At 39.7% G+C, this 288,358-nt stretch overlaps 1 protein-coding gene and 2 long non-coding RNA genes across 4 annotated transcripts; 1 reads left to right on the forward strand and 2 right to left on the reverse strand.

Annotated features, from left to right (window-relative positions):
- Positions 1 to 79,140: 79,140 nt before the first annotated feature.
- On the reverse strand, positions 79,141 to 205,988 carry SUCLG2 (succinate-CoA ligase GDP-forming subunit beta). Its single transcript, XM_062630242.1, has 11 exons — positions 205,830 to 205,988; positions 179,703 to 179,844; positions 146,002 to 146,101; positions 145,788 to 145,878; positions 139,487 to 139,639; positions 138,413 to 138,502; positions 135,838 to 135,934; positions 130,969 to 131,130; positions 129,104 to 129,246; positions 88,620 to 88,740; positions 79,141 to 81,104 (listed from the first exon to the last, which is right to left on the reverse strand). The coding sequence occupies exons 1-11, from the start codon at positions 205,911 to 205,913 to the stop codon at positions 80,989 to 80,991; spliced, it is 1,299 nt and encodes a 432-aa protein (XP_062486226.1). The 5' UTR covers positions 205,914 to 205,988; the 3' UTR covers positions 79,141 to 80,988.
- LOC134169581 (uncharacterized) lies at positions 163,251 to 164,661 on the reverse strand. Its single transcript, XR_009966932.1, has 2 exons — positions 164,447 to 164,661; positions 163,251 to 163,419 (listed from the first exon to the last, which is right to left on the reverse strand). It is a non-coding gene; the product is annotated as an uncharacterized LOC134169581 (long non-coding RNA).
- Positions 205,989 to 232,925: 26,937 nt separating the features above from the next.
- Positions 232,926 to 278,073, forward strand: LOC134169653 (uncharacterized). Of its 2 annotated transcripts, none has more exons than XR_009966976.1 (3): positions 232,926 to 233,050; positions 260,431 to 260,507; positions 278,028 to 278,073. It is a non-coding gene; the product is annotated as an uncharacterized LOC134169653 (long non-coding RNA). The 2 variants fall into 2 exon arrangements; XR_009966975.1 differs by lacking the exon at positions 278,028 to 278,073 and adding an exon at positions 274,258 to 274,428.
- Positions 278,074 to 288,358: the final 10,285 nt, after the last annotated feature.

Here is a 288,358-nt window from a genome sequence, read left to right on the forward strand (position 1 = left end):
AACTACTTATACATGACATTATTCTAGAAAATTCCTCCTGCATGCACACAGTAAAGTGGTATTGGTCTTTGGGACCCCTGATGGTTGTTTCATCATTATCTTCCTCTTCATCACTTTGTCCTTTGCCTGAACTTTGGAGTTGGCCAGCCTTGCTGTCGGTTTGCCAGCTCCTTAGTTGGTTCTAACTGGTTTCCCTAAATATTAACTGAAGAGTTCTCTTCCTTATCATTGTCATAGAGTCCACCTGGGGTCCAGGTTGCTTAGTTACAAGCAAAAGGTTCATTCTATATATAATGACCTATCCTTCATTCTGTCTTTCTTGTGCTTTCCCCATCCCAATTTATAGGCAGAAAGATGTACCTATCAAAAGTAAAGAATACTCTGAACTTCATGACATTCATGGAGTCAGTAGTCTGGAAGCTGGATTCACAGCAAATGAGTAGGACCAACCAAAACTACTTTACTGGAAGCACATGAAGCCTAGTGGAGAATCATCTCAAAAACCTATGCACTTTCATTGAATAATTCAGTGGTTGGAAACTCATGTTTAGTTGCTGATTCTGCTTAGAAAGCAAAACCAAGCAGGACTCTATACCTCTGATGTTACAGCACAAACTGGGACCAGCAGCACCTTGCTCTGAGTAAGTTTAGATATTGTCTAATAAATATTCCTTGGTACAGGTGCTGTCCCTATTAGAAGGGACCTTGTTACACACAGTCCCATTAGAGTCCTACTTGCCATGGTACTTCATCATCCGCCAAGCCTAAGAGCTAATAACTTCTGGAAAAGCATCTTTATTACAATTCAGAAAGTGCTTCAAGCTTCTGCCTTAGAATAAGTAATTCACCCCCCTGGGGATAAATAAAGCAATACAGTTTTGCATCCCCCCTGCAGGGTTGGATACCAAACACAAATATCCCGTCTTGCTTTAAAAGGAACTCTTCCCAGAGACCTGCTTTATGATAAATCCTATTTTGAGAGAGGATTTCACAACGCCAACAGATGAAAAGCTCACAAATCTCTGTAGGGTAGATCCCCATAGGAGCTGCAGAGATGGAATACTGCTGTAATAAACAATTTTAGCTGTGTCCAGAAGACAAGTTTCAGGGAACAGAGCTGCTGAAGGCTTGGCTATGTGGGGAGCTGAGGTGTCCCCCAGATTGAACAGCACTGGGGTGGGAGCATGTGGTGTAGGTGGCTTGGCTTTTCTCACCATCATGGGGTGTTTGAGCCCAGCTTAGCTCAGTGGACTCCTGTGGCCTCATAATTTATACCTTGTTATGTCTTTGCACTGTAATATACCAAAATAAAGAATAACATTCCTGTAACAGAGATTAATGGCTGTGAGGCTGCAAAGTAATTTTTCAATATGAAATGGAGCAAAACTTACATTTTCAGCACAATTTCCCAGTTCAGTGATGCACCTGGTAATAATTATGATTTACATTAACCATAACATCATCCTTCTTATATCAACTTGCCTTAGTAAAGAATGAAATAGGCTCTTGTTAAATGTTTCATGAAATAATTCAAATTACATATGCTAAAACTTCCCAGCTTCCACAAGCCAGGCTAAAAATCAACAAGGATAAAAAGTACTTGCTGCTGCAAAGACCCTGATTCTGTGTTAAGAACTAAGTGAGCAGAGCCCTAAGAGCTCTCGTGGTTAAGTTAATTATAACAGTTGACAAAAACTTTAAGTCCAAAACAATGATGCAACTACAAACCACATTCTCTGCAGGTTTTCCATGCACTGAGACTATGTTCAAGGTAGCTTTCTCCTGTAAGATTTTGCCTATAACAAAAAGTAATTTGTTGCTTTGCTAATCTAGGGCCTGAGCGTCTCTCTTGTTCCCTAAGGCAACATGAAACATTTGCCTAGCGGGGTTTCCTGCCAATATATAATAAACAAAGCTCCTGCAACAAAACTGAAAGACAATGTCCTTTCCTTGGCATTTGTGAGGAATGCAAACCATTTACATGCTAAAATATAACAGCAAGAAAAACGATGAAACAGCGTGAATTATTTGCCTTAGAAACACAGATAAGTGAAATACAGAACTAATGCAGCCCTAAAGAGCAGGTAAATTCATTTGAATAATAGGATTATGATTTATGATTTTCCCATTACAAGAACTAGTTTTGATGCTACAGACTTTAATTATGCTTTGGCTTGCACAAAAGCTGCTCTGTTCCTGTGCATGAAGTATCAGGACCCCAGGCAGGATTCAGAGGCACCATGCATAGGCAAGGCTTCAAAATACTCTGCTTCCTGGGGCCTTGCATCTGTGCTAAAGGAACACCTTAGCCAGCAGCTTACCAGGAATCCAAGGGGCTAGAAACTCTCATTCCCCCCTAAAAATGCTCTATTTTACCTGAAGAGCTGGTGGAACACCTGTGGTATGAACTTTCTCCCTTGCTGGTGCCCTAGCTTGGACAGCAGGATTGTTTAAAACCTCTCACTCTATCCTATATATCTTACATGTATCTGCTGCGAGCTAGGGAGCCTGTTTCTGTGTGGGGAAGAGCAGCAGGATGCAGCTGACCCCAGGGATGCACAGTGTTATCCTGTAGTACTCAACACCATACGTATCTTTCCTGCAGGGCTGCTGTTTGAACCCTGCACCAGCCGGATGCTGCAAACATGGCTATCAGGTGGTGGTGGCAGTTGTGCTCAGCACCAGGCATCAGTGCCTGCCAGCACTGCCCACTCCAGGGCTGTCATCAGTACAGGGCTGCCCACATATCAGCAGCCCTGCCTCACCATTCCAAAGGGCTGTTTCATTTCCTTTGACTCGCTAGGTCCCTATCAGCTGAGATGGGTAATAGCTTGGTTCTGCTGCCACTGCTGGAGTAAAGTTCAGCACTGAATCATTAATTAGGATGACTGGATACTCTGGGATTTAAACTAGTGATTAATGAGCCTTTCCAGCTCTACCTCCATGTGAACAACTACCTAGTTCATGTTATATTTAATTTACTTTAAAAAACCCTCACTGAGACAGTAAATCTTGCTCAGAAGAATTAGTGGAGGAAGAACTAACACACTGCATTTGTAATGTTGATTGCAAATTTATATTCACACTCTCTCGCACTAATTTGAATGCCTTCTTCAGAGAGACAATATAATTCATGTTTTAGGGGAGTCTTTGAAAATCCATTTAGAAATGGGAAATGGCGAAGGAGACATCGTGCTATGGGAAGTAAAACGAGTATGACAAGTAATGCAAAATAATTCAAAGCAAGCAAAAATACAGTGCCTTGTTCTTATTTTTGGCATAAAGCTACCATTCCCTTTGTGGCAAGACAATGTAATCTGCCAAACAAGTCCATCTCCCCACTAATCAGCTTACAAACTAAGTTCGAATCCTACGGTTTCCATCATGCAGCGGCTGAGACATCCCAAGTTTTGCCAGTGTTTTGTTGTTATGTTTTTCCCCTTAAGCAAACATTACAGTGCAGAGGCGCATGGCAAGTGTGCTGGAAACCCAATTTTGAATTAATCTGTTCAGAGCATTAATCCACTCCTAAGCTCCCTTCACTCCTGTACGGTACATAATCGAAAGCTGGGATCATGGCTGCTTGAGCAGTGCTTTCCCTTACATCTGCATTCAGACACCATGAAGTCAAAGGCCACCAGTCTTAACTAATTCCTCTAACTACGTATCCACTGATCTCCCTACCAGGAGTCAGCCCAATGTCTCTGCAAATTTCCATATGTTTGAAGTTTTCCTCTCCTCTTTTATCTTTGCCTGAAAACTGCTGGAACGCAGCTATAATTTCATAGGATAATGAGGAAGAGATTAAGGAATTTGCACATCTGTCACCTAAATGTGTGCAATGAGGAGAACGTAAAATAAATAAAATTAGGATCCCATAAAAGCAAACAGCTGCTGCTGAGTCGCTGTCAGCATTGCCTCCTGCACCAAGTGGTGCATGAAGTTAACTCCTGCACTCCTGAGCCTCAGCAGCACTGCCTCTGCAAGCTATAGTCCCATCCACCAGCATCTCCTGGGACATCTTTATTACAGCCAGGTTCGTGTCCAGGGATGTAGATGGGCTTATGGGAAGGTGGGATAGGCAATCATACTCTCCATCCAGCCTATCCCACTTTGCAAATGGGACATAGCCTAAACTGCCTGTGATGTTCTCACAGGTCTTCTGCAACCGTGGATTTTCTTCCAAGTAGCTGAACAGAAAACCCTGACTTTCAAATCAGCTGCAAAAACCAAACCAGTTTTTATGCAACAAGTTGAAAATCCACCAACATTAAAATATTGGCATCTTGTTCATTGGGATTGCTCTACCATTATCTCTGGAAGCACCATCAGCCCTCAGTTTCCCATTTCTTGGCAAGGCTGAAGAAATTTGCCCAAGCCTGTGGATGGGCAGAAGAGCTCAAACATAGGGCACATTGTCAGGCTGATGGGCTGGGATGTCCACACAGCTTTCTCCACAGGAGCTAATGGAGATTGTGGAAATGGGTTCATCCTCTTTACATTTAAGCAATAGAGTCCTGCAAAGACTCTTATTTTCAACCTTTATCCAGAAATGGTTAAGCTCTTAAATTGGATCCATTATCACCCAGATGAAGACACATACTAGTCAGCTAATTATGTTTGTTACCAAACTTGTGAATAATTAAACATTGTATTGTGATGTTACGATTGGTATTTATTATCCTCTGCTAAGAAGTGAAATTAAACATAATGAGGCCTGTTAGTGTCTCTCTTCAGAGATGAACCCATGGTATAAGCACCTATATCATTTGCACCAATGGTGATTAATGGGTTTAATTTACTTGACTTGCTTGTTGAAATCTGTGAGGAGAATAGAGAAGGGAACTCAGACTGTTAAAATCCTTTTAATTAGACTAATAATGCCAAGTTTGCATGTGTTAACTAGGGCACACTATTAATTAGTTTTACTAGGTTATTTTCTGAAAGGTGACACTGTAGCATTTAGGCATGTCTTATGATCCCAGGAGAGCTAATAAGATGACAAACAGAGCATGGCACTACATATAACTGCAAGCAAACAGCCTTTAATCTTTCTGGATAAAGGATTGGGGATGGCTGATGGACAAAACGCTGCACTGTAGCTGCCTCTCCCTCTCATTGCCTTTGCTAGGTGTTACTCACTCAACTATGGCAAGATTCCATAGGGTTGCCCATCCTCAGCAGTGGTAGAGCTGGAGGTCAGTTCTGCATCTAAAGCCCCACAAAACTGATAGCTAAGGGCTTGTCACAGACAAGATGCTCACTTCTGGGGTTTCACAGCTAAAATATCTCTTCCATCCCATGAAGCAGCAGGTTGAATGGACTGGTCTGGCTGACAAACAGCATTCCCACTAGTACCTGGATCTGCACTGCGGCAGCTCTTGCGCTTGTACTGGGGAGCTCTCAAGGTACCACCAAAGCCATACTTGTCATCCTATCTGCTCTCAGAGGAGAGGCAAACAGGGAGCCAGGGGCAGATTCTGTCTCTGATCAGACAACAGGTCAAACAAAGAGCACACTGCCAGGCATGGGTTCAGGAAGGGAGGCAGAGCTGTCAAGGTTGAGGAGGGGAAGTGTAAAGCTCTCTGGCATAATTTGGCTCCCACTAGCATAGAGGTAAAAAATGTGTATTTCCACACAACTTAATTGCTGGTTACCACATTTATTGTCTTCTATCAGAACTCAGCACAAGTGGGCAGGTAAAATTATCCTCAGTTACCCCGTGTGAGCAATTGGCACCATGGTCTATATGTACCCCCAACCCAGGGTGGGCAGCAGGACCTGAGGCAGAGCAGAGGCTCCCCAGTTTTTTCTGATCATATTAGCCAAGCTGTGCCATCACAAGCAGCCCTCAGGGTCTTCTCAGACCACAGAAGCAGTGAAATTCCCACCTCTTTACTACTATGAATCTGGAGTTCAGCTGCACTGTCAATAGGTGCTAGTAACAGTTTAGCAGTTTCAGTGCTCGTATGGATGTCTAAAGGAATGAAGATTTCAATCTTCGCTTGGCTTTCTCTGCTCACATTAAATACCTGTCAGTGTACAAATGTATGGAATTTGCATGCACATCCATAGAGCATTTTGAATGCAGAACAAACAGGGACTGTGAAATAAAGACCCATAGTGCAGACAGGAACTGTAATCGTAGAGGAAAAGTGTTTTCAGTCTATTCTTTCTGCAGCCCTGTCACACTGTCCCCAAGAAACACAGGCGAGTATGTGGTTTGTGTCCCTACAGGCTATAGGCTTACTGAGCTGTAATGACAAAGGAAGTTAGCTCCTGCTTGAAGAAAGCAGGAAGGGAAAAGAGGTGTTTTGGCATATGCCCCAGGTTGGGAGTTTGGAAGTGAGTGTAGCCCTATGGAAATGGAGATGCATTTGGGACACTAGAGTCACCACATGTATCCAGAGCAGAGGAACTACTTGGGAACAAGGACTGTGGTTAGTTTCATGGCATGAGCACTAAAAATGGATAGCCTTAATACCATTCATTTTCTTAAAAAGCTCTACTCCCATCACCCATGGCAGAGTTAGAGGGGAGAGAAGAAAAGGCCATGCTCTTCATTGATCTATGCTGAACAGGACCCAGGCACATGGCTAGGTTTGCTGTTCCCAGTTCTGCTGGCTGTGCTTAAAAAAGAGTTATTGTTCTGGACATTTCTTGCTTTGCTGCTCATTTACAGAAGCTTCTTAGGAAACTGCTTTGAGCTGGCACCAGGATGAGCCCATTTGGAAGCTGGAGCAACTGGCAAGCACCTGCGTGTTGGGATTCCCTGAGCAAAGTGTCTCAAATGTGTCTGTATCCTATTTCTAACAATGACTGCTTGCTCTCGAATTACACAGTGTCCCCAGTTGCAAGAAATCTGAAAGCTAGAGATTCATTTAATGGCCTCCAATGGTCTTTTCTTCAATTAATTTCTCATTGTCTTTCATTGCCTTGGTCTCGCAGCATCCCTTGGGCATGACTTCCACAATTTCATTATGCTTTTCCTTTTTTATATGTCTGCTCAACAGTGCCATGTGATACCTCCCTCCTCTGTCACATTCATGAGGAATTGAGAATAACCGTTTCCTGACATTTATAATAGTAAGAAAGGTTATTTTCTTCTCCAAGGGGGAAAACAGATTGTCTCTATAGGAAGATCAGCGACTTAGGGATACTAAATACATACAAATTACCTAAGTAAATAATTGTTTAATGTATGGTTTTTGATTCTTAAAGAAACAGATATTGAATCTTTTAGTATGATATCCACCCAAGGGTTCCTGTGAAAGGAATAGTCGGTTTTAAGCATTCAGTAGAGCTCAAAAGCCACAGTTGTCAAAACCCCCTTTTTGTTTATCATTGAAATGTATTGACAGCCTAAATAGTGTCATTTCCTACATAGTAAGAGGCTTCTTTATTGCTTTTATTTTTATTTGGGTAGTAAGATGATTGAATTGATACCTGCTCTCTTCATAGGGGTATCTAAAAGTTTCCCATATTTGAGGATGCTTTTCAGAGACTGATCACATTAATTCACCTGAGTGGCTCACTGTATTTCGGTCTCTACAAATTAACTACTCTTTATTAAATATCATTAATATATAGATATATTAAAAGTTATTTAATATTTTCCACCCACAGACTTCTGGCCTTGCTTGGTAGCAATCTCTAAGGTAAATCCTGGTCATCTTTGTCCATTTTTCTGGGGAAAAAAATCTCAGTAAACCCAGGTTACTAAATTGCAATAACCCTACTAGTATAACTGGAGCTAGATGATGTTTAAAGGAAGAGGCAAGCTATGACTAATGCCACATTCTGATCTATTTCAGTTTACCTATGTAGCAACAGAAATGCAGCTAAACATTCCTCACAAAGGATTTACAGCTTAAGTTGAGCTCTTGCTGATGCATGTCCCCCTGCTCGATTCAAGTATTCACAACATACTCCCAGCCTTGTAGTCTGTTTGCTTAATTCCTGCAGAAGACCTGCTGAGCTGTTTTCAGGCTAAGCAAAGACAGCTCAGGAAAGCAAAGCCTCAGAACTGAAGCCTGAAAAACCCCATCATGTTCTCACTCTCTAAAGTGGGATCCAGGGCAGATATATCTTGCAAACTTCACAAAGACTGCCGAACAAGTGAAACGTTTGAGGCGGAGGTGTACACAGCTGGCAATGCCGGTTGATCTATTTGCTAAACTACCTGTGCCACACAGCCCTCTGCAACTCAAGCATAGGTTTTCCTGCACCTTCCACCCCCATAATTTCATTTTCACTTAGATGAAAGCTGGTACTATCATCCTTCTGACCGACTGCTACGCATTGCCAAGGCAGACTGTTCTAGGGAATACGTCCTCTTTATTCAAACATTTCCATTCACACTTAGCTCACTTGTTTTCTCTACTGTGCCAAGTTACCCTGATTCAAAGTGCACTGAAACTAATGGAAAGGCTCTCCATGATCTGTACTGGACCAAACCAGTCGGTTTGGGTTCAGTTTCCAGGTGGAAGCAATACTTTGAGAATGGGACACCTAGACCCTGAGCTCAGGTACTGTGTCAAAGTCTGCCGTGCCTTGAGGATGCTCAAACCATTGCCAGTCTAGCCCACAAATAAGCGAAGGTTAAATTAGAGCAATAGCCACAGAACAGCAGAGTAATAAAAAATGCTGGGGAAGAGAAAGTACCAGGATGTTTGCAAGTCCTCCTTCCTTTCCGCGTTTCAGCCCACATCAAAACAATGAAAGGCTGCACTCCTGGGTACCTCTAAAGCGTCATTCAGATCAGGGGTTGGTGCTTAGCACAGGTAAGCATCACAGCTTCAGCCAGAGATGCAAATCTAATTGCCACTTTAACAAGCCCTCCAGCAACACCTTATTTTATCTATTCTGAACGAGCATCAAGTGACCATCAAGTCATTATCTGACTAGTGATGTGTCTAGGCAATGCACTGGCTGTGTACTGGCTTCCTTTGATGTGGAGTGGAGGAGTTAGTGGCAAATAAACCTATCTTTTTACCATTTACCAACTGCTAGGCTATGAGCTGCCTTTTCAATCAGACCTTGTCCGCCTAAATGGTAACACATCACTCTGAAGTGCTGTTCTGGGACTTGAAAGGAGACATGCTGCAGATTCTTCAAGGAAAATGGGAAACAGGCATTCATTTTTGCTACAATCATATCACTGCAGCTTACACCTGGTGCTTTGCACATAGCCACAGTTTAAAATCTGCCTTGCAGTGAGAAATGAACTGGTACATTTGCCCCATAAAATATGGATAAAAGCATGTTTTGTTTGGCCTAGGTTCCTTATCTGGCTGCAACGAGACTGTATAAACAAAGCACCCATTGCAAGAACAGATTGCAGAATCATGATAAGCGCTTTTGGCACATACCCCACCCTTCAAGTAGGAAGCCTACCAGGCATTGCCTGTGAACATTTAGAGCACTCCAAGACATGTTACCTTGAGCTAGGATAAGGTGAGCTCTCCATTATGCTTAGATACTGATGAAAGTTTCACTTTGAGTCAGCTGTCATCGACCTTTCTGATAAAGTTTTGGACTTCAAGCAAACTGCGGACTGGCCAACAATGAAAGTATGGTGGTATTTCACATTGCAGAAAAATATGTAATCTTAAAAACAAATGCAGTGAAACTGTGTGTTTTTAAAGTCTTCAAATTCTAGTCACAAAGACCCACATGACTCGCACTTCAGAAAACAAAAACCATCCCTACAAACTATAGGCTAGACTCTGTTCTCCAGGACCTGGTTTCCCAATAGGTTAAATGAGAGAAATGTCAGGTCCTTTGACACAGATACACTAATTTCTAATTCCTCCTAGCAGATAAAAAGTACCTATCACAGCAGGAGCAAAGACACCCAAAAGAAAATACCAGAAGGTGGTTATGATAATAAGCTTATTTTCATTACGGTAGGATTATATTTTAAACCTTTCATCAGACTCTTAGAATTTCAGAACATGCTTCTGCGATCCTGGGCTTTTAAAAGACAAAAGAAATACAAGAAGAGAACGTAAAGTCTTACTCCTGTGGATGAACCCAGTTTTGTAGCCTAGAGAAGATCTTATTGTAAAGTAACTTAATTGTATTCAGAGGACAACTTCAATTCTGATTACGACTAGAATCACGCATGTCTTCATTTAGGAAGTCCTATCGGAGTCTGTGTGTCCTAAGCACAGGCTCTTTGAAGCATTGCTTAGCAGGGTAATTTTATTGTACGAGTTTGCGTGTAAAAATTATTGTCTTTCTGGTTGTCTAATTAAAATAAAGATGTAATAAAGAATTTATGGTTTTAATTAGAGCATAGATCTTAAAGCAATTATAATGTGATTAATAATTCCTTAACAGGCTTTCTTATACAAGTTGAAGAAAAAAGAAGATTTGAGCCCCATGAAAAATCAATATGCATTACTCAATTACATTAATGAAGCTACACAAAGCAGTCTAGGTCCCAATTAAATTGCTCCTCATGTTAAACTGGCAATGGAGTCTGTAGTTATTAATGAGTCTTTACCTATTTGTTTAGTCATTCTGGGGGTTTTTTGAACTATAGGATTTTGTTGCTTTAGGGGGGGTTATTAGAAAGATGCTGAATATAAAGATGTGCCTATGGCCTCATCCTGCCCGAAATACAATTTTGGAGGACAGGGTGACCAAGGTTTGCTCCAGAATCAACATGACTGAGCACAAACCCTTTCTGCTTTGCCTTTACCTGAATTGTCACCTAAGGCAGCACAAGAGCTGCTCATCAAGGCCAAGCAGATGCAGTGCAAGGCACTGCACCCCTTTCCAGTGATCTCTGCTTGGTGGAGGGGGTTCAGGGGTCCACCAAGACCTCATGTGAAAGCAGCACTCTAGGCCAGACATGCTGCTCCCCTTATTCCATACATAAAGATCCCTGCCAGCTGCACAATAAGGCTGAAAGGTCAGAATCCCAGATGCACACAGTGTCTTTCTCTACTGTTTGCAGTACCAGGTCTTAAACACATGCCCTGGAGGCCACCAGCATCTCCAGGAGCCACATGCAGAGACTCAGCTAAAAGGATCCCTCATTGGGCAGCACTTAATTTTTTGGGAGTGGGGAAAGGGAGCACAAAGAGTTCAGGGCTACACATGCATATCCAAACACTTTTTACTGCCTAATGGTGAACAGAAAGCTAACTAGCACAAAAACCTTGGCCCTGACTCAGGCAATCGCTTGACAACATGCTTAACTTTAGGCACACAGTGGTCAATAGCATTATTTATGTACCTAAAAATTAAGAATATAATTAACTGATGGGCACAATATAGATCCATAATGAATAGTGAATCCAAAAGCTAAACAGGAAACAGTTATTCCCTATTTCACATAAAAGCAGCTCTGAAGAAACCAATAATTTACCAGGGAGCAGGTATGAAACAAACCAAAAGAAACAATTTCAAACAACATCTCTACAAAAGTTCCTACCAAAAAGGTATTGCAAAGGCCAAAATAATAAATCGATTCAAAAGGGGAACAAGGAAGAGTCATTCATTGATAGGGGCGTTTACTCCTAATTGTTCAGATGCCAGTTGGGTAAACCCACTAACAAGGGGATGTCACCAGGCATCACAGAACACCCACCTAGACCTGCCCATCTTTGTGCCCTTAGCCATTTGCAGCTGGTGGCTATCAGGGACAGGACACATACTCAGCACAGAGGCTTTCTTCTTCCTTGGTGATGGCGCAGTAAGTATTGAAGAGAGGGTGTTGGGAGGGATCAGGATTTAATGTCCAACTTATGTGTCATCACCGAAACTTCTAGCAAAAATTTGACTTCCCCTTTCATTAATAACCTGGTTGAAGTGATAGAACTAAGAACTAGATAAATTCATATTTTACAGATTAAATTAACTTTAACAACAACAACATATCTGTACATTCATTCATGCACAGACAGCTCCTCTGATCAAGCTGCCTAGAAAATGAAGCCATACTAATTTAAATGTAGAACAGGGGCAAAAATGATCTCACACAAAACTTCTAATTAGTCATTCTGTAATATGGCTTGTCACTTGGGAACTCACTAATTGATCATTAAGAACACATTGTTATAAAGGTGGACTTCTTGGTGTGAGGAGAACAAAACCCTCAAACTTCTGAAAGAAAGAAACCACCATTAACTCTAAACAAATCTAGAGAACATTGATGCTTCATTATGTTCAGACCTAGCTATAGCAGTACAGAGATTTATTTTGGTGCTGTCAGGTTGGGTGCATAGCTGCCTGTGGATTTGAGCCTTCATTGGTATCTGTGGGTGATGCTGCCCTACTACAGCAATGCACAAAGGTAAAGATGCTATTAGAACTACTTGCAAATTTCAGAATCCAGTGGAACTTTGTGCATTGAGATGGATTTAATTTCTTGAGCACATCCTGTGTAGTGTTCTTTAAAAATGTCATTTCCTTCAGCCAAATGACTGCACAAATTCATGTTGTTTTCACAAAGTTGGTGAGGTTAAAAAAAGAAAAGATTCAGTAATTGCAACAGGGAAGAACAAGAACTATTTAATTCCAAGTTAATGCTGTGATTTGAGTGAATGCCTTGGAGCTGGTTTCAGTTACTTGATAATCTGATTCTAAAAATCCTTTAAAACATTCAAAAGGAGTGCAAGGTTTTCCTAAGATTTTCTTTTCATGTAGTTGTCTCTCCTTTCAACACCTTTGATTATTCCCAATACTCAGTGGCTGCAGGTTTCACCAGACCCAGGATAGTGGGGCACACAGCACACAGTCACGAGGGGTGCATCCAACCAGAGATAGTCCGCCTTCTCCTCCTGCCATCAAATCTGGGCTGACACCAGCCTAAATGTGGGGCTACAGGTGCACTAGAGGAGCTTAGGGTGACAGCCTGGTTCTCTAGATGAGCCTGTTAAGGAACCAAAGTGGAAAACCCCAGCTACCAAACCAGTGAGCTGGTTAAAGCACTACAGCCATGTGACAGCCGTCTGTATTTAGCTTTGATTTACTGATGGCAGGATAGGCTGCTGCTGTGTGCCTGGCCCAAACAGACCTGCACAAACACATGCAAGACTTGCAGAAAGGCCCCATTTGTGCAGGACCTGGGACAAGAAAGGCCCACATGGGTCCAGGGTTTGTTCAAGTAACAGGAGCTGTCAGTACTTCATGTCTTTCAAGGCCATGTCCCAGTTAGAGAAGAGACTTTTCAGGAGACCACATTCTTCAAACACTAAGGATGACTTTGGGCAAGGTCCTGCACTCACTCTTCTGTCTCTAAGACTATCTTTGCTTAACACACACCTTCCTCCTGTTATTTCTTTTCATATCTCTTTTTCCATCAGGAAACCATTTGCTTGGCATGTTTTTTCATCTTCTCATTTACATGTCTCCTGCAAGACTGAAACTCCAGCATTGATTTTACCACAAGATAATGTTAATAGGATCAATAAACCGCAGTGACTGTATCAAAGTGTCTGTTCTTCACCCGCCAGGACTGCAGAAGGTGCTTTAGTCTTAAAGTACAACTAATACACCGTCTCTCACTCTTCTTGTCTACCCTTCTGTATGAGAGACTGTCTGTCTGCCAGGTAGAAAATAAATTATTAGCTTGCTGAAATAATTTAAAGTTTAATACCACTTCAGCATATATAAAATATTACTGATGCAATTAAAATATAGGCAATCAGCTCAGTGCATCTAAAAATGGGTGCGGTGTGCCCGGACAGGAATAAATGAAGTCTGTTGGGAAGACAGAGTCCTCCTTAACCGAAACATTTCTCAGCTAGTAAAAATCAGGTATCCTATTTCAGTCAGGTCAGACAACATTTAACAATCTTTGTAGGGAAAGATTGAGAAAGACTTGGTTCAAAATAAGCTAGATCCTCTGAGGATGCACATAAGGGTAATTTTCACTGGGGTAAAGGAGGTTATGTGCTCTCTGGTTTCTTGGTTAGTTGTTCAGTGGACTGTTTTAGACAGATCATTTTTCAAAGGTCACAAAAGAGAAATTGCAGGATGGGACAAAAGGTTACAATAGAAAGTTTTCTCTGATTACTTCAAGTCCTGTGCTGTGTGCCCTCAGGTCCCAGAGTGGTTGTTGCAGCCAGCTGCAAAGTCACAGGACAAAGGAGATGAATAATGTCAGCTATCATTTTAAAACAAAATATTTCCTTGTTCTTTTTCTGTTTTGTTTTTCCCTCACTCTTTTTGATTCCAACCAATCTCTGACCCTTAAGCACAAAGCATTTGCAGACAGCATTAGAAGACCTGAAAGTCAATCTAATTATTTTTCTCAAGATCATATGAAGTGTTTCAGTGAGACACTAATGGCTTTGTTCAGCTTTGTGACCAAAATAATTTCACATTTAACTAGCAAGTCCTCTGGCACAGATGAGTTTGAAGACAATTCATGGTCTCTGTACAAATGAAAGTCGGCCTGGGTTGGTACTAAAGGACACCTCTCTGTGTTCATGTGAATGGGAACCAGGTTTCTACTTCAAGCAATCAGAATCATTTCACTGATGCTAAAGGTAAGCAGGTGCTACCCTGAGGAGGCATAAAGCTTTTAGACAGAGGATATGAAAGCAGTCTGGCTGAGAAGCAGCAGCTTAAAGTCATCACCTTTCAGGACACCAGTGAAACTCAGCCCCTCTCCTAGTAAATGCCTGTCTGCAAAGATCCACATAAAACCCAGCCAGTCTGAGTAAATCAAACCCAGCAAACTGCATTTGTGAGACTTTAGTGGAGATAAAGGGTGAGATTTATAAAGTGCCTGTGTAATTCAGCGACATGAGTGCTACCAAAAATTATTCCCTAAGGGTTCTTGTAAATCCAAACCCTCTAAAAACCAGATTTTTGACTTTTTTCTTTTTGATATAAATGGACTCTGTGTTATCCCTGGAGTATTTCAAACTTGTTATCAATGTATTTTTCCAGGGGTTTTTGTACACGCCAAACAAAGCCAGAGCTTTAACTTGAGCCCTATACATAATGAAATAGATTGAGTCTGACAATTTAAGCTTGCTTAAATTTAAAACAAAGGTCAGGGTTTTAAAAACCAAGGAGAGATATTCTCATCATATGGTATAATGCCACTTTGCCCCCATAATTATGTTTTCCGTCTCTAGATTAAAAAATAAATAAGGAAGCTTGAAGAATATAGTAGTTTTATTTAAAAACTCCTATTCAAATAATTAAAGGTCCCCATTATAAAAATTTAGCCTAACAATAAGTTGCCAGTGAGGACAACCAGCCCAGCGTGCTCAGTTACACTGGTGCACCTCAGTAACTTGAAGGAGGAGGGATTTTAAAGGTCATCTAGAGTAACCTGCTCCACACAAGAGGCATCACTTGCTCAGGTCAGCTGTGCATTTGTCTTGCTGAATCCTGCAATAACTTTTGATTTATTCCAAATTTACCCTCATGTAGAACTTGTCTCCACAGCAAAATGAGGGAAATGTATCCAAATTAAAACTAGACCCCATGTAAAATGAATGTGTTAAATCATGTTTACTATTTTGTAGGCATGGTTATTCATGATTAAGAGAGCAATAATTTGATTTTTGTTTCCAAAGTAAATTAAGGTAAGATCAATTAAATCCAGTCTAATTCTGTACAACATTGTCATTTCAGAGATACACAGTACAGTTCAGAGAGATGATTTTAAAAGTTACTTTGGAATGGTTTGACCTCCGAGTTAGACCAAGGACATTACACATAAAAAATTTACTTGAACCCTTTCATGACATAGAGTTTTTTGGTTTTATAAACACATTTTGATGTCCTGTCCCCTCCCCCTTCCTCTCAAATAGCTGGTTTTAAATTAGAGTTTTACCTGCAAGAAAATACCCAATTAAACACTCGGAAGATTATTGAAGGCTTACTGTCAGTAATGCCCAAGGGAGACTGGAGGAACAGACCCTCACTATTCCATGGGATTAGGACTGGGACTTAATTTCATTATGTAATTATAATTTCCCTTTATTTACTGTGAGGAATTAGCTGTAGGTTGGCTTTCTAATGTCACCTTAACTGGCTCTGGAAAAAAGAGCAGGATGCAATAAGAATGAACGTGATGTGCTCAGCTAAAAGGTCAAGATCTGGTCTCAGCAAAGCCATCAGCTTCTGAGGTTCCCACCTGGGTGTGTGGTTCCCACCAGGGCTCTGGCCACAATCTGGCTCATGGAGTCTCCAAAGAGAATTTGGTCAAAATGCAGCTGGTGAAATTACTTTAACCTTTTAATAAGTGTCCAGTGCTAAGAAGGACGAATGGCTTCCAAGGCAAAATGTCACAGCAGAACAACTGTGAACAGTGGGGAAGTCAGTGAAGGAAACTGAGACCAATTTACACTCAGAAGGACAAACACTGCCATTTCTTTCTCTGTCCCTTCCCCGGGTAAGCATGCTATGCAATACTGTGGATAGTAAATTGGTCTCAAAGGGGTCAAGGACCTGCCAGCTTACTGGCACTCTTCAGTAACTAAAGCAACTGCTTTCCAAACGTACTAGTTGTATTCCTACTAAACCTACAGTTGAGCAAATCAGATTCATGTTCTTTTCTAAGGATGAGGATGTCCAGAAATGCTAATAAGAGTAAAGAAGGGGCAAAGCTGGTAGAGTAAGAGCCCCTGAGAGCACACTGCTCTGCTGGCTGTCTGGAGGATCAGTCTGCTCCAGTCCAGAAGGAGCCCATTTGCTTGCCAGGGAGGATGTTTTCCAGCTCTGAGGCTGTCCGTGGGGAAAAGACTGATCAAAGCAGTGATTAAAGGGGGATCTGGCAGGGTCAAACTGAGCTCCTTTGTTCTTCTGTGTTTTTTTAAGAAACATTTGCACCCAATAAGGCTAGCTCTTCTCCCAAGGACACATTGGCAATCAAACCCTTGCTTTGCTAGCTAGACTGTCTTAGATTTGTCTTGGAAATATGGAGCAAGCGATGCACCCAGGTTATCATAACCTGAGTTCTTGCCGTGTTTTGCTCATGCTGTTAAAGTTTCATATTAAGCTGTATTTCCATAGCTTTATTTACAGAAAGGCTAGATCTGCAGTTAAGCTACTGAAAGGATGTGATTCCTCAGCCACTCAGCACACTCATTATAAGCGTTTTTAAGATTCTTTATACCCTTTCATCAAAACTGCAGTGATAAAAGAAGCAAATTACTCCATAAATGCATCAGTCTCCATCACATTTGAGTGTGTGGCACTCACAAGAACCTTGACTCCAAGAAATCTTTACCTGAAGGGAAAATATTTTCCATTACACAAACTACACAAGCAAAACCAAGTCCGATATTCTGTACACAGGCAGGGAAGGAGTTGTGATTTTCATGGGAAACATGAGTTTTTAAGAGCAGTTGTCATCATTCAACTACTACAATCACCCTGAGGATGAAGGAGAAAGCACAAACCCAGTTGAGCAACTTTGCACTCCAAGAAGTGAATTTTGTTTTCCAAAACCTTTGCTTCTCAAACCAGAGCACTAAAGCTGCTCAGCTGTAGCAATCACCTTTGAATCTAATCACCTAAACAGAGCCCACCTCAAAGGTGCTTCATCTGTGCACAACTGGCCCCTCAGTCTTGACCCAAGCACTCAGATACAGGAGGCAGAAACTCACTCACACCACCAGCTTTTCTAAATGCAAGTCTTCCTTATAGGAGCTGACAAGCCTTGCTTATTCACTCTGAAGCCCTGGTACAGGGCACATTACCAGACTAAGTCCCTACAAAAAGACATACAAAAATCCCAGTGTTTTCCAAGTTTTAGCAATGTGTTTTGAAAACTTTAACCAAACAATTCTTTCCTTTTGCACTGAGGCATCTCAGATTTTCTCTTCTTTTTTCTTGCTTTTTTTTTGGCAGACTTATACAAATGACATCTTTGACATGCATGAAATGTGGAAAGGCCCCATTACCCCACCCTTTTACAAACCATTAAAGAAAATGGATTATTTTCCCTCTATGGTTTTACAAAAAAGCATTAGCACCAGCTAGAAAGAGAATTTTTTACATGTTAGTTCCAAAGCACTCCATGAAGATTTTGCTCATGAGGTGAAAACAATGGTGCTTCTAAAGCCTGCAAAACAGTTTAACCTGGTAATACCAGTTCCTAAATGTACTGATGCAAGAGTAGGTTATTCTGAACAATATAACTATTTCCTTGCCTACACAAGACTGTTTGCACAAAGTCTCCTATCTCCAGCTTGCAGTCTTTACTCACTCATGGCATCAGCAAGGTTACTCCCACAAGTAAACCATCTCTCAAGAATTATTGATCTCCCACAACTGAAAGCCACGTGGAACCCAAATAACTTCAATCACAGCACTATTAAACCAAATTAAAATCTGACCTTTTACATTGGAACTTGCATCTCCCAAGAGTTTCTCTTGCTCCGGCATGCAGGAAGAAGCTACACCAGAAGACACAAGCAAGAATATTGTAGACTCATAGAATGGTTAGGGCTGGAAGGAACCTGAGATGTTAACACCAAGCCAGAGAAAACACCTGACAGCCTTTAAATAGCAAAGGGTGGTCAGGAGCTGACTGGTCAAGAGCAGGGTGAGTTGGCCACATGGGATTGGCCACGCTAGAAGCTGCTCTCCACATCTCCACCATCTAACATTAACACATGAGGAGGATGTATGGCCCATGTTAGGCTTCTTCTGCAGGCAGCAACTATAATGTTGCCACTGTGAGTTTAATGAGTATGGTCTTGCTCTCACCCTTGAAGAAATCGGTAGGAAAATTCCCATTACTTATGGTTTCATAGGATCAGGACAAGCTTGGATAAACAGTGTCCATGGTTAACAGGCATTCCTCTTTGCACAGAGGAACAAAAGAAATACATAAGAACCAAAGGAGAAGACAGATGTAGTATTAACACCACCAATGCAACCTGAATCCTAAGTGACTGGTGCTCCTGAAATCAGTCTATACTAAGCTGTCCTACAATGTCTTCTTTGTATGCTACAGCTCTATCTGAAATGCCTTATATCAGGCTGAGGAAACTTTTAGTGGAATAAAGCCCTATCCAATGCAAATTTGGTGGTGTATCCATAATGAAACCACAATTTAGCATCTAGAGAAAGCGGTCACATTAAAGCATGACTGAACAGAGTGATGAAGTTAAATTTAATTAAATAAAAAAAAGAACTTCAGGTCCTGAAAAACCATGTTATGCAGTGCAAGTAGGCAGTCCACCCACCTTCCCACCAGATTAACATCAGCAGAGGATCAGAAATGAAATGCCATATTTTGTGCTCAAGTAATGCATTCTGAAGAGGAAACAATTAATTACTGCCAGGTAACACTGTCATGGGCTGCCTAAGTGACACAGTAACTAATACGTTTTCTCAACCAGCTCGTAGCTGCAATGAAGACACAGCAAGATCCCCTTTCACTGCAAGCAAATATTAAAACAACATTCATTATCTTTTCATGAAAGGGAATAAAACAGTGACCTTGGCAGAATTTGTGTCTCTGCTTTTCCCTCTTCCAAAATAAGACAAAACCAAGGCAGCACATCCTCCCCAAAGCCCATCAAAAGACAAAGCCCCAGTAGAAAGCAGCATTGCCTTTTTAACCACTGAAGGTGTTTTTGAGATGGGCTTTTCCTGCAGGGATTTCAGAAGCTCCACTGTGGCTGCAGCAAGCAGCTGAAGCAAAGCATGGGCCACTGAGTCAAAGAGGGAACGTGAGCAGACATACTACAGCGAGCTATTTTAAACCATTATTGGAGATCTGTAGCTAAGCTCTCCAGTGGCCTGCTTCTAGCTAAAAGGCTTCCACTTGAGTGCTTCAGATCATGTAAGTTTGTTTAAGATGCATAATTCATGAAGGGTACATAGCACCATCCTTGAATAACTTTTCACTCACCACCTGCTTGACAGGGAGAGAGCTGACAGAGCAGTGTGACTTCAGAAATCTGACATTAGCACGCTATGTGTCCCAGGAAGGGACAGGGATTGCTCCATTGCCTTAACCCCTTCGTTGGTTAAGGAAGACAATTGCACCAGGTAATTCCATAATTAGGACTATTTCCACCTGTTGTCATTACCATTGAAAGAAGAGAAAGACAAATGATGGGAAGAGTTACAACTGTTTACGTTATAGGCCTTGAAAAGGGATGTAAAGAAAATGTCTGGTTTTATAGGTTTTCAAAAGAAATAAATCTATTGCACACCAACTGCCAAGTGCAACCATTCCTACTCAAGCTGAGCAGTACTTGCAACTCAAATAGTCCCACTGAAATCAATTTGGGATGATAAAATGCAAGTAAGGAAAGCACCACCTGGTTTTTTTTTTTGGTGGCAAAATAAGATGTGTAAGGACGAAACCTTCAGCTAAAATTAATGTGATTTGCCTCATTGTGGAGCTGTGCCCATTTACATCAGCCTGGAGTCCACTTCAGCAGCATGCCTATTGTAGAGCACTTGGGGTTTAATTACCAACGGTAAATAGTACGTCCTTAAACTTTATAGACCTTATATATTTACCCTACTTTATTTTGTAGATAAAAGCCCAACTGTGGCCTGATAGGCAATTGAGGAGTGATTTATGGACTTTGTCTGCTGTTAGTATCAGTTTGGAAGTGCTGTGTGACAGAAGGGAGGGATTTTTTTCCTAATGTATTTTAGGAGATGGTGTTTGGAATGGAACTGTCATACATGGATTTCACTTATAAAATTGTGAATAATTTTTAGCAGGGCTTTAGAAAAAGGGAAAAAATATAGGGCAAGACAAGATACAAAAAGAACAACAATGGACGCAGTAGACAGGATGAAGGACCTAGTGCATGGCAGAGAAAGAGCACTGCTTTCATAATTTATGCTGTGGGCCAGCCATCCCAGCTGTGAGCCTTGTCCCACTTCCACCCACATCCCAGGCTATTCTCCTTTTATTTTGGCTCCTTTGTCACTGAAATGTGCCTCCTGCTGTCATGCTTGATGTGGCATTTAGATTAAGCACAGACACCTCTCATTTCATTTTAAAGGCCAAAGCTACAAACACATGCACAGACAAAGGAGGACAGGTTGATTTTCAAATCCAGAGTGTATGTGTATTGTCATCCCCGCATACGCACAGCCTCCAAAATAAACATTTTGCACAAAGCAGTATTTTGCCTCTTGTGTAGTGCAGAGCAGTGAAGTGAAGCAGCACTTCCAGCCAGGGCACTCTGAGCATGCACATTTTAAAATAAGAAGGGTTTTTCCTCCCAGGATTTCAGAGAGGTTTTGGAATTGGTGGCTTGTATGACCCCACTGTGATTTCTGCCCTACACGAGTGCTGAGACTACCTGAGAAGTGATTTGTAAGTCAGAGAGAAAGAGTGAAATACACAGACCTGGTGTATTGACATGCACTTTATCCTTCCTTCTGTTACTCTGAAAGTTAGCATGGTTTCCTGCTTTTATAAGGGTCACTTGATTCTTTCATCTGAGTCAAATCCTGCTTTTGCTTCCTGCAGGGCATATGAGAGAAATGACACCAAACATTATTCTCTTATCAAGGGAGAGATTATTCCTGCGACATGGGTGCTTCCTGCAGACAGCCAAAAGAATCTGACAGTAGGAAAAAGCTGTCCATGCCAAAGGTTCTCTGTTTACTGAGATGTTCAGAGAGGAAGAAGTCAAGCAAGTCTATCAATGCAATTATTTTGCATCTCTCACTTTTAAATCTGGGCTGAAAGGCTGGTGAAGAAGTAGGTGCATGCAGGATGCTTTGGCTCAGGATTCCTTCCTCAGTGACCTGGAGGAAGCAGAGCTATCACTGGCAGGATGTTTCCATTCCCCAAGGAAGGGGAGGGAATGGGACTTATTCTGGGTAGCTGGGAAAAGAAATGAAAGTAAATGTGTGAGTTTACTCATTTACTCATTGGGGGATGCTTTTGTGCATTGTTGGAGTCACTAACCGGGCGGACTGACAGCAAAGTGAAAAGCCAGGCTTCCTCTGAGCCATAGGCTCAAGGGCAAGTTGGAGAGGAGAGTGGGAGCCCAGCACTGCAACTTTGGTTTTCAGGTTATCCCTGCTGTTGTTGTGCCATTGTAAGATAAGGCAGAAGACAATGAGATCTCAGTGACTGATATTTGGAAATATATTATTAAGTTTCTGCAGTGCAGCACTGAGATTTCCCAGTGTCTTCAGGAAAAGAAATAGCACCTTCTGCTCTTGTGTCTCTTACAGGGAAGAGATGTTAGAGATCAGCTCAAATACATCCAGCCCTCTGCTAAAAACAAAGTGGGCTTCAGAAATGGCTTAGTAGCATTATGCCAAAGGCATAGCCTGGGCTTTTGCTTCGAAGCTATCTTGTCCTTCAGCAATGTTTTTCCTCCTGCCTTCTCTGCCAGCTTTCCTACCTAACTCCTCAGTCCAGTAACTCCACACTGATGTACAAACAGGCTCTTTCTATAGCATCCCTCTGTCTTAAAATTAAAAGAAAGTAAGCATGCATTGTCTTCCCAGAAATAAACACCCAAGACAGAAGGCAGAAAAACTGCCTTTATTTGGGAGAATTCATTTAGAGGTGCAAGATGCTCACAGCAAATGTATAAAGGGTGTGCAGTGCCATCCCCTGAGTATTCAAACAGGAGGATGTGTGGGGAGCTGTGTATGGAATAAAGTAATTTCAGGTACCAAATCTTACACTGATACACATACACACACAAAAAGCTATTTGTAGCTGAGATATGCAAAGAACTATGTGTTCAACCATGCAGACAAAATCTGCAGACAAGGCAATACAAAATTATAAGTGTTGATGTGCACTTGTCTCTGGCATGAGGATGTGAAAAGAATTACATCTATCCTCTCCAACAGGCAATTGTTCATAATTTCTAATGGATAAAATCAGAGGGCACAACAAAGCCTTGAAAACTCAGTATACCCCAAGCTGGCTGATGGGAGGAGGGCTGTGAGGATATCCTTTCTAATCGCCATTCAGCCCTTAGCAAAAGGATGGGTTAAAGGCCACTGTACTGAACTTGGAAGTTAATCCATAGCTCATCCTAAGTACAGGTTTCCTTTGTGATCGCAGAAAGGCTTGGACAGAGCTCATAGAAAACTGGGGAGTTTGGGAAGACTAGTGTCAGAAAACCAGAGAGAGAGAATAAATCATCCCTATTTCCTTGGGTACATTATCTAGTAAATAGGCAAAAGCCCATGTGCAACTTCTATTTATACCCAGGTGTTGTTCAGAAGACAGCACTCATCTTTACATAAAGGGTGCATCAGGCTCCTGACCCATGTGGTAACACTATTCAATTGACACTCCAGCAGCCGAATAACCACCCTATTGAAGCATGTCTCTGTGTGAATACAGTCAAATTTCCACTGTTGAATGCAGAAGGTGGAATAAATAGAAGTAAATAAGAAAAACAGGTTCCTGCACGCTTAGATGCACAGAGCCTGCTTTTTGGCTCTGCTCCTTCCACAAGTTGCGCTCACAGACGTGCACAGCCCGTGACCTCCTCTGTGGCAGGGGGATGTGACAAATTGCCGTGTCGCTCAGCTACGTGTGAAGGGAATGAAGCCCACGTCCGGCAGCACCGTGAGAGACGAGGCGAGACGAGACAAGTCTCCCCATCCTCAGCAGGGCTCCATTTGCAAAAAGAGGCCAACAATGTGTGCAGGGCACATACTCTGCACAGAGCACCAGAGGTGCAGTAAACCTTGACATACAGCATATATCCACATAGCCATAAGGAGGTTAAGACTCTCTTGGTAGGAACCAGTAGGCAAGGGCCTCAGGAATGACTATTTTTCTTTCCTGACTTGCCCATAAGAGGACGTAGGGAACAATTCCTCCTGCCTCAGTTGATGGTCCCTCCCCTAAGAGTTCTGTTGCCTGTCTGAGGACAATATTGTTCGTACAGGGATGCTGTAAGAATGACCAGAGTTTTATGAGGAAGAAAGAGATGACACCCAGTCTCACTGCATAAGCATCAAGAGTGACAATGAAGCAGTTAAATCACTAAGTAGATCCAAATTGTATGTGCGCTAGATCCAAATGCTGTCTTTGGGACTTTCATTCTCTGTTTGGTTCTTTGCAGAGGTTGCTAAAGATTAATGATTTATGAAAACATCAGGCTGCACTGTGTTTCCTCAGGTCCAGTTAAGGAAATCCAATAAACATGAGAGTTTTGTGTGGTGAACATATGTATTTTTCTTCCCCTGTAATGTTAGGCCTGTCAAAATGAAACTGTTAGGTTGGAAAAGAGTCTGCTGAGGAGCCAAAAATGAGAACTAGAACTGGTGAAACCTATCAGATAAGTATCAGAGCAGTACTATCATAGTGCACTGTGCTGCTTGAGGAAGAAAAGGAGCAGTGGGGTCTAACTGGCCAAAGAGTTCAAGATACCTGGGGTTTAGGTCTGCTTCTACTGACAATCATCTGTTCTATGACCTTGGACAAGCACACTTTTTCTCAACACTTGCTTCTCTCACCATTTGTTTTGCCTTATCTGTTTAAATTGGAAGCTCTCAAAATGAGGTTTGGCTCCTCATGTGTATTCAAAGTTTGGGGCTCAAGGTGCTACAATAATACAAACAATAATAAAAAGGATTGAGTGATGCAGTATAATCACATGAATAATAGGGTACCTTTTAAGATGGTTCTTCCTGCAAGATCATCTTTTTGTTAATAAGTTCTGTTTACTCAGGGAATATTCAATAAATAATAAATAAAACCTCAGGCTGAGACTTTCCCAAGCACAGCAGGTAATTTAGGTGTATCATCCATTAAAATTAATCCAAAGGGTGCGTCTAAATCCCCTTAGCGCTCTCAGAAAATTCTTAGCTTTAGTATTTGATTTCCAAGCTAGGCAATTGGCAGGGTGGTCTCTGTATCCAGCGGACAGTGGGATAGGAATTAAGAGGAGTACTGGGCACCCTTGGGTGCAGAGCTCTTACTCACCTGGGCAGCTTTACTGGGCATCCAGTTGCTCTTGCTCCCCTGTAGCCCTGGGTGAAATCCCTGGGAACTGATCACTACAGGAGGTAGGGCTGGGAGACTTTTGCCTCTGGGTTCTGCAGATGAACAGATTGGGCAAAGAAAGGAAGATTAAAAAGGAGAAATAGCACCTTCATTGCATGCAGTATGACTCTACCTCTTCTACCCCCACTGCTCCTACCTGAAATCGTGCTCCTGAGAGCATACAGTGCTGCTCTTGCTTTGGGCAAGGGTCAGTGGGGGCTTATGGTGGATTCAGCAAATGGGAAGTTTAAAGCCACTTAAAGCCACCTACTCTCCATTTCTCACCTCCAATTTCTTAAACCTAGTGCAAAGGGGGGAGGAACAGCACCAGTTTTATTGTAAATGCCACATCACTATGTAAGACAGGACTGATGTGCTTCGAAAGGTGCTCGCTGCAGCTTTCATAGATCACTCTGTCTCTGTCAGCATGACAGATAACAGCCTCCAGACAACTATGAACACATTAAAAATATACTTCCATCTCTGAGCAATCACATGTCAGTGCAGCTCTGTCTCACCATGGAGGAGCGAAGAACGCCGTACCTCTGGGAGAGCTGTACAAACATCTGCGCCTGCTTCAGCTCTATTTTTCACTATTGTTCCTTCCTGACAATTTTGCCACCCTTGACAAAAAACCCAAGCGAGAGCTAAAAATGAATTGAGTTATTTCTGACACGTGCATGCATATTTAAACATTTCTGTCACTGTATGTTAGAGTTGCAGGCACTCTAACGATGCCGCTTAGCTGCTTGCTTCTTGCATGGCGTCAGTAATATTAGGCTATACGGTTTCAGAAGCTGAACATATCTCCTCTTTCTTCCCATTTCATATTGGCCATTAAACTTAAATTATCATCAGAATCACAATGAAACAGAGCAGTGTCTCTAATTCTGTGAAGAAACGAGGCTGACAACACCAGAACAAAATACACATCATTAAGAGAGCGCTGCTCATAACACTCTTAAACACACAGCTCTGTGAACATTCATACTCTATTTTTGAAGGACACCAGGCTTAAATCTGGAAATTTCAGTTGTGTTACTGTTTTGCAGATCAGAACACCAAGGGAAAAGAAAAGCTTTGTGTTGTTCAGGGTACCTATGTCTCAGCAAACAAGGCAGAGGCAAGTTTCCCTACCAAAAAAGAGAGATGGTAGGCCTGCATTTAAATGACTTGTACCTCACTTTTAAAGAAGTGAATTGTGAATATTATGATGCTGGATTCATCATTAGATGACAGACCAGATGGTTGAAGGCTCAGAGTGTAGTCTCATTCCTATGCAGATGGATTTCTACAATTGCATAGTAACTGTTATTGGAAGTTTCCATACACATGTAAATCCCTCTGTACTAGAATGAGAAAACCCTTTAAGGCAAAGCATTATGTCCATTACAAGAAGCAGAACGAATAGCTAATAGTCATTGCAATTAAACTGAAAATCCATTTGGTCTTCTGGCACCTTGAACATAAAGCAGGATTTTTATAAATTATATCTTTTATTTAAACAGCACCTTTCATGTCAGTGACGCCTTCACAGGTACAAATAGCAGGAAAGTCCAGTTACGTGCATTGCAATAAGTTCCAAATAAAATTTTAATGTTCAGGATGTACTGAGAAGTCATTGGTCTGCTTAAATTTATTTCATCTGTATACTAAGATATCAAGTCTGTGTATCTACTGTAGTGCATTATAAAAAGAGAACTGTAAACCTTAAAAACATCCCTGCAGTCCCAGATGAAAAAGCCCTAAGCACTTACTGTTAGTAAAACCCCACTGAAACAGGTTCCCAGCCTAATGCCAAAAAAGTGTCACCAGAAGCGCTCAGTGCTAGTGACCTTCCTCAGAGGTATGGCCAATTGCCATTAGTATGGTCTTAAAATAGCCAAACAGTCTCTGAGGATGATCCTCAGGTCCTTACTCCAAGATGTTAAGCTCTTGGATCTTAGCATGATTCCTTGAAGGCAAGCATGAACCTCTCCTGGAGATTGCTGGATATCTCAAGCATGATCATGCATGGAACAAATAGTTAGGCCATCCTTGCTTCATTATATTAATTAAGAAGAGTTTCTATTTCCATACTGCACTGAATTCTTGAGAGGGAAAAAGTCAGTAACATGCATCAGATGTTACTACAGCCACAGTAGTCATATTGATAGGAAAAATATGCTTGACAGAATCTCTTGTTCCTGAATGTTCATTCATGCATTTGGTCCACAAATGGATCTGTGTGCTTCCTTTTGCTGTTGTCTGTAAAGATGGTTTTACAAGCCACCATATGACCCATGTTACACACTCAAACAGTGATTCTCAGCCTCAGAGAAGTCTGTCTATTCTGCAGAGAATATTAACAAATAACACTCCAGAGAGATAATATTTAAACGTCTGTTCAGAGCAGAGTGTTTCATAGTCCTACAGAAAATAGGTGTTCTTATGGGAATGTGTCTAGAGCTACTCAAATAAAATTACGTATTTTTCTCATTTCCTCGTTCTAAACTCTTTTTATTCCAAACAGCATTTAGTTACCATTCACTGCACCACAGAATTTTGCTACATTGAGATGAATTAAACTATCTTGGGGAACTCACCCAAAACTCAGTATTAAAACTATGCCCAAACTTGGAAAATACAAACCAGAGAAATTACCTAGAATGCTTCATCCATGACTTGTCTTGGAAGCAGAACTGGTAAATATATTTTGCACATGAACTTAGCGTTAATTTATTAGTGTTACTTATCCCCAACCTTCCCCTGTCAGTGGCCCTGGATGGAGCTCAGCAAATGCCCCTGCCAAGTGTCTCAAGGCCATTGAGAATATATATTGTAATTGTTTTGCTTGGAGCTCCATTTCCATCCTGCCTGATTACAGCATTTCATGAATCTGAAACACGTAGAAGTAATAGGAACAATCATTCGTTCTCCATTATTCACTCCTCTGAAGACAAAAGCCTGGCCACTTCTTTCAAGAAAGAATTTGCCTCAAAGTGAATTTATAACACTGAAAAATAGAAAGGTTTTTTTTTATGGAAAAAGCCTGCAAGCAATTCTGTTTCTCCCAGTAGCGCTACAACTGCATCCTTTAGGGTTGAAAAGGTATACTCCCATTGCCCCCAACCCAAAGAAAAAGCTGAATACTTCAAAAAAGCTGTTATTTACAAAATAAATAAATGTATTGAAATGTTATTGTTTTTTCCCTGAAAAAAAAATGGCAGGCACAAGTTTAATATTAAACCTACTAGTAACCCGCAGTAAACAAGGGTCCTCTCGGTAAATCAACCCTTCTGTTGATTTCCATGTAGTTGCATGAACTTATTCAAATTTTCAAGTCTTCTGACGAATCAAGGTTCTTAGAGTCCTTCCTTTCTTCTCCTTTGTTGTTGGAGAAAGGACAGCTAGACCCATGGTTGGATAGACACACCTTCAAAGAGGCCAAACTTTCAGTAGGTCACACACAGTGCAAAAGTTATTTCTGCTCTTTGCTGCAGAAAGACTGAGCTGGTCTGGCTTTTTTATTATTATTATGCATTTAAAATGAGTCTATGAATTCAATATCACTTGCTATTGTCTTGTATGTGTGTGTGGATATGTGTATAAAATGAAATACAAACCTGTGTTTTAGTCTAAAAGAGGAAAGGAGTGCAAATGGAGAGTCATTGTAAAGCTGTGTAGGATATGGGGAAGTCAGCCAAAATGACCTTTCAGAAATGGCAGCCTTCCCAGCCTTAAAGTCTTTTGTGAAAAATAAAATATTCTATTACATTATATTCCAATTTCAGCTGTCTCCCTCGTTGGGCTCCAGGGTGGTACATTTCCAAAAGTTTGGATATATTTTGCTGCTCACCATCTGCCTCAATAGCTGGACATATTGATCATCAACACCAGGACCAAACAGCTGTGGCCCAAGGACACTAAGCAGCCACTGGTGTCATTCCAGTGGGTATATCCATGCTCCAGATCTCTGCAGCCTCACTGACTACAACACTGTGGGCACACAAAAGTAAACTCCTCTCCCCTACATACTCCCCTTCTTGGTTAACATCAGTACAAATTGTTTTGCCACATTAAGACGAGCCTGGGTGTAAATGAAAATGCTTTACTGTACCCTGAATTTGTGGCAATGTGCAATGTTGATTTCTCCTTTCCTCCATGCAGAGAGTGCTGGATATTTTACTTTGTGGTGGGTTTACAAACCTTTGCCCCGTCCATTGTGGCATGTATCACTATGCCGTTACTCTCCATACGTATGGCATTTGTAAAGCCCTTTCTTATAGTTCAGGTTCCTTCTCATAAAATTAGTTTTATTATTAAAGAGGAAAAATATTTCAGCATGAAGCTGCACAAGAAGCAGCCAACCGGCTTTGCGCTTGGCTCAAACAGGCTGGTCCTAATTAACTCATGCAGAGGCCTGAAGTACTACAGAATTCATGCACCAGGCAATGCATTACACTCCACAACAAAACCTTTCGGAAGGGCTCAGCAATGTAACCTCAGAACTTTCCCCTAGAAATAAGAATTGCTGTTTTAAAAAGCTAATGACCTATTTTCATACTCAACAAATACTTTCTCCTCCTTTGCCAGCTACTTACATTTTCTTTCTCAGATACGTGAAAGAAATACAGCTGGTGGCGTAAGTATGTGATGCTTTTTATCCTGCTTTCCAATGTGAATATTTGTTTTCAGGTTTTTGTGCTGGATATTGAGGAATATAATCAGTATTTTCAAATTCCACTGTTTGGGGGAATGGAGTTCTTTCAAATGAAGGCTAGATACTTCTGATATTGGTGTCCCCCTTTAAAGCACACTGAACTCTCATGACTGAGAAGACATTAAGGCAAAGGGTAATTATTCAGAACTGTCTTTGTAGATCTCATCCTGGGACTTTATATCCTGATAATCTAGATGTTAATTTAGGAACAGATTAAAAAACCCAAACAAACAAACAAAAAACCCCAACAAACAAAACCCGATTCTTAAGAATTATGGAGGTGAACTGAAAATGGTGACATTTAAAGAATATGTCAATATTTCTTTTCATTTAGTTTGCATATCTTATTGTGAGATGTGGTGGAAAAAACCTGACAGCTAGACAGGAGAGGCTCCAGGCTGCTTTATGTGATTTTGGACCTATTGTCCTGAAAGTGTTCTGGCCTAAAACCCACTGTGCTTCATGGTAACTTCCTGCTTTTCTAAAAGCAGATAAACACATTCTCTGAATGTGGAGTAAAGCAGATGAAACATCTGACCTCCAGGTGTTGCTGTCACAGTTTCCTTGCTATGAATTCTCTAAATTCCCAACTATTTGCTCAAACCTCTGTTGGCTTCCTATGTGGTAAACAGTATCTCTGGACACATACACTGCTCCTTTTCACTGGCAAGCAATAAATGCCAGAAATGGGCCATTCACATGCATATACAGTGGCAAACAGGAAAACTGTTCTGCTGTAACCACAATAGAAAAAGATTCCTGTACTTCACCTCATACTAGATGTCCCTGATGTTGGTGCAACCAGGAAAGAGAAGAAAAATAAAATCAAAGTTATGTTACCCAGTAATGGAACTGAAAGTTCTCATTGCTTGTTTGCAGTCTGTCTCCAGAGTGCATAGCAAAAGCCCTTGGGATAGTTGTATACATGTTAATTGGCCATGTCAGTTTGGAAAGGATCTTCTCTTCTCTTGCTAGACTGAAATCTGTTGGGGAAGGGGCTCAAAGGATGCGAATAAAAGTATCTTTTTTAATTTCAGTGTCATTACATTGGTTTACATTACTGAAGGAGCTAGCCTCGTAGGCTTGCCTGAACACAGCTTGGAACAGAAGAAACATGGTGGATTCAGGCCTATGTACAACACCAATACAAAAAGCCTGTTGCAAGAGGATACTAACAATTAGATTTGAGTATCTAATGCAGGGAGAGAGTGGGGGAAGAGCTGATATTTTCAGGTCAACTAGAAGCTATTGTGTTTGGAAGTGAGAGGAAAAAAATTGTTCACATTGCTTTCATGAAACGTGTAATTTTCCATCTCCCTTGCCATGTCTTAAGAGCTTAATTGGACACAGTTGAGGTAGACACAAGCCCAGCTCCTGTCTTAAGCTTTTATTTCCAAAGGTCACAGATTTCATGCTGATCCTCTGCATTATGCTATCATTTCCATGAGAACCTGAGGAGGGGAACATTAATTGCCTGCGACTATAATTGGCTTCATGATGGCTGGGAACACACGCACCCCAAAACAGCTGTCAAACATGTAACCTGGCAGAAAGTCACCAAGTGTCAGGAGAATGCTCTGAACAGGACTGTCATTTTCTATGCCTGCAGAGACTCTGTGATCAAGACAGATCTCTTGCCATAACGATTCTCAAAAGTGATATAATTCGAAATAGTTTCAGCTGATGCAAAGTGAAGATGCAAAGCATGCAAGGGCTGCGGGCAGCAAGGCTCATCTTAAATAGTGAGAGGGAAAAATGTGGTCTCCTAGACCTCTGTGTATTGAGGCCACTATGAGATCACTGTGGTACCAATTACACAGAGTTGACATTCGTGGTCAAGGGTCAGTTCATAGAAGTGAAAAATCAAAGCAGGAAACCACTGGATACAGTGATCACCAGGTACATGTGGCGTAATTGGCATTAACATCAGACCCAGCCTCTCTTCTGCTAATTCAAAACCAGTTCCTTTTTTGAAGCCATGTAGGGCAACTCAGATCAGTCAAAATGTCATCAGACAGTTCTGCTCTTTGTGTTACTACTAGAAATAGCAGTTCTGCTCTCTAAGACAACTGAAAAACAACTATCCTTGATGTAATACGTACTAAAGCAGAGAGTTTTGACTGTGATTTTTTAGATATATACTTGCCAGTTATACAACAGTAGCCTGTGCTCTGCAAGAAATTGCCTTTATGCTGGGCCAGTCTTCAGCTTACCTTCACCCTGATGGGATTCACACCTTGGAGTACCATGGTGTTACTCCTTTCAAAACTATTATAGCAACCATTGGCTATCAGTGTTGTTTCTATTTCAATAGAAAATCCTGAGCCCCACTGAGCTATGTGCAGAGAAAATCCAGAGTGAGTAGTACTCCATGTGTCAGGAAGACAACAGTCTAGATAGACAAGATGAACAGGGAAAGAAAGGGAAAGAAAAGCTTTATTGATGGCAATCAGAGACATGGGTTATGAAAGGAATTGGGCAAGGTCAAAAAGAGAAGTCTATGCTGGAGCTAGAGAAATGATCCCAAGGCTTTGCCAACCAAATCCAGTGCCTTCACACAGAACTCACTTTTCCACAAAAAACATTGTGTGAATTTCAGCCCAGAGAAGGATAATTCAAGATGCGGTACCTGTGAAGCTGGTTTTCCTTTTTCTGCCAAGGAATGACATGGAGTGGGGACCAATGCAAAAGACATGACTATGCCTGCAGTTCTCTGGATATGTGTTCAACTAGAAGAAAGGTGTTTCAGCTCCTCTCTAAGGGACTTCTTAGGCATTGTTCTTGTGTTATTACAGGATTTTTCTCTTGTTTTCAGGCAGCTGTTTATCACACTAATAAAGTGAATTGAAAATGGAACAGTTACTAAAAACCTTATTTCCTGAAGCCCAGTATATGAGAAACTAGCAAAAAGTCTATTAACAAAATGACTATATATAATGACCAAAAGGACTTGGAAAGTGACATATTTCTCTGTGGCCATGGATTTAAATAGTTTGCTGCATGTTTCTGCTGCAAAATGCAAGGCAATAATCAAATGAAAATCCTCTCAAAACCACAATTATAGATCTCAAGTGTCAAGCATGCAGGTACTCACATTTCAGATTAGAATTATAGTTTATTCTAACTATAGAACACAGCAAATGACATCCAACAACCATAATTAGAGTTAAAAAATGAACTTACTCCTTCACACACCTACATATTTACACAATTGGAGGAGAGAAAGTAAATACACTGTACACTGTGTGTATGAACACATGTGCACCCTCTTCCTTGAAGACAGCTGCTTCTAGGAATGAAACACTAGAACACGAGTAGTACAATAGTTTTGGTACATGTTTTTCTCCTGAGTCCCACAAACTGGGTCATACAAGAAAAAGCCAGTTCAAGAGTCCCATAAGTTTATTACAGTGGCACAAAGACTCTTCCCATGTGTGCAGAGCACTGTGTGGAACAGACTATGCTAATCAGTGCCACAGCTGTTCAGGGGAGTAACATATAGCACTGAGCTTGCTTTTTACCTCGGTAAAATTTATCTCAATTATAGCGACTCATTCACAACATTAATGTGAAATACGCTGTAAAGCTGAATGTAAATTAAAAATTCAATTCAATTTATACCTACAGCAGCTCTTTTTTACACGATTAGGGAAAGTACTGTAAAAGCAGCACCAAAATGCCTTGGAAGTCTTTTCTCTCTATCATAAGAGCAGGAAGACCCTATGCTAACAAGCAAATGTACTCTTGGGCAGAGCTAAAGAACTTGATAACGCACTGAGTGAAGCCAACAGGAAGACTCCCCAGACTGCAGATGAGGCCATGCATATATTGCTTTGCCATTTGGTCCTGGCTTCAAACTGAGTGAGCTGGAAAACAGAGAAAAAGAACAGCAGAGCCATCACGGTGACCTCTCAATGAACCTGGATTGGGTAGCGCTTTGCTCCCTCCCGCACTTTAATTCATATCTCTGTGCTGACTGTAATGCTGTGTACTGGCCCCAGCAAGAATTGAATTAAATATTTATACTTTTGTGATGAGATACTTTGTTACCTCGTAAAACTCGCACATATGGAACTCTATTAATTTATGCTAATTCCTTATTTCTCTAGAAGAGCCTTTCTCCTCATTAGCATTTGATCATTTAATACAACTTTATAGCACACACTAAATTGAAGCCCATAATCTTTTGTAATTGAAGCTTTGTGTGCATTCATTGTCATTTAAGGAAAAAATGAAGGGGGAGATGTGTACGGGAGTATTGCCTTTCTGTGGCACGCATGGCTCCGGGAAGGGATTAGCTCGGCAGGGAGCTGTTTGCAGTGCCAGCTGCAGGGAGCAGACTACATTTGGAAGGCTGGACCTGCCCTTGTTTGTGTTGAGGGAGCATTTTCTGTTCACCTCAGTGAAAAAAGGACCACTCCTCTGGCATACTGCCTGTGCCGGCCAGCTGTATCTGAGGATGGTGGTAGGAAAAGAATGTGGGGGTGGAAATTGCAGCCCACAGAGCAGACCTGCAGCCAAAAGAAATTGTCCAGTTCACTCTATCTATCCATCTTACTTTTGTCTCCTGCTACAGCCCATTGCAGTCCTGATGGCCTTGCCAAACCTTGCTGTTATGTTCCTGACATTATGCTGAGATACAGACTACTGGGGAGGAATATCAGTATTGCTTCCCTTGCCTTTCTTTGTCCAGTGGACCAAATTCACTTACCCACAAGTCTAACAAAATGAAGCAATATTTCTGGCTAGTGCAGAATCTGTTCCTCTTGCTGGGATTGACCTCTGTTCTGGTACCAGCTTCCCAAGCTCATGTGGCACTCGTCAGGAGGATTGTTCCAGTGTTCATCTCTGGCCACAAGCTATAAATCAGAAGTAAACCAAAACATTTCCCATTTTAGGAAAGGAAGACAACAGTGTGCTTTTCTTTCAGTATCAGAAATCAGCAGGGAGCAATGGGATGCAACGTTCAGTTTCACATTGCTCTATCTTATGTTCCCTTTCCCCCACCTTGCCATTAGCAGCTGGGGGTCTTTAGCACATTGAAGAGAGACAACTGACCGGCTTCTGGGTTTTTCTAGCAGCACTACAAAAGTCTTTTCTGTTTAGAACAGCACTATAAAAATATATGATTTATTATTTATGTCATAGGGCACAGAGGGATAGCTTCATGCTTGAAATACTGGGTGTTTTCTTCAGTAGTGTTCACTTTGTTCATGATTCAAGGAAACTAGAAGACACCCATCACTGCGACGATTCAACAAGTACTTTGAGGTTTTCAGTGCTTCTGTGTATTTCACACACAGCTAAATGGGGCTCACTTTTATCTTGCTGAATTCTCTACATTGTGTTTCATGATGAGGAGCTCATACACACACTCCTGCCCAGCTACCGCTCAACTTGAGCTGGTGGGAGTAGAAAAGTCAATGGTTAAACAGAATCTAATAACGTGTTTCCAAACACATGCTGCCTGATTTTACTGATATGAGTAATCTCACGCAGGTTAGGACCTTCTGATACACATGTGTCAAAATTATTGTGAGTTTTAATGTAAGAGTTGTCAAGTACCTGCAGACTGCAGTCTGGTTTTATACTTACCTGACATTTACAGCAGTAAGGTTCACACAGAGGCACTCAGCTTCCCCCAGCACAGTTGAGTGATAGTTCAAAGCTAGGGCAGGGCTGAAAGAGCAGAAATCATCCAGCTGTGGAAGATTAATAATTGTAATGTACAGAGGCCCCACTACATCTTTGGGGAGGAGTTCGTGAGCACTACCTTACATGCATCCTTAAGAACTGCATAGAGGGAAGCGCTGGACTGAATGCTATCATCCATTCTCAGGGACACACACTGACAAAGACATAAACAATGAAAAAGCTAAAAATATCCATTGCCCCAGTTACAGAAAACACCTGCAGGGAGCAAACACTTAAAAACATTTAAGTCTCATTGTGTTCAGTGAGAATTAAAAACATGTCCACTGGCTGTTCTTGAATCGAGGTGTAAAAGACAACATTGCTATGTTTGTGCTTACACATTGTGGACATAAAGCAATGACTGTAACACCAAGTACTGTAGCCTGAGCAAACACATTGTATCAGCAGTTTGAAATGGGAAAAAAACTCAACCACCTCTACATATTTATGTTTAAAAAGCACTTCCTATTTAAATGCCATCTGCCTGCACTGATGTTTATTTAAATTGTCAGGTAATCAATTAAATCTATTTGAGCTAGCAGTACATCACAGTAAATCAGTGTAATCACCTTCATCTTCATTTAAATTTAACTGGACTCATCTCTCTGTTCTGCCTCTGACCAGATACAAGTCAGAAGTGACAAACAAGAAGGATCCAATTTTACCTATCGGAGTCATGCATCTATGTTGCTGAAGTCATCCTTTTGGGGGAGCATGTGTTTGTGTTCCAAAATGCTCACTTTAGTACCTTTTCTCCTAGGGCAAGGAGAGGAGGAGATTGGATTACTCACCTAGAAATTAACAGACAACCTAAATCTTGTCTAAATGCTTTATCAAATAGCTCTTCAATTTGCCTTTACACCTGAATCAGCCAGGAACCAAGTGTACCCATGTGTCAGCAAATTATGCTTGGGTCTCTGTCGAGGTGATGGTCAGCTAATGAAGGAAGTGTATTTCAAATCAGTGCTCTCAGCCAGTTACACTGACCATAAAATTACATGGTAAGTGCCTTTTAAAGACAGTTACCACATGGTTATTGTGGCTTCCCAAATTAGACTGTCATCAGGAGTGTTAAGAAGTGAAAGATACAGGTAGGGAACCTGTTAATTCCTTAGCTCCGGCAGGTTGGAGCTCCCAATGGTTATTCATTTTGCATTAGCAAGAAACATCAGAACATCTCAGCTCCCCACACCACAAGGTAAATTATTCCTGGAGCACTGTACTTGGTAGCTTCAAGTTTAATTACCTTGTAATCTGCAGGTCGTGTCATTACTTTGTGGTTATATGTTTGGGGTTTTTTTCATACCTATTTATATAGCCTATAAAAGAGAGTGACATTGGAATGGATTTTTCTAAATTGGTCCCATGCATACAGTTCCTTCAGTGCCTGAAAAAATGAGACTGCTCTCAGCGAGTGTCTGCTGGCTAAATCTATAAGCTGTTTTAAGAATAAAGCACCTACTAATGTCTTAGCAAGGCGCAATGGTTTTTATATAAAGCCAAAACATATCCTACAGTCGATTATTTTATATTAAACTCATGGGACCAGGGCATGTATTTAAGAAAGAATTAATATTTTTGCCAATGTGAATTTCATTTTGAAGTAAAGATAGCTGGCCCCAGTTCTGCTTGGGTAGTATTCCTTGATGGACATAATCCAGAACAGGCTTATCTCAGAAGATACATTTAGATCACAAGTTTGATTTCTTTTATCAGTATCTTTTGTGATGTTTACTGAATTTAGCAGTCAGCCCTGAATAACAGAAGAACAGACTCTTTGGTGGCTGAGAGCCCATGTCCAAGCATAGAAAGATGGTCAAGTTCTGCATCCTTCTTTGTCCAAAAATAGTTCTCTCATCAAAACCTTTCCAAAAAGAAGAGTCCTATGATTGGAATTTGTGCCAAACTTAGTGTCTGAGTGTATTTACAGGGGAAAAGTGTACCGCTCAGTGCTGTACAGAGGCACATCTCCATCACTCTGGAGAGATGCTGGGTTATGGCCAAAGATCTGTCCCTCTGACTGAGGTGAAACATTCGAAGTATAGAGATATCTGGCTTTGAAAAAAGTATAGGAAGTTACTGTAAGTGGTGATGGCCAGTTCTGCATTGCATTTAACCATATAAATATTTTACAGCTTTTCTTAATGTACAACCCACCAAGGTATTAACCTTTGCAACAAAGAATGCAATGAAACCTTCTTTGTTGTGTGGTACTTGATTAATTATTTCATTGTTTTTTAATTGTAGAGAACCTTAGTGTGTTATTAAACAGTGTATAACTTCTTTACTATGTAAGGGAAGAAGTAAACATATATATTGGTTGCAGGCAGCATCTTTAAACTTTATCTTGGAAACATTAACGGGTTTTCCAATTAAATGTTAAAAAAAATATTTTCAGGGATGTTTTGAGCATTTATCTGGTTAAGGGAGGAGAAAATGTTTGCTCTGACGTTTTCATCCAGAGGGGAAAAAAAAGTAATTGTAAGCAGTTTTTAGTGAATTTAAGTATCTAGCTTATATAATGCCTGGCTTAGCCATAGAGAGATCCAGTTACTGTGATGGAGGAAACGCTATAGGAGGATGTGAGCTCTTAGTTGTGAACAGGGCAATGCATTGCACTTACTGGTATTAATACTTTTTTTGTCTGTCAGATTAATGCTCCTAACAGATTTTGCCCACCTAATTTTCATTTTCTTTGTGTCCTTTCGGATCACAAGTATCATATTCAGGATGATCTGCTTAGTAATAATTTAAGCAACAAGTAATGTACAAGATCTGTTAGGATGAAGCATGGGTTATATGATGGGATTCACCTTAAAACTATGAATATGTTTTTCCTCCCTTCCCTCCTTCCCCTACTTTCCTACTTCTTTGTGAATCAGGAATAAACCCCAGATGCCCTTTGCAATATGAAAAAAGGATGTACTTCTGTAAGCAGATTTTCTGAAGGCACCAAGCCTTGGGATTTCACCAGGTAAATCAGATGCTTGCAAGCAGTTCTGCTTATTTAAAGGAATGGGTGGCTGTGCTATTTTCCTGAGAAGCTACAATCAAGAGTGGCAATTTCCACACCTGAGTGAATAAATATGTAGTAATTTCAGCAAAACATGCACAGGTGGAATCCGCAATCACGATTCTCCTGTGCATTCCTTTCTGGCTAGAAAAAAGGCAGATATTTTTCCTCTGCTTAGCTGAAGTGTTCTCAGTGCTTCTTACAAAACCAAGGGAACCCTTCCCACTGAATGCAAAACACTCTAAGGTTTCATCTCTCATATGAAGAAGTAATAGAATAATAGGAAAATCTTGATGCAGCCTGGTGCAGACTTATTTCAGGTGCCTGCTAATTGACAAAGCAAGCCTCAAGAGCCATCTAGAGGTTGTTTGGCAAGAATCATTCACAGTACTTCAAGAACGTGGCTTATGCATGCCAGAAAAGAAACCACCCTATTTCCTTCAGATTTTGGTTTTATGTGCAGCATGGTAAATCAGGAACACCTCTAGTTATACCTCTGGAACTTCAGCAGTGCGGAGATGGTGTCAGAGAAATCACTCCCTTCACTAACAATACAGCTGTTTTATTAATGAGAAGCTGCATTCATATGCTACAAGAAAAAGTATTACAGAAAATGCTGTGAGGCAGAAAGCATTTGGCGTGATGACTGTGCTCCTGTGAGCCCCAGACACACTCCAGTTGATAATAATGAATTAGTAAGGGGATAAGCGGATTTAGCCAGAACTGGCACACAGTTGGGATTTACTTAATTATGAAGCTATTACAGACCTGATGGTATTGTCTATTCTGTTCTGGTTTCCCCTTAAGTCTGTGTTGCATCAAACCAAAATCAATAGTGCTTTGAACAGTGGCCATTGTTTGCAAGAGGATGGTAAGAGAAAGAAGTTAGAATGGGGGGTCTGTGAGTTCACTTCATCATTTTTAGACAGCCAAAATGTGCCACCCTGCAAATAGAGACACCTTCTCTTTGGATGGAACGGTGGGAGACTTAGTCTTGAGGTACCTGCATGGCTGCTTAGAAGTAAAGGAGAGAACAGAGGGAAGATGGTTTTGCAAACAGTGGTGGGAACAGCTCTTCAGTTCCACCAGATGTTCCCATCTGCAGCTCCAGTCTTTGGAGGACTGTAATTTTATTCAGATTTCAAGACATCTCCAGACACAAGGGGATTTTAATGCTATCAATGGAGCTAATTTTCTGTCTCTTGAGTTCATATCTCTATTTGTCAGGAAAAAAGCAAGCATGACTTTTCACTAAATCAGACTGAAACCTCTTCCTGATACCCTCTATCCTCCAGACAGAAGTCTAATGAAGTCCTTCTGCTGTAAGCTGCTTTGATGTCAATATATCCTGTTTATCTCAACAAAGAACTTGAACTTGAAAATCTAAATATAGTTTGCACTAACTTGATTAAAATCTGAGTAGGATGCACACATGCATAGAAAGTAATTCAACAAGCATATTATGTATTTAAGTTACAGCATATGCTATGGGTTTAGAAGAATCTCTTTGATATTTCCTGTGTAAATCAATCTACTGGGGGAAGTATTTAAATAGCAGACTGGAATAGCTGAAACACAGGGGGTGGACTGCTGGTATAGCACCAATAAAACTGATCCCACAAAGCTCTCCAGAGATACAGGGCTCTGCTCTAGGCAAAGAACATTCCTGTAACTTGGGCTTATTTGGATTTTCCACCGAGACTGGGTTTCTTGGGGAACCAGAAGGCAGCTAGCAGCAGCACAAGTTTAATTTCAGGATATTAAAACTTCCTGAAATGTTTCTAAAGCAATAACCCAAAGAGTTGCTACCCTGGTTTCAGCTGAGATAAAGTTAATTTGCTTCCTAGTAGCTGGTGCAGTGCTGTGTTTGGGATTTAGTATGAGAATAAAGTTGATAACACACCTATGGTTTTAGTTGTTGCTAAGTAGTGCTTCTACTGAGTCAAGGGCTTTTCAGCTCTGCCAGGGAGAAGAATGAAGGGCACAAGAAGTTGGGAAGGGACACAGCCAGGACCCCAACTGGCTCCATATCATAGGATGTCATGTTGGGTATATATACTGGGGTGAGTTAGCAGAGAAGGGCCCATCACTGCTTGGGGAGTGGCTGGGCATCAGACACTGGGTGGTGAGTAATTGTATGGCACATCACTTCTTACTGAATTTTATTCCTCTCTCTTTGTTATCTCCCCTTTCATTACAATCATTATTACTATTAGTAGTATATTTTACTTTATTTCAATTATTAAACTGCTTTTATCTCAATCCATGGGCTTTACCTGTTGTCTGATTCCCCTCCCCATCCCATGGTGCAGGGGGTGAGCAAGCGGCTCCATGGTCCTTAGTTGCCGGCTGAGGTTAACCCATGAAACCTGCCTAATGGATTCACAGGGCTGCTTTCTTCATACCAGCATGTGCACCTGCATGATCTCTGCACAAACACCACCTGCAAAGCCACGTCCCAAGCACAGCTCCACTTCTGCATTATGCATGAACCTCATTGCTCTCACCAGATGTAGGTGGATAGGGGGAACTAACGCAGATGCTGCCGGGGTTTTTTGAATCCTGAGAGAGGGAAAGAGAGGTTTTAGCAATACATATTATGAATGAGCTGAATAGAAATGCTTCCATAAGGGATTTCTGGCTTCAAGATGCATAAACTGGCTCGATCAAAACACTGAGGGAAGGAGACAACAAAGATAAAGACTTCAGGGGCACTACTGTTTAGTATTTGCCAGCTATTCCAGCTATGTCTCCAAGTGTCAGTGAAAACATACAAATAATAGAAAGGTGGAATCTCAAAATCACAGCTAAAGGTTTTCTCTAACAGAGATGTATTTTCCAGTACATCTGAATTCAGGACATTGGATGTAAAAAATAAGATTTATGGGTTCTAACCTTTGGATAAAATACTGCACAATAAGAAAACATTTTCTTATGAAAGATGCTAAAACACAAGTTCAGTGTAATGGCACAGCTGCATAACTAACAAAGAGGAACAAGCAAAACGTGAGCAAACCAGAAAGTATGTGGAACATAGAAAAAAATTATACAAACATGTGCATACACACATGCATGCAATACGAATATGAGGACAGCATCTGCTGCTAACTCAGCCATGCTGCACATTAGACACTGCACTACATAATCTATTGAATAGGTGAGATCAAAATGGTATAAATGATGCTAATAATACAACTCTGACACACGATGGCCAGGACTGGCCCACAGAGAAAGGCAGGGCTCTCACTTTGAATGTAGGCTGGGTTGGGACTCCTTAGGCTAGTGTAATATAAACATGGTTAGTTGAATGAGGTATAAATGAGTTTGACTTTCGCATACTGATTCAGTGAGTAAAGTTCAAGTCAGTACTGAAAAGAGCTCAGAAGAGCAGACTATCTAGTTAACCAGTGACCCTGCTTAAAGTTGTTCAATGGGCTTTTGTAAAACACAATTTAAACTGGTTTTGTGTAACATGATACAACAGGGGTAACCCAACAGAAACAGAACACGTAGTGTTCTCAGACAGTCTTGGCATTTAGTACCTCTAAATGAAGTTGCAAATTCAAACTCTGCATACAATATAATAAACATCAGAAGTCAGGTGTATTTGTCTAACCCTCACAAATGTTTCAAAAGATTGGTTATTTCCACAATTGCCTATTTAAATGGATTTAATAGATACATCCCACAGTGAAGAGAAAAAAATAGCCTATGAAACCCCAAGTCTGTGAAACTCTAGGCCTTAATGGATAAACCCTTAGGGGTTCTTTCTTCCACGTCTTCACAACAACCATACATTCACATGAAATCCAACTGCCTCCACTGAGAATAAGCAGGGCTGAAAACCAGACATTAGTAGGTAATAAATTATTGAGAACAAATTAAACCAGCCTGTAAACAGCACATCTTTGAAAAAAACAAGCTTTTGATGCCATTTGGAGACTACACAAATAAGCTTCTCCACCCTAAGCTAAGTTGCCCTCAGTCTATTACATGTCTGATTGCTTCTGACAGAGGGCAACACTTCAGCAGACAGAAAGAGCCTAAAACACCCCTGAATATCAGTGAAATGCAAGAAAGAAATGCAGGTAAGAGATTAAAGGGAACATCTTGGGATGGCTGTCTGCTTCCAATTTTCTAGTAAACTAGCATCTATGTACAGCAGAGTCTAAGAGTGATGAGGTTTAGATTTGTATTTAACAGTGAAGAGCAGATTCCTTTCCTTACCCAAGGATCAGTGTTGTTGTTCTCAGAGTCCTACAGAAATCAGTGGGATTACTGTGCAGTAAGGGAGCACTCACTGAGTGCAGGTTGCAGGTGCATTTGTATTCAATTTCAGACATAAAGTTTCCTCAAAACAACCAACAAATGCGTTGGAGTTTTCCTCTGAGTGACACAATTTGCAGCCATTACTTTTTAATGTATCTTGTAACTTTTACAGTCCCACTTACCCCCCAAGAATTCTGTGGAATACATAACAACACTAACACTCATGACATATAGTTAAAATCTGCAGCATTCAATTAAGAGTATCCTTTAAAATTTGCCATGCTGCCAGCTACATATTTTACATGATTGGAGACTGCCATGTACATTTTAGAATAGCTATTAGTAAATATAGAACCACATCCTGCCTGTAGATGTTGGCAATGTGGTTCTACTTCATTTGCAAGTCTCCGTGTTCATAAATTACAGGCTAAGATGCGGTCCAAAGCCAGGAAAGTACTTTGGAGCTTTGCTACTTTCTTTATTTTCCATCTCTTGAAGAGCAGTAGTCCAGCTGTGAGCTCAAGAAGATGCTTAAATTTGAATTCTGTGCAGCTGACTAACCAAGAAACAGGAAAGAAATAAGAATAAGAATTATTTCAGTGTGTGCCAATATATAAAGGAGAAGGTGTTGTGACCCTTTCTCTAGAGCATGATCTTTGTAACCCTGTTTTCGCCGCTGTGAACCGAGTCTCAAACACTCAGTCTCCTCCAGCAGCATGTCTGCACCACACCTGGTTATCCTGCTGAAGGATCTTCATCAAACTCAGATGTTTTCATCCACTGTTTTTCATCTGTGGCACCAGGTTGCACTGCATCAGATTGACTTTTATCAGCTCACAGTCTTGTTTGTTGTGTGAGGAAATACAGCTCGGATGCACTGAGGAAAAAATCTGTCCACACAAATTTGTCAGGGATTGTCTGTGCTTGGAACAGAAATATCTGAACCAAGATGGAGGGCAGGTAGCACGCTTTGTGAGCATGAATTCTGTGGGGTGCTACACCAGATAGCATTTCATGATATGGATGTAGCTGTACCTTTAGTTCCCAGCCCTGGTACATCCACACACATTTTGCTGTTCACTTCAAGGAACTATTTGCAGCATTTCATCTGTATTTTTATATCTGCATCTGCTGATAGGATTGTATACTACAGGTCACCTATAGGGTGCAAAATTGTAATCCGTGTATATGAGGTAGGATCCTGTAAACTAAGATATCTTTGATGCCAAATGGCTTGTTCACACAGCTGCTGTGTGCATGGGATCTCCACATTCACAGTCCTACCTTACCAGTACCAGCCTTCTCAGAAAAAACTGCCACTATCATAAGCAACTTCAACCAAGTCACTGAAGCTATTAATGTGATTGCATTAATTAATATGCATTAATATTTATCCAGAATCAGTTAAAGAAGAATTACGCATATTAGATTCACTCAGAAAGAGTTTAAGTGGCTACTACAGAGCTACTCACCAGTTAGGTTTGACACAAATAGCTTCAATTTGACAAAAGGTGTTTCTGAACATCTTGAATCTTTGATTCCAGTATTTTTCTTCTTACAAATAGAATGCATTTCACTCTGCTCTTCGCATTTTGTTTTGCCATTTCTAACTGGTGCCCCTTCATTTTTTTATTTCAATGACATTTTTTTTCCCCTTAAACTGTAATGTAATTGGTTTTGATTTAATATCCTGAAAATAAAAATACACTGCTTTGGGCAAACTGAGTATTTCTGATGAATCAAAAAATGACATTTCTTTCAGATTTCCTTTTTTGTTGTTTGTGAAACAAACAAACCAAGCAACCAAACCAAACCAAATACCCAGACATCCTCTTCTGGCTCAGTCCCCTCCACATACACCCTACTCTCCAGTTTTCAGCTCAGCTAGCATTTGCAGGTAAGCTGAAAACAAGTGAGGGCATGAAACTTGGAGCCCCTGATCTCAGATCTTGCAGGAGGGCATGTATGAAATACAACGCACCAGTTCTACCTGTGAAATCTTTCTATTCAGTTTATGTATATTAGAATTGGAAAAAGTCACTTGGAAGCTCTCATTTCTTGCTGGACCAGTTCAGGTCAATATTTCTATACATTACATCTTCAGCTACTTTTTAGCTTTAAAGGTCTCAGGGCACTCTGACCTACGAGTTAGACGCCTCACTTCAGAAGTCTCTCCCTGGTATTCTTCCTCTGATATTCCCTAGTATTTTTTCCCAATATTTCTTGAATTTGCCTTTTCTTATTTTCAGCCCATTGTGCCTTAGGCACAGCCAGCTGTTTTCTGCCAAGAGTGGAGCATGTATGATAGGCATAACATAATAAACACATTTTATATACAAATTGTCCTGGACTACGTCTTCTGTGTCTGGGCTCCTTGCCAAACCCTTCTGGGACATCCTCACCTTTTTCAGCATCCAGAATGAACTGATGACTGAGAGAACATATATGATTGAGTAGAAGCACACTTACTGGAAGTGACAACTCTGTTCAGGTCTCAAAACTGGTGAGCTACTTAAAAATCAATTTTCCCTATTAGCCAATCAATAACCTAAAGGCAGCTTAGAGGTCATTGGAGCAAAATTGTCTCCCCTGAGTCATGAGCCGAGATCACAAACAGCCCAGTAACTAAAGCTCTTCATCCTCCCAGTGCTGTAGTGCTCACAGAGCAAATATCCCTTTTGTCTATAAAAACAACAAATACTGCAACAGCACCCTGGGATTCCAACTGAACAATCCTTGAAAGAATTGAATGGAAAACATTTTTATTCTTTTCTTTTTTTTTTTTCTCTCCTGCATTACTTTCCACTTTGCTCACTTTACCCAGTACCTGCTTTTCATAATAACTCAGTTTACCTATGTCAGGAATAGCTGACAAGATGGTAGAAGAACAGGAGATAGATAAACCCAAAGACATTTTGAGCACACACTTTCAGTGGGTGGGATGCATGTAAAACACAGGTTTCTCTGCAAAGAGGTTGAATTGAAGAGTTTCTGAAACCAACTCTAGGCTTTAACCCACTGCAGTGTCATGAGAAAGGCACTGAACATCCTACAGAACAAGCTATGAAGGCACGATACAGATGTGCTGTATTGTTGTATGTAGAGAAAGACTCAGCAAGGACTACAGTGTAATTCGTGCTGATTTCATGTAGTTTCACAGTATGGGGAGCTAGCCTAAACTTCTGATCCTCATGGAGGTTTCTAGAGATTTTTTGTTTGATTTACTCTGTTTTCTGAGTATCTCAGCATTTCTAACTCTCCAGAATAGCTGTCAAGTCATGAAAATCCAGTTAAACTCCTTTATACTAAAGCATAGGAAAGTAAACTATTTCCATTGGCAAACTTTTTCCATAGGCAGACTCATTTCTTATGATTTTCATGTGCTATTACTGTAGCCATGAGAGATGTAATGTACACTTGTCCATGTACAAGTGAAAGAAAAAGTATAAGGCACAGAAGTAAAAACATGAAATCACTGTTCTTACACAACCGCTGAAGGAAAGGTAGCCCAGTCACACCTGCAGAGGTCACAGTTTCCTTCACTAGCTTTAGAATCCTCTTTTTCCTTTTGCTTTGGAAACCTACAGGATAATTGGGGAAAAACATTTCCTGTGGGAAGCGGGCTTCTGCAGTGCTAAAATATCACACCAACTGCACAGCAAACAACTGAGCTGCATGAAGATGAATGAAGGGGAAAAGAAGTCCAGCATTCCCTGAAAGTTCTCTGAGGTTTTTATGGAGGAATTTAAGCAGTGCATCTGTGAGAATATCTAGTGCTGAGGTTAGTTTACCTCATACAGAACTTCAAATGTTCTTTTTATTCTGTACCAGTGCAGAAGTATTCACACGCATCGGTTTTACACACAGGCACAATCAATTGCTGCATTTTGACCAAACTCCATCACTGTAAAAGCGTTCCATTAAACGTCTGGTAATAATATTGTATAGATGTTCTATTGATAAAACAAGTTTCTCTAAGCCAAACTGCACACAGTGTACCTGTAAAAATATGAAATAAATTGGTCATGCAATGAAAATATGTCTGAACCAGTAAAAACTATTGTACAAAACAGAGAAGAGCTCAGTAAATAAGTTTGATCCGGGCTATAAAAAGTTAGAGGTAATCAAGAAGTGCCTGGTTCAGGTGGTTGGCTAGAATAATATCAGAGAGATTGGCACTGGGAAAAGGACCTTGGTGCACTTACTCCTTGAAAGCTCTGCTCCCTTCTCACGATTTACTCTGTCAGTAGCTCAGCATCCACAGGATCTGTGTTGGTACTTTTGGCACAACATTTTCCCATGACTTTTTTTTAAATTAAAGTGAATTCCTAACTCACCAAAATTCTGCCACTGGAAATATTCTGACTGTCCCTGTAAAATAGAAATATTCTGGGCTTAGAGAAAAAGCACCAAATTTTAGGGAGGAAAAACCCAAACCCATTTTCTAGACAGTTCTGTCTGTCAGCTCTCTCCTTATCAGGTCTCCCACCTTCTCGAGACTCAGGAGTCATCAAATCAGAGAGACCTTTCTCTCCAGTTGCAAGAACTGGGTTTGATATCTTCTCTCCCTCTGTTGCCAATTTCCTAGCTGCTATTTGAGGTTCTTTCTCCACCAGTCTTCAGGGTTCTTTTAGTATAAGTTGTCCGGCTCTTGTAGTTTATATTTTGTTCACTTTTTCCCTCGGTGGTTGTTATCTTGTTTCTCCCTGTGTTGGTCACTGAACCCTGGCTCTTCCATTATTTCTTATCTATGCCTACTGTAGCAAATTCCCATATAACCTTTGAATCCTTGAGACAGAAAAGACAGCATCTTTGAGAAGGCTGTCACCTTTTGGGTTTAGGTTTGCGTGTAACCAAGTGATTTAATTCCTTGCATTTTACTAAGGTCCTCAGGTTTGTCACCCTTACCCTTATGCCCCAGTTTTAAAGGTATTCTTAACATTAAGTTGGAAAACTCGCACTGATCTCACTTGATACGGCTTTCCATTCTCTCCCTTCAAATCATGCAAATACTTTTTCTTGCTTTGAAAACCTTCCCTTTTTAACTGAGTCCAGGAAAGCAGGGAAGATCTTGAGAGAATCAGAATGGATGTACCCTGTAGCACCGGGAAGCTAAAAATTATGTTCAAGGGGACCAAGGGAGGCAGAGGGGACTGAACTTGTTTTACAGCTGCTCCAAGAGTCCTCCAATAAAAGCCCCCATGCTGTGAAAGGAGAAGAAAAAGAAAGTGTGCCTCACTGTCTATCTTCATATTTCTAAAGGGAGAATCATCATATTTGCTTTCTTTCCCCTTATTCATGCTTAACGCTCGTTAGAATAGAGACCATACTGTCAGTGAGGACACTCATAATGTGCACATGGACTATGTTGTGGTTGCTAAGGAAAGCTGGTTTAGAGTTATACATAGAATGAGAGTCCAAAGAGCCTTCAGTGCAACTGTGACTACACACCCCTGGAAGCACCTTTGCATTTGCCCTGGCTAACAAGCCTTGGTGAAGAATTGGCTCTACCATGCTCAGCAGCTCTGGGTAGCCCAGGGTCATGACTGTGGAGATGCATCAGGTTGCCTGGGCTTCCAAACCCACGTTCACATCAGGGATGTTTGTAGGGGCTGTATGCAAGTGTGGTTTAAAAAATAAAAGCAGATCTGTAAAATCACAGTGTGTAATATATTAGAAATGGAAAAAAATTCTCAGGGGACTCTTCAACTGAGAATATGGGATGATACAGCTGAAAATGATGGATGGCCCCTGCCCTTTTCTCCCGCCAAATAAACATTCCATCCCTCACCATTGGAGCTGGGCAGCAGATGCAAAAATACAGCACAGAAAAAGAGCATAATTTGGCCATAAAATGTTGCAACAAGTCGTTACCCAGCCGAAATGCCATATCCTTTAGTGCATCCACCCTCTCGTTTTACAACCAGTTAATATTTTCCTGAACTTGCGTGTTGTATTCTCTTATGCCACCTCTGCAATCTTTTTGCCTATTTTTCTGCCAATGCCACAAGAATAAAGCTGTCAACATTGCAACTAAGCCATCTTTCTTGTCTGGCAAATTGTCTAGTGGAGACTATAACCTCCTGGCTGCTCCACTGTATAATGTAAGTATCCTGTCTTAACAAAACAGAATTTAAATATTCTTTAGATACAGCATATCTGCAGGCATCTGCGTAGAAACAAGTTAAATATATTTCCTTGACATTTTTTGCCTTTCTCCAGTGGGAATGGCACAGACATTCATATTAAGCAGAACACGTATTGACATGCTTAGAGAGATGTTATATGGCTTTTCAACCAAAATATCTCCAGGTATTTGAACTGCAATAATAAATATGGCTGCTCCCGAGGGAAGGAAGAAGCAGCAAGAAAAATCCCTGGAAGACTATGATTGAGAACAGAAGTGAGCCAATGGCACACAGTAGTTATGCTTTGAACGTGATTGGGATTTATGATTTCAATTAATGCTGGAACAGTTTTAGAAAGTTATTTGCAAGCTACTGGCTATACAGAATATGGTTCATTTGTGCATTGCTCTGGGTTAGCTGTGTCATTCTGTTGTTTACAAACACAAGGTCAGATCCTCTGTGGTGTAAACTGGTGCAGCATAGGCAGTGGGTGTAGAGGAGCTACATGGATACACATGGACCAAAACCGTGGCCTCACCTGTATGGTAAGTATCAGTGCATCAGAGGAGCTATAATTTTAGATTTGAGAGATCAAATGAAAGAAACTCATGATGGAAGAAGGACCAATCTCCTTTCCTCTGGCTCCATTTTGTGTCCCAAGGAAGGCCCAGGGCTGTGTGTTCAACTGATATAAATTTGCTGGATTTACATCACGAAGGACCTGGGCCCTCTGGAGGTTTGCTCACAATTCAGAAGCTAACTGAGGGTTGACACAACTGTACATGCGTGGGCATGTGCTGCATATGTATAGATATACACATCTATAAATATACACACACACATGTCCCATCTTGCCTATATTTTCTATACACACGGCTCTCCCTAGCTGCATCCTAACTCCAAAATTTAAATGGCATCTGCATTTGCTTAGACCCTGCTGCCTTAGGCAGGGTGCTGCTCGGTGGGAAGCTCTGTAAGCTGTGCACCCAGAGAGAGCCCAAAAGCTAAGGTCTGGATCCTAAACATGTCTTGGTTCACTGAGCCGAATGAAGCTAGTCATAAATGAAGGAAAATCAGGTGTAAGCAGCTGAAGGGTAGGGGATTAATGAAGCAGCAGAGAGTGAAAGCAGCAGAGTGGTTTCAAGGCAGAACTGGGGAGAGGCACAAATACCCTCAAGTTTCTATGGCCACTGGCAACAATGGTAGCAAGTACAGGGAGCTGGCTGCAGCCTTGTTCTCCTTTACCTGGTTCAATCACTGCCTCCGTTTTCATTTAAACCTCTTCTACGCACATTTAGAATAGCAAAAGTACTAAAGACCCCTTACTTCACTTGTATCAAGTGCTAAGAAATATTTACTGAAGACTCATTATGTACCTATGTCAGTGCAAATGCTTTGGTTTCTAATGATGGTAATGATCATTCTTCCCCCAAAGAAATACTAAAATCCCTATCTGGACAAGGTGTTGTACATATTGTCTCTCACTGGTTTTATATGGCTGTAGAACAAATGCAAGGAACAACAGAATTACATCTCTTTGTTATCCTATTGCTAAGACTCCAATATTTCATAGAGAGCAGTTTTCTATGAGAGCATTTTCCCTTTCATTTCAAAAAGCAGCCTATCATATAGTGCCAGTTTTGAACCAACTCACAGCTACTTGGGCATAACAATATTTGCCAGTGACTAGAAGAGAAAATCTCAGTGATGCTGTAGGCACAACTCTGTGAGAGCAGAGTAAATAACTTTTGAAGCTGATCATTTCAATCCATGCATAACAAGAGTAAGGGAAACCTTCCACCTACAGGTCTGGTATATCCCTGAACCAGGACATCCAGGCCAAATTGTTTTAAACTTTGTGGATTAAACTACAGAATCGACAGCTGACCAAATGGAATAGTTCCTGCTTGCAGTAGTACCTGCTCCTCACAATTCCTGTTTAAACCTGTGGGATGGAAAAGCTAGGAAAAATAATCAGCTGTTTAAAAATCCTGGCTTGCAAGATGCACCATAGCAGAGATCCTGCCTTTTGAAGTCTTGTTTTCAGTGGGCTTCATGTGTCTAGATTACCTTCCAGCAAGGCTCTTGGACACAAGCTTCTACTGAGGCTGTGAGTGTGGAGCTAGCAGGGAAGAGGCCAAAGGCAGCCTTCTTTCATTCAGATCTCAGAAGTCTCTTGTGCAAGCTGCCTTCTAACCACAGCAATGAGGGAACCAACATGGATGTTTCTGAAGCATTTCAGGAGGGCCTTTTTTTTTGTTGCACCTGATAAAGCCAATGGAAACAGAGAGGGAAAAGAAAACCACAGCTTGTGAGTGTTGTTAAACCTGCCGTTAGTCCTCTATAGCCTCCAGTACATTCTTATTACTCTATAGTATCTGTTTTACAGTTTCAGAAAAGTGCGTAAAACACTTTTGGCTTGTTTGTTTTTCCATATGGTAAAGGCAAAGCTTTCCCCTTTGCTTCCATCGGATCTAAAATTGACAAGGCTGCTCTTTAACAACCCATATAGCACCTTATTCTGCCAAGACATCTTTGTTTGTGTACCAGCCACATCAAATGCAGTTAGCACAGAACTGGGAATACTGTTTATTAGTTAACCACAGCTGCAGAACTAGCAGATGGAGCAGAGCACATTCTTGTTGGAGATCACAAAAGTAATGATTATTGTTCTTTTCTTTTTATCTGTCATTTCTTCATGATGGAGTTGTAGATTTCGTTAGACTGCATAGACTGGTACAGAAACCACAGTATCCATTACATTTAATTACTCCCCCATTTGTTTAAACAGTGAGTGATTTTATTGAATTAAATTATTCTTCTTTGCAGTTTACACGTCAGAGTGGCATTATAACTGCAATCAGGTTGGCGGTTTAGAGTTATAACATTTGCAAGCTACAGTAAAAGTTTCCAAAGCCCTGCAGAAATTACATGAATATTTAAAAGGCAAAAAAATATTTGCCCACACAACACCTGTAAAGATTTCTTTCTCACTTCTGTGAGCTGAAACCGAGATCCCAGCTGAGGTGTAACACACCAGAATGACCGGGTGGCCAGCAAAATCTGTTTCCTTTGGGAGCTCCTATAGCAAATACACTGATGCAGAGCAAAGGAGACAGCGGTAAGGCTACAGCTGCTGGCTGTTACTTAGAACAATTCCCACTGGCTTAACTAAGTTCCCTCCAGTAAAAGAAACAAACAGAAAAACAAAAAGGAAGAATTTTCAGTCTTTTCATTTCTAGCATCCTGTCCAACGAAGCAAGTTTGCTGCCATTGTTCTTAACCCCTGCGGTTTCAGTCGTACCAGTTCTCTTTCTCTTACAAGATTCCCCTTCTCTTTACAGTGTTAGCACTGGAGCCTCCACATCTCCAGCTTCCACACCCAGACCTGTGAGCTTCAGGAGAGATCACTGTAAAGAATCAAGATGTCTGTCCCAAGGACTTGGTGTCTAAACTGCAGTAACAGTTGTAGTCTCTGAACTTGGATTTCACTGCTTGATTGATACCTCATTTTCATGACGTTTTCACTGTGTACCCATTACTTTCCTTTCTTCAGAAAAGATGTAATTAGACACTAACATTGCAAAATGCTAAGAATCAAACCTATTGCTACATCCTACAGCCCACATAGAGCACGAAGCTTGTACATATAGTCTACATGAAGAAATTCATTTTATCAGGGCTTTTGCTACAAAATGAATTAGCAGAAACACAAATTGCATTAAGGATGGAAAATTAGTTCTTTTACAAATGAAAACTGGATTACGAACAAAAGGAATTAACAGTGTGATGTGATTTTTCACTGAAGGGTGAATGAGAGGAAGTTTTCTTTTGGTTGATACATGAACAGGGCTTCCCACATGCTCTTTGGAAACAAACAGACAAACAAACAAACCCAACAAACAATGAAAACCAAACCAGAGGAATGAAGGCTGGGTTTGGCAGGACAGTCATGAGATGTGTCACTCAGTGGGTAATGCAGTGGACTAGATGAAAGGTATTTTCTTACAGCTCTGCTGTTGTCCTGCTGCTTGCATTTGATTAAGACCCATGGGGCTCCTTGTACCTGTGCTCTGCTCTCCTGTTTGTTTGGTCTTTTAGGAAGGAGACTACAGGCAATAAGTCTTTGTATGTGGCTCCACCACAATGGAACACTGACCTTGGCAGAGGGCTATAAAAACTATAAAACCTATAAAAACTACCCCCCCTCAAAAAATACCCCCAAATCCCCACCTCCAAAACCCCAAATATGAACTAGTTCTGCTGATGGTATTAACACAGTCCCAAGATGCACCTTTACAGAACATAACCTGCAGAACAGACTGTACTGACAACCACATGCAGAGGGAATTTATGGTGTGTGCCATGACTTCACGATCAAGTCTGCCAATGCTTCATACATCCAAAGAGCAAGATATCTTAGTGGTTTGAGTCGTCAACCAGACTAAGATGTTGAGAAATAAATGCCAAATGAAAGCAGCCATTCTAGCCACAGCCAATGTTGAGTGTCTGCCTAGAGCAAAACCTTTATAAAACTTAAAGGAAACGAGCCATTGTGAGCAGAACTATTGGAACGGTGCTAAAATTCTTCATTGCCAGTAACTCAGCCCCTGGACAGGAATCACTGAGATGAGCAGTGGGATCCATCTCTGCGGGCTACTTTTGTTACACTGAGATCTATTACACCGGTGAGGGAAAGCAAAGATGTTGTATCTCTCTATCTATCTCCCCTCCAGATATTCCCCAAAGTATCTCTTACATCACACAGAAAGCCCGCAAATGTGGTTCTGCGCTGCCTAAATGTCCAGCCATGACAGGAGAAACCTCCCCTGTCCATTTAAAACAGCACCAAGATACAGGTCTTTCGCCTCAATAAGAAAATAATATATCATGCAAGCTCCTTCCATGAGGAACATTTTCCAATCTGAGTATATTGCTCTGCTTGAAGTTAGTGGCTTCTTGAAGAAAAATGGGTGAGTTTTCCCAGATTCAGAATTGCTGGGAATTGTTAGGATTGAGAATCCCTGAAATTAAAGCTCTGAATACACATAATCAGAGTCTGCCAGCAAACAGTGCAGCTCTGTACTTCTGTACTTGTCCTAAAGATGCTTCAACCCTGCTTATATGGTCAGTTAACCAGGGTTAAGGTTGCTTTGCTGTGCAAAATAACCTGACTGCACCTGTGGTCCATGACCTCCAATATTAATGTGTTATTGATGTGAAGTTTCACACCAGTGGTAATCATAAAACAAGGATCTTTTATCACCCTGACTGACCTGAGGGAAAAAAGAATCCACCAATATCTCTTTACCCCACACCATGATCTCTGACATACACATTACATCTGGGTCAAGTGAAGTATGAAGCACACAGCTGGGAAAAGCTGGTTAATTCCACAGATGGCCCCACCTTAAGCACAGGGAAATGCTGGAGATGAAACCCTGCCACAGCATATCAAATACAGGTTTAGCCACCTAATTATTACATCCAGGAAACATCCCTGATCAGCACTTGGGCATGCCCTTTGTTCTGCAGAAGCCTATGATGACAAACTCAGTGGAAGGTTGGACCCATCCAATCTCTCCAGGATTATTTCTTCTTGCAGAAACATGAAGTTCTCTCAAGCAGAAAAAGAAGAAAACAGAGTCAAAAAATTGGTGAAAGACTCATGAAATTCAGGCACAGTGAAATTCCTTCTGTTTCTCTTCCCCATGACAACATATATCACAGACACACTCAGCATACATCTATTTACATACTAATCTCTGTAGTGGGAATTTGGCTTCCATTCTAGCAATGTATCCTATGCAGACATGTAGAACCCTGACAAAACCAAAGGAATCCAATAAATCAATATATCTACATCCAACTGAGAAAGAAGTTCTGTTTTAATTCTCCCTGATTGCTGGCATTTCCCACCCACTTTCTCACATCTTCTGTTTCAAGCCAAGAAGAGAACAAAATAGCAAGCCAACCAAACTACAAAATAGTGAAATAAATCAGGAAACTGCAAGGCATCATTAAGAACAAAACATTGTATGAGACACATGTATGAGATTTGGTCAGTTTTGTGACCAGAAAAAAAGCACAACATTAACATCATCCAATATTGTTTCAATCCACTGATAAACCGTATAACTAGAAGGATGAGTGCTGGACACTTAACCTGTTCTCACATTGAATTTCATAGTAACAGAGCCAAATGGATTATACCAATTTTCTCACATATGCATCGGAGAAGAGCAAATATCTTCCATGTAGAAATCTGTAAACAATAAACCCAAAGCAGTCAGTTTAAAATGAAATTGTGTTTTCCTTCTGTGTCTAAAAGGAATCTCATCATCTCCAAGTGCTTGTGCAAATTGGGTTCATCATCTGAATCATCTTAAACTCAGGAATTCTAGAAACCAACCTAAAACTAACTCAGTATCTAGGGCAGATAAATCTTGGAGGACATTTACAGAACTCTCTGCTCTAGAAACAAAATCAGCTTGTACATCCAACATTCTAAAATGGGCCACAGTGTATCTAGAGTTAATGAGGTCTTCGTAGACAAGCTGGTAGAAGAATATTTTCCAATTTAAATATTTATGTATATCAGCTATATATATTAAACATCTATATCAGATATAGACATATACAGTGAAACACGCACACTGGCATTTATTAAATAATCCCATTAACAATTTTACATCTGCACAGTGCTAGGTGCACGACATGCACCACCTGAACATAGGACATCATCAAAACACGCTTTAAAAGTGTCATTTTTAATTTGGAAAGAATTACTAGTACTACACTTTATATGATTTTAAATAATTCAGGACATCAGTTGAAACTTCAGTGCTCTCTTAAAAGTTATAGCTCCAGTAATTTCTAACTCATTAAAAAAATAGCTGAAGCTTTATTATGCTTTAGGCTCCCAAATACATAGAACTTCTTCTAGCAGAAGGACTTAAAGGATCTGGGATGAATAAGAGATATGTTTGATTTATTGACTTACAGGGCATTTGTAAAATAAAGTTGGTATTTGGCAACCGTTCCATGAATCTTAAGGTACAATAGGGCCGCTTGGGAGATAGAGTGGGAAAAATAGAGTAACACTGTTTAAATCCAAACCCAGAGAGTTTGTCCCAAGTCCTTCAGCTCCTTCATCTTTGATTTTTCCAATGTAAAAAAAAAAAAAAGGAAAATCCCCAGACTTCAGATTAAAAGGGTTTGAGCCAATTTCTAAATGTAGTTCTTGCCACTTACACATGCTTTTGGTGACTTGGAATTGCTGTCAGAGAAAGGAACCCTTGAAAGAGCATCAAACAGTGTGGTCTTCCATACAGCCCAAATCAATGGCTCTGAGAAGAGAACCTATCATCCTGTCACAGCCTCAGTGGCAGATGTTTGGCTAATTTGTTCTTCAAAACCTCCAACAAGAGAGTCCCATCTTCCCTAAGCAATCAAGGCTGATGCTCACCCTACCTTTATGAGAAGGCAGCTTTCCCTAGTATCAACTTGCCCAGCACTGACAGGCCAAGGCTTCATACTATGACAGCTCGAAGCATGTACTTGTTGTTTTGGCTTAGTTTTACTTTGTTTTGCTTTACCCTTATTACATATTTGCAGGCTACCCTGGGATGTCACCATATACATGCACCTCATGCACATCCAGGAATGATGAGAGGGAGAACTCCCACAGAACTAACAGTTCAACTGTTTGAAAGATACTGCCTCTTTCCTTTTGGTAGTACCTGTCAAGGTTACGCTGATTACAGATACCCTGGGAGATGTGAATCGACAGCATCATCCAAAAACATCTCAGCTTGTGCCATGACCTTAGAGGAGAACCTGCAAAAGGCTTCATTTTAAAGCCATCTACCAAGGCATTCGCTATAGGCATTTTCAGAAGGTCAGAACTCTTTCAACCTGGGAATGCCAAAATGCAGATCCTCAGAATGAAACATATCTCTGCAGAGTGTCAGCCAGAGAGTATATAATATGTGCTCAAGGAAGTCAGTGTTCATTGAGGCAATTAAATATCATGCTTTATATTGCTGTCACTTGTAATTTAGTTAGACTGGAAATGAAGAATGGGCTGTCTATGCAATTGCTATGATAAACATCACAGAAACTATGTGGAAAAGATTCACAATAAAATACTAAGTTGCTATTATCTCGATGGCAGGCCTGTCCTCTTACAGAGCAGTAAGTAATAACTCCCACATTTACAAAAGAAACCAATATTTGCACTGCAAGGATGTGTCTTGTTAGTTTGAAAATAATGTCAACAAGGTGCTCTCCTTAGAAACATCTCCACCATCCAATTGTTTTCCAATCACAATTCATTTACTCAAGGACGATACTCTGCTAGAGAGTAGGAATGATCCTGCTTTCGTAATTACTCCTCCTATGTGCAAACACTGACAGCACAGAGGCAATTCTAGCTGATTTAGCCAAGTGAAAGGTTAATGCTGGGCAACTGCAGCCAGGATATTTTTTCCAGCAGGAAGGCATTCAGCGTGCAATAAAACCTTTTCCCCAGCTGCTGTTAAGCCATTGTGCCAAGTCTTTGCTAAACATGGTTTCAAAGAGAAAGCACAGAGCCATCATCTTGCCTGCCTCATCCACACTTGACATTGTACAGTGAAAAAGCCAATGAATCTGCAAGGTCTGGATCCCCATTTTGTGCTGAACTGTACCTCTCCAAGATAAAAATAATTATGTTTTATTCACTCCAAGACAAATTGCAGCCAGAGACAAGACATTTTATCAATTATTGCTTTTTTTAAGCTTTGACCTCAAATACAGCGCTCTCATAATAATAAGGCAGTTCCTGCATACCAAAATCCTCAAGATTATTCTTCCAAGGGAAAACACTCAAGGGAGTCAAGTTCCAAATTTCTTGTGGACAGTCACTGATCTTCCTAAACTTTTAAGGACATCACTGGAAGTTGCAGGGTACTTATCATGTCCAAAAACATACTAGATAAAATGACTAAATTGAGCGATTTAAAAGAAAATACAGTACCCAAGTCCTTCTGATATTCCCACCTAGAAATAAGTTGAATCAACAGTCCTCTAGACAGATAGATACATATGCATGCACTTTGGCAGCACTCCCATATCACATCCTGTAGGCACAGAGTTATTCACATTCAAAGTAGAGCTATATTCACCCGAGACCTAGACTGAATTTCAGCTGCTGGCTTCTTAGGATGCTAGAAACAGTCCTGGCCTCAGTGAGGTGAAAGTTCCATTGGGAATTTATTCTAGTCAACATCTGTGCAGGTGACAGGTGATCCAGAGTTCCCCATGTGTGATGGTTTGGAGGGGACTGATCCTTAGCGAACATAATCCAGCCCTCCAAAGAAATCACACCCTCGTATAAAGTCTCACTGAGCAGTCGAAAATGAGCACAGCCAAACCACTGCTTGTTCCTGGTCTGCATTTTGACAGACAGAGGCAAAACCAGACATTGCCTGTGAAAGCTAATTCAGGGTGTTTAAAACAAAAACAAACTAATATAATATTTTGCTATGTTTAGTAAAACTCCCAGCGCCTTTTCATGGAGGTTACACTCTCCTTTGATAAAAAGCAACTTTGATAGGTGTAGGTGGCCGCCTGGTGCATTGTTGCTCTCTCCTTCTCCAGTGAGACAAAGCAGAGGGAGTTGAAAATGCTAATGATCATGCATATGAATACATTAGACAGCAACTAAGTTAGTTCTCATGCACGTGTACTACAGCACAGCTGTGAGTAAAATGAGTATTTTCTTCAACAGCAACCCTATTTACTCTGTCATCAACCCAGAGGTTTTTTTATCATTCTTCCATAACCACTGATAATTACCTTATATATTTTGTAAACCACAAGTCCATTTTCAGAGTAGAAATGGCACTTAGACACGGATTGACTCCAATTGGCTTCGCCTCCTGATCCACAGAGGAACAGCCATCATACGACTTTTAATCTCCTATGAAACAAAAAGATTAAACTGTCAATATTAGGATGAGCCACCATGACGGCTGCCCTGATGGAATGGCGCTTCCGAACTGCTCCTAATAATATGTATGCAAGGAATAGATTTTTCTTTATAATGCATGTAATTAGAGCACAGGACAAAATGTTCTGTTCACATTCATGACATGCACAACTAATAGAGAAGGAGAGAATGAGGCCCTTGGCTATTTATTTGCATGAAAAGGCTTCAGTATAGGCTGTACTTTAGAGAAATTAGTTTTTAATCTAGGTGACTAGATGAGATTTTGACCCTGAACTGGTTTTGAGTTGACCTGGGAGAATTTATGCAGAAATAAATGTGATGCCCTGGAAGCCAGACGGATGTCACTTCTTTCATTAATTTTTGAATGTCTCATGTAGTCAAGAGGAGCAGAAAATCACTCCTTTTAAAGGCTCACCTTGTGTGAATTTGCTTTGATGAAACACAATCAAAAAAAGCAGATAGAAATCTTAGCAGGAATGTGTTCTTTGTAAATTTGGGCGTTGAAGGGAGTTAGATACATTGATTCAGCAGTGATTCCCCCTGCTTGACCTGTATAAAAGAGAAACCTACAACTGTAGCTTCCTATGAATACACTAAGTGGGGCAACTTACTTTCCCAGCACAAGTCAATTACAGAGAACTATTGTTCTGCAGCTTTAATAAAACCTGATCCAACCAGCCCTTGCAGAAGGGTTTCAGAACACAGCTCCTTTTTAAATAGCGTTGCTCATTTAATGGCTGATACAGGAAATGTATGGCAAGTGGAGGTGAAGATTTTGTATCAGGTCAGGACAGAAACCTCACATTCCCAGGGTAAAGGTACTCTGAGCACAACTGTACAGGATCTGTGTTTCTTCCACCTCACCCCTTGTGAATCATTATTAACAGCAAAGTAGGGGCACCAATAATTTCTAAAGTATCAGACTGTTAAGCCTTGCTATTTCCACCTGTTATTAGTACCTCTAATAAGGTAATAATCTAAAGTCAGATATTTTGAGATATTTTTATACAAAAGCCATCTGTTAAGTAATTGCCATGGACTGCATATGAGCCCCATCAGAGACCCCAAACCCCACAGTGCTAGACATTCAGCATCTCCTCAGCATCCCACCACTGGGAATTATTAGCACTTTTCGGCTAAGGGGAGTGCTGGCCACCACTGGAACCAGCGGTCAAACTGCTTCAGAGAGGAAAGGAGTAATGTAATGAGCACACAAGCCTCACAGCAGGAAAGGACATGGAGCCATAAATTATTTCTGTAAAAATCACCACATTAATTAGGGAGAATATATCATTTCTTTATGGTTTCAGGCATTGAGGAGGGCAGAGAAGAAAGAACCTTTGATGGCTAGGGAAAAGCAAGGGCAAAGTGTCATCTAGTAGCTTGACGAATGAACAGGTCACAGCAGCAGAGGAGAAGTGAGGGTTTCTCTTCCAGTTGATGAAAAGGGTGTTTCTGTGAGCAACTGCAGAGGTTGGAGCAGGCCAGAGCCATTTTGGACTTTGCCTAGGGCTTGGGCAGTTTGAAAGACAACCTATCCACAAATTTCTGTGCTTAACTGCTATATCTGCTTTTTAGGAGAGTCAGCTTCCAAGTCTTTGCTCTTCCATGGTCTCCCCTGAAACCTGAAGCATGGTGCCCATGCTCTCCATGCTGCACAGTTCTGCTTGCACATATAGGAATAACAGCGACCAGGTACTATCAGGAATAACTCACAGAGGTGCTGCAAAGTGGCAGGTGCTACAGTAATGGAGGAAGGGGTATGAGGCAGGGACAGATATCCTTTACTCTGTGCTTCCTCATCTGCAAGTGTTCTTTTCTTTCTGGAGTGCACATTATATAGAAGTGCATTATTCCTGTTCACTGCTTGTCATAACTTTTGGTAGAAAAGCTGGTAGACACACACAGCTCATTAGATGAACGTAAAGGAGTCTCCCAACTTCCTTCCTTTCACCCCACAGCCATCACGCTGTTTCTCTGCAGGACTCGGAAGCAGGTGGATTTGCTGATGTGCACACTTTTAAGGCAGTTTTTATAAAAGCTTGGTCCATGAATCCCTCTCTAGTCTATGTTAAAGAGCAAAGCAAAGACACGGACTTAATAGAAATTGCACGCTGCTATCAAACAAGGGAAACATGGGGATGATTTTATAGCTGTGACATTTAAGGAGGCCTGGGGATGTGCTAAATTAACCTGCCTTGGGCAGAGGTTTGAGAGAATTGTTGTTGCTGGGGGCAGTGCAGCCAGGCTGGTTTCTCAGCTCAAGTATAAGCAAGGGAGAAGAGATGTGGAAGGCACACCCTGGAGGGGAGGAACAGTGGGATGGGTTTTCTGAGTGAAAGGACATAGAGGGCTGGACAGTATGTTTGGGACACACACTGTCCTCCCTAGCCCATCCCTCTGCAGGCAGTGCTGCTGACACTGCCTGGTCTATGCCCACCACAGTGACCTGGGCTTTCCCCTTTTAGCCTGCAGCCTTGGGACAAAGCCCTTCTCCCTCCACAGTGCTATCAGAGGCACTACAGCCAAGGGAGGGAGATCTGAGCACTTACACTCTGCATCGCCCTCTCCAGCAACACTTGGACACTCGGACACTTGGCCCCAAAGTACACCTCTTCCCAGCATCCACACCCAACATGTTCCCCAAGGATATCACAAGGGCGTCCAGCGGATCACCACAGTCAGCACAAATGCAAACCTATCTCTGCCAGAAAGAACTCCCATAAACCAATCTGCAACACCTTCAGGCAGGTAACATTTTGACATCCAAATCTGAGAACAGTAAGTAAAACCTTGTAATCACACAGGCTTTACCCAGCCCATCATCAAGCAAAGGGTTAAGTAACTTCAAAATGTCTATGCCAGCTCTACACAAGTTGCACATCAGTAGTTGGTGAACCGGGTTACTTGTGAAGTTGGTTTCATGCTCATTTCCATGCCATTACTTCAAGAAGACCTTTTGCAGATACTGGTACTTACCAAAAGACTCTTCCAAGCCAAGTTCTTCTGGGTGCTCAAACAAACGAATGCCTTCAGGAATGACTGTGGAAATATATGCAGAAAAAAAGGGTCAATTTTCATTCTTTTTCCTCCACCATTGGCAATAGCTTTTGTGCATATTTCTGGTTTTTAGCTTGGAAAGGAAAACTTATTAAAAACTGTGGAGAAAATAACATCGCATAGATGAGGCAAGGAAGCTGAGGTAAATCAAAAAGCTAAAAGCCATGTGAGATGTGCTGCTCAGGTGTTGCAGGTCCTATGACTGCCAGAGCAAGCAGTTTGACTTATTTCAGTTACCCATGGTGCCTCTTTCAGCATGCACCCAACTTTTCACCCACCCTCTCTGTGTGAGTTTAGATTTTATAACAGTATCTCACCTGCTCAGATAACACTTGAAAAGTCAGCTCAGCTGAGCAGTTCCTAGCACCTGTGGAACTAAGAGCTGGCATGAGAACAGTGGCTCCATTACAAGGTCCTTTGCTGACAGAGGTATTCAGTGGCAGCATCTTCCCATGTCAGTGGTCAATTTCTGTTGCTCTAAAGAGGAAATGAATCAAAACCAAAACAAAACCTTTTTTAGAGGCGAATCCAGGTTGTGCTGAAACCAATGGGCTTTTCCCTTTGACCACACTGTGCCTGTGCCAGCCTGTAAAGGGTAACATCCTGGGTGGAACAGAACACCTTCTGATTGCCGTGGAGTCCAGAAGCAACAGATCTGTGGGCATCTCTAGAGCTTTTCTGAATGTTAAGCACATCTGTGCACTACCCTGGCACATCTGGGTAGTGTATTTCCTTGTGCTGCTTGACACGGTCGGGTTTTGTTTTGTTTTTCTATTCTATGAGGCTCTGATCTTGGCTGCTGAAAATGGGAAATGCAGACAAAAATGCATTTGGAGAATGGTAATGAGGGGCCATAAAGAGTTTGCTAATACAGTTTGTATGTTCATTGTATCCCCAGCTTTCTTTATGGGCTAATTACTATGCAGGCTCATGTTTGCTTTCTGAGCAGTTGGGAAACTAGTTGGAAGGTGTATGCTGAAACTACACTGTCTCATTATGCTACTTGCTTCCTCAGTTGGAAAAATCATCTCTGACAAGCCACTTTCCTGGGTGCAGAGCTCAAAAGACGCCAAGAGGCTTGGGGCTCGATGAAAGGTATTTGATGTCAATAGCATTTGACATATGCGGGTTTGATATGTTCCTGGCTTCTAAGTGATGCCAAAAATGCAGCTTATGAGAATAATATAAAGACAGCGGACAGAGATCTAACCTCCTTCAGATAATTGCTCTGAGTTGTTGCAAGGTGACCTTCATCCCCACACAGACAGCTCATTGGTGAGAGTGTAAAAACACTTCTCTCTCCCCATTTTCCATGGGCACATAAGAAGCAGTCTATGCTGCTTAGAAAACATCGATGACCCCATGTCTGTGCTGCAAGTGGTTTAGATGGTAGCTTTTATATGAACACAAGGGCAGCTGTCCTCAGACTTCCCAAACAGTCACTGTCCATGATGCTTTGTATTCCCCTTGGTAAGACCTAAACATCTGGTTTGTAAGCAGAAACAGTGCTGTAGCATGAAACTTTCCAAAGGTGTAAACCCACCTCTCCCATCAGCCTTCTCTTTCTCCTGGGCACTTCTCTGGGCACAGAGAAATGGGTGCTGAGGAAATGGAGGCAAGGAGACACAGGGATGAGGCTTTCAGGGGTGGAATCCTGCACAGCTTTGCCCTGTCCCTCACACCCCAGAGAGCCTAGCTCATGTTTGCATCCTCTTTCAAAGGCATGATTTCCTGCAATTAAGCCCTGGACTGGGCCATTAATTGGTTATAATTAAATTAGAGGTGAGGCAGGACATTGACAATACAAAACCACTCAGTGCGTACTGAGCTGGAGGTTGTCTCCTGCCTGGCAGCCACACAAGCACTGGCATTGACACGAAGGGCTCCATTTCCCACCACCCTCCTGCAGCGTGGCAGTCCCTGCCTCTCCCCAAGGAGAGGCATGGGATGGGAAACTGTCTCTACCCAGTTTCACAGTGGTATTTGGCTGCAGGGAACACATCCTTTCTGCCTGCCCTGTGCCAGCACTGCTCACCTCACCAAGCAGCCCTGGGCAGCGCCAGGGCAGCTCAAGGCAGAGAGGACAACACACATGGAACCATTGCCATGCCTTTATATGGGAAGGAAGAGCCCATAGCCCTCTTCTGCCTGCATGGCTCCAGCCTCCCAGTCAGGCATTGCCCATCCATGTTATCACTAGTGCCACTGTAAGGCTGGTCACCACCTTGACCTGTCAAACCTGCCATGAGGCGTCTGGGGTAGACATGAGCTCCTCACCACCGTGCAGAGTTCTCTGCAGCAGGGACAGAAACAGGGGCTGTACATGTTCTTTAAGTCATCAGTTGCCTTCTCTGCATGGTCTCTCCTCATGTACCTGTGACTGGGACAGGCTTAAGCCCATGCTCAGTAGGAGATGCCAGGGACCAACATCCCTCAGAAGCCTTTCTTGTGGTGATTTTCCCAGAGGAACCCATGGTAGGAAAAATGAGATCACTCCTTGTGATGAGGGTGAGGCTGAGGACTGCCCTGTGCCGGTACGAGCTGTCCGTTCAGCCCCAGGCAAATGAATTGCTGTAATAAACAGAGGAAACCACACAGAATGTTTTTTTGTCTGGACATTTCCATGAAATTTCGCTCCAAGGTAAAAAAGCACTTTTCACACCGTGCTCCCAAATGTAGAAATAAAGAGGAAAAAACAAGCTTCTCTTTCACTGATTCATTTTCCTCTGTGTCAAAGCAGCACAGAGCCACAGGTTTGGAATATTAATGACTCTCCATCTGGGCTGGGCAGTGCTGCAGGGTCCCAGAGCCCCTTATCAACATGGGCATCAAACACCAGGACAGGAGAGGAAACAGGTTTGTGTCTTCCTTTGCTCACAGAGTATGTTTGTAGGTGAATTCCTTCTTTTCAAATCCGAGAGTGACTTACCTCTCCCCAAGTGTCACTGCTTGCACACAGGAACTGATTTGTTGGTTAGCGAGAGCAACTTCCATGCTTAGTTAGACTTTGCATCTCCTAACATTGGGGCCAAACTTTATCTGCCCTTCCTCTGGGAAGAATACTTTGTCCTGCAGCTGCCCCTGTTCAGATTAAAGCTCTCTGCTGAAAGCCCTCACCCATGTAAGATGCAGTTGCTGCAATATGGAAACAGTTTAAAGATGCCTTTAAAACCTAGTTCACTTAAAACCTTTTGAACTGCCCTAAATCATGGATGGAGGCAGGACACAGGTGGGATGGCCCCACAGCTGTGTACAGAGTGTACACAGAGTGTAACATACCTCAACATGCTTCAGAATGAAGCCCTGTACATTCAAGAAGTGGTATTGCATTCCCAGAGATACTTTGCTAAGATCTTCAGAACAGAAAATCTGGAAAAAAACTATTTTCTACCATGAAATTCTAAATTTTACCTGCCTCTTTCCAGCCCCTTTCTGAAAACTGCAGCTCCCATCTGCTCAAATTCATGCCTTTTACCCTTTGCTGCAGTATTTTACTGAGTCTGTATACTTCTAAATACTGTGTATCATCTCATTGTTCAAATTCCCTTTAGGCTAGGAATTGTATGTGCACATAAGATCTAATTCTGATTTGAAAGACAGACAGATCAATGGTAAGGTACAAAACTCCAAAGAGGAGTTTTATATATTCCATATAGGTCTTGCAGTAGCTATGCTGCTGGAAACCCAAACATCAGGCCTGGAAAACAGAGGCCAAAGGGAACGTGGAACTTGCCATGTCAAAGACAAACAAGGAATCTGTGAGACAATAGGAACAAGATCTCCCAAGTAAAATGTAAAACGCTAGTCCTAAAACTCTCCTTGGTACAACGCTACACATCTGCATCGCTGCTTTCTGTCTTGGGTATCTCTTACCTGTGTTTTATGTATCTTTTTAATAAGATTAAAAAGGAATAAAAAATTTGCAGGTGCTACTATTTATGAGTAGGTGACTTTCTTAGAAGTTCACAAGAACAAAAAACTCAATGCGTTTTCCAAGGCACAATCAGATTTCTTAGCAAGCCCCCTTTATTATTCAATTTAAACACAACTACAATATATAGCTGTTTCAAATGTGGTTCCTACCTGAAACGTGCCTCGTAGAGCAATGTTTCTCTCTCTCCCTGGCTCCACAGCACCAGTTTTATTTGCCAGGCCTAGCAAACAATGATCTATCCATCCACGTCATGCATATTATGCCAAATTTATTACGGCAGCTTTTCAGCGTATTTCCAGTCAAAGCTTCATTCTTCTTACAGATTCTGCAAGTGAACAACAGTATAGTTACAAATGCCTCCCCGTGAGGCAGCGCTCCTGACAGTAGAACTGAACTTACTGTGTTTCTTGCAGAATTGTGACACCCATATAACCAATCATTATGACACATTGCTGAGAAACACCGTTTTGTTCTGTGGTTGATATATTCCCAACTCAAACTGAGCAGGGGGGATCCTGGGAGTCGTTTAAGCCTTGATTAGTACTTGAATAGATCAAGCATACTTCTTCATGTCCCAGTAGAAGACAACCCAAAGAATTAGCGGTCCACAGCCAAGGCCCTGAACCTGGGGAGAGGTTTGTCCTCAGAACAAATGACACGTGTGTGGGAACATGAATACCAAATACACACAGAGCAGCGTATCAGGAAACAGAACTGCAAGATGTTTCTGACAAATGGTGGCAGCGCTAATGAGCATCTGCACTAAATGATTATGTTCCTTTTTTGATCGAAAGCACTGAAAGCGCTTACAGATTTACATTAGCTCTGACCCAGTAAAGCTTCAGCACCTGCTCATAGTGAGGCTCACTCATTGCAATGGCAGCACTCACATGCAGGTACATAAATGAGCTGGGGTTTGGGAAGGAAAATGCCCTGCCTGGTTATTCCCAGCTGACAGGGCAAGCACCCAATAAACATGCTGGTGAAATACTGTTTCTGAGCCGTGAATACGTCTCTGTGAATACTCTGCAAGGACGAGCTCTGAGCTGCACTGGGAATAAATGAACTGTTATAGCATCCTCCCACTACACCCATCACCTTCTCCTCCCTGCCCACAGCTCTCTCAGTGCACTTCTTCCCTTCCTGTCTCCAAGCATCTCAGCCATGGTCCCACCTCTCCGGTTTTGTAAGCAGAGGTGCCCTGATCCAGCACTGGGGACGTCTGTGTGCTGAATGTGGTGTGTATGGCTGTGTCCAGGGGCCAGGAGAAGCAAGAAATGCTTATGAAAAGCTCTTTGATATTGCTGAAGATTTAACTCTAGTTTCTCAAGCCTCACAGTCCATGTAAATTGCAGCAATGCTGGAATTTCTGTTGGCAGAGGTAGAACAAGGGGGTAAAAGCTTTGGAACATTAGTTGGTATTACAGTCTCTGCTGCTCCAGTAATCTGCCTCTCATGAAGAGCACAGATACACTGTATTATCAATATCAGACCCAGAGAAGAAGATTAATGTGATTAGTCATAAACGGATTGAGGAAAACTCACCTGGAGTTTAGGGGAGTGCTAGTGGTTGCTCTTGGAGAACTTGCAAGTGCAAAGATATTGAGCAGCAAATAACTGTTTAATCTAGCGTGCTGGCATTTCTCTGTGTTGGAAGTTTATACCAGAAACTGAAAAAAGCAGGATTTAAATAGCTGTCAGAGAAAGTGAAAAGGCTTCACAGCTCCAAAGGTTTGAAGAAAATAAATGCAGCCACTAAGAGTATTTTTTAAACCATGGACAAATGACATTGAATAAGCTAATAATGGTGAATTTCATACAGTAGTAAATAGGAATATCACTCTTCAGCCCTGGGTTTTACAACAGAAACCAGTGTCCTTTGGCACATAGCAAACTGAGGTGCAAAGAATTGAAAAGGTTCTTTGTCAGCAGGAGACCAGCTGGGAGCCATGAACAATGGGCAGGTCTCCTGCCTAGCATTTCAGTGCCTTTCTTATAAGAGCAACACTACCCATCCATCCACACAGCTTTGTATCTGGTGGTGCTAACTAACACAGCAGAACTCTGGTCTGTGAGGCACTGAGCATCTTCATTACCACTGCAGCACAGTAAGCCTGTGAGTTCTGGTTTCATGCCAGCTGGCACTCCTCCCTCTTTGGAACAAGCATTCAGGCTAAGCCATTCAAGTGCTGACAACTGCTAATTCTCAGCCACAGGCCAGCACTAATTTTATCTTCCAAATCCTGGTCATCTCAGGACCTGTACCAGATTTTTCAGCTCACTGGGAGAATGACTGAGCCCTGAGGATGTGCTCTGGGGGATGCCAGAATATGGGGAGTGCTGCACAATGGAGGTCCCTCTGTTGTGAAGAGGACCTCCCACCAGGTCAGGTCATCAAGTGTTAAGCCATGGGTTAACTTACCAGAATCAGTTTTCCAGCAAAAATAGCTCCAGAGCTTAATCCTAAAGCAACAGTGCTAGGTGACAGCACTTAGAACTTGCCAGAGGGGCACAAGGCATTCTCTTCTGAGGGGATGCAAACAGTAAACTCCTCTGCAGGTCTCAGTTGCAATACAGGTGTAAGTAGGTGAAAGTCTAATAGACATCTCAGAGGACAAAATGAACTAACAAAACCATCAGCATCCATCCTTTGTTTGTCAGGGAACATAACTGCTGTCTTCCATCTTTGCTTACAGCAGAGCACATGCTTAAGTGGTTTCCTGCAGCGGGCTGTCTTTGCTGAACCGAGGCCTGCAGGAGCCATTGATCACTTCCACTGATAAACAACCTTGTTTTTCACCAATACATGGATGCAAAAATGCCAGCTGTGGACTAAAAGGTTTGCAGCAAAGCCAAAATCTCAGGGAATAACTGTCGTCTAAACTTAAAATTAAAAAGAGGAAAGAAAAGGTTGGATTCCCTCCACCTCCGACATCCCTTTTCCAATAAGGCACACAGAGCAGCTTCCGAAACATAACATCACAGGCAGAGTACAGTTCATGCAGCCAAAGTTTTCTTATCAAAACAAAAAATATCCAGGAAAAAATCAGACATTGACTGTGCAATGGGAAAGCTCAGATTTTGTCATGTGAATCCATCAAAACCAGAACAAAGTTCCTTTATTTTCAGTCTAAACGCTTATTTGTTATCTTCCAGTAGAAAATATCCATTCCAAACAGCCATTTCTCTTCAAGTGCAAACACAAATCTTTAACAACAGTACTCCAATGAAGACTATTGTTCTTGGATAAAAATGTCTCTTTTCCAGCCACTGTGAATAAAACACCTTGCTTCCTAATTCTAGGTAGGAACCTTCTGAGTGGAAGCTTAGCTGGGGCTGCCAGAATGTGGATTTGAGGTGCTTTAGGGCTGGGTTTTTTTGCTTTGTCATGTATTTGTTTTTGTGAGTGCTAAACATGGTGCTGTGTAAAAGACAGCAGCATTAGTAATTAAAACCCCACTAACAGAAATTTAAACAATTCCAGGGCCGGGACTATTTCTGTTTTTACTGAAGATAACCAGGTCATTCAAAATATTCACAGTATCTGAAACACTGGAAATTTCTTGGCTCTTCACATGATTTGCCTCTTCTGGGATTTATCAGTATTTTTCTTATAAGATTTATCAGTATTTTTCTTGTAGAGATTTTTTTCCCTTCAAGTCAAGTGGAAAAAGCAGAATAACCTCTTACTTTGGCAACTGCTGAGTATTTAAGACACCATCAGGAATTTAACAAGCCAGTGCTGTATTTATCCCAACATTAAAAGCTTCCCTTCCTGGGGGTTTAAAAGATTCTTCCTTGAGTGCACCATTTTCTTTCAAAATACGTATCAAGATGTTATTTTCTCCTTAAATTTCCTTTTAAAGCATTCCCATCTGTCACTGTCTGCAAGTCTCATATACCTTAGGGAAGGATATAGCTGTGTTTTGGTTATCCCTAGTCACACCATAACTGCAATGTGTTTAAACAGAAAAACACTGTGATTTACTGTTTCATACAGAAACTGGAACCTGTGCTGGAGCTCACCCACAGCATTATGGCCAGGTTCTTGGTTGACTTTTTCCCATTGATGCCACAACCCCTTCCCTCTCATAGAGGTAGAGGCAAACATGGAGATAAGTCAAAAAAAAAGAAGTTTAAAAAAGTAAAAATAATTACTCTCAAGTTTCTTGAAATGCATCCTGCCTTGCTTTGGACTCATTTTGATTGGCTTCTGTATAATTAGTTCCTGCTCACAGTTTCTGTGATAATTGCACTCTATTAATTGAGATTATATTGTACTCCATGCAGTCAGCAAGTGATGAAGCTGTCAGTATTTTGTTAGCTTTTACACTGCCTGGTTCTTATGGGCTGTTTGATATTGGTAACAAATTAGCCAATTTATACGTCATAAATAATATTCAAATGCCCTGCTTTATCAGCTAGAGAGAAAAAAGACTGTTATCTTGGTTTAGAAAATGCTTGTGCTAAGATTCCCAGCGCCTTTTGGCAGGAATTCATCAGAACAGATGTATTCCTTCTATTGGGCACCATTTGGTTCAATTATTCTTAATGGTTAATGGCAGAATAATTGGACCAAATGGTAATATATACTCCAATAAAATACTTCCATCAAATGCTTCAATTGCTTGATCTGTATAACTGCAGTGCTGAGCTCTGTATTCTGCTTATCGACATTTGATAGACCATGATCTTAATATGTTACTTTCATATATTTTTTTATGAGCTTTATCAGAGGTGAGCACTAAACCCATACGAACAAGTCTAGTAAATGGGCTGGGGATTTGGGATAAATAGGGGGAAAAGCAAACTGACATAAAGCTGCTCCATCATAACCACAGACACTTCTGTGCAGCCACCCTAGGCAGGAGAAGGAAGGATGAGGATGGCCATGCTTGTTCTGTGACTTCAAGACGTGTTCCAAACATCTTCCCCTTGTTAGTGAGCAACTTAGTCTATGTGGCTAAGTAGCTTTTGTTTTCTACTTACTGGCCATTTAAAGTGCTTGTGCTCAATGTCTTTCTTTGGGCAAAACTCTCACTAAGCTGAAAAGATTTGTGACAGCAATAACATGGGGTCTGATCCATGCTCCATGGAGTCAGCATAGTCTAACGATGAAAACAGATGTCTAACATACTCCTGACCCTCCACTGGTATTCTGGTTTGCTGAATGACCTAAAAACAAAGAGCAGGATGATGCCAGGAGACAGAGTGAGCAGGAAGGAGGTGCAGAGCCAGGAGAGGAGCTATCAGAAGGGGCTGGATAACTGTGTTCACTCCCTGCTGTGTGCAGGAAATAAATACCTGTTACTGGGGACTCATGGCTTACAAATCAGGGGAAGGCTTACAAACCAGGAGAGGCTCTCCAAGGCACTGCCTGACTTCAGTTTGTATCATGCTGGGTACAATGGGCCCTTGATCACTAACTGAGGCTCCTTGCTGCCAAGCAAAGGATGCAGTAATCCATTTATCATTGTTGTAGTTTAAACTGAACCAGACAGCTTGTTCACCCACTTTCCCCCCTTCTTGCCCTCCCCCTACTCCCAGAAGGACGGAGAGGAGAATCGAAAAGAATGCAACTCCCATAGGCTGAGATAAGAACAGTTCAGTAACTAAGGTATAACACAAATCATTACTGCTACCACCAATAATAATGATAAAGGAAATAACAAGGGAAGAGAATACAACATCTCACACACCAATAACTCACCCCCCCAGCCTGACCAAGCTCTGACCAATACCTCCTCCAACCCCGCAGTCCTCCAGCCCTTCCGGGTAACTCTCCGTTACATCCTGGGCATGACGTGCTGTGGTATGGAATACCTCGTTGGTCAGTTTGGGTCAGGTGTCCTGTCTCTGCTTCCTCCCACCTTCCCCTCCTCCCTGGCAGAGCATGAGGCTCACAAAGTCCTTGGCCAAACCAAAACATCGGTGTTATCAGCTCTGTTCCCAGGCCAAAAGTCAAAATCACAGCACTGCACCGGCTACCAAGAAGGAGAAAAATGACTGCTACTGCTGAACCCAGGACAATCATGCACCCAGAAATGGCCAGAAGCCAGTAAGGAGAAGATGAAGCCATTTTCTTCCTGCCTATGAAAAATTCTCTGGCTATTATTACTGATAGATTTTATTTTAAACTGACGTAAGCAAAAAGCACAGAAATACCTGATAGAGCTACCTGCTCTCACATATCTGTGTCCTGATCTCCACATCACCACAATCACTGTGGGCACCACACTGCTATCAGGAAACGCATCAGCTCTGGGACCTGGATATGCTTCTGCAGGCAGGTGACATCCCAGTTTCTGCACAAACAGGGAGTGCCCAAGAGGACAGAGCAGCAGAGAAAACAGCAGGAGAAGAGTTCTTCCTGGGTCCCCAAACAGCCCCGCTCTGCTGAGACACCTGCTTCAGCTTCAGACACCGAGCGAACAGTAAAGTGGTGCGAAATCTCTTGTGAAGAATTCTGCTGGGGATTGTTAGAGGATTAAACAGAGCAGAAGGAATGGGGAGGAGAAGCATTTTTAAAGCTTCTCAATTAGTTTCTAATTGCTGGCATCCAGCCAGTCTGGAGAGGCAGCGAAGGGATGGGAGCCAAGGGGCCCCAAGCTGTTCCCACTGCAGAGTCCCTTCATGGCTGGCACATCAGAAACGCCAGGGCAGCACCTTCACCCTGCACTTCTGCTTGGAGCTTAGGTCTGAGAAATCAAACATTACACTGCTATGGATGTACTTACTGTGCCTAATTAGTTAGTAGCATTTTATTAGAAAGTTATTCTGGTTTCACCAATCTGGGTCCTTTTGGTTTTTTTTTTGGGGAAAGACAGAACTGATTGAAAATTGAAGGGGTGAAGTCTGTGGAAAAATCCTACCTGTCAAAGCTTTCATCACAATATTGCGTTTCTGTATTCCACAAGGAAAACCAGGAACACTTTGGGGATCTTTTGGCTCCAAAGCCAATTAAGGCACCCACAAATCTAATGCTCCAACCCTGGCAGTGTTAAAAGCCAGGTTGGACAGAGCCTTGAGTGACAGGGTTTAGTGAGGTGTTGGAACTGGATGATCTTAAGGTCATTTCCAACCCAGACCATTCTGTGATTCTGTGAAGTTCTTTAATGCAAACCATTAAAGCAGAAGCTACTCTTGCATGGCCAAATTAATGTTTGTCAATGACATGTACTGAGCTATGGATGGGGGGCCCAGGATATCAGTAGAGGTACAACACAGTGATGTCCTGAGGGCTGGGAGTGACACAGGCACTTTCTGAATTACCTGTTTTTAATACCCATCTTAGAAGAGACTCGAACACAGCGTGTGGGTGGTTCTGCTATACCAGCAACAGAGAACAAAGGGGACCGTACATGAAAGCCCCGTCATACAGGCTGCGAACATGGGCTTTGCTTCTGCTGCTGCTGCTGCATTTTCGTATCTCTGCAAGATCTGGAAACAAGCAGGGAAGAACTCGAGCTGTGGCCTGAAACAGCTCAAGCTTAATGATGAAACCTGGAAAACGACTGTTAATAGGAGGCAGAGCTCTGGCAGACCCTCCATGTCCTTTGAAAGCAAGCTGTTTTCAAAGGGCAGCCTCATGAGGATGGAGATGGGAATTTCCCAACTAGAAAAGCCAATGGGGCTGTCACGCAAGAGCAGGCTGCCTTCAGCAGATGGAGCATGACAGCAAGAATTCTTTAGGTTTGTGAGCAGCAATTTCCACAATGGGCACAATCCAGAGGATAGTGGAAAAATCGATAGACAGATACTGTTAAGGAAATCAATAGGATTGAAGCTCTAAGGCTGAGCTGTACACATGGAGAACTGACATTGACACTAGTTGTGAGCCGCTGATCTCAAAAGTTTTGTCCTGAAGAAAAAGCATCCAGCAGTGCTCCCATCATGGTAATAATGGAGAAAAGATTCATTCTCTTGCAAGTGACATCCTACATGTCTGAGAAAATCTACTTTCTGCTCTGAGTATTCTCTGAAGTGAGTTTCAGGACTGATTACCAGATGCTGAGCGGACAAGCTGTGGCGGTGCGTTACATCAAACATTTCACCAGGGCCACAAGACAATGGTTATGGAAAATTAAATGCAAACTAATGTATTGCTTCAGTTTCTCAGTGATTTGCACATGCTTGTTTAGAGCACAACTCAAAAGGCATTAACATCTTCACATCACATTCCTCCTGCTATACAATCAGAAAAAAGCATGTGGGAAAGCCACAGCAAAAGCCGCTGGCACTAAGGGCTTTCCAGCACCTCAGGAAACAGGGGTTAGGCTGAGCAGTGAAGCTGACAGTGGATGGACAGGTTAAGTAAGTCCAAGTAGATAACTTGGAATTTGTCTGACTTCCTATTAATACTGGTTTCTTTGGGCCAGTCCTAGGAACTTCCATTGACATCAGCCAGGAATGCTCCTAGGAACACCGCAGCCTCCTAAAAGCCCTTATTTTCGTGTTTGCCTCAGAAAATGGGAAAACAAAAGGGGTAGAGAGAAAAGCATCCATCAAATGAGAAAGAGAGGGCAAGATCACAGCTCACCTTCCTCAAGTATTTCTAGGGGCTCCCTCCACAAAGCTGCCAACACCGACCAGCTTCCCTGGCACCATATTCAGAGGCAAGTCAATTACATCCTATTGGTCTACATAGGAGCAGAGGATTTTAGGCCTGATATCTTCTAATGATAAAGATTTACACCTCCATAGTAAAATTTGAGCCTGTCTGTACACGGCACAGAGGTGCATAAGGTGCAAATCCTATCCCACCCATTGCTTGGTGGCAGGAGGATGAGCACTGTGATGTTCAATGGTAGCACTGCTGGTCTCATGTTGAAACACAGTGTGAGTCCTTCCAAAGCTGCAGGTTGTCTGTTTTCACAAGATCTCCCCTACAGACCAGGATATTACAGCTGCAGGAGACTACCACCACACTGCTGCCAGCATCCTTTGAATGAAGCCTCTGGTTGCACAGTGCTGAAGCAAAAGGTGAGTTTTGCTAAGCAAGTAACGTGATAAGGAAGGGCACCAAATACTAGTTATTTCCTGAACTGTACTGCCTTCAGGGTGAAGTCCTTTAATGAAAGCACAAAGAAGGAGTTGATATGGGGACTGAGCTGCTCAGCATTGGCCAATATTCAGTCACAGAGCCAAACAGAGCAGGGCTTGTGACAAAACAGCTTTCTGAATCCCTCTACTGACCCATCTCTGTAACAAAGGAGCAACGTCTCTCCTAAGTACTTCCTGCAGTGCCCTTTCTTGACTGTTATGTTTCATTCCTGTTTTGGAGAGGCTGGAGAGCAGCAATCTGCATCTAGCTCTAAAGAGGCTGCCACATGCAATTACAGAGAGAAAGTCTTAAAGGACACAGCGCTGGAGCAGAGACATTTGAAATCAAGGGAACAGCTTTGTTTAGCTGTGTGGCCTTTTGCTGCCCTGTAATTCCTTGTGTCTATTATAATAGATCAAATTCCTCATTTTCTCATCTCTGTAGCTAGAGAAATGCAAAAACTCTTTCACACTTCATCTCTCTGAGCCTCCTTTCCCAGATCCGCTTACCAATACTTTGTCACTGTCACCTCTCTGGCGATGCCCTGATGGTATGCACGCGCGCATTCAGAGGAGCTGCTCTGGTAAATACAAAGGACACAGTTTCCAATTCCCTGTTGCACATCCCAACAGCACTTAATCCATGGAGTAACCCATTTGTGTCAGAAGCTTCCTTCTCTCTAGACTTCCTATCCCTATTATATTTCAAATTAGCCTGGATTTAACTGGAAATTTGAGGGCAGGCTATTCCCCCTTCTTTGCAAACGCAGGGACACTCAAAAGGAGGTATCTCCTGTACCCAAATGATGGGATAAGAGAATACTGTCCTCATGGCGTTCCTCTTGCTTCCTTCTTGATGATGTGGGAGTGCTCCAAGGACACAAGGAGGGCAGATGTGGGAAACCATCACAATTCCAATGTGGAGCTTCTTCCTTCCAAGGCTCCCCAGCGAGGATTCACCTACCACCCCTATCCAGTCTTATGGACTCCCCCAGTGTTTTGCCCTCTGCCTGCCTATCGAGGCCACTTTGTACTTACATGAATAGGATGTGGAAGGGGCAGCTCAAGGGAAGCAGCCTGAGTCTGTCCACACACCAGAATGGAGGTGAGTCCTGTCTCCAGCCTGTCACTGGGATCCAAAATTCACAGAAAACCTTTTCCCTCTTCAGTGTTCTAAGTCCTGTAGAAAAGGAATGGCCTCATATGCCATGCATATGCTATGCAATTCTCTGCTTTTACTGTCCCTACACCATTTGGCACCCACAAACATGGGCAGAATGGAGAAACGCAGAAGGCCAAACACACATAGGCACTAAAGATCCTCGTGCAATCTGCAGGAGGTGGTTAACATGTGTTGGTTAAGTCAAATCTTATCTCACAGTAGCTATCTCTGAAGAATAACATGCAATAACCCATGCACACTTTTATATTTAATCTTTAGCTGGGATTTTGTGAGGCTGAAAAAAGACAAAGACGTGGTGAGGATCCTACCAAAGGTGCATCTGTCTCTGGATGAAAGCATCCTGACATCAAACTGACTGCAGCTGGGCTGCAAAAAGTTACAAATCACTGTGATCAACACAAGTTTTGCACCAAAGTACAGACACACATACCATGATTTCCTCTGGGTGCCAGGCAAACCCCGTTATCCTACTTATGAATGGGCCTCATTAAGTAGAAAAAAAACCTGTTGGTGCAACCTGTTCCTTTCTAAATTAAAGATATTAAAGTTGATAGATACCCCTAATTCTCTGCTCAGCCTTTTATGCATTGCACTAACAGTGCTCCTATTGTTAGGGAAAGTTTTTAGTTTGCATAATCTGCTTTTCATTTCCCTGGCAGCTGCAGATCATTCTCGGTGAGTAAATTAAGAGCAGTTCCTCTCAAGAATCCACCAGATCCGTCCTCCTTTTTCCTCCCTGTACCTACAACTTAGGAAGAAAATAAGAAAGCAAAATCTTACCAACAAGCATTAAATCCTATCAGATCAGGCTGGAAGGTCACCTCATCCATCCCTCTGCCCTGAGGCAAAAATCATCATTTCTTAAGCCACTCCTGACAGATGCTCATCTAACTCTGAAAACCTAATGATTTCACAGCCCGTTCTTTGGCTTAGCTCATGACTGCAAGTGTGACCCAAATGTCCCTTACCACAATCAAAGCTCCTCACTGCTTGTCCTGCCCACACTGGACTTGGGGAAGACTATTTCTCCTTGAAGTATTCTCTTTTTAGAGCAGCCCTTCACATGCTTTTCACTCCTCTTACCTCTTATGAACATACCCATCTACAACTTTTCTGAAACACAGCCCCATTTCAGAGCCCAGCACTCCTGAACAGACAAGTCAAACTGCTCCTCAGCCCATTTCTGCTCTGTGCTTACTCCTGTTATGAGTGGAGAACACAAGAGGTCGAGGTCTTAGCTCCCCAAGAAAGCAATGGATAGGTAGGGAAGAGGCACCAAGAGGACAGCTTTTAGGTTGGCATGTGCCAGGTCACTGATGCCTGCTGGTAGCACAGTGTTGGGCTGACCAGAGCACACTCAGTTCTCAGGCGGTTGCCTGGATGCTCGCACAACACATCCAGCCCCAGAACAGCCAGCCCAACAAACCTGGTGGTGTGGAAAATGCTAACCGGGAGGACGACACTATAATTAGAGAAAAATCACAGAGAGTAAGCTATGTGGATGGAAAGGTGGGGAAAAACCCAGGGATTTTAGTAGAGGAAGAGGAAAGAATCTGAGATGATAAACCAAAGCATGCAATGACTGGCTTTCCCCTCACTTGCCTCTTGCTAGAGTTCACCTCGACTTCAAAAGAAACTCCAATTTTCAGAAAGGCAGCAAAAAGAAAAACAACGCATGAAATCTGGCCATCAGTTCAGAGGCTTACAGCAGCACCTAGTACTAGCATTTTACATGTCATATGATGAAGCACTAAGCCTAGGAGCTTTTTGGATTTCTGTAATGAAGTCGACAGAATTTGCCATCACCTTGCCTTGTGCAGAGACTTCCCAGCTCTCCTACCCAGTGAGGTTGCTCAGACCTGTGTTTTGGCCCACACACTCACCTATTACTCTGCTCAGCTCTTTGCACACGGGAACCATTCAGGCCAACATCACAGGTAATAACCAGAGGTTATTGTAGGTGCCCAGGTCTATAAAACCCCAAGGTCACCAGGCCAGGCTCACCTTGGAGGGCAGCGTGCGCAGCACAACACTGCTCCGGACTGGGGAAGCAGACTCCGCTGTGAAGGGACGGTCCTGCTTGAGATCTCATCTGGTGACGGATCTGCAGTGACGTGCTGTTCCAATCACAGCAATTTTGCATGATAACAGCTGCTTTTCCGGATGTAGGGAAGAACAGGCTTGACAAATAGGACAGTAAATGCACATTAAGGACATTACTCCAGAACTCCCAGCTGTTACACTTTCGCTGTGAGAACTTAAAGGTATCTTGTTAAAGATGTAACACAATGTCAGCATTAACCGTTTCCTCCTGTTTTGCCTTCTAAGTGCCCAGTCCTACAGAGCTTTATTAATAGAGGCTGAAATGTCAAGATTTAAAGACTAACTAAATCCCACTTCAAAATTTTCACAAAGGGGATTAACTGTAATTTACCTCCTGCTTACACCACTGGTTGCTTGCTATGGGAGCGAAAACTCTCACGTATGAGCCTCTTGGGTTTAGGCTGTGAAAGGCTGGTGGAGCAGAGTCTGCATCCCACCCTGCTGCAGCAGGGGCAGCACTCAGGTAGGCAGCTGCTGAGGACAGCAAACATATTCGTGCCAGGTTGTGACTCTGCACACTTAAGCAAAGACAAAAGCATCCCATCAAGGCACTGCATTTACTTGCAATTTATAATAGCTATAAATCACAGGAAATGCTACTGAAACACCTTTACAGGGAGAAAGCTAAAACTAACACATTTCCATACACAGCAAAACAACACATGCAAACAAAATCAAACCAGACTGCAACACCACACCAAGAAAGCTGAAAACAGGAAGAGAGCCCTGGTTACAGGGAGCCAACAGTGCCTTGAACACCAAATGTTCCAATGGACACACCCAGAGCTCATGACATTTTGCATAGGGCAGCTGTAAACTAAACATTATACTGTTCTGTACATGGCCTAAGAGGAATAAAATTTGTAGGTACTGTCATTAGCCTACATATGAGAAAAGATACATATAAAGATCTACCTTTTTAGACAAAACCCACATATATGAGGATATCAATATTAATCTGCTTAAAACTAAATCCCTATGGATTTGATTTCACCCACCTGTAACAAAATGCTGAACGGCAGAACACAGAATGCAGCAAAACGATCTTCTATTTTATAGAAAGAACAGAGTCATTAAATGGGTTCATTTTTGCATTTATTTCATGAAATGGTGCACACAGAATTAATCTTTGCAGAGTAAGAATCATGTACACACACAATGAATGGGTTTGAGCCCAGAAGCTGCACACAGTGTGCGACAACATTGCACAAACAGTTCTTCCACAGAATGCTTTTATTTCCAGTATCAAAATATATAAAATAGAGTGTGTCTTTGTCATTTATTGTGGTGAGGTAAACATTGCTTCCTTCACAGCAGTGTGCTTCTATGCACCTTCACCAGAACTGCTAATGATACCCCTTCTCCTTCATTCAGTCAATAAGTACCTACCCAGTGGCATATTTATTGCTCTTCTAACGGTCATAGGTTTTTTCCTTGAGCAGTATGTAGAGAAAGGAATGGAGAAGAAAAAACCTACAGTAATTGATGACAGCAACCAATCTACACCATTTGTGTCAGGAGCCAAAGATCACTGCAGATAATTTATTTTGAATGTAACAGTTTTAATGGAAAAGTCAAGAAAAACTTATTTACATTTTTCTAAGTAGAACCTGGGATCGATTAGAGCTGCTCAAAACTCACAATTAATAATTTATTAGACAAATTTTTACCTCTCTGCCCATTTACAGCACCAGATCATAATATCCACTCATTCGTTCACTGTTCAAATGTATTGATGATTTTCAGCATGTAATTCCTGAGTGAGATCTGTACTGAGGTCTTTAGTTACACAAGCCATTTGGTACTGCCTTCTGTTCCCTGAATGAATGATTTGTGTAACTAACAGTGTGGATTTTGACTGTGACAAAATAATATATCATCAAAATAAATCTCGGTCAATATCTGAGTACTGAACTTAGTTTTTTCTTTCTTGTACATGTTTTTTACTGAGGCCCGAGAAATCAAATACTTTAAAAATGGAGAAGTTAATTTGGATTTTATTCACAATAAATCAGAAATGTTGGTTTTTGGAAGTAAAATCAATTGAAGAGTATTCCATACTCCTGACAAAAAACTGCTTCAGGTTCTCATCTTACTTTAAAACCTCACAGCAGTGACATCCTTATGAAAGAGGTTAGTTTAAAAAGTTAGCAGCCATTTTCTCACTGGCAGACACATCCTCCTAGAGCTCTCTGTATGGCACTGTTATACCCAGAAATACTGCACCTCATTCCCAAAAGCTGCAACATAAAATGAATCACATTTTGCTGGCTTCTAGGCACAGTGTAAGAAAGAGAAGTCCTTTCACTACCAACTATTCAATCCCTTTTCCTGTTGTGAGGTATACTTTGGCATCTACAAAAGAAAAACATCTTAAGGCAAAATGTGCGACTTCTAAAGAAGAAAATAAACATTATTCATTTGAATAAAAATAGATAATGAAAGCACAATTTTTTACATTATTGTAAAAATCCATAAAAAATAGAACCCCATTATTAGTTTGCTGCCTCTTTACAATATAAAAAAAACCCACTGAAAATATTGTGAAATAGGTGAACTACACGTGTTTGATTAAAGAACAATCCTGTTGATAGATGTCAATTATTAATTATTGTATCTTATCATGACTTTATCAGTGACAATTCTGGAAGGAAATCACAAAAAGAGCTGCATGAAGTGAAGTATTACTTATTACAATTCTCAGTAACAAAATGACCAAAATCACATTAAGACATACAAACTTTTCAAGGTGGCAGGTGCAACCCCAAACTTGCAAGCCCACGGCTTCAGTTTGCCATGTATCACAAATGAAGTCCACCAACATCGATGACTGCTTAGGAAAACTCCACTAATCCTCTCTGAAATAGTGACAGGAATGACATCTTGTGCAATACACATACTTCCCATCAGAATAATCTTCAGGTTGCTATTTTCTGGCCACACTAGCCACAGCCTTCTTTGCTGCATCCTCAAGGTCATTTGCAGATGTGATGGGGAGTCCACTTTCATTCAGAATACGCTGGGCTTCATGAACATTTGTTCCTAAAAACAGAGCGCTGACTATAATTAGCAATTAATATTAATGCATAAATGAGCATCTTCTATTACATCTCTATAAAAGGCGTTAACGTTTCAAACTACACATCATTCCAGTTTAGCAACAGATTCAATGAGTGGTTTAGAGTGAGCTGAAAAGAAGGAATTCTGGATTTCGATGACAATTTTGACAGATAATTTTGATAATAGCATCTGCATCCACAAGAGTGGCCTTGTGAAGATAAGAAGGTCAATCCAACATCCACTGGTCAAGTAGGGACATCCAGCATACCAGGCCTTTAAGACACGGAGAAGATTTACCACATTTATTAGCAATGATCAGCTACAGCTAATCAGCAGTCAGTGAATCAACAGCAACTGAAGTTAACTGAAAAGCACCCATGTTAACTGAAAGCTGCAAAATGGGCTACTGAGAGTCAAAGATCTAGGTAATCCTGAAAATCTAAGTGGTTTTGAGCTGCTCTTGAATATGCTTTTTTCACATTTCTGTCAAAAATGGGGAACACAGTGATTTCTGAAGCATTCTGCATGACACCATTCCTTCTGCTGCTGCACTAAATTGCTCTGTATCGAAGGCAACTGTACGGCTATGCAGTCCAAGTGCTCCATTTTGTATGTAAAAAGCTCAAATTCAGTCCATAGATTACACGCACAGTGAAGGAAAAAGATATCCCTAATGAAAAAAGGTACTTCAGGAAAGTCTGCTTCCCCCCTGCTATTCACACCTGTATAAAGGACATCATCATCCCACTTACTCCAGCTCATTCCCCTTGGAAAACAGAGACTAACAGAAAATCTGAACACTCCAGCAAAGCCAGTGGTAGTTTTGATCACTGATACGCTCTGCACCATGGAAGAACTTGGAGTCTTCCTACTGAGGATATGAAATCCACACTTTGGGATCACACTCTGGTCACAAGCACAAGACCCCGTGCTGATCCTCTTTAGGACCATTTCTACTCCTCTTCTCCTCCACATCAAGTTCCTTGTTCATTTGCCATGTCAAAATGCTTAATTACTTTGTAATTCCTAGATGTAGCAAAATGAATTTTAATTATATTTGGAGCTATACACTAATAATACTCTTAATTATTAACCAAGCAAGGAGCATACTCTTTATTGTGCAGCTTCCAGAATGCTCATTTTAAAGGGTGTTTCTGTTGTTTTTTTTCTGGCAGACATTATAAAACGTCTGAAACTGTACAGCAGAAGTAGAGAAATTCAAAAGCCTGTTTCATCAGCAGGTCCCAGCACTTTGTGATAGGAGAGACAGGTGTCTGGAAGAGCAATGCTGGACTCCATCTCCTATGCTTTAAAAGCACTGGCAGAAGAGGTCATGCTTCCCATCCATATGCAGAGGACATGCTGTAGGAGTTGTGAAGGAAGGTCAAAGAATCTGAAATCTCTGATAGAAGTGGGATTTGGTTGCACAGTAACTGTATGCAATTGCAAGTCCAGAATTGTACAGGACTTTTCCCACAGGAAAAAAAAGAGTATTAAGGGTAAAAAAGAGTATAAACTTAAACAGAGGAAGTTTAGATTGGATGTAAGGAGGAAATTCTTTCCTGTTAGGGTGGTGAGGCACTGGAATAGGTTGCCCAGGGAGGTTGTGAATTCTCCATCCCTGGTGGTGCTCAAGACCAGGCTGGACAAAGGCCTTGGGTGATATGATATAGCGTAAGGTGTCCCTGCCCATGGCAGGGGGGTTGGAACTAGATGATCTTAAGGTCCTTTCCAACCCTAATTATTCTATGATTCTCTAATATTTTTCTTTTCCAACCATCCTATAAAACATAATGTGGAAGCTGTTAATTGGCAGTACAGAACTGCACAGGGCAGTCAGAAAGCATTATGAAGGCTCCCCTCTCCGTCATGTTCCTCACATTTATATAGTGATTCCCATCAAGCAAGCCTTGAAGGTTTTATCTATTATTTAGATACAAGCGTGATAAACATTTAGAACAGCCAAGATTGTACTGCTCTCTCAAACATGATTCTACAAGACAAAGTGCTGTGAGGAGAAGAAAATGGGAAGAGGGAAATTTTCCCACAGGGAAAAATACAATGATGTCTGCGATAGCCACATATTTAAAACTGACTTTTGCCCTTCACTAAGTGGCCAATATTAATTTACTAACAGGTCAGAGTGGGAAAAATACATAGGATCTATTCTGCACTGCATTGATTGCTATACTCACCACTTGTCTAACATGCCTCACAAAATCAATACAAAACACAGTCCACTAAGAAGGGAGGGGGAATTTATGCAGGCAAATGAAAAGATGAAAGCTGAAAAAATCTTACTGCAGTCGAAAGAGTAAGGGTACACTCTGTGTTTTTGTTAAAAAGAGTGTTTTATAGGCAGGCCACATAACTATTTTTGAGCATGCATTTCCTTTGCTGTGATTTTTGTGTATTTAAATAATAGCTTTTTATCCCACTGTGAGAAGTATTTTAGATATATGGAGACTACATTAATTATAATGAGATCCTGCTGAAAGCAGAGGTAAGACTTTTAAAATTAAACATAAAACACTGGAAATGTTTAAGACTATACAATGGGCATCATCTTATTGCAGTAGATGTTAGGATAAACGAACAGATACTCCCACTATTCTAACATTAACCTCCTGCCACTGGATGGTGTCAGAGAACCGTAAACAGAATCCCATACGCAGGCTACCAGAGTAACCCGCCCTTCACCTACACTGAGGCCAACCCATAAAGGGTGAAAATCCACAGCACTGAAGGCTATAGGGCTCTTGTTGTTGTTGCTGGGGGTGGTTTTTGTTAGTTTGTGGTGGTGTGTTTTTTTTTACCTGGACTCTATTAAGGCAATGCCTTTGTAATGAGAAAAAGCACCTTTTTCCATCTGACACATTACTGTCAATGACTCCATAGAAAACCAGGAAAGATGTAATTTTATACCTTCAGGCTTTTTAATCTAAATATCCTCCTTCTGAAACAACCTCTCTGTGTACATGCAATCTCTCACATTTACACTTCTGCTGCCTTGAAATCTCTGCTATTACTGGCAAAGCAAATCTATTCAACTCATTGCCTAAAAAACCTAGTAATAAATATTCTATGTAAGCATGTTTCTATAGATTGTAAGATTACACTAGCACACATTGTTACAAATGAGTCAGGAGGACTGTATAGGTTGAATGAAAGCAAACAAAGAAAACACCCCAGTCATACTCCAAGATTTTGATAATGTTCACTTACTCACACTGCCATAAAACCACTGGGAGCAGACTGAATTGTCACTGCTAAATACTGATGGGTGGAGAGGATGCAAGATTCTGCAATGCCATTTCTAGCTTTCTGGGTAAATAAGATATAATGGGAGAAGACAACAGTTATCTACATTTGATATACCCTAACAAATAGAAGACTTACATAAAAAACTAATCTGCTCTACCCAAAACATTTTGCTATGAGAGAATATTTTACAATGTGCAGCATATCTGAAAATTGGCATGAACACATTGTGACCACGTTACATTACCAGCAGCAATGTTTCAGCTTTGATAAGCTATACAGATGAGTGTGTTAAAAGTTGAATTTACCCCCATCATGGGTCCAGGTTATGTCATTTGTGCCAGCCCACAAGCTGGAAACTTACAGCCTCTCAGGGCTCAGAGGTACTAGAAAATAAGGGACAAGGTTTGAAGTTCATCTAACCTTCAGTCAACATCTGATTTGAGGTTTGACTGGTGATAACCTTTAATGAATGATCTTTAGCTGAGGAACTGATGAAGTTTTGGTGGCTGACACATCTTGCTGCTGTTGGCTCTGCAGTCAAGAATGAATCAACTTTCACTGCCTACTTATAAGAGACAATTAAACCTTTTCTATTCTGTTCACCCCATTTGCACTTTATTATCCCAAACTCTTCCCAAAGAAAATTTTAATCTTTTCCTCTGCCTCATGTCTACATCCTACCTGGGAAAAACACATTTAAATTGGTACTGAATGTTTAAACACCCAGGATGTCTGTAGAGGTAAGTAAAGTTCTAAGTGTGACTCTGCAATAGCAATTCTTCTCTCAATAGGCAATCTGGGATACTAAAAGTCACAGACATACATACTAGACCATATGTGTGAGCAAGATGTGTAAGCTGGAGCAAAGTTTCACTTGTGTTTAAGAGATTTCAGAATCTAATGACTGTTCAAATATATTCAGAAGAACACTGAAGGTCACCAATCACATGGCTGAAAAACCATGATAGGAAACTTTAGATTCAGACATTTGAATAAAAGTCGACTTGTTTCTAGCCGTGTTTCAACACATTAAGTAGTTCAAATTCCTCCCAATTCTTCTTGTCCTACGACCAGAGAAGCAGAGAAGTCATTTACTGAGAGAATGTAAAACTTCCAGCATAGGAAGAGGGTATCTAATTCACAATTCTTTTTCATTCTTTCCTCTTTTCATCTAACTCGGAACTGCATAAATGAGAAACAAGGTTTGGCTGCAATTCAGCACCCCTAGTTAGTCTTCACAAAACTTAATTGAGTACATTACATTTTAAAGGGCAAAAAATCCTACCTAAGAGCAGCAGAAGTTACTTTTCTACATCTGTAAAACATAAAACCTGGAATATGTCATTTCTCCATTTGTCCATGAGCCTTTTAAACAATAATCCTGTGCCTCAGCTGCTGAGTTCTTTACTGACAAGGCACATAAATACATGTAATTATAAAGTTACCATTTTCAAAGAGGAGAGTAATCCTTTCTTTATCCACTGGTAAAACAGCCTGTAATTATTATACAACTGAGAACAAAGATTTGTCCACAGAATCCTGCTAAATCAAGACAGATTTGACTGATTAAAACTCTAGTCATCAAGACATTTGTAATACAGTGCATGCGGGCAAAGAGTCTTTAAAGTGCATGTCACAAATCTGTTAGATTTATGGGAATAATCATGAACCTTCTGTTGGAAAAATGTTCAAAATGGAAATCCAAAAAAGTGCCTGTCCCTTTCTCTCCTTTTGAAGTGCAAAATGTTATCAGTGATGTTTTAAAAAAGCCTTGGGTAGCCTTATTACTCTCACAGTATTCATTATTAGTTCAAAATCCTTCTATGTTTCAATAACCTGGTGTGAGTTGAAAGAAGAACAATGAAGATGACTAAGGATCCAGAAGGACTGATTTCTAAGGAATCTAACTATGTGATTAAGGAGGCAGAGAAAGCAGGAGTTACGTTCCCACTGTTTCTAAGTACAACATCTGACAGCTATAAACATTGTCACTTTTGGTTTAGGATGAACTGATGGGTAACGCTAGAAATGAGAGAAGGAATAAAAATCTCTTCAGATACATATTATACAGAGGTGGGAGTCTGCTGGATTAATTCAGGACAAAGTTTCCTGAAGAAAAAGTGGCATTGCCATCTCTGGAGTAAGCAACTAGTCTAGGAGAAGCATTATTACAAACCTAGTAAAGAGTGAGCAGTCATGGGAAGATGGTCAAGAAAAGATGTTTGCATTAAATCTTGTGTTTGACATTCTGAAGACTCAGCTTTGAACTCCGTGGAAGAACCAGCAGACAGCTCATAAAGGTCCAGGCACAAGAGGCAGAGGCACTGTGCAGTCACCTCTGCAAGCCCCAGGCAGAAGAGCTCCTGCTCCACATCGTCTCACCTTCTCTTCCAGACAAACTCCACGGGGCAGCAGCACTGGGACCTCCTCACTCAGCCTCTGCAATCTCCCATAAGCCACATTAAAAGATAAATAAACATTCACCCTTACTTGTGTGCAACCACAGAAGTATCAGAAGAACTGGAGAAAGGTCAAGAAAGCCCAGTGGCAGACCTAGCAGACTGCAGTTCAAAATGAGCAAGGTGATTTTCTTGTTTCTCTTATACCAGTTTCAAATACTGCAATAGAAACAAACTTGTAACTATCTTGTTCATTAGGAAAACTAATGGCTTTTCCAGTATCTCCGCTTAAAAAATAACAGCTACAATAGATGAGAAGTCCTGCAGGTCTGACAGATAAACTTTTTCCCAGCTATGACAGACAGGAAAAGTTTGTTGCTATGACAAAAAGCTACACAACATTGCCTAGAGCTGACAAACAATGAGATTTTGTATTATGAAACTTTCCTGCTTCTAACCAACATCCATCAGTCTCCCTGATCCATATTAAGCTGGCTTCTTACTCTGTTAAGGTGTTTAGTGGCGCTGCATCACCCAAAGAAATTTTTCACAATTTGTTTCTAAAACCCATTTTAGAGTAACTGAAATTTCCTGCACTTACCACAGCAGCAGTCTGACCCCTTTAAACCAAGAAGGCCCTCTGGAAAGCGTCTGAACCCAGCAGGGAAATGCATGGCACAACTTTTACAGACAAAATTGTATGACACAGGCTGTGGTCTCCCCTGACATGAACCATGTATCATGTGTAATATACCAGGAGAAGGAGGGATGGGAAAACCCTGCTTTATGGTGAAAGGAAACAAGCGCTGACCAAAGGGCTTCGTGGGTAACCTGCATCTTCACGAGTCCTGGTGACTTTTGAAAAGGAACAAGTCCGGTGCATTCACAACTTTTTATCCTCTCCCCTCTACCAGAGTGTTAAAAGTCACCTTTGTTTTGTACGTCAGGTACCTAAACGGATGCATTTCCTCCTTTCATCATCAGTGCTGACAGGACACTTTACACTCTTTACACATACCCAAACATGAAAATTGATGGTTTTGAGGAACAAGCCTTAAAAAAGCCCAAAACCAAACAGAAAACCCTCTATTTCCAAACCTCCTTAGCAAAAAAGAAATGTTTTAAGCTTGCCAGAGTTGTGTGCTGATTTCTATCAAAGCAGTTTTTCATTCAGTGGCAGCAGAAGAATCCCCCTTCCTCCCTCAGGGTACTTCTCAGAAATTAGAGACAGAACTCCATACCCACTGCCATTATATTAAAGCCAATAACTGCCAAAGAGCACTCTTCCTTACCTCTCTATTACTTTTTTGTTTCCAGTTTCATAATGCTGGATGTACCAAAAAAGTATTCCTTGCCCATACCAAATCTGTTTTCCAATGGATTTTAGCAGGGTAATTGGGAAGAAGAACATGTTACAGTAATCTCTCTCTCAAAAACACTGTTTCTAACATCTTCCTTTTAATTACGTATTGAAAGAAGTTTAAGAAAACTGTGATGTTGCTGCAGGTTCAGCAGTAACGGAATTGCACTCCAAAAAAAATCATTTGAAAAGAAACGTCTTCCAGTAAACAGAAACTTGCAGCAAAATGATTTCCATTTGCATCGCAAATCTTACAAGTAAAACGGTAAAACTTTCACTGCAAAATTTCATTGCTTCAAGTACCACCAGGGAGCAGGAATACAGAAATATGACCTGAGTTTATTGACTTCAGGTCACGCTATGGATAAAGAATGGGATGTATTCCTATTGTGTGAGACTAAGCTTGGAGCTTAGCGATGGAAGAATGCCAAAGTGGATTACTGTGTACCTGAGGGACAAACCATCAGCACTCACCTTCCAGTCTGACCACCAGAGGTACTTTCAGCTCAAGCTCTCGGCAAGCTTTGGTAATGCCGTTGGCTATAATGGCACAGTTCACGATCCCACCAAATATGTTCACAAGTATCGCTTCAACCTGTAAGAAAGACACAAGAGTAGGGATTAGGTGGGGGTTTTGTCTGTTTTGTTTTGGCTTTTCTTTTTAAATAAACACAGGTAACAGACCCAAACCGGGTACCAACTCCCCTCTGTCAGGCACATTCTCATTTATGGAAGATACAAGCTTTACCTCAGTACTCAGAGGACTTGGTCTCAAAGCCTATTGTTTCCATAGTGTGCAGCAGTGATTAATTCCCTTGGTCTAAACTGGCATGGTAATTAATGTCATAGACACATTATTACATAGAAAAGGGGAATTTCTACCAATAAGTAGAAACAAAAAGAGATTAAACAATCTATGTTTTGTATTTTTTTCCATGTCTTGAATAATCATGAAGTTGGAGCTCAGAAAACACAGTGTATGAATGTGCGGGTACACATGGAATGAAATATTCATGTGTGAATAATGAACAAAACAATCTGGATACGCACTACAGCATAAACAGTACAGAGGAAAAGGTAATATACTTGCCCTGACTTGATAAAGAGGACTAAAAATCCCTCCTAATTAACAAGAAAAGGCATGCAAGGAGGAACAGTCATTACAAGAGATTAACTGATAACCTCAAAAAACTGCTATTCATTAGCTTCTCCAAACTGAAATTCCTGCACCCAATTCACTATTAAATTACCCTTTACAATGTACGAGACATTAATACCTACAAAATATTGACATGGTTTCTTTCCACTTGGTAAGGTAGTATACTATTGAACCCAAGTTCATAGACCAGGCTTCCCACCACAGCTTATTAAGTCGAGGGGACACCCTACAGGTGAAGCTATGCTGTATCTCATCCACGGTGGGTCTAATCCACAACATTTGGGGTACTCTACAATAAGCTTCACTGGGTGTCACAAACAAGCTTTGCCAGAATGCCGTTGATGCAAAAGACAAGATAAAGAAGGGATTAGGTCTGAAGGAACGAAATATCACTGGCTTTTACTTGTGCATGATGTCAACCACAATTATGCTTAACTCATTGCACAAGATGAACAGATTCACTTTGCCCACCCTCCAGGTAGCCAGGCTCATACCAGCACCATGAAAATTCCCCGCAGTCATGCACGTTTATAGCTCTGCACAATCAGGTTTAATATTTCTCCACAGACAAAATGTGACAATTAACTCCTGTGATGTGCAGTCACACACACAGATTGAAAGCTCACCACTGTCAGTAATATTGCCATCCACAATGCAGCAATAAAAAAGTGGGAAATCTCAACAAATACTTTACTTACCATAAGAAATCATTTCACTCTTAAGCAGTACCCCAGACTGCAAAAACGTCACTTACTAGACCTATGCCAGTGTTGCGTACTACAGAACTCCAATGCTGGAACAGTCACAAAATGAAGATGGCAATGGGACCACCTCACTGGTATCTCTTTCATCACTTGCTGCTCCCTCCAGCTCCAAGATGTTTCATGATGCCACCCAAAGTGGTCATGACAGTTCCCATCTGACCATATGGGACATAGCCCCATTTTCTCCACCCAAGCCCACTAGACACTAACTCTTTCATCTAGTTTTGCATTGATGATATGCTAGAATGCTGCCTGTCTGCTATGTGTCTCCTTACTATTTGCACTGGAGCCATCCAATTAAGGTATCAGAAGAAAATTAACAATGCAGTCAAATCAGAACACACAATTTAATTGATTTTATAACTCTTATAGTTTAGACATAGGCCAACACTTTAATGTCATGTTAAATGCATGCATTTACCAGTTTAGGTGTTTCTGGGTATTAAGTTGGTGATGCCATTGACATTATTTATTGCACCTTTGTGCTGTTACAAAATCCTTAACTCTGTAGAAGCTACCAATAGTGAAACCTTCTCCTTCTCTGCCTTGCTCCTACTGCTTGTGCACATGCAAGCATTGTTGGTGTTAGGAGGTGAAAACACATAAAGAAAAAATCTAGCCCTTCAAACTCTTACCACATTAACCCTTATGGGTAGACAGAGATCTATGCAAAACACTTTTGATGTTAAAATATACTAGTGGCGGATTCTAACAGTTGGACAAGCCACAGACACCATTCTGCCCTTTCTAATACGTACTCCTAATTCAGGGACATTGCACAAGGCATGTGACAGATCAACTTAATCGAGTGTGTTTACATTATTAGAGATAAGGAGGAGGATTTTATGCCCAGTACAGATATTCTAATTCCTAATGCAGACACTCTCATTTAAGGATCTGCTTTTCAGCTTCCAAGCTGAATTCTAATCAGGTCTTCTAATCCATTGGCAGCAAAAGGGGGGAAAATAAAGTTGAAGGAAATTAGATGCAGCTTGGATAATTGATGTTTGTATGCTTGGCTTTAATAAAAATACACTGTTAAATTAGAGAGGAGTCTAAAAGGATTCAATCAATAAGAAACTGATTCAGGAAGAGAATTCAATCTTGGGTTTTACTGTAATCTTCCAAATAAGCCAAAAGATCAGTTCAAATGATGCTGACTGTAACTCCACTGAAATGGGTGAACATTGTTTATGTATGCTTCTGTAGCCTGACTAGAACTTGCATTTCCAGCTGAAAGAACTTTAACATTCAGACCCCGTAGTTAGATGAAAAGGTTTTCAGTATTTCATGTGCACAGAGGATGCACAGTCTCTGTATTATTTAAGTCTGTAAGAGAAATAAACCTTCCATTGCATACCAGAACCATGATCAGTATCTAATGTACACAGACTATTAGACATATGAAGGAGAGGGCAAACTGTCTACACACAAGACAGGTTATTTGATAGCATTATTATTCTGATAACCATTTTTACCCAATAGCATGCCTTACAAAACACTATTAAAGAAACTAAAGATAGCACTATATCCACAGGTTAGGTTCCTTCCACCCAGAAAACAACTGACAGATGTGAAATCACCATCAAATGGACTTGCAACTGATTATGGACTCCTCTGGAAGAATAAGGAAGCCACAATAGAATGAAGGCATCATCATCAATAGTAGTAACAACCTGCAGTCTGCCAGGATTAAGCACCAATGCTGGGAACAAAAGTGACAGTAACTAAGGCAAATGCTACACTGTCTTCATGCTGGGTATAGGACTGAATTTTTGTAAATACTGCAAGACCCATCAATCCTACAGCTCCTAAATACTATATGAACATATATGCAGCCTCTTCTCTCTTTATATACGAAATTAGATATATTTATGTATGCTCTGTCTATATGAAAACTAGCAGCTTTAATTAATAGTGTCTTCTTGTTCAAGGGATCCTTGACAAAGCCTTCAATTCTGCTTTGACTGTCTGGCACAAAACCCCCACCCCAGATGAATGTAATTGCATACTACCTGAAGCAGTGGTAGGACATTACTGATAGAACTGCACTGAATCACTGACATAATCCAAAAGGTTGCCATATTCCATGTAACTAAGGGCATTTTACACACAGGAGAAGCAGCTTTAGCATACAGCATACCTGCCCGCACCCCAGAAAACAGATACAGTGTGTGCATTTACTGTATTTTCTTCTTTTTTTCTCTCTCTATAAAATTTTTAGCCTTAACAAAATGTATACTGGCATTTGATTATCATACACATAAGGATTAATACGAGCAGCACTTATAAAGCATTCTACCTCCCATACAGCCCATTTATAAATCTATATACAGGACCTCTCACTGTCTGCAGCAACTGCATTTCAGTCTGCTGACCCTCAGAGCCCACACTAACACCACAAATTCTATACACAAAAAGAGGGAGAATGAAAACTTGACACTTGAAAATTGTTATTTCTTTTTCATTTACCACAGTATCACAGTATGCTAGAGATTGGAAGGGACCTCGAAAGATCATCTAAAGATGATTTACCACTGAACAATTAAAACAGCCTTAGGATGATAATGCACCATAGCGCTGAACAACGGCAGATACTTTATAAAGGTGAAGCTCTGAATCTCACAAATCCAAACACGAATGCAAATGAACTGAGGGTGAGGTTTCATAATTGTTTGAAGATGACCAAGTAGAGGTAACCACCAAAACTGCTCTCCTGCTTTCTCCCTCCCTCCCCTGCACACAACCACGACTGAATGAATCTCCCCCGCGCTCGAATAAGCCCCTGATCCATGCAGATGCCAGAGCAGCTCCTGGATCCAACTGACCCTACAGACACACAAAAACTGCCCATGAAGTGAGGAAGAACCCCTAATGTGCTGTTAGGACCCTTAATATGGAATGTATCAGCCAACTGGGAAGCCATTTTTTTGGCTATTATCTTTCAGGATCAGAATGAGTATTAGGTATGTACAAAAATGTGACGCTAACAGTACAACTAGAGAACTGTCCAATAAAAACCCAAACTGAAACCACCATGATTGTACAGCACAAATCTCTCATGAATACTACTGAAAATGTATGGAACACAGGTGTTCTAAAATACTTGTTTTAGCAAAGTATTTCAGGATGGCTGGCATAGCGACAGCTCAAAACCACAATTATTCCAACATTCAGACCCCTTTAATCAAAAGTTCCTGCTGGGGTATTTTTAATGAGACACTCTTTTGAATAAAACCCACGTTATCTGATGACAGCAGCAAGGACTTGCAACAGTTTTCCAACTATGAGCAATGATGGATGCACACCTCGTGATTTGGATGCATCTTCTCCCTTACATGCACACACAGACACATGAACATTCTCACAGTAAGCTATAAATATTACTACAAAACCCACCAATATTACCTCTGTCCTTGCTGTAAAATGATTTTTCTGAAGCTCAATCCATCTATTTTAGTTAAAAACAAGCTATTTGGAAACTGTCAGTAAAACTACATCTGCAGCAAATTAAAAGCTACTCTAGCAAAGAACTTGCTTACAGATTGCTTTGACCGGAATTAGAATATAAAACCTCTACAGCTCAAGCTAACTGAATTAATTTACTAACCAAACCTAGCTCTTTCATCAGCCAAAAGCATACCCAGTCAGTATAAAGTAGACAAATGAGTCAAGTTTTCTTCTCCAGGATGCCACAGGTCACATCTACGTGGAAGACAATGGTTTTGCATGGTACAGTTGGCAAATATGTTCCTGCCAGAAGGCTTCTAGCATTTTTGTGGCTATAACGTGTGGTGTCTCCCAGTCCTTCTGGTCAGCGTTTGTGTCTTTTACTGAACTAAATTATTAAGTTGGTGGAAAATAACTAAGAAAAGCAAGCCAGCAGCATGTTGCCAGGCATTTACTGCTTCTCTCCTTCCTTCAACACAATAAACACCAGTGGAAGGATGGCATCTCAAATTGCTCAAACAAAAAAATGTAGGGAAGCTCCCATTGCAGGACACTGGGAGCATCTGAAGATGCAGATGTATTCCCAGCTCATGGAGGGGAAATAAAGGGGCTGTAACTTACATCTGGATCCAGACACAGAGCACTACAAACTTACACAAGCAACAAGCTTTGTCACTAAGACTTTTGTATTCCCATTCTGCTTTTCAGAGATGTCCAGCTCCTCAAGTCCCAGTTTAGAAGAAGGGTATCCACCACTTCTAAAAATCAGACATCCAGGACGCAGTTTTGCCTTGCAAACATCCATTGGCCTTCGCAGCACTGACATGGAAGAGCTTCTTTCTCACAGGGCTGGAAGACTGTGGGAACCTTTACCAACAGCAAAGCATCAAGAACTGCTGCAGTTTAGAGATATGCAAAGCAAGATATGCTTACATGCACGTGACTTTGCCAGGATCAGAGAATCCCAGGAACATGATTTAATTAGCTACAGGTAAGAAAGGAACTTTCGTTTAATTTTGTAGAGGCTACACCTTGGTTTATGAAGAAAGAAATCCTCAGCATGACATGGAGAAAGTGAAACTCCTTGTTAGCTGCTTTGGAGATACAGATGCTGAGGCAGAGAGCTGAGGACATTCTGCAAACCCTGTGGAGATGGTTTAGTTTACCTGGATTACAAATCATGAGTTCTTGTGTCTCAGACAATGATCTATTCCCTATCCCTCAATGGGTAGAGAACAATAGTGAGAAAAATACCAAGCCACTGTGTAAAATGGGATGCATAGTTCTTCACTTTGAATCTAATAACGTGTGTTTAATCCTTCCTACTATTCCATTGGTTTTTATTATTCACTCATTCGCAGCTCACAAAACTCGTTTCAATGTGTTATCTCCAACTCGCAGTGCAATGTAATAAAATGCAATAAAACACAGATGCCATACACTTGCATCTTCACTCCGTATTTTTCTGCTTCAACTGATAAGTCAGATACAAACACTTTTTTAATGTCTCTACATTATTATGACTTGGATCACAGGTCAAATGTAACTTTTTCTTATCCAGTTTGAAATATTACTGTACCTTCTACATCAGACAACATTTATGGTTCATTTGAAAATAAAGATTAAGCCTATTGTATCGGAGCAGTATGATTTACGAAACAATTGCCTAAAATATCCACTAGAGGGCAGTGCAATTCAATGTGGAAAAGGGATATGAAAATCCCCCTGGAAAGAGGAGCAGGGTTATTTTTCCTACTTAAAGCCAAACTACCTCATTTTACTTTATAAAAATGATGCAAAATATTATTTTGCCTCTTTGCAATAGGATTTTGAAAGTCTGAAGGTGATAAATTTAAGCAGGTTGAATCAACAAAAAGCAAGGCAAGAAAGCCTGCAGTGAGGTGAAGAAATACTGATACAATGCCATTTTGAATGGTTCATACTATCCTAAAATAGGTCATGGTTTAAAATTCACAGGGTTTAAAATTCACCCTCCTGCCATAGCAGGAAAGGAGCTGTAACGGATCTCCAAAACAAAATTCAGGGTTTTTTTATGTTTGAGGGGAACTGACGGGTAGGAAAAGCAGATTAAGGATCTTCTCCCGTGCTCCTTTTTAGCCTGTGTTCAAGAGGTTCCTGAGGAATGCAAGTCTCAGAGATCAAACACCCTGTTTCTTCTGTATCACTTGTTGTAGGTTAAGCCCTTATCCAGAATGGCTGGTGAGGTGGTGGTATCTGGCCTGCAGACCAGCCCGGCACTGGAGGAAGGCCTTTCAGAGATGCACACCTCCTTTGGTGACACACTAAGAGCACCAGGTACCACAGCTTTGCAAAATCAAGCTTTGTGGCTCTGACTTCTGATGTGCTAAACCAGCCCACAGTCGTCAGTCCTTCCTGCTCACAGCAAATAAAGGATCTAGAACAGGATACAGCTTTATTGGCTTTTGCTTTTACTGGTTTGAAAAGGATCCAGTGACAATCCTCTGTTAACTGACCAGATTTAGGTTGTGGGCTTGGACTGAATGAGAAAAACATGCAGGTAAGCAGGTTTCTGTAGCAGGGAGAGCTCTGGTGCCCTCTGATACCAAAGACAGCTCCAGAATGGACCACCAGGAACATCTCCATCTGAGGACTTAGTCTTACTCCTCTATAGTGCTGACATAAGAAAAGAATTAAGGGATCAGAGCTCATTAAACAACCGCTATGAGATGAAATGAGAACTGGCAGATAGTGCACCGCAGTATGGCACTGGAAACAGTCCCCGGAGACCTTCCTCTGCTCAGCTGCAAGAAGCCTGTGTTTTGGAAACAGAAATATTCCAATTCCAGGCACACAGCCTCCTTTAAGTTCCAGAATATGATGGCAGGCAGCAACGTGACCTCAGGAGCCTTCATTTCAATATTACTTCTCTGTGAGACAAGTCTCACACTGAGCTGGTTTGGGAACAACACGCACTCTGCACACACTCAGCCCTGGCACAAACACATTCATCATGTTAACACCATCATTCCCATGTGAATTCCCATGAAGACAAAAACAAAAGGCAAAAAACCAGGGGGTGAGGGGTATGTCAATCATCATGACTTTGCATTTCTGCTCAGGAGAACAAGAGAAAAATAATGCCTAATCTTTAAAACAGACTTTGATCTTCTCCCCATGTTGAGAGCAGGAAACTCACTTAACATGAAGATTTCATCTTCTGTTTATAGAGAGCACAGGAATGGAGGAGCTGGAATTTTCAGAGACTCCCCATGTTGAAAGATTCACGCTGTAAGACTTCGCAGCACCATGGTTATCTGTCATTTCTTTTTCCTATCACCATGTGTTCAGCTCTACACCTTGTTTTGGGTAAGGGAGAGACCCAACCACTACTTTTCCAGTCATCATGGCAAGGGATTTATTTTCTGTAACCAACAGACATCAAAACCTTTATTTCCTCTTTAGAAATAGCCTTAGAAATATAGATACTGTATTTAACTGGAGTATCAAAATACTAAGTGATTGTACTCATCACAAGGGATAAAGCAGATGAAAACCAGTTATTCTTATGCTCTAGAGTGACTTGGGATCTTCCTATTTTGTCACCTGAGAAACATCGTTGACATGTATTCCCCATGCAGAAGAGAATGAAATGCTACAGAAGCTCCTATCTAGGTCATTCTGCTTTTCTTACAGAGACAATGGAAACTTTTAAAAAGGAATTCTTAAGCTTAATTAAAGTATAAAACTGCATTGTCATGGGTACTGAACTACACATGCACGTCTGAAATCTCCAAATAATTAAACCTTGTTCTTTTATGGTAACATTGTAGTCATCAAAAATGTGAACTGCTGTGCTCATTAGGTTCTGAATTACTGCCACATAAAAATCAGCTCACTATTAACATGTAAGCAAATCAAAATTGCAACAGTAAAACTGAGAAAGGTACAAAGAAGAGTGACAAAGATACTGAACAAGCTTTGTATACAGGAAGATTAAATAAACTAGGACTTTCTATCTTAGAAGAGGAAAGCTGGAGGAGGATATATAGCAAAGACTGCAAGAAGCAAGAGAAAAAAGGAAGAGGGTGCAACCATTTTATACCTGCCTTTGGGTAATTTTATTTCTTAGTTCTTACAATGACAGAGACGATGAAAATACAAAAGGGATCCTTTTACTGCTGTTTTTAAATACAGCATATATTTATTGCATGCAACTCATTGCCAAAGGATACTGTTTGTGTCGAAAGCTTACATGACTTAAGAATACACAGTAACAAATTCATGAAAGGAAAGCCTCTCAAGGCTTTTAAACACAAGGATATCAAAGACTACTAGAAAGCAGAGGGGTACATCAGGGAAGTATCCTCACACAGTTGTCCTCTTCTTGTGTTCTTCTCTAGGAACCTGCTTTTGGCTACTACCGGAGAAAGAAGATCATATCCAGATAGATCGAAATCTTACTCAGTGCAGTTACAGTCTTCTATTAAAACAAAACGTATACCCATAATTTCTTTATTACATCTGTGCACACTCCTCCTCCCGTCCAAATTAAATCACAAAATAGTTTATGCTGGAGTCATATATTCTTCTGTCAGTTTCAATGATTACAATACTGTCTAATCTCAGCAGTTACCACTTAATATCATCAAGTATGTGGCACCAGGCAAGTGATCAGAATGGAAGATTGATTACTTCTCTTTTCATTCTAGTGCAATTAATTCCTTGCCCTTTTCTATCCTTTCAAGGATAGGAACCCAATCAGAAGATGGGAACTGAAACTCATACCTATGACTTTGTCCGCAACAGGTAACAACTTTAAGAACAGTTTATCTATACTTTCTTCCTCTTGCTTCATCAAGCCTACTCATTAAGCAACCAGTGTTGAACCAGAGGGATGTACCAAGTCCTAGATGGAAGACTGCATTAGCACAAATTAGGACATTTTCCTCCTACCTTGCTAAATTCAGGCTGTAATGTTCCTGAGCAGCAGAAGGAGATGTGGGGCAGATTACTACCCATCAGCTCAGACTCCTTCCCAGTCTGCACCAGCAACAGGTGACCATCAGGACTTGCTACCACCTAAACACTTATGAGAACTTTTGTTCCAGACACGTCTCTTCCGAAGACTGGACACTCTGGCATTATATATTAAAGACATTCAGCTCAGAACAGGACTGTTGAAAGATGGATAATGATGGATAATGATCTTTATCTGCCGCAAGGTTTATATAAAGTAATTTAAACTAAGAAAGAGTGACAGTTTAAAAATTAATGTCTAGTAATAACATCCCCGCAAACAGGATGCTAAGCTAAGAACTGTATTATTGAAAACAGAATGACTCAGGAGCTGACAAGGTGCTTCTACATACTTTTTGGATTGTCTTGCTACATCCAAAGTCCTAAAATGCAACTTAACATCTTTTCATTATAACAAGGAGGAAAAAGATTGGCCTCTCTGCAAGTACAAATCAGTAATATCACTTTACTCCTCCTAATAATTTAACCTGCCGCCTCCACTTGCAGTAAATTTTTTCCACCCATTTTCTGCATTAAAAAAAGGGAATCATCTTCAGAGAGATAATTACTCAATAATGATCCCCCAGCCACTTTTCACAAATTCATCAAAGCACCTTGTAATAAAACCAGAGCTGAATGTTTTAACCACAACCCCAAAATGATACAATCAGCAAATGTAAACTGTGAAAGAAGTTACAGAGCTGCATTAAGAAACAGATGGAGTGAACATAAAGCAGTTGCAGATAAGGTAGCATAAAGGAACTTTAGATTAATTAAGGTTGAGATGCTCAAGGCTGCCATCAGGAGTCATACACATTAAAATTAACAGGAGACATGTAAATCACAGCCGGCTTCTTATATCTCAACCCAATTCTGTACAGAACAACACATGGAATTGCAGGTGTCTCTGCTATTCTGTTATATTCCCTTGCTTCACAAATGATTCTGCAGTATGGTCAAGGAAAATACGTATCTCAAAAATGGCTCTCCTGGATACCTGTTAGCTCCAACAAGAGTTAGAAAAATCTTATGAGGATCTGAAACTCCCACACTGAATAGCAAAAAATGTCAGAATGAGACTCAAATGTATGCAGCCATAACACTTGAAATTAAGCATGATGAAAACAAATCGCCAGCAAATACTCAGTTATAAAACCAACCATCAATCACAGCCAAAAGCTGTCACTTCAGTAGCAGATTTTCTCTAAATTCAGATTTTCTGCTGTGATCAATAGTGTATTATATTGGCAACTTAACAGTAGTTTTTTGGTGTAGGAATCCAAAGACACAAATAAAGAGCCAACTCCCAGCCAAAAACTATTTCAGAACTTTACTACAGTGCAAAACTCAATCGCAATATTTAATGCTAAGCAAACAGATATATCCAGCAGCATCTAATATCTTTTGATCTCAAAAATCAGATAAGCAAGTATAGCTGAAGCAGATGATGCATTCTGCAATTTGCTAGTGTAGAAGTGAAGCTACAGGTTCACATCTTCTTGTGGCTTCTTTTTTTTTTTCCACTGCTGGATGATCCACAGAAAGGAACAATCCCTGTTGTCAGAATTTATTTCATCACCTGAGAAACACATCTTGTTCTCTGATAGAATACTGAGACCCAACCATGATCTGGGCTAAGCTGCAAAAGTAAAAGCAAGTTTGAAGTCTGTATTTCAAAAGAAAACAATACAAATGGTTATAAGCAAGGAAATTAATGCAGGCAGAAACAGTTTAATGCATGTATTGCATTTGGTTTTTGTTAATTACTTTTTAAGTACTTATGCACAGTAGTAGCTAAAGAGAATTTGAAACAGAGATCACATAGAAGCATTTCCAAGTGAGTGTTTCACGCTGAGCTACAGTCTGCCACAGCAGTGCTGATCAGTCACGAAAGCCTTGCTTTTACTTTCAAGGCCTTCAATGGCCCACCAGAATCTCAGTCAAAGAACAGTTTGGGTTGGAAGGGACCTTAAAGCCCCTCCAGTTCCAACTCCCTGCCTTGGGCAGGGACACCTTCCCCTAGAGCAGGTTGCTCCAAGCCCCGTTCAACCTGGCCTTGAACACTGCCAGGGATGGGGCAGCCACAGCTTCTCTGGGCAACCTGTGCCAGCGCCTCAGCACCCTCACAGGGAAGAATTTCCTAGTATCTAATCTAAATCTACTCTCTGTCTGTTTAAAGACATTCCCTCTTGTCCTATCACTACAGGCTCTTGTAAAAAAAAAAACCCTTGAGCTTTCTTGTAGTGTCCTTCAGTACAGGGAGGCTGCTCTAAAGTCTCCCTGAAGACTTCTCCAGGCTGAACAATCTCAGCTCTCTCAGGCTGTCTACACAGGAGAGATGCTTCGGCCCTCTGATCACTTTTGTGGCTTCCCTTGGACTCCCTCCACTAGATCCATGTCATTCCTACCTGCTCTTTTCAAGCATCAAGGTAGGTTCCCGTCTAGATCCTGTTCTGCCAGTTGATGGCAGCCACAAGCTAAACCTGTACAGTCATCTTAATGTATTTTGTCATGTCCGAAAGAAGCTTTCCATGAAGATTCCCCTGTGACACTCTTTTAGTTGTGACATCTACAACCTCCCAAAAAACCTCGCAGGCTGACAAAGACAAGACTCTCGGCAATCTGAAACCACTGCGATTACACCTCACGTTCTTCATTTTCCATCTTGGACCCTCCTGCAAGCTGAGGTCACAGGTTCCTGTAATAGTTTTAATCCAATTAAAGCACGAGTGGAAGCAGAGAGGAGCAACACCCTGCGTTTTCACCTACTGTGACTTAGCTGTAATTCAAAGTCATATCCTAGGACTGTCAGGTCTCTGAGTTAGAGACCTGGGTTTTATGCTGTGCTGATACACCGTCTGAACAGTGAGTTCTGGCCCATCAAGAGCCAGTACAAAAGAGTAACCACAACAGCAAAGACACTGTTCTGTAACTGCAATTAACCTATTCCAGCAGCGGCAAAATAACAGTGTTTCCACTGTGAACTAATATACTGGCCCTGAAAGCAAATCCACATGCACTCCAAGCTATTGCCTTTTAATTGACTGTAGTTGCCCTTTTAGTGCTACCATTCACCTCCACATGAAAGCACTTCAAACACATGCAGGCACTTGCAACCACCCCGCAGAGACGCATGGCTATATTCTCACCAGTGCTGGCTTGTAATAGAGACAGATGACAGCTCTGGGAAGCAAGTAGATGACACATGAAAGTATGCTCACAAGACTTTATCCACATCCTTTGCGAGGGATGGGAAGTCAGGGGTTCTCAGTGGTGCTTGCAAAACAGACAATGGACAAACCGAACGCCTTCGGAACAAGCCCCTCTTCCAAAAGGCCCATCTTATTTAGATGGAAAACATCATAAATATTCACATTTCTGTGAAACATCAGTCCAAAGTCATCTAACACATTTGGTCGTTGGGGCACCACCACATAGCTGAAGATCTTTAATGAAGAATGGTTTCTTGGATTTATTATTTGATTTGATAAAGCCATCTACCAATTATGTGTGGCCACACACTAAAAAAAATCAAGCTGAGTCCTCTTCAAAAGCCAAGATACCCTGCAGCACTCTCAACAGCTCTCACCTTGGTGACACCTTTGAGTGTTTACAAAGAGCGAATGAAATGACTCTGGTTTACTTCTCCCTAATTAAAACGTTTTAAAAGAATTTAATTACAATTTGCCAAACTACACAAATGTAAAGATCTTTCCCACAGAGAATTAGTGATGAATTGAATGATTTTTCTTTTTTAATCAAACTGTTGGCAAGCAGTGTGGGCTTCCTGTTTGTAAACAACCATACAAATGCTAAACATATTTATTCACAACTTGACATGAAATACAAGCTCTGTAATTAATCATTTCCCTATCTAATTCAGGCTAAATAAAACCCCCAAATTTGTACCCCTCTTTTATTATGAAACAGTCAGTTACACAGAAATGAATAATTATCTGAATTATCAACTATCTACAGATGCGTGGCTCTTTTCAGCCCAGACAATGGCATACCCCTGCTGCACGCTGGTAGTCTTGCACACATTCACTTCTTCTTTGTTTTAAGTGAGAAAATCTCCTTACATATTAAAGAAGCTCAATCATGAGCTATTAGAACTATTGTTTCAGGTTATCTATTAATTGCAGGCTTCCCTGTCTATATTCAGTGAGAAGATGCCAGCCCTCTTATTAATGGGAAAATGCTTTCATGAGTGTGTGAAATGTTAAAGGCCAGGGGTTAAGACTAACTGTAAAAATAAGGTAACTCTTAAGCTGTGAAAAGCTGTCATTGGAATTAACTGCTTCAAATCCTGTCCTATTTTGAAAACATAACGCCTGAGTTTCAGATATATAACAAAATACTCATTAGAGTTTATTTAGTTCCAAAGGCTTAAATAATTTGCCAGAATAGCTTCCTTTTCATATCAACAGATGTTTAGATGTGAAAGACTGTGTGATTACATTTCCTGTAAAACCTTATTTTCATCTGAAATGCAACAATTAGGAGTCAATAGGAAGACAGAGAAAACTATGCTGCTTATGGTAAAAGATTAAATTCTTTGCAGGAATGTTGTATTAATCCAAAATAGACTAGAAATGTAATCTGCTGCTTGAATATGACTTTGTTATAATGGCAGCATTTGTATGCCTTTTTCTCCACTTAAATGGGAAAAGTATATTTACAAGATCTTTACAAGCTCATTACATTCAAATAGAACAAAATTAATATGCAGGCATATTGCCCAAGTGACATCTCTGACAGACAAAAAGACTTCTGCTGGTAAAATAACCAGAAAAACCTACAACACATACAATTAAGGACATAAAAGATGTGCCAAGGCCTAGATAGCATGATAGCTATCAAGGATAGCATGATACCACTTCTTTTTAAGTGTTCTTTTTCATTATAGTGAACTAACAAAACACCACATTGCTTACAGACATAAGATTGCTCCAGAAGTCTAATACAGGAACTTAAAAATCAACAACTTTGTATAGATACCTTGAACTCACATGCAGTATTGCAAACTAGGTTTCCTTGGTGCGATGCAAAGAGGAGTGGGAAAGGAGGGGAAACAAATTAACTTTATAATCCATGAAGTCAACTGAGTGATTCTTGAGCAACAACAGATAATAAAACGGTCCTTATCAAAGTTTCACTTCGTTGTTTGTTTTCAGTGTCTGCAGCTGACAGATATACTCATTTACACTCCTTTGCCAGCTGCAGTCTGGCAAACTATTTTGAATTAGTCCCTCCACTTGAGCCTATGAATTTAATTCCTTCCACAAACGGCTGGGCAATGTTTCAAAACTCTGCTTCAAGACATGCAAAAAGTCCCATTTCATACCTAACAGAAAAACAACAGGTTGTTCCCTGGTACTTGCTGGAATGCTGATACTCTGCAGAATTAAACACAACCTGGATGAACAATTTAAGACGTATCAGAAGTACCTAGAAAAATATCTGCCCTACAAACCTCTGAACAGTTCTAATTTTGATCCAAATGAGAAGTATACTTACATCTCTGTGGACTTTTATTAGTGCCCCCCCCCCCCCCCCCGATTTCTTTGGTTTTAAATCTGTTCCCCTGACTATAACTCCTTCTCACCATAAATGCCCGAAACAAAGTAAAAATTGCTGTCTGTATCAATGAAGAAAAATACTCTCCTTTTTAGAGTTACAAACGCTCTTGTTTGTTCCAAAACCAAAAGCAAAACACTACTGAAGCTGCATAAAGAACACACACTTAAAAAAACTACCCAACAAATTATAGCCATGGTAAATGGTACAGTGATTATCACTCCATTTGGGATTATTCTGATGATACTGAATTAAACAGATTGCTCACAAAACCCTCTATGAGCACATGATCAAAACTATCTCAGAAATGCAATGATTACCAATCACAACTCTGGGCAACACATTCCTGCAGATAAAATTGATGCAAATCAGAAGGAAAAGTGTGGTAGGTCCTTGTTAAAACAACCAGTACATTTCTCTCATAAATACTCGAATACTTTACAGTCTCTGTTTCTTGACTTTTCAACTAGCTGGCTGCAAATCCCAAATATTTGGTTAACAATATATCAAGAGGCTTCAGAATAGAGAATTAAAGAATGAACCCTATCAGCAAGTTATGGCTACTCATGCATTGTAATTAAAATACACAAGCATTCGTAATGGTTCCTTTGCAAAAGATTATCAGAGTGGTAACTTGATGTGGAAGAAAAAGCATTGTCATGGATTAAGAACAACACAGGTCGGATTCAGAAAGCAAAACGCAGAATGAAAGCATCAGTGTTTACTCTGGCAGGTATCTAGCAGTAAATGTCTCAAGGTTTCACTTAGAAGACATACAAGTTCTTTAGGAAGGTGAGGAGTCATACAGCCAGTGGTCCTAAAATAGCAAATTAACTGACTACAGTAGACAAGACTCAGAAGGAACAGTAATACAGCAATACTGGAATGATCCAATTTACCAGCTTCTGCACTCTTTCATTTGTGAATGTGCTCCCCTGCTCGAGTAGAGCAGAAAGATTATTGTGCAAGGTAATGGTTTATTAATCCTGTCAGAAAACCAACACCTGCTGAAGGTTCAAATAATCAAGTTTGGGTAACAAAGCACCTAAACACATGTGCAAAATTCTTCACTTTTGAGGATGTTTTCAAATATCCAATGAAGCAAGAGATTAGGAAAAGCCTCATGCAGAACTGTTTTGCAATGGATTCAAACGTAAACAGGGCTGGCACTTCCCAAAGCAATCAGCATAGCTACACTTGTATTTCGTTAATGTATTTGCTTGTTCAGAAAGAACAAGTCTTTTATAGTCACCACTACCAGAAGTACACAGAATATATAAAACAATTTAAAGTAAGTCACTGCTATTGAAAGTATCTTCTCAAATCAGCCTTTACAAATAACCACTCCAAGCACATGGATTTTGTCACTGAAAAGCAATGCAATGTATCAGTAAATTAAAAAAAAAATAATAATAAATTTCAGGAATGATATTTTTGTCATTTTTGGTTTGTAATTGCCTCTTATATAACCCATCTATAATTAGCTATCTGTTAAAGGTTACTGTCTCACATATAGTAACTAGCAGAGATGATAATTCTGATCCAAATTGGTAATGCCTCTGCTTGTGTCCTGTGTTTATTGACTCAGTATTCTTTTCCTTGAAGGACTGCCTACTTGGGATACAGAAAGCTCACTGCATTGGTGGTTCAAAGGAGGCTTATTCACCAGCATCCTTTAACACAAATTGCCAAGGCAAGACTAAGGACATGACATACCACTGTCACCAGGATGTTTGTATTCTTAGTCTAATCAGTTATGCCTCAAACGGGCCGATGTTCTTTGCACTTATTCCATGCTATCACTTCCAACCCAAACCATTCTGTGATTCTGTGATCATCTGAGTTATTTTCTGGCCTGGACTTCAAGTTCCCATAAAATTTCCCTTCCTGCAGAACAACTATGTTCCAGTTAATCACCATCACATAAGCCTGCCTCTATTATTACCTGCTAGGCTTTGATTACTAGGACCTCAGCAAATCCAATATCACTGATTTCCTCTTATGGCTGCAGCTGTGATGATGACTCCTAGAAAACACTGGAACTGGCAGAAAATACTGAAGTAGTTCTACACAGAGCTTGCTGCTTTCCTTCAGGTGTAAAATTCATGCATGAGTTACAAAGCTATCTTCCAAATAAGTTTTCACTTACTGGGCTTTGAAATCAAACCCCAGCAAGCTCCTGCAAGTTCCATCTGTCCTAACTCTTGGAATTGCAACGTTCCTTTATGACCAACATTTATCATTTGATGAATGAATTCCACAAACCCATCTAATGGCAGAGCTGTGAATGTTCCCAGGTAATAACAGTTCATGTGAAGGTGGCACCAAAATGATTTCAAACATTTTGCAGCAAAACAACTAAGAACCTTATTGTCAACTCATAGAACCAGACAACTGCCTTTGTCAGGATCTGTAGTTTGCTACAACCACTGGTTGTAGGATAGGAAGGATAAACACTTTAAAGACACAGAATTCTGCAAAAATTAATCTGATTTAAAAACTAATTTTATATATATAAAGCTTATTATATATTGCTGAATGTGAATGCCACCAGGATGTTTGGATTCTCCGTTCACTTACTGGTTATTTTCAGGCCTTCACTTGGATAGCGTGCACTTATAGGCATTCTTCTAAAAGCATGTTGATCCACCCATATGTCAAAAAATATGCAGTAACACAGCTGAATACTGCACACAACTGCAAATGTTAAGACTCACATACAAAACCTCAAAGAAACAAGAATCACCTTATTGATTTGTGGATAGATCCTTTGGTTTTCTAACTGTGAAAAAGCTACAGGTAGCGGTTTCTTTCGGTATAACATGATTCTGAAGTTGTCGCCTGTTTCTGATTAATTTTTCATTCCTACATGAAAAAAGTCTTTTCTGGGAGCACTCAGTGGCAGTACAAATCTGTTTCAAAATCTGTTTCATTCACTTTTCAACACCAGACACGTATTTATTCTTAAGTTTTCAATTTCATTGCATGGCTTGCTATGCAACTTGCACACATCAACCATAGCAGCAGACAGCTATTCACCAAAAACTTGTAATTTGACATATACCTTGTCTTGCCTTAGGCTTCAGTTGATTAATTCATCTTTCACTTGTGCTAAAGTCTTCCATTTAAAATGTTTTAGTAGGAAGAAGCAGATTTTACAAACTGAACCAGAAAGAGGACTTTCAGCACTTTCAAACTTGGTATTCTGCACAGCTGTTAAGGAAGTCTTTAACTTAATTTTGCTGTTGCTATTCACATGAAGTTTCTGTTTTTCAGACATTCCTTCCTGTGTGAAATACAAGGACTAAAAAGCAAGGTTGTCTCAGTCATTTCTCCTCTTAAGAGTTCAGCTGAATTCTCTTATTCTCACACTTTTGGGAAGAAAATAGAATCAGAGAAAGTGTTACTCAGGATCTCAAAAATTCACTTGAATTAAGAAACTCAACCTATTACACTACTGAACGGAAGACTACAGAGTAAATTTTGACAGGAGATATCTAATACTTCAGAAGGTAATGTACTACAATAGGAATAACAAACTGAAGATTCATACGGATAAAAATAAAGTCAAGCATAAAAATAGATTAACTACAGAAAAGCTTACAGATGCATGTGTGGCATCTGCCCAAACTAATCAATACATATATTGAGATTGAGAATTACCTCTAAAAAAGACGCATGCTAATGCAATTAGAGGGCTTAGAATTCAAGGCGTTTTTTTAGTCAAGAGTGTGCAGGAAGTCAGACTAGATGATCTTAAATGTCATTCCCAGTCTTCAAATCTGTCTCAAGGAGCATATACAGATTTGTTTATGTATAACCTCCACATACATAGTGAGCGTATTACAGATATAAATTTACTTCTACCATAAAAAATGGTACAAAATAGCTGTCATTTGGCTTTCCCCTGAGTAACTACTTACGGCTGTAGAGTTGGCAGATGCAAGCCTGCTCACCTACATTCATTTCAGTAATGCTGAATCAGATGAACAGTTCACCCACAGTTTCTGGAACAAGTTTATCTCTAAAGGACTGGTGGTAATACTGAACTGGAATGGTAGATACTTGACATGATGCAAAAAGAGTACGTACTTCAATAACAAAAGCAATAACTGAGATTCTTGAGCAAGTAAAGTAAATCAAAGCTAATGTTTCCCTGGATATACATTCAAGGTCATAGGAACAGGAAAAACTATGGCATCTTCTGCGATACTGATGCTGACAGTGCACCAAGAAGAAAACTGAAGAGGCTACAGCAGCTTCAGGGTTCATTAGAAACACAGAGGGTGGTGAAGAAATCAGTGTTCGCCAAATGCAAAAAAGGCAAAATCACTAAGGAAAAAACTTTTAATTTCAACTTCTAAGGTGAGTATTATGAATAATGTAAATTTAAAAAACAAAGAAAAATTCTCAAATATTTACATCTGTATGCTCTAGAAACGAAGACACCAAGTTACATAAACACAAGCTTCTGCAAAACAAAGTTAATACCCTTAAGTTATACCTCAGCAATCATTTTCCCTGCAAGGCCTGAGCATCCTGTCTTGCTTTCCCTAAGCATTCTTAATGAGTGAGTATGTAGTAACTGGAGCACATGGCAGGTGCTTCCTGAGGTATGACAAGGAGAAAAAGGGCCATGCAGCTCCTACCTCATCTGGAGCTTCCCGGAAATCACAGGGAATCTTCCATTGACTTAATGAAAGCAAAGGCTAGCCCACTTTTTGGCAGCGGAAACACGCCTAATAGAAAAAGACATCCCTTCCAAAGCTGCTGGCCTTCAGTAGTCTAGAAAGCTGCAGCCATTGTCCCATAGGTGGCACCTCATAGAAAGGAACACATCTGCAGTGACTGTTTTTGCAAATTTAGTAGTTAATAAGTCAAGAGTAATTTAGGGTACTGAGAGTAAGAGAGTGACATAGCATCATCCTAATGAACACTAAACACAGCAGCAACCTATAAGCACAAAACCCAGATGACTGATAATCAGTGTATCCATCAGCTGCTCCCTTGACAGCTCATTGTGATGGCAGGACAGGAGAGGAGAGCAGAGCAGTTCAACTTAGAAAATAAACTAAGCATTACAGAAAGCTGAATGGAGCAAAACGATGAAGAAATAAATTTTTTTTTTTTCCTATGAATTTACTCAATTTTGTAACCCCAGGTGTTGTAACTGCAACAAAGATGAAGATGAGCTGATTTTCACCTGACATTACCCATTAAATAGCACAAGGTGTGGTAAAGATGCAAAGTACTCCTCACGTGATAAACTTTATACAAAAAGCACATAAAAGCAGTGTGGTTTGGAGGTTGCTAGGAACACCTATTTCCAGTCAACACTGAGCATCTGCTGTTCCAGGGGACACTGTTCTCTCTCACAGCTGAAGGCCAGAAATGGAAAACAGCAGCAGTACTACCAGCTTGATTTTCGCTTGTGTTTGAGACACACAGACCACTTCTATAGCTTTCATACACAAAGCAAACCTGATTAGCAGAAAATAAGATGTTATACCATGCTATTCTGCAAAGAATTGCAGAGAAAGCCACCACTGAACACTGAAGACAAGGAAAGGTATATCCCTTGACAGGGAAATAAGACGAAAGCGTGTAATTACCACGTGCCTAAACAGGGAATGGGACTGAAGAACAAAGGATGTTTAACAGCAGCTGCAATGTCTCATTTAAACATGAAAACAGTGTTAGAAGCACCATTACATGGCCTGTTCTGTAACCATGCAGCTGTACCTTACATTTCTAAAACTGTATTTATCCTGATGTTAACGGACTTTACAGCCTGAATTAGTGAATAAAATAAAAGCAACCAGAGCAGTGGAAATCTAAAACTATTATTAATGCTGGAGATTAATAATATTAGTGACTGTTCACCTAAGCACGACATACAATAGGAAGGGTAGCCACTAGACCATTCAAACTGTGCATTTATAAGTCTGCCTGATCCCTCCTCTCTCCCCCTCCTCAAATATTTATTTTCTAATAGCAATAATGACCTCAGTATTCAAGGCAGCCTTCAAAGATTAATGACCAGTGGAGGTTAATGGTCCTCAGCATTCTTCAAGCCATCAACTCCTCCCAGCCAGTCATTAATCCCCAAGAAATACCTTAATGCTTCACTTATTACTGCTTAAGCATCAAGCCTGTAAATTTAAATCTCAAAAAGCATCCTTTTTCACTTCATAGGCCACTATTTCAACAAAGCAGACAGAAGAGATGAAAGTGACTTCCTTTCATAGGGATTCTCCTCAGCTTTACAAAACAGCATTTATTTGTGTTTATTTGCATTTATTTGGTTTGCACGCTAACAAATAACATTTCCTTTCTTGTCAATTCAGTAAATTTCCTGACAAAATGCTGATATCAAACCTTCTTCAGCCAGCATGTCAGCAGGAAAAAAAGCCTTAATGAGAACAGCTTTATTAGTTTCTGCTGCAGGAAAAACACCACCACAGAGGAACTACTAACACTCCACACTTCTGCTGAGTATGTCATTGATCTTTGATACCCATCTAAATACATCCACATGCACTCTGCCCCGAACTCGGCACCAGTGACATCTGCAACTGGAGGCCACATCAGAGGATGTGGCACGCACAACTCAAGGCCACATAACCCAGTTTCTAACATAGGTTCTGCCACTGACTGTTGGGTAACCTCAAGGAAGTATTGTCATCTCCAGATACCTATTTCTTTCTGTGCATTACCTGTTTAGATTAAACTGCTTAAAGAAAGGAATTGCTCTACTGCAGGATGCTGACTTAGAGACCTTGATTTCAGCCCAAGTTTCTATTCTGTACTCCAATATAAGCAATTACAAGTCTCTTCCAAGGGCCTGTTAAGCTCAATATTCATCTGGACGTGATTTTGTACACCAAAGTGGTACCGCATGCAAAATTACCTATCCTTCAAACTATTTATGAGTCTTCTGGAAAGTCGTGATACATAATAAAGTACTTGTTTCATTGTCTCTGGATGCCAAAAGAACAAATCAGCAAAAAAGGCAAAAAATAAAGTCTTTATTCAAACAGTGACATCATCAATCAAATTTAATCTTTATCCACTCAGAAGGTCAATGTGTCTAATTTAGACTGTACCTGATCAAGGCAGCCTATCAGTCATTTAAAGGGCATTTTTCTTTCCCTTTCTCTTATTCTTTTCAATGCACATCAAGTTTTACATTCTTTTCTTATTGTCATACTCCGGCTAATAAGACCTGCTTTACAAAGCATTCACAAATTGAATTACCTGACATTCAAAAGAGAAAGAAAAATTCTTTGTAGGCTTCATTGTTGCAGATATGACAAACAAAGCAAGATTTCATTACTCCTCAATCATTTTCTTTGAGGAAAACACCACCAACAGATTCAGAAAAAATGTTGACAGTACATTTAGAAAGACTCGACATAATATCAGACTATTATCATACTCATTTATATTGGCACTCAACCAGCATTAGTTGTGAAGGCAACAGGGCTAGCTGTCAAACATGCACAAATTGACAAGCTATTAGAATGCCACCTGGATATATTCAATTAGAGAATTTACTCCAGCACTGAAAATGCTTGTTTTTAAGATAAAGCAGAAATGTGGTATGTGTTGAACAGGAAAAAAATGACAGAAAATTAATATGCATAGATAAAAACTTATCCCTTCCTGTCTGCAATAAAAGCTACAAAGTTATTAGCTCCAAAATATAAGCTTTATATAAGGTAATGTCCAAAATGAGTCAAAGGAAAACAACACAGGTAAGTCTAAGCCTGACAAAGTCTTCCACCTTCTAGAAGCTATTTAGGGACCCTGATCTTGAGTCCCTTCAGCCTTTGACAATGACTTTGCTCCCAAGTATCAAATAAATTAGGTTCTCAATTTCAATCTGGGCTTAACAACTCTGAAGACAAAAGAACCTAAGACCCACAACCCAAATCTGGAACAGCAGGTAACCCCCACCCAGACACAACTCGGCATTTAATGACACTGTGCCTTGTTTCCTCACTAATCTTTCAGAGTAATACTTGCTTCCTCCACCAGCAAGATGTGGAACTGTGGAGGTGCACTCGGTTGCCACTTCCTACTGGGGATGGGGATAAAGCTCTGTATTTGGAAGTGCCAGTGCAAACCGGGGTGCAGGGGCTGAAAGGAGGAATGAGATGTTAGAAATACAGGTTCCTATATGGGAAAGGATGAAGATGCAGAGGAAGAGGAGGGAACTGTAGAGGCAATTCCTGCAGAAGTTTGAACTTTCTGAGAGAACATATTTGAAGTCAGATCCTGTTACTAGATGCAAATCTGGAATTATGCCACAGCCTCTAAAAACAGCATTTACCACCTGCCACCTTCTGTGCATGCGACAGGACTGCTAATAAACATACAAAGAAAAACCTATAAGGAGTTCAGTTGCTCTCCTGAAGGCCATGTAGCATCCTCCCTTTCCTAGCCTATTTCCTTTCAGAGTTTTCCAAAGTTATGGCTTCCTTTATTTTTTATTTTAAGCACATTTTTGGCAGGATTTTGCAAACAGAAATGCAAACCGGGTAAATGAAGAACCTACTCAGCAGCCTCCTCGCCTGCATTAGGAAAGGCACATACCAAGCTAATTTCAGGATCAAAGTCTTACACTATAGCTCTTGCTGTTTGGAAGTCTTCTTCTGATATTCACTGCTCTTTGGTTTTTCAAAATGTTTATTTCCAATTTTACTAAGATTAAATAATTCTACTCCCTCTCTCATGTTTACACCTTTCATACACTTCAAAATGCTCAGCATGTCCCTCTTCCCAGGGAGTGTAACTTTTTTAACACTTCCCTATAACCCTTTCACCCCCTACCTCCGTTATTTTTGATGCTCTCTTTGATTTATTCAGACACAGAAAGTTTAACGGAGGGAGAAAATGAAGGCGTAAGGATGATTTCAAAGGGTAGGAAATAAAAGTTTTCCCTATTCACATATTTATAAAATGCAATCAAAATTCACCACCTCCTTTAAAAATATTAACAAGGAAAAAAAAAAGAGTCAACACTTTTACCACTTCTCAGGGTAGGAAAAGTACGATAGAGCTTAACAAACTCTGGGCTGGAGAACAGCAGCAAGATAAGGGAAGTTTACTTGAAACAGTTATGATAAAAACGTGTATGGAGCACACACGGAGAACTGGTATGTGTGATAAAAAAAAGAGAATACAAATTAACAGGAGATGGTGTGTGAACAGCTAAAGGTTTCACTACTGTGAGTTTGGAGTGACAACATCTCTTATGGGTGCCAGAGATATGAATGTCCTATGTGGCTTTCCCCTCATGAGTGACAACAATCATAAAGATATAGCATCTGCACCATCACATTTTATTTCATGCCATTTATTTGGTTTCAGCTTTTTGATGTTGGTCTTTTGAGGAAATCAGTTTCTATAGAAACAATCCTGTCACTGATGCAGCATACAAAAAGTTGTGCCAGTAAAAAGTTAATTTTACCATTCTAAAATCTGAAAGGAGGAAGGGTTGGGTAAAAAACAAAACAGAAAATCCCAAACTGTACTACAATATTCTGTTATATCTGTGCCTTTACCCAGTGGACAGTCAGTGCTTCACTGTACTGTATCTGACCTATGGAAAAACCTTTACTCTCCACTCTGCAGGCAGTCACTTGCTGAGAGAGAACAGTATCTCAAAAATTTCCAACTCCAGTCAGAAAGATTCTGTCTTAGCATCCCACATTATACAAGAGAGGAATCCTGCATTCAACAAGCTATCTGCCTTTGATCCCAAGTCTCAAGAACTAGACCACCCCTGTCTCATCTATTCCTGATGTTTCTTCTGATCTGAATGAAATCACCCCAGCTGTTCTTTAAAGTCATGAGACACGTTCTCTCGTTCTCCTGCTAAAATTTCTCAAGAAGAACTGTCGTGACCATAGGAACCCTGTTTTTTAGCAAGGCAGCTGGAGCCCCATCTTCCACCAACGCAGTTCTTAGTAACTTCTTGGTGTCCCTGCTTTACTGTCCCTGCCACAGTCTGTTTCCTTCTGGAAAAACGAAGCTGTAGAAGTGCTATAAAGTTACAGTCACAGATGCTATTTGGGATGTCAAAGAGGAATCTCCAGTTTATGGAAAGAAACCTCAAATTCCCAAACTGTCACAATGCCAGTAAGCAATATTGGCTTCAAAGGGCACACGTTTATATGAACACCTTAATGCTTAAGATGTGTATGTGCACGTACATGACTGCACACCTGGGGAAAAAACAGTTTAGTTCATTCAACACAAAAAAGAACTGAAGATGTATTAAGGACCCAATATGATTTTTGCTAAAGCAAAACAGCACTAACGCTCCAGAAACAGTGGATGTGTAACTAAAAGAAATACCTCACTGAGAAGGGAACCAGACCTTGACTGCTCATGGAAATAAATCTTTCCCTATGACAGTTTTGAAATTTCATCTGTAACTCTGAAAAAAGAAATCCGAAAATTATTCTTAAATCCATAGAAGCACTGACCTTCAGCTGTATAATGTTCAAAGAAAAGACACTTCTGCTTCTGACAGATCCATTGTAAATACAGTCTCAGCAGCTCCAGAGCAAGCGTTGAGAAATGCAACCCGCTTTCATAACTCATACATTCTAACTTATTCAAGCAGTTTTTCCTTTGTCAAGAGAATTGCACGATTCAAGATTCAGCCCTACATATAATGAGCAATCAGGAAACCCCTCTCATGTATGACATGCTCTTAAGTGTCAAGAGTGACAAAATAAAGCACATGTTCCTATAATATTCCAAATCGATAGGAAAACGCATGCTTCAAATTCAAATTCTCAATATAACCTTTGTGTTTACTACTAAAGAAAATCCATAAAATCCAGTTCAGGTAAAAGACTAATTCTGAAAAAGCCCATTACACCTTAAAATGAACTCCAAGCTGTAAATCAGACAAACCTCAACACAATGACTGTGCAAGTCTGCAAGATAAACTTATTATGTTCATTCCAGAGAACTGTCCCATATAGCAACTGTACCACAGCTCCTCACGCTGGACTATTTGGTTGAAAACAAACACTGTACTTGATCACTTCTCAGCTCCTGGCTCACTACTATGAAGCAACAAGTACAAGCTGCAGAAACTGCTTTGAGATCAGATTTTTCTAACTCTGCAAGAGCAGTGCTGGGACCAGCAGCTCCACTGCCTGGAATGAACACAGCTTTCCAGCATACAAACCCCTCCCTGGAGAGACCTGCCTTGGATCTTTCCAGCTTGAGATTCCAGAATTGACTCCAACAAACACAGAACAACCTTTCCCACACCAAATCTAATTTCTTTAAATATGCCAGCCCCCATGCAGAAAACATAGCGCTAACATGAATGCAAGCCAAATGCTACAGCCCGTTTCCTACATGCCTCAGAGCAGTCTGTAAACCAACCCAAACCATAAAAGTACATCCAGGTTTCCTTAACGGCTAAGGATTAAGAAAGCAGCATGTGATATGAACTGCCTCCTTTTGCTTTAGCGAAAGGTACTCAAAAACACTTGGAGAACTGCTGTAAAACCTTTCCAGAATTGGAATACACTGTTACAGCTTTAAGTGGTTTTGTCTCAAACCCTTCAAGATCCTTTGTTATCTAAAATGTTAGATAATGCCTCAGTGCATTGCTAAGTTAAAAGCCCGAGTTCAGGGCTGAAAAACTCTTGAATACACAAGCAAGATCAAAGGAGGTATGCTCAATAAACTGTGTAGTCACTGTTTAGGGGCTTGAGGAGCATCACTTCCACGGCATGTTGGAAGTAATTTTCTCTGGTGACATGCTATGTTTTGTCTTACTGAACATTTAACCTCTAGATTTGGACAGCACACATTTGGCATGGGCGCATTTCTTTAGGGAACACCAGAGTGGTTACTTCAAGTGACAGTTTTCTAATTATTCTGTCAAGCATCAATCTGCGAAGTTCCCAGTTCCTCAGCACCCTGACTGACAGGGCAATCAGTGCTTTTACTTAAAGCCTCTAGAGCTGCTCTGTCCTGACAAATGTGTTTTAAGAAAGAACAACCAACCAACCCACCCCTCCTCTCCAGGGTTCAAAGGCAGTGGAACATTTGACTTCCAAAGCAACTCCCCACTTTCTGCAAATACAGCTCCCCAAAGAAACCAAAAACATGGCATTAGTACATACAATGCAGATGGGGAAAGAACAGAGCAAATTTTCTTTTGTATTATAGTAATTAATTTCAGGCATTTTATTTTGGAGCAAATCAGTTGATAAAAGTACATCAAAAACAGGGAAGGAGCTGAGATAATGAAATCATTTTCACTAAGACGTTTTCCTTCTCTTAAGAGATGAAAAACACCCACCTTCACAGCACTTTCGGCTTGATTCTGAGTTCCTCTTATTTTTGAAGAATATCATCTTCCTCTGTTGAGGGTGCTACTGTGACTTCTCTTGGGGTCTTACAGCACCACTGACTTTAAGTGGGAAAATGAGGGACTTCGTGAGTGATAAACAATTAGCCCTGTAGCAAGTTCAGGGAATAATACAAGCTACTTAGTAGTCATGACCACGATTTCCTAAGTAACATGAAAGTACTTCACGCTCTTTATCTGCTGTGTAATTAAATTCAACACCGGGGCTAAGATTTTGACCAATAAGTTGGCACTACAATTAGACAAGGTTTGATTTATATGCCAAGATCCTGCACCGGAGAATTCAACAGTGGAGTTTTTTCCTTGGCTTGCTGGAACAATCCTGCATTGGTATTGTTTAACTTAACACCAAGAGAAAACCTCTCACCATACAGAACTGCAGCACCATCATGCCAATAATACTAGTTTCTATTTGCAATCAAATTTGCATCAATGTTGATCCTTTGGGTTTCAAAGGTAAACTATGACTAAGGCAGGTTTGGTGACTAGCTCTTGATCGTGAGCCCTACAGAGTGCTCTATGGTAAAACACTACTGAACTCAGCAGGACTAACAAGTGAAATATGAAGTCAGGTGTCAAACAAAGGGTAGAAGACTACAGCATGTGATCGCTAATCAGAGCGAACTGCAGAAAACCTCTCTTAATTCTATTTTTCTGAGGACATTAAATATGCAAATATATTCACACAGACAAAATTCATTTTTTTTCTTGGATCTGAGACAAAACTCCCAGTACACAGGTAGCTGTGATTTATGAAATGAAGGAAACTTGTTCTAATCAGAGCTCACATCTAATCATAGGCCAGCAATGGCTGTAAGATTCTGTTTTCTTTTCTTTGCTGGGCAGCTTAATGCTCTATGACTTTTATACATAAATCATCACTCCTGCTAACAACACCAAATGATTAATTTTCCTTAGTGGACCAGATTCCCTTTGGAGAAGATTGTGATGAGCAATGTAAGACCACAAATTAGTGTCACTGAATTCAACAGGAGCACTTGAAGAGGGAAGCATCGCACAGTAGAAGAAAGAACACAAGAGTCTGGTGTAAACAAGGGAGCAATAGTAGCTGTGAAAGACTGAAGCTCATCTAGACCACCAATGTCCTTCAGGAACTACTCATCTGGCCTAGTAACAAGCCAGTTCAGGCAGCAACCTATTTCCATAGAATACCAGGTTGGAAAGGACCTCAGGGATCATCTGGTTCAACCTCTCTAGGCGAAGTATGATACAGACTGTATGTCCCAGCACAATGTCCAGATGAATCTTAAAAGTGTCCAATGTTGGCGAGTTCACCACTTCCCTGGGGAGATTATTTCTGTTTCTACAGGCTTAGTCATTCTGCCTGTGTAGCTCATTGAGCTTTTTCACTGCTGTGTCAGATGACTGTGGGGGCAAATGGAGAGGAGGAGGATGCAACTGTGGAAAACTATCTTTGACACACTATAACTGGCACAGACCTGACTCCTTGCCAGAACCGAATGTCACAGCTGACCGCTGATGGTACAAGTGGAGGAAGGAAGCTCTCTGATAGAAAAGCCTAAAACTGCAGTGGTCAGTAAGGTGAAATCTGTCCCAGTGTCAGGGGAAAGGCTGAACCCACCTGTTTGCAGATGAACTTACAGAAGTTCAACAGACTTTCAGTATTACTAAGGCATTTTAATGAACACTACTGTAATGTAGGCACTATCTCTGCTGAAGTTGTTTCTATTTTATCTTTTCAGTCCATTACTTCCATAGTTGTATGACTAAGTGAAAACAAAAATGTCTTTAAGATTCTAAGTTATACACACAAAATCCCCAAACCAACTGTATAGGGCCCTGTGGAAGTTTTGATTAAAGGCAAATCCTTCACAATTCAGAGAGCACATGCTCAATCAGTGGTTGAAGAGGAAAACCTCCAGGGAGCAGCAGGAACTAAACAATTCTGATGAGGTTTCTGTGACTTTCCAGCAGTAATTTGCTCTTTTATATTTCTTCAATAAGAAGTCAAGCATTGCAGTCCCAAACCTTTAAATCAAATGATTGCTGGGCATCAGGCATTCAACTTTCACCACCTACTATAAAATGCTGACTCCTCACATTCATTCATTTCTACCCAATAATTGATTCTTCCTTTTTTTTGCTAGTTACAGGCCTATGACTATTCTGGGAGGTTGACTTAATCAAGATTTAGTTAAGAAAAAAGAGATCCTCAGCATTTTCAAGTTTTAATCTTGTCTACACCACATAAGCATGTATGTAATCTATCTTCTTAATGAGACGCTTTTACTCTTTCTCCCTGTTATCACTATTAATTCCAAATCTACCATGCACAAGAGCCATCGTAGTTTACAGGAAGGCTTCTGCTTTAATCAAAAGGTTGGTATCACTCTGCCTAAACTTTTGCTTAACAGCCTTCTCATCTGGAACTAACAGAGATTTCATTCCCTCTTCTGGTAAAGTGAATACTGGCTTATATGGCCAGCCCTAATGTCACCCATTCAGAAATCCAATTTTATGGCACTGGTGGCAGGACTGCCGCCTTGCTTACACTGAAGCACTTCAGTGGCTCTTGGTTGGAGGAAGGCAACACTGTTCCATGGCTATCACAGCTGGCTGCTCCTCTGCACTGAGCAGTTTGCTTGCAGCAACAGAGTGCTCCTTCTCCCCCACATGTGAGAACGCACATAGAATCACAGAATGGTCTGGGTTGGAAAAGACCTTAAGACCACCCAGTTCCAACCCCCTGCCACAGGCAGGGACGCCTCACCTGTCACACAAGGCTCTCTCCAACCTGGCCTTGAACACAGCCAGGGACGGAGCATTTACCACTGCTTTGGGCACCCTGTTAATCTGAAAATTAGTCCTTCTTCTCATATATTATGAGAAAAACTATTAACTGTAAATGTATGATTAACTCTTGTGCTCTGCAGATTGTGATCAGAAGTACAAGCACTAAAAGAGATAAGCCTTTCACTTTTCACAGTAAAGATAACACCTCATCTTAGAGACAAAATACTGAGAAGTACAACACAGACAACACCTTTTAAGAAATAGGAGTAATTTTCATTTTCCTATAACAGGGCAGTTTTTCTGTTAGAAGATCAAACTAAACCTTTAGCAACGAGTAAGAACTACTCATTTGCGGTAGATGTGGCCTTGACTTGCCAAGTACACAAGCACACGACAAGCTTTAAAAGTGAATAGGCTCATTTATTTCAGCTTTAGCCGTCCACTCAGAATAATAGATAATAAAACATTAAAACTTGAAGCAGGTTTGAATATCTTGTTGAATTGCAGCATGAATAATGAAGCTGTGAAATAATTCAGTCCCACCTGAAACAAAACAGTGATTCAAGAGAAAGAACAGCTTGTCCCTCTTTCATTAAGCCATATTTCAAGTAATTTTTGTCTCTTCCAAAGCTTTTTCATCATCCTATGCTCAGTAATGCAAACGAATGGATGAACACAGGCCAAAGAATATTTTTCTTATTCAAATATAAATTAAATACATCCCTCTGACTGGAAAGACAGAATGTGTCCTGCTCCAAACCCAAAGCTTACACACTATGGAAAAACACATTCCCTATCTCAACACTAAAAAAAAAATTGAAATAAAGGAAAAAAAAAAGGCATCTAGAGTGGAATACAGAAAACATAAGGAGATACACTGCACCTCAAAATTCCATTTCCACAGACAGGGGTGGATGTTCTAACAGATCATTCTCTTATAAAAGACACCAGTGAATTTAAAAGCTATGCATTTGCCAGACCTGCATATTATTACTGATCACATCACCGCACCAGTCATTTCAGATGGCATACGAGATTAATAATAGGTCAGAACAAGATCACCCATCGTGATCTATTTCCTATATTAAGATGGCAACCAGAGCACAAGTGTCACAGCAGAGAGAAGTGCAACATCTGTATTTTTCATGCAATTCTCTCCTCTTTCCCAATAACTGCATCACTGCACCTGACACTGCACTTTTTGCAAAGTGCAAAGCAAGATCAGGCCCTTTATTCTTCTGTCTTTACAAGATAGTTTTATGATGGGGAAATGCTCACTAATTTTGTTGTGTTTCACCATTCCCCCCAGCCCCTGCTGAGTCTTACTCTTCAACTAACCTATGCTCTATCTACCTGTGCTGATCCATCAAGGGTGCTTTTGAAATGATAAGGAAACCCAGTTGATATCCATTTCACTGTTAGAAGATCATATCTTACCCAGTTTAAATAGCTAAAAGCACCTATTTGAAATATACAGTTCATGATCTAGGCCTGCTTCTATCAGGGACAGATGGAGGTAAGGTGATTAAACTTCTTCATTTTGATGAAAAGAACAAACACTTTCCTAGACAGCCATAACACCTCAAACCACTTAAAAATAATGAGCATGAAAATGTGATTTTCTTTACAAAAGAGTTTAAGTAAGGACACCTACCACTTTTACTTTAATATACTATTCCCTACCTGTATTGTCAAATGATTTGTCTTTCATTCTCTTGTAAATAAGCTAGATAATCTATAAATACATTCATAAATTACTCATCTCATCAAGATGAGTTTCCAAATTGACATTCCTAAAATATCTTCCTTTTTTTATCCTAACTGTGAAATGAGTCATATAAATTTTCAATATTTAATCAATTTGTAAACTACAGTAAAGGATAACACACTTTTCTGATATATTAGGGCATTTCCTTTTAGCAGGCAGTACTAAGACACACAAACATAAGTGCCCATCATACCGCATATGCTGGATATGAGATCAGGCATTTGGCAGGTAGAGGTGATGCTGGCAAGTTTTTCAAGAGGGAGATTTACTGCCTGTATCAATTACCCTTCATTTTAGGCCCTGTTTTGGAGCAAGAGGGTGATACTCCACTATGATATGACAAGAGACATGCAATATCCCATAGCCATTAGCATGTACTTCTCTAAAACACTTCACATCACCGGCTTAGCCACACTGGCTCACCAGGACAGTCCCAAGCACTAATGAAATACTACTAATAATATTAATAATTCTTTTACCGGTTTGGTCATTTATCAAGTGTACTCCAAACAAGCAGGAAAATGCAACAAGCCTTGACCACACAACAGCCATCCCAAGAGGGTGAAGCAGATTGTCTTCTGAGAAAATGGCAAGGTCTTTTCTTTTGTCCCTATTTTAGAAGGGACACCACTACCAAGAGGGTAATGCACACACAAACATTTCAAATTCCATCCAAACCCAACAGCTCAATTTTCATTGTGATTCTTCCACACAGTTTTTAGCATTTATAGCTTCTATGGAAACATTTGTGCTTTTTTCCTTATTCCGCTGCAAAGGAGGCAATTACAGAATCTCTGCAAGTTTTCCTCCTTCTTAGTAAGTTTATTTTCACAGCCAGTTTTTAAGATTCATTATAGCCAACTTTAAAATGCCAAAAACCATTCAACTTGTCAGTGCCTATAAATAATAGGAGATTCATGTTACAGTATATTTACATATCAATTACTTAGGGCTCGATACTACACATGCTCTTGAAAAATACATTACTCTTGATTATAAATCAAGACAATTCAATTATGCAGCTTAAATGCATAATTGTCCTCACATTTTCATAAATATTGGCAATATGCTATCAGTCTCTCAAAATGCTTCAATGAAAGGAGAAAATGCCTTTTCAATATTTTAAGTGCTCTAAAAGATGACTAGTCATTTCGCATTAATTCCTGCAAAACTGTAGAGACACATTAGAAGAAATACTTGTTAAAATTCTGTTACTCTACATTTTCTCACCAATGCAGTGCTAATAAAAATGTCTGGAAATTTCTAAATTACTCCTATAACCTCAAATCCTACAGAATCCATTAAAGAACCATGAGATGCTCCAATATCCTTGGTTAAAGGCAGAGTATTTGTACAGATTTCTGAGGCAGAAAATGCAATATACCTTTGTCAAGTTTTCCCAGCTTTACAAGATGTTTCTGTGCTCCTATAGGTCTTTTCTACCTCTACAAGGAGTCATCCTATGACAGTTTAGGGCTATTCTCTGAAAGAGGAAAACAAACCTCTAGACCATCACCAGCGTCAAGGAGAATCAACTCATCCTGAAACACTCTGGCTACATTTTTGTTCAGCTGGTTCTTAAAAACTTGCAGCGCTGGATAGCCTGTAAGTTCCTAAAATAAAGTGCTGTAGGACTCAACTACCTTTTTGATGGACAATTTTCAGAACGCCTAACTTCTATTTCTTTGCTGCATTTAAACCTTACCACTTCTCACCTCACTGTGTCAGACACTGACTTGCAACACTGGGTAGATTATCCAGGTTAACTGAAGGTTTCTTTCACCTTTTGTGTCTGGTTCCTCTTTCAACATTTGAGATTGTATTTTAAGTAAGACAAAAGGATAGTCTCTCCATATGTTTTCATGCCCCACCCCCCCAAGGCAAAAGGGGCTCTCTATGTTCTATTAGGTGATAATATGAAGATGACATAGTAAGATCCATCTTCCAAAAACTACGTGGTATACCTCAATGACATTGTCTTACAGAAGTGTCAAAATTGCAACATGAACCCAACAGATTTATTGATTATGACTTTCTTTTTTAAAATGTAGCATTTCACTTCTACAAAAACCATGCTGAATACAAAACTGGCAGTGGGATAGGGCTCTGTAATAAGCAGCAAAGGAACATGTAATAAACACCTGAATAACAGGAATAACTTTTATCATTTCCATAGTGCCTAATTTAATGGACTACGTAATTTTTTATTGTGTTGAGAGCAGACATATATGGTACATGAGTATTATAATCTACAGTTCACACAGAGGGGGACAAGAGAGCAGTCAAAGCCTGAACTTTCAAAAGCAGCCGCTAAATTGAAGTGCCACCATTTTCAGATATCCAGCCCCTTTAGGGCCATGCAGAGCTGTGAACACTGGACTAGCAGTTAGCTCTCATGGAACGGTGTATTATAACACACCAATATTTTTCACTACAATAACTCTTCACCTACAGCTTTTAGAGTACTCAAAACATCATATGATGCTTCACTCTTGTATGAATCAGAAAAACACACAAAGCATAAAGCCTTTTCAGGCTGTGTAAAGAAGAGCTGGGAAATGAAGTGTGTAAAGGGTGCAATGAGAAAGCAGAAAGATTTCTAATGACTATGTAAAAACAGGGTTCCCCTGCATTATGTCAAATGACATGCAATCCGACAATCCGAATCCACCGCTAACACTCTAGTATATGTCCTTAACTGAATGCTATTTAATTTCATTTCATCAACATTATACAGACACTGAAATAGACTGCATGTGTGATAGACAAGCTTACCTCATCCTACTGATTCATGTTTTCACATTACTGTAACACTGACAATTAGCGAAGGAAACACTGAAAATGCATGACAAACTATTCACAACTAGCCTATGCTCTAATGGGGATAAGGCTCAATATCACAGCAAGTGTGGGTATTTTAATGTTTGTATTTTTAAAACCTCTACACCCCATCTTTTATTTATGCCTTTAAAGTTTAATAGTCCCCTTCCCACTCTCCAAAGCACCCTCCTCTCACTCCACACAAAATGTCCCGGACTAACAGCAATACCAAACCTCATCAATGGGCAAAGGCAGCCCTAGAAGAGAGCCCACCAAGTTGTTTCTTTATTTCTGGAATTGGCTGCTGACATCATTTTTACATGATATGATTATAATATCTCAGTGCCCAGTCCTGGATCAGAAACACCATGTGACAACATTCCCCTCTTCTTCTTCCATTCTCTTTTTTCCCAGACTGTTTGAATTGATGCCTCAGAGGGCAGGATGCAGGGAATAACTGGTTGGGAGTAAATACCTGGCAACTTGTAAGAAGCTTATCTACCAAAACCCCTTTTTGGCTCAGGCTTGTAACAACAGTTAAACACTAGTCACAGACTCGCTGAATAAGGCAGATTTTTACACAACTTCCAGGACAAACCCCTCAGCTACACAGTGAAGCCTACTTAAAAACCATACTCAAAAGAGCCTTTTCCCCCTAAAACTGGAAGCATGTCTTTGTGTAAAGTTGCAGAGTGAGAGCAAACACTCCGGTAACACTGATGTAGTTACTACACACCAAACTGCCTGAATGTTTGCAGACTTTCTGAATCATCTTAACTGAGCTAGCTCACCCAATTCTGAATTAATTCACCTGAAATAAAGACCAAATAAATTCTACAAGACAACCTTATTTTTATTTCTGAAATCTAAGGAAAGAATATCCTAAATCTTTCCTCCTAGTATAATGTTCTCCCTTCTGTTGCCACACATAGAACTGCAATGTTAAGAAAACTAATACTAAAAATCCCTTCAGCCAAAAGGATAAAGCCATGATAAAAATGTCTTATTATATACGGATGGATAAAGTGTATTACTTTCACAACAAGCACAGACAGAAAATAAGTGAATTGCAAAAATATGATTTAATGATACCCTCCTTCACAATGCTGTCACTCTCTCAGACGCCTGGAAAATAAAAGCCCCAAGACCTCTGCTTCACCCTCAATGGTGAGACATGTTAGTGCCATTACTTTTCCCATCCCTGAGCTGGGCGGAGATGCATCTGACATAAGCAAACAGGTGAAGAAAAGTGACAGGAATAAGAATGCTTATTCCATATTAATAAAACAATAATCTGAATTCAGACTAAAGAGTAGCTAAAGGAAAAAAAAACAACAAATTTCTATGTGTGTTTGATATTAATTATTCCCTGGATATGAGTTAACAGATGTCAATATAGAATATATTTTTTTCCAGAGACATGTTTGTCAATCTGTCAATGGTTTTTGCTTAAACGACAAGCAAACACTTGTTAACATCAATTGATTTAGTAAGTCTTTAGTCACATCATCAATGACAGGCTTCAAAAAGGGTTCTCAAAGGAGCTTTAGGGGGAAAAGGAGAACAAGAATAACATAATCTTGGCCTTTAACTGCCCGTATTCCAGTGATACTTTCCAACAGGAGACAACTGTTAAGGACTAGAGCCAGTCACTGGTAAACCAAAACTGCTTACAACGTACTCTGCTTTTTTTACTGGGTTTGCATAGCAAGGTTTTGGTTTTGGAGGGCCTATGGATGAGTCTCCTGTGAGAAGCTGTTAGAAGGTTCCCCCACGTCCAACACAGCCATTGCTCTCCAGCTCCAAGATGGACCTGCTGCTGGCCAAGGCTGGGCCCATCAGTGAAGGTGGTAGCATGTATTTAAGAAGGAAAAAACAACTTGTGCAATGGTAACTTCAGCTGGAGAGAGCAGTAAGAGTGTGTGAGAGAAACAGCCCTGCAGACACTCAAGTCAGTGCAGAAGGAGGGAGAAGATGCTCTAAGTGCCTGGGCAGAGACCCCGCTGCAGCCCATGGTGCAGAGCATGTTGAGAGAGAAGCTTCAGTTCCCTGGACAGCAGATTTATTATTATTTCAGCTTATTATTATTTAAATTATTATTATTTCTATTTATTATTATTATTTCAAATTACTATTATTTGCAAAACCTTGTTAAATCCTATAAACAGATATCATACAGTAAATGTAACAGGCCAAGTCTTCAGCATGAATAAAAATGAGCACCTACTGAGCTTGGTAAGGACGTGAGAGTACTCAAGGATGAGGACTTCAGTAAGGATAGCTGAAACAGCACCTCATTCATCCAGGCATCACTCAGGCCTCTGAAATACCAACGGAAACAACCTCCTCTACCTGACTTGTGGCACAAGCAGGAGAAATGAAGCTCCTGCAGTGCCTCCCAGCAGCTTCAACACCCAGAAGTGAGCCACCTTCCCCTTTCCTGTTACTAACTGAAGTGCAGGAAGACAGCTTATTTTCTGCCAAAGCAGACACACAGCACAAAGTCACAGAAATAAGACAGGCAGGCAGGAAGAAAGTTAAAAACAGTCTGGAATTTAGATAGTGAAATAAAAGGAATTCAGAACCATTGCAGTGACCTATCTGACATAAGGGGTACTGGATATGGCAGGCTGCAAACAAGACTGGCAGAATATAAAAGAGTCACTGACTCCAGAGACAGCATTTCCATTCAAAGCCAGTGGGGAACCTTCTGCAACAAAAATACCCCTTTTTTATCTTTTAATTTTTTTTTTTGGTAGAATTATAGACCCTGACAACAGCCAGATTAAACCAGCAGGACAGCAGCCAGGATCTTCATCTTTCTCAAAACCAATATCCCCAGCTTCATCAAATCAAATCACCGCATACCTGTATTGTGTTGCTTTAATACCAAACAGACATTTTAAAGATCTATTTCAAAGTGCAGCTGAACGTTTCCTTCTGGAAGATTTCTTCTCCTGCAATGTCCTTAATGCTACCAGTGCCACGTCTCGGTGCAACTAAAAGACAGGACTTGTTCATATTGCAGCCCTGCAAGCTTGTTTGTTTGTTCAGTCTTTCTCAGCTTAATGTTGTCTGGAGACATTTACAGCAATTAATTGTCCCTCAAGTTCCAAAGAGCTAATTTTTATCTTCTCAAACAAGGTGGGAATCAGGTTAAAGGTTACTGAACAGATATAAACTGTGGATGCTGCATTAGCCACGACAACTCTTGGGGTTAAAAGCCTACTTAGTTAAGAAAAGAGAGGATTCATTCAATTATTTTACTGTGTATTAGTGATCTAATGGACATGGTGTATTAGGAGAGGAAGTAACATTTACTATCTTTTCTGAACAGAAAGAAATAAAATATGACAAGTTTATTGTTCTAATAGCTACTAAACTTACATTAATATTAACTGCAGAGCTGTAAGAAAATCAAGGGCTTTGATGTTAGGCTGATGTAACTGCCAGGGCTGCTACAGCCTCCTGTTATGTGCCAGGATATCTGCATATCTTCCCTAGTTCTAATTTTATCTCCTGCATATTCTTTACCAGTTGCCATTAAGAGAAGTTTTTCACCTGATGTCTCATGGAACTGGAACAGTATTGCTGATGGTCACACTGACATAAAGATCAGTCACACTGAAAGGGCTGAAAAGAAACAGTTCAGAAGTAACTCACTTTAAGCTTCTCAAGGATCACATCTGCGGTCATATGCAGAACTAGGCTCAAAAGGACTAATGCTAATAACATCCTCCCCCTTTTTCCTGGAGTGCAATAAAGAGAACAGGCAAGAGGGAGCTGTTCTGTGATTCTTCCTGTGAATGAAGGAAGATCAGAAAAGGCATTCAAAAGGAAAAGAGGATGCAACAAATTAATGAGGAATGAATTGTGCTGCGTTTAGGCTAAAACCTTCTGCATCTTCAGCAAGTCAAAGGCAGGAATGGCACAGCTATAGCTGTGCATAAAAACAAACATAAATTACTATATCAGGTTCTTCCCATGCTACCTTGTATTTGTGTAGCTTTATTAGACCTGGTGCAAGCATGTAGTATTAAGCAGTAATACATAAGCAGAATATATAATAGAAGAAGGATATACTTAAAAGTCAAATGGTGGGCATGCAGGTGTTATATAGCTGAGAGGTACTGAAATGCCTTTTTGCTTTCAAATTGTTCAAACTCAGCTTCATCACCAAAATTAATACATGTTGTATGTGCTGTAGCAGGCAGATGAATGCATTTAGTATACTGATAATCATCAGCTAAGTTGCATATCTAAGACTTTACTGCATCTGCTTCTCCACCAACACAAGTTTTAGAGCTCAATTACATCTCAGCCAGACCTTGATCATCATACAAAATACACACCACAGAACAACTCAGACACATGCAAGCAAATCTTTGTGCAGTGCCCTGAGGATAAAGCTCCACAAATGAAGACAAGCACAACGCTACTAGCATCAGACAATGAAGGAAACTACCAGGTTTTCTAACATGAATCGCAAATCCATCTTTTGTCCCTTCTGCCCCAAGTAAGGTACCTTGCTTCTCTAGGTCTGTGTTCTTCTAGTTATGCTAGTAACTTGAAGCTTATACCATCACTAAGCAGAAGGAGATAATCAGTTCTCTTCCTGTGGGTCTTGGGAAGAATATAAGCCTAGAGCTCTACAAACAGAAGGTCAGCATGACATGTGTGTGCAAAAAGGCCCAGGAAGAATGTTTTGAGTAGTACAGCTGAATGGTTGAGATACTATGTGCCTGTGCAAGGAGAGTTACAACTGCAAAGAGCTTAAAATCTGAAGTCAACCTGTGCTTCTTTTGTACTGCAAATTTTCTTCCTGATTCTGCCTTGAAATTCTGTTACAAACAATATTCATCTCTACGTGAAAAGTCACAACTTTTTGTCACTGCTGCACAGGATACACAATTACAGAGATGTAATTTTCACTGGAAGGTAGTATTTAGAGGAGTTCGTATCACAGACAAAACAAACATGAGGTAAATGGATGGAAGCACTGGAAAAAAAGAGGAAAAGGAGACAAAGCCAGCAAACCTGCATGCACGTGGACCAGGAACTGAAAAGTCAGGCCAGTGGTTCACAGTGAAATCATTTTCCTTCCAGATCACCCCTTAAGTAACTCATCCTCAGTGTTCACACCATTATCTCTATTTTTCAGCATACTGATGTTCCATACCACAGCTGTATTACTGCACAGGGAAGCTTCTGGTCCAAAACCACCTTTTTTACCTTTGGATCAGCAGTCAGCAGCTTGAATGCTTGATACACTTGTGCTTCTTTCACGCCACCACCCAAATCCAAGAAGTTGGCTGGCTTTCCACCGTTCAAGGATATTATATCGCATGTTGCCATTGCAAGTCCAGCTCCATTGACTGCAATTACAAACACCAAGTACTTATATTTCACATAAAAGTATGTAAGATTTGTGAAAAAGTTTAAAACATATTAGCACAACCACAGCTCATGAACACCTGTTTCTAAATGGATCAGTACCTATTCAAGGATATCCAAAGCAAAAACTAATTCAAAGTCTGGTGCACACACACCAACATTTAGGTTTTTTTATGACTGTATCTTTAGGACTTAGATGTGCACCTTTCCTTAATTATGGGCACACAAAAACTTCTTGGAATAATGATCACACCATGAGGCATGAAGGACAAATTGAGTCCTTAAGCTCCCCTCCATCATGCTGATAGCAGTAGAGGATGTTTTGTATTACTGTAAAAGAGACAACTGAATTTTGGGGACAAATGCTCCTGAAACTGCCTTTTATTTTGCGTTTGCATTAGTCTAAAAGCGATCCCAGGGACACACACATCCTCTAAGCTAGAAAAAGAAGGAGAGAATTACTTGTCCCCAGCAAATTGCTCCTGCTAGACAAAGGAAATCTTCCGTGTCATCTGCAATTCAACAGCAAGACCTAAGACTAGAGAAACAGTAATATACCATAGCGTTGCCAATTATTATTTGGGGTTTTTTGTTGTTTTGTTGGTTTTGTTTTTTAAATTAAGATCAAAGTCTCACTGTCACTGAATCTAACTGCAGAGTGTTAACAGTATCTTCTAGATTTATGGTTAGAGTACACATCTAAGCAATATAAACTATAGAATCATAGAATAGTTAGGGTTGGAAAGGACCTTAAGATCATCTACTTCCAACCCCCCCCTCCCATGGGCAGGGACACCTCACACTAAACCTTATCACCCAAGGCCTCGTCCAACCTGGTCTTGAACACTGCCAGGGATGGAGCATTCACAACCTCCCTGGGCAACCCATTCCAGTGCCTCACCACCCTAACAGGAAAGAATTTCCTCCTTATATCCAATCTAAACTTCCCCTGTTTAAGTTTTAACCCGTTACCCCTTGTCCTGTCACTACAGTCCCTAATGAAGAGTCCCTCCCCAGCATCCCTATAGCCCCCCTTCAGATACTGGACTGCTGGACATTTTCTCACCAAGCTGAAATAAAATGCCTAATTCAATTAGATTCATAATAAAATGTACCGGCTAAAAGCATTTATACAAAGTGAAAATTATTTAGAGGACAGCTCACCTTCTTACTTATCTCTTCTAAAGACAAAAGTCATTTCTGTCCTACAGAAACTTCAGGAAAATAAGAAGCTGATATTTTGCTTTTAACAACCTTCCTTAAAGGAAAAATGGAGCTCGATATTCAACTGTAAGCGCAAATATAATGTTTTTACACACATACTTTTGCAGTGTCTTTTAAGTAACACAGACTGAGTTTCGATAATTAATGACTGATTTTTGATTACTTTTCCTGGTTTTTGTTTCTATTACTGGGAGGACCAATTGCATCAGCTTAACAATTCAGTGGGTAGAAACCTTCTCCCTCAGCCTGCCCTCTCCCTGACCCCCCTCATGCCCTGACCTGTCTGCTGTAGCCTTAACCACAGTTTCAACACAGTTTTAGTTTCATTCCTGCAAGAACTTGTGGAAGGACAGACAACCTGAGCAAAAGAGGCTGAAATACTGTTACGGGTGGACTGAATGTCAGAATGTAAACAAAGTCTATGCACTGAACAAGTATGAATTTGTCTTCAAATGTCTTTTGGATTTATTTGTTCTTACCAAAGCAAGCAATATTTCCATCCAGTCCTATGTATTTTAAGTCGTATTTGGCAGCTTCGTTCTCTATAGGCTCGTTTTCAGACTTGTCATCCATGGCAAATATTTCTTTTTGCCTAAATTCTGCATTGTCATCAAAGTTTATCTTGGCATCAAAACAAACAACTACAGAATAAAAGAATAAGACAATATACAGGCATTTAGAGATCACAGTTAGCCAGAGCTTCTGAAATATTACGACTACTACAGCAGGGATGGGGAAAAGGTTACTTTGGGACTGAGGTCACTTCCACCATGTGATAAGCTGAAATTCTAGCATTGAATACAGCAAATAAGGGCAAGTTTTCCTTAAATCCTATATTGAGAAAAGCAAGCATCTCCACACTAGTACAGTGTCACAGCCCTTGCCACTGACGATCTTCTGTGTTTGCTTTAAACAATGTTCATGTAAATTATGAAGCCAGTTTGTACGATTTGGACATTAGATTCATAAGAGAGTCTACTTTCAAAAACACTGAAAGTACAACAGATATAACAAATAACAGGTTAGCAACCCAAAGCAATGTTTGATAACATGCACTCATTTATAGTTGAGCAACACACAATACTTTCTTTAGCTATAGCTTTAATTTATAATGTTATTAGCTACACACACATTATTTCCCTAAGGATCTGAATTACAACTTTAAGCCAATGGATGTTTAAAATGATCAAAAGATTACAGCTAAACAAAGAAAATTTACAAAAGAAATACAAAACTTCTCATCAATGTCAACACCCATTATGGCTGTAAAAACAAACTAATAAGTAGCTAAACCTGACTGTATTAAATAATAGATACAAAAGACAAGCTGGTAGACATAACATTAACATAAAAACACCAGCAACAGAAATGCACATAGAGCGAACGGGTTATTTGCCTATTTACTGACTCATTATTTCTATGGGTTTGCAGAGGCAAACACCTAATTAGATTAAAATGTTCTAAGTAAATGTAAGACTATACACTTATCATTTCACCATTCAAGTGATGTGACTTGTACTATGCCTAGATTATAATTACTGACTGAAGCATAATTGATTTCTCAATGCAAGCCAGTCAGAAATAAGTGCCTTTCAATGCTGCATACAGAAAACTCTTATTAGTTTCTCTTTCTGCTTGTTTTGATCCGTATCACCATTGAAATACATACATGTTACATGTGCATGTCTCACAAGAACTGTACACTCCTCCACAACTAAAGGTGAACTGCATTTAAAAAGACAATTTTAAGTCTTTGATACAGATACCCACTAATTAAAACAACTACCCGCACAATATTTTTTGGTGGCCCAAATACCTCTTTTTTTTTTCCTCAATATGCAATTGCTTAACTCAGGAGGAAAATATTGAAGCAAACAGCAAAAGATTTACACAAACAGGAGAGTCTCAATTGTACGTCTTGATTTGCACTGGGTTTTCCTGGTTTGGTTTTCTGATGTTGCCGCAGGTTTTGTGTGTCTTTGCACATTGAAATTGTAACCAATACCAGATTAAATTGAAACACGACCAAATTTCATGTGAGTGACTGCAGTTTCAGAGAACTATTCATGTGTGTTTGTGTATAATAAATCTCTCTTGGAAGAGTCTAGATCTTACCCAGTCAACCATCAAGAGAGAATCTGCCAACAGGAGAAGCATCTAAAGTTCATAATACGTTTCTACTCTACTAGAGCTGCTTTCATTTTTTTTTAACAATGAACTAAGACTGGTACCGTTTCTGCTCTTCAAGCTCTAAGTTCTTCGAATTGCTAAAACAACTCAAAGCTAGAGTAAAACTGCAGCTGCAGAGTTTGTTTACCTTAGACATGAACATTCTCAATGTCACATTAATAGAATCTCATTTCTCCAGAACAGTCACCTTTAACAAAGGCTATGCTGTACAAAGTAGCAGGAAAAACATCTATTAATATTTATCAACCCATTTGCACCGTCAAAAGCACATTGTTACATGCATGATAGATTATACAAATGGATTTTTTTGTCTAAACAAATATCAAAGAAAGCTCCAGCACTTGCATTCATGGAGTACTTCTGTTGTTTTTGCTAGCAGTATGGGATTTTTGTCATCTGCCAATTCAACAGCTTACATTGAGAGCAAACAAAAGAACCCAAATAAACGGGCAGTTACAGGCTTCTGACCCAATAGCGTTAACAAAGAATTTGCTACAAAATTAAACAAAAGGAAATGCATATGACAATGTATTTTCTAATGGAAATTGCACAAATGAAAAACACAAAGCACAGCAAGAAATGAATCCATCTCAACCATTACTTAGACAGGAATAATGGTCTTCATAGAGAGACTTGTACTTTATCATTAGAAATAACTGTATTAAGCTACTCAAATGTTTTTCCATTTGTTTTATCTTTATTCTTCTTTAAGACATTTCAGATGGAGAAACTGCTAGCAAAAAGAAATAAAGCACAGGAAGGTTTCTGTGTATGCCTGCTAGTAAGATGGCTTTCACAGTTTGAAACCCACTCTGTTTCTGCTCCTCAGATTCCTGGATGTGAAACACATGCAGAACAACCTCAGAAAAAACAGCATAAAACCCCCTACCATCCCCTAAATTAAGCCCTCCTCACTAAATATGGCAAGTGCGAATACCAGAACAACCTAAGAGCTCACCACAAACTCTGATAGAAGGCAATTATCATAAATGTCCCAAATTCTTGATATCTGACTGAGCAAAAGGACTACTGGGTACCTTCCATAATTATTCTACGATTAAGGTATCTTGGTCATTTATTCTACTTAATAATTATTTCATGAAGTTTTGAGAAATCATATTTTGTTTTTTACAGGATCAGTGGTCTTGAACCCACAGAATAAACCTTGTAAGCACACCAGCCATGGCGGACAAGCATACCAATGAATGTGTGTTGAAGTAAACATCATAATCTGCAGGAAATTCCAGCAGTTTTTGTTGTACCTATCTTAAAGGTGCCATTCATCTTCAAATAAGTCAAAAGTGTCACACGTTGCATGTTGCTAGAACTTGCAAAATCCAGACCATTCATTTTACAAGGCCCTATTTTATTGTTCTGCTTTAATTTCACTGAGCAACACAGAATGAAGATGATCTTATCTCATTCCAAACTGATTTTAATGAGGCCAACAGATCTATTTAAATGGTGGGGAAAACAACAGTCTACTACTAGGTTCTGAAGGTGTATTTTCCATTTCCATTTAAAACACAGCATATGATAAAACTGCACTGGTCAACAACAGGGCTTTTTGTTTCTTTCCCCCAGCACACATTTCACAAAGTGCGTAAGAACCAACATAGCCAGAGTTAGTTCCTAAGAATGTGACTTACATTTATTAAGCTGAGTGAGGTTTACAATGCAGAAACCACTGATTCAACGTGCACATTATCATAGTACTTCAAATGAACTAGAAATCTGAGCACACAGTGCTGTGAGAGATTCTCAGATAAAGAGTTAAGGCATTTGGAGGAAATCATTCTCATGAAGTAAACTCTATCCAGAGAGCTAAAGGATTCTGGTGGCAAGAGCACACGCAGAAACCCAACCACAACAGAGAAGGAATTTGAAAAAGGTCTGCTATCAAAGCAGAATTCATACATCTAAGCCATAAATATGCTCTTCTACCTTAGTTTAACCTGAAAACAGCTTAATATGTTAAAAAAAATGCATATTTAATATGTATCATTATCCCTGAATTACCCTCACCTACTTTAATAGACAAGATTTTCCTTTTTGTAGTTAAAATGTCACTTTATGATACAGTATTTTTGTGCCCCAGAGCCTATTTTATAACAAAGAGCATCATCATCAAGATGCATTAGTAAAACAGGGTGGGGCAGGATTTGTTTTACATCTTCTAGAGCTTTTCAGAGTTCATTACCAGCAGAGTTTTCCCTTTAAGCTGTGGACAATTCTCTGCCAATTCCTTTTCACTTGTTTTTTTTTATTGTTAAAAAGGGAAGAAAAAGGTTGGACAATTGGAAGACACTGCATACTTTCTAGCCACAATTCAGCATCTGACTAACTGAGCCAAACCCATAGATTTTTAGTGAAAAGCTGCTTACTTTACAAACTAGCTGTGGGCACGTAAATAGTATTTAAAAAATGTTATTTCATACAATATGAGCCATTCATATACTTAACTGACACAGCAGTGATCTTTTCCCAAAAGTTTCTAGAACAGCAATTAAGCAGCCACATTCCTAATGTCTGTTAAACTGGGTAAAGGCAAAGGGAAGGAAAGGTTTCAGCTGGAAAAACAACCACTAGAATGATGTGAAAGGTAATCCAGTGCAGTATTTTTATGTTATACCTTCTTAGCCCTGTATTTCTGGTGGAAGCAGATCAGTTACCCCTTTTCTTCCCGAATGATGTATCTAAATACCAGTTCCAGCTGGAAACTCTCCTGTGCTCTAGTAGATTGTATTCATGCATTTAAAATTTTAACTTACCCACATGCTTAGATATGTAGAATAACAAGTTTCTTTCCACACAATCACAGTTAAGTCTAACAGCAAAAACAAACAAAAAACCCAAAACACCAAAAAAACCCACCCAAACCAAGAATAACCTAACTTGTACAAAGAGCAGTAAAGCAGAAAACGTTAGTTTCTCATCAAACACAACATGTAGAAGCCAATACTTCGATTATTTGCATGAAATAACAAAAGGTTTTGCAATATAAAATCTGCCATGGGAATATTAATGAATGTTACTTAAATTACATTACAAAATGAAATTAATGCCAAGCTGCTTTTACAGCTTTGTACACAATTTAATTTATAGTTTGGATAAATAAAGACTTACAATGCATTCATTTGTTTCCTTCCATTTCTTACCTTGCCCTTCTGGAGTTTCACCAAAGGGATTCACTTCAACCTGAGTGGCATCAATTTTCAAGAAAAGATTATACAGCTTCTTAATTTGATCCGCTGCCTAAATTTGATCAAGTGATTTACAATTACCACAAAGAAAAACAGAAGTTAATGTTTTCAAGGCAGAGGTAAACAATTATCGACGATTTTTAATGTATTCAACTGCACACTAGATCTAGATAATTACTACTTTTATTTCGTTTCTTTAATCATAATTGTATAGGTCCTAAACCAGCTATCATGCAGCGTTATGGTACTGCATAACATCTAGTGATCGAGCTTTTAAAGACTACATGAACTGAAGATTATCTACAAAATAAAGAGCACGATAACTATGACAAGTTCAATGTGAAGAGTTCATAATGACATAATCTCCAGCATGCTAAGTTGCATCCACGTTAATCAGTCAAAGTTCAGAAACCATAAAGCAGTATCTGCACATTATGACTTCAGAAAAAAATACATTTTTCCTTCCTAGATCAATCTGAAATGTTTCCTTGATGAATCTGTGTCAGAAGCATCTTGCTTACTCTTCACAAGATACTCTTGCTTATTCCTTACTGTTCTTTCCCATCTAGCTCTGTGACTGGTTCTGTGGCTGAAAGTATTGTGACTGCTAACTTCCAAGTCTTTTGTTCTTAAAACATTCTTCCATTAATAGAACAGCTTAAGCAACAGCAACATGAATGTGCATAAAAAACAACACTTAGGTTGTCAGTGTGGGATGAAGTCTGCAGATGAAGTGCACCAATAAAGAAACATTCAAATCTATTCCTTCCTTACTGACCAATTGACAGAAGTACACACACAAAAAACATTTGGGATCATTCCTAATAAGCAAAGTGAACAGAAATAAAACGACAAAAGTTAGCTTTCTCTCGCAGCGCCATTTATAAGAGAGGAAACACTATATCATTGGAAAGGCTCAACTCCAACCCCAGTTCGGGGATCAACATGTCTTAAGACCCTGTGAAGAGTTACTGTTTGGAAGCAACATACAAATTGCTTATGAAGCATGAACACTCGGTGGACAACCTGTCCCAATACCAATGGGTACAGCTGTCAACAGTGACGCTGGGGAAAAGTCCCACTGTGCAACCCCACATTAATTCTAGGCAACCTGAAAAGCTGTTGCTGCCCTATTACACTGCTGTAAGTGTAACAGAGCACCAGAATCACTTAATTTTATTAAGGCCTGCTCCATCCTTCAGCATCAATATCTGAAGGGGGCCTAACAAAGATGCTGGAAAAGGACTCTTCATCAGGGACTTTTGCGATGGAACAAGGGGTGATGGGTTTAAACTTAAACAGGGGAAGTTCAGGTTAGATACAAAGAAGAAGTTCTTTACTGTAAGGGTGGTGAGGCACTGGCACAGGGTGCCCACAGAAGTGGTAAATGCTCCATCCCTGGCAGTGTTCAAGGCCAGGCTGAACAGAGCCTTGGGCGACATGGTCTAGTGTGAGGTAACCCAGCACATGGCAGGTGGTTGGAACTGGATAATCTTCAGGTTCTTTCCAATCCTAACTGTTCTATGATTCTATTCTATAATTTTATGTCTCTGAATTAGGCAACTTAATGCCAACACTTCTCTTTCTCAAGGTTTATAAGCACTGAGCCTCTTTGAGGCAAAGCATAAAATCCTAACATAGAAATAGTGAATGTTTAAGTAGATACCAGGATTTGTCTGAATAAAAACTATGTCCCTATGCTTCAGTAAATTCCTTTGAGTTGATAGCACAAGGAAAGAAACGCATTCACTGCAGCATTATTTAAATGTATTGTTGAATAGTCCGTACATTGCTGTAAATTATTAAGTACCAGAACTCTTCAAGGGTTGAAAGGTTCTACATAATCATTCCTCCTCATTAGGTATACAGCTAAATCTTCAAATGTGTGTTAATCAACTTAATGAGTATTCGGTTTTTAATTGCATGGTTGGGATAGAAAATAATTAAAACCGTTGAATTAAAAATAAAGGAGTTCTACAGAAATGACAGTTTGATGCTATGGGGGGAAAAAACAGACAAAAGTAACACAAACAATCTTTCTCTTCTCTGCAAAATGATTCATAAAGGCAAAATATCTCACATATTTGTGCACAATATGGAATTCATATATATATATACACATATAAAAGAGATACTGAACAGACAACAAGCTGGCAGCATTTTGAGTTTGAGTTGATGGTCAGAAAAAAAAGGCTTCATTTACCCAGAGAGATTCTCCCATATTAAAGGGCCAAATTTTCCAAAACACCTCTACCCATGTAATTCACTGAGCTCCATCGGAATCAAAAGAATCCATGCGGTATAACAGCATGTTGTCACCAAAGACCAGGAACTTTCACTCTGGAACAATAAGGAGCTTATTCAAATTGCTAAAGCCTGATGACAATTATCTAGGTGAAATTTAGTATTTAAAATGTCAAAACACTCCTGATCTAATGGACACTTGGCTTTTCGTGTCTACTTGGAAAGCATTTATTGTACGGCTGGGCTAAAACGTTGTCAGTAAAAAAGGAGGGAATAGACAAGTTACCTTCTGTTGCAAAGGTCCTTTGAATCCCAAATTTTTTGCCATCTGCAATGCCTGATGATCCTTTATGCCTTCAAAAATATCTATTTCCTCCTGCAACAATAACGTGCATAAATATAACTAAATATTCAACCTGAATGGAGATTTAGAACTTCAAAAGGAAAACACTTAGTATACATTTGCAAATGAGTAATTAAAGCATGGCTGCTTGCCAAAGCTCTCCGAGACTGAGGCTGCAGCAGCTGCCTATAGGGTATAATTACCACACCAACTCCAAAACAGTCCTTCCAAAAAGATACAGAATTCTTCAGGGTGGCATTCTGACAAGACAATGTGACACCAGTTTTCACTTTTAATTACTGTACAGATGGCGTTGATGACTATTTAGTCTGTTAATTTTAATGACATCTTCTGGAATACTTTCAAGGCAATGGGTGTCACTGCCCAGTAACACTGGAACGTTTATGTAATTTTTAGAATGCACATTAAATATTTTTATAACTGTTTGAATAATTACACTTGATGGTATCAATTATTTTCCCAGATTAATAGCTCGTCTACTTATTACCATGCCACAGTAACATGAAGAATACTTAAATGTAGTCATCGTTAAGAAAGCAATTACAACAGTTGTATTTCCGCTGCAGAAGTCATCCAGGTACAAAGAAATAATTAACAATTCTGTCAATGAGAAAAAAATAACCAACTCCAGAAACAACCATACTGGCACTCACTCACTGTGAACAAACTGTACCTTCCTGAAAGTGAAACTCAATCATGGCACAGCTCAGGTATTAAGTTTAACGCATCATACAAAAGCCAGATTTAAGCTCTTTTTCTAAGTGAGCTGAAGACACAAATACTGACAAAATCAGACGTTAAAACGTATTTCATTTGCCTACTCTATAACAGGCTTGAATCCCTATTGGATGAAACAATTTTTATGGTTCTTACTGTCTTCTTTCCATATGTGGCAGAAGGAAAAATGGAAAGGGAAAGCGGGGGGAGGGGAGATGGGATATGTTCTTTTGGATAACTGACAAGGAAAATTTTTAGTGTAAAATATTATATTCCTACCTTAAAGATAAGTTCTGGGCTAGTAACTGCAACTTCTTCTATATCAACACCACCCTGTGGGCTGCCAACCATAACAGGTCCATTGCAGGCTCTGTCCATCAAAATGGCGAAGTATGTTTCCCTGGAAATATTCAGTGCTTCTGCAACCATCACCTGAAAAAGAAGATAATAAAAAAACCCCAAAACATGAGCAGTTCTGACTGGTCCATCTAGCTGGTGAAGCAGAGAACATGGTGGCTCATGTTTCTGCACTGCCTTAAAACACAGCAGTTTGATACTTGCTATCCTGAATAGAAATACTTGTTTCACTTTTTTACAAGGTATTACAACCCAGTAACCTCTTCCCCAGAAAATCCTCTTTCCCTAAATAACAGACTCCCCTGACGCTGCTGTTCTCACTGGGTTGTGTAACAAGCAGCACAATCCAGGAACCCCTAGAGTTGGGGCTGTTCCAAGAGGAGAATTGGAGCTGCTGCTGAAAATCTCCATACCAACTTTTTACATGCACTTTAAAGAGCTAACCACAGAAAAACTTGAGTCACAAGGGAGTACAGTTTGCAAATCACATAGATCTCAAAGAGGGTATGCTGCCCTTCAGATGCATCTCATCAGTAGCTCCATTCCTCACCAGTAAATCCTCAGGCTTAAATTCTCATTCTAACAGAAGGCCCTCCTACACTTACAATCTCAGCACTGAATTCTAGACCTGCCTAAGTACTTCCTAAGGAAATGGGGCTACAGATAATTCTGCCCTCCAGCTTTTTACTTTCAGTTTAGAGACAAGCAGATGTGTGACCTTCAGATACTTGCACAACCTTGAAACAAAAAAAATAGTTTTCCAAAAAGCTATTATTTTGTGGTATTTACTATACACTACAGAGCCCTTTTATCCCAGTATCTGACAGATAACTCAGCACATAACACAACAGCTGATTCAAATCCTACATGTTTGGAATCTAGAAGTATTCACATTAAAATTGGGGTGAAAATGGTCCAAGTAAATTCTTTGTAACAATTTTTTCTCTCCTCCTAAAAACATGCTAAACACAAAGTCCTTTCTATTTTAGTATTACAATAACTCTTCATCTGAACTGTCAGTTTCTGCAATAGTTTAACAATAGCTACTGAAGCCATTTCAGAGATTACGTAATTTTATACGTGGCAAAGGGCTCCTAAAACTATGTTTTGATAAATTCCCAAAAATGTTCTTCAAATCTGCATATGCTCATTAATAATTGTTCATTGTGATCATTATAGGTGCCTTCATCTCAGGTGTAAAAGCTATACTTCTGCTCTGCATACAGTTCTGACTTTCAACCTGAAAGTTGAGCAGCCACCTCTGCAATTAAATTAGCACGATCACTTCTCCTTATGACAATGAATTACATTCTTCCTTAGCAGAACTACTATTTCTTATCTTTCAACGGAAGCAGTAGAAGTTAGGAAAATCACTTCCCTAAGGTTAATATTACGATTAGGCGGCAATGCCTTTCTAACATGGTCTGTTTATAAAGTGACAATTTTGGGCAATTATTTTAGATGAAATTCATCACTCTCAATGAAACATAAGGTGAAATTCATTTGAAATTAATTCATCAGTCAGCAGCTCAAAGTCCTCAGATCCAAGAGGTATGTATACAAGTTCTGCCTACCTGGCAAGATGTGCTCCATCAAGTAAGTATTGCTGGGGATTTCACAGTTTAAGGTCTACAAACGTTGTTTTTTTGCATTCTGCTCTGAAGTACACAAGAAAAACTGTACGTACCTTCTGCCTGGCTGTACATCTTACCAGAATAGGAAAGAAAAAGTAAGAGACAAGGCGTTAAATAAAGCCGTGTCCAGAATGGAAGGAAAGATGCTGTTTCTTTATGGGGTTTTTGATTTGGAAACATAGCAATTTTGTTTCTTCTACCTTTACATAAGGTGATGCAAAGGAATAATCCTAATAGCAACTGTTCAAAGACAAACTAAAGAAATCTAGGATGAAGGGGAAAAGTAAGAACTTTAAAAACTACCATACTATTTAAAAGCATCTGCCTATTTTATGCCACTATAAAGGGATGCTAAAAGCCAACTGTGGAAACATAGCTTGGCTACCTACCAAGATGTGAAAAATTAACAAGCAAAGATATGGAATATATCCTTGATTTGCTACTTTTTACCTGCATGCATGTTTTTACCTTCTTGTATATCCCGCATCAGTGTATCTGAAAAATGTGAGTCAATTGTTTTAGACATACATAAGTCAAATAAAACCAGCTGGCGCTACTGGACCTTGTCTGAGCTGTGCTCAGGATCAGGATGATCCAGACTTAGGATGAGACTGAGTAAGTCTTGAGAGATACATCTGCAAGCACAGCAGGTGGAACTTAAATTATTAAATCAAGTATCTTTTCAACTGCTACTTCTGACCCAAGTGGCTGTCCTCACTATTGCTTATTAAAACTATGTCAACATCACCAAATACTTCTCTCTCTGTCTTAATGCACAAAACTGTTTAGAGTCCATCTACTTTGTAGTAGGCAGGCTTACGGTAGAGTAAAAGTTGTCAGATGTGTAACATCTCTCATTTTCCCAACAAAGCATTTACTTCCCTTCACCATCCTCCCTGTCTCATGCAGAGCAAAACCAGGGAAAATAGTGTTCAAGGTTTTTAAATATTATGACTTAAAGTTTACCTATCATTCACATGACAAAACCAACACAAACACATCAATGAACAGTTAAGAGTAGTGAAACTGAATAAGACTGTTGATCCTTCTCATGCTTTGTCTGTTTTGCTCATGATAAATAATGTGAAGCATCATTATCTCTTTACCACATCAGGTCTATATTTTAAATGTCCTGGGGAAAAATCAGTTTTATTGAAAACTACCTGGCAACTTCAACCTTTCCTTCTTAAAAATAAACCACTACCTATTTAAGTTACACATTTAATTTCATAAGGGTAACTATAACAGCTCTTTTATATTTAATCAAATATTCAAAATGTTAATTGTTATTGCTTGGAGAGAAAACACAGGTAATGAAGCCTCAGGCTGCCATGATAAGAAAAGACTGTCTCCTAAGATAACCCGGCTCTCCAAATTCCAAATTGCCATAAGAGAATTTTATGTAAACTCGCAAAATAGCTTCCAAGTTACAAGGGACCTCAGGAGACTGCTATTTATTTGAGAAACATCAATCTAAAGAAGCACAAACATGCTTTAAATTCCATAGTAGGTACACAGGCAAAGGAAACTGAAAAGTCCATTTTCTGCTCAGAAATTATTCTAATTGTAGAAAATTCCTGTCTTTTATTTCTTCCTTATAAACACATGTCAAAGGTATGCCACTTCCACCCCTTGACTTGACACCAGCTCATTGACTGCCTCACAGAAAGTGACTATTTTCCTTCTGGAAAACATGTATTACCTAAATTCTTTAAAACATATGAGTTCATTCAAACTTTGCAGAACATAAAAAAGTTCAAAACCCACAAAACCTAAACCCATGCCTTTTCTTTTCTCCCTGAACTACAATTTTCTTTAAGTACATGTACACTCACATACACTTATGTTCACATACAGAGAAGGCTTATGCCTTGAAATAGAACAAAAATGCCAGCTATTAAATCTCAACTTCCCCACTGCTCTTCGCAAGCTTAAAGAGTCTGTCTAGCACTTCCTGTGCACTAACTACCCACTGCATTAAATGACATCTTAGACATAGCTAAACTTATACTTTTAATCATATTACTGTTGTTTGGCCGTTGATTAAAATTTCAGTGGTTGACACTGCAGCCCTTGTACTACAAACATGAGTGCCTCGAGTCCTTTAACTATTTTATAGATCCTACAGTGAGCTAACTTTGGAGAAGGTAAAGGCTCTTAAGAAGACATTATTTTTTTTCTGGGAAATGGCCTTTTGATGACCTAGATGAATTGCTTTAACCATGTTTTTCCTTTACTATCTAATGAGCAATGGGAAACCATTAGCATACCACTAGTTGAACTGCTACATAATTAACTTAAAACAGGGTGCCAGCTCTCACCATAAATAACCAAGAATCAAGATTTCAACACCAAAAATGTAAAACATACTATTATCCTGATAAATGTGTGTGTAATGAAGGCATGAATTGTCATAGGGCTTTTAAAAGCCAAGTCCATAATCAGAATGGAAGGTCATGACAACAGATGATAAGCTTTGCCCCAGTGAAAAACATCACTCTAGTTTTATCATGGATCAATATTAAAATACTTGCAACCTTTGTCCTGAGAAGTTTCCAAGTAGCTCTACAGCAAAGGAAAAATACACAATCTATCAAGGCTGTATGCTTTCCCCTACCACCAAAATACCACCTTAAACCCCACATACGCCCTAGCTGCTTACTCTTGACTATCGTTTGTTCATACAATCAAAGCGTGGATGGAGAAGAAAGCAATTACAAGTCAAATCTTCTACAGCTATTCTACACATGGTAAAAAAAGTAATCTTGCTGCAAATCCCTTGAATAATCCATTTCAAAGACCCAACACCCAACATCTTTTGTTCATTTCTACCAATTTGAAAGAAAATTAGAAGTTTCTTTTTCAGAACTGAATATGTAAATGAACAGACTCGCACTCAAAGAGTGATATTTCCTGTACTGATGTATTCAAAGTAGGCCAACTAGGGCAAAAGAATAAAACCACTGAATTTACAAAAGAAAACTGCTTTTACGATACAAATTTTTCAAAGCAGAGTGCCTTATATGGGAAATGTATATCCTCTTTTATATCCTTAGTATTATCACAATCTCTGACAGACGTGCCTTGGCAATACTGTTCCTTCTTTTTAATATCTAGTATTTCTCTTTAACAACACTTATGAGGAGTGATGGTAATCTGCTCTCCCCAGGAGAAGAACTGCCTGAGCTTCCTCCTCCAGCCCTCATTAGACAGTATCTTTTCAGACAGGTGTTCTCCTTCTATGCTAATATTTCAAGCTGTTCACAACATATTAAAAGTGAACTGCAGTTCTTTTCAGCTCCTGCCAAATTATCTACTGGCCTCAAATATCAGGAGTGTGGCTCTTGACTACATACCTGTACGAAGGTCCTTTCTCAGTAAAGCGATACATTTATGCTGAGGTAAATCTCAGCACCATCATAGGTAAATGAATTGCTGTATATTAGCTAAACCACTACCATAACCATATTTAACTATGCATCTTCAACATGTTAGGAAAAATCTACTTTTAGACGCCTTTTTTATTTCTTTAAATTGGGAACATTCCCATGCAAACCCATGAATATTTAAAGGGGTCTTACAAGAAAGATGGGGACAAACTTTTTAGTAGGTCCTGTTGTGACAGGACAAGGGGTAACAGTTTTAAGCTAAAAGCAGGTAGATTTAGACTAGGTATAAGGCAGAAATTTTTTATGATGAGGGTGGCAAAACACTGGCACAGGTTGCCCAGAGAGATGATAGATGCCCCATCCCTGGAAACATTCGTAGTGACAGGACTAGGGGTAACGGGTTAAAACTTAAACAGGGGAAGTTTAGATTGGATATAAGAAGGAAATTCTTTCCTGTTAGGGTGGTGAGGCACTGGAATGGGTTGCCCAGGGAGGTTGTGAATGCTCCATCCCTGGCAGTGTTCAAGACCAGGTTGGACGAGGCCTTAGGTGATATGGTTTAGCGTAAGGTGTCCCTGCCCACGGCAGGGGGGTTGGAACTTGATGATCTTAAGGTCCTTTCCAACCCTAACTATTCTATGATTCAAGGTCAGGCTGCACAGGGCTCTTGGTCTACTTGAAGATGTCCCTGCTCATCACGAGGGGTTTGGAATAGATGGAATTTAAAGGTCCCTTCCAACCCAAACCATTCTTTGGTTCTCTGAAAATAATCTGTCTCGATCTTTAGTAACTGTTGCTCAAAACTGAGGATGTATGACATATAGACATTATTATTACTACAAGTAAACATGTCTATATTACTTCTGCAAGAAGAACATCAATAAGCCTGCACATTTAATGCTACAGAAAGTTATGCTAGCATTTAGTTATGCATTTGGTGAAGAATGAACCTATGATACAGCACTCCCTTCAACACAGGTAAAGGAAATGAATTTATTTCCCACTACTAGCTATACTGAAATTGATGGACAAAATACACACATTGATAGAAAAAGTACCATTTCTTTTGTCAATTAGATGCAATCAATCAGGCATTGGAAAAGGAATGAAAAAAAAAAAATCTATGTCATACACTCCAGTACATTAATGCAAAACTGCAGCTGAACACAGTTCTCAACTTTCAAGAGGCAAAAAACTTACCTTTTTAACTGTCACACCACCCTTTGGAGTTTGTTTTGTTGACAGATTGTACCCAATCATCTGTTTAGCAAGCCGTTCAACAGTCTTAGGGCTACAAATAAAGGGGAAATGTTAGTTTATCAAAAGATATTAAAAGGAATAGTCACATGGTTATTGTCAACAGCTTAAATACTACAACGGAATTATTGATGCTTTTTCAATTTTAAAGACTTACTCTTTCGTTAGATGCACTCCTCCTTTTAACCCACTATTGAAAATACCTTTTCCTCTCCCTCCAGCCAGAATCTGTGCCTTCAGAACAATTTCCTTAGCCTCTGCAAGACAAAAAACACCTTGTTATTCTATCGTGCATCACTTATCGAGCTTGTCAGTGTAAGTTTAAAACGCATTTCCAGATTACACCCTTTAAAATAACAAGTTGTTCGTAACTTGTGAACAATAAAACAAAAGTCAATTCAGCATTTTTGTAAAGCAACCCTGCAAAGAAGAATTGTTAAAGGATAAATACACACTACTTATTAGATGGATAAATCTGTCATTATTTAGATCAAACCCATGCTAGTAATGCCACATGGCCTGCACAACAAATGAGATAAACAGCATACAGTTTGATGACTTACACTCTGGAATGGTTTTTAAAACATGAATGTCGTGGTTTAAGCCCAGCCAGTAACTCAGAACCACACAGCTGATCGCTCACTCACTTCTCTCCTTCTTCCCCTCCCCGCTCCCGGAGGGATAGGGAGGAGAATGGAAAGAATGTAACTCCCATGGATTGAGATAAGAACAGTTCAGTAATTAAGTTATAACACAAACCACTGCTGCTACCACCAATAATAATAATCATAGAACCACAGAATTATAGAATAGTTAGAGTTGGAAAGAACCTTAAGATCATCAAGTTCCAACCCCCCTGCCATGGGCAGGGACACCACACGCTAAACCATGTTACGCCAAGGCACTCTTCAACCTGGCCTTGAACACCACCAGGGATGGAGCATTCACAACTTCCTGGGCAACCCATTCCATCCTGACAGGAACCTCCTCCTTATATCCAACCTAAACTTCCCCTGTTTAAGTTTTAACCCGTTACCCCTTGTCCTATCACTACAGTCCCTAATGAAGAGTCCCTCTCCAGCATCCCTATAGGCCCCCTTCAGATACTGGAAGGCTGCTATGAGGTCTCCACGCAGCCTTCTCTTCTCCAGGCTGAACAGCCCCAACTTTCTCAGCCTGTCTTCATACGGGAGGTGCTCCAGTCCCCTGGTCATCCCTGTGGCCCTCCTCTGGACTTGTTCCAACAAGTGATAAACGAAATAACAAGGGAAGAGAATACAACCACTACCACCTGTTGACTGATACCCAGCGCGACCGAGCAGTGATCTAGCCCTTCCGGGTAACTGCCCCCAGTTCTACATCCTGGGCATGATGTGCTGTGGTATGGAATACTTCTTTGGCTGGTTTGGGTCAGGTGTCCTCTCTCTGCTTCCTCCTGGCTTCCCCTCCTCCCTGGCAGAGCATGAGACTCACAAAGTCCTTGGTCAGAGTAAACATTACTGAGCAGCATCGGTGTTATCAGCGCTGTTCCCAGGCTGAAAGTCAAAACCACAGCACTGCTCCAGCTGCTAAGAAGAAGAAAAATGACTGCTACTGCTGAACCCAGGACAATGAATCAGAGTGCATTTTGTCTTGAATGCACAACAAACAAATGCCCATCAATGAAAATAATTACATTCCTTCCTCTGAACACATGTAAGCAAACCTTGGGATGTGGTCCTAAAAGAAGGAATCCCTAACTCCAAAGGGCAGGTAAGTGCAGAGCAAGGGCTGTAGCTGTGAAAACACGTTCATCTGTTTGAGGCATCACTTGAATCTTTGCCAATTGGAGTGTAACAGTATCTCAGTAACGAAAAAGTGCAGCAAGAGACACTGACAAAAGCAACTGTACCAAGACCTACACTGGAAGCAGAAGCAATTCTGACATCCTTACAAACAGGGTGAGGAAGGGGAAAAGAAAAAACAACTAAACAAAAACATCACTCCTGATCTCTGCAGCTCCATGGACTGTAGCAGCTTCTTGAACCATAAAAACTTGCCAGGTGCCTGCAAGATGTTTATGAATACTGAGTACTGTCACTTTGCACATTTATTATAATACTGCCAGGTATTTTGTGAAGTCTGAGATCCTCATATTAGAACTGCACGAAGAATGCTTAGAAAAGGCTACCATTATTCATCTTTTCTAAAGCCTGTGGAAATGTCTGATTTCAGTGATGTCTGGATTAGGTCATGCCTCAAATTTCAATACTCTATGCAAGTATGCAAGCAACCAAGAGAATCTGTAGTTAAATGGACAAATGTACTGTTAAAGTGGCACGGAGGATACAGATACTTTTCATTCAGACAAAACACAGGCTATCTAGGCTTGAATAACACAAAAAGCATTTTACAGATTATTAAATTAAATAGAAGCTTGGAGGTGTGGCAATTTTTGGTGCAGACCAGCTCTGATGCAGCGCCATTTCAAAGTTCCAGTATAATAAATCTCAGCAACTAGAAAAAAAAGTTGGATCTTGGGATAGAATAAATATTACAGCATAAATATCCTATTTCCTGTATTAAGATGGGAATGCATTTTTAACATAGCTGTTGGAAGTACTGTACTAAGAGATGTGTGATTTCGAAGCTTCTCAATGCAAAATCCCTTCATGTGTTTACCCATTCAGTAACATTTGACATATATCATTCTGAACCTCAAAAGCACTCTCCTTGAAAATTCTTCATGCATTCCAATATATTCATGCTCAGGGCTCCCTATTATTCATGCCACTGAAGGGCAGATAACAAGGAAATTTAAATGGAACAAAGTTTGATATAAAATGTTTCCTAAGCACAAAAAATATTAAGATTAATTAAAACTATAAATCACTTTCCAACCTGCAGAAACAAATTGTTCAAATCACAATGGCTGCTGCAAAAAAATAATCTAATATCGTATTGTTAATAGATGCTGGAAGCATTTAATTACATGGGTCTGAGGTGCCAACCATCACAACAATGTGAGTTTTGATTGTCAGTGATATCTGTTATCAATTCTGTGAGCAATCATTACCCTCATTCCTAACCAACACACTACATGAGTGCTGATTATCTCCATTTGACTGCAACAAATGAAGGTAGGGAGAGCAATTACTGTGTACATTTTTATAATCCACTAGAGAACTATCAAGGCAATAAGAATAAGTTAAGAAAAACAACTATCAAAATCATAAACAGAATAAAAAGCAAGCATAACCACGTAAAAATTAGACGTGAGGAACTAATCGATACAGCAGCTCAGCAGAGCACACTACAGCAGGTTCTTCTTGCCTTCGGGGAAACCAACAGGAAGCAATCTAATTCAATAGTTACTTGCGTAAGCTCTGTAAAATAAAGTAAACCAGCCAGATCTTATAATACAGTAACTGGGACTGGTTATTCAGTACTTACCAAGCTGATTACTCAGTGTCACTGTTTTATTTAGACAGCCAGTTTCTAGAAATGCTGACACAGTTTTTATTACCTCCTGCCTGAATTGCCAAATTATGTTATGAAAGACTACCCCCAAAAGAAAAATGTGGGTTTAGCTGGAATATCTGAAGTAACCACCTTCACTTGGAGGCTCTAATAATAATAAGTGTTAACATTCTTGAGAACAGTAAGTAAAGTCAGGATTACACCCATTAAAAACAAAAAGCTCAAACTAATTTCCATTAGCACCCTTCCAAGCTGCTGTGGTAACACGGGAAAAACGGTTAAGGAGGGCTGTGTGCTTTTAAATACTGATCTGAAGAGAACCTAGCACAGGAACACATCTTTAAACCACCATAAAGTATAGTGCAATGTTTTCAACAGCACTGAATTTGATAAGTAAGGCTTTGATGAACTTCTGTGTATGTCCACTGACTGACAAGCATCTGTGTAAATACAGAAACAACCCCCACAAAGCTCTCCAAATAACACAACAGACTGCTGCTTAAATGTGCATGCATCTATTTCTTTTTATTGTGACAGATTTAACATTTTCCTTACCATTCAAAGCAACACCAAAAAAGACTGCTTCCAAGTGTCACTAATTTAGCAGCAAATAGCCACAAACTGCTCCATGCAGGTTAATGACGCATTTCTGGTAACAGCATGTGTTCTTAACTAATTATAACTTGAATATTAATATCTCAGACTTAACAGTTTATTCACTGAATCTTGTATTTGTCCTTTTTTTAATTAATCTACAAAATAAAGAGGCATGAACATTTCCAGAGAGTCCTTAAATAAAAGGGAGCAAAATACAGCTTGTCTCTTAAGTCAGATGCCAATAAACAAGCAAGACCTTTACTCCTCAGAGAAGTAAGTCCTGAGAGGTTAACTTTTCACAAGTGTAGTTGGGTCTAACCACATTTCTAAAAATAAAATTAAATCTGACCACATAGGAAAAAAGCTTTAAGTACTTTTACATAAATTCAGATGTTTCAGCAGGACAAAATGTGGGAGGGACAAGCATCCTCTACGCTGGATTCAACAATCCACTCCTTCCCTTCCGTCAGTGCTGTGAATACAAACGGCAGTGATAGTCTTGCAATTGTAATAGGCTCAGTTCTATAATGAAAGCCTATTTAAAACAATAAAATCAGTCCTGCTTTTGGGAGCTATGATTACTCTGGTCCACTGGTACTGCTTGCAGCAAAAAATGAACAGCTTGTTCTCAGCCCACTGCTGTGTATATTTAACTACTGAATTCTTGATCATGAACAATACAGTGAGACCCACAGCTCTGCTAGTTATGTGGCATGCCAATTTATTACCTGTGAACAACTTTCCATTATTATTGATACAGCTACGTGATTGCAAATTAGGCATGTTAACAATTACATTCAAATGTGCTGTGGCTTAGCAGAAATAAAATACTGTAAAGAACAGTCAATGTAAGATTGTGTGGTAATAGGCCTTGCTCTTGCTTGCTTATGAACAAAAGATTTTCTGTCAGAGGGTACCCAGGGCTACTTTGGCAAGGCCTCCCACACGACAGAATTAGAGCACGGGACTGGAAGGGAGGTCTCACATTAAACCCTAATGACATTTCTGTCTCACCCTGTGACTTTCAGCAGTTCAGATTCTCCATCTGCAGGGGACCTGTGAAAATTAATTACCATCTGCACCTCTTAAAAATGCAGAACCTGGTTCCATATTACATTAGTGTATTTTAACCCCAGTGTAAAGTCGCACAAGTCTGACTCCAAACCCTGGCAGCACTGTAAGTAGTGCAGCAGCAGCAAATGCATCTCTGGAAAATGCACTGATCTCTCTTGCAATGAGCTTAGCACACATTGGAAACAGATGGAAGCAACCCAGTGTCATGGTAGCAGAGCAATGAAGACAAACTGAGGACATGCCAAATCAAGGTCTTACAGAAGCCCCATCTCCTTACTGACCCAAACACGAGCATAAACACTTGAGTCTGTAAACACACAAGAGCCATTCCCACAAAGACAGCAGGGACTGAGACACCAAGTGTCCTGCAAGGGTTCTAGATAACATCTCTCCAACTGCATCTCTGCTCAGATCATGTCTTCTACAACATGGGGTCCGTTTGGTTTTTTTTACCTCTAGCTGATTCACCACTAAGGAAACCTACTTTCTGTGGTCTCATCTGTCCTGTTCTATTATCGTTGCTTGTTTTTTTCTTGTTTTAAGCTACCACTACCACCTGAGTTTCTAGCTTCCCTTTGGGAAAGACTGGCTATAATTAATTTTCTCAATTTCAGCCATCCTGTTATACTGTAAGGCAAGATCCTGTCAGGTGCTTATTACCTTTTAACAATAATCCTGTCCAAAGACACTCAACATACTTACTTCAGCACAAGAAACAAGAATACAAGGTATAAGGAAGATTATAATAAACAATAATAAAAAATTGTAATAAAACCTAATTCCCAAATTGGAGACTGAATCTTCAAGTTGCTGTAATAACTTCTCATATATGGGTCTCTTTACACGAACTGAGACAGCTTTTCCCAAGAAGCAAGTATTGCTACCACTTCCACTGCTCCCCATCCTCCAAGAGCTCTGGAGATGCAGCATCTGAGACAATTCCCATGCTCTGCCAAGTAAGCAGATTGAGGTGGGAAAAAGAAGCCATCCACAAGATACTTCCCACATCTACTACTCTTACTGTGCTTAGAGGTCTTTAGAATGAAGTTAAACTATTGTTTTCCCCCCTTTTAATTTAAACTCTCTTCCTCTGGTATTTTTATTCTTCTGCTCTGTAACAGCAAAGCAGAATTATGTTCCTACAAGCCTACTTTCCACAACTTTTGGTTTTCAGACTGGTTTAGAATTAAAGTGAAATAAATCATCCTTTTTATAACTCTGTACTTTTGAATATATTGTATATTTATTGCTAGATTATAAGCCTCATTAAAGTCTATAAGGATAAATTAGTCAGTCTCTTGATTCTGTCAGTACTGTTATTAATTGCTTTCATAACCATTACTACACACTTCACCGGTGATAAAAAATTTAAAGCTAGATAAAATCATCTATGTTAAAGCTCACTCTTAATATTGTGCTCTTAAACCTTCTCAGAGTGAAAGTAATCAAGTATTCACATGCCCTACATTTAAGTTAAACCTGATAAATTACTTATACAGGAAGTGGAGCCAAGGCAGATCCAGCAGCAGAAATGGAAAGGCATGGAAAAATATGCACATTAAGGCAGGGATCCCAAAATAAATAGTTCTCACATTAAAACTGCTCATTGTATACACATGTTTAAAACTCCATAGGGTATCTTATTTCTGCTGTTTTCCAGCCTTTAACATTTTCTTTTGTCAGCTTAAGTTCTCACTATTTTTTTACATAGATTCCTTCTGCAATAGATACAGGGTTTTGAAAAACTACTGTTGGGCCCATCTGTTTGTAAACTCATTTGAAAACTTAATCAGGAGAGGAACAAGTTATTCATCTGGTGGAAGAGCAAGTCTACTGATAAGCAGACAAGAGCAAAAGCTTTTTCTGCAGCTCTCGTGGAACATCCATTCCATGGGTGAAACAGAGAAGGCTGCTTCCTGTAACCCACAATGTCAACCCAGCATCCTGCACCAGGTTGTGCAATAAATACTGAACAACATGGAAAAATTCATGCAAACCGATGGTGTTCTTCTATCACTATACCCACCAGTTTCATTCTTGTAACTTTCAGACTTTCTAATATTCTTTTATTATGCCCAAGTCAATGTTATTTGTCTCTTCTTCTGATAGTTTCACTTTAAGAGACTGTAAAGGCAAGGAAAGAATACTTGTCCTTGTGTATTACTTGTAATCGCTATTACTTGACATCACCATGGAAGCCTCTCAGGATAATCTATTATGTGCCGAGAAATTTGGACATGCAAAACCATGTGGTTTTGTAGACCCATTTTCCTTGTAAGTATAAAATACGTTTATACATCACAAGACTTGCTTTCTAAAACCACTGTCATTCAAAAATAGCTATAGTGAAACAACTATACTGACAGTTTTCTTTCCATCTTTCCTTTTACAAAGCCTACAGTGATTTCAAGTTTTCCTTGCCAAAATACCCTGTGATTTTAAGTAAAAACATGTTTTAATGGTAGTGTTCAAGGCCAGGTTGGACAGAGCCTTTGGTGACGTGGTCTAGTGTGAGGTGTCCCTGCCCATGGCAGGGAGGTTAGAACTAGATGATCTTAAGGTCCTTTCCAACCCTAGCTATTCTATGATTCTAAGATTCCATTTGTTTCAATGCAATTCAGAGAACAGGCTTTATGGAATCTAAATGCAGCGTTTAAGTCATGCAGTCATTAAGAACAAACTCTGTTCTCACCCCCAGCTGCAACAATACACACACCTTTTTTCCTGGAATGCTTTCAGAGTTTCATTCTTTGTGATTATGTGTAAGGCACAAAAGACACAAAGTCTTCTCTAACTGATTCTTTTATCCATTATCGAATTGCAGAGAGAGTTTTGAGAAATCCATAGATAGCATAGAAAATATAATAACTGAGAAACATACATTAGTTTTTCATAATTCACTTTCAAGCATAAAAGAGTTGCTGTAGTACAAGGCATTTTTAAACATGGAGCACACAAGAAGAAACATCAGCAAGAAACCAAGGAGTTCACATGCTATAAAGCAGTGAAGACAACTGCAACACTACCACCATTGCTTAAGAAGTGTTAACAAATCCATAATGAAGTATGCGTGGCAGGTGAACCCCATTCAAGTACAGACTTGATAATTAGTTCTTTGCCAAGCACAGTCTTTACACACAGGCCGCCTGTGCCTGGCAAGATCCTTTTAAAAATAAGCTTTAAAACAGTGGGCAAAGATAAAAGAAATTTGGAGCACATCACACAGGGGTGGCTGGGCACACAATCAACAGCCTTCACGAGCACAAGAAACAGGACACGTGTGAGAAAGGAGGCATCTGAAGGTACAACAGCTTTAAATCCATTTTCTGCAAGTTTGCCAACTCTAGGGCAGGACTAAGGCCCTTCAAAGGGTTTCAGCATCTCTTAACTGCCTTGCAAACACCAGGAAAAAATGACCTGATAGCTTAACATGTGCATGCACCACTTGGAATCAGGAGATCCCCCTGCTTCCACTGTACTTGACATCACATCATAGAATCGGCTAGGATGGAAAAGACCTGTAAGATCATCAAGTCCAATTCCTCTTCACAACAAGTTACAGAGACACAATACGATGTTTTCATCAAACAGGTATTTATCTGCTATATTTTAAGCACACACTAATGCCAGCTTGGCGTTTGAGTGCATGCACAAATATTTCCCTGAGCAACGCTTTGACACGTTTCATGAAGAATTTCTTAATGAAGCTCCAATCCTAAAGCTCTTCCACAGTTTGCATTTTCACCCGAAGTGATAAAATACTGAACAGATCTTGGCAGAAAATTTACATTCTTTGCAAAATTAACATTTCCCTCCCAGAGCCAGCTACCATTAAACAAATTCTGCTCTACCTGTTAGCCTTATATCCCTTAGTTTCTGTTTCACTGTTTAGGGCTGTATTAGATACCACACATTTTCAGATGCTCAGACTGTAACTAAATCAATCCACACCCAAACATGCAAAAGAACAGCAAATCTTGCAGTATTTTGATCTGCATCGAGCCCAGGAAGTATCCTTCAGTATTCCAGCTCATTATCCAATTTACATGGTGGAATTAAGGACAGAGTTTTTATTGTATAGCTGAAATCATTTATTGAGCCTCTGAAGAAAATCATGTGTGGGAAACATCTGGATGGGAAAATGATCACATACAGGAATTTATGTCCACCTCAGCAGTGCTGAAGACAGAAAGTTGGAAAGGATTTCTTTGGAGCTTCTATTCTACATATGCACTTGATTCCTGGCCTTGATTTTGAAGCAAGAGGAAAAAAATGACATTGATGTGCTACCTCCTATCCCATACCAAAACCAACCCCCCCCCCAAAAAAGAACCAACAAACAACAAAAACCCAACAACACCCCCTCTTACAGAGAGGAATTCCATACTTAAAAGAGGGAATTTTTAAGACCACAGTATTTACCACTCAAGTGTTGTCTTATTTACTGAGGTATTTTGTATCTGAAGAAGAAAAGAATAACAGACTCCACAACAAAAATAAACACTACTTCATTTTAAAGAAACAATCTTTTCCCAGCAGGGCTTCTAACAGACACCTGATAGCAGGTGTAAAATCCAGAGGGAGAAGTAAAACCCAGTAACAGAGATGCTGGGCAGTGAACATGCACAGGGCTGTGTGATGTTTAAGTTCTGTTGCAGATGCAAGTGGAACTTAAGTGATGAATAGGTACAGCTCTGGCCATCCGGAATTGGGATGAATTTTGCCCAGGGTGAAAAGAAAAACCAAGAAGAAAACAATTATCTGAATTGGTTCTGATGTTTCATTCCTGTCAAGTGGAGGTTAACGAATTGGAGACTTCTGGGCAGAAGCTCATTCATTTCTAGAGCTCCAGATCTAGGAAACAGAGTTATCCAAGTCTGAAACAGACAGAGGAAGCTCACCACATTAAGGTTTAGAGATGACAAGAGAAAAAGGGATACAAAAAATACATGCAGAAATATCTATTTAGAACATAGAAACACTGCAACCAGAATAAGAAGCAAATTTATTCCTGCATATATTTTCCTACACAGGTTGTTTAAAATCCTAAGGATTACTGATGTTAGTTTTCACGGTATGTAGCTTTTCAATTCATAAAAAAGCCTACTGCATTAAGCAGTACAAAAAGAAGTATTTTAGCCCTCAGGCAGCTGGTAAATATTAACTACTGTAGGCAGACGAAGTCTCATCTGTGATAAGAACAACTGTTTATAACTTACTGTCAGATAATACCAGTAATACCGTAAGCACAACTAACAAGGGAGAGGATGTACTATCATCCTGCTCTTGTTTTTGTTTACCCATCACGTCATTGAGATAGAAGCAACTACCAAAATAACATGGGGAAAAGGTTAAAAGGAGACCCATTATAAGAATGTTAATATTTAATTCAATATTTCAGACTTAATTATGGCAGTAAAGGAACATCTCACTGATCAATGATTCACCGGTGAATTGAGATTGAAAGCCCAAAAAAATCTGCTTAGAAGAGCATCAAATCTTTATTACCTGAACAACATTCTTTAACAGCTTTATAAAGTTACCCAAACCTATACAACTCTTTCACATGCCTGTGGTACACCAAGATATTCAACATAAACCCATTCAGAGTGCACTCCTAACAATGCATCCCTGCCAATATTAATTAGCCCTCGAAGAAAAATAACTTCCTTTAGATAGTTTTCTCCAGCTTTCTTTTTTGTTCTGTGATATTTTTCTTAATATCACACCATCTGCAGACACTTTTCAAAAACACTGCAGAAAGGCAATTTAGGGAATGTTCCAGATAACAGGCAAAAAAAACCCCAGTCCCACTGTGCTTTTCATAGCTTGGTAATTTTTGCAGTCTTTCATCTTGGCGATTTGTTCTTTTTAACACCATTTTATTAAAAGCCTTCAATTCTGACTGTTTGGTAGAAGCAAGAGAATACAAACTGTACAGATTCAGCTCTGAAGATTCACTGCATATTAGGAGAGGTTAAGAGAAAAAAAACCTTACAGTTTCAATTGTTATCACTGCTCATTGAACAAGAGCCACTAAAGAGATACATGTTTGCAATGACTTATTTGGCTGGACCAAAAAAGTTTGTACTTGCTTAGTATTATAGAGAAAGATGTAAGTATAAAATGGGTCAAGAGCCTTTTATTCCCTGAGATGAGCCTTTAATTCATGAACCTAGAAGGAAATATTTATTACTTAGGTAATTCTGTAAAGCAGTTGTCATAAAACATGTTGTATCCTTGATTTTAACCAGCAGTTTGTTAGCTGAATGATTCATGACCATGTACCAATGTACCCAGCTTTTTTACCTCTCTCAGCCTCTCTCCGCCCCTTAGTTTTCTCTGTGGATTTATAAGACTTGATTATTATTATACGCAGCTACAACACACTCTGTATGAGGACACTGGACAAGCTGTTAGGTCTATTAACTTAATAATAGAATTCAGAGTGTGATTTCCAATTAATTTAATTTTCCTCATTCCATGAGAAGCCAAAATTACAGAGAGCCATATGGTGCTTCATAAATAACAATTAAAAGTTATTTTCTAATCTTTAGGCACTAGAAGAAACCCATAAAAATACATATGGTTGCAATGACACAAAGCAAATTAAGTGCTGGAATGTCTGCAGATGTCCAGGAAGCTCCAAACACTTCCTCAGCCTTTTTCCCCATTCACACATTTCTGGTGCATGTTAGACCCTGGAAGTTACAATTAATCTCAGTGTAGGCCTCAAAGATCACCATTATTCTAAAACTGGATCTTTGTATGAAGATCTGTGCAGCACGGTTTGCGCCGTGAATCTGATAGTCTTTACCTTCTGCATTGATTTATTAACTGGTTTGTCCCTGTCCAGCCATAAGCACCTGCAGAGCTCTGCCAGTCAGAGAAATTACATCCACGCGTCACAGACCGGACTGGGATCTGGGAACTCAACTTACTATGTTACCTTGTCATTTTTCAGCGCGTAAGAATTCATGCTATCCAACACAGGTGTGGAACTCCAACTGAGAAACCGCTCTCCTCCAAATAAACAAAACTTCAGCCACTGCCCCAAACCTTCTTCCATCCTGCCCCGTATTATGCCTTGTGTATACGCAGACTGTAGAGCAGTTAGATCTGGAAATCCCACCCTGAAGTTAGATAACAAAGTCTCTTACTGTAAAATGAAAATAACAAGGTTACCTGCCTCACTGGATGTTTTCTGGGATAAAACATACATACATGAGGGCAGAATTTTCCTTTGAAGCACCCTGGATAAAAGCTTTTACTGCTGTCTGCTACTGGAAGTTAAGCTGATGGGCAGAGCTATTTTACTGTCTAGCATGAGAATCTAGATGTGCAGAGCACATGCTGGCTGTGGGTACCTGAAAAGGGAGATTCAGCTCAAGTACAGTCAGATGTCAGCACATTCACTCAAGCTATAAATGATTCTTATCATCTGCACATTACCTGGGGATAATATTAACAAGAGATATTGCTAAACAAAAAGCATTAGGAGGGAAATAAATTCTAAGCTTAGGCATCAAATGTCCGGTGGTGACATTTCAAGTCATGGGGACCATATCCCTTTCAAAATGCACCTATATTTAAACCTCCAGAATTGCTGCATACAAAAATACTGCACAGCATGGTCCCATCAATTCTCAAGAGTGTGATTTTGTCAAATTCACCTTTTGCGGCAAGATATTTTCAGGCTTTATTGAAGATAAGCCAAAGAGAAGAAAATCTAACATTCTTTCAAATTCATATTCACAGAAATATTTTCTTCCCCTAACATCTATGTGCTGCTTCTATATACACACACATATATGCAGATCTACCAGCATAACGATTTTACCAATCTAAAAACTTAAAATGGAACACACATGCCTTAAGCTACAGATTATAAAAACGACACTGAGTGAAAGGATAAAATGGGGGGAAAAATGCTCTCTTGTACTATTTAAAAAAGAGCTCAATTTGATGGCTGTTTGCATAAGCGGATACAGAAATATTCAGTGTAACCTCAGCTAGCACTAATATAACCTAGAAGTTTAGCAAGGATACATACTCAAGGACTGCACAGGTCTGACTATAAAGATACATACTACAAGATAATGTACACACATATTACAAGATAAAGTACATACATATATGCACCTACAAATTTAGCTATTAAAAGAGAACAGAATGCTCAACATAATTTCCCACTGTAACAAACTTTGCCCAAAATCTACACTACCACAGAATAAGGTAAGTAGGTCTAACATATCTCATCAACCTGCAGCAAGCCAAACAGATGTAGTGACTCTCATATCTTACAGCTCAGTCATAAAGGGGCAGTGCCAAATCCATACAGATGTATGTCACACTGTAAGAAATAGAGTGTTCCTGTCCTAAAAACCTTCCCTGTTAGTGAGCGATGCGCGGATCTTCCCATTATGGTGAATACCTGAAATTCTGTATTAAAGTCAATCTGGTTTAAGTTACCAAACTTGTTGGTACATTGTCAGAGACACAAGAAAGTGAGTCCTGGCACTGGGATCTTTCATCCTGGAAGGAGATACTTTATATATATAGGAGCAGTGATCAGCAGGTCAAAGGAGGTGATCCTGCCCCTTTACTCTGCTCTTGTGAGACCTCACCTGGAGCTATTGTGTGCAGTTCTGGTGTCTTCAACATGAAAAGGACATGGAACTGTTGGAACAAGTCCAGAGGAGGCCATGAGGATGATCAGGGGACTGGAGCACCTCCCGTCTGAAGACAGGCTGAGAAAGTTGGGGCTGTTCAGCCTGGAGAAGAGAAGGCTGCGTGGAGACCTCATAGCAGCCTTCCAGTATCTGAAGGGGGGCTATAGGGATGCTGGGGAGGGACTCTTCATTAGGGACTGTAGTGATAGGACAAGGGGTAACGGGTTAAAACTTAAACAGGGGAAGTTTAGATTGGATATAAGGAGGAAATTCTTTCCTGTTAGGATGGTGAGGCATTGGAATGGGTTCCCCAGGGAGGTTGTGAATGCTCCATCCCTGGCAGTGTTCAAGACCAGGTTGGACAAGGCCTTGGGTGACATGGTTTAGTGTGAGGTGTCCCTGCCCATTCAGGGGGGTTGGAACTTGATGATCTTAAGGTCCTTTCCAACCCTAACTATTCCATTATTCTGTATATATATATATATATATATAAAAAGATACATGTGTTTAGTTGGAGCAATCAAGCATATATCTGCATTAGGGGGTGAGTCAACTCAGTCTACTGCTTGTGTTTTCTTTGGTATTCCACTGAGCACTTCATTTGCTTTCGATTTTCAGGAACCTGCCTCATGGTCTACATGATTCAAAGTTAGGACATGATATGCAATAGTAGAAAGTATTTGGCAGCAACCTGCGCGCAAAACAGCTCTGGTAGAAGCTTCCTCATAAGAGGAGAGCTACAAACATTTAGCAGGATCCACTGCCTCATAGATAGTCATAAACATTTTGCCTTTAGAATTACTTTTAAAATTGCTCTTGGTTTTTACACTAAAATACCGTATTTTCCCAGAGAAAAATATACGGTCTGAAAAAGGAACAATTTTCTAAGTAACTTCCCTAAGTGCACACTTTCCTCAATTAACAGGGCACAGATTTAAGTAATTTCTTGAAGAACTTTTCTGAAGAGTCATCTAACTAATTAGCTGATTATGGCTACACAAACAACTGTGTTTTCTAGTTCAAGTTTTACCTACTCAATAACACCATGGGAAAGTGTACATCCTACAAGGTTGCTGTAAGACCTGAAATTATGATCTGATTCACCCTGGATATACACCTTTGTACTTCTCTCACAAGAGCTGTATATAACTCATTATCTGGCTGGGGTAGAGTGTTATCTGCTTATAGAGCAAAGCCAGAATCACTTCTGGTTGCTAAATACAGTCCCAAGCATAAAAGACCAAGACAACCCCAGTGGCTGACTTTTAACAATTCCACAGAAAGAAATAAAAATGGGTATACCTTAAAAAGCCCAAATGTTAACTAAAAGGAGGACGAAGGTTACTCTGTACATCAGTGACATTATAAACCTCATTGATGTTTTAGCTCCCAATAAATACTGAAAAAACGCATTTTACCTGCTAAATTACTGACAAAACACTGCCGTTAAAGTCATCTGTATTGGTGTATGACCAAATGTCACTTTGATCATTTATCCCACAATGACATTTCTAAAAGCAATCACTGATTTCATTTAAGGATATGAAAGTAATTATTAACCATACTCAGTTTTCCAATTTCCAACCCCCAAGAAACGTTATCTCTAGTGCGTGCCCTGAATCTAAACCATTCCTTATTTGCTTTGTGTTAAAAAAGAAAGTGCCAAAAATCTATTATTATTTCCTTCTTCTTTGTATATACAAATTCCTATTGTTCCGCAAGGGAAGCCTGTTTTTCAAATTCATCACAAACGTGGCTGTTCTGATATCAATAGATTTGTCTTCAAAGTAAATCGGATGCACAGCCTCTGGACTAGAGTTTTAAAGCCAAACATACTGGATACATGAGAGAAGAAATCAGATAACATACACAATAATTTTCTTTTATTACCGCTGATCTGAGGCTGAACATCTCCAATCATGTTTTTTCTTTCAACTCAACTAACGCCAAACTGACATTATCTCAGCTGACTTTTGCAGAACCGAGTCTGCATTTGCTAAAGGAATTTTTAAGCAGTGGCAAGTAAATTAAGGGTTAGTCCCACTCACTTGAAACATGCAGCAAAACTGAAATCCCTACAACTTCCTGGGTTTTCAGCATAGAGAACATGAGTGGAAGGCAAAATGATTTAAACAAAACCCTCATATGTCATAGAACAATGCCCTGTGTAAAATGAAATGTGCCACCCTTCAAGGCAGCCTGTACGGTACCCCAAAACACTAAACCAGAAGACAGAACAAAGCATCAAGGTCCACCACCCCCAGGGCAAAGCATTGTCAATGTGTTTTTAACCTAAGAAAACTGCAGAGGGACAAGGGACCTGGCAGCAAGGAAAGGATATCAGTGATGAACCAGAACCATGTTGCGAAATAAAGTAATTTCCCCTAGGAGTGGGCTGTTTCATAGCCCTGTACAGTGCAGCCCTAGAGGAAAGCTTCAGCCAGCAGTGCAGAAAAGGTGTTGATAGGGAGAACATAGTCATCTGAGGCTCTGACCTTGGCCACCCATATTAGTCATGTGTGCTCTGTGCAATAAACTTTTCATAAAGCTCTCAACTGTCCTAACCTGACGGAAGAAAAAACAAGGGAGCAAGTAACATTGAGAATTAGGCTTGCATTACTTTCAGCAGAGAGCTTTACGACTAATAAGCGAAGTGATATAGTACCACAGCACTACTTCCATGACATTGCAGTCTGCACGTTGGCAGATTTCTGTTCGTATCTCCTAGGATCTATCCTGTTACACAATCAAGTGAACAGACAAAGAAAGAAAAACTTGCAAATGACCGAAGTTAGAAAATCAGGCACATTTCACTGCTACACTCATTTTTCCACATAGCTTCTTATCACTCGCCTAACTCAGAACACTATTTCTCATCAGAAGTTAAGATTTAACTCCACACTAAGCAAGCTACAAGTAATTTGAAATGGCTCAAAATCCACAAAGATCAAACACACAGTCAGATTTTTATTGCTTATGTACTACTGACATCAGCCTTGCAAAGCTATTACACAAGCACCCAAATTTAAGGTCTAAAAATCAGTGGATTTGCTTTCAAAGCTTTCATGGGACACAGCTGACTTGAAGGAGGAGGTCTTGGAGCTTTGAGAAGTCTTGATCAAAAAAATCACAGGCCTTTATGAAATCTTTATAAATCACTGGTACTTTGAATCAATCATTTGGAAGCATTTTCTAAAGGTTGTGCTTTTCAAATGCTATGGCGCGGAGCACCCTTCCTTGAGAACACCAGACTCCAAAATATGCCAGAGCTGGCAGCTACAGTTGCTGGGTTTGAAACTTCAGACCATCTGTATTTGAAATGAGCATTCTGTAGATAGTTATTTGCATCTCTACCATGCCAAAGTAGAGAGTCCCAAATGTAAATGCATTCTGCCTGCATGGGTAAAGACCCAAACATATTGATAAAAAACATACACACAAATATTTGCCTGCAACGACACACCCCAACTGAGACGCAGCCTGCTTATTTATTATAGTTTCCACTGAATTAACACTTAATATGGTTACAAAAGTGATGCCTATGCAATACTTCTCTCTAAAAAGCGGAAATACACTGAAGTAAAATACTTTTGTAACTACTTCCAACTTTTTACATTTATGCAGAAGGTAATGAATATTCCTCATAAAAGGCTCTTCCAAGCTTTTTCAGTCTGAGGTGGTTTGTTCTTTGTGTATTTCAAAGAAAATTTTCACACTCCTCCCTTCAGCTTTTCCTGCTGACACTTTAATCTCCCCCTCTTGTAAATATGAGCCTATAAGAATAAATCATGTTATTTATTAAAGGTAAAAATATGATTCAATAGACAGCAGAAAAGATAATCTCCATAAAGTTTTCACCCACAGTGACTGAAATTAGTTTTTATACAAGGATTCAAACACATACCTGGCAAGGCAATGAAGCAAGAAAAAGGTTCTCTAACTGTACATGGGACTGAATATTTTTTTGGCCAGTTCTAGCAAAGTAAAATCAATGACAATGCTTTAAAACATAAGTATTCTGCTACAAGGAACCTGACACATCAGAGAACCGTTGCCTATATCAGCACCAAAGAACTCCACAAAATTAATATAAAGTAGTATTTTTTCGATTTTATATTCAGGTCACTTTTACTCCTAACATCATTGATTCAGAGGGGAAAAAAATACCCTTGATTCTTCTGTAAATATATTCTGCTTGGAAAAGTGCCTGTATGAAGCACACCAGGGAACAGGAGTGCAAGCAGCCCACATCACCTTGCCCTTTGTTTAGATTGTCAGTTTTTCCTTTTGATCTTTCTTTGCAGTTGAAGAACCAAAAATTGATTTTCCCAGTTGAACTGAAGTAGAAAAAGGACAATGTTTTATTTAAGATCCTTCACTCACACACATACGCCTATTTTTCTTTCTTTACATACAAAAGAAAATGTCTTTTTGTTCTTGTAAAAAAGTATTTTCAAATGGGGAACACTCTCAGTGTACTGACTGTGGTTTCATAACAAGAGAAGGGGGGGATGTGTTTAAAAATCCCAAATCTTGCCCCCCTGCAGAGAAGCACACACACCTCACAAACCATCTAGGCTTACAGAAACTGAGCTTCAGGGAAGCAGCAGTCATACTTGTTAGGTGTTTGCATAAACCAATGCTACTGCCAATGTTACACTCAAAATCTTGCTTATGGGCAAAGAGAAAGCACGGATTATGTATTTAGATACATATAAAGCCAAGACTATTATCTTAAGTATAACGATAATTTTAAATCAATTAAAACAATATTCCAGGTTTGTTACAGAAAAAGAACACCTATATGTGAAACTTTCAATAATAAGGTGGTTCAAATGGTCATACAACTATTTCCTAATTTCTACCGCTGCTCCTGGTGTTACGCTCATCCTTCCAGTGCTCTTCTGGGTCCTAAGACTGCCAGTTTCATTCTGGTCTAGGGCTGTTACAGGCAAGTCATCGCTACCTGGAGTCCTTTGCTGGGAAAATATGATGTTACTTCTGATGATTTCTTCTTCCTCACTCCAGGATCCCGATTTAAAATTTGTTCATTTCTTAATGGCCTATGGTCATCTGAATTTACTATATGCAGTACTTTTTACAGATATTAGATACCAGTTTCTCGTTCCCCTTGCTAACACTAGAACTGTTTTATCCTGCTTGTGGTCTGCATTACTTAACTATCAGCAAGTAATTCACGACTTTGGGATCTCCAGCATCAAGCCTGTGCGCTGATGCTCATCAACCCATAACTGTACCATGCTACACCACACCATATGACTTGACTTCTCTAAGCCTATTATACCAGGTCTGTATTCCTCTATACCGCATCATTAAATTAGTTGTAAAGCCATAGTGACATCAAAGTAAAACAAATTAGTCACAGATAGCTGGTCAGTTAGAAAACATGCTGTTACAGCTAAACCAAGTAAATCAAAACTTGCTATTACAGCTAAAACAAGTAAATCAAAGCAGGCTAAGTCTGAGAATACCCAATCCTAAGGCTCTGCAAACCATACAAAGCTTATGACCTGTTGCTAGCAATAGCACCATACTACAGGGCTACAGTTACAGCGAGAACACTAGACAGCAGAAAAGCTCCTGATATTACTCAGTGTTACATAGTACTAATAAAATATAAGTGAAACCACAGAACAATCATGCAAATCTCAGAGCTATATTTGCCCAAGCCTAAAGATACAATACCTTCAAGAAAAATCTTGAGTCACCAGAGAAAGCCATGACTTCCAAAACAAAATTAATCATATTCCATTTCATGTTTTCACATAATTCTCCAAGATAAACCTTGCAACTTGAAAGTTCTGAAGTTTCCCATGCTCACCATGTAGTCAGTGAGCCCCTCAGACATCTTTCATTAGGTCATAATGCTATCCATCATCTTATTTGAGTAACAGTTAATCACCAAATAAGAACTATTGTGTGTTCTAATAGGCTAATTATTATTAAATACACATTTTAACCCCGTGTGACCAAAATTATTGAATTTAGTATATTTTTTCCTATTATAGTCACAACTTACATTTCTGAATAAATCATTGATATTGGCAGAAACAAAGAATTTCCCCAACACCTCCAGACATTATCAGTACTCATGGAATGAAAATGTTCTGTTTTGCTTGCATAAATTCTTATTAAATCCTTGAAGAAAGCAGAGCTTACAAACTGCTGTGCTGCTCTTGAACCTCAGAGGAATGCTGAGGACACACAGCCTCACAGATCTTCACTTACAAATACAAGAAGCTCCTGCCTACTGCAGGCTTTCCAGTGCTTTCCTTGGCTGCTTCAGTCTTTCTAATCTCTCTTTTTCTGTGAGCCTGGAAAGGCTTTAACAGCTTTGCCCAAGCACTTCATTTGAATCAACTCAGCACTGATTTGTCACACATGATTTTGTTCAGAACAGTTTGCTGGATAGCATACCAAATTCTGTATAATTACAATCAAACAGTCTGTAGTGAGGCCAAGCACTGGACGAGTTTAAATCTGAAGAAAACAAACTGTGATTCTCCTTAAGATACATGATTACCTTTTTAGAACTTGCAAAGAGAAGTGAAGATAAAAAGGTAACCTAATTCTAGTATCCAATAAGGCACTTTTTACTTGTTTAAAATATAGAGAGCACTAAATACACTTACATATACTAGCCACGTGAATCATAGAATGCTACAGACACTAGGTACATGGAACAAGTCTCCATTATTAGTAGTGCTGCACTGGTTATTTAGAAGCCTATATGCATTCCTCACGCAATAGCTTGTCCCGTGTAGACCTTTCCTACTGCTTTGAGAGAATACAAACATCTACTCACCAGTTCTAACAGCCAAGCATTTCTGTCTTAAGGCCCGATAACTACCTCACCAACAAAGATATAACGATATATATTACAGCTAGACTTCATGTTTTTCAGGTTTTGTAACATTAAATTAGCTTAGAAAAATGAACGTAAAAGCAATAGAGAGGCATTAGCTTCTGGTTTGGCAGTCAGCATTTACAGGAAAAGATGCATCTTGGTATGATGTTGAAATCAGCAAAGCTATTTCATTTGGCAAGATGAGCTCTGTGGGGACTTTATAGATAGATACTATGCTCGGAACTTGGATTCTAGATATTTTATTGCATAGTCTAAGTATCACAATGCCTGAGCAATCTTATCAAACTGTGGAACTTGGAGCTTTCTCAGTTACTCACAGATGAAGGGAATTTTTCTGGGTAAAACTGGAATGAGCAGCAACAGTGTGAAGAAGAATGTGCAGCTGATTTCGGTGCTTTGAACCTATAAAGGGACTGACATAACAGATGAGCAAGTATATAGAACCACAGAATGGTCTGGGTTGGGAAGGACCTTAAGATCATCCAGTTCCAACCCCCCTACCATAGGCAGGGATGCCTCACACTAGACCATGTCGCCCAAGGCTCTGTCCAACCTGGCCTTGAACACTGCCAGATATGGAGCATTCACCACTTCTTTGGGCAACCTGTTCCACCCTCACATTAAAGAACTTCTTCCTTATATCTAACCTGAACTTCCCCTGTATCAGTTTAAACCCATCACCCCTTGTTCTATCACTACAGTCCCCGATGAAAAGTCCCTCTTCAATACCTCAAATGTCCTCAGTCTTTATGCACAGTGCCACCATTCAGCAAATTCTCAGCTTCAGATGAGCGGGACTGTGAACCAAATCTGTGTTGAACTTGCCAGCAGCGGACGACCATATCTGTACACTGGCTTCTTAACCACGGCTCAACTGAGAGGTGGTAGGTTCAGCCAATCTGCTATTTAAATGACAAATATGTGACCCAAGCACCATTCAATGGCCCCTGGTATGAATCCTCAAAAAGAGATGCTCTGTCATCCTGACAACTGTTAAGAACTGCTTAATATTTCATTAATTTAAGGTCAGCAAGTTGTTTTACCACATCAGAAAATCTACTTCTCAGTTCCTGCACAGGGCCACTTAATATTGTCCCCTGGCTTAAAAACTAGAAAAGGGAACTGCTGGAAAGCATGCTACAGTACATTACTACTTTATACTGCAGAAAATACTGCCAGATTTTAGTGAAGTATCACTACAGAATAGGGCAACTTTAAAAGGCAAAATTTTTTGCTCATGCATCTGCCACCTCTTCCATTCCAACCTTCTCATTCTGAGGTCAATTCAGAACTTGCATTTGAGGCAGCATAAATTACATCTGTGTAAATAAGGGTCACAGTTAACTCTCAGAAAGTCTCTTGTGGTGTAATTTACCTAATAAGATGCATAAGAAGAGTGATCTAAATAGCTAAAACAATTCATAGAGAGACAAGAGAACATTATAATTAACATTGCCCTACCTGCTGTTAACAGCACTAATCGCATTCCTTTCTGCACAACTGACAAGTATCACATCACATAGATATCTTCAGTGATATGCAGCTCGTGTTAAATTACCTCTGAACCTTAGCTGTTAAAAATCTCTCTCTAGTATTAAACTTGACTGGTTTATTTTGTTTCTTCATTAGCCTAGAGCTTCTGAAGGAATGCTTAGTACAGTCTAAGGAAGGGCACACATAACACTATTTACAGGACACTAAACATCAAAAACTCGATGTAAAATACAAGCCATAAATCAGAACCTATAGCATGAAAACTGAAAACAGACACAAAGCTGAGTACACTCAAAAGACACAGGAGTCTCATCTTGGAAACCCACAACATAAAATATGAAAATACGTAACATTTATTCATCTCAAAGTTGGAAAATAACTTTTCAGTACAAAAGTATCTTTAAGCATCTAACTTAGCTACTTATGGATCAAAGAAACAACCAAGTAAATACTACCTGCATATGTACTTGAAGTACAAAAGTCACTCAAAAGATAAAAATAAGTTATTTATAGCATAAGTTAATCACTGTATTTAAACAGCAGACTACTTTATGGCATGAGACATAAGCCTGTATTTACAGGGAAAAACATTTTATAAGAACAGTTTTTTCTAAGATACCTACATTTGCAGTAATCAGCCTCAGGTCTCTTTTGTTCCACTTTTATTCCAACATATCCAAAACAAAGGCTGTATTATAGTGAACATAAGATATGGAAAGGCCAATAAGAAAAATCAACCACACTGAACATTTAATGAACAAAAACCTGTGTAAAAGAGGGTGCTGGATATACACAGTATCAGGAATATGATGACAATCTTCAGTGGAGCACAATACTCACATACACCAAGATTAGGAAAGTTACTACTAAAATACACAGATGAATAACAGGAGGAACAGACGGACAAAACTTGGCAGGGAGTAGATGGAAACACAATGCAGTAATGGTGAATCTTCCCAATGACTTTAGATTGTTAACTATTTATACAGTACATTTTACATGGATGCCTTTCTTTCCTCTTTCTGCAAATAACCTGGGGCTGTTCTTAAGCATTCAGAATAATAAATATATTTTACAGCTTGAAGTTTGGCCTTATTTATCTTACTCAGGTGAGCAGTCCAAGTAAGCCCAGGGGAGGTGAAAGAAAAATGTTCTCCTTCATAATGATCCTCCTTCCCCTCTACTCTGCCCTGGTGAGACCCCATCTGGAATATTGTGTCCAGTTCTGGGCCCCTCAGTTCAAGAAGGACAGGGAGCTGCTGGAGAGAGTCCAGCGCAGGGCAACAAAGATGACTAAGCGAGTGGAGCATCTCCCTTATGAGGAAAGACTGAGGGAGCTGGGTCTCTATAGTTTGGAGAAGAGGAGACTGAGGGGTGACCTTATTAGTGTATATAAATATATAAAGAGGGAGTGTCACGAGGATGGAGCCAGGCTCTACTCAGTGGCAAACAATGATAGGACAAGGGGTAATGGGTACAAACTGGAACACAAGAGGTTCCACTTAAACTTGAGAAGAAACTTCTTCTCAGTGAGGGTGACGGAACACTGGAACAGGCTGCCCAGGGAGGTTGTGGAGTCTCCTTCCCTGGAGACATTCAAAACCCACCTGGACACATTCCTGTGTAACATTATCTAGGTGTTCCTGCTCCGGCAGGGGGATTGGACTAGATGATCTTTTGAGGTCCCTTCCAATCTCTAGCATACTGTGATACTGTAATGATGCAAGAAACAATTGATGATTTTAACTGTAGAACAGGGTAGAGTATACACGACATAGAGGTAAAACTGTCAACTTCAGGTTTTTCTTAATGAAACAAAAATCACTTAAAATACGAGCACAGCTAACTTCTGGAACTAACCTGAACATGATTCTCACCAAATGTTTTTCTTGCTGGCATTCCCAAGGGTTAGAGGCTCATCTAAAATATACTGTGATGCAGGAAGTCAGGTAATATCTCCCAATTGAATCCAGCAGGGTTAAAAAGACACATTTCATATTCATAAATGTGTTAAAATATTTTACTTTTCTTAAACTGCAAATATTTGAAGAAATGTAGATAAACATATTTTAAATTCACAGCACTTTCTCAAATATGAGAGAGTGGATTAACGAAATGTCAGAACATCCTCTGCTTCAAAAACTGCTCTTACCACTTTAGGTAGAGATTATCTACCAAAAAGAAAATAACAATCACAGCCTTTTATGATCATACTTCACAACTGCTGATGTATTCAGAGTATCAGCTTGTCAACTGCTCCCATCTTCAAAGACAAAACAAGCTCTTGCAAGTCATACTAACCTTTGCAAAATGCTGCTTAAGATTACTTCATGACTGGAGGAGGATGAGGAAGAAAAATGGGAAGTGATTCATGGTACAGAGGCTGTATGCTGTGTCTTCTCTGAACTTTATACAGAAAAGTGTGTATATATATATGTACATATATATGTATATATTTACACATATGAAAGGCCAGATGTGAGATATTTCCAGCTTGGTTCAAAACCATGTGCTTCTATAGCAAATGTACAAGCTAATATCCTTCCACATCAATCACAGCTCATCCTAAACCACCACCTATTCTATAAAGACAAAAAGTGTAACAAAGTTAACAGAAACGATTGACAGATTAAAAAAATGCAACTTCCCCAATCAAATTATACAAGGAAAGTGGTTTTAAGGAAAGGACCTCCCTGCTGTACCCTGCATCACCAAGGGAACACTACTGGAGATAGGGAAATTGCAACAGTATCAAACTTGGGCAATAACAGAATGGTGGTTTTAAACACTCAACAGAAAAAAAATGGTAAATGATGGGGCAAAAAGTCAGGGTTCAGTTAAAAAATAGCTTCTGAATAAGAACTGGGGTTTCTGCACAAGTTTAACTACTAATTTGAAGGAACTTACCACTACTCAAAACTCTTCAGTTTGTAAAATTTTCCACTTTTACTCTCTCCAAATCTAGCCCAGTTCCTCCTGTTCTTTACTGTGACAATTATCTGAGGCCTGACTACAAAATGAAACACCTCTCCACACATCGAGGAGCAATGAGGGGCTAACCAGAGCTAATGTCGTATTTGCAGCCTTTGCAGATGAAACTGCAGCCTCAAATAACATCAGTTTCAGGGACAAAAATGCTCCCCCACAATCCACATATTACAGACATAAGCATCCATTACATAACTGACACCCTTTTAGGTGGGATTATGCACTGAGACTGATCATACAGAAGATCACACCAAGAGCACACTAAGCTATAGTGACTATCAACACACAGATTTCTTTTGAATGAACACATACATCAGGCTTCAGAGGGAATTAGAGAAGAATTCTCAAGTGAGAGTGACACATGGCTTGTGGACAATAATCAGTATTTTATAAGTTCGCCCACACGCTCTGTTAAAGACAAATGCCAACTAAATGACTGTTCAAATAACCTGGTGTTTCTTTCAACAGTCGTGTAGTTGATAGCAAACGAAAAATTTGGATTCAGTTCTGCCTTGAAACACATGCAGTCAGGGATGGCAGAATCCTAAAAAAAAAAACAGGCAAAACTCATTTATCTTCCACCAGGAACAGACATTCCCAGAAGGGGATACTCTGTGGCATTCAGGTAAAACCAGCAGCTATAAATACAGGTGATTTGGAAAAAGAAAAAAAAGACTACTCAGTGTCACAGATGGATTTTTACACGAGTTTTGCAAATTAATACCAAAGTTATCACTTACATTTCAATGCAAGGCAGAGTAACAAACATGAGAAAACAAAACCAAGAAATTCAGTTTCAGTAATTGGCCCCCAAATATCTAGAAGCAGATGGGCACTGAGAGAGTGTAGAAGGTGTGATTTCTCTCCTTTACACAGCTGCTAGTATTGCAGAAAAACAACGTTGTTTGGTGTTCCATACCTTAGACATAAAGATTGTCTAATGGTTCTGATTTTATGCATAAAAAACATAAAACTTCATGCAGCTGCTTCTCTATTACGCATCTGGTTACTGTTTTGGAGCTGCAGAACTACCTTGAAGAACTATAAAATATGGCGTGAAAAGCCTGGAATAAATACCAGCAGTCAACTTGTACCTTCCTTGTGCAATCCTGCATCTTTTACAACCTGTAAAAATTCCGGAATCAAGAGCTATGGCTTCTGTCACCTCCTTCTTTTATAAACAAAAATCTACTAATATATTTAACACAACTGGAATCTGTAAATGACCACTTTCTATGCCACACATTAAATATAAAACTCAGTACCCCATTCCTAGAGTATTTTTTCTTGCTTTGTGTTGTTACTTCCAAGTAGCTGTTTTGGTAATTTGATCAGAAATACAACACAGAGAACAATAAGTCAGCACAACATTAGTGTCAAACATCTGAAATGAGATTTTGATTTGTTAGCCCCCTATCCATTACTCAGATTACTATAAATCTATTGAATATGAAGACGTTTGGTGACAAAGAATGGTCATAAAATACCCAACTATTGTAAGCAGTCTCAAGCTTGCATTTACTGACTCACACTCAGCATATAATTTTCTAACACAGGGAACAGATAAGAAAAACAAACCAGATTTGTTTTTTCATTACAATCCACTGAAATTAACTATTTCCCTAATTCCTCATGAGACAGAGTGCCCTTCAAAGAATTTCCGTATCTAAAGTATGTAAAAAGCAACACTGTGTAATTTAACTTGCAATGGCAAGTTCATGGTTCAACATGAAACACCACAAAACACCCAGTGGTAAGCTTTGACAAAATCTTTTATTAATTTTGTTTCAAAAGGAATAAAACTCAAAATGACACTTAGGGAAGCTGGAAGTTTTACCGCTTTTTTTCTGGCATGCAGGATGCAACACGTGGCCATTACCAACAAAGACATGCGGTGTTAGACAACTGCCTGTTTTTCACACAGGTGCCAAGGGCTTATGTGGGATTATATTACTTATCTGAAGAGGAGGAATGGGGCACATAGTAAAGTTAACTGAGACCCCTTGCAGGGTTTACCAAGGATAACGCACTGCTTAAATACTGCTGCACTTAAAATTCTGCCACTTCTCAGCAGCCTCTGTGAAATAAAATGAAACACAAAGGAAGGAGGGCAGCAAGGAGGAAGGAGAATAAACAGGAATTACAAGATTCAAATCCAACCAAGCAAAACATGTACACAGAGAGGTGAAAGCAGTAGTATTTTAGGGCTTATGTTCAGGGAGAAAGGCCCTGCTACACAGCAGTGTGAACAGCCATTGTGTATGAAATCCTCACATAGAAACCCTAATTCCACCTTAATAGTGCCTTTGTGTGGTTTAGCTTCCAGGACAGGTTAACTTAAAGCACCTAAAAGCAATGCGAGAGCAAACGAAGAAAGTCCATAAAAAGAACTACTACTGAACAGATACAGTACTCCAGCTTTGCACTATAGCTGTATCACAGCAAAATCAATGCAGCTCTCTAGCAAAACCCCTAGTAAAGCAGGTTTCAGTGAGCACAACCCTTTAACACCTTTCCTCACTCCTCTGCTTTTCCATGACTGATTTTTTTCACCCAGTAAATGGGGTAAATAAATTGGCTCATTGGCATATTGATTACTAAGCCTCCCACAAAAAACTACTTTAAATAACTATAACCAACAAGGCGCTGCCTTCATAACTTTTACACTGGTTTATTATTTTCATCACTTTCAGACATGAACAAGATTTTGTAAACTGTTGACATAATACCCAAATTTAGATTTTTTTTTCCAAAAATCAAGTCATTTCAGAGCAGAAAAATATTGAAAAAATAGTATTTGAACTGGCAGCAATCATTATTTGTTTTTTGATCATACACAGAAACATTCATTGCTATAACCGCTGTGTCAAGTGAATGGTGGTCAAAGTAAACTTCAGCAGGCAGAAAAAGGTATGCACACAAACACACAATGACTTTTAGCAGTACACAACTCCCACAGATTTGCTGTAAAGAGGGTAAGATCCAACCGACGGTTTAGCACAAAAACAAAGAGGTTGTTCTTAATCAGAACTCACAAGAGGGCCTTGGAAAGAAACAAGAGAAAACGGATGCAACGAGGCAAGGGCTCTGAGAAACAGGAAACTGAGCAAGGGACAGAAAGTGATTAAAAACACAGACAATGGCAACTTTTGCGGAGCTTTCAAATGGACACATTCAAGAGATGCCCATGAAGACTGGGAGTAACAGAGTACTAACAGGTACTTCCTCTTATTGAGAAGTAGTCGGGAAATGCAGATTTGCTTTGGTCTTGGATTTCATCACTCAAACAAGGCAAATCCATTCACTGAAAACCCGCCAAACAGAACAGAGAAACACTCATGCTCGATAATGCTGAACATGGTCCAAAGGCAGCTCATCCACCACTACTTTTCTATTAAATTTAAAAGGTTGTTTTCTAAATACTTACCCATTTGAGAATAGAATCATATTAGTCAATAACTTATAGCGTTATTTTGTCTGAAAGAATAGTTCCATAAAGCCATAATTTAAGTGTAAGGAACTTTAATAAAAGCTGTCAGAGAAAATAAGAGGACTTATGGGAGAGCTGATCCTTAACAGCAAGCACGTTCTTTGCGTACAGCTCCATGGAATGCTATTTCAGCAACACGATTTTTCAGCATATGCAGAGAAATATAATCCAAGGGGATCTAAAAAATAACTAGTTACAAACACTAAGTATATAGAGGGGTTTGAGAAATAACTCATTATACACATGTAAAAAATTATTACTACACAGTGAACTATACAATGGAAAGAAATATGAAAAATCACAGAAATGCAGGAGGCAATTCCTCTGTTACCTATCCTGATGGAAGAGAAGAAAGGAAATTCAATCATGTAAGCAAAGCACATGACAGTGAAAAAAAAAAGATCAGCTAAGTAGCCAACAATCTCAAAAATTGAGGAGGAAATTGAGTTACTTAAATACTACCTTATAAGAGACCTAGTCTGTACAGGATACTAATAGAAAAGCTCTTCCTAGTGTAACAAAAAAGAACCTAAATTCACATCTCTAATATCCTCAGAAATGCTGGGTTCAAGGATCTTTTTCATTTTCCCTAACATAAAAGCTTAACATTAAATGCAGACATTACCACCAACAATTTCTTCATAATCTATACAAAAAGGGCATTACCAAGCTAAAGACCAATTTCTGATCCTTTCTAAATACAAATTGCTTTCAAGTGGTTTTCCCAACTTGTGTTGGAGAGATGAACTTTCAGATAAGGGATCTAAAACTGCATCTAAAAAAAATGCAGCCTTCCATCTAAATTAAACACAGCTAAGGTAAAAAACCCAGCCGGCTGAGATGGGAAGCAGACTGGTGATCACATGGCTGAGAACTCTTTCAATACTCTGAGAAGTAGTGAATAGGTGACAGGTAAATGACCTCATGGAAAGAGGCTTTAATAAACCTCTTCTGCTCTTTATAAAATACATGTTTACCTCTCCAGCCTGATATAAGAAGCATGCCTTCAGTCCAAAGCCGAATTTTATGAGCTTCCTCATGCATAAGGCAATGGAAATAGGACATGCAGAAACTATATTTTGTCAGACCTTTTTTTTTTTTTAAACAAGAGTGAATAAAAGCCTTGCACTCAATTCAATTGCATTTCTCTGTGATAGAGTGTGAACACTGCACCTGACTGATTCCTAAACGTAATGAAACACTCTAAGTGGCAACAGGCAGCACTCTATTGCTTTTGTTGAAAATCACAAAAAGAAACGCACGCCAAGTTTCCAGCATTGATTTAGGATTGTCAGCATTTTCAACCACCTCTGTAAGTTCTCTACTGATTCAAAAAGCCAATTGACAGCACATAGTAACACCCTCCAGCATAATTACAATCCCTTTCAGCTTTGTCCACCTACTAGTTTAAAATGATGGTTCCCCTAATAATTTCTCCATCAGGCAGAACTTAAAGAACAGTGCATGGGCTGAAGCAGACTTAAGGGCCTTTGGTGAAGAAGGCTAGAGAAAATGATGGACCCTGAAATACTGCATAATGCATCTGCCCAATGCACACCCTAATAGTGTGTGTATATGTATGCATACATGGGGAATTTTTCCTTGTATCAGTAGTACAGTATGAGGGAAAAAAATAGCATGAAAGGACTCCCTTTTTACTAGAAGTCACACGGAAAAGATGAGGGGTGATGGGCAGAAGTTACTCCTGGGGAGATTCCAACTGGACACAAAAGAATTTTTTTCACAATGAGAACAATGAGCCATTGGAATAATGTCCTCAGGGAAGTTGTCGGCTCCCCAACATTGGACACTTTCAAGATTTGGCTGGGCAGTGTGCTGGGACATCTAGTCTAAGCCATGCTCTGCCTAGAAAGGTTGGACCAGATGATCATTAAGGTCCCTCCCAACCTATGATTCTATGAAATGCCTTCTCTGGCTAAACAAGCCTTTAATGTACCACTGCATTAAGCGAGAACCAGATCAGAAGACTTGTGAGTTACTGCAACAGCCAGATGATCTTATATCTCAGAGAAAAACTAAGCCCTCAAATATTTCCCTTTGTTCTGTTAAATACCTGCACTAGAACTGTAAGAACTTGTCTACAGGGTGTGTTTCTCCAGACGGCAGACCAAGCAAGGGCACAGTGTTGCAGCAAAACAGTTTCCTCTCTTGAAAACACTAGGAATTTTAACATGAAACAAAACCACCTGTGACTGTATTTCTTGGTATTCTGTAAATATCCCCTGCTCTGCAAGAGTTACACCTAAAAACTGCTTAGCATGTAGAGGGCAATGAATTCCTTGGGGCCTAATTCTGTATTCCTTATTGTGTACAACTCCGTTTGAAGTCAATATTAGTGATGTCATTTTAATTTTCTTCACATCTGCCAGTCTTATCTTTGAAGGGGGGGAAAAAAAAAAAATCAATCCTTTAATTCTGTTAAAAATTCCTTGTAGACCGCCTTTGTGCTGCTGGCAAGTTTTGAAACTGAGAAAATTAACATTCCGTGTATTCAGTGTACATATTAATAAAAATAGAGAGCACAAGAGAGAAAATGAGCAAACTATAACTAAAGTGCTGATACTGGATAAAGGCAAACCCCTTCAAGAACATTAACACCTTCCTGACAAGTGAAGACAGCAGCAAGAATTATCTAATCCCATCTCTTTCCATTGCATCAAGAAGAAACCCAACAACAGCAAAACTGGTGACTGCAGGCACAGCAGCAGCACAGACACCTCTGTCAAGCACATAGTATTTGGTGAAATTAATTTGTGAATACCAAACTTCCATGTCAGGAATTTCTATCCCTTTATCTGTACCCCTTAATCACACACACAGACCCATGTGAGTGATGTAATGCTCTGAGATTCTCAAGGAAAATTATTGTTTCAGCTGTATTCATGACAACAGGTCTATAGAAAGAACCTCCTCTCACAAGAAAAATACTGAACCCCTGACTTTCAAGTTTTGATAACTTTATTTTTATCTTAAAAATATGTTGGCAAGAATCCTTTCGTCTTTGCAGGAAGGAAAGTTAAGGACAGCTTCAATGTGGCATACAGCATCTAAACCACCAGATTTTTGAGGAGTACTTGGCAGGGGCGATTGGCCTCTCCTTTCACCATCTTTCATTGCAGAACGCCTGTCTGTCAAGAAATCCCACAGCCACCTCCATTAGGTTTTTCATCTGAAAAGTATTTTGTGCCTCCTCTAGGCTGAAGTTTTTTGTTTTGCCCATAACTTTTTACTTTGTGTGGCTGCATATTCAGAAGACGGAAGCCCATACCAAATTGTGCAGGTAAACCTGAGTGACAGAGATACGACTAGTCTGAAGGATCATGAAGATGATAAAGGTGATGAAATATTGGAACAACGACCACAGTAGCAAAACTGTGACGCTTCCTGATGCTTAGTTTTCAAAGTGCATGTTAGAAGCAGAATAACAGCGCGCTATCAGAAGGATTACAAGGATGCTGTTAATTATTTAGTGGAGCAAAGGAGTGTCAACTATTTCAACAAGAAATACGATTCCATGCTATAAACCACCGTTCTTTAACACCCAGTCATGCAGTATGGTTGAATGCAGTTACATAAAATGAAGAAAGCTACCACTGACTTACAAGTTTTGAAGTGTTAACAAGCCAACTCAGTTAAAATAAACACAATTTGCCTTATAGTTTCATTAGCAAATAATTTTTAGATTTTACTTTTGATTATCTAAATTTCAACCCCTTTTTTTTTTATAATAGATCAGTATGCCTGTAATTCGCAAAGCAAACAAGCTACAAAGGTTATTTAAATCTCGCATCATAAAACAGAAGAGGTTCACTGCCTTTAATGGAGTAATTAATTTCTCCAAATTGGTACAGAGATTGAGACCAGTAATAGTTACTGGACAGACCAATCCATTTATGGGTTCAGTCATAAAGAGGAGAGTTTAAGTGTTGTAAGATCTGCAAAAAACCTGCCCCAGCTTCAGATGGCATTTCTTGATTTTCTCAGACATCCCAACATGAGGAAACCCCCCAGTTTTATGAGCTTTGCTTTATGTCAGCATTTTTCATTTTGCATTGCCAAAGGACCGTAACAGTTACATTGAATGTTTTTGTTTCAAACATATTTGTTGTCATAGAAGGCTTTGATTGCTGAAAAATGTATCACCTTAAGTTATAGATATTTAGCAAGCCGTTATGCTAATGCTATTCAGCTACTTAAGGTCTGATGAGACTCTGATATAAGTTGCATTAATTTACCTTCCAGTGTGCAAAACAGAAATGCATTTAACTAAGTGGCTTGTGCATTACGTAAAGCATAAAACATAAAACAGAAAAGCTTCCTGTTCCTACACAATTAGACTACAATAATGTCTGGCCTCTGGCATTTTGGTGTGTGATACATTAACAAAACCTAAACGAAAAGAGGAAAACTATGCAAACTACTGTTTCTACTATTGCAGAAAACTTCTCTCAGAGTTAGAATTGGACGACAAATACACTTCCATGCATTTCCTTCTGGCAGAAAAGGTATTACATAAATTCATTTCTGACCCACACTTTCATTTTAAATTCACTACACAAAAGTGAGGATGTTTTAAATTCATGGCCTTCTCTTAGTCCCTTTTCTCAACTTACCTTTTTTTTTTCTTCTCCATATGGACAAACATACATACAAATATGCACACATATAATTCTCTTTCTCAGTACATATAAACATATATGAGAATTAATTCTCATTTCTTCATAGAAGCATACAACAGTTGAGGTTACAAGGACCTCTGGAGATCATCTGGTCCAACCCACCAGGTCAAAACAGGGTGAGCTACAGGAAGCTCAGTCTAATTGGGTTCTGAATATCTTAAAATTGAGAGTCCACAACCTTTTTCTCCCTCTGCTTTTTAAGAGCAAATTTTTGTTTGAAAACCAAGTTCATTTACTTCCATTCCTAAAATTATATCAAATATGCCACAACAAATAACTTCCATCGCTGCTTCAAAACATTTTAAAGTTTGAATATTGCTGTTGTAAACTACTGTTCACATATGAAATGAAGCATATATTTATTGTCTGGACAACATATCAAAGCTTTTCAATATACATCAATTAGTAGATGTGCGTACAACTTATTAGAAAGCAATTTGGGTTTCCAGATTGCTATCTGGTGAAGCAAATTTCTCCCATTATCAGTCAACTTACTTAGTCTCTGAGCAGCCTCCAGGGCATCATTTGCAGAATCAGCTACAAAGAATCTCTGAACTGTAACCCCATGGTCTGCCATTATTTTCTTGCTTTGGTACTCCTGCAGGTTCAGCCATCGTCTAGGGGTTAAGTGAACAGCCTAGAAAAACGAGAGGGGAAAATAATATAATGCTCATTAAGAACAAACAGTTCATGAGACAGCCAAGTGAGCTCTTCTGCCTTACGGTTATCTCAAACCAGCAGTTAAACAACAGTTTCAGGGAAAAGGTAAAATACATATTGATTAACCCAAGTGCCTTTTCTTAACATTTGGGCATCCAAAGTACTCTGAAAGCTAAAGGTCTGTATTTTGTTTTTGAAGCTACCCAAGACTCACTGGGTGTTCTTGGCTAGACAAAATGTCTTGCGTTTAATTTCAACACAGATTGGCAAACTTGGCTTGAACTCTGAAGTCTATTTATGTGGTTTTATGTGCCATAAAAATATTAACAGCCTGTTAACTTAAAACTTCACTGTTTCATATTAAGTACCCTTATTTACACTAAATTTTATTTATTTGTTCCCCTATAAAATTCTAAGCATTTAGTACAGCATCTCCAAGAAGAAAAAACACTTGATGTGGAATTAGCATTATCTTGTATGAAAATATGTATTGACATATGTATTTTTGGTGGTTGGTTGAACTTCCAAGTATATTTTGTCAAGGATGCTAGCACAAGCACATCAGCCATGCAAGGCCAGTAACAGCCGGGAAAGAATTTACTTTCCATTCTCAGCTTGCCAGTTTAGATGCTTGTGTGTGCATACAGGTATAAATATATATCGTGAATACAAAGATATAGCAACCTTACACACACAAAAAGACAACATTTGCTTGTCTTGACAGTAAACATTGAATACAGACATTATAAAAGTCACAGGTTCATCACTGACAGATTTTAAGAAAGGACGCATTCTTCACACAGGATAAACTGTTACAGGCAAAAGCAATAGCTCAGGAGCTGTCACTAACTCCTGGCAATGGTATAATGGCAAAGGTGGAACTGACTCCTGCCAATGGTATAATCCCATTTTTGGGGCAGCAAAAGATGCTCTTCCCATATGGAGAGACAAAGTGTTGTCCCACTGGCAGACAGCCCACAATCGATTCTTGGTTTCTCCTGAAGTAAGGAGCACAGTATGAAAACTAGCACTATATATTTAGGTATCTTAGACATAGAGGATTATTTACTGTACTAATACTTTGACCTCTAACATCAGGATACAAAAATATTACCTAATACAGCTTCATAGTGAAAACAAAACAACCTCCATATTGAAATCTTTCAGTAATACAAACCCTCTTCACAATACTGGAGTTTTAAATGCTATGTTGTATCAAAAGCAAGCCTCCATCTGTTCCCACTTGCTTTGAAACACAGCACAAAAGATTGATGCATAAAAAAATAAACCCCCTACCTTCTGCAGCATATAACCACATGTTTTCTGTAAGTGACTCCCACAGAACTTAAACAGTTACAAATAGCTCAGAATGACACATTTTAAATACTTTTAACCATAACCTAGTTAAGATATTGTAGAATAATAAAATGATGCATTGCCAGTACGCCCTATGGCTATCTCCAATTCCACTATCATACAGGCACCTCAGTGCTTTACATTCCTCCATGTGAGTCACAAACACCGTATGCTTACATTTATGCAATGCCTTCAAGCATAGGGTCAAAATTTAAAGTCACTTTTATAATTGTTGACATGCAATTTGTTTTCCTATCATAAATTCCCCTATTAGGCTCTAACAGCTACTAATTCGTGATCATTTCCACGAACGGATTAACACCGAGAGCCAAGAGGGACCCTGCAGGTCAATTCTAGCCTCATATTAAAAAAGACCAGATAATCCAACTAAAAGCTGGTGCCACAAGCCTTTCACTTCTATCAGGCTTTTAGCATGACTGGAGAAAATACCAGTTTTACCCTGACAATCATTAACCCTCTCATTTTCCTTTTTTTTTTCTCTAAAGACTACCTCATAACATTATTATTATGAGGACTTCAGAATACATCATTACTGATGCACGCACATAATCAATACATATACACACATGCACAATGAGAAGTACCACCTGAATCTGCACAGGCAGCCAAGGGTCTATCTATTACTGTGTTATGTGATCACTACCCTAAGACTAAAACACATTTCCAGAAGAGCTCTCCCCCTTTCAGCTGTAAGCAGCAGAAGAAAGAACAACCTAACAGCAATCAGAAGCCAACCACATTTGTGGAGGGAGGGAGACAAGGAAGGAGGAAAAAGACAATAGCAATCTCTATTGGACTAACTGGCTTTCAGCCATTCTGCTCTAGTTAAAAATTGTATCTGATGTGCACACTCCTCCCACCCCTCAAGGCCTGCAGCTACAACAGGAGCACATCTACAAAGAGATTTCTCAATGCATCTCTCTTGAGCAACAAGGAATTTCCCAATCTGGCTTTCAAGGTTCAGGAAAATAAGGTCACACCTTTAGTTAAAGCAGACCGACTCATACCAAAACAAACCAACCCATCAATTCTAATTTAAATCTGAAAGGAAGAAACCTTGATTTAAATGATTATATTCTAATTCTGGGTTTGTTCTTTCCAGAAGAAAGCCTAATTCTCCCTAACTGGAAGTTGATGTGAAATGAAGGATAACTCTATGCTAAGTTTGACAGCACTTTTTTTTCCTCATCTGTTACATGTTTATGAACCCCAGAGATACATTTATTTGTTCTTATATTCTTTAATCTTGTATTTACTAGAAGTCAAAACATATTTGAGACACATGTCAAACTGATCTTGGATAGAATTAAATAAAAGCAGAGAAAACAATGTTAAAGTTAATGCATTAAATAAAAAGCTGAGTTCCAAGTTTTACTAAGGATTTCTCTTAGGTATAGGAGTATGTTTACTTACAGTTTCTTTTTCTTATGCCTAAATGTGTTTAATCGCAATTAATTCGTTTACATAATGATTGCTACAGCTCAGTAATACAGCTGACAAAATTTTGCTCTCTGGTTTTGTAATTTATAGTGAGAGCAAGTCTTCAAAACAGCTTCTATTCATCATTTAGAACAGTAAATCAGTTTCATATGTATATATTAAGGTGACCTAATAAAATAGAAAGAGAAAATATTCAAACAATTTATTCCAGGGAAGACTTCCTTTGCTGTTCCTTGACAAAAGTCTATTTCAACACAACTCATTTTCAAACGTTCTGCTAGGTAGAAATTAAGTAAAGGAACTTGCAATGCAGCACTGTGTGTCAACTGACATCTTCACCATTAGCTCAAACCAGCAAGGCTCAAATAATAAAATCCTTTAAGGACTCTCTTAAGTAATATGGACTGCAAAGGGTCACCACCTAATAAAGGCCACCAGTGATAACTAACAACATGTGACAAACAGAGAGCAGAGGCCACTGCAAGAAAAGCAACCAAAGCTCTGTTTGTTTTATGAAGGGAGGTCATCTCCAGTGCCACCCATCTGGTGTGCCGCACTCCAGTGTTAACTCAGCTCCAGCCTAGTTAATGAATAAAGCAAGCCTAACAGCTCCAACGGGAGCCTGCAGTGAACTCTGGTCCTAACCACCCTCTTGGCTATTTCAGAAGCTTTTGATATATATCAGTTTTACAACTTGAAAATATTAACTCAAACTGTTCCATTGGGATGCTCCAAATTATTGCTGAGATGTTAATCATATTACATATAGATACAGTGCATTTATACGTAAGCATGTGGAGATTGGTCTGTCCTCTTATATAAAGACAGTTAAGATACTAGCATAATTGGTATTAGGATAATTAATATTGGGATATTATGAGAATATTTACTTCATTAATTATGAACCAGGCAGGTCTCAAAAACACAGAAATAAAGTAAGAGAATAATTCGTTTGAAAGAAGGGTGATGAAACAAAGATCTGGCCAAGAACTGCTGGCACAGAAAAGCACAGCTTACAAACTTAAGGTTAATAAACGCGCATTTTTTCTCCTCTCCCATTGGTGACCATCTTTCTGAGTGCCAGCTGAAGACTTTCAATCAAGACCTTCCACAACAGACAAACTCCTGGTTGTGAACAACCTCCCCAATAAAATGAATTAGTACAGCCTACCACTGTATACAGGAGTACAGTGTATTTTAGAAACCAGCTGTGACAAAGTCTGTATTAGAAGCTCTGCAGAGCAAGAACATGAAGACCTTGCTTTAAAGCACTCACAGTACACACACCATATGTCTTGAGAAGAGTGGGCAAAATAAAGCAGTTACAAGAGATGAAATAAAGCAAAAGCTTTGAATCTGTGGAGACAACTACTCTTTCAAGACCATCTTAAAAAATCAAAACAGTTGCAAACATATGCATTTTAGACTTAAGGCACACACACAAAAAAAAGGGACCACAAGATGTTAGAAATGGGAGTAAAGAGATGATTCTCTGAACTAATTCCCAACTCAATTATATCTGGGTTGCAATAAATCTGTACCTGAACGATTTAAAAAGGGACAGCAGTAAAAAGAATTGGATGAAGAAGTACAAGAATCTTGAAAAATCTTTGCCAGATGAAGTTCCCAAACCTCCCAAATTCATTTATACCAAGCACTCACAATAATTTCAGGTGGGCTTCAAAGAGCATAAATTTGTTGGGCATCATAAATCACCACACATCCTACAGATTAAATATACAGCTGAGACTGACCATAACAGTGCCACTGCACAAAGGTCCAGCCCTAAGACAGCCTAGGCAAAAGTCTTAGGTAGTTTTGAAAGAAAGCTGTCTCCCATACTTAGTCTCCTATAAGCAGCCATAATCCATCCTTTCCCCTGAAACTTATTAGGAGGACACCGTACACCAGTGTCATGTGTCTTTGTATTAACTCTTTATTTTCCCATTCTGCAGCATTATTCTTGTCAACTACTTCACAGCTCTCAGCAGCATTAAACAGCACTGCTGGTTTCACCAGTGCAGTCCTGTCCTGCATGAAAAGACAGACTGAATAATTTGGTCACAAATTGCCATCAGAAAAGTAATTTCAATCTGAAAGGTGCTGGGAGGAAGCAAGTAAAAGGGAAGTTAAACACACAGAAGCAAAAGCTACCTTTTAAGGATTTCTGTTCATTATTGATTCTTGCCACCTTCTATTCCCAGCTTATTCCCTCCTTTAATACTTTTTATCTCCTCTCCCTACATACTAGTGGGAAAACACCATACATCTCTCGGATCCTCCCATGCAGCTTTGTCTGCAGTTGAAACACGGTATGTTCCAACAGTTTAGACGTATCTGTGGTTCATCTGTTTGTTTCTTGCAAGGTTGCACTGGAGTACAAGGAGTATATTCTGCCCTGACAGCCTCAGAAGAGGACGCTGGAAACACTTGGACTTCAGTAAAACCTGACTGCCTACGTGACATCCCACATTTCATCTTCATAAGACAATAGGCAAGAACGAGTAAATTTTCAGTTGGTGGCATTTTTCTGTTATCTTAAGACATTTTTCTCTACCAACAAAAAAAAGTTTTAAAACATCTTACTAAACTTACACACATCACCACTGTATACCCCTTAACCTTGAATAATAACTTGTCAAGCTCTGAACAGCCCAAAGGGCTGTAGGTTTAAATACATTTTTCTAAACCTTTTTTTAGCGGCATTTTATTTCTATGCATGTTAGCTACAGTTGCTATAACAAAGGAAAACTTAAAATCACCCCAGTGAGCCTAAATGAAAATTCAGACACTATGTTTTCAAGGAATGGAATAAAGAAAAATCTCAAACTAAAGAATTTAGTCATTTGAAAGAAAATTCTTATTTAAAGGCTAAAATAAATATTCATGGCTTCGCTGAAGACTTCCAACAGACCTTCTATTACCACAAGAAAAAAGAAACAGCTTTCATGTGAACTCTTTATATGTGTTGTGTATTGATATACACATTGCAGCTGGAGAGCAGCTCTTGCTTGAGATTCAGATGTGCCAGGTAAGTTGAAAGCTTTGGGGTTTGTTCTTTATTTTAAATCACAAATAAGCTTTAAGAATAAACCATAAATAAGCTTTCAGAATAAACCATAAATAAGCTTTCAGAATAAATCATAAAAAAATCATAAAACCAGTATCACTAGTAACTTATAATTTATTTAATCAAGTTTTAAAGAGAAATTAAATTCTTCTTAATAAGATATTTCTTGAGATTAAATTTCTAACATAAGTACTTATCAATGAGAGAGAATATACTTAAATAGGACTCTATTACAACCGATAACATTTCCTTAGAGCCAAAAACAGCATCGAGAATCCCCAAATTCAAGTAAGTGGACTGAAAGGCCTCAACTGAACAGTAACATGAAGTGAGATGAAGGCGGGATTATTTAATCAAGTACAAGTTTCACACTGGATTCTGTCCTGCTGGTTAGAATTATGTGACGTTTATCCAAAAGCACAAAGATATCACTGGGGTTCAGCTCTAATCCCCCTTCCCTTCTCCAGCCCCCAAGATATGTTACCCATCAGAATCATACTAATATAGATCAAAAGTCAGTAGAGTGACAAGGATTTCAGGAAACTACTGTTATTAGCAATTGTGTATTTGATTCTGAGCAAGCCTTACGTTCAATGTACTACTTCATGTAACTAGATACCATGTTTGGTCCAATTACGTATGTACAGTGTCATTAAAATGAGCGGCATGTGCATCAATAAAACAAATCTCTTTTTTTTGAGCATCTTAACAAAGCCAGGTATTGCATAAGTGTATCAGTGGTTTATTGACTATTGCTGGAGAAAAAGCTGATTGTTCATGTAACCTGCATAATCTCTTATTTCCTGCCTTTCTGTCCATTCTTTTAACATAAAATGCTAAGCACTTTGCACAAATAATGCATTTAAAGAGTAGCTGTATTATTCTTCTGCTACTCAGTTTGACAATTTTTAAGCTGTCACATGGCCACAGAAAATAATCTGCACTATTTGAATACTAATATGGGCTAAACGACAGCAACATAGTTAAACAGGAGTAGAACTACAAGTACATTTTATAGCAGAAATCTACTTTGATACAAGAAAAAAAAACAAACAACATCAAACAGATTTAGAAAAACACTGCAAAGAAATGTCTTTGTCCTTATGTATGCAGCATTAACTACTCTGATGTGCAACATCTTTCAGATGACCCAGGAGGAATCTTTTGAGCACTTCCTTTTGAAAGAAGAAAAACACACACACATAAACCCAGGAGAAACTGTCTTAACCTATTCACCAAGAAGGTTACAAACTGCATGTTAAGTACTTCAGCAAAACTGCTCAGAAATAAATGTTCCATATAACCACAAAACAAGAGCAGTAACAATAACTGCAAACTTCATCCAAGCAGCTACTGCTTATTTCTTAACTGAACATATATGCTAAGCATTAGCTCAGTATAATCGTTTTTCACTCTTTGGCCTGCCTGCCTGGTAAAGATTCTAAGGTTGGCTCAAAGATGGATGATTTCATATAAATATTGATGTACAGCATGTATGCATCAGGTGCCAAGCAGTGTCACAGTGGCACAGGTAAGATAAACAGACAAGATAAGCAGACAAGCTTTAACAAACAAACAAGCAGAAAACACCACAGTGACATGTACCCACATGAAAAAAATCAGTGGCTTTTTGAAGCCAATCCAGTGGCTGTGTCAGTAGAAAAACTGAAGCTTACACTAGGAACATCATTAGCCAGCAGTATTACCAGCACTGTAACTTCACAACTTACCTTTCAACTCATTAAGTTACTACTAGAAGAAAGTATTCTTCCAAATAGCAAAATAAAATCATTTTTTAATATATTACAAGGGCTGAAGAGGGGCTCTCGCAGGCAGATGCCACCACCTGGAGAATTCTAACTGTTAAGCACCACATAGTCTTTTTAAACATGAATGAACCACTCCACTTTCTTCTGAAACAAGCATATGAAGAAACTGTTAAAAAGAAGAACTAAAAGGTCAAGACTGACAAACAACTGAAGAATCAAATTACAGTCTCTATCACAAGCAAGACCTTTTGGTCTTAAAAGAACTAGCTTCAAAAAATTTTGTGCCATTTCATGCCCAATTCCATATGGAATTACCTTGGCTAAGCATCCACAACTAAGTATTTGTCCATATTGAGTTCACTAATCATTTTCAGACAATTTCACTTAAAAAAACCCATACCACCTATTTTCTCTTAGCAAGTCTCTTCAGGTCAAATCCGTACTTTTGGAAAAATGCCAAATAATTCTAGCTGAGGAAAGGGAATCCAGTGATAATCACCACTATTAAAGAAAACAAATCCAACAACAAAAACACCACTAAGCAAATTTCTGGGATAACTGAACATCCCTTGACACATCCACATAGTTTGAACAGCTCTACTGTTTACATAAACCCAGCTTAATGCATTTTACCGCATGACTGTTCAAAGGAAGATATACTCAGTGACATCCAACATTCCCTTTCCATTCATAGTATAAATGGAAGCCAGTATTAACATGAAACAAAGACAGATCTCTTAAAAGCACCTGAAAGTAAAGCTGGTCAAATAAGTGCATACCACTTTCTTCCCACTCTGCTGCTCCACTGAAGTAATGTAGCTGTAACTATGCTAATAGACTGTGCCAGCTCATCTCTGTATGAATGCAAATTATGTGTCAAATGTTTACAGTACCAAGTTGTATACATATGGTCTATATTGTAATGGTTATACTGGAAATAAGTCAATTAGGGAGAAAACCCATGGTGTCTATGGGAAGATCGTTTAGATGGGTTTTGTATCCAAAATAAAATTGTTTAGTGTATCCTACATAAAAGAATCTAACCAAAACAAAGTATCTATTTTCTCACTCAACGCACTCTACAGTATTCCAGCTCATTCAATCTGTGCACTCTGACCTGTAATAGAATTCCAAGAGAGCACATGAAAGAAAATAGATACACAAAGATGACAGTAATGAAACGGCATACCATTTATCAGTATAAGGAATAAACCTTTATTGTATTTATTGACATACAGCTCCTGTAATTGACAAAGTTGCAGGACAAGTTCCTATCAAAAGGGAACCATCGAAAATACAACTAAATGGCAAACCTTCCTATAAACCATTGCAGGTACAGGAACATTTTATTAGGTCATATACTTGAAATGCACCACATAACCCACCGCAAACAAACTAACACACTTACTTCAGTTTACTGGCAGCGCTGATGTAAACAGTAAGTATCCACAGAGTTAGTCTAACAAGAAACAAAAATTTGCAAGAAACCGCACTAAACAGAAAAAGTTTACCACTAATCTAAGTCATGGAAAGCAAACACAGAGATTACTACATTTTGTTCAGTATGAAAGCAAGTATTTCAAGCATTAAAAAAAATTGAAAGACTTATGGTAAGACTCATCAGCTGTAAGATCTGTCACACTACATCAAACCACGCATCCCCTTCTATGCAGAGATGATTAATGCCACATCCCTATGGGTATATTATGAAAAACAGGACACCAAACGTCCTGTCTGCTACCACAAACCAGTAATTTTAATCTTCCAAAGCAGGATTTAGCATCCAGAGCATCCTACTTAAAAGCCACAGAAGAAACCATCTTCCTTCAACATCTCAAATTGCCCACTTTAGACTGGATACAATATTGCAGGGCGGTCCCTTTGGTATCAGCAGAGCCCAGCAGCTTCATCCAGCACCGAGCGCTATGATTGACCCACACTTCTGTGATACATTTATAAAGGAGAAAACTGATTCTGTGAGCTATTTTAGGAAAATAGTCTTGAATATTCTCCTGACAAAAACAGAGTTTCCACGCTTTTGTCCACAGCAGTTAGGAATTGCTTATTTCTTCCGGTTTGTATCAAAACACTGTACAGAGACTTGCTTTTAAAAAACAACATTTCATTTCAAGATCTTCCACAGGTACAGCTGAGGATCACTGATCTTAAGGTCCTTTCCAATCCTAACTATTCTACGGTTCTATTTATTCCTTCAAATGCAAATTAATTTTAAATGAATTAAAACAAGGGCAACACACAAACTAGTTAACAGTTACATGCCTTTTAGTTCCAAGTTTATTACTTAAACTACACCATACAAAATATCTTGAGCAGTGAAATGCAGTATGTCTTGGAGAAAAAAAAGTATCACATTCCCAGTTCTTTAAAGGCTACGGCATTTTGATCAATAAACTGTAGCGGCAAGTTACTGTTTTATACCACTGAACCATATACTCACTTTCAGAACAAGTGAGATCTGTTGCTGCAATTGTTAAGGTTTATGTAACACCCAACTTCAAAAAAAATTATACAAAAAGCAATCCCCAACCATGAAATATGCCACTACATCACTGTTTACTAAAGATAGACAGCATGTTCTGGTGGGTAATCATTACTATTCCCAACAGCTATACGTTTCTTTGAAACAAGATGGCTATGTTAAATAACTTAATGATTTTCTTCAGATGCAGAAAAATAAAAAGTAGAACTGGGGCCTTGCTTATAAAAGGAGCACACAGTTAATATTATTAGGATTTTTACTGTTATATTGGTTATGAAAATTAGACTCAGACAAACAGCTGAAAGGATGACCAAGAGCTTGGAAAGTATAAGTTTTGCTTAACTATGCAAACTTCAACAACTTCAAAAGCATGAAACAGGCATCCGTTTCTGCTCAGAAGCCCACCTTACTGAAAACCTGCCCATTATGTCAAGTGAGCAAACCCAGATAACCCTGCCAAAATTAAATCCTAAACTGGACTGAAGGAGAGGCAGATCATCCATAGGCAGCTTGGTGACATTTTGACAGCAGCACATTCAAGCAATCGACCAACTGCTCTCTACTTGCTTCTGCAGTCCAGCAAAGCTAGTGCTGTGTTACATCAGTCTGCCTTGTGCAGTCTCCTAAACAAAGCTGAAACCAGTTTAGATTTCACCACCACTCTCCCACATATTGCTGATATACCCTCACATGGCTATATAAAAACCTAAACCAGCCAAGTGCTTTGTATTACTTGAAACCAAGAAGCCAAGGTACTACAGGGCTCTGGTTTCCCATTTCCACTCAGATGACCCAGAGGCAAGCGGCCAACACGGTTCCCCGGCTGCTCCCTCATATGTCCTCCCTCATGGTCCTCAACCCTCAAGTGGAGCTAACCCAGCAGAAAGCTGCTTTTGCTGCTGACTCCACAACTCAGCCCATGAGGGGACCAGGTAAGGATGAGAACCAGTACAAGACACACCAGCAATGCTGCGATGAGGGCAGGACCACTGCTTCTGACCACAGCCTGCCCTTACCCAGGGGCTGCAGACATCAGACTGTGCTGCCTGTGGCAAACCAAGCCTGGGGAAGACAACATGAAGCCACATGCTCAACGGGGCATTTCCTTCTAAAGCAATTACTCAAATTCACTGCAATTCATTGTAGAAAACAGCAATGCTCCAGAAGAGCTCTAGTTCAGAAGTCTACAGTTTAAAATATTTTTTTTTTATTCCTATATTATTTGTGTCTCCATTTTAATTCTAGTTTATGCAATCAAAACAAATGCTTAGTTAAATCTTCCCCTGAAGACTTACACATAGTTCAAGGAAAAAACAATTTCTCTTGTCATGTTGCAAGGTTCTTTTAATAGGAGCCACTGCAAAACACAGATAGGAAGGCAGGAATCACAGTGCATCACAGCAGGAAACATCAAGATGGTGATAAACATCAAAGAAATGAGTTTTCTTGAACTAGTAATATGTCAATTTTAGAAAAGGAAGAGAAAGTACTTTTCTTCCATCGCCAGGCAGCAGCGATTATTCTAATGCAACATAATAAGGCAAGGATATAAACTACAGATTACCTGCCTGTACATAACAGAGCATACCAAAAACTCATACATGCCAGTTGACATCACTTGTCTGTAGAGAAGTAGGCAGTCACCAATTACTAACTGAATGAGAATCTGTTTAATGATTATGCTAATTTTACTGAACTCTTGTTAGACAGATATACAGGCAGTATTGATGAGTTCCATAAGGCTTTATAAGTATGGCTGAATTGCTTCAAAACAAATTAAACCAGAACATATTGTACACTATTTAAAGGAATACTAAAAGCCGGTGGTGAATGAATCCTCAGGATGAGCTCTCTGAATAAAGCAAGTTTTCAGAACTGTAAAGACCTACAAACACACTGCTGCAGCAGAAAGCATCACACTTACTCACACAGGAACATGCACCCAGGGATTCTTACCTACAAACACAGGTGACAGAAAGTGCCCACCTGGCATACAAGTGTTAGCACTTTACAAACCCTTGCAGAGGCACATGCTGAATTGGGCATGTGTTAACATAGGTCTGCTCTAAGAGGTAGAGACTGAGAAACTGTTCAAGAGGACACACCAACTCCACAGCTCACCTGAGCAGGGGCTGAAGAGCTTGGATTAGAGACACTGAAGAATGTGCTACATTGCTATTTTTACACAACCACCTATTGTACCCTTTTGTGGTTACTAATAAATTCTAACCTATCTACAGGAATAGTATAGTAAAAGACTGTCCATCTGCAGATTTAGTGCAGCGCAACATGGCCCTGAAAACAGAAGCAGCTATTAAACCTTCAACTTGTAATTTCTCCTCGCTTGTGCTAGGGCTGCATCTAAGGTCTCTTTTCATCTCTTAAGATTTTTAAGTTCCTAAATTAAGAAGAAAATACAATTTGGTTTGGGGTTATTTTTTCACTCAAGAAGAATCACTACAAGCAATATCTGTCAATTTGTAATCATTTATTCGTACACAATTTACATGAGAAACAATATTACTTTCTCTTCCAAAATCAGGTCTTGCCAAAGGAGTTTTATTTCAATATTGTCATAGACATGAACTGCAACTGATTTCAAATAAATAACTGTAAAAATACTCTGTATATGATATGACCATATAAGCCATACTTCTGCTTTTTAAGGAGAAAATACAGAGACAGAAGAGACTGCAGCAGGATGCACTTCTAGTCAGAATAAGATCTGACATTCATGTGTAATACAGGCCACTTCAAAGAAGCAAGATCCTACAGAAACCATTTAGAAAAATAACAGTTTCAGCCTCAACCTGAACAGCCTACCCTGAATGTTAAAATTAACCTGGGAGAGTGAATGATTTAACTAAAGAAATAAAGCTACTGGAACTGACCCCAAAGTCAAGTCATGAATCAAACTCCCTCATCCTCCCCAGATTTCCACACTGAAGTGGGTGAACCTTCCTAAAACTCGCGCACCAGCTGAACTGCCAACTTTGCAAGATAACTGGATCTAAAAATATGTGGCTCCATTGGAGCTTTTTAAGATTAAAATGCAAATGCTATAACTGGGGGAACTGAACATTTTATCCATTACCCACTACCTCAAAATTAATTCATTAATACTCAAGAGGATCGACTTCCTCCACACCTCTAAACCAACATTCCTGCCACTAAAAACTGTATTTAACTGTAATAACATATTAACCAATATGCTATTTGTAAACATATAATGATACTTCAACACCCTTCCTTATTTTTGATTCAGCGTTTTCCTTCCTCTCTCAGTGGTGGAATCCCTCATCAGGGAAAGAGGAACGTCAGGAGCACGTCCATCAGTTCTGAATTGGCTTGATGCTGTCAAGGATTTCTTTGTTTTATTTATCTCTTTCATTAAAACCTACCTTCTAAATATTTCCACAGTAACTCCAACATGAAATGGTACAATTCTGCTGCGCTTTAACAAATGGAACAGAAATAGAAAGGGACTCCAGAAGACAGCACTAGGCTCACATATTACACATGGTTCTGAAACAAAGGTTTACAAAGCCATATTGATTGATTAAAAAAAAAGGAACAGTATCTATCCAAGAACCTTTCCCTTTCACCTAAGCGACAGCAATATGCACATGAAAAACACTAAGTTTTAGAAGCACCTCAGTTATGTCTTGGATATTTCACACTATCGCAGATAAAACAGTAAGGATTATTTAAGCTTTGCTAGTATCTTAGTATATGTGCTCGGGGTGGAAGTGGGGCTGAAAATCCTGCACTGCTATTTTAACAAACTCTTAGCAGTTCTGAATGTTCCTGCTAGCTGTCTACTGCAAGAAACCCTTTTACTTCAAGAGTTCCCTAACATCTCACCCCATAGGTTTCTGTCCTACTGTGTTCTTTTGATTTTATCTTGTACTCCTCCTTGCCCTTTTATAATCAGTCTGACTGCAAACTGATTGATCCCAAGCTTAACCTCTGCACTCCCTCAGAGATGATGCAGCATGGTGTGATGTTCCTATACTGCAGAAGTTATCTGGGTCATTAGCTCACGGAAAAAAAAAACAGAAACTACACAATTCTGTTCCAATTTGCCTTTAAATCACATTTATAAACTCAGCTTTCTGATTTATCCGTTTACTGCTCATGCAAGGAAGCAGAGAAAAGAATGAACTTGAAGCAAGTCCTTCACTCATTGCAGATTTAAAGTCTCCAGTAATGATTATAGACTTATTTACAGCTTGCTTACACACAGGGATTTTGACAGCTATTCCATAAATACACTTTCCTACGCACTAAGCTCCATTGTAAACTACCAGGAACATGCACAGGGTCATACTTGAGCTCCTTCTGTCATCCTTATTCTCCTTATCTCAGAAAGCCAGAATCTGAGCCCACATCCTTGTGCACCACAAGGCAGATCCTACCAGCTACCACCTGGATGATCTTTTTGGGTATTTGTGGATACGGTTTTGTGAGGACTACAGTGCTCAAAAGAGAAGATGGTAGAAGAATGTTGTCTTGAACAGTAAGAACCTGACCTCAATATCCCATTTCCCACACCTTCCCAGCCTATTGTTCAGCAGTTGTTTCAGTCAGGCTGCTAAGGACCAGCCGCCAAATTAAGCAGGACTTAGCCAAATCCCCGACAACCTGCATCCTGCCGTTCCACCCAGAAGAGTATCAAGGCCTCTATTTACATGCAAACACCAAAATATAAATCCCTGCAAATTAAGGTACAGCACACTTCTGACGCTGGGAAGTTCCCTGATGCATTCTGCTTAGCATTTAAAGGCTGACTGAGCAGAGCCGGGTCTACTCCAATCCCACTAATGTTCGTTCACCTGAGCAGTGCAAACCCGGCCAAAACACTGCAGGCTTCTTATTCCATGTGATTACAGGAAAACTTTCTGGTTGGGACAACATGCGTAAGGTCACATAACAAACAGGATGTCAAGTAAACAGAGCAGCCTGCACAAACACAGCTGCTAGTCCCCTCAACGTGGCAAACACCCCCCACTTAATTCAGAAAGCAACTGCAAAACTCTTTCCCCTAGCATTCTTTAACTAAACTTCAGCAGAATAAAACAGTATTAAAAATGCTTATTGCACATCCATAGGTGCCCCAAAAGCTTTATACTTCAGAAATCAATTTTCAAAGCCTTTGCTTGGGTAAAGGAAACAAGAGTACGAATTCACAGATTCTGCTTTTGTCAGTGTGCTTGCCACCAGTAGCTCTGCTTTGCATTAGTAATTAATTTTAGTCAAATTATGCTCATTTTGCTTATTTAAAACTTCAAAGCATTAGGAAAAGCATACTTTCCTGACCTAAAAAGTAAGGGCTTTGAAGTATCTGATGAAAATAAACTCTCTACCATACACAACTGAATAATCAGCTGCAGAAAATACCATAATACATTCCCTGCCTTCGCAAATGAAAAGAGATTGTTAGTGATATGCACCATGCATTCAGAGAGTGAAATGAGCTAACTTCTCCACATAAATCAGAAATATGCTCTTATTTTAAGTATCTAGAGGGGAAATTAATAATTTTGTTCTCATTTGAAAAAGTGTTTAACTTCATCATTTTTTACAGGATTAAAATTTTACTTTTATGCAACTGTGAAGAAATGCTTCATGTATTATATACAACCAGGAAAAAATAATTCTTAAAATATTTTACCACCAACCTCTGCTTTTCAGAGTAACCCCACTATCAATATGTGTAAACTGCATCCTAATTTAAGCTTCCTGAATCATTAGGAAACTCAAAACATGGTCAACAGCTGGATCAGAAATGCTTCTGAGTTCCCGTCTCAAGTAAACATATCTATCAGAGCAGCATTTCATGCCTAACATACCCTGGACAAATACTTTTTCAAGTGGTAGGAGTTACAGGTATTTTAAGAAAAACAGCAATAAAATGCCAATTTGGACAGTCTGAGCTCCATTTGTCATCACAGAGAAGCAAATAAGAAACATAATCACAGTTTTTTTATTCCATCTCTTTAATACTTGAAGTCAAATCATGATAATTTCCATGCTACCTAATTATGTCATCACAGAAGATTATGAATTTGAGCTCTAAGCAGCATAGCACCCCCAAGCCACAAAAACGCAAATGCCCACAGCACTGGAATAAAGAAATACAGAAAGTATCTACAGAAACAGTTCCATTGCATGCCCAAGTCACAGCTGGTGACAGAATGGACTTAACAGTTGCTATCCCGAAGCACGCAAAAAATACTACTCGCATGCAATTTTTGTTTAAATCTGAATGCTTCCCACCTTTTATTGTTAATAAATCTTGCTTTTAATTCAACCATTTGATTTAAACTGACATGAAGCAATCTCAAAGTAACAGACATACAGGAGGAAGACAGCCTTCTGGCTGCTTGGGCAGAGCTAGGGAGAAACCAGAAACCCCCATAGAATAACTGATGAAAGTGTGCCTTTAATAGGATGCGGAAAGTCATGAACTTTTTTCCTTCCTTTGCAGGTAATTTCTTTATTAAATAATTTCTCCATTATTCACACTGGAAATTCCCCCTGCTGCCATGCTCAAATCTCAAAGCAAGCCTAGGACACTATGAGCAGCATCGTATCTCAATCATCAAAGACTCTGACCTTAAAGAGGATTTCTGCATTCCTAACATCACCAATCAAATGCTTCCAGGAAATAACAGCCTATTTCAAGTCATCTCTAAAACAAAGCAATCTCTGATTTCTTGCTGTCTGGAAATGCGGGCACACCCACTGCCTGTGCTCGGCCATGAGGAATGACTGAGACTTGCCGACGTGGAAGCTGGGCATACAGTAAAAGGTAATCAGTGAGCAAAGTGAGTAGGGGAGAGCAATCCTTCATCAGACGCATGTTCATCAAGTAGCTCTTTAAAAACACTACCTGCCTGCCAGATGATAACATTAATCAGGCACCAGCAAAGCCAATGCCAACACAAAACGGCTACTCGTAAGGACAGCAAAGTAATGAACAAAGCCTTCAGCCGCCAGCAGAAATCCAGTCTGTGACCAGCCAGAACCCCCTGCACAAGGTGGGAAATGACAGCTCTGCAGGGTCAGAAACCCCCAAGTGCTCCTCCTGGCCCTGGGCTCCTCTGTGGCAAACACCAAGCAGGGCATCCCATCTCCACTTGAAACCTCCCACTTCTATAGGAATGGCCTAAAAAATATCCTAGGCAACTAGCTGTGATGGATGTTTTTTCACAATATCTCTGTTACTAGACCTTTAAAGGAATAAGATGTCTTACTGAGGTCAAGGACGTAAGAACATGCATTTTACTTTTTAATCACAAAATCTTATTTTATTTCACTCGACAGATACGTGGTGTGGGATGAGACACCTCTGCACCAGTAGAAGAAAACACCGGAAAATGGCCAGACATTACAATTCATCCACTGTAACAGACTGCAAGACCACAGAGAACTTAAAACTCATTTCCTATCTGACAGACTGAAACCTCTGCCATGTTTTTGTCACCTTGGATAGACTATCAGGAAACTAAAAGATTCTGAAAATAGACTGACCAAAATAACCTCTCCATTACTTCTACAGAGAGGAAAAAAGTCAGACTATGTATAGTTCTGAATGACACTGATAAACTCAGTATAACATACGGCCTGACTATATGGAGGAAGAAGGAATCCAATGGAACAGAATGTCCAAGCCAAAAGGATGATAGCATTAATTCACTGAATAAGGATATTGGAAATATTCCCAGCCTTGTTCCTAGTGCCTTATTACAACCCATGCTGCATCCATCAAGATATACAACATCCACTGCATTCCCTCACTACAAAGCCAGTCATTACACCAGAGAAGGCTATCAGATCAGCCAAGCACTTCCCCTTTATAAATTCAGGCTTCCCCAGTCTTCACATTCCCAGCCAGCTCTCCTTTGTTTCTATGTGTGATGTCCAGTAGTGCATCCTGTTTTCAGCTCCTCAGTCATCTGCCCTGGGAAGTTGTTATCAACAGTCTCCAGTAACCTCCTGGATTACTTGATTACTTATTCCCTGTTGCAGCACCATCACTCCAGCAAATACTGGAGCAAATTAAGCCCCCCTTGAGGGCCACGGTGTGCTATCATGAGGCTTTCTACAGTCATCTGAAGCTTCATCTGGTTCTTGCTGATCAACCTGTTTGTAGCAGACATGTACAATAATACTTGTGTGCCCTCTAATCCTGACCTCAGACTCTCAGCTGGGTCATCAACCCTCCCTAAATAGAGCTCCATGTGTTCCAGCTGCTCTCCCACATAACCTTTCACATCATGCTTAAAGTAAGCTCTAAGTATCGGTTCTTTTATTCCCCAAATTTATGGCATTACTTTAGACTACTTCAATCCGAGCCATTTAACTGAAAAACAAATGCAGACTGAAACTCTGCATGAAAGAGTTCAATTAAATAGATTCACTGTTTCCAATATGCTTGGAGTGGCAGAGTTGAAGAAGCTAGAAAATTTAAGGGGAAATAAATTTCTCATGCCATCTTCAGACCATTAGCAAGGAGTATGTTGACAATAAAAAGTATATGGTTGCTTTTAATGGCCCTTTCATCTATAATTATTATAAATATATATATCTTTTACCTATGTCTATCATTGCTATCTTTAATTTGCACATAAAACTTCTCCTACAACTGGAATTTCCCAGACATTTTTATACCACCTTTTTTCCTTTTTGCACAAGGCAGTAACTGCTTTCTTGGCTGCCACTAAATTAGCAGATGTCAAATTAAACTGCTCTTTTGTCCACAGATCCCTCACAGGAAGATCTCAAAAGAATGATGAAGTTCCACTCGTAATCTGTGCCTGGTTTTCAGTTTGCAGCTTCGTATTTTTTGGCCAAAAGTCTTGGACAAGCAAACCTAGCAACCATGATCAAAAATCTCACTTAATTCTCCATAACTGACTATTCCTACAAAACTTTTGCATCTTACAAATAATTTAAGTGGACAAGACTTAGACACCAAAGGTAAAGCAACTACAGTAAGAATGATTTTCTCTCCTCCTGACCCAAATTGAGATGATGGTCATTGCTTATCTTCCTCAGGGCCTATCTACTCCTGTAATACCTTGCCATTTTTCATCTTCCCCAGTTACTGTTATGAACTTGCTTATTGTTCCTAAAGTATTCTAAAAGCACACTGTACAAATGGGTGTTTAAAGTTCTGCTACCAATGCTCCCAAAATAGCTATCCATTTTCAGAGAAACCAAATTTCCATCTACAGTTTAATTGTTAAAAAGAAAATAAAAAATAACCCTTTTGTTCCAAACTAAATTACTGTCCCCAGAGGTATTCTGCCTGTTCCACCTTCCTTAAGACAAACAGCCAAATATATTAACTCCAAATGCCTAGACACTTTATATAGTCACATCACCACCCTAAGAACACAGAAAGCATACTGTGAAGTTGCAACATTTATAATGACTCTTCTATAGCCTAATTTAGCCGATAAAGACGTACACATAACCTTTGGTCCTTCACTTGCAAAGAACACGAAGCTATGGTGCTTTTTATTGCAAAAGAGCCAAAAACCAAAATCCAAATACTTAATTATACAAAGATACAAATGGTAGAGGCAAATTTCAACTACTTTGCTCTCTAGGGCCGATCAATAAAGCTCTATGCAGCAAAACCAAAATGCTGTTCCAAACACCCCTTAGGGCTGGAGTATATGCACCAAGTTGCTGCTTTCCATCTTTTTAACTAGCTGCAGGCAGCATGCTCTAAGAAAGGAATCTTTCCCTCAAAGCCTTGTTGCTCAAAGTGTAACGGAGGCATGAATTTCCACAGCTGAAGAACAGTTTCTTAACTCAGGCAAAAGATGCAACCTTTGTGCTGTTCTTTAAATATGGCTGATGCAGGCTGGTATTTTTTCAGGAGCTTAATCTAATGGTAAGATAATAATGAAAACCAACACCTCACACAGAAAGATTCTGAGAGAAAAGGGGGATGTGAAGTCATCACATGCTTACAATGCCTTAAAATCTGTAATGTCTTCTTGAGGCTTCAAACTGCAGGTACAGAGCAAAGGGAAAGCAGAGAAGCTCCCAGGCCATCTCCCCCGAAACAACACCTGATATCACCGGGGACCAAAGTGACAGTCACTTGGCCATGTCACAGGCCAACCCCATCAGTTACCTCCAGCTTTCCAGATGCTTCCCATTGTCTAAGCCATCAAAACCACCCAGAAATAAGAGGCTCAGATCTGATTCAGTGACCACACAACATGTCCCAGGGCGCATACCCTGTACGTACAGCCACTAAAGCCGTGGACCCCCACAGAAATAAAACATGCAATTCAATTTTGGGATACAGACTCTTGTAGTTTAGGAAACCTATGAGCAAGCAGAAAGAGACCAGAGACATTGAATTAAAAAAACCCAAACAACATTATGTCTAAATCTGCTCAACAAACCAGCACCTTTTAAACAAACAAGACAAAAAAAGTGAAACTCAAGAACTTTCATTTACTGAATATATTTTGTGCTGTCAGTATAAAATATTAACTGGAGATACAAAAAAGTGTTCAAACAAGTAAGTGCAAATACTTGCTGGTTTTTCAATTCCTGCACAGTCAACACTTAGCCACTAATTATACAAGAATATCATGAAGGCTTCAGCATACAGTTTAGAATCTGTTTTAAGTATCGTTCATGCAACAGAGACTTCAACAGCACTATTCAACAGCACAGCATCACTCCACTATTAAGGAATTTTTCACAACAGTCAATCTTAATTTCTCTTCATTTCATAGGTACTCCTGCTGTGTTATCTAGTTAAAGTAAGATCAGTAGCCAGTTATTAATTATGGATCAATGTTTAATTACCAGCTCCAAAGTTACTGTCATAATCAGTTGCACAGATAACATGATTTCGATGTCCTGCGTTTTATTAAAATGCTATGGAGTGGGGTAGAGCTGAGGATACAGCAAACTGATTCACAGATGGCTATAAATTGGCTTTCTCAGTAGAAACTATTAAAGGAGGGAATTTTCTAGAGAAAATCCCTAAGGTACATGCTCATGCTGCAGATTAGAGTCTCAAATATGCTCAGAAAGACTGCGTGGTCAACAGCAACAGAAAGAAAATAAGTCTATCAGTTGGGGTTAAGTCATCCTGGAACTGGAACTGTGAGAGAATCCCCAAAAATAAGGAGGGGGAGAATCATATCTCTAAGCACTATATGAATACATTTCCAATTTTTGCTGAAAATGAATCTTCCAAACAGGAGGGGGGAAAAATACAGCAGAGAAATCATTCACTTCTAAGAAACAACCAAATCCCAAGTGTTTCTAAACCCTCATCTCACTTTGCTGTTTTCCCAAAAGAGCCTCAACATCTTCACACATTCTTCATAGCATCCTTGTTGGCAGCCATCAGCCAGAAAGACCAAATGAAAGCGTGAAAAAAAAACAAACCAAACCAACAGAAATAAAAAACCTGCCACATGCACTGACAACATTCCAGAGAAAAATGGGAGGAAACAATCACTCAGATACCAGTAAAGAAAACACAGAGCTTGTCAACTGACAATTTATATAGTGCCTCAGGAGCCAGATCAATGAAAAAAACATTTGCGTTTACAGCAAAAACTTTAATAAATACTAAATATACCCAAGCAAGGTAAGAAGTCTCTTCGGGGGAACTGCTTGGGAGTACAGATGGAGGGCCAGGTGGAAGAGTTTACTTATCCACAGCCAGGTTTAAGACTGCAGGTGCTGCGGCTAAGGCTGTCTCTTCTTACCTCATTAGCCCTATCCCCTGATTATAACTACATGAGGTACAAAGAAAGATACATAACTACAGCAGAGCTTTTCTACTTCAAGATAAATCAGTGAGTATCTGTGCCAGAGACAGGCTGCTCCCAAGGCAGAAGTTCCATCAGTATAAAACTAACTGAAAAAAAATAATTAAAAATAAAAATCACAGTCTGGGTTATATTTGTTCTCATTTTCTTCTTTAATTTCAAAAAAGCATCCAATAACCATGCGTTTAATGGAACTGCCAGGGAGGAGTGGGACAAACATCTGCTCCTCTTTGGCATTTCAGTTTTGTCTGGAGTTTGAAGAGAGCTTTCCAGTCATCTGGTTTAAGTACCTGTAGAAAAAACTGTCTGTGAAAGTCTGTAGGCTTAAGTATTTCCTGCCTCTGAATGTGAAATCCTAAAAATGATAGCAACTGTCAACCAGAAAAATCCAAACAGGGAAACAGTCTGAACCTTCAAGAAACTTTCAGGAACTTAACACAAAGCCAAGAAAAAGTAAGACTTGGGCACTGAAGTAGCTTCTGAAATACTGAATTAAAAGTTATTTTCAGTAATGCTTTCTGTTGCATGGAAGATCATTAAACTCCCAGCTGATAGCTTCTTAATAAAGATAGAACTTTCTCTGTTCAGTATTAATGAGGCTTTTTAGGTACCCAAGCCTAGGAATAAAACGCAACTGCAGTGAGCAACCTTGTACAGATCGCTATTTCTAACATATATAGCATGCAGCAGATTTTGTGACAGGAATATTGTTTAATTCAATCTTCCCCCCTCTTTTCTTTAAAAACAACTTTTAACACCCATGAAATTTGGAAATGTTTCAGCAGGACTGAGGGCAGTTTTGAAGGCCAGGACAGGGTCACACAACCCAGCAGCGATCTGCTCACTTAGGAAACTGAAGAGTTACCTTAAGCATTTTTTCTTCTATGATTCTGATTTAATTGTTCCTCATTTATATTCATCGCTGAAATCATCTGCATCTGAAGCTGTTCTGAACACACAGCATTCTCCCAAAGGGCCCGATCCAACTCCCATTCAAATAAACAGCCTTCAATGGAGCCTATTTGTTGCTAGCCAACAAGATTGAATTCTGCTGCAGAGTGGTCCCCGAAGCGTTTGTCACAGCTCTTTACAAATATTGCTCCAGTAAGAACAGGTCTAAATACGCTTGTCCACATGCACCACAGACAACTGAAATCTACCTTTTATCTTCTTGAAACACTTGGTCAGATTTAAACTCCAAAAGCACAAGGAACTGAATCTATCAATATTAAAAAGAGTAAAAAATGTCCAACAGTTATAAAATGGTAAAGAGCCAACAGGAAAGCAGAAGGACAATAAAATATTTTCATGTGATAGGTTCAAGTACCATTTATTCCACCCCTAAAATTAAGTTACACAGAAGAATGTTTTGTGTGTAGATTATAATGATAGCATACAACCAACTTCTCAAAAAGCTTGTTTCAACACAGCTAGGAACAATATCAACATAAATAATAATAAATTAATAAGAATTATAGAAGAAATTTTGAATAATAAAAAATTTGAATAAGAAATTTTGCAACAGATAACGTGTGGAAATGCCAACAGTAAGTCATGAAGATTATGAGGAAAGATTTTAAATCTCAGCAAGCATCTACTCACACAGGGTTACCAAAACAACAAAGACATACATTTCTTGATTATACCCTCACCATACGGAAGGCCCCCATTTGTGAAAAGAACAATGTGGCAGGCTTTGAGGACAGGTTTTCCCAGTTTATGGTAAATAAATAAACAAACAGTGGAACTTCTGGTCTGAGTTAAATAGGGAATGATAGAAGTGAGAAAAACTCTTCCAGTGAAAGGACTCTCCTACTCTTCAGATGCTTTACCCTATTTTGTAGGACAGAAAACTAGACTCTGGCTGATGAATTTATTTGTAGTTTGAAATCAGACAGTGCAAGATTAGGACATTATTTAGACGGAAATTGTATAATATAACACTGCAAAAATTAAGACTTTTCTACAGCAAAGTGTTATACTTTGAATTTAAGATCCTGATTTGTTGTTATACAGTATTGTATATACTGTATAACAACATTGTATATATATTGTATATATACTGTACAACTGTATAACTGTATATATACTGTATAACTGTTGTTACACAGTAGTCTACCTGGAAAGCACAGATCTTGGGAGATGCTCTCAATATCTGTCAGCATTCAGAAACAGAATAATAAAATGTGATTTATAATACAAGTTCAATACCTGTATTTCACAAACAGCACACAAAAGAAAAATGAAGTTTTTTAAAAAGTTGGCCAGCTTAATATCCCAAGAATATTCTTCAGAATCTGAGCTGATACCCAGTGATTTCAATGGGGTGCCTTATGGGTTCACTCCATGCTTTGCAAGACGACAGAATAGAGCATGAACTCCTGATTTCCACCTGCACCTCAAATCCCCACTGCAGTGCCAGGTAAAGACTGAGTTTGGAACTGAGCTCAACCAAAGCACCTTCCATGCTTCACTCTGAGATGATTGCTCAGACAGCGCTCCACACTCAAGCCATACAAAATCCACCCCCCCATCAGAGCCCTACAAGAACAGCAGGGACACATACAAATCCAGGGAGGTTACTTCTGAATTCACTCTTGTAGGATCGGTGTCACTTAAACCATGATGGCAGGAATGCACCTTCAACCATGTAATGTATACGCACCAAACACTATTGGGGCTGATAGGCTTGCTTATCAACATAAACAGAGTTAAGTATGTATGCATACAGACAAATGTATGCATATGCACATTTATGTGTATGGATATATACATAAATACACACACTCTCCCTCTGTGTGTATATTAAACTGACACTCACTAAACGAACTAATCAATTGCACCAAACTGCCAAATACCATTCTCACCATTAAAAAAGGAAAGTTGGGCACAAAAGATTTGATTTAAAACCGAGCTAGCTAACATCCTCCAGGTTAAAAGATAAAGCGCACCAAAGGAGATGCACAATGCAAGTTGTGCTTGGCAGCAAGAGCAGGCTTTATCCAACAGTCGTCCCATGCAGCCACACACCGGCAGCAGTGCCTGCAGAGCAGAACCAGCCAGAAACACGCCTTGTTTGCTCCAAAGGCTTTTGCTTCTGGGAAAATACTTATGCTTAGAAGCATTAAGGAAAGCAGATTCTCCTGCAGCTGCTGATCTGATAAAAAGACAATATAAAGAGGCTGGTTGCCAAAGGCACTACAGCTAAAATGTCCATATCTCATTTTACCACAGCTTATCTGCTGTTGAGGTGAATAAAGAACTGCTATACCATGGGAGAGAGCTTGAGCATGAGCTTTTCAAGGCCCATTTACTCTTTCCCATCACACTTCTGAGATTCAAGACCACCGGGAAGACAGAGTGATGCCTGGCCTTCCTGGGTGAGCAAAACTGTGTTCCAACACTCCAGCCTGACCTCAGCCACCTCCACAGTGCTGCCACCCGGACCGTGGTTAACTAAACCCTATTACATCACACACGGCATCCCCTGTTTCTGCTGCTGCAATAATCAAACGTGCTCTCAGTTTCAGGGGCAGGGAGGCTTTCAGAGCTGGCGTTTCGGGTCACGCTTTGGCCAGACCTGGCACCGGCCCTGCCCCGACCCGTCGGGCAACAGGCGCGATCGGCTGGGGGCCGCCCGGTCCGGTTATCTCCGCCGCCAAGCGCACAGCGCGGCTCCGGGCTCAGCGCATCCTCCAGGGAATACGCCCGCACAACAGCCCGAGCTCCGCCAGCGGACAGCGAAAGGGCTTCCTCCTGCTGCGAGCCGCGCACAGGAGAGGCTGCGAGCGGGGGGAGCCCCACCGGCCGCGGGGAAAGAGCGGCTTCGGGGCGGCGGAAAGCAGCGGCTGAGCGGCCGAGGAGCTGGGTGGCTTCTGAGAGGCTTCCCAGCGCTCCTGCTGCGCTCCCACCGCCCTCCCGCGGCACCTGGGCCAGGAACAGGGCCGGCGGGATGCGGCGGCCGGGGCCGGGCTCACTCACCGGGAAGCTGCCCCGCAGGCGGGCGGATCTCAGGACCAGGTCCCGCAGCACAGCCCCCGCCTGCCCAGCCAGCGGAGCCGCCATCTTAACCGCGCCGCGTGCTCCCCCGGCGGCCGCTGTCTCCGCCCTGCCCCGCTCTCCGGGCGGAAGCTCGGCGGGGCCTCGAGGCGCCCAGCCCGCTGCAGGGGAGGAGAGGGGCCGGGCGGTCGGAGGTGGGGTCCCGTGAGGACAGCCTGGGGTAGGGTGTGTGGACGAGCCGGCGAGAGGGAAGGATGTGGGGGTGACCGCGCTGAGCGCGTGTGGGTGCGGGCACAGCAGTGGACAGCGATGTGCGGAGGGGATGGGTAGCGTGAGGTGAAAGCTTTGAACCGCTGGAGGCACTGCTTTGGCTAGTTTGCGTTCTTTCTTCCTTTTTGTTTTTCATGACTAAAACCCCTTTTTTATTTAATAGGAAATGTTAAATTAACCCAAGCTAATAAGCCCTAATAAGGTCTGCTGGGATCCAGCTGACTCTTCGTAGGAACTTTAATCTGAACTCTACAAAATGCCTCTGTTCGTTCGTTATCCACAGGTAAAACCTGTTAGTTAAGGCCAAAGCTGAGATGCTGAACTCAGGCCCACCTGGGGGACAGTCGTTAAGGCCAGAGCCCCTGGTAACTTACGACTTATCACATAGATATAAAATCTACCATATGATTTCCCAATCTGAGCTATGGTTTCATGAAATTGAGTCATAAACGTGAGAGCTGTGAAAATCCTAAAATCGTTTGGACCTTAAGATCATCCATTATTCCATCCATCAGGAATGACTTAAGGGCTGGTGTGGACACAAGTGAAACCTCAGTCTGATGCAAGCTCAAGAGTCAAATGGTCCTTACAGCTACAGTCTCTGTGTGACCCTGCTGAGTATTTCTGTTTCTAGTTAATCCACCTATGAGTAATGGAGAGCTGGCTTTAGCTTATGCAAGTTGCCAGTTAATAATGGTTTGGGGAAAAAAATACAAAAATTAAGGAGCAGATGAGATGCCCTTGTGCTTTTACAAAGGTTCGTATAAAATTCACCTATATTGAAGCATGCAGAGTTTAGTATTGCATCCAGGCATTAGTTGTGCTGAGCATTACTTAACACAGTTGTTTATGATGAAATAGTTGGATAAACAAAACAGTCAATCCCCATCTTTAGTCCAGGATGTGAGTGGAACAAAGGAGAATGCACCTGTCAGTGCTTAAAGCTTACACTCCTAAATGTGTTTTAAAAAAACAGAACTGAACAACTCCTTTTATTGGAATTTAATCAGCTAATAAATTATACTCCTATTAGAAAAAAAAAAACCCTGCAAGTTCATAAAAACTGAGGTGCTAGAAAAATCTGAAATTGGACAGTTTTGTCTTTGTCATGACAATTTAAGTAATACAGTGCATTTCAATAAATAATCTGAAGGTGCAGCTTTCTGATAGCATTGAGCAGTAATGTATGGTACCCAGTATTAACCTAAGTATTACTGTGTGCTTGTTCTTTCAGGGTGTTGTATACTGACTTTGGTTATGATGGAGGAAATATAATTTGATTTTTAGTTTCATGACTGTGGTTCGGTAAGCACAGTGTTGCCTATTCATACAAACTATTATGGCTGTCTGCATTAGGTTTATATATATAACAGGTATATAAGCTTTCAGATAATGTGTGTGGAATGCATGCAAGGCTATCATTTAATGCTACGAGGAACACTTTCACTGTGTAATATAAACAGTGGAGAACCTTCTTTACTATATTTTTTAATGTTTAGTAAATGGAAAAACACCATGCAAACACACAGTCTGGGTTAGTCACCAGGATATGATTCTTTTGTATCTCTAGGGTAGAAGATGCCGGATCCTTAAAGTCTGAGGAGAAAAGATGCGAAGATTCATTGTCTTCACATTCAGTTTCCTTCTCTGTTATGTGTAAAACAATGAAAATTTACATTGAACAGGTCTCTGAAGCAATTTGCAGAGCAAGCAAGAGCCGGATTTCTTGGAGTATGGGATAGCAAGACGTGCGTGGGTGCGTGACAGAAGAGACATACATTATGAATTATTGTTAGAAAACTCTCTTGGGATGCAGGAATTTGGGAACAGCCAAGGAGTTGTCCAAAGACACAAATGAGGAGGGGGAACTGCAAAATAAAAAAAGGGAGAGAGGCTGATTTCAAGGGAAACATTCTAGGTTTCCAAACATTCCTCCCTGTATCTTATCATGGGTGTGCAGCATCTGAGCGTGCTGCCCTTCTCGTATCTTCACCACGATGCATGAAAAGCTAGATTGCAGCTAAGTGTTTCTGCAGTATTTCTACTTAATGCAGAACAGCCAGTAATGTTTTTGCAATTAAGTCTAAAATGCATTGTATAAGGCATAACTCTTCAGAACTTATCCTTAAGCCTAAAGAGTTAATACAATTCAAGTGAAAATATTTTTAAAAACCAAAAGTGGTCACCGTAGCACAGTTAAACCACAATTTTAAGTGGTTTGGCATTTCCTATTCATTGCAGCAGTACTTGTTAACAATGAAATAGTATATTCATTTTCTCATCCAAACAGTTTACTTCCCAAACCATTATTTGCTAAAAATGGAAGTCGCACCCAGCACATGGATAATGTATCCAGCCATTTAGAAAGGTGTTTATCATTAACTTTTCATTTAGCCATGAAATCATTGGACAAATACAAGCTCATTGTAGAGAGCAGAGCTGAATGGTGGGGGTTTTTCTTAATAATTCTTCCTGAGTAACATACCTAAGTTTATGCTGATACATGTCAGGAATAAATCCACTATTGCAGCAAGGAAGCAGGGATCATTTGTATTTTCATGGGTAGGATACTGTTCTGATTTAGACTCAAATAGAACTAGGCCAAATAAGTCTTTTCTTACACTATTAGTCTTACAACTTCAGTAGAGTACCTGTGAGTCAGGTGAGCCATCGCATGTTCGGTTTTGCTTACTGATGTATCAGATGGTTGCTTGAGTCTATTCTTGATGGGGTATAGCCTTTTTTTTTTCAGGAAGTGGTGGAATTATTTCATCATGTGTGTATTACCTTGAAATTATTCTTGTGTCGACTACAAATCTTGAACTTCATATCACATAGATTTCCTAGAGATTAACATAGTCTCTATGAGACAGATACATCACACACAGCAAGAAATCACCCCAGAATAATGCATGAGGGTAGTAAAACTGCAACAAACTCACTAAAATAGTCCCACCATAGGTGACTGAAGAGTGGGAAACAAGACCATAGACTGACTTAGCGGTGTCACTATAGAGTTTGAGTCCTAATGTGCAAATCCCTCTCAGTCTATGATACTGTCTCAGTCGTTCACTATTGCTCATTCCTTTTCTCTGTTCATCTCAGCTTGTCTCCAATGTAAAACCAAAACAAAAAAAATATGCTAAATGGTAAATATAGCAACGAGTGGAGGAAAGGGTAACAAAAGATTAAAATAGCAGTGTTCAAGTCTAGAGAACAAAAGAAGAATTAAAATGAAAATAGCGTATTAGAATTGTTAATTACCCTCTAGGTCACTGAATTCAGTCATTCCATACAGCGACAAAATTTCCATTCATTAAAAAATTATTTGAATATAATGGAAAGGATCCTGGAAGCAAGCAGGATGGGGTAGGTGTTGAGTAGGTAGGATCAAATTTCTGGTCAAGTCTTCAGCAAATACATGGGCTCTATCTACTGTTGCATCATCAATATATGTAAATACCAGCTTGCCTTTTTCATTGTCAGATGGTATCTGTTGTATGTAGTGAACTTGTATGAGGTTAGGAGCAAAAGAATAAGGGGAAGTCTCTGACCAGTCTTTGCGTCTTTTGTTTGATGCTGTGGAAAGCCAGGGCGTGCATTTTAATACTGTGTGATAACTTTGACATGCAGTTAAAGCTAAAAACTGGAAAGAAGAGCCTGAAACAAGGAAGACTCTACATAATAGCATGTAGGAATAAAGAAAAAAATGTAATGAAGTAACCCACTTTAAAAAGATCTATAACAAGAGAGGCAATACCAAGGGGAGCAACAGTAACAATAATGCACAACATTTTTAATATCTGACCATCTGACTCTGTGTAAAAAGGAAACATTCAGGAATTATGACATAAATTAATTGGCTGAAAACAGTAGGAGCAATGCATCAATTTACAAGACATGTACTGCTACCTTTTGCCAGAGCCTTGCTGTATAATAAGGCAGACAGGGGAGTTCAGGTTTCTCAGCATAGAGAGAATGTGGGTCTATAACACTCAGTTCCAACAATGCTGAGAACCCTGATATTGTGGGTAGAAAGACAATTTTATTGAACTTCTGTCAGAGACAATATGGAATTGTGAATACAAAAAGTGTAAAGATCTGAGCCGTGGGATATAGTGGAAGAAAACAACCTCTCAGAGACTGGACCTCTTTGATAAGATGTGACTATATCCCTGCAAAGACTTTGAAGCCTTTAAAAAGTATAGACAATCTAAATTCAGGAAAGAAATGTCTAACAGTCTGAAAAAAAAAGAAGCTAAAGAGTTACTTGGGGGAAAGGAATGGAGGTTAGAATAGCAGCAAAACAGTGATGTAATGAAAAGGCAGGCTTTGTCATGTGTATGCTAAGCAATTCAGCCTGTTCTGTAAGCAGACATTGTAAAATACAAACACTGGTTTATTAAATATGAAACAGAATCTTGCCTAGATCAGTAATATACTGTATATTGTATTTAAAAACCTATTTAACAACAATTCATTATATTTAAAAACATATTTAACAGCAAGCTATCTAGAGTGTAAAGGAAAGCACAGATGAAGAGATTGCCCAGACAGTCAAATGTGGAACATCCGTACCCAAGGGCACATGCTTAACGATAAGAATCTGTGAACTCTATATGTGCTGTGCACTAAAACTCTTTAACTGTTTCCCAACAGGGCTGGAATACCTGTGTGGAAGAAAGGCAAGATGTCGTTGCCTTAAGAGAAGTTATTAGGATTCTAACACAACAAGCTTTGTTGCATAGGATTAAATGTGAGCTGTACAGTACCTACAAAAAGGTGAGCATTTTCCAGGAATGAAACCTGGATACTACATGAGAGGGTAGACAGCTGTAGCTAAAAAAGCAGTGTTTGCCTTTACCAAAGGGAGGCTAGGCAAATTAGGAAACCTATAGGTGTTCGCATCACATCTAGTCCATGTTTTAATTCACAGGTTGCAAAATACCTTATAGCATGTGGTCCCAACCTGTTAGAGGGCTTGAAATAGTCTACTGTAATTATTTTTGAAACCTGTAGGGTGAAAGGGCTGCTAATACGTGAGGGGTAATTTTTTCCTGATGAATTTTATGGATTGCAGAGGGAGGGAAATTGATTTTTCTGCCGAATTAAGTATTGATTTAGAAGTAGCTTTCTGTGCTACCTAGTTTGGGGTCACAGGGTACTATTTCAGTGGATTTTGTAGATTGCTTGCTGTGTTTTCCTATTTCAATAAGATCTTTTGGCATGGATGCAGGTTTCACTTTCATTACAATTGGTTGGACACCAGCAAGTGGTTCAGTGATCACGGAAGTTCATGAACACCATAACCTTTCTGAACAGCCTCACAAAGGAGTGCAGCACTGTGTAAAACATCTTATAGAAAAACCTGAATACACCGCCAGAGAAAACTGAACTGCCTAAACATAAAGCAGGGTGACAGCAGTTACTATGGCATTTGGTGCATAGACTCACTACTTTGTTGTCTAGACTGTATATTTGGACATTTACAAGTGTCATAAAATCTAACTTTTGGGCTTGTACCTTATACTGTGCAGAGATCTGGTGGGTACTACACACTGTACCATACCATACCATATAGGGAACATGATATGTGCTGTTATCAGACCCAGTACAGACTATCCTGGGTTACAGTACATCACTTTGCCATTCAACAGTCACTGCCTCTCTGGACTGTTGATTCCTTTTCAGTTTACACCTGCTTCCATTTCCTCAGAGAGTTTCAGTATTTTTTACACTTTGTATTTTAGACATTAAGACACTTAATTTTTACTTTTTTCTGCACTGACCTCATGTCATTCATTAGTGGACAGTGTGATCATCAAGACTTGAAGGGTTTGCAGTGAGAGAAGGTAGATGTCAAACATGAATTTCTCCCAAAGTGCTTCCATAAAGAAGGCCAAAGTCTGTAAATTTTCTTTCCATTTTTGCTGTGTTGTCTCTGCTCAGCTCTGAGACAGCTGTGAGGAGACAAGAGTCTCTGCAAGTGCAAGTGCACAGATCAGGTTGTGGTGATCTATTTTTTTAATCTGATCCCTTTGGAATAGAAGCTGCAAGTGAATAAAAATATTCCTACGTGTAGTGGCAAGGGGTGCTTTCAGGTGTCTCTTTTGCTTGCTAATCTGTCAATTGTTTGAAAACAAAAGTGTAGTGAAAATGTAAGTTTCTGCAGTAGAAAAAGTGGGCTGTGATTGTTTCTGGAAGTGCCTTCATATTAGATGCAGGAAGCCTTTAGAGCCTGATAAGAACATAAATATAATTGTGTAAGAGCCAACCACACCCACAGAGGACTGTAAATATTTTCCTGACCATATAGCCTAAATAGTTGACCAGAATTCCTGCTTTGAATGGTGTTTGCAAATTCTATGGAAAATCAAAGTGAAAATAGAAAGCCTATTAAAAACAAAGGCTCTATCCCCATGGGACCATATCTATGTGAACAGATGAGTAGGAAGGGTACACACTCATGGTTGCTTTATACATAGATGTGTGGTAATAGAAGCCGTGTCATTTAAAGATGAAGGAACAGCTTCATCTTGGGTAAACATTTTTTAGCCTGTGAGCAGAATAACTCCAAAATGTTTTGTTTATGAAGATTGTTACAATCTGTAATAAAAAATAGACATTCAACTGATTTTAAAAACTCATGGTTACGGACACATACAAATAAATCACACCTTCAAATCTTATGTGCATGTACACCACAGGTTTTTCATGTTTCAGGAAGGGATAATAGAAACTTCTTTTTCTACTAGTAGAGCTAGAAGAATCAAAAAGAACTTCCCTGTGGCTTATCTTTTTAATAGCTTCTACAAAATTATGTAGGAATTATCATATTTTTAATTAATATGCAGCTGTTAAACAGATCAAAATGGGAATGCTTTAGCCATCAGCTTGCATGTAGCAGAGCCAAAAAATTCCTTTTTTTTGCATTCTGCGTCAAAGAGGAAATTGGAATAAAATTTCCCCGAGCAACTGATCGTTCTAGTATCCATCTGATTTGGTAGCATAGCATTTGCAAGCTTAGCTGTTTAAGACTATCAGGTATAGCTTCTGCTATTGTTTGTCCTTACTAAATGTGTTTTGATGGTTTTGTTTCTCTAGGAAAGTTGGGAATGTTGTAGTGTGTATAGACAAGTCTACAATCAAAATTCTACCCCAATGAGTATTTTTGGTTATCAGGCTGTGCTTCAGAAAATGCTGAATTTTTTCTTAAATAGAAAACCAGTGAAGACCAATTCATTAAGAACAACAGCCATAGGAGGTATGTGATTTGTTTTGAGAGTCATTTAGGCTCAAAATGTGTACTGTAATAAAAATTCTACAATTCTACATGGACAGCTCATTTAAAGGCTGTGATGATTTTATGTTTCAAATTAAGGTAATATGCATCTAAAGTGTAGTATCCTGAGAAAATTGCTCTTTTATTCACTTTAGATTTAGCTTATTTCGACTTTTAACGTATTTTTAATGAGTGTTGAGCTATAACTGAAATGAATCAGTTTGTAACTCAAGGCTACATGTGGCTTACTTGATGGAATTCAGAGTAGGATTCCCCACAACAACAGAATTTGAAGGGATAAATGCCAAGAGTAAACTTTCTTATCTCCTCTGGTTTCTGGGAACATAGTTATTACAGTGTCTATGGCCCGTGGTTCAGTGCTTTACAAAGTACTGACTTTACTAATACTAATCAACCTGCAAATATTAATGCAAGTGTATAATGTAGCAATATCCAAGTCACAAAGTGCTATTTTTAATTGAAAGAATTTAAAAATAAATACTCCCCCAAATTTTGATGGAATTTATGTGTACATAAGACTTCATGAGTGTTTTCTTAAATCTTTGTATATAATATTGCCAGCAAGGAAAGAAAACAACACTGTATGACTCGCCTGACACATACAGCTGGCTGCCATGCTTCAACTGAAAACACAACTATTCCCACCATATAAAATTGAAACATGTTACATTTAATTCATTATATCAGTACAACAAATAACTGAGAAATTTGCAAAACACATCATTGTTCTGTGAGGAAGAGAAGTATATTTTAGGTAATAATTGTTATGTATTAATCACTTAGCTTTAATGCTAAGTATGATCTTGTGATACAGCATATAAATATGAGCTCTAGTCAATAAACAGGCTTGTGAAGGGATTCAGTTCTTGTTCCTGGAGAATCACAATGAGTCTTTGTTTTAACCCCCACCTCTCAATGTAAGGAGCAGTTAAGTTCATGCTAACTTATGTCAGAAGCACAGACTTCAGCAGTCGCACTGCACCTTATACAAACCTGTCACCAGTATATCTTGCAGAAGTCTCATGCTTTTCAGGCCTCTGGGAATAATAAGTCAAAGGTTTCTGGCACCATATAAAGCACAGAAGGTATATGTATGTATGTGTGTGTGTGTGTAGGTGCATACACATACAATGGAGAGCTTTACTGACAGAAGATTTATATTCAAATGTATGCTAAAATATTATATAAGGTCTACTGGGTGTTTGTGACATTAGGAATTCTGCAGTATTTCCCTTCTTAATTCCTCCAGTTTCTTCCTGCTTATTCAAAATTGTGAGGAAGTTTCAGTACACCTAATATTTCAGGGATTTCTGGCAAGCACATAGAGATTAATTACATATAACACAAATCGAATTGTTAAAAGCCCAGTCCTGCCTTGTTGCATCTGTGCTGTCAGACTGAACAGGTCTGTCTTAATAACTTGAAAGGCTGAGAGAGAGAGAATCAGCTCCATAAAACTCTACCCAAATGAGAAAATCAGTCCTCGATGAACAGTGAGTACAGACCATCAGAAATCATTTTTCTTGATGGGCAGATGGAGAAATGTGTTTTTGAAGGTAAGCTGTTAGATTTTTGAAAGGCAACTATCAGGGGTCATTTTAGCTTTAGCTGATTATCTCTTAGGCTTTAGCTAAGACTAAATGGCAAGTTCAAAAGTTTGATATGTACAGCTGTGGTGTGCAGAATGCAAGGTGCTTAGTGTAGATTCAAGTAGAAGAAAATAGGCAAAGTCCACGAAAAATAAAGTCTTTCCTTTTAGGACGGACAGCTGAAAGCCAGGGATTGCTTCATGTTGTGTCAGACTTTATCTAAGTGAAACAAGAGTACGTGTTTGTTATGCAAGCATGTTTTCCTCCTCTTTTTTGCAAAGAATACTGATTTTTATATGTAAAATACTCAGTCATTCCCTAGGCTGGTAAGATGGTCTGCAACTACAAAAAAAAGAAGTCAGCAGCCTCCTGGTCAGAAAGGCATCATCAGCATTTCCTTATCTTTGTGATGTATTTTGAAGCCACTGAACAAAGATGAAGCAAAAGCTCATGGAGAGGCTTAGTGCTAATGTATTTTGTCTCATTTTTTTTTGTTATCTGCTAAAGAGTACAGTACTCCCATAGAGCAGCTCTCCTTTACAGACAAGGTTGCCATCCTAACTTCATCCTGCTCCTCTGTAACTTAGCGCTCATGGTGTCTCAAGGCAAGTGATCTGCAGTATTTCTGACTTCTGCTCAGATACTGTAGTGACACCTAAACAATGGTACAGTTTTAAGGCAATTCCCTTCATTTGTTGAAGTAAACTGAAATTTTCATCAGGGAGCTGTTGCTTCTCATTTATAAAGAAAAACATCAGCTATGATGGTGATAATACAGAAAGCCTCATTAATTACAGCACACAATAAAGAATAAAGTGAGTGTTAGAGAAGCCAAGCAGATGGTGCATTATAAACAGACTTTTTAAACAGTAACCTTCACAGTAGGGAATGTTGTAGGTAAGAGTGCAACTTAACTTCATTAGAACATTTTTATTTCTATGTTTAGAACATAAATTTATTTCCAGATATGTTCTTTGCTGAAAGTTAAATATTCTGGAAAGCCTGAGAAAAACAAAACGCAATACAATTGCCTTCTAATTACAGAGATTACAGGGCGGAGGGTAGAGGAGAAGGGGAAATGCTGTCATGTTTTTACTGTTTTCTATCATTCCTTCTGCAGTTTTGAAACCTGCTGTAAAGAAAACTTTGCTAAAAACTTTTTAGGAAGAAATTGGGTGGTTAGCAAAGACAGAAACAGGGGCAGACATAGCTCTCTATTTTGGGAGTGTGGAGTTGGGAGAGGGGAGGCTTAGAAAGCATTGCAACAAAGGAGGAGCCTTTGAGGTACCATATTCCCAAAGGGAAGGAAGAGGAGGGTGAGAAAATACTGCTGTGTGTTAATGGCAATTTTAAGGGACAAACCCAGTAAAGATTTCTCCATCCATATAGAGCATTCCTGTATGCCTAGGAAATTAAAATGTAACTGTTTCCCTTGCAAGCATCCAGAAAAGATCTGTACTACAAACCTATAAAATATTTTATAAGAGAAATGATACCCATACCATAAAAATAGCAAAACTAAGTCTGTGTGGTTCAAGAACCCAATTCAAATTCAAAAACTTACTGATGGGTTTTATATTAATAAATGACATGAATGCTAAGAAAAAGCTGCTCTGCTTCAGTGCAGCAGTGCAAGAATATTGTTTGTATCTGCTAGGTAACTTAACTGACCAGCCCCACAAGCAACAGATGCTCAGTTAAGATACTTTGCATCCATACCTACAGTCTTTGTAGGCTGTCTAAAATCAGCCTGCATGTAAATCCCATCTGCCTTTGCAGACACTGCAGTGGAGCAACCTCAAGCCTTTTTTTTGTTTTGCCCATTATCCTATGATTTCAGCAGGGTAACAGGCAGTGATAAAGGGACTCACTCTCTGCAAGACCTCCCTCTTTCATAGATCTGGTTCTTTCAGCTATGAGCTTCCTACTGCCTTAGTGACACACATATTCCACTTTAACTTATTGTTAACGAAAATCTAAGATTCATGGCAATACACTGACATTCCATTACTTTTTTTCTTCCTGATGTACTTGGCAATTACATCCAATTTATCTTTAGTTTGGACATCCAATGGCAAGAAAAAACAATCAAATAATCTATATTAAAAATAGTTAAAAAGGAACATATTCAGAAAATAATTTAGTACTCAGACAATTGTTACTTCCATTCTGAAGTGTACAATCAGGCGGAATTGGAGAAATTAATTTTTTTCAGCCTTCTGGGTTAGCATATGTTTTCAAAGTGGGCAGTAAGAAGCTTGGATTCCTTATTTCTGTCTCAAGCTTTTTTATTTGTTACCTCTGCAATTGCAGTTTGCCTGTATAAATATCCAGTGTACGATAGTATTTATAGAGAATATTCAGAGTCTTCTTGGGGTTTTGGCTGTTTTTTGAAGCTCTAGGGTGATTCATGACCAGTCCACCCATAAATTATCCCTTATTTTACAGGTTAGAGTGTAACAGCTCCATATGATCCTACCACAATTCTCATTTGGGTACCATTACCACTGACCTCAGTGTGCTAGTCCACAACAGGCCACATAACCTTAGGCAGCTCATGGTTTGGTTTTTTTTTATGGACCAGTGGCCACATTTATCTGTTCCTTGAATGGGGCAGTAACAAGAGACAAACCCTGTCTCTTGAAGAAAACTCACAGTTGTTAATGAAGCTTTTAGTTATCCATCTGACAAGGCATCTAGCTCATGTGTTCACAGAGCACTTGGTGTGAAACTGACAGCTCTGAGACTTAGGAAAGGAGCTCTTTGCTGCCATCTCTCAGTGAACTGGGAAGAGGGGAAGATGTATGTACAAACTTTTTAGCATGTTCGTTTGCCCCCACTATTCCTGAAGAGCATTTTTACTGATTTGTTAAGGAATCATTAACGTTTGGAAAATCAGAGAAAAGAAACAGCTTTATATGTGTTGTATGGTGATGAAAATCAGAACTGTATTTAAATATAATCTGTTTGGGTGGTATCATAACTGAACCTTAGTCTTGAATGGGATAGTAAATGAAGCTGAGTACATATGAATATATAAGTACATCTATTCTGAACTGACTGGATATGTTGAGTGTGCTGAAAAATGGAGTGGAGGCATCAGCATGACAGGAGATGTTGGTAGCATCATTTAGGTACAGTGATACAGAATTAGCAGTGACAAAGGGTGCAAATGGGGGAGACAGTAAATTGCTTCTTTTATGAAAGGAGGCAGCCCTTCTTGAGAGTATTTGTGGATTTGTCTGTTCCGTTTTTTGACAGTAAATGATAGGTGCAGCTGGTGGGTAAACTTATGAAATTTGTTCATCAAGTGTTCAAATAGAGTTATGGAGTGTATGCAAAGATGCTGTGTGTCTTCATGGGTGCAATAGAAATACTTTAAATATTGACATTTTGTAGAAAGATTGCGAAGCGGTGCATCAGTGTTGAAATCCATTTTATCTTCATTTCCTACTTTCAGAATGAGATGAAGCTCTTCAGAAAGAATTAATACTTCTTGGTGAATTCAGAGAAAATGTTTGAGTTTCTTAAATGAGTTTATGAGTTATGTTTTGAGCTAGTCTTTGCAGGTTTTAAGAAAAAAGCATAGTATCTGAACCTGCTCCTTCTTGTTAGCAACAATATTTGGAGGAATAATTTAATGTTTATATCATTATGGCAAGTTTCTTTAACACTGTATTCATGAATGGTCTCATTAAAATTCAAGAGCATGACTATATGGCAATGCAAGCGCAGGGGTTGACCCAGAAGAGGAGATGTTTCTGTGACACCCTCTAGGGATTTCACTGTTGCTATTGATTTTACAAGAAGGCATTCAGATGGTACAGTGATGGACAGCAATATAAAACCCTAAGAAAGATGGATGGACATGATTAAGTGTTTAGTGACCAGCAGTCAGTACCTTTTTCCTTCCTTTCAGGTCCCAATCCACATATGATATGCTGTTACCGCTTTTAGCTGCAGGGTTGGTCATTAAACTCAAGCAGAAATAGCTGGTATGTTTAGGTCTAGAGGTCTCCAGTTCATTGCTTGTTTATCTCTGTGCTGCACTTTAACATTGTTACAATATTGAGACCTAAATAAACAGCAGAGTCATGAATACTTAATTTGCTAAAAACTTTATTAAAATATCATTAATCTCTTTACTTCTCAGCTATTTTGTTTGTTCCTTGGAGAATTTACAATTTCCCTTGAGATTGTGGTCTGTTGTTACTCTTTCCAAAGGAAACATAGAAATCATATTTTAACCAAAAAGGGTTTTATCTTCCCTTCATGTTCTGTTTAATGGTTTTTAGTTGAATAGTATGAACTTTTCTAGACACATTTCTGGGATTTATGCATTAATATCAGACTCCAGATGGAGAGGCTTTTTATCAGATGAGCAAACCTGGGAGGAAGTCTTGAATGTTAACACTGGGGATGGAGACTGGTACAGTACTCTTTCTTTAAGCAAGTCTGATTGCATTTGAATGACACAGAAGATAGGGTACTTTTCCTTTATTCACTTGTTCTATTACTCCCACAATAAACTATATAAGCTCAGTAGAAATCTTCTAGGATGAGGAAAAATTTTTAGCAAGGTGTACTAAGAAGCAACAAACATATTTTGTAATTTACTATTTCTTGAGACAGGATGGCCAGCTTTCTTAAGAGTGCTTTCAGGTCCTGCAGATCAACATTCCGCTAGGTTCTGATTTTAGTGGAGTTAATGGTATTGCAGTCAATGCTTTGCTATACAGCAAGAAGTCTTTCTGGAATCAAGCATGTGGTCCTTCCTTATTCAAAGAAAATTCAACTTCTTTTCCAGCCACTGACATGAATTGATAGGGCATTGCTGGTACTTGTGTCACTGGGTCTGATTTTATGATCCAGGATCAAGATCTGAATTTCACAGAGTATTCTTGCTGGAGGAGGGAAAGGTATAATGTTTCATGGCAAAAGTAACAGGCTAGATCTACCCTAGCTGGAGTAAATAGCCATAGATTATACTTGTGTAGTCCACAAAACCATGATGTACACCCTTTCAACCTTTGTTACACCCTTTTAGTTGCATATAGCTTGCAACTAATATAGATCCTATATCTGATTTCATGGTAGCCAAGTAGATAGATTTTGTTGAGCACTATAATTAGCACAGTATTTAAATGCTATTTTCAGCTCAGGAGATGCCTGTGAACTGCCATCATTTCCTTCCTCATAGTAGTTATTCAAGGATAGCTTTTCTGCATTTTTAGATGTAATGAATTTGTGAGGAATATTTTACATCTTAGTGTCTGCACCCCAGTGTCTCTACACAAGCAAAGTCATATGAAGTTGTCTCAGACCAACAATCTTTCTGGCATTCATAATAAGATTCTTTGTAAAGTCTGCTTCCCCAAATTCTATGCCCAAAATGCATTTTACACACTAAACCAGTACAGAAATGGTCAATCCCAACTGCCTCAGAAAAGTTAGTTAAAACAGTGACTGAATATTCATATCAACCCTCTTTTTGCATAATGTACCTTTTTACAATAGCAAAATACTATCTCTTTATTTGCTGACATTCCCTGGTGAAATGACAGTGGTTCTGGGAGAAAAGCCTTTAAAAATATTGGTGGTTTTTTTCTGTCACCTGAAAGTTCAGAGCTACAAAGTATTTGCACAGGCAACCTGGCTTGTTGGCTACTGTCACTTGCTTCCATTTCTCTAACAAATGCTGCCAGTTGCTTAGGTTTGTCACACTTTCCTTTCTCCTTATGATGCCACTTACATCTCCATCACAGAACGAATAGATTGCTCAGCATCATTTCTCACCTCCTTGTCTACACAGTGTGGGGGAAATGTTTCTGATCCATCTTTCTTGTAAGGGACTCAGTAGCAAAGATGTATCTTATTGTCATAAAGAAGGATTTTTTCCAGCCTTCCTGTTATGACTGGGTTGGGTATCTGTTCTTCTCAGATATACCCCAGCCTGTGGTTTTTTAGGTGCTTTCCACCTGATCTAAGCACATGCACGTATTTCTTTAGTGATATTCCATCTCTACAGATGTGAATACTGGAATTCTTTTTGCTTTGGAGCTCTGGTTTGATGTTTTTTTTCAGATCCATTCTTCCACATTGTGGGCTTCACGGTCAGATGCCTTGAAAATTCATTCTCTCAAGCCTAGTCTGAGATTTCATTGGAAATACTGCCATTGTGTGTGTAATTGCACCTTCTTCCTCAAGATCACTAAATAATTTATACTCCATTAGAATGTGTTTCTATAGGAAATCATGGTTGCTTGACCAGCTCAGTTATACTATGTGTTCCAGAAGAATTTGCTATCATAAAACTGCATAGTAAAGCCTTAAAAAAAGCTGAATAATCCAAGGATTGCTGGAAATTTTAGAGACATCTAAGTAGTATTCCAACAGTACATAGCATCATGTAAAATATACCCTAGCTGTATTGGTATCTTCTACCCTACAATAGAAACAATGATAAATATTGTATTAAACTACTCTAATGCTTGAGGCATTTAACCTTTTTGAAGAGTATGTGTTGTAAGCACCCTGTGTTCTGCAGCAAGGTAGCTGGTTTATGACAAACTATTTTATAGCCTTCTTCTAAAAAAATTCATGATTTACAATTTTTTTTACTGAAAACTGTGTAGTTTTGCTACATTAAAATAGCTCCTAAGCATTCAGTAGCAGGCAGAGGAAACTGAGTGACATTCTACTGAAGGTGCCAGTGACTTCATACTTTCATGTATGCATTCGAAGAAAAGAATTTAAAGGAGCTGGAGAGCTCATACAGGATGTGATGTATTTTGGACAATTGAACTACTCTTGTCCCAGGCATTTGACAGAATTGAATTTCATTTGTTGGGAAGTATCCGAAAGTGATTCTCACTGTGATTCTTAGTAGTGGTGTTATGGTCTAGTGGTCTAGATCCCAGGGGCTCTGCCTGCTTCATCTCAGTCAATGGTACACGAAAAGCCCAGGTGCACATCTTCCAAAGCTCCAGAAGAAGGAACGCTCTGATATCCTTAACTGTGAAAAAAATGGTGGACTAAAGTTCACAGCTTTTCCAGAAATCGTATTTTTCGTTATGCATTTGCTGCAGAGACTTAGGGAATTTAAGAAGAGCAAAAGACAGTTGCGAATATTGCAAAGAACTGGAGAGCAGTGATAAGAAACTGATAGAAGAATATGCCTTCCAGCTGCAGTGTGAGGTTGCCTGAAGAAATCCTTGTGAATTCCAATTCTTTCCTTGAGCTAAAAGAGAATGGATTAGGAAGCATAATTCCTGTAGTCAAAGGTAGGAAAACTTTGCCACATTGCTGCTGCCTCTGCTTATCTCTCTCTTTTATTGTTCCTTCACAGTTTCCTTTTCTTCAGTGATACATCACCTCTCCAGGTAATAAAACATAGGATCTTTGTGGATAATATCTTCATTTTGCATGACAAACACATGCCATAAATCCAGGTGAAGCTTAATAACTGGTGTGTGGCATCCTTCTTCCTGTGAATGGCAAAGACAGAGGAATCCCATTTCCACTCTGCTTTCCCACTGGAGGACAGACAAAACTTGTTGGTCAATATTTGGGTACTAGAGTGATTGATATCTATAATTTAAAAAAAAAAAAAAAGAAAGCTAGAGGAAAGTGATGTTAATATTGGCTTTATAACTTCCCCAAATCCTACTGGAAAACTCCACATTGGTCAGGGTTTCTAGAAGAGGATGGTATTGGAAGCCCTTCTACTTTGTCACTAATCATATACCAGCACTGGCCCATGTGTTCTGCCTTCAGAACTAGGACTGTGTAATGTCATGGAGACCCACGAGTACTTACTTTACTGGGAGGACTGTTGCACAATGTAGATAGATCTTCTAATGACATTGTTTCTGCTGGACAAACTGACCTCTCCTCCTTCTATCCATGCCTATGTCGAATACCTAGCTTCACTGCATGGTAGCCCTTCTAAAGAAATGAAAGGACTGTAATGATTAGAGTGATCTAAAATGGACCATGCTAGTTTTAGAGTTGGCTAGACTAGTAGAAGTGTTTTCCTGTAAGACATACATGTGGCATCTCAAATGTTCCTTGTTCCATCCTGACTGCTTGGGGTATTTTGGCAGCCAGATACTGTAGTATGAAGTGCAGGATTGCAGAGCCACACGCTCCTGAAGTGGAACTGACAGCTCTGAAACAAAGGCAGAAAAAATTTTCTCTGAGCAGGAGTGGTAGTATAAAGCCCTTCATATATCAGACAATTACAGTGTAAGCTAATGAAATCAGATGCCAGCTTTGCTGCTATAACTAGTTTCACAACCTCTAGCCTTCCCAGCATAACACAGAATAATTCATAATGGGACTGCACAGAACTCTTTCAATTAGATTTCAGCAGTGGAGCGAGTTATTTTAGCTAGGCAGAAGCATGCAAAGCCTGTAGGCTCAAATACATGGTAATTAAATAAATAGATTCAGGCTTTTGCTATCACAAAAAGAAACTAAGAACTCAGTGTAAAAGATGTGAGAGTCTACCTCGAAAAGACACCCATTCAGCTGAAATCATCTCACTGCACTCCATTCAGAAATCCCACTTCTGGCAGAGGGGAGAGGTTGCCATTTCTCAGAACTCTCAGTGGTGAGGATGCCTTCAAGTGAAGATTGTGAGTGCAGCTGTAACTTTCAGCTGTTACAAATGTCAAAAATGCCTGTATAAAAAAGAAATGGATGCTAATCAGTAAGCAGGGATTCTGAAGACAAGCTCTTTTGTGGGTACTTCTTTTATTAAAGGTGATATTTCAACATGTCAGGCAAGTATCAGTGCTAAACACATGAACCCAATATAGCACTTGAGTTTCTGCATTGGATTTTTTGCATCTCTGCCCCTGGCAACTGTTTTGCAATCCTCACTGCAGCCTGGCTGCCAAAGGGTGTTGAAAACAGCAGCAAAACATTGCAGCAGCTGAATGTTGCATTCAGCGCGCGGAGGTTTCTTCCTATTTTCATGGTGGTTTTTGTTCTTTCCCGATAGTGACTACTGCTAGGGACCAAGTTTTCATTTGCTTCATCTTTCCTATATATGATGGGAAAACTTTCCAAAGGAAGATGACTTATTCCCCAAACAAATTACTTCAGACAAGTATCTTTGATCCAGGGCTTTTTTCTGGCCTTCAGACACTTTCAACTAGCAAATCATGAACATACTGGCATGGCTGCCTGGCTTACTAATGGATTTGATGAGAATGAGAACAAATTCAGGACTCCATGAAGGAAGGAGAAGAAAATCTACAAATTCCTGACATTAATGATACACTGGAGAGGAAGCAGGAGTGGTTTTGTTTATCATACTTCTATACTATTTTTCAGAAATTGTTTATATATCATTGTCCCAAGTGGAGAAGGTGGCATCACACTGAGAAAGAGAAGAGTGTGACCAGTTTGCAAAGAAAGTCATTTGACTTTTGGTGCTGGCTTCAGAACAGGAGAAGAAATTATTTTTACCTTATACGTTTGAGTAAGAATTGCTTATAGTGAAATAGATTTTACAGTCCATTAAGTTCAGTCAGTACAAAATTAAGTTAACTGGCCAGATTGACACCTGGAGAATTCAGCTTGTGCTAGAGGGAATCTTCATCTGTGTAAAGTTGATGCAGCTAATTCTGTTATCTCTTGCTTTGGATTTGACATCTGTGAAGTTTCTGCTACTGGAGCTGCATTTTCTGGGTGATTTCATAGAATCATAGAATAGTTAGGGTTGGAAAGGACCTTAAGATCATCTAGTTCCAACCCCCCTGCCATGGGCAGGGATGCCTCACATTAGACAATGTTGTCCAAGGCTCTGTCCAGCCTGGCCTTGAACTGCCAGGGATGGATCATTCACAACTTCCCTGGGGAACCCATTCCAGTGCCTCACCACCCTAACAGGAAAGAATTTCCTCCTTATACCCAATCTAAACTTCCCCTGTTTGAGTTTTAACCCGTTACCCCTTGTCCTATCACTACAGTCCCTAATGAAGAGTCCCTCCCCAGCATCCCTATAGGCCCCCTTCAAATACTGGAAGGCTGCTATGAGGTCTCCACACAGCCTTCTCTTCTCCAGGCTGAACAGCCCCAACTTCCTCAGCCTGTCTTCATACGGGAGGTGCTCCAGTCCCCTGATCATCCTCGTGGCCTCCTCTGGACTTGTTCCAACAGTTCCATGTCCTTTTTATGTTGAGTACACCAAAACTGCACACAATACTGCAAGTGAGGTCTCATGAGAGCAGAGTATAAGCACAGGATCACCTCCTTCAACCTGCTGGTCACGCTCCTTCTGATGCAGCCCAGGATACGGTTGGCTTTCTGGGCTGTGAGCGCACACTGAAGCGGGCTCATGTTCATTTTCTCATCAACCAACACCCCCAAGTCCTTCTCCGCAGGGCTGCTCTGAATCTCTTCTCTGCCCAACCTGTAGCTGTGCCTGGGATTGCTCCGGCCCAGGTGCAGGACCTTGCACTTGTCATGGTTAAACTTCATGAGGTTGGCATCAGCCACCTCACAAGTGTGTCGAGGTCCCTCTGGATGGCATTCCTTCCCTCCAGGGTATCAACCAAACCACACAGCTTGGTGTCATCGGCAAACCTGCTGAGGGCGCACTCAATCCCACTGTCCATGTCAGTGACAAAGATGTTGAACAAGACTGGACCCAACACCAATCCCTGAGGGACACCACTCGTTACTGGTCTCCAGCCGGACATTGAGCCATTGACCAAAACTCTTTGCATGCGGCCATCCAGCCAGTTCTTTATCCACCAAGTGGTCCATCCATCAAATTGATGTCTCTCCAATTTAGAGACAAGGATGTCGTGTGGGACAGTGTCGAACGCTTTGCACAAGTCCAGGTAGATGACATCAACTGCTCCATCAGTTCTGTAGCCCATCATAGAAGGCCACCAAATTGGTCAGGCAGGATTTCCCCTTAGTGAAGCCATGCTGGCTGTCACCAAGCACCTTGTTGTTTTTCATGTGCCTTAGCACGCCTTCCAGGAGAATCTGCTCCAAGATGTTGCCAGGCACATAGGTGAGACTGGTCTGTAATTCCCCATGTCATCCATTCTCCCCTTCTTGAAAATGGGGGTTATATTTCCCTTTTTCCAGTTGTTGATTTGGAACAGTCTGAGACAATAGGGGAGGAAGGAAGCATTGAAGGAGAATCAATACTATTCTGCTATGCCCCATTAGCAAACTAAAGACAGGGCACACTGGCTTACACTTTAGTATCCTACAGCTCCAGAGCCAGCCAGATCCTACTCACATTACTCCTCTAATGATTGTATCTGAACCATGAATGTTGTGACACATCTACTCCATTTGATACTTGTGTTTTTCTTAATCACTGTAAAGAACAGACACGTTATCTTCAGTGCAAGGAAGGGCTAACATCCTTTCCCTGGTGGGAATGGCGTAGGGCAAACTGATAATGTAAACTACAAAATGCTGTTTGAGATCCAGGCATTGAGAAGAGGATGAGAAGGCAGATGTCTTGTGTAGAAAAGCAAATGCTAACTCTGCTCATAAAATAAGAGATAAATCCTTCCTGAGAGAGATCCAGAATATTATATTCTCCACAGGAATGAAGAATTATAAAGTTCAGCTAAAGTGTTGACAGAACAGTTTATCATGAAGTAAACTACTTTCTTTAGATAGCACTTGCTTTTTAAATTCCTATGCAAGAGATTATTTTCATTTTAGGACCTTTAAAAATAAACCATCATACAGGGTATTTCCAAAATGGCAAAATCCTGAAGCAAAAGAACAAGATCCTGAACCTGAAACTGTGTAAAATAATGTTTTGCCCATACAGTGAATATAATTTCTCTCAACCATTCTCAGGCCTACATGGACAATGTCAGAAACCCTCAGAATCAGTCCTACAGCAATCTAAAGTCATGTTGTCCCAGAAAATTTGTTACCATTGCATGTTTAAAGCATCAATCACAGTGCTTGATGCCATCCCTCAGAGAATTTCCATTTTAATTTCTTTGCTGTGGTATGGGATTATCTTTATAATGATAATTGTGGCTATTTGTAAATCATTCTATAAAAATGTAGGGGATGTAACTGGACAGGCATGAAATTTGGCAGCACATCTTCTCTCATCACTTGTGATTCAACAGTTATTACATTGAGTCCTGTAGTTACCTGAGTGGATCTGTTGCTTTTTGGTCATTGAAAATTGTAGTGCATCATCATATCAAATTGCCAACAACTGACTGTTTTTCCCAACAATAGGGAACTGTGAAAGCTGTTTACTTCTTGTGTATATTGTATTACACTATTTTATGTAGTTTCTGATTGAATCACAAACAGAAGTACTAGAATTCATATGGTTTTGATTACGAACTTTGTAAGAATTTTGCATTTACTTTTGAGACTGCCATAGGAGATGAAGAAATCATTGGCAGTGCTTTAGGTAGCCACTGTGTACCAGTTTTCAAACCCAGAGGAAAGCCATGGAAACTTTGCCATCATTATACTGAAAGCAGAAGACACAGATGTGATGACTGTCCAGATGTGATAGCTGGCTGGGCTCTGAATTGCACACATGGGTACCAAAGCTGTGTGATTCTGAGTGCTTGTTTGAGAGAGAACTTTTACCTTTGCACAAGTGTGAAGGCAGAGCCCAAAGTCAGTCTGTTTCCCAGAAATGGAAGTGGACTATGGAATTATTTCCATTGATTGTAAAACAGACATTTACATTGTCTTCTTTTTTTTCTTTTTATTGCCTTCCCTGTTGAAGAATTGATTTCAATAAGGGAAGCAGTACCAAGAGCAGATTGGCTGTATTGAATTCACATTGAACTGATTAAAAACCATGGAAGTTATTAGAAAAATAAACTTATTTCCTTTTCCATTATGCAATGTTTTGCCAACAAATTTATTAGTTTAATATACTGTCTAAATAAAAATGGCAGGGAATATTATTTAGCATCATTGGAGAATAATTTTAGCAGCTGGAGAACATGGTTATATATATGCAACACAGTTTACAATTAAATATGTTTTTTATGTAAGAGATCGTATAGTTTCTCACCTTATATTGCAAAGAATGAATAGTATGAAGATAGTCTAGATCTTCATGAAGAAGCCTGGTTTTGTTTCCATTTTTTCCAGATGATTGTGAAATTTTAGCTACTGAAGTGAATCTACATAAGGGTTATATGGACAATAATCAAGTGTTAGTCTGAACAGGCAGATACTAATCACCACTTCCATTGTGAAAAGCCAGTGTTCTTGCACTGAAAAAGAGGTGCTGTCACTGAGACGAGAATCTGTTTTGCAACTTACAGAGTAAGATAGCTAAAAAAAATCATCTGGTGCAGTTCACATTTCGAAATGAAGGTCTAATTGATTTTAGAATAATGAGTTCCTGTCCATGAGCTGGTGCAGAAGCTATGCTTCAGTAGCAGTCAGCATTGCCTTCTGGAGAAGCTGATGGGAGATAAAATAGGCCCTGAGTACCTATGAATAATAGAGGGGTTTGGGGCCCATTTTTGTAAGAATAAAGGATATGTCTGAATTAAATTCCCTTCAGTATTTTATTGGACATATTAATTCTTTCCCTTTGCATCCCTTCACAAATGTATACTGCTACAATTTACTGTTAAACAGTAGCCCTGGCTCCTTCTCTAGGACACATAATCAAGGATTGTTTCCCTGCTTTTTCCAGGTGTTATGAGGTTTAATTAAGTTATGTTTCTATGGCACATTGAGGTCCTTGAAGAAAAGGTAGTGTAGGGTTGCTTCATTCCGTTACTGGCCAAACAGATTGCTTGGAAATACAATTTGGTACACACAGGTTGCACAGCTCCTACATCTGTGTGGTTTCCAAAGGGTGGATATTTTTCTTTCTCCTTTAAACTTCTTGGTAAGGGAGAAAAGGAGAAGGTAGGCCAAAGAGATGCTTAATGAAAGAAATCTTACACATGAAATCTTTCCAAGGAGGTTCCACTCTATTGTCCATTGTGCCTATCAGTTACAGTATCTTCTTTCTCCTGGGCACTACTCCAATAATAGATGATGCACAAATAGATGGTTTGCACAAATAGAAGTACCAGTAGAATTTGATATGGTAAATGGCATCTCTCATGAGTAGAGAGTCCTGGTGTGCTGTGTGGATTTGCTGTTAACTTTTGTAACATCCCCGTAAACTCATCTAGGCTAATTCTAAAGTACACCATAATCCATTTGTGTAAGGAAATTTCAAATTACCAGTCAAAACCTGTATTTTGGATAGTTTCCTGTTATTTATTTATTTGTGGAAAATGGCATGGAAACCAAAAAAATGCACATCCATATGTCAGTTCAGTTGAGGTGTGACCTTTTGAACCCAAGAGGTTTTCATTCTTTGATTCATTAAAGTTTTATCATCCTAAAACAGAGATGTAATTTTTAAGCAATGTCACTATGAAGACTGAACATTCTGGCTTCCTGATGTAACTTCAGATTACAAATCAGAAGACTGTTTTATGCCCTTCTTGTCCCAGCCCCTCAACTTGTGGTTGGATCAAGAATGTGAGCTTTTGTTTCCTTATTCCAGCCTGTTCCTTTCGCTTTCCATATATTTTCCATTGTTGAGACTGTTACTGGTTATTAGCTGACACTATTAGACTGGGGAGATGAGACTTTGCTGGTGAGAAAAGCGTAAAGAATTGAAATGACAGGGTTGTACTGGTACTGTGGTGGCTGCTCTAACTCCTGCTCAATTGTAGGTTGTGCTGTGATATTAGATGCCTTGTTGCAATGCAGCAAAATTAGATCGGTGCCCATGGGCCCTACCACAGAACTGTGAAACAACACAATGTTTTCCATGTCTTTGTACCAAGAATATACACTAACTTTGTAGAGTTTAGTGTATATTCTGAACTGTTTTAAGTGTTACACAAGCAGAAAACATCATATCTGCGAAGTGCATTGACAAAAATTCAGGCAATATTTTACAAACTGTTGTTACTGCTTTTAATCGTCTAATTTTGGATTAGTCATTATCTAGCACAGCATTTGGAATCCATGAGCTCAGAAACAAACTATGCTTCAAGGATAATATCAAACCAAGGTCTGCACATACCTGGGGCAGAGTAGGTCCTAAACCTACATGAATAATCACTAGAGGCATCGTTCATTACCGTTGATTTTAGTGCAGCTTCTGGGCTAAGTAGCTGAGCACAGTGATGCACTATTGGGTCTGCTTCTCTGAACTGGAGCAGAAAGGCTTCACTGAAGAAGCCTTTCTTCAGTGTTGTTACATACTGCTGTCTGAGCATCTCATTTCTAATGCTCACTATCTGAGCATTCTCACGTCTATTAAACAGCTGAAGTCTTCAGTTAAAATTCCTTTCCAGGTGCTTTCTCAAACTTACCTTTGGCTCCATTTTTGCTGGAGACATTCCCAAAACAGCATACTGCCTTTCTTTTCAGACTGTAGGACAAGAGGCTTTGCTGATACAAGCCTGACCATTTGCTCTGAGGTAGCAGAACCTTTCCATGATTTAGACCACTTGAACAAATGACCTGTATGTGACACCAATACTTGTTTCATATATCTCTACACAGTAGCTGTTCAGACCCAAATATTCATTCACCTAAATGTTTGAAATCATCAGTCTTATATCTGTTTCTGAGTATCTTCTTCATGCTTTTGCCCTTCACTAGTACATAGTGCCTACATGTGATTCTCCCAATGTAAAAACTCATATATTCAGTTAAACTTTAGGTTTGGAATATTCATTATCATTAGAAGATAAATGAGGCCCACAGAAGTGATTTTCTTACCTAGTATAAGTATCTTTTCCACCATTAAAACTGTGCTGAGGCACAAAAATGACTGGTCTGCAGTAACATGAGAAATAGGAAAACTGCCTGAGGAAAATCTGGCTCATTTAACTTCTTTCCTGATTTGTTCTAAAACCAAAGAGTTAATTAGTGGAGTTAAAGTTTCTGCTTGGTGAGAAGAACACTTTTTCTGCATAGACAAATGACAGTGTATAGTGCAGATTTAATTAAAGAGAACAGAGATAAGTACTGCATTGTATGCTAAAGTAATGTTTACTATAGCAACTGATTACTCTGCAGAGAGCTTGTTATTTTCTTTTCCAATTTAAAGTGAAGATAAGAAATATAGAAGGATGATAAATAATTCGATCTGAATTGTACCTTTTAGGGAGGTGACTGAAAGATACTGAGAACACTTATGTAAGAAGTAAAGCTGCAGAATCCACGGGCGATGTAAATTGGCGTAGTTCCGTTTGACATTACTGAGTGTTGCTTTACACCAGTGGAGAATCTAGCTCTCAAGAGTCCTCATAAAAAACTTTGCTGTCTTCAAACCGCTCTGTGAAGATTTGGACTTCATTGTGCAATGGCCTGATAAATTATCCTTCATTTCTTCTGAGAAGGCGAGGGAGAAATGATTGAAAACAGCACTGTTGTTCTCTGGAAGAAAGCTGTAGGTCATAAGGAAGGGACAGTATCCTAATGCTGGTCAGTTCCCATCCTTTCAGAGCCTACACCTTTGTCATTTCTGCAATTGTTGTAAATTGTTTCCTCTCCCATTTCAGTCTGGTGGTTGCATGTGGTGTGAGAGGCTGGGCTTCTGCTGAAGAGGTTGACTCGAAACAGTTCTATCCCACATCCATTATATGACTTTGGCAAGCTGAAGTGCTACTGTGTGCCTCATTTTCTTCATCAGCATGCGCCTTCTAAAAGCTACTCTTTCTTTTCCCACTGTCCTTTCTGAAAGGCTTGATTGCTGTAGATGAGAAGTGGTCTGGTGTTTAAATTCAAATGATTTCCACTAGGGCATTGCCTCTGCTATAGGAAAAGTTAGGACCACAGCTCCACAAGATGGTGGTAAACAACTTGTGTCTTAAGTTAGCAGTGGGCACTTGATCCCTCAGCCTGATGCAGTGTGCACTTCAGGATCACAGAGACATGTACCAGGTGCTCACTGGAATCTGAAGTGCTGAAAGCATTCAGGTCACGTTTCCAATGGGGCAGAGCAAAGCCAGACTTGACATGTGTCAAATTTATACAAAAAGAAAACTGGATCATGTAAGCGTCATTATTATTTTTTATTATTAATGGGTATGCATCTCATGTAATTGTGGCATAAGCTGATGTTAATTAATTCCAAATAGCCTGTTTAACTAGAAAGTTTATGTTGTATTTCATTACTGTAGGAGGCTCTGGCTTTCCAAGTTTCCTCAAAATGAAACAATTTTCTTTTCAAGTGTACATCACTGAAGTCAAAGAGACATAATATTCCCAACTGTATAAAACAGCCTGTGGCAACTAGGTTAGAGCTGTCAGTTTTACACATGGGGTGCCTGACAAACATATTATACATACAATTCAAGGCTGACCTTATACTGCACCTGAATTTAAATCTGTGTACTGCACTATGCTTTATATCCTAAATAGGCTGTTAATACCCTCTTGCAGCCCTTCTCTTTTATAATGGGCTGTAACTGCAAAATCTAAATTGTCGTGAGCAGCAGCCAGAAGGTAATACCATAAAATTAGTTAATTTTAACATAAAGATGCCAAATCACTGCTGCACACATTTGAAAAATACTTTCTTTTAAGCACTTGAGTGTTTGCAGATAAGAAGAATGTTCCACAGAGATCCACCATATTTTCCAAGTGTTTTCAAATGTCTGGTGTCTCGAAAACACAAGGAATGAGAAGATGGTCAGCTTACAGGGCTGGGAACCTTTAAGACAGAAATCCAGCTTTGAAAGAAGCCCAGAGAGTGAAAAATTATTTCAATGAATCTTTTCTCCAAATGTTGCTGCATGAGCAGCTGTATACAATGGGAAAATCATAACAATCCCTGCAGATCATGGTGTTCAGCTGCACCTACTCACAGGGCTATCACACGGACTGTGTTGCAGCTGAGAGGCTTTGCACACAGGCGGTGGTGAGAGGTTGTGTGGTCTTTACTGGGACGTGTGCCCAAAGTCAGCATGCCACTGCATGAGCAGGGGATGTGCCTAACACAGCAGTGGATGCCTGCTGACGCAAAGGTGGTGAGTGTTTTATCCCTGAGCTCTTGCACATCTTTGTGGGCAGTAGGCTACAAGCAGTCACTGTGCAAGTGGATGAGGGCTCTTGTTCATGTAATGTGGAGGATAGTTTGCTAAGCTATCCTAGCTGAAATAAGGTGGAGGGTTACTAAAACCTCTTAATCCATCTGTAAGATCATCTCCTTCAAACTAGAAATTCCTGGTTCTGCTTGCTTGGGGTGGCTGAGATACTAGCCAGTGCTTTCAAAAGATGTAGTAGAGTGATTTGCAGAGGATGAAGATCCAGTGCCAAACTCCTGTTGACTTCAGCAGGGTGAAATTTCTACTGTAACTTTAATGAGAGCACAGATACATGCACAACCCACAGAGCAAAGCAGCATGCTTCCTCTGCTCTTGTGCTGGGGAAATAATCATTTACTTCCTCTTTTATTATGACTGGAAGATTTTCAAAGTCTTTTCAAGGGATGGTGTAACTGCAGACATTGGGTGGGGGAAAATGAGAAAGGGGCAAATGTGAGCAATTTACTGCAGCTCAGTGTAAACTTCTGTAGGGTATACAGAAGGCTAAGAAGGGAGGACAGATGTTGAGGCTGATGCTTTGCCACTGCTCTACACGTGGGCAATCAGGCATCTCGTTTGACTCTCTTTTTCTCTCCCCACCTTATGCCTCAGCCCCAGGCAGCGGAATTTCAAAGCTCAAGTGTGTGTGGATTCAACATGTCTCAGAAATGGTTTCTGCCCACCTATGGTCACATAGGAAAACTGTTTTTTCTAGAGTAGGTTTAGAATGTTTGTGATACAGAATTTAAACACTGCCTGTCCTGAATGCAAGCTTGCATTTCATTGTGTCACTTAGGGACAACTGGGGCAGGTCTGGGAAGTGCTTCAGACTCAAATTTTGTTATGGCAGGTCAACAGTGCTGTAGTATTAGCTCATCAGTTCTACAGCCTAGTAAACAGAAATGTGAAAGGAATCATGGAGTTGAAGGGGGTCCATCTTCCTTCCATCTCTGTAGCCTTTCCCCAATGGAGATGTGGTCCATTAGCCCAGTGCTGTAACACTGCACACTCAGTAGCTATGTCCTTGCTCAAAATGCAAACAAATTCTGGTGCTTACTTTACAGCAGTATGTCTCTTATCTTCCATGTGCTTGCTGCTGCAGAGCTGTGCTGTTTGCATGTCAAATCACCCCCTCACTTCTGCTCAGAAGAACAAACGAGAGAAAAAAAAGAATTTCATTCAGCCAAGATAAACTCAGGAGAGGTCCAGAGCAAAGAGTCTGATTTCAGACTGACCCAGGCAGTGGGGAGGCTCAGATCAAGATCTCAGCCAGAGCTCTGTAAATCAGGCTTGGCTTTTTAGCTTGTTTCCAATCCACAACAGGAGCCGGTTGGGTTTGGCTTTGTGCCCTGTCTCTGTGAGCTCAGACTATGCCTGGCACCTTGAGCAACAATGGAAAAAAGACTGCTTTTCTTGGCATAAACAAATCCTTTTGGAAATGTTTTCAGGCATTTCAAACTGTTTGGAAGTATCCCATTTCAATCTGTAGATTCTCTTTGTTATTCTCCTACATGCAAATGTCAGGCATTATGCCTAATAGGTACCATTTCTTTTTAAATTCCTTTGGAAGTAAAATCCTTAGAACGACTGGTTTTGTTTCCTTTGATTTGTGTAGTTGCCACTCATTGACTCTTGTCAGACTTTCAAAATCTGGCTGCTATACTTGCTAGAGCAAATGAAGACTAGGGCATGGTGTAGCATGTATATCGTTATAGTTAAAGAAATGATTTCACACCAGTGGTGCTTTACTGACAAACACTACTACTTCATTGAGTGGATTAGTTTCTATAACTGATTGCCAACTTTCTTAGCAGGCTTGTACTCAGAAACTTTTAACGTAAGACTCTTTCTCTCCCTCCTCTGGAGACATCTATCTTGTATGCATTATGAAATGGGCACGGCCTATTAACGTATTCTTCCCTGCTTGGATATGACAGATACTCTCAAAGGAACTAAACTCATTTCTGCACAATGTGCTGGAGACTTGAAGAAGTAAACTATAATTTATCTTCCCTGAATAGCACTTCTCAGTTCAGTGCCTAAGCTGGATCACCTTCCTGTGAACTTTGCCAACGGATGTTTATTTGCTAAGGCAAAGCCATATGGGTTTATTTTTGTAATATGCAAATAATTTTACAGATAATGTTGAAAACAAACATGTTATCACTGATTTCCTATAAATTAGGTATTGCCATTGAAAAAAAACCTGACTAGTTACACAGATTCTTTTGCATTCTTGCATATTGACTTTTAATTATGCACTGTTTAATAAAACAAATATCAATGTCTTTCCCATCAAATGATAGGTAAAGTATACAGTCTCTATCATGACTGATTTTCTTAGCTCATCCTCTAGATTTTGTGAGGTGAATGAAAATGCAGAATCTCAGATTTGTGTTGAAAAGAAAAAGAAACAAAGGAAGCCTCTAACATTCAGTAACATTCCTACTTAAAAGAATACTTTGTGGAAGATGGGTTATATGTTTGGTTGGCACTGATTTAGCTGGCATGGGCAATTGGATGGTTTAAACATGGTCTGTTTATCACAACAAGATTTTTTCAAGGTGCCATTATGCTTCATATCCTCCTGTAGGAATCTTGGTTTGTAGGCTGAGGATTTGGCTTAGGATAGGAAGTATTCACCTGTCTTGTATGATCAAAGAGATAAAAATCCCTGGGTGTTAAGCATCAGTTCTCCTGGTAGGATTAGGATGCTAGTGTTCATAGAAGTGTACTAACCCTCAATGCTAGTAGGTAAAAGGGCAAAGAAGTATGATTCCTTTGGGCTTCTTCAGTAGCACATATTTGTTTAAACAGCTTCCCCTGTTGGTCAGATTATCACTTAAGCAAAGTCCTGGTACTGTCACTCAGGGAAGAGCCTTCGTCCCTAGAGATGAGCAAGCACTGAAAACAAGGCCTGTTCACTGTCCCAGCTGTCAGCTTCCCAAGTGTGGGCAGGCTGGTGTTTGCTGAATACCAACCCCAGCATCCCTCTGAATAATATAAGCTTTCTGCTCTGAAGCTCAAAGCTGTGAGATGATCCTGCAGCTCAGTGCTTCCTCTGCATGTTTCCTTACCTAGTCCTGACTTTAGCTGCTTCCCTTGTGCTACAGAGAGATATTCCCCCTTTGCAAAACAAGAGGGAGAAGTCACAAATACAAAGAAGTTAGTTTAGGAAGGTATGTTAGAAAACTAATAACTTCTGGTTGCCGTTCTGCATGTGGCAGTATTCTGGTTTTGTGGTTTCTAGCCTGCTTTTGCTCATCCTAAGATTCCTCTTGAGCCCACCGTTTCCCTGTAGCAACAATGGTAATTCCTCAACCTATGTCTAACATGTAGCTTAAAAGCACAAATAAAATTAAGCTATTATGAGAATGTTATTCACATACAAAACTATGGACTGAACTACTTTCCATGTGTTTTATTTGCTAATTAATCTGGAAGCTTCCCAGAGTTTATTTTAAAGGGTCCAGTTTATAGACATGTGCACCCAGCAGAGTACTCTGTGCTAAGACATATGTTTAGAATATATGGATGGGATTGCTTTATGTTCATATAAAGCGTAAATGTTGTGTTCTCCAGGTTGCAGTGTGGTGCTGTACTAAAATCCTGCCAAGAGAATGAACAATAGTTATTAGTACTTAAACTTTTTCTGTTACAGTGTAAAAAATACTTCTTTAGTCTCTGCTCACCTCTGCGTGACATCAGAGGGGGAGGCTCAGGAGTCCTAAAACACTTCCATTTGCTGTTACATGAAACACACTGACTATTTTCCATTGCTTTCACTGCCAAGCAAGCTGGTGGTAATTAATTCTTTGAAAAACAACCTTTTTTTTTTTCAAGTGGCAGAGCTGTTCCTTTAACAACTCTTTCTGTTAGAAAGTCATGGGCACTTAGAACCATAATGGAAAGATTTCCCAAACCTCCCTTTGTGAGAGAAGTTTGACTTTTAGACATAGTGGGTGGGTATCCATACCCTCCAATTTTAAGGGGAGTTTGACTTGTTGCTTTCCTTTAGATTCCTTCTGTAGGTGATGCTGACTTCCTCAGATATGATTCAGATCAAAAATAGACTAAGCCACCGTTTGGCTTAGTCTATTTGCATTTTTTTCTAGGACTGTAGAAGGTACATGGTATTACTGTCGTTATACCACAGAGACCTCAGATAGACACTTAATGCTGAGCTGAGCTGGGAGGAAAGCAGGATCCATTGTGTGTCCAACGAAAATTTACCCCATTCCTTGATTGGGTCAGAGACAGAACTACACTAAGCGAGGAATAGGAATTGCCTTCTTGTTTCAGTGAGCACCAAGAAAAACATAACTTTAAACCCATTTGTAGACAGATGTGCAGTTTCCAGTGAATTAGAAAGTGTTAACTCTATCTGTGAATCCTGGCATCAGGAAAGTACCTGTATGCAGTGTGCACATATTTTAAAGGATAAAGGTGGAGCAGTAGAGGTTCCATTGAAATCAAATCCTCACCTTCCGGAGTTGCAGTTTGCTCAGTAATAAAAGGGGCATGCAGATAGTTTATTAAGACAATCAGTTGGCTGTTGCCAATTGCATGTTAATTTACTATTAATAGTTGTTATTCAATAACTCCAGGACAAACACAAGAAGAAATGGTACTCTAGACGCATAGGTGTAAATGGTTCAATGTCATTCTTGGCTGGATGAGTTAATACTCACTGCTGTAGTCTCTAGTACCATGGAGAACATCTGTTCAGTGGTCAAACTGAGGTGTGTGTATGTCATGAGATATTCTGCTGCATGCCTCTAAGAGATGCATAAACCACAGAAAGCTGAGGATTAGCCAGATATGTAGCAACGTATCTTTGCTCTAGCACTAGTGTATGCATTTGGGCTATGAATTCCAAGTTCAGCCCTTACAGCCAGCAAACCTAGACAGGTGCAGGACATATATCAGCAAGACCGGCTGTCTTAGGGCTAATGAAGGAACGTTCCAAGAACCGGGACTTCCGTCCCTAATAGTTTCTTTGATGATGTTGAACTTGTACAACACAGGTGCATTAAAGCATTTAGAAGCTGGATTCCCTGTGGTTTGAACTGTGCTTTTCTAAAAGTGGCAGCTTATGCGTGCTTCCACGTACAACAGAAAACAATGGAAATATCTTAAGAAGTGGTCTCAAGAGGCTGAATCATAGCTCCAGCAGAGATATATACCACTTTTGCTTATTGACCTTTAATATAGCTTCCCTGGCACTCTGCAATCAATGTAATCTTTTCACTATCATCATAATGGCCATTATCCTGAAGACAACAGATAGAAGTGGAAGTGGTACTAAATTAGAAAAATAGCTGAAGGATTTCTTTGTTTTCTTTATGGATTTCTTATGAGTTTTTTTCCCTTATTTTCCATCTTTTTTTCTTCCCTGAAGTCAAAAATATTTTTACGCTGAAGCAAGCAGTTGGCCCCATTAATATTACACACTTTCTTCTGTTTTACTATGTTGCAACAGTATGGTATTATTTAGTGGAAAATACAAATGCATAATAAACAGATCTATACAATCATTACTGAACTAAAATAGCATTTAGGAAAGTATTTCCATTGTGAAAAATAGCCCTGTTAAGACTCGCTGGCTATTTGTAATGTTACAATGTAACTCAGATAAATTGGTGCCCAGGAGTGTGACATTTCAAAAGCTTGAAAATACACTACATTTTTCTGATACCCCATTTTTGTAATTCTGCTAGCTATTTTGCAGTAGCGTGAAGCAATTCCTCTATGCTCAGGCAGTTCAATTAGAGTGTTGTAGATGTTGTCAGAAAGACTCAACCCTAAGTGCCCCTGAGCAATGGTTGTGATTACACAAAGTACCCTGTGCCCCTTCTCCTCGTAATTGACATTTCTGGTCAGTTGTGTGCGATGCTATTAACTAACTATTAAAGTAATGACTCATTTGTCTTGTAAACTTTGTATAGTAAACCCTCCCATTTGGAGTTAGACATGCATTTTTTAGTAAACAGGGGTTAATAGGTGAAGACTTCTGCAGGGACAAAGGCTCTTTTTTCATTAAGTGTTTCTACTGACCTAAGCAAAAGTTCACCAGATTCTGGAGGATGATATAGGGCAGCCTAGTAATGCTACCTGCTTATCTGTCATTATTCATAATACAGATCAAGAGTTCAGGAGCTATCAGTAATCCTTAGTGAACTGGGGCTGTGGACTGAGAAGGAGAGAAGAAGATCGGGCGCTGACATGGCTGACCTTTGGTTAAGTAAGAATCCCAGTTACCTAAAGGCTGGTCAAGCAGCACTGCCCTTGGAAGGGCAGAATTCAAAAGCATTTGAGAATTCAGGTGTGCAGACAAAAGCTTAATAAAACACACAAACACACCAAGATTCACCAAAGTTTGTCTTTCATCCCTCACTGGGTTTACAGACTCTGTGGGTGACTATAATCATAGTCATAATCATAACCCCCCTTAGAGGGGGTTATTTGGCACAGTGGGAGTGGAGCAGCGTATTGGGGTAGCTGGGGCTTCAGCCTCTCCATCTGCCCACTGTGTGGCTGGGGCATTACTTGGGACTAGATTCAGTTTGGTGCCCTGAGCTTTCCCATCATTTGTGTGGTTCATCGCTTCAAAGTCTGAAGTCCTGGCAGAGGCTGGAGCATATTTGACATCTGTGGTTCTGTGTGAACCAGGCCATGGTGCCCCAACTGTGCATGAGTCAGGGATTCACTACTGTTCTGCATCAGACATAGTCCATTGCACCTTTAAGTATCTGAATGTATGGACTCCCTGGATAGGAGACATAGCAACCATGGAGGTTTAAGAATCCAGTTCACTATCAGTGCAGGAGTGTTGACCACATCATATTTCAGACTGTAAGCAACAGGCTTCTGCTCTGATCCCACAAACCATCCATGGGTTCAGTGGATACGGCTTTTGGAGCAGCCAACCTTTGGCCTGAATGCTAAGATTGCAGGCCCTTATCCTCAATGCTACCCCAGTTGCCTAAATAATTGCAATCTTCACAGCTTTTCCGTCTTTCCTTCACTGACTTCGTGCAAAAGAAAGATGATTTGTGCCCATTTAGGAGAAGTGGATTTACTTCCTGCTTCTGCTGCAGTTTTCAGACAATGGCCTTGATTTTCTTGCTCTGAAATGGGACAATGTTTTCTGATCTATCTACGTAGTTAACTTTGTAAGGAAAAGAACATTTTACTACTGTGTGTGCATCTGATGCTCAGCACAACAGGCTACTGATTTTGCACAAACTGTTTTATTAACCCCCAAAGTCTTCTGAAGCCAAGAAATGGTAAATACTTTTTGAAGGTGAGCTATGACAAGCCTGTTCCCGTTAGTTTTCTGATTTTCTACTAGAAGTTTGCACTGGCTCCTATGAAAAATGGTTACTGGTGGTAAATGTCTAAAGTCCTCTTGATAACAGGCAACAGTATATTTTTGCAATATGGAAATTGATTCACTAGTATGATGATCAGGCTTCATAGCAGTTCAAGTTAGAAATCCAGTTCCTAGTGATAAATAGCAGTTGGGCACAGTCTGGTTTTAAAGCCTTTAAAAATCTCTGCATGTGACTTAATATCAGGGTATGAGACAGCATGACTGAATGCAGATTTGGTATTTTAACCCAGAGGCTTAAATGTCATAATGCAGCATCATATGATGCTATTGCTTAAGAGACATTTGAAAGCTTGAAGATGACGATATAAAATAAAATTATAGAGTATGCTTTTGACAGTTTCAGTTTCAGGAATCAGAAGACGTTCTAATTCTTTGAACTACAGTTGTGACATTTCATTTTGGATCACTTAATCTCCTGTTAAGTATCTGTCTTATCCTATTTTTCTCATAGGTATTCACCCAAATGACATCAGAATCATTGTCTAAATCAAATCAAACACTAATACTGAGTTGAGAATTTGTTCCTACGTATACTTTAGCAGGTGCTGCCCAGACAATCTGGTATAAAGAAAAGACTAAACAAATGCCATAATCACAGTTTCTGCTTTCTAGCTATCTCAACTTTCATTTGACCTTGAGTTTTGCCTCAGAGGAAAATATTACCATTTTCTGTTGACAAAAGCACAGCCATGAAGTCTGGGGGAAAAAAGCAACATTGACAGATATATTGAATTAGAATTATAAAACAAGCGCACAACAGTTCCTAAAATTGCTGTTGGCATATGTTAAATATCTAGTGTGCCACTCGAAAATCTATTATCATAGGCTTCTGCTAAAAAGAGCAGTTATTGTTATCATCATTGTGCCTGCAGCCTGTTAAACAATCATGAGATGAGAAGCTTGCAGATATTTTCTAGTGCGCATGAAGGGTTAAATGAGATTTTATCCACTAAATTCAGTTCAAAACAGAACAATTTGCCAGATCTGGAATATATTCCAATTCAACTTCTAAGGATGTTGCCACTTAGTCTCTCCACTGTGGTTCAAGATCAATTTGGGATCTGTATCTAAATCCCTGTCTAATGGGAGCTGTAACAAATGGTCACAGAATATACGGACATTACCCTCCATCAGAGATAAAAGCCAACCACACCACCAAACAAACAAATAAACAACCTGCAACAGAGTTCCTCCAACAAAGTTATTCAGAGGATAATAGTACTACAGAGAGCAGTTATTCTTTATTGTTGTTATAATCATTGTGTCTGCAGCCTGTCAAATACTGACAGGCGCCTCTTTACCTTAGTAAAAGGGAAACAAAATGATCAGATTGCAAAACTCGTAGACTTTGATATCTGATCATGTCTAGACAGCCTGTGTCCCTGCCTCTTAAAGACAGTCATCAAGTGCTTTGCATCAATAATTTGATACGTTGCTGTTTTCAAGATGTCACCTCCTTGGGTCCCAAGTGTCTGCCTCTTCTGTACTCACTGTTTTTAGGTAATAATGAATGCTCGCTTCTGTTTAGTTTTAATAACCACACAGAACAAGCAGCTTCAATATGTGAAATAAACTGCTTCACAAATTAATCAAGTGCAGAACAAAGCTGATTTAAGTGTATGACAGCCAATAAAGTTGTTTGTGATGCATTATGCAATCTCTCCCCTTTTCTGCTCTATGCTAAATACTATCACTGGCTGTAGAGATGGAGAAAAATTAGAAATCAAGTTCTCTGGGAGTTTTTACTAAAGTGTAAAACTGGATTTTATACATTAGATACAATCATTTAATAGAAGTCCTAAAATTTCAGAGGATTATTTAAGAGACTACATGCTTTGGAGAACTGAAGGAGCTGAAAATGGATCTATAGATGCTTTGGATATGTTAGATGCCTTGCAGGCAGCCATGCAAATTTCTCATACTAACAAATGCAATTAAAGTCTGTCTTTGAGTAGAACTGAACTGTTTGTGGCTGAACTGTAATGAACTTCCCTTAGCTCAGCAGCGCACTTGTTGGGCTTTTAAATTGTGTGGTTGTAGGAAATAGCTGAGTTATATGCAGCAGTTTTTCATCAGCCCATCAGTGCAGGAGGAACTGACCAGAGCTATCATTCATTTCTCTTTGGTTTTTATACTGGATATGAATAGAAATAGCTGTAATATTAACTGTTCCTCTTGGTTCTGATTACTCTCAGATTACATTTAACTCTATCTTGTGTCTGTTCAACAAGTCTATGTCCCTGAAGTATTTATGAAAATAACACAGGGTACAAAACTGACAAATTAAAGCTGATAGATATGCACAGAAAGTGATGGTTCTGAATATAGCACATTGTAGTTATGAAGACCTCAGTATAGAAATGATCTCCAGAGTAAAATCTATATGAGATAGATAGAAGTTGCTACACAGAATATTAGCTTATTGCACTCCATAGATTTGAAACCGTCTTTCTTGGATGGCAGTGGAAAACTTCAATATACTTACATGAATTATAAATGATGTCTGATTCTCTTGTTGAATTAGGTACTGTATGTTTTTCTAACATAGGCCCTTTAGCCTTTAAAAAGCTGCATATTGTATGTGCAAAGGTGAAAGATCTGCCTTTGGATATGTTTACTGTTGTCAATGCTGTTGTGTAAATTGTGTACCCTGCTGTAAATATTTTTGCTTTAATTGGGAGAGCCAGAGATATTCCCTTAACGTTGGAATGAAGTCATGGCTTTTAAACAATTAGTTTAGAGATGGAATTGATTTGGAAGAAATAATGCCTGTGAAGATGAAGTATATGAGACCAGAATTGATTCAAGGCGACAATTCCTAAATACTTCAGACATTTTGGTGCCTTGAAATGAACATCTTTGCTGTCAGTTCAGAAATAGAATAGCATACAACAAGGCAGATCACTTTGCTTTTTGGATTCTCAGCAGTGATCATTTATATTATGTTAGACATCTTAGTTTTGTTTTTATTTCAAAACAATACATACACCCTGGAAGTGCCTGTTGCTAGCCTGAGACATTAACCTTTTGCCATAGTTACAGTAATGTGCTCAGTACATGAATAGCTGGATAAAATTCACAAGGCTATGTGACACAAGGTGCTAGACAAAAAGGTCTTTCAGATCCTATGGTGCTATGAACGTACTGCTTCTTCTTGGCGAAAGAAGTAGTCAGGATTCCAGTTAATTCATCAAAACAACAGAGCATTTAAATGTGGCATTCACTTCCTAAGAGCTGGATTCCACTGACTTTTCTTGTACTGAATAGAGCCTTCACAGCACTGTGTGAATGAAGTCATGTTGGTATAGCAAGGTGTGTGGGTCCTCACTCTGCTGCAGACCTGTGCCCAGGCCTGAAGACCTGTGCCCAGGCACCAGATTCTGCCATGCCCATCCGCAGAGTGGCAGAGAACCTGACTTAAACACTGAAGTGTTGCAACTAGACAGAAATGTACAAGCAGCTTCTTATTAAGATCAAACCTAAAGATTTTGGCACTGCCTAGATCTCATCACGATATTAGTTGAGTGAAGTGGCTGCTTGTGGTGCTGTATCTGTACTTCCTAGAAAGCACTGCCCTCAATAAGAACAGCACAAGACTGAGCAATAGAACTGATAGGACATTAGCCAGACTAACCTAGCAAAGGTCAGTCAAGGATAAAGAAAGCCTGGCAGACTACTTGGTGTAAGAATTACTTTATGCAAAAAGGACTTAATGGGAAATAGAATGCCTTTGCTGAAAGAACAAGCTGATAAGGATGCAGTGAAAATAGTGATTATGTGTGCCAAGAACAGAAGGTGGTCTAGACTGGAGCATGCCAATGGGAATGAGCTTTACTATGTTCAGACCCATGCCAATGTGGGAAGGCTGCACACAGACTCCAGCAAATCTGAAGGATGTTTACCTGGTTAAAAAATGTGTATTCTCAGAACTGGGTTGCTCTAAAGCCCAGTCTGGTTCCAACCCTGTCAAAACTAAATCTGAATCACAAATCAAACACATTTCCTGTCTGATGGCACAACACAGGTCATTTTCACAGATCAAAACATAACGCTTGCCCTCAAGCAAGTGTGTGAAGAGGCCGTCATAGAGTCTGGTCAGTTCAGTGGCAGCCTGGGGTAGGGTTGACTGCACATGGAAGACATCCAGGGGTTACCCGTGCAAGGGATTCACAGAAGACCTGAATGAAAGGGAACAGACGTTCAAGAGACCTGTGATCATTTAAAAGAAACATGAGTTTCAAAAGGGTACCTAAGATTGGCACTGTGCCTATACAAACTAAAAAGGAGTCAAATAAGGAGAAAACTGCCTGTAACATCACCTTATCTAAGCTCTGTCAGAGCACTTTTACATCACAGATCTCAAAGCATCTTAGAAATGAAGATAATTAACATTATTTGTGTTGCATAGCCTGGGAAACCCAAGCAAAGAGGAAATACTGTTTACCTATTCTTACTCAAAGCAGAGTCTAAAGCTGGAAAAGATGATTTCCCTAATTCAATCCATGCCTGCTGTCATGTGACCCTGTCCTGGGTTCAGCAGTAGCAGTCATTTTTCTCCTTCTTAGTAGCTGGTGCAGTGCTGTGGTTTTGACTTTCGGCCTGGGAACAGCACTGATAACACCAATGTTTTTAGTTGCTGCGTAGTAATGTTTACTCTGACCAAGGACTTTCTCAGTTTCATGCTCTGCCAGGGAGGAGTGGAAGCTGGGAGGAAGCAGAGACAGGACACCTGACCCAAACTGACCAAACAGGTATTCCATACCACAGCACGTCATGCCCAGGATGTAGAACTGGGGGCAGTTACCCGGAAGGGCTGGTTCACTGCTCGGTCAGGCTGGGTATCAGTCGGCAGGTGGTGAGCAATTGTATTCTCTTCCCTTGTTATTTCCCTTATCATTATTATTATTGGTGGCAGCAGCAGTGATTTGTGTTATACCTTAGTTACTGGACTGTTCTTACCTCAACCTGTGGGAGTTACATTCTTTCAATTCTCCTCCCCATCCCTCCCGGGGGGGGGGGGGGGGGGGGAAGGAGGAGGGGGAAGTGAGAGTGCAGCTGCGTGGCTGGGCTTAAACCATGACAGACCCTGAAGTCACAGATGAATGAACTGTAAAACACAGGAGAACAAGTTGATGAATGTTTAAGTCATGTTTAAAATGTTGAATTTATATTTTTTGCACCTTGATCTCTCTTCTTACTGTATCCACCTGCCTTTCATTTTCTGCTGCCTGTTTTTCTGTGGGGTTTTCTTCATAGTCATGATGCACTTTAGCTCTGCTAATATTTTTAAGAAAGTTGTTCAACCCTTGTTCTGCATTCTTTTGATGATTCTGTGCCAAAATCAATTATAAATATCAGAAGATGATGAGGTTTTAAAATACAAATTGTAAGACAAGTTCCTTGTTAAAGCAGGCTGATTAAAATAACCAGAACAATGTCTGTTTATTCTAGGAAAGATTTCAGCTTTTTGATTAGTACTAGTGCCACTATCATTTTCAGACTGCAGTTCTGCAAATTCAAAGTCTTTATGTAGATTTCATGTCTTTTTTACAATGTAAGACACCCAGTGCTGTTATTTCTTAGTGGCAGAGCAGCCTGTTGGGTAATCCTGCACCCTTAAAGGGAACTGATAGGAACTGATGGACTGTTGCAAGTGAAGACACAGAAGAAATGTTTTTACAGAAGAGAAAACATGGAGTGTAATGTAAATATTGTGTCAGAAATTATTACCACTTATTTTAGTGAAGGGACAATGATCCATCCTGTCACATGGCATGCTACTGATATGTATAGCTGACATAAAGGTGTGCACACAGACCACCCTGAACATTGCACAGAGGGGTAGACGCCATTTGTAGTTCAGCACTCTTTAATTACAGATTGTAGCTTCATTAAAGTAGCTCATCTGGGTTTCTTTTTCTTCAGCCCTTTTGCCCATGGAGAATGGTGCAGGTGGGAAAATTACACTCTTGTTTCAGCCTGCATCTGTCAGGTTGGGGCAAAACTATTTTAGTAAGCAAAAATTCTCCCTGAAAGCTGAAAAATATTAAGTTGAAATCACATTTTTGCTTAGAAAATGAGTTCTGCTCATTCAACCAGTTAGAACATCTGATGAGTTTGACAGCACAAATCCTTGTTACGCAAGCAGGTAGGTGAGTCAGTCCTGCTCCATGCTCCTGACAAATACACTGAAGGGGCTCTCTGAACTGAGACCTATAGCTGGATTTGCGCTGCAGCATAATAGAGTACATGGGGCTGGAGTAAGGGACAAACAGCAAATGTGTGACCACAGACTTTGGCAGCAGCAGCCACTCCTCTTAGTGTACTAAAGGAAGAAACGGAATTAAAGCTTTTGGCACTTAGGAATGCAGAAATACTTGGCTGTATCTCCTGAATGGGTAAGAGGGTAACTGTAAGAAGGAATGACAGAAGGCCTTGACACTTGGGGTAAGCAAGAACATCTGAGTTCTTTGGAGCTGATTTCACTTAAAGCACCTTTGATATTTAAAGTATGTGATCATACTTCAGTCAAATTAGAAACAGATAGCTCTCTTCTTTTTTTTTTGGTCTTTATTCACTTCCAGACTTCTCAGACAATATAAGAAGAGTCAAGAGATGACATAATAAATCTTGTCAGGGTCATGTGTTTGTGCAGTGTTAAATACTAGTGAAGTCAATACTTGATCATAACATTTAAAGCAGCAATTTGTGATTCAACAAAATTCACCTTTTCAAAAATGAAAAGGGGACTGATTGCCTGTGGGTTTATGAAGGACTTACTGAAACTTCAGAAAAGGTTGCTAGGTTTAAATTTGTCTCTGCTGATAGTAAGTTGATTTTGGTTCAGTATGATGAAGCTACACATCAGGGTTCAGCAATTCTTTAGCCTCTTGGCAACTGAGCAAAGACATTTGCTATTCTGTACTTTTGCTGGCTGAGGGGACACACGTGTAATCCTCACCTTACTAGGACTCTGGAGCAGGCCTGTTTGTTCTGCCTGGTTGGAAGGCTGCTTGTGCAATAGTCCATAAGCAAGTGATACGAGCTAAGTATGAAGAGAGAATAGATGGAGGTTTCATGTTTAAGGAAGAAGAAAGGAACATTGGGAAGTGCTGTGGTTTGGGCAGTACAATTCGTAATTAATCCCCATACTCATAGAGCTGTGCATGGCAGCTAAAAAAACAGTATGTGGAAATCTCTGTGGTATATTTGTTCACTAAATATTTCTTCTTAATTCAGAACATGGTTTAGAGACCTCCTTCCAGTTCTGTTGTATTTGTCCTTTTGCATTAGCAAATGACTACTTTGTCTTTGCCGTTACCCAGTTTTTCTGTTGTTGCCTAACTCTTTTCCTTTGTATTTAATGAATCACATGAACTAAATGCAAGAAAACTGAATGTATATAGTGCAGAAAATACAAAGTATCTCAAGTAGCTTTACATAAAAGAATATTTAGGAGCTTTAAAAGTGAACTGCATTTAGGGTTGGAAAAGCCAGCCTAAGAAGATTTCAATTTTGTCTTAAATGAATTCACTGAATCTGCATTTCTGATGTCAAGTAGAAGCATATTCCATAGCTCTCATGAATTGCAAGCAAAAGCCCTACAGCTAAGAGAATTTAATCTGAATCTTTTCTTTTGCATTTTTGGGGGATTTTTCAAAGTAGGTTTCTTTTCATACGTTCTGAAATCTTTGTGGCTTTTTGATTTTATGGCTTCCATGGTTATTCCCCACAATTGTCCTTACATTCCAAATCACTAAATGAAACAGTCTTCTGGAAAAAATATTGTTAAAACGATAAATAGCTTTGAAATAACAGCCACGATTCATTGGAGCAGAATAGTTTTAAGTGGAAAAGTTCCTTCCTGTGATGCTTTCTCATTGGAAAAAAGCCCTACAGATTCAACAGAAGTGGTCCACGTGATGAATGTATATGGATGCACTTATAATTATGCGCCAAGAAAATAAATGTAAGTGAAAGCAGATCATTCAGAAGCTTTCAGTTCTGGGTCTGCTGCTATAGTCTAATATGTAGGGTTGTTAACCTAACATACAGAGATGAGGAGCTGATGGGAAGAAAGATTTTATGTCTGAGATTCAGGAGATCTACATTTGTTCCTGCCTTGTTGTCACCTTCTGTCCTCCACTGCCAGTTGCCAATGTCCAACAGTTCATCCTTGTCTTCTTTTTGTCTGATATGCTTCACTTACAAGCTTTTTTGGGCAATGGAGGTCTCTTGTGTGACTGTTGGATGTCAGTTAGGGTGGATCTGAAATGGAGAATTTCCTTCAGAATTGATAGTATATTTCTATTGCTATGATATGTTTCTCTCCCTGTTTCTGGCAGTAATCAGCATGTAATCTCAGAGTATGCCTTCACTGCCATGAATACACAGCTTCTAAGCATATCTAAGGTAGCTTTAAACCACCTAACCTGAGTGTTGAGACTATTGTAGACTTTAATAATAGGGTTCATATAACAGCCCAGGAAGAGGTGCTTAGCATGAGCTGATGTGCATGCTTCTGGGACTACCACACTTGTCTCCCTGAGACAGCTAGTTTAACAGTTGTTTGAATGTATTGTCTGAACTGCAAGGAACACATGTACGCATGTGCCTTTGGTGTGGCAGCCATGGGCTCATCCCTCCAAAGAACTGATGGCCCCTTACTTTGCTAGCTTTATCATTGCAACCAGCTGCAGGAGACAAAGCCAATGAGGGGCTGAATTCTCAGAAGTGCTTTACTTATGCTTGTATATTTCCATGTGTAGCCATGAGTGCCATCAAAATGGTAAGAACTCCTCAGTTCCTTGTGTTATTCAGTCAAGAGAAGAGGGAATAATAAACCACTTTCTCTCTTCCCCCAGGCTGTGTGCTGGCAGTGTTGGAGGGGTTTCAGTGAGTGTAGTGAGGTTAGGGACCAGAGAACAACTGCTCTCTGCAGCACGCTTGCCAGGTACCGGCAGTGATCCAGGCAGGCATTCGTGCCAACTGTAATGCCTTGCAGGGAGGGAATACTGCTCCTGGCGTAGACACAATATGTGCTGGGCACATGGTTGTGAAAGGGCAGATGCTCAGGGCATTTCTCAACTTGGCTGCCTCTTCCAGATTTCCGGCAGCTGTTATTAATTTTTGAGTAACACTACTAGCATGCTCCATTTGGACTCAGCCAAGCTGTCTCCTCTGATTTCTCCCATGCAAACTCCTAAGCCATATGCTTCTTTACTACCATGTTCAGCCTCCCCTAAAGCCAGGATGGGGCTGAGAGCATGGGTACGATTTCCTGGGCATTGGTTAGAGCAGGCTTGCATTTGCTCTACCATCTGTTAGCAGGAGCCCTCAGACTCCCTGCTCCCTCATGCAGCCCAAAACCAACATCTGTTCTGGTGGGCCTATCTAGTGAGGACTCTCGGTCATCACCAAAGAAGACTCCAGTCTTCACTGTGAGGAACAAACCAAATAGAAAATATCCTCTGTGCAACCTTTTCCAGCTTTGCTTCTAGCAGGAGAAAGTCCATTTCTGCTCCACTTGATTGCAAAGTCCCAGGAAAAGTTGTTGGTGAGCAGAAGAAAGGATGGTGTGGTTCTGTGGCTTTGTCCTCAAAAAGCTGAGCTGGACTTCCAGATAATATACAGTATGTGTTGTTTAGTTTTGGTAAAAAGCTGCTAGCAGAACTTGTACCTATTTTATAGAATTGCTAATGGTCATCAGAATCTCCTGGGGTTTCCTATAAGTTATCCCCTTTTCACAGCTTAACGGATTAATAAAGTGATAGCAGTGTGAGGTCTCTCTGGGGTATTCATAGATACGTGGCATCTCTCATTCTGTCTCTAGTCCTCCCGGCTGAAATACTGCTACCATGAGCTAATCACTTTGTGCTGTTGTAAAATGTCTTTGGCTCACAGGTACACAATACATACAAGACCACAGGAGGTCAGAGCTAACAGTGCCAGGAGAGATTCAAGCTAGCAACTATAGCACAGGCACAGATTTATCTGGAGTGTTAAAGTGGTTGTAGGCTTTACCTAAAGTCTGTGCGGTCACTTGCTGTTCATCCCTTCCCTTTGTCATATCAAAGCTATATCAAAGTCCATTATAGTCATATCCATTCAACCCTGGGCAGAACATGAAGTTTCTCACCTAACTGTTCCCTGATGCCTGAGGCCTGGGCTAGACCTATGTGGGTAAAAAGTGTCCAGAAAAACCTGAATGTCCAGTGCTAAATAACCAACATGTTCCAATAGGGGAGTAAAAATGATGGATCAAACAATTCATAATCAGTTCTAAATGAGAGTACCTGGTACTGCACCTGGGTAGGAAATGGGTTTCCAAGTCTGAATCAGTTTGAAAAATTTCAGGAATAATAATTAGGATGAAATTAGATATGGAAAAATCCAAAGCTACTGAGCTTCCCCTGCTCTGTCACTGAAGATCCTCTTGTCAATGATTTTGAAAATCCTGACAGTCTATTAGACCAGGAAATGAAACTTCTTGGCAAACAAGATGTTTGCTAATTTGGGTATTTTGTGTGAGTCAGAAATGTGTGGTGGGAAATATATCGAAACTAACCCCTTCTTGTGAACTCTTTCAGGTTGCATAACTGACATTTGCCAATAAAAAAGTGTTACATCAGAAAGTTTCTGAACATATCCAAAAGAAAAGGCTTTAGAAGCTACTGCAAACACTCGCCCACACAGCATTGGTCGCACTGGATTTTCACAATGGTCAACGTGATGAACGTCTGTTTTCTCCTAACTCCAACTAACTGCAAAAAATACCATGTTCATTTATGAACTTGCATATTTCCACATCATTTAACTGATCACCAAGCTACAGTGTCCCGTTTCTTTTTATTTCATGCTTTCAGCTGCTTGGTGAAAGCAAGGTGATGGAAAAATCCAGCTCTTTGAAATACCCTCTAGAAATCAGTTAAAAAGTCATGTTTCCCTTGCTAGCATTTTTGCACCCACATGTATTCAAAATGCTTAAAATTTTCATTTTGGCTTCTGGAAAGTACATTATAAAGTGAAAATTATGGCTACAGAATTAGAATTGTGGTGTTCAAAAATCTACAAAGTAGTTTGATTTAAATTACCCACAACTGTCTGTTTTTCTTCTGACTGGAAAATAGAATGTCACAGGTTCTTAGGGTTTCCTTTGAGTGATGCTAAAAAGCCTTGCACATTACCTGCTTGCTTAGTGCACTTTTGAACTGAAGCATTTAATGTTTGAAAATAAGCACTAAACGTATCATAGTTAATTGGAGTAAAAGGAAGATTTGGGGAAAATTTGAGCTTCAGTGACAGCTTAGAAGTTACAGTGAGATGTGATTTTATTGTCTTGATTTATGAGACGCATGTTGAATTCTAATTGCATTAAATGAGAAAGAAATATTAAGACTTATGGAAACTACTGAGAGACAGAATAATGGGAGCAAGTATCTAAGTAATGTGAAGAATGGAAAATCCTGCTTAACTAGCCTCTTTTCATAGCAGGTCATTCAAGGATTTCACTGGTAACAGTGAAAAAAGATGCAGACCTTTTCAATTGTCAGGAATTTATTAAAATTGATATGACATCTAAGTAGTGTCTAAACACAAAGTTAGATGGATTTGAGTGTGCAATGAAGAATCAAGGGCATAATTCACCAAAGATATAATGTCCTTTTTGGAGTGATTCTAGTTATTTTTGGTGTCCAGATCTTCCACAGTATGTCAGTGATGATTCAAGGTGTGAAAGGCAGTTGGGGACTGGTCCTCAGTGAAATAAATCTCTGCAGAGAAAAGGATATCTTTTTACAGTGGCTTCAACCATAGATTGTGGAATGGTAAGGCCAAAAGAAATAGGTGATACTTTATTCTTCTCGGAGCTTCTAAAGACATTTAGTGACAGTCCTCTAAACTAAAAGCTTCATGTTTCTTCTTATCCCATATTGTTCTATGTAAATCAGGAGGGGGAGAATGCTGTGGTATTCTCCAGGTGACAATGCAATAAAGCATCTATCTGAAACTCCCACACTGATACCATTTAAAAACACAAGCAAAGGGAAATACTACATTGACTGTAATACTTTGTGAAAACAGAACTGTTGAGATGAATCGATATGGGCAAAAGAGAATGAACTGGAATCTGACCTGAATTGCAGTTACAAAATAAGAAGGATTTCAGGGATGCCTGGGTGAGTGATGCTTTCAAAGTCAGGATGGGTACACAGAACAGTGGCTGGTTTAAAGCCACAGGTGTACTGACATGCTGGCTGTGGTAGCATAAATGCCCAAGTAGTCTGTCTGTCTGAACTACTATGCCCTGAATGAGTGTGATGAAGTTGAAGATGTATGTAGGTATGCTTTTTGGAAAAGCCAGATATGGACTCACTTTTAACTTTGCCCTAAAGACCTGGTATTTCCTCATAGTGAAACCTGCCTAGTCACACAGTGCCCTGCAGATGTCTGAGGATTGTCTGTCATTGCTGTGGAGAGAGAACAAGGACTGGCCAACACTATGTCCAGTAGTTACAAAGGAAGTTGGCTTGGGGCAGTGAGTTTTCCTGACAACCATAAAGCTCTACCTCAGTCATTGTCCAAGAAGCTAAAGGCGGGTGACATTGCAGCCACCAGGTTCTTTGTGTTTTTATTTTCCTACCCCTGTCACAGTGTCATGTCTGTCTCTTGTCCCACGAAGTGAACGCTTAGCAAGAAAATTGCTGTGCACATTAATCCATGTTTGCCCCCCGTGTATTATCAGGACACGTGGCAGCTTTTTACTAAATTTTTGGTTCGATAATCATCTTGGTGTCATAGCACCAAAGGATGTAGAGGGAAAGTATCTGTGCCCTGGCCAGATCTTCCTGCCAAGCTGTCCCACTCTTGAAGCCAGTGTAAAGCCCACACTAAGGCAGCTATAGGATTTCAAAGGTCCCTTACTCAGAGTGCCTTTAGGTCCAATTTCTTCTGCACAAAAGGTGTGTGGTGTGTCATAGAAATTCATCTTAAGTCACTGAGAGAGAACGAAAAGGAGAATACTATCAGGAGTTAAAGCTGTCTTAGGTTTTCAGCTTCAAATGTGTTTTCTTTGTGGAGTTATTTCCAGTAATGACACATGGTGGGTGGTAGGTTGTGTATTCAGCTTCCCAATTAGTTGTCTTTGCATGAGCTCCTCTTTTATCAAATTAAATAGAACAAAACTCAAGACAGATGCTACCTGCAGATCAGGATACTGTGGGACATATGCCACAGAATGCTGTGTCAAAACCAAGAGGCTGGATAATCCAGATTGTGGTTTTGTTACAGCTAGAGTGAAAAATTATATTGATCTTAGTTCAGCATCAAAGTATCTATTCACTTGTCATCCCTTACAGAAGTGGCCACAAAATGAAAACATTCAGAGCCTGGTTTAGTTCACCTTTCTTCAAAGCCCTTGCAGTTGTTCCTGGGAGTCTTGGTTATTAGAATATGTCAACCTGACATAACTCAGCTCATAGTATTTCTATCAAGAAATTTGCTTGAAGAAAAAGGAATATGAAATAGAAATTATTCTGGACAAAGAGCAAGTGAGAAACATGATATGACTTATTGTCCATCTCATAAATCAACATCTTTTTGGGATGCAGCAAAGTTTAGGTAGTGTGCCCTGTGTCAGCTCCCTGAATGTGTGCACCAATGCTTCTCTTTTCAGTATGACTCTCTAAGTCCATAGAGCTTCTGTGTCCCTCTAGTGTGAGTGTGTAAAAGGATTGTCTGAGCCAGCACAACTGAGAGCCTCTGCCATGGAGGGATCTGAGCACCTGTCTGTCTCATGCCTAGCAGTGATCTCAGTTGTTTTTCCCTCATCAGTAGCTGAAATGCAGGAACAGAATGATCATGGTGTTGCCAGTGGTTGTGACTTAACTTTACAAATACATTAATACTGTCTGGGTTTCAAAACAGCTCCAACCTTTCAAAAAGAAATGTGGAAACTTCTCTAAAATTTGTTTCAACAAAATGCTTAAAGTATCCATTTCTCTGTCAGTACAGGTTCCATTGTGTATACATATGCAAACTGTTTAAACCACCCGTTATGTCAAGGATGTGGAATTGAAAGAAAAGTGCGAAGACTGTTCTCCGCATATGTTGAGAGAAAATCTGCAGCAGGCAGTAAAGAATCTGGTAACAGGAGAAGTGTCTGAAGTTATGTGCAAGGTGAAAGATGAGACTGTGGCTGTGAAAACAAACTAAGTCAGGAGGAGGAGATAGAATACTCTTCACCAGATAAAGTGATAAGAACCGCGATGCCATAGTTTGTTGAAGCATGATGGTGAGGGAATTTTAAGGATTTGGGAACTGATCCAGCTGACTTTGCTGACACTGGTATTATACCAAATTCTGTCTCAACTAACCATGTAAAATGCAGTTCTGACCAGGAAAGAATCCAGACAACGACAGGTCAGAAAGTCTGAATTAGGAAAATGGGAGGTTGCATTACCCTGAGAAGTAGCGAGATGTTTGCCACAGCAGGACAGACAGCCGAGGAAAGGAATCCCCACTTGGAGGGAAGAGCTGTAAATAAATACTTGGAGAATATACTTCATTTGACATTAATAATGCAGTGCCTTAAGTATGTTGGATGTGCTTTAAATATTACATATGCATCCCAAGCCTCTCTTGTAATAATTTTAGGAAATAGCCATAATCTTGTCATTTCAACAGCAGAACAAGTTTTCTGGCCTTTTCATCTTACTTGGTGTATGAGGAGCTGAGAAATGTGGACCTTCTCCACATAAAAATTGCATTTACTGTTATTACTGCCTTTGCAGCTGTGCAAGTAACAGTCTACTTGATTTCAGAGAAGTAAAGTAAATTAAGAGAAGATGAAGACCCCAGCACAATAAAGATACTTTGGAATCATTACAGGACATAAATGTAGAGCAACTCTCAGGTCAAATCCAGGTCTGGCATCAAGAGTCACTGCTTCAGCCTCTACAAGAAATGTCTGTAAACATCAGGGTTAACTTCGTCTATCAATCAAAATTTGGATTGTTTGGAAAATAGTTTTAGACTTTGGAAAACAGCATTAACAGTGCAATGGGATCACTGAATCATAAGTGCAAGGCTCTTGTAAACAGGATTTCCACTGATTTATTTCACAATTCAAAAGAAGCATTACTGTGCATGCAGATGAAGACTACCCAGTTTTGTACAACACATAGAATGAGAAATGAATCTGATACACTTTTCTACCTCCACAATTTACCCTAAATTAAAGAATAAGTAGTAAAGGAATGTATGAACAGGAAAAACAATTAGGGGGATTTTTTTTTTTCCCCAGGGAGAAATGTGTACACTTCCAGCTTACATCAGTGGGACTTTTGAATTATGCTTGCAAGAAAACAATTTGTTCTTTAGATATTAAAAGATACTCAGACTCTTGCTGTCAACAGTACAAGACGGGTAAGTAACACAATACATGCTTGAGCTAAATGGATAGATAAAATGAATTTCAGTTTTGTTCAATTTATCCCAGAGCTTTGATATTGCTGGATGGTAAAGGTCATGGTGAAGGCTGAGTCTTTTCTTTGCTGTTATTAAAGCTGTGCTTAATTAAATTAATATGGAATATATTAAAAGAACAGTGTTGGTCTGATACTAGTCCCTTCCCTTCTAAACAGGGGACTAACAGGGGTTCAGTCTGATTCAGAGCCATAATGATTATCTTCTTACTTTCTGACTGTTCAGTTTATATGCAGTTGTACTTACATTTTTTTCCTGTTTGATACAATCAACATGCTGTTTATTTGCTTAGCTATCCATACTGATAAGTATATCTACACAGTGCTGTGGCTGTAGAGCAGCATTTCCAACACACTCATCCTATTTCAGTAGTGATGGGGAGGGAGGCAGCATTGGAATGGGGATTAAAAGAGCAAATTCTTGTGTTTGCCCTGATAACTACAGGCAGGTCACTTCACCTTCACATCCTCCTTTCCTTTTTATTTGATTTGACATGCTTTGAAGCAGGGACTGCCTCTTTCCTTGTGAGTCTGTGAAGATCCTGGTCTTTTTTCCCCATGATGCTAGCTCTTGATCTAATAAGAGGGGCCTGAGGGTATTGTGGTGATGTTTCTGCTGTGCTGAATGTCCATATGGCAAAGGGGAAGCTGAACAACTCAAACCCGAGGCTCAAACCGCAATAGCTCCATTCGGCACCCACAAGTTTTAATTCTCACTGATGCCACATAAAAATTGAGCCCTTTGCAACCCAAGAGGTACTAGGGAGCTGTGTGACATGTACCTTCTGCTCCATTTCATAATCCCTGGAGTAGGGTGTGCTAATGGGGGGGCTTACTGTCCTTTATACTCGTTTCTGCTTTATCTGCTCTAGGAATAGAGAAATGCTCTGCACACACACACACTGAAAGCAGAGAAGATTCTTCAGGAAGCTGTTCAGTGTGGAAGTCATAAATCACACAAGAAATGAGTGTCACTACCTTGGTCTGGGTTACATGAGGACTCCCTTCGATAACAAACATTCCCAAAGAGAAGTTAATGGTTTCCTATGGCCAAGACTACTAAAATACAACATTCTGCTGTGGAAGGGGGAAGGTCTGGAAATGCTCCTGTATTCAAGCTGTCACTGAAAGCAGGAGAGTGCATGTGAAAACTGGGGGAATGGTAATGCAGAGAAGAAGAAGAAAGCTGGAAAGAAAAAAGAAACCCACACAAAACTCGAGCTGTTAATCACATCCCTGTGTTGATAAAATATTTATGAGATCTCATTCAATTAATTAGAATAAACTATGTAACACTGCAGGAAACAAATTGAAAATTTAATAAAGTAGGTTCACTTCCAATTTCTTTTGAAGAAAGAAGCTAATTATATTTAGTTCTGTAATTATAACTTTAATTAAAATATAATGCAAAATATTTCATAAAGTGAAAACAGTTCCATGTTTGAAAATGGAACCTTTAAGACAACTTGCTCCTCAGACAAAAATTCGTAATAATTTCAAATTAGCATTTTAATATACCTGTTTCTAAAATCTTTTCAGGGTAATGTTCATACAAATCCATCTTAGAAATGCTCAGAAGTGTTAGCTTTTCTTTAAAACATACTGTCTTACCTTCCTACCTCTATCCAGAAATGTTTCTTACTCTGTGTTAGGGATGTGTGTTTTACTTACTGTGTTTAAACCAGAGACACATTCTTTATTTATACTTGCCTATTGAAGCCCACAGAGCCCAATTTTTATTTAGGGAATAATTTCAAAACACATTGTAAAGTATATCCATATAGCAGCTGCCTTCACCTGAGCAACAAGGGAAGAGCACCTCAGGCAGAGAGATCCAGGCAGGCACAGGGATATCTGGGTCTAGCAATATAGAATGAGAGCACTGACAAAATGACCTTTTGTTGATGTTTTTGATGATGATTTAATAGCAACAGAGTCTTCTAGGTTTGTGCAGCATGAATTTGTCTTCAGGACTAAAAAAATAATTCTACAAATGATTTCTAACACACAGTTCACCAGGGAGTCTGGGATGAATGTGCTGTTTGTTGATTCTCACAGTTTATATGAACTATATTTGAAGTCCACTTGCATTTCTCCCACTTTGTTGGTTTCTGACTCAGGCAGGCTCGCCATTTAAGGTAGAAATTGTAATTACATGCTTCAGTATGTTTTTAAATAAGTGTACCTCTGGTTATTGTTCTCAGTGAACATGTGAGAGTCCTGGACCTTTCAGTTTTCCTTAGTTTCCAGTAGGAAAATAGTTATGCCAGTGCATGACCTTTGTCTCCTGTGTGGCTTTAGTTAACTGCTCTGCCTGGCTGGCTCATAACACTCATCTTTCCATCCCTGACCTGTCACCTATCGCTTATTCTTCATCTCCCAGCCTGCACACGTTCTCTCCTATCTGGCTTACAAGCCACAGCTCCAGTGGAACAGTGGTAGATCAGGAGCAAGGGACAAGGGACTTCCACAGTACCTCCAGAGCATCCTACTGGCAATACCTTGTCTACTCCCCTGCCCACACACCTGGCAAACACTTGCATGCTGGGCCTTGACCCTCTCGTGTTTTGCTTCAGCAGGCTAGCCACAGTTCCCATCATCAGCTTTTTACCTGCCTGTAATCCAACAGCAGGCTTTGCTTGATAACTGCGTGAGTGTTGGAATCACTCTGTCCTTCCCGCCTGCTTTTTCTATTTCAGAGTGCTCTGTGTGAAATTAGATCAGTCTTCTGCACAGGGCCCACAGCTGTACTGGGTGGTACTTAGCATCATCAGCATCACTGTAGAATAATACCAAATGAAATCACTAGTGGCTTATTTGGCATGAAAAGAGTTAGGGTTTTGAAAAAAGGTAAATCATATAGATGTTTCCCTGGGTGGGACCACCTCTCCCAGCTACAATAAAGCCCTTTCTCCCTGTTTTCCATACTTGGCTTTAATCTGATTTTTTGGCTAAGCTGAAAGTATATTCTTCTGTCCTCTTCTGTTAAATAGTTGAATTCCTGGCAATACACAAAGGAAAAAAGAGAGCACATGCAAGAAGTGCACAAAAGAAACTTAAGAAAAAAGATTACTTTGTTGCTTTTACCAGTGTTAGCATACAACAATGATCACTAATGATATCACACAAAGGTGCTTTCTGCTTCTGTTCTCTTCTGGCTGGAGGAAGAGATTCACAGACTTTGCTTAGCCTTCATATCAGTCCTAGGAACATACTTTTTGCCACCATTTTGAGAAGGACCTTTGAGCATCAGACTTCATCTTCCTGACTTTCACCTTTGTGTCACTGTTAAAAAGTTGTTTAACTATAGATTTTCAATGCTAATGAAAACTCCTTCTGTTCTTCCCGAGCAGATCAGATGTAACAAGAGTGAGTCAGTTATAGCAGTGTTAATTGAACAAAACAGGAACTGAAAATAGAACAGTTTGAAGGAAACGCTGGATTGACATATGCTGTTTTCGTACATTTGTTGAACATTATTGAGCATTTCTAGTATAGTAATCAGAGAGTAGGAAAATATCTGGGAGTGTTTATTTGGTAGAGTTTACATTACACAGCCTGCAATACAGCCAGAGCAGCATTCTGTGATCTTTCTGATCAAATAGCTTGTTTTTATTCCTCTTTGCCAACGAGCTTGTTATGATCAGAAATGACCACTTGTTACCAGAGCCGATGTTTCAGAGTCTGTCTAATGAATAAGAAGCACAGTAGCAATGGGAATCCTCTCTAAGTGGATCAGAGGCTGTGGCACTATTACTGAAGAAGCTGCAGAATCAGCTCCTTTACTGTTGCTTTTGTTTCCTACAGCCTGTAGTTTGCTCTGCCTGGTCAGTCAATTGGGGTGGTGGCTGATCATTCCCTATACCATAAAGCCCTTTGTCCTTCAGCCCTTTTCTATGATGGAATTTCTTCATCTCCAAGGAAGCAACTAAAGATGCTGGCTCATATCTAGCTCATTCAATCTCTTTTTGGCAGAACTGGGCTTTCCGGTGACATTTCAGTCTCCCTGCAGAAATGAGTAGATAAAGATCTGGGATAGGTGGACTCATGAAAATCAATACTGAAGTCAATGAAACAAGACATCTGTTGTGCAGATCAGTAGTGTCTCCACTGAAGTTATTGCCAAATCTAAATATTGTCTTACCCTTTACTTTAAATAATGTTAGAATATGCTTACTTTCTGCTGTGTTTATACAGACACAATGTTAATCACGTGTCACTTTGTGCCTTTGATCCACAAATAAACTCACTGGACTGAGCTGGCCAAGCTATTTTAAGGAAAGATAAACTTCTAAGAAAAATCTTTAAAAACCCTGTAGTTGATCAACACACAATTAGGTTGAAATGAAGTTTTGGGTTGTTTGGTTTTTTTTCCTAAATATGGAGAAAGACAAAATCTATTCCCTTGAAAGGAAGATTACTATTTAATGTTTTGTTCTTTGCAGAAGACATCAACAACCAGTGGCCCCCGTTGTTGATCAGACTGAACTACAAGGACCGAGCATGATGAGCAGAGGGTCAGGTGAGCATTTACACTGATTTAGTTAGTATAGTATTTTTACTGTATCTTTGTCATGATGAGATCAAATACTCTAATACAGACAAGAATTTATGCTGGGTTTTTTAAGTGGCTTAAGAGAATTAGGCACTCAGCTCCAAGTAATTACATGTGCAGAAAGATGTGGTTTATATTCTTATTTCTGTTGGTACTGTAGTATACTGTAGAAATCATCTATGGGAGAAGATTGTCTTCTTCTGGGTGTTATGGCTATGATTTGAAAGGCAGGGACCCTTCTGAGGCGTTTGCAACCTAAGTATCATCTCTAATCTAAATATAACACATTGTGAGGTCTGCCATGAATCTGCTGTACAACTGTTTTTCTGTGCATCTCTTTCTGCTTCAATCTTCTGTTTGGTTTATGTAACATCTACACTCTCCTATGGGAATTAACCTTTATGGTATTTCTACACAGTACCAAGAGTAAAGGGGTATTAATATCAGGGGGCATTTGGACAATATCATCTTGCAAATAAGAATTTAATCTGTAACGTCTGACCCTGTTATCAATGCTTCTATGCATCCACAGAAAAACTAATAACAAAGGGAAATAGACTCAGTTATCAAACAAGAGATGTGAATACTTAAATAGCTGCCTGTTCTCTTTCATATTTTTAAGATTTAAAGGTTCATGTATTTTTTTTCCCTGCCTATGTTAAATGAAAACATCTTTACTTGATATTCATCATTCTACAATGGCCATTTCATCACTTAGACAACACGAATAAAAGTTATTATTCTTACTCATTAGTCACTCAGTCAGGGAAAAGAGAAAAATTGAACGTTTTAGAACATTTTACTTTTCTGTCATTTTAGAGAAAATGACACCCTTAAATGATGGCCAGTCAAACCTGCAGAATCTATTAGTAACTTGATAATAAGTGTGAAGGGATGCTGGGACCCAAAGGAGTCTTAAAGTGGCATTTATCAGGCATGTCACATCATTGCTACTGGTAATAAAAGCATTTTTGTTTTATGCTGGAGCGTCTATAGAGAATAATATTTTTCGTGCTATAGCCAAAAGTGATATTGCTGCATTCATCACACTGTTTGAGATGGAATAGCCTAAAAGCACTGGAAATTGGCTGTCATTATTTGTTTCTTCCTTTTTTTTTTTCCTAATCAAGGAGCCTATTATAGTAGTGGGAAGAGTTTTCCTTGTCTTCAAATTAAGGCACCCAGACACACAACAATTGTAACATTTCCCTATCAGAAATCTAACCCTTTGTTTCCAGCACTGTCTTAAAGTTTTAGTCCTTTCAAGATGAATATAACTTATTTAATTTTCATTTTACCTCTCCTTCTGAAAGTAAGTTTCAGTGTCTTTGATTTACTATTACAGTCTCTTTTGGCAAAACCTTCATTGGCTGCAGTGACAATTCTGTGTGTTTGGGGACTACAAGATGATGACTTTGGATGTTAGCTTCCATGTGTTAAAAATCAGAAAGTAATCAGTTACCTGTGAAAGTGGGAAAATTATTTGGTTTTCCCTTTTTATTCAATCTTTTAAATCAGATAAGTTAAACAGGGACAGGTCACAAAGTGCACCTACAAAGGTCTCTGTGCTATAGTTCTGTTGTAGAAACCCCCAGTGAAGGGGTAGCATATACCACTGAAAATCTTTTTCCCTACTGGCATAGCTACTGCCAATATAAACTAAACTCTTTTGAGGTGATTCTTGAAGTACATAGGCAATTTTTAGGCCTGAAAGACACACTGAGACCAAGCTCAACTTTTCTGTGTAGTCATAGTAGTTTCCCCATAGATGGGAAACTACTGCTGAGTCGTGGACTCAATGTGTGACTGTGATAGACTCTGTTCTCCCTAAAAATTAAAAACTACTGGTATCAGGTAATGAAATGTTAAAACTGAAAAAATAAATAAATAAAACCAAATCAAAACACCAAACCACAGAGAAACCTAAAAGAGTCTTTCCTCTTTTCAACTGCCTTCATTGGTAGGAAAAAGATCCATCAGTCAATGGGTGAACCAGTCATGGCCTTGTGCTCTGTCCCCCCTATACAGCTGCTGCAAATTTGCATGGGAAAGCAAGGCTAGGATAGGCAAATGCATCACAGGAGCTTATTTAATAGCAGAGAGGAAACAGAGCACATTCATCATATTGAATTCTTTCCCACAGATATTCATCATTTGCATATAAAAATGCCATCTGATTTTCTTCCCCATAAACCAGGTGTGATGTTTTCCTTTTTTCCTGTTGTTGTTATTTTGGTTTGGATTTAAATCTGTCACTTTTGAAAATTTATGCTTTTTAAACCCCACTACACTCTGGAAGTAGAAACAAATGGGATTTTGAAGGGCTGTGGAAGTTAAAATGCTCTTTGTTGAGTGTGCTTGTGCAGCACAATAGATTTTATAATTACTCGAGCCTGTTCCTGGTGGTGGAGTTGCTCTTTGAAGCTAAATTCTGCCCTGACCATTTCTTTAGACTGCAAGATTTGTCACATTGACTGACTCTGTTAAGATCTGGCATGTCTTATTAACACTCTTCAGCAGAGCAACCCACTCTTTGTCTGAAACATATAGTCAGGAAAGACTGAACAGTTAGAGCAACCCTTATACTTCTTAGGGGCATGACGGTGCCAATATTGTGAATAGCCCTCTGTACTCCCTTCACATGAATTTTACTCTGTCTTTATAATGTGCCGACGTATAAGCTGACTCCATGGGACATTCAGTCCAGTCAGAGTGTGATGCTATGACAACTTCATTCAGATTTTTAGAAGTTTGTGCAGCCAGACAATTAAAAAAAAAGAAGCATAACATGCAGGAATGTATAAAAGCACCACAAATGCATAAATGCTATTCTATTAGCATGGAAGGCCACATTTAAACTGGGTGAACAACTTATGCTTTCCTTTTCCTCACTTGTCACATCATTATTGCTGGTTGTTTGCCCAGCCATTAAGCACTAACAGATGAAACAAGCTGTCTGTCCCTTGGAGGTTAAATGTATCACTTGTAGAGTAAGGTACGAAGAAATAGCCCCCCCTGCCCCCCAGGTAAACTAAATTGTAAATATCACTGATTTATTGAATTCAAGAACTGTCTCTATGAAGCTGTTGAGCCTTCCAGAGCATATGACATGCCTCAGTCCACTGATTGAAATACCCATCAGTTACAACAACCTGCAGACCTCGCTGAGAAATCATAGAATCACAGACTGGTTTGGCTTTGAAGGAACTTTAAAGCTCCTTCAGTTCCAACCCACCTGACTGACAGGGGTAGAGACACCTTCCACTAGACCAGGTTGCTCCAAGCCCCATCCAGCCTGGCCTTGAACACTGCCAGGGATGGTGCAGCCACAGCTTCTCTGGGCAACCTGAGCCAGTGCCTCAGCACTCTCTTTGTAAAAAATTAATTCCTTATATCTAGTTTGAATCTCCCCTCTTTTAGTACAAAACCATTACCCCTTGAGCTATTGCTGCAGGCCCTATTAAAAAGTCTGTCTCCATCTTATAAACCCTCTTTTAAGTACTGAAAGGCAGCAACAGACTCCTCAGAGCCTTTTCCAGGTTAAACTACCCCAAGTCTCTCAGCCTTTTCCTGAGCAGTTTGTGTGGCATTCGGGTGACTCTTGTTGGGGCTGTTTTCTGCCAGTGGCCATTTTCCTAAGCATTCCCTACCCCTTACTCTTGTAGTAGTTGCTGATTTATTTCAGATAAGATCATGTGCCGCTAGCAGACAGTTCTGCAATAATCATGTCTCAGCAGTTGTCTTTGGTCACCACTAATGAGAAGAAAGGAACGAGCTCGAGAAAATGCTCTAATTAGTTCCTGTGGATCAGAACACTTCTCAGCTGAAATAAGCCGTGTGTCTTCACACAGCTAATGTCATTGCACTGGAATGTGGGCTTTTTTGAGGAAAGAAATAGTAGTATGTTTGAACAGAGAAACCAAAATAATTTTATTATGCAAAACAAACAAACTGCAATAGACTGAGGAGAGGAAGTTCAAGGTTTGTATCTGAAAATCTCAAAATCAAATATGCTTGTATTTATGTATTTATAGTATTATATATTTATAACTCATATCTATTTTCTTTATCCTCTGTGCTTTATGGATATTTTCATACTGGGTTTCTTAACACTGTTTGCAAAAATTGTCCTGTTTTTTTCAGCTCTCATTTTCTTTCTTGATAGTTTCAAAAATCACTGCATCTCTTACTGGATTTGAACTAAACAATATGACCCACTTTGCTTTTGTTAGTGTTTGCATGCAAAGCTGGAGGTATTTGCAAAGAATCTGTGGATTTATTATACATGAAAACGCTGCTTATTTTCATGTAGATGCTCTACATGAAAATTCTACATGAAAATGTAGGCACACATCTTTCCTATGTGAACACAGTAAATTTCACCAGGAGCAAGCCACAGATGTGTTTCACTGAGACAGCTTGCTATTTGTTACTGCAGACACTTGTTTTAGAAGCAGCTGCCTCAATCTCCACTGAATATTCTGTTAAGGCACGTGTGTGAATCGCTGACACCCATTGCATGCACACATCTACTATATATATGTATTCCCTCTAACTTATCTAGCCAATACACTTTTTAAGCAGAAGGAGCGCAGAACAGTGACGTTTTCCTGCCCAGCTATTTCTTGTTATATGTTTACCACTTTGCTTCAGGGCTGTATACCCTACCTCTTGCTATAAAAATGAGTTGTGAGTCCAACTAAAGGTCCATCTAAGCTAATGCGTTATCTCTGATGTTTGTCAAAAACAGATAACTGGACAGGAGCAGAAGAAGGAGCATATATGATTCTTATCTCTAAAATCTTGCCAGACTCCAGCCATTCTGAGTATTAAGTTTTTAGTGAACCTGAGTGGCTTTTAATGAACTTTCCTGTCTTTCCTCAAACCACAATACTCATTGACAAAAGGTTTCACAGGCCACATGCCTGTTGCATGCGCTTAGCTTTGTTGTAAGCCTGGCTCAGAATTTCCTAATTCTCTTCTGTTTTTCCTAATTTGAAGGCAACTTATAGCATTTTCATTACCTCTTTCCTTCTCTCCCCTTTCTGATAGTATCTAGCTTTTTGTACTGCTCTTACTACCTTCTCAGCTCTAGTCTGTTCCAGGTATCCTACATGTAATTAATAACCAATAGCCTATGAACATAAGATCTTCAAATGTGAGATACACAGAAGCTTAGATGTTACTCCTGCTTTAGCTCTAATAGGCATAGGCATATCAGTAAGGAATGTGAAGTCTATGTCTTTGGGGGCTGTTATTTCACTAGGACATGACAAATAAAATCAACCTGTTCCATGCCAATTTGGGGTTTTTCCACCACTGAATGCATAGGAATTAACTTCTTATCATCCATTCAAAGACTACCCTGAGGCATTTCAGACAAATGCATTGGAATGACTCAGCAGCAATGAAATATTCTGGCCTCAGATGCAAAGTCGAATGCAAAAACATTTCTGCTTTAACTGAGGTCTTGGAATGAGCATCCTAACTTACAAGCTGAACTAGGCTACATGTAGTTTCTATTCAATTCCTAAGGTCTAATGCTTTTCCACCTGACTCCAATATTATGTCTGATATTCCTTTGAACACACACAGTACTTTGTAACTCTTAAAACGCTGTTCATCTTTGTAAATACTGATGAACTACTCAAGAATAATCAGTTTGGTGTTACCAACTTCCTACATTCTTTCCTCTATTTGAGGGGCCTATCCTTGGTTATCAACCTATGCACACTCTGAACTACAGGGATTTTGGAAGCTTATCAGACACATGAATGTGAAATCTGTGGGAGCAGACATATTTAGCTGGAGGGGGAAGGAAAGTTCAGGTACTCATCAACAGGTTTAATAGAATTTAATATCAAAACCAGAAATGAAATCAGGTCTATTCTGTATGTAAGAATTACAAGTATTGTCCTTTCGTGAACAGCAGTTTACAGTTTTTCTGACATTTGGCTGAATGCTTTGCCGTTTCTGTTTAGTTAGTCTGGTTATCTGTCCTGAGAATGGCTTATGAAGTTTGCACGTAACAATCTTACTTACATAAGAACTGATACCGTAACCAGTTAAGCGAACATAGAGTTAAAGCTGGAAGACAAGAATGGGTATCTCTAAAGACCTTAATTTATTACTGGCTGTTTATAACTACAAGGCAAAGTTTCCTAAATAAATGGGAATGAAGGCTATCACAGTTCATAAATTTATACTGATAACATTTCATTGTATCTATTCACTATTACAGAAAGCATTCAATTCATTTGGTAAAGAACAGAGCCAGATTCAGTGTCTTCTGTTAAAATTGTGAGTGTTCAAGTGTTCATTATCCTTAAAAAGAAATCTACTGAATGTATTTGCATGTTCACCAGTTTGCTGCAGTCTTGTATTACTTGTGTATTACTTAAGTGATATCATTTCTGAGACAATCTTTCATGCAAGAAACTCAGCATTTCCATCTTCTAGAAGAGGCACATCCAGTGATGACATTAACAATGATGCATAAAACAGCAATAATAAAGTAGACATTACATTTCCTAGTCTAACTCTGGGTGATCGTGCTTTGAGAGGCACCTAGATTTCGTCAGTTGTTTCTATAGCATCTTTGTATCTGTGTATATAGTCTGTATGTAGTTCCAAGTCAAAGCTGGTGAAGGTGGGAGATACACGGAAAGATGGAAGAGTAATGTTTGTAGGAAAAGGGCTGAAAAAAGGAGAATTTCACTTCTCTGGACAGCTAGATTGATGTGAAAGGCAATATTTGATGGAAGACTCATGCAAATGTCAGGCAAGAAAGGAATACATTCTGACAGCTATCAGAGAGCTAACAGAAAGATGCCTCTGAAAAGTGAAGTTCTATAGCAGCAACACCTTCAGTGGTTTCTGTAGAGTGGAGATGGGACAGGTAGAAATTGGATGCTTTGGTACAACATTACTAAAATCCATATGGAACTGGGGAGAAAGAAGGAGAATTTGTTAAGCAGATTTTTTTTTGTGGATCTACTAACCAAATACTTCAGCCAGACACTGTGAAGCAAAAGGGGATACAATTTCTACTGGATTTGTTGCTTTTCTATAGTACTCAAAGCTTGAATAAGCAAGTTGTCAATTGTAGTTCATAGGGACAGTGAAGAAAATTGGAAGACAAGACTATGACAGGTTGGGGTGTTAGGACTGAATACAGAAAGGGAGGACATCATGTGAGCTGAATTTAAACAGAGTTCAGGCAACTGAGACGCAAGTGTGTCACCTCCTGGTCTCTCTCTCACAAAGGAGCTTACATGGTCAAAATCACACAGTACTGCAAAAAAGTGCCCTATTACTGCAGACTGGTTTGAAGAGGTACAGTGTTACAACCTTTCTACCTTTCTGCTTGGGAAGTAGAAAGCACGGATAGAGTAGCTCAAATAACCACTACTGCTGCAGTCATACCTATATCAAAAATAAATCAAGATTCATGCTTATCTTTCTGGCTAACAATTTGTATTGTAGTGGGAAGGGCACTGTAATTCATCATGCTTCAAAGACCTTATCTGTTTAGTTCATTCTCCTAGGTAAGTAATAGAGGGTATAATGCAGTCCCTGCAGTTTACAAGGTATCGGAGAATTTGCTTTCCTAATTGTAGGAAGAGGGCAGTGTTTCTTTCTGTTTTAAACTTGCTTTTTTAAGAAAGGGGCAATATGAGTGAAATATCTAAGATGTTAACCTGGAGGAGAGTTTTTATCACATGTAGACATGCTTCAGATGGGGTAAGACAGAAATTCTCAGTCTTGCCACAGAGGGAAAGATCAGAACCATAGGTTTAAGAGAAGCATGTATCAATCTTAGGTGCATTTCCTAGCATTTTAATTTTATATCTGCATAAATTTTTGGGTTCTTTGTAGGTAACTGCCTCTACCCATCTGATTAACCCTTGGACAACTCTTACCTAGTAGTGCAGCCAAGAGGATAATTATTTAGAGTAGCACTTTGTATAAATACTCTGTAGCTTAGCAATGAATGGGTATTGTGTGGATACTAAGATATAGGTCAGACTACACTACTAGATTATGTCAGATTTTAGGAATGCAGGGATATAGTCTCAAAGCATGTGAGTATTTGAAAAACTCACTCTGTTGTGCTGTCTTCCATCTCAGTTTGCATCACTACTCAGGGTATTGAGTAAAATTAAAGTCTGTCTGATATTCTTTTTTTTGTCCTATTTTACTCTTGAACTTCTTCCCCTTTGAAAAACAGTGTCAAGCAGAGGTTACTGGCTAGTTTTTCTGTCAGGTGAGCTACCATGCTATTTGTACCAATTTATCCTGCCCCCCTGTCCATCTAAATCATCCCTGACATAAAGATCACTGTTAAATAGTATATTTTTGTAATATGAAATGGGAACCCTTGCTATCTTGCCAAGTGGAACTGAAATAAGATCCCACAGTTATGTGATAATAGCTTCAGTGTGTCCTGAGGGCTGCTGAGCCATTGCAGTTCTAGCAATTTCAAGATATTGCATATAAGTTCTTAAAATGTGTTATTAAATAGGATTTTATCCTATTACTTGTTGTAAGTAGAATGTGAAACACCCCACAGAAAGTCACAGTGGCAGAACAGCCAAGGAGGCAGGTGAATATGACTTGAGTCTATAATACCGATGATGCCTGCTTTATTCTAATGGAACTAGGTTTGTGCAAAACACAGCCATAGCAGTTCACAGGTGGACCTCTCTATTTTGTTCTATGCCACGTTCATACTCCTTTGACTCTTTCTTGAGACATCTAATCTTGCAATTTAAGGGAAATGAATTTCAGCCCATGGCTTTTGCATGCTTTCTAATAACAGTAAAATTGCCCAGGTTCTTTGGAAATTGACCAAGAAACAGGAGCTACAACAAACCTTTGGAAAATATTGTTATAAATTCCAGATGCTCTTAGGAGTGTTTCCAACAGCCTTCAGTGATAAAGCCTGGAAGCTTTCCAAAGCTGGTAAATGCATCTAATTCCCTCCAGGTCCAATAGCTAGTACAACATCCCTTGGAGCCTTGAACCGTAAGCACATTGTACTGTTGATGGTAACTCAGACTTTCCTTTAGCAGATGATCAGAATGTAATCATGTTAGCAGTGAATTTTTACATTAAAGCAATCCCAAAAATACTACCAATCACTTTAGGTTTATGAACCGCATCTCTCAGAAATGAACCTGAGTAACAGGAATTGTGTAAGAGTCAGATAATCCTTCCAGCTGCAGGGAACTCTGCTGGCAGTTCTTAAAAGCTGTTACTAGGGGGATGAAAGCAATGCTTTAGCTGTCAAACAGTAATAAATGAGGCTTTTTCTTACACAGCACTTTTTTTTCCTTTTCTTTTTTTTCTGGCCATCACCTGATCAACTGGTATCTTAATCCCATGTGATAATGGTTTACCTCAGTTCTTGTCTTACTGCTTTTCAGCCCTGAGGTGTTTTATTTCATTTACTTACATTCCCTAATACTTCCTTATTATGTATTTCCCATTACTTTGCTCACTATTCTTTTCAATTATTCTTGATCTGAAAGATACAAAGATACTGCAGTTATTTTATCTACAAGTTTCAGCTTTGATGGGATACAGAGCAGTATTGCTATTTTGTATAATAGAAGTCTTTCTATATTAAATTCTTTCCTTTGGCCTGTACCATACAGCATTCTAAATGAATAGCTGTAAAAATATTTAGCTGTGGGCCCATGACTGATAGTGTTCTACTTGTAACAACTAATGAAGTCTGATGGTTCCTCACCAGCCATCCAGTTATCCCCACAATGGTGACATTTATGATCCAACAGTGACCTCTTGGTCAGGCAGAACACAACCCATTCTGTCATGTGGGGCACAGTCCCATGGTTTGCATTGACGGTTCAGGGGCTTAAGCATCTGTGTAGACAAACTTCCAAATTTATAATCTGCACAGGATCCTTTTCAGATCATGGGTTGTGATCAGTTTCCTCCTTAAGGATTTTATCCGTGTGGATCTACATGAGATTGTGGAGAGCTTTTCTTGCTCCAGTGCCTTTTCTGGCAGAAACTCCAGGACAATAAGGTGATCTGGCTGTAGTCTCATCCAGATGTTATTTTAATCTCTCCTTATAGGAGGACTCTAAAAATCACTAAACGTTAGGAGAACAAATTATTACAATGTGGCATAACTTTTTAGGGACTTCTGCCTTCACCTACTTCCAATAATTTGTAGGTATTGGATGGTTAGGCTTTGAAGCTGTGTACTGAGATGTAGGTTTTAAATACGGACAGGCTTCATAGAGTGTTAGACTCCACCAACAATGTTTTCTATCAGACAAACTCTGAATCTTGTGTGTAAAAGTATTTATTTTTTTCTTGCAATTTTTCTTCAGTGTTTGTGGTGACTGTAATGTCACCATCTGTTCAGGAAGAAACAGAATAAGGTGCCAGCTCAGATGTGTCAGATAGATAGATTAAAGCCCTGTAATATTCCAAGATTTCATATTATGTTAAATCTATTTGGTTTCATTTCATATATGTCCATACTGGTTATTGTTTGTAGTCAGAATGCCCACCTGGAAGGGTCATTTGTGAGAAGCTCAAGACTGGATGCTTGGGATGAAATTAGAGTGGGTGAAAACAGGTTTTTTTCTGACTTCAATTTGTAAGTTTCTGAAGTTAGCTCTAAAAATTACCTGCTTGTTTTGAGCCTGCTTAACAAAACAGTTCAGAAGAGACATTGCCTTAGTAGATCAATTTGTGTTTGGCCTAGTCCTCCTGTGTTTCAGCTGTAGTAATCATCAACCTTTGATGCTTCAGTAAGAGCAATGCTTCTATTTTATGCTTGTCTGAGACAGTCTGCCAGAGATGGGTTTATACGAGGTGTAAGGTCTTACACAGTTTTCAAGTCCTTTGTGACTTAATTAAATGTGCATACTTATTTTATCAAGTGACTTTTGGGTGGGTGCTGGCCCTTTTGAATAATTCATCATAGACATTTTTTTTGTGCAATAACTGTTTCTATTATTAAAATATTTAGAATAGGAACTATTTAAAGAGTCTTTATGTAAAGGGATATTTGCCAAACAGATTGCACAAGAAGCAATGATTACAAGATCTATATTCAAGCTGCTTGTTTCTGTAAAAAATATCCAACAGGACTGGATGTCCCCTTTGGAAAAAATCAAAACAATCTGGAGCCTACAGAGGGAACCAAACCCAACTGCATTTTGACACAATCCTCTTCTGGCATTCAGATCCATTAATCTACATAATCTGCTAGTTTCTAAACTCTTCAGTGTCCCCATATGAGATTTCTTCTGCCATGAAGAGTCCTTTCCTCTCATAGTGAGGATTAGAATTATCGAATCTTAGAATCACAGAATGGTTTGGGGTGGAAGGGACCTTAAAGCTCAACCAGTTCCAACCCCCTGCCGTGGGCAAGGACACCTTCCACTAGAGCAGGCTGCTTCAAGCTCTGTCCAACCTGGCTTTGAACACTGCCAGGGATGGGGCAGCCACAGCTTCTCTGGGCAATCTGTTCCAGGTTGGAAATATCTTCCTAATATCTCATCTAAATCTCTCCTTTTGAGTTTAAAGCCATTCCCCCTTGTCCTGTCTCTACAAGCCCTTGTCAGAAGCCTGTCTCCAGGTTTCTTGTCAGCCCCTTTATGCTCTGGAAGCTGCTCCAAGGTCTCCCCAGAGCCTTCTGTTCTCCAGGCTGAACAAGCCGAGCTCTGTCGCCTGAATATGTTCCCTTGCCAGGGCTCCAGAGTTTGTCACAATATTAAATTTCAAATGGCAGAAAAGAATGGAACTGTGGTAATGGTGATACTTCCTATCCTGCTCCAAAGAGAGTTTCAGCCTGCACACTGTGATATTAAGTACATTCTCCTGCCAGCATGGAGCTAGTGCAGCTACTGCAAGTTTAGAAGTAATTGTAGACATCAGAGCAGGGCGTGAAGGTCTCACTGAGGAACTGTTCAGCCTTGTGCATATTTTTAGATGGCTGAACATCTCACTTAGTGTAACTTTTAGAAATACTTTTAGGGAGATTTACATAATAGTTCACTTCTGTGTGCAGAAGGGGTATTTCTCAAGATTAATGTTGCAGAAGTTATAAATGATGCTTGTACTGAGTAGCTAATGATGACAGCTAGTGAAAAGGTTAGCGTTCAGATTATTTCAAGACTCTTCCCCAGCATGTTTTCTTACCTTTTCTTCTGAATCTGGCCATTGTTGTGCAGAACAGTCAGACCTACTATAGGAAATGCTATTCTCCTAAATGCTGACATACCCAAATAGAAATTGAAAAGACACAAAAAAAAGAAATAGGCTCCCACATCTAATGAAGAGAAGCAAAACATTTGTCAATAAGCATCTCACTAGAAGTTATCATATGTTCTCATTCTCCTTCAATAAACAGTTTGAATTTAAGGTTTAAATTCAAGAAAGGTTTAACAAAATGGCTAAGCACTGAAGAGCCTGAAGATTTGACTAAAATAGCTAGGTAATAAATCTGCTTAATTTCACTCTAACATAAACCAGCCATCAAATTCATAAATGCAAATAAATGCAGTAATTTTCCTTCTGGCAACTAGGCCAATTTGTGAGAGTGCTCTCTGGGTAAGAAATGGACATATCTTCATAGCAAGTGCATGGTATTGAAATTGTTTCTCCTTTTTTTTTTTGCATGTAGCAGATTCAGCTCTGTAAGAAACCTGACACATACTCTAGGTTCAGGCATTATTTGAAGACATAGTTGTGTTTTAGAACAATCTGTCTCCCTCTTAAGAATCAGTGCAACTGAAATGGTCATTCTTTCTAGCTGGATGATAGGGTGAGCCCATTCCTTGTGAGAGTGCGTCATGAAAGGTTTTGTTAGTTCAGCAACACCTCTATTAAAACAAACAAACAAGGAGAAAAAACACAGTAGCAGTGCTAACGAAGTGCAAATCTGTATGAGATATGGTATTTAAACTTCAATCTGAAATATAAAGCGTGCTTCAATAGTTTACATTAAATGTAATACTTCAAATCCAGATCCTTTAGTATCTCTACAAAATGGAAGAAGGAGATGATAATCTTCAAAATCCCTAAGGCTACTTTTCTTGAGTAATTTTAACTAAGAGCTTAATCAGTACAAGGAAATAGGTGAAAAAGGCTTTAGGCATGTATAAGACAATCCAAAACTCATAGTGACAAATCTCATGCAATGGACAGGATGATATGGGATACATACATGATACGTACAACCCTGTCAAAATCCTTTTTTACACTGAATGAAACAGAAGCCTCTGGGCATGTGAACTGAAAGCATGTAAAGAAGCAAGCAAATGCTCCTAGGGAAGTTTAGTTTTGTCATAACCTGTTGAGTTTGTTCTTATAGTTCACTTTAGAGAAGGATATCAACAGTTGTCTCAGGTACAAAGTAATGGGTGCTTGAAAACTATAAAGTAATTACAGAGAAGACAAGATCTGAGGTCAGAGCTCTACATTTTCAAATAGTTTTGTCTCCTGCCGTGCTCTCAGTCATGGCTCTATTAGTGGTTGGTACCTAAAGCCAGAAGGACCGGATAAAAGTATAACGGTGTAAGCCAATTGTTCCCTGGTGTGAAAAGGGGGGAATTAATGTCTGACCCCTGTGAGCTGCCTGGTGTATGTCTGTAAGCATGAGATTTAGTTAAACAGATGGTAGCATACATTACTGCTTTAGAAATGTGATTAATCATTATGAATGTTCTAGGTCCTTTAAAAGAATGACTAGAGCATCTGGCTATCCACACTGAAGCAGTGTACACCCACCTGACAAGAATCTGTCTCCATAACATAGATGATACTTGTGTTTACTTCAAGTACTTTGCATCTTTATGCTTCTGTTGAATGGACAAGTGCTGGCACGTTCTTTTAAATATGGCAGATTCATTGTGAAGGTCGACTGCATTTATATTCTACCTCCTCTTGAATTTTAGCATCAACAAAAAGCATGAAACAAAAAAATCCAACCTAATCCACCAGTTTTTGTGAAGCTTGGAGATGAAATCTGATGTAGACTTTTAGATTGGAAAAAGACAAAGTGTCTTTGCCTGTCATGGGGGTACTTCACTGAATCATCAGATCAGTTAGGAACTGCACCACTCTAAATCCTGGGCAAGTGCACTAACTTTAATTCTAACGTGTTCTAGCTGACATGCTCACCAACTCATTACAAAATAGCTCTCATGTTGCACATACATGTGATCCAAGTTTGTCAGCACTCAATGAACAGAAGAGCTGCCTGTCTGAAGTTCTCTGTTATCCTAACCCTCATAACCACAGACCAGGTATCTTAGGAGCATTCCTTCTGCAGATGCTTGGCAAGTGCCTAACAACTTGCCTTGCTTCTGAAGGGAACACAGCATAAACTCAGGAGGAGCTTGCTAATGCTGGTCAACCCCTTCTAGTGGCTACCTTTCCTTGGATGGCTATAAGCACAGTGATTTATTTGCTTCAAATAGATATTATATTCTTTAGTCCTCTATATTTATCCACATTCTGTCATTTAGTTCCATCTGCTGTTACACGGGAGTCTTTATTTTAGAATCTCATTCTGCAAGCTGCTGTCAGCTTGAGGCTGTCAGAGATTCACAGTGCTTAAAGCTGGATGGGACCCTTGGTTTTAGTCTGTCCTCTAAAGTGCATGCCTCTTAACTTAATTAATTTGTGTTCTCCAGTTGCACATTGCTGGATGATTTCAAAGTACATAGCAATCATACAAGAGATGTTTGGTGCCTTACAGGATGAGGAGAACCCTGTGCAGCTCTCTGAGGTTCCTCTTCTTGGGAGCATTTCAATCATGCTCAAAGAAATAAGAGATGAGAATAGCTTGAGTAGCCAGTGTTGCAAAACAAGTAAGACTGAACTAATAACCTAACTCTATAGGTTTCTATAAGCATTTTAATTTGCTGAAAGTCACATTAAGACTCAAAAATACTTGGACAAGCCAGATTGCTGTTTCTCTTGTTCAGCAGATCAATGGATTAATACTCTCTATCATTTTAATAGGACTCTGAAGGCTTACAGAAATAAACTTACTTTAGAGGATTACCTTCTTGTTTCTGTGCATTTATAAATGCCATCTGTTCATATCTGAGAGCTGGGTGTTATGGTAACCTAAGTCTTTTAAACTTGAGCTAATTGCAGAATGCCCATACTCATGGAGTACATATGCATGTGGGTGCAGAATGCAGGCATGAGAATGGTGACAGGGAAAATCCAGAATATGGGAAGCCTTTGAATGGATCTTGCTGTCCCCAGTGGTCTCTTTAGAAGTGAGGAGTACCTCTCCTCCACAGGAGAAAGCAAGGAGGGTTACCTGTAGTAGTACAGCAAGCCCAGGTAACAAGGGCTCTGCTTTTTTTGCCAGTATAAATCAAACTTGGGGAAAAAAATTGAGGGCAGGGTGGAAGCCTCTGTGCTGAAATTCTTTTTCATATAACCTTTGAGATATCTTACGTGTGATTCAGTGTGAAAGTGTCGCCTGTTTAGTTCGTTCCATCTGCACAAGGAAAAGCTCTTGATTACTGTGGCCATGGAGTGAATTTGGATCATCATGCACACAACTCCCTGTACATTTACTGAACTTCTTAGGTTATTCTTCATAGAAAGTAATTTGGCATGTATACACAACATTTTCTCAAATGGGTTTTGCTCTTGAAAGTATCTTTCAGCATGTGGCTGTATAGATGCAATAAAAGGTCCACAAAGTTAGACAAGTACACAGCCTCATGCTCCATAGTTGACTGTTGTATTAGCTACTGTTTTCCTGCTCTGTGCATCCATTAATTATGGATCAATTATTCAATTCTTTAGGGACTCAGGTGATGCCTGGGCTACTGAGTTGTGAAATTAAAGCAATGCCACAGTGAACAGGAAAGAACATGCATTTACTTTAGAGCTATCTTCCTATGATATTGATACTCCTAGGACAAAAGTGTTTTTCATCAATCAATAATTAAGGCAATTCATGAGTGTCCTTTTCCCCACACTGCTTCTAACTCATCTAGGATAAATTTTATCAAGACTTTCTTTCTGGGTAACAATCTTTCCACAGTTTTTAATGGCACAATCAGAATCTGAAAGCTAAATGCCTATTATCACCATAGGCATAATTCACTGCGCTCAGTATCATTTCCTAAATGAAGCACAGCACAATTACCAGAAGAACATTGCTTTACAAAGTGAATCTTGTAGTTCAGTAAAATTTAGCCACTGAGGGTCAGATCAGCAAATAAAGCATTAATTTGCTGTTTGCCATGCTGGAAAAAGTGTCAAACCTAAATGAGAGCAGTGGTTTCTCGGCTGCTGGGACCAGGAGGAGTAGCACTCTCCAACACATTTTGCAGTAAGTCTCTTGCTTATGATTTCACCTAGATTCCTGTAGTATTTAGCTGGTTAAGTTAGCTCCTCTTTTACCTTCAGAGAGTGAAATTTCTGATGACAAGTCTTTTGTTAGTAAAAATTGTCTGCTTTAGAAAAATGTTCTCTGACTAAAATCAAAACTTGAGTATTTACACAAAATAAAAATATGCTAACAAATAAAGATAATGGCCTGTTTTTCATCTCCTTACCTCTTGTTCAGTCACTCACATCAATCAAATTAAGCAGTTAAGCAAATGACAAGAAAAAATCTAACATTTTACAGCTTTTTTGCATGGGGCAGAAAGGGAAATTAAACCGATACTGTTTTCAGGTACCTGTCATTTTGCTGAAGTGCTGAGTCTTTAAGAAGTACTGCATTCAATGCTCAGCCTCCCTGATATCAACTGCAGTGTGTAAGTTATCTTTAAGAATGCAATGTGAGGTCACATTTGTATATATAGGTAGGAAGGGTCTGCACATACATCTCCATCAGGACTGAAACTGGTAGTTATCTCACCAATTTGTTGCCTTTACCCTGAGCCTGTGATGTATGAGAGACCACACAAATCGCCACTGGGGTGAGCACAGCTGAAACTGTGGCTCCTAGAAGCACAGAACTACCTTGCAGGTACACCTTGTGTCATTAACCCTGGGAAGCGTGGCAGTGATGTCGGTGCTTCTCAGCACCAACCTGCTTGTGTCCAAATTCTGAAATACCCTCAGACAAGGGGTGCAAACCAGTTTGTGCTGAGATTCTCTTCAGTGCCATTACAAAAAGCTGCTTCTGTGCAACAAAGGGTTGTTCACATCACACCCCCGAGGCTGCCCTATGCATCTCAGCAAAACGCAACCCAAGCCAAGCTTCCTTTACAGTTAGTTAAATAAAGTTAAGGGCTTCTAGTTCATTCATGACACTGAATTTAGATACCTGACACAGTGTAGGTTAAAAACCTCTGAACTCTAAATCTTCCAAATGCACGTTTCATGTTCGGCTCTTGCCAAATCTTTCAGCCTTCAATAATGTCTTTAGAGCTCAATCTCTGAAGTATAGTTTAAACTGATGACCCAGAAGACCAGGCTTAAAAAATATGTTGACTTCTGTGTTTTTCCTGCGAGGTTACCTGGAATTCCATCTTGAGTAAAGCAAAGCTGTGGCGGGAAATGTGTTTGTGATTCAAGCTTATTCAAAAATAAAAAAGATTTTTGGACCTTCTTTATTGGTTTGGTTTGTTTTTTTTTCCAGGAAGGAGATCATGACCTTCTGGGAAGGAAAACATCTTCTCTCATGTGGTCTCTCAACGTGTGTCAAGGTGTATATAAATGAAAGCTCAAAGTGTTTCTTATTTTCTTTTTAGTTTTTTCCCTTTTTTATGTTTTAGCATCTTAAATGGCAAGAAAGCTTACTTCAGAGTAGTCACACAGCAATGATTTTTGGATCATGTAAGAGACTACAATATAGTGCTGTTTTGGCTGGGCTTGTACATATCTTGGGTGACATGGTCTAGTGTGAGGTGTCCCTGCCCATGGCAGGGGGGTTGGAACTAGATGATCTTAAGGTCCTTTCCAACCCACACCATTCTATGATTCTATGATTCTATATGCTTTCAGAAGTTCTTGGTGAGCAAGAAGCAACAATGTGTACTAGGAATTCAGAGCAACTTTTTGACGTACATGATTTAACATAGAATTACAACGTAGACAAATTTTAAATGGTAAATCTTTAACCTTTGAAAAAGCTGTGTTGGAACATTAGTTTGTTAATTTAGAAAGGAAGAGGTAAAGCTGCTTCCCTTAGTTTATTTTGAAAGTTTCAACCTATATATATTTGCCAGTTGCTTCCCCAAAAATACTTCTCAGGTGTAATAGCTGCCGAAGGATGGCGAGATGGTGCACTGCTCTGGTGGTTATTCATTCATTGACACACTGCCTGCTTTTGCCACTAGATTTATATGGCCATTTAAAGAGGGAAAATTCAGACTTGTAGACTAGACAAGAGCATTATAACATGCTATTTCTCCATCCAATAAAAATGTCGTCTTCCTTTATCACTCTTCCTTCTGCCCAAGAAATTCTGCCCTTTGAAGGGCATGTGTGTTTTATATAGGAAAAAATCTAATGAAAAGGGCTCTTTCTGTCCTCTTAATGGAATATCTTTTGAAGGCCTCATATTATCTGTCTACACTAGGTTCAACGCAACTCTCAAGACCAGACTTTTCCATCATTATTAATGGCCCCACTGTGTCCAGGTGTGGAGCTCTCAAGAGAGCAACAGAGCTGGGGGGGAACGGGATCTGAACATTTGTTCATTCCCGTGGTCTGGCTGGAAGGAGCACTAATGAATTCAAGTCCAGTTCTCTTCAGGTTTCAAATCCATATCTTCCTAAGGTGATTACAGACATCTTCAACTTACCTGTGCAAGAAGGCATAAAGATCCCATGGATGAGCTTGCCCAAACCCATTCACAAACACAGCCACCTGAAGCTGGTTCAGGAACCAGTGACTGCAGTCTTAGAATGGCTGCATCTTTGGACTTCAGTTCAGCAGTCCTTTTAATGAGACCAGTAATATCACCTTTAAAAAGCAGCTAGAGCAATTTAGGTAAGCTATTTAGTAGAAAGTATTATTAATAGACCTTTTCTGACAGCCAAATGGGGATGACACTTTTCACTGCTATATTAAATGAGAGTTTTTCCCTTTTTCATGATGAATTGGAGCAGTGTTAGCAACCATGGCAAAAACATTCCCTGATTGCTTTTTCCTTTCTTTCTAACTTCAGAATACATCACTTCAGGGACTGCGTATCATTTACTGAATTGCTTCTGTTTGCCTCCTCTAGCCAATGCCTGCTTTGTCAGCAGTCTGCGATCCAGCCGGTGATATTTTTCACTCCTTGTCTCAGAGGCACGTGGTGCTAAGTCCTGTCCAGATGCTCTTGCATGCCTTTGTGTACAGTCTAATGATAGAGCTGTTCAACTGAGTGATACTCATAGCAAGAGGGGCAGGTCTTGAAAAAGAAAATCAGACAAAACCCAGGCTTGCCTCAGATCTTGAAAACAGCTGGGGAAGAACTTGATGCAGTTTAAAGGGCACTTCTGCTTTGCCAGTTCTGAAGTGCAGTGTGTGGTAATAAAAGATGATTATGCTGCACAATAGCCTGAATATAGTCACTGAAACAGGGTGAAATTAAAAAAGGTTTCTTCATATAAGGCATGATGTAATGATTTCTGTCATGCTTATAGCCATAAATGAAAATAGCAATTCATTACGCACCAAAACTAAGCAAATAGTTGAGGCTTCAGGTAGTACATAAGTAATAAAACCAAAGCCAATCTAAGGACCCGGAGGCTGAGAGCATTTTCTACTTTATTTATTAGTTTTGATCTAGACCAGAATAGACTAGACTAGAAATAACCATCCACCTGCTCTGAGCACCCTGCCAATTATTTCAATCTACAAAACCAAAATGCAATATGAACAGCTCACCGCTTCTAGCAAAGTGCAATACTCACTCAGATATTCCTACCCATCCTTTTCCACCAGCACTTTAATTCACTTCTGTCTCTTCCAGTGCCAGGTCACATAGATGAATATTGCAAGCACTGCTGATAGATGCCATAGCAAAGTATTCTTTTATTTTATTTTCTTGGTTTTTCAGTGAAAAGTAGGGAATTGCCTAAAGTGCAATGAAAACACTTTGCAGTGTCTCATTTTAGAAACAGGCTTGTAAATTATTAGGCTTTTGTTCCCTGTTCTGACTTTTCTTAAGAGATTGCTTTTTCTCTTCTTTTCTGTGCTTAGCTACTTTATGTAATATTTTGACCTAACAACTTCCTCTCTTTCCTCCATTCTACCTTTTAACTTACTAAAATGAGAGGATGAGTAGCAATATTGCTTTTAGTAGGAAAAAGTTATATGAAAATATGCTGATGTTTAACCACCCTTTGTTTCTTTTCATCTCAGTACAGGTTAAATTAAAGAGTGAATCACACATTCTTATAAAAGGATTAACACCTTAACAGTTAACATTCCTAAGAGTGAATTTGACAGGCGTTGCTGTTATTTAGATATAGACCAAGAAAACAGTTTGGTTTTCCCAGACACATAAGAGCAATTCCATGTTACAATAGTTGTGAAGCCATAGATGAAATCTTAGCACTCTGGAGATCAATGGCAGAACATTCTAGAGTGCCAGTACCTAGATTTTCAAACAAATCAAGTACCCAAATCCTCTTGAAAATGGCAAATCACTCACTGGCAATGTCATCTCAATGTACAGATGGTTTGGGGTCTGTAAGTCTGCTTACAGACTGCAAAGTAACCCCATGGCAGTGAGAGCATACTTTAGCAAGGGACCACTGAAAGAATTTAAGATACTCTGATGCCTATATCTGTGATCATTCCTTCCACTGCTGCTATAAATTTTATTGGTTCATTCCTCATCTGGCTCTCAACCACTGGGTATAAGGCTGCAGACACGCATTCACTCATATCTGTGCTGTTTAAAGAGATTATGACCCCATCCCACACCCATCTGTCTCCTCCCTTGTTCTCTTTTTCATTTTAATAAGTCAGCTCCAAGTGTCCTCCACGTCTTCCAGCTGTCTGTCCAAATCTCACTGCTATTAACAATAGCCACTGAAGGCTGGGTCACAGAATAGGAAATGAGAAATTCTTTCACTGAGAAAATAAACAACATTTTGCCTTTATAATCAAGGGATATAAGTAGAAAAGAATGAGATGTTCAATTTTTTTTCAGCCCAAAGTCCAAGACAAGAGGTGAATTTTTCATTGGCTTCAAGTTGTTGTTTTCTTCATTTTTTATATAACAGAAAACCCCAGCATGGTGAATGGATGTTGCATTTCACATCTGCTCTGAGTTATGCTACAGAAGGGAACCCACCCCTTCTCCAGTGGATCAACAGGGTCCCCAGGCATATATATGTATACACCTGGGATATATATGTATACCTCCCATATACATATATATGTATACCTCTCTCTCCCACTCCCACATGTATTCCTTAGGCTTTGGTACAATATACATCATGTAACCTCTGAGCTGAAACTTGATATACATATTCTTTTGCTGTTTCGTTTTAGGAGACGCGTTAGCTTGCCACATAAACAAATCTGAAGCTGACTACACCAGACAAATAGTAATAAAAACTCCTTCCTCCCCCTTCTACCGTATCCTTGCTGAGTCTTTGCATCTGTGCAAACCAGATAAGTGACTTTCTGAGCTGCAGCAAATGCTGCCTCTTCCTTTCCAGTCCCTCATAAAGCCCTGCTATAATTCCTGAGACCCAGCTGGCTGCTGCCAGTGATCTTGATCTTTGTGCGTGCTGCAGGCTCCTGGTGCCCTGCTCTGCACACTCTTTCCTGTTTCCTACATGCTGTATTCCCTGAACCCCCCTTCTGGTCAGGTTTAATTGCTTCCTCGATAAGGAACAGTGTTCCCCTTCCCAAAATGGCCACAATGGTAATGCCCTTTCAAAGGATCTTAATGCACAGACTGAGAATAAACACACACTACCTCTCATGGGAGAACCGAAAGCCTTTGCTTAATTAAAAGGTGGTTTATGCCTATTTAATATAAATAAAATTGATTTTTACATATAATTCAGAGGGAGCTTTGGTATGCTATTTGCTTTATGTGTTTTATAAAAAGGGTGAAAAGTGCTTCTACATTTCTGTTTCTTTCCACTGTTTTAGTAGCAGCAAACAGTGATGTGTTGTACCCAAGTACCTTTGTTTGCATGCAAACCCTTATCTGAAATGACATCAAGACCTCCTTTAAACACCTGGCAAATAAAAGGAGATAAAACCCGATTTATAGATGCAGATTCTAAAATTCCATGTTCAATGCCCTTTAAGTATTGCTATCCTATATTCTTGAGATTCCTTACAGATATATTATCAGGCTTAGAACTGAATAAATGTGAACTTTATTAAATAAGTTCATTATAATGGTATTTCATAGGTTTGGGCTTGCCATTAATGGATTGTAAATTTATACTTCTTTAAGACTAGAAGACCATGATCATATAAATAGTCTTATTGAAGTTAACAGGGCTGTTCTTTGAAGAAAAATGCCATTCAGCAGAACACTTAAATGTATGCATAGCTCTAAGCATATGTTTAAGTTCAAATGAAGTCAATCTATTTGGTTTTAAGAGGGCTTGACTGTGCTTAGCTTCCTTGAAACATTTATATTAATATATAGGGTGGCTGCTGCAGTAGCCTTGGGATGTCATTAATGTTTTTTAATGTTTTAAAAACAATAGCCTTTCTAAGCACTCATGGCCATTAGGTAAGAGAATTACTGTTAGCTGGCAGCCAGCTTAAGGCCTAAAAAACTCCGTTATCTGATATGTTTATTACACTGTCAGATGTATTTTACAGATGCAAAGAAGAGAATTAAGTGGCATATGAGTTGCTGAAGATCAGTCTCTACTGCCAAATGTTGTAGATAAAAAATTGCCGGAGTGCAGTTCAGGAATGGTGGTAAGAAAAGAATTTGTTATTCCCATTTTTTCTGCCTAAATATTCAGAAAAAGAAGTTGTGGATTTCCTCTGGAGTTAATTTTCCTTGGGTTATTTTGGGCTCTTCCACCTCTCAGTAGTGTAATAATACCTTATGGAGGGATGGGAAAGAAATCTATGTGGTCACACTTCTTGGTAGTGGGCACAGCATAGCATGATGAAGGAGCATTGCTAACACAGCAGCCATATTCATTGCATCTCCTTTACAGCAAAAAGCTGCACTGTATAAGGATAGTTTGAAGGCAGAAGTTCATTTATTATATTTCTTTAACAAAGACATCTAATGTCTTAATTACAAAGATGTGATACAGAACTAATAGGAACATTCTACATTATTAGGCAAGGGTATAGAGGTTGAACGTATTTTTTACTCTGTACACGCAGGACACTGTATATACAAAGGAAACTTTCAAAGTAAGCATTCCAAATTTAAAGCCCTTATCATAGGTAATCTCTCAAGAAATGCAAACCAAACAGCACACTTAATCCCTCTGCTTCTTAAGTGTATCTGTAGGTTACTTGGCAGCATAAAGCAATCATATGCTCCACAGAACATCATTTCCATGATTCAGAGGAAATCACCCCATATTTTTTTCTCACCTCGATTTCCAAAATATTTTTTACAAGAGACTAAAAGTCTTACCATATCTGCAGCCACAATTCTTCTCAAAATTGAAGGATACTCCTACCATCCCACTGGTGTCCACAATCCAATTCATACCTTAAATTGCCCCCAGACCTACTGACTTCCCTGTAGTAAGGAGTTGCATTGACATCAGAGGTGTTGTAGTTCCTTTGGCCTTAGGATCCTTTTATCTAAAGTGAAAATAATGAATGAAAGTGCAGCAGCAATGATGATTGATCCAATCTGTCCCCTTTATATTTGAGGTAATGTCCTGGGTTCAGCAGTAGCAGTCATTTTTCCCCTTCTTGGTAGCTGGTGCAGTGCAGTGTTTTGACTTTCAGCTCGGGAACAGAGCTGATAACAAGGATGTTTTGGTTTGGCCAAGGACTTCGTGAGCCTCATGCTCTGCCAGGGAGGAGGGGGAGCCAGGAGGAAGCAGAGACAGGACACCTGACCCAAACTGACCAAAGAGGTATTCCATACCACAGCACGTCATGCCCAGGATGTAACTGGGAGTTAGCCGGAAGGGCTGGGAGACTGCAGGGTTGGAGGAGGTATCGGTCAGAGCTTGGTCGGGCTGGGGGGGGCGAGTTATCGGTCGGCTGGTGCTGAGGTGTTGTATTCTCTTCCCTTGTTATTTCCTTTATCATTATTATCATTGGTGGTAGCAGTAGTGATTTGTGTTATACCTTAGTTACTAAACTGTTCTTATCTCAACCCGTGGGAGTTGCATTCTTTTTGATTCTCCTCTCCGTCCCTCCGGGAGCAGGGGGAGGGCAAGAAAGGGGGGGAAGTGAGTGAACGAGTTGCCTGACTGGGTTTAAACCACGACAGGTAACCTTCCTGGACATCGTTTTACATGACTGAGTTTTGTCATACTTTTGGCAATGACCAGGAACATTCCTAAAACTAGAAAGAGGGAGGGAGTGTAAGCATATAACCCAAGAGTCCTTCCTTACCATTTCTCATCTGTAGTATGAACTCGACAACGTAACACTTGGTTGGCTGTCTCGAATAAGAACATTCTTATTTGCATAAATGAGGCAGATAATCTGATTTTTTTTTAAGTTTACTTCCACAAAAATGCACGTTTTATGCTGGACTTGAAATGGTGCAATTCTGACAAAATTCAGGAGTGCTTCTCTTTTAGAGCCATGCATGGGTACAGATGAATTGAAAATAGCAAAAGTTCTTATTTTCCTGTTGGTATTGAGATCCAGTACAATGGGTAAATGTTGATTAAATGTCAAATACACTAGACTGGACAGGGCTTTAATCAGTTGTTTCTAGATATTCCAAAAAAAAAGATGCATAATTTGAATTAAAAGCTCTGAAGCAACAACAACAAAAAAAAGACAGTAGTGCTCTCGACAATAGGATGTAGAGAAATACCAGTAGTCTTATTCAAACATTTTCAAGCTTTTGTTTGGCAAAGCCATGCAGGACTCAGAAAAGTATAATACCAGAAACATAAGCTTTTAACATTGCTGTTCTGCTCCAGTGAATGGCCATAAATATCACATTTTAATAGTTTTGCATTTGTTACTCAAGGATCCAGTCTAAAACCTATGAAGTTTATAATTAGAAATATATTCTGTTCCCTTTTCCAAATTCCAGCCTGTACCCTGGAAGTCAAGGTGCAAACTTTCTATCATGGGCACTGACAATAAAGATGAAGGTTTATGCCAGATTAGGCCCAAGTTAATGTTTTAATAACTTCAGTTTCTTTAATGCACCTACACAAGACTAAAACTTATTGAACAGCTTATATGATGACGGTGCCAGTCCATTCTCACCTCTGAGCTGGTCCTCAGGAGCTGAGAGAAATCAAAATAATTTCTGCATAATAGTCAGTAGGATAAGGCAACCACTGTGTGAAAAGAACACAGGGCACAGAAAAAGGGGGTGTTCTTATAGGTTCTTTTCCAACTGGAACCACAATTTGACTTGCAGTTGATACCCTTTTTTTCCAATACAGAAAATTCTCACTGAGCTGGTGTAAGGGAGCTCTGAGCTGTAAGGAGGCTCTGAGCTTATCCTCTGAATATCAATGACTGCAACTGGAGAAATAGAAGGAAGCTGTAGTCAACTAGCAGCTGACCAGGGTACAGAGCTGGCCAGTGTTAATCCTTAAAATATAACGTGGCATGCAAAAATTATGCAGATGAGATTTCCATTCCTTTCATCAAGCAATATTGCATCCGCATGGTCACTACTGTCAGTTTTCAGAGTTGTTGTGGTCTAAATAATTTAGCATCACAAGGATATAGATACTTGTTTTGGAAGATCACCTAGCTTAATGTTTGTCACTCCTTACCAGATAATTTGAACATTTGGGAATCAATCTATTGTCTTTTTTAACTTAAAGTTTACAGAAATAATGTAAGGTTGGCCTGAGAGTCTTCTGAGCATTCTTATAAACTTCTTTTGTTTTCATCTTACAAATTTCTTTTGTTTTCCGTTCTTCCTTGAACTAAACCAAAGTTCCCGTGAATGGAAATCTCTTCTAACAGTGTTTAGAGAAGCATTTCTCTAGCTGCAGCTTAGCATGGATGTTAAGGAATAACAGAAACATTTTAAATTATAGAACTAATTATCTACATGCAGCTGATCGAACACTTTGCACTTCTAGCTGTGAGCACAACTCACCACATCTGTTGGCCTCTCCCTGGGTAAGCCTATGCTGCAGTTGCTGCTGTGAATGTTATGGAGCAGAGACACACCAAAAGCAGCATTAAACTAACAAGACTTGGATTTGTTAGCATGACAGCACAAAGCTTAATGGTGCCTTTTTGCCTGGAGCTTACCCAGTCACTTGCTGAGTGTTGGGGCCGATAGAGACTTTAGAGGTGCCATAGAGCTGGGCAGCTGCAACTGCTCTCGGCTGTAAAGGTTAGTACTGCTGTCTCCTTCACAGCCTCTTTCATCTACTGTTGCTGGGTTTTTTTAAGTTACTTTAGTTATACAGAATGCTCACTAGAGCTGCAGATTGCACTTAACTGTTCTTAGGGGGCGAAGAGATGACAGTGAATTGGCACAACGTCAAAGTGGGAAAGAGTCTGGGCTGGCTATAATTTATCCCTCCATGAGAAAGTTGAGCATCCTCGAGTTGTAGCTAGGTGAACGAGGATATTTGTTGACACAGATACAATGTTCTCTCGAGTACATTGCATTGTGATTATTATTTAATTTTCAAAATACCCTTTTCTCACTTCGATGATGAGGACTCATGGAGTTGCAGAATGTAAGCACTATTAATGTACAATGTACACTCCTTTACTAATCATGTGGATGGACTGTATGAATACTCTTTCATACAGTCTTTTAGACTACATGAATAATCTTTCTGCAAGCACAGAGATTTCCACATGCAGGAATGGAAACGCTGTCGTCCTTATGCCTTCGGAAGTCCTCCTCTTGTCTTCTGTACAGTCACTAGCTTGTGCTGTATGTCCAGCTTTAGCTATGCATAATAATAATAATAGAAAGGCATATGATGTTCTGCTTCATGTTTGTGTATAATAATAGTGCTAGGAAGCTGTATGATTCTCCATATTCTCTTTGCAAGCAGAAGTGAAGAAGCAGTTGAATCCTTTTTGTTCAGACTTCCTCCATTTTTCACCTTTCAGGATCAGCAATTGTCAGTGCATTGTTTAAAAATCCCTTGCACTGGTTCTCTTCACAGTGACTAAAGAGTTTGCTTTCTCTGACTAACAAAAAGCTTCTTTTTATTATTATTTCCCCCCTCCCACTGAATGAGGGAATAAGGGCGAGCAATTTTTGATTTAACCTCCTGCTGCTGAGTTTTCAAATTTTACAGTGTTAACAAAAGAGACTGCATGTTTTCAGTGCTGAAAGCTCTGATTATGCTATGGCACAAATTCATAAAAACCAAACGCAGGCAGGGAATAGCAGGCTCGAGATATGTGATTCTCTCTAACTGCTGGCCTCCTGTAATAGAAATTGAACTTTCTCAAGAGAACAAGCTGTTAAAAAGAGACTGTTTTAGCAAGTCTTAGTCTGTATCCATTTTTGATAGATTTAGTTAACCTACAAGGGAACAACAGTATTGACATATATCACTTTGAAAAATGCCAGCTGAATGAGATATTTTTGTTTCCTGGGTTACATGCTGAAGCCATGTCATTTGTTCTGATTATTTTTTTTTTCTTTCTCTGCTAACACACTCTGTTCCTGTATTTTATGATTATATGTTCACTCTCTGAACTACTCCAGAGATATTGATTACAATTTTTGGTGAGTGAACAGTCTTTCAACC

The sequence above is a fragment of the Pezoporus occidentalis genome, unplaced genomic scaffold (genome assembly GCF_034315485.1).
Source record: "Pezoporus occidentalis ecotype Australia unplaced genomic scaffold, CSIRO_AGI_Poc_V1 ctg35, whole genome shotgun sequence".
Classification (NCBI taxonomy): Eukaryota; Metazoa; Chordata; class Aves; order Psittaciformes; family Psittacidae; genus Pezoporus; species Pezoporus occidentalis.

Bases quoted from the DNA above. Each gene is read 5' to 3' on its own strand.
- SUCLG2 (XM_062630242.1), bottom strand. From the start codon at position 205,913: ATGGCGGCTCCGCTGGCTGGGCAGGCGGGGGCTGTGCTGCGGGACCTG. The intron at 146,102-179,702 runs GTAAGTTGACTG...TTTGTCTTGCAG, and splicing joins GGAGGCTGCTCAGAGACTAA to AGGCTAAGGAAATTGTTCTG. The intron at 145,879-146,001 runs GTAAGTCTTTAA...CTTTATTTGTAG, and splicing joins GGAGTGCATCTAACGAAAGA to CCCTAAGACTGTTGAACGGC.